The sequence below is a fragment of the Emys orbicularis genome, chromosome 5 (assembly GCF_028017835.1).
Source record: "Emys orbicularis isolate rEmyOrb1 chromosome 5, rEmyOrb1.hap1, whole genome shotgun sequence".
NCBI classification, from domain to species: Eukaryota; Metazoa; Chordata; order Testudines; family Emydidae; genus Emys; species Emys orbicularis.
Window position 1 is genome coordinate 61096151 of NC_088687.1, and position 288358 is coordinate 61384508.

General features: G+C 43.0%; 2 protein-coding genes across 2 annotated transcripts; one reads left to right on the forward strand and one right to left on the reverse strand.

The window, feature by feature from the left end:
* The first annotated feature begins 26855 nt into the window (after positions 1 to 26855).
* FHIP1A (FHF complex subunit HOOK interacting protein 1A) lies at positions 26856 to 79669 on the forward strand. The gene is made up of 11 exons (XM_065405548.1): positions 26856 to 26960; positions 28726 to 29352; positions 37374 to 37529; positions 40403 to 40489; positions 61692 to 61859; positions 65122 to 65201; positions 67280 to 67467; positions 67992 to 69032; positions 74616 to 74794; positions 75076 to 75214; positions 79419 to 79669. Exons 1-11 carry the CDS (start codon positions 26856 to 26858, stop codon positions 79667 to 79669), a joined length of 3021 nt encoding a protein of 1006 aa, XP_065261620.1.
* Positions 79670 to 89352: 9683 nt separating this feature from the next.
* GATB (glutamyl-tRNA amidotransferase subunit B) lies at positions 89353 to 149376 on the reverse strand. The gene is made up of 13 exons (XM_065405230.1): positions 149219 to 149376; positions 146334 to 146484; positions 118465 to 118578; positions 114319 to 114517; positions 113100 to 113222; positions 110227 to 110340; positions 109343 to 109427; positions 107252 to 107296; positions 105442 to 105631; positions 99534 to 99667; positions 98921 to 98999; positions 92494 to 92628; positions 89353 to 89915 (listed from the first exon to the last, which is right to left on the reverse strand). Exons 1-13 carry the CDS (start codon positions 149374 to 149376, stop codon positions 89787 to 89789), a joined length of 1656 nt encoding a protein of 551 aa, XP_065261302.1. The 3' UTR covers positions 89353 to 89786.
* Between the last annotated feature and the right edge of the window lie 138982 nt (positions 149377 to 288358).

The following is a 288358-nucleotide window of genomic DNA, read 5'->3' on the forward strand; positions in this document are numbered from 1 at the left end:
ATTAAAAAAGGAAGTTGAAGTCGAATCTTCATTCATTGTATGATATTCCACTCTGTGTTCAAATTCTCTATTTTGTCCTGATCACATGGCAGCCCCGTTTCTAGTAGTGCCTCACTCCACTCAACTATCAGTTTTTTTTAATAAGACAGGCATCTGTAAAAGCTACATAGAGATTGAGTAGAATCCAGAAGTCGCTATTGTAGATTTGTTAGACTCAAATCTGTGTACTTTTCCAGCTGTCTTAACAAACATTTCTTGTCCTCTTTACTTAAAGATTCAATATAACTTTTGGCCTGAAGTCTTTGCTTCTTCCAGTACGTTTTCAATGGATATTTCTGTGACTCATCCAAGTGTAGCTTCTATTGCTGGACAAAGATCTACTACTGTTTTTAGCACATGCCTGGATGGCATTTGTGACGGTGCCTCCCATAAGGCTTTATGGGAATGACATAACTGGAATATGTTTTGTGCTGCCTAGGGTTACCATATTTTAAAAATAAAAAAAGAGGACACTCCATGGGGGCCTGGCCCCACCCCTTCCCCACCCCGGCTCTGCCCCTTCCCTGCCCCAACTCCACCCCTTCCCCAAAGTCCTCGCCCTAACTCCGCCCCCTCCCCTGAGCGCCCGCATTCCCCCTCCTCCCTCCCAGCCATGCGAAAAGGGCTGCCCGAGCGCTACCGGCTTCACGGTTTGCCGGGCAGCCCCCAGACCCTGTGCCCCCGGCCGGCGCTTCCCCAGCGCAGCTGGAGCCCAGGAGGGGAAGCGCCCAGCCGGGGGCGCAGGGTCTGGAGGCTGCCCGGCAAACCGTGAAGCCGGTAGCGCTCGGGCTTCGGGCAGCCCCCGGCCGGGCGCTTCCCCTCCCGGGCTCCGGCGACTGCTGTGCTCCCTGAACTCCTGGGCTCTGTAAGCGCCGAGCTGCCAGAGCGCTACCGGCTTCAGGCAGCCCCCATGCCTCTGGACCCTGCGCCCGCGGAGCCCGGGAGGGGAAGTGCCCGGCAGGCGGCGCAGGGTCCGGAGGCATGGGGGCTGCCCGAAGCCGGTAGCACTCGGGCAGCTCGGCTCTTAAACGGAGCCGAAGAATCAGGGGAGGAGCACAGCAGCCGCGGGAGGGGAAGTGCCTGGCCGGCGGTATTTTTCCCAGACATGTTCGGCTTTTTGGCAATTCCCCCCGGACGGGGGTTTGATTACCAAAAAGCCGGACATATCCGGGAAAAACCGGACGTATGGTAACCCTAGTGCTGCCTGTGCCATGTAACATATCTCTGTAAAGGTTATGGTCTACTATATCTATTCATTCTATTTGTACACATATATCATTTTGTACTTGAGGTTAAGAATATTGTCTGTATACTGGCTTGATTTCTAAGTAAGCTTTGTGAGGCATTTGGTCAGCTTCTTTAGGAAGAAATTCACAAGGTTAAGTACCTAATCAGGAAGCACTTGGGGAACAATGCATCTTGGAATGCTCCAATCCACATAAGTAGACATACAAGATACCATGTGGACAATGGCTTCTACCTGTAAAGACTGTGTCATGCATGGACATGTGACTTGCCCAGGTGACTCCAGAACTCCATCTCGGAGCTGGATTTGCATAGGAGTGAGGAGGGGGGGTCTCCACCCAGGAGAGATTTGAGAGACCCCTCCATTTTGTCTTTAGCTGGCTAAAGAGAGAGCCTCCCCACCCCCCAGGATACTTGGAAGAAACTGAACAAAGGGGTGTGAGTAATTGCTGGACCCAGGCTAAAAGGAGATTAGGCTGTAAAAGGGAGCATTCTGGAACTGGTGAGGATCTTATCTGTATTCAGTGTTTGATTAGACCTAGATTTGCACATTTTATTTTATTTTGCTTGATGACTTACTTTGTTCTGTCTGTTACTACTTGGAACCAGTTAAATCCTACTTTCTGTATTTAATAAAATCATTTTTTACTTAGTAATTAACTCAGAGTATGTATTAATACCTGGGGAGCAAACAACTGTGCATATCTCTCTATCAGTGTTATAGAGGGCGAACAATTTATGAGTTTACTCTGCATAAGCTTTATACAGGGTAAATCGGATTTATTTGGGTTTAGACCCCATTGGGGAGTTGGGCATCTGAGTGCTAAAGACAAACACACTTCTGTGAGCTGTTTTCAGGTAAACCTGCAGCTTTGGGGCAAGTAATTCAGACCCTGGGTCTGTGTTGGAGCAGACGGGAGTGTCTGGCTCAGCAAGACAGGGTGCTGGAGTCCTGAGCTGGCAGGGAAAACAGGAGCAGGGGTAGTCTTGGTACATTAGGTGGCAGCTCCCAAGGGGGTTTCTGTGATCCAACCCGTCACAACATTGTTTAATGACCCAAGTGGTTTCAAAAGTAGACTCACAAGAGAGAGTTGTGATTGTCTGAATGTAGTAGCAAAAGTAATCCAGCAGCCTCACTACTTAGATCGATCCCATCTTGGTAGATCAAAGCCAGTAATAACCATTGCAGTAATTTTAAGACAACAGCCAACCATTGCTCATGAGAAAGCCAGTGAGTTTTCCCAGGTTAGACTAATTTCATCTTTAATCCCAGAGCATCTTCTATTTTTTCCAAGATGTTCAGTCTTTCTGAGAGTATAATGAAAGCATTAAATTTATGGCTTTTTAAAATGTCTTTTGACTATTCTGTAGCTTGTACTAGTGTAGTTGAGTAGATCATAGAATTGTAGGAGTGGAAGGGACCTTGAGAGGTTTTCTAGTCCAGTCCCCTGCACTCAAGGCAGGACTAAGTATTAGCTGGATCATCCCTGACGGGTGTTGTCCAACTTGCTCTTAAACTCCAATGATGACTATTCCACAACCTCCCTGGGCAATTTATTCCAATGCTTAACCACCCTGACAGTTAGGAAGCTTTTCCTAATGTCCAACCTTAGCCTCCCTTGCTGCAATTTAAGCCCGTTGCTGCTTGTCCTATCCTCAGAAGTTAAGGAGAACGATTTTTCTCCCTCCTCCTTGTAACAACCTTTTATGTACTTGAACACTATTGTCCCGTCCGACCCCTCGGTCTTGTCTTCTCCAGACTAAACAAACCCAATTCTTTTAATCTTCCCAGATCGCTCATGTTTTCTAGACCTTTAATGATTTTTGTTGCTCTCCTCTGGACTTTCTCCAATTTGTCCATATCTTTCATGAAATTGGCACCCAGAATGGGACACAGAACTCCAGTTGAGGCCGTATAAGTGCAGAGTAGAGCAGAAAAATTACTTCTCACTTGCTTACAACATTCCTGCTAATACATCCCAGAATATATATTTTGGGGGGGGGGGCGCAACAGTGTTGCACTGTTGACTCATACTTAGCTTGTGATGTACCATGATCCCCAGATCTTTCTGCAGTACTCCTTCCTAGGCAATTATTTCCCATTTTGTATGTGTGCAATTGATCGTTCCTTCCTAAAAGGAGTACTTTGCATTTGTCCTTATGGAATTTCATATATTTACTTCAGACCATTTCTCCCAGTTTGTCCAGATCATTTTGAATTTTAATCCTATCCTCCAAAGCACCTGCAACCCCTCCCAGCTTGGTATCGTCCACAAACTTTATAAGTTTATTTATAAACTCTATGCCATTATCGAAATCATTGATGAAGATATTGAACAGAACTAGACCCAGAATTGATCCCTGCAGGACCCCACTCAATATGGCCTTCCGGCTTGACTGTGAACCACTGTTAATTACTCTCTGGGAATGGTTTTCCAACCAGTTATGTACCCACCCTATAGGAGCTCCATCTAGGCTGTATTTCTCTAATTTGTTTGAGTAGGTCATGCACGACCGTATCAAAAGCCTTACTAAAGTCAAGACATACCACATACACTGCTTCCCCACAAGGCTTGTTCATAGACTCATAGACTTTAAGGTCAGAAGGGACCATTATGATCTTCTAGTCTGACCTCCGGCACAACGCAGGCCACAGAATTTCACCCACCCACTCCTGTAACAAACCCCTGACCTATGTCTGAGCTATTGAAGTCCTCAACTTGTGGTTTAAAGACTTCAAGGTGCAGAGAATCCTCCAGCAAGTGACCCGTGCCCCACGCTGCAGAGGAAGGCGAAAAACACCCATGGCCTCTGCCAATCTGCCCTGGAGGAAAATTCCTTCCCAACCCCAATTATGGCAATCAGCTAACCCCTGAGCATGTGGGCAAGACTCACCAGCCAGACACCCAGGAAAGAATTCTCTGTAGTAACTCAGATCCCACCCCATCTAACATCCCATCACAGGCCATTGGGCATATTTACCACTAATAGTCAAAGATCAATTAATTGCCAAAATTAGGCTATCCCATCATACCATCCCCTCCATAAATTTATCAAGCTTAGTCTTGAAGCCAGATATGTCTTTTGCCTCCACTGCTCTCCTTACAAGGCTATTCCAGAACTTCACTCCTCTGATGGTTAGAAACCTTCGTCTAATTTCAAGTCTAAACTTCCTGATGGCCAGTTTATATCCATTTGTTCTTGTTTCCACATTGGTACTGAGCTTAAATAATTCTTCTCCCTCCCTGGTATTTATCCCTCTGATATATTTATAGAGAGTAATCTCCTCTCCCCTCAGCCTTCTTTTGGTTAGGCTAAACAAGCCAAGCTCTTTGTCTCCTTTCATAAGACAGGTTTTCCATTCCTCGGATCATCCTAGTAGCCCTTCTCCTATACCTGTTCCAGTTTGAATTCATCCAGAACTGCACACAGCATTCCAGATGAGGTCTCACCAGTGCCTTGTATAACGTTACTAATATCTCCTTATCTCTACTGGAAATACCTCGCCTGATGCATCACAAGACCGCATTAGCTTTTTTCACAGCCATATCACATTGGCGGCTCATAATCCATCCTGTGATCAATCAATACTCCGAGGTCCTTCTCCTCCTCTGTTACTTCCAAGTGATGCATCCCCAGTTTATAACAAGAATTCTTGTTGTTAATCCCTAAATGCATGACCTTGCACTTTTCACTATTAAAGTTCATCCTATTACTATTACTCCAGTTTACAAGGTCATCCAAACCTTTCTGTAGGATATTCCGGTCCCTCTCTGTATTGGCAATACCTCCCAGCTTCGTGTCGTCTGCAAACTTTATTAGCACAGTTTTTAGCACTTTTTGTGCCAAGATCAGTAATAAAAAGATTAAATAAGATTGGTCCCAAAACCGATCCCTGAGGAACTCCACTAGTAACCTCCTTTGAGCCTGACAGTTCACCTTTCAATACGACCTGTTGTAGTCTCCCCTTTAACCAGTTCCTTATCCACCTTTCAATTTTCATATTGATCCCCATCTTTTCCAATTTAGCTAATAATTCCCCATGTGGAACCGTATCAAATGCCATACTAAAATCGAGGTAGATTAGATCCACTGCATTTCCTTTGTCTAAAAAATCTGTTACCTTTTCAAAGAAGGAGATCAGGTTGGTTTGGCACGATTTTACCTTTTGTAAAACCATGTTGTATTTTGTCCCAGTTACCGTTGACCTCAATGTCCTTAACTACTTTGTCCTTCAAAATTTTTTCCAAGACCTTGCATACTACAGATGTCAAACTAACAGGCCTGTAATTACCGGAATCACTTTTTTCCCTTTCTTAAAAATAGGAACTATGTTAGCAATTCTCCAGTCATACGGTACAACCCCTGAGTTTACAGATTCATAAAAAATTCTTGGTAATGGGCTTGCAATTTCATGTGCCAGTTCCTTTAATATTCTTGGATGAAGATTATCTCCCCCCCCCCCCCCATTAAGCTGTTCGAGTCCGTATCCTCATTCCCATTTGTCATCCTACCATTATCCCTAAGCTCCTCGTTAGCCTCATTAAAGACTGAGGAAAAGTATTTGTTTAGATCTTGGGCCATGCCTAAATTATCCTTAACCTCCACTCCATCCTCCGTGTTTAGCGGTCCCATTTCTTCTTTCTTTGTTTTCTTCTTATTTATATGGCTATTGAACCTTTTACTACTAGTTTTAATTCCCTTTGCAAGGTCCAACTCTACATGGCTCTTGGCCTTCCTCATTTTATCCCTACGTGTTCTGACCTCAATAAAGTAGCTTTCCTTGCTGATGCCTCCCATCTTCCACTCCTTGTAGGCTTTCTGCTTTTTCTTAATCACCTCTCTGAGATGAGATGCTCATCCAGCTTGGTCTACAACTCCTGCCTATGAGGGTTCCTTCCCCCCCCCCCTTTCTTGGGATGCAAGCTTCTGATAGTTTCTGCAACCTTGACTTGAAAAAAATCCAGGCCTCCTCCGCCTGTTACCCTGTCAAGAAAAGAAAGCTATTAAGTTGGTTTGACAGGATTTGTTCTTGCAAAAAACATGCAGACTGTTACTTATCACCTTATTATCTTCTAGGTGTTTGCAAATTGATTGCTTAATTATTTGCTCCATTATCTTTCTGGGTATACTGAAGTTCAGATGGTCTCTGCAGTGTGTATAGGAGAGATTAGTGTTTCACTTTTCTCTGAGCAAAGCTTGTACTACTGTTTTCTAGAGAATTTTGCAGCTCCATCAAATGCACAAGCAGCCATCTGTTTGGAGTCAATTTACAAGCATTTAACTCTTCTAAGTTGTGGGTTGTCACAGATGCAGCCAATGTGTCTTCTATAACCAGATCATATAGAAATGCATCTACTGGCCTACCACTGACATCAAGATAATGCACACAGTGACTTAATACTTGACACCCATTTGTATCGGTGCTTTCATCAGCCATGTATGCACATCATTTGAGTACGGTGAGAGAGTTCTTCACATTTTCAACTGCTGAATCTTTCAGTGTTGCACCATATACTTTTAACCAGTAGAGTTTCTTGCAGAAAGTTAGTGAGCATTTGCTGGTCTTGTTAACCTTGAAGTTGGGTGCTGGTTCCAAATAAGTAACAATGCATTTAACATTGGCCTCCAGTCTGTAGTGTGTGGTATCTCTTGCTTAAATAGAAAGTATGATGTGGTAGCCAAGTTTGTTCGCATAAACTATGGTGTGTCTCCAGCATTCTTAACAGCCTCATTAAGTACTTCTAAAACTGGCTTTGACCGTGACTGGCTTGTAAGGCTTTCTGCCTGTCAATGCAGTCCAGAGGCTTGGTGTTTTGCTAGCTGCTGATCAGTCTGGCAAACAAAGCTCCTTCAGTTTTACCAGTGCGATCTTTCCTTCTTCGTAAGCTTTTTTGCAAGAGGTGCACCAGTAGCCGCTTTTGTAACTTCAGTAAATGGGAAAAGTTTGACTGATAAACATTGGGAACTGCCTTTAGGTTGTGGAAACACTGTTTCTTCAGTAGGTAGCTGTATTTGTGCTTCAGGCTGTTTGGATGTAGATATACCACTTGAACTTCAAATGATATGTTGGTATATTCTTGGTTCTTGGTATGTTCTTCATCTTGGTTGGTTTGACTACTTGGGGGGTAGGGGGTAGGGAAATCTGAGCATCTGTCTAATGAGATCATCTTCCTGGAGCAGCTGCTCCCACAGGTATTGATCCCAAATGCCACAGACTATCCTATCCTGAAACAGGGAGTTTGTGACATCCCCAAAATTGCATGTAGCAGCCAGACTGTGTAAGGCAGTAACATAGGGGTCTATCTCCTCCCCTTTGGATTGGTCTCTAGTGGAAAACCTGTGTCGCTCTACAGTTTGGTTCTGCTTTGGGGAGCAGTAGTTTCCTAGGACTCCTAAGTTGCTGTGAGGCTTGAGACAGTGGTGCGCTTGAGTGCTGCAGATATCTCTGCCTTGTTCCCCAGTGTCTGGTCCATGGGTCTCAAACCCCATGTCCATAGGGCTCTTAGGAGCCAGTAAGTTCTGACCTGCCACCCAGTGACCAGCTAACAGTTGCCAGAACTAAAAGCTGAACTCTGACAGAGGACTCCAGGGCTGGGATCAGATTGGTGGAACTCTGGGCATCCTGACTGGTTCCCTTCTTGTATTTAAAGTGAGCATAGAAAAAGGAAGTTGCCCGTGTAACTGGGTTTCCCTTGCTTAGAACTGCTTCCCCTGCAATACCTGCTCCTACTGCCTGACTGTGATGTCCTGCTTCCTGACTCCTGCTTTGCCTTCTGGCCTGTCTCAAACTCTGATCTCCTGGTATCTAACCTGGTCTGATTCCCAATGCCCGATCTGACCACTACGTCAGATCACCTATGTCCTGGTCGTGACACCCAGTACAGTAAAATAATAATAGTTTGATTTTTCCTGCTGTTGTCATCCTCCTGCATGGCCAGGTCTGTGTACTGCTCAAATTCCTCCTTCCATTGTGTCCCTCGCTGGGCTATGTTTGTGCCTGCAAAATCCAAGGCTCCCGGAGGCTTCAAACCAAATTCCTTTGCTCATGTTGCCCGCTGCTGCACTGCAGAAAACTCACAGCTCTGATGCTGCCACTGTTTCATTAGCAAAGAGTGGAACTGAATGCAGGTTAAGTTGAACAAGTGTAACTTTATTAAACCCTGTGGACTGCTCTCTCCATGTGGCAGAGTAGCTTCCAGCTTAACTACACCCATTCCCTTTTTCCCCTGGTGTCCTGTCCATGAAAGCCCCTGTAGGGAAAATGGGTCCTCTGACTCTTTCACTGATCATGATACAGGGAGCATGCATAGTGCAATTAAAACATTCGGAATACTGAGGAGCAAATAACTTCAGTATCTTAAGAGGGCTTTTCCTATCATGTATTAATTCATCATCAATTTATCAGTTTTAGTACGGATTTAGTAATAACTGCATTTATTTTTCATTAGTTTTCAAAGAGAAAACACTTGGTATTATGGGAACTTTTCCAGAAGGAAAATGAACGGCCTTCCCAGCCATTCAGTGATTATCTGGTGCTGTGAGAGTAACCAAGAGTTAATCTTAACAAAATATGTGTGTTTGAGAAGACTGGGTAATCCTAGGTGCTGACTGGTGTTATTTATTTAGAAACACTTCTATAGTGTTCATCAGTTTAATATGACAATGGGTTCTGATAAATGTATTATTGTGCATATGGAAGGCAGGGTGGAGTAGAAAAAGTATATGACAGGAAGAGAGGCATATAAAAATGGATAATAGAAAGATTGTACTTTTAGCATTAATAGTGGGGTAGTTGGAAAACTTGTAGTTTACTAAATGGCATATCATGTTCCATAACTCATCTGTCAAAATATAAAAGTTGATTGACATTTTGCCTTTCATTGATAATTGATACTTCTGTAGTTTCCAGGTCTTCATAATTTCCTGGCCATTTTTTCCTTTTGAAAGAGCATAGAACAGAATTCTTACAATCTGTGGGTATAATTCTGGATAATTATTTGAGGATTCTGTTTGCAGTCCTGGACTACCACTAATTTCAGTCCTTCATGAGACTCTGACATTGCGTATTTGTTCAACTCACTATTTCAATACTCCTCTCTTAAACTTGCATAGCAAGACAATAAACATGTTATATCATTCCAGATTTTCCACCAATTTACTAAGAAACCCTAAAGGAGAATTGCCAGACTTAAATAAAAAGTGTTCAATTTCAGGGGAAAAAAAAGAATTTTATAATTGCTTATTTTGAAAAATGTATCACTGTATTGTGGTTTTTATGCCACAGCCTAAGGGGGAAAGATTGTAGCAGAGCTGTGAAGCAGCAGAAGCATCCTTCTTAATTCCTTCCAAGAGGCATCCTTCTTAATTCAACACAAATGCTTTTTGAGGCCTGCATGCTGGAGTGAGAGCAAACTTTACAGGCTTCAGCTTGTGCTTTCCCTTGCCAATGAATTGTTTGTGGTGGAGGAGGAGTGGGGTCTATGATCTGGCCTCTTACTACCACCAGTGGGAAGCCTAGTGCCATGGCTGGGGATAGTTTAACACAGCTCCTGTGTTCCTTTACTAGGCTTACAATTTTGTCAACCCAAAGGGTTAAAAAAATATAAAAAACACAATTTTTGGCTGTCTTTTTATGGGTTCCCCCTCTCCCCCCCCATTTAGGGAGTTTTTTGTGGGGTTATCTCTGGTTCAGAACTGAGCCTTTTAAATACACACACCAAATGCAAGCCTCCCTGTTCTTTCCTTTACTTACCCTCCTCTATCCTCTAGGGCAGTGGTGGGCAACCTGCAGCCTGTGGGCTGCACGTGGCCCGTCAGGATAATCTGCTGGCAGGCTGCGAGATAGTGTTTACATTGACCGTCCACAGGCATGGCCGCCCGCAGCTCCCATTGGCCGGGTTTGCTGTTCCCAGCCAATGGGAGCTGTGGGAAGCCGTGGCCAGCGTGCCCTTGCCAGCGCTGCTTCCCGCAGCTCCCAGTGGCCGGGAACAGCGAACCGCAGCCACTGGGAGCTGCGGACAGTCGTGCCTGCAGATGGTTAATGTAAACGCTAGTGGATTACCCTGACGGGCCACAGGTTGCTCACCACTGCTCTAGGGTATGGGAGTTGCCATTCTATCCTTTTCTCTAACTAGACAGGAAAGGCAGCTGCTCCACTTGCGTTCTCTCTCTCAGCTTCAAAGGAAAGATTGCAATCAAATAATAAATTTGATGCAATAAACCAGACAGTGGTTACCCTGAGAAGTTTTATTAGCTTTCTAAACAAATTTTATAAAGAAAAATGCCTTCTGAAAAGAGTTGAACAAGATCCCAGACTTGTTAGTCATTGTTACGGTAATAGATTCATGGTTTTTCTTTTTCACCCCTCATTTTGAAGACCAGGATTGTAAAGAAAGCATCCGTTTGAGTTGCTGCAACATTTTAATTGTTCCCTAACTTGATTATCTGGCTCTTCCTTTTCTCCCTAGTTACACAGTTAGCAATGTATATGATGGAGGTGCTCTGGCTTCCAGCCAAAGGGATTAATATTGCTTTTCCCAGACTATATTCATGTGCCTTGTTCTCAAGGCAAAGATAGTCACAAGACCAGAAGATGGCATGACATTAATCAATTTCTAGGATACTGACTAACAAGATTGAGAAATGTACAAACATAACCTGTTCTTGTAACCATCTTAATAGTGCAGTCTTGCATGACAAGATCAGAGATGGAGAATTTATTTGTGCTCTCAAGCATGAACAGCTCCACACTATTCTCGCATGACAAAGTATTTGCACTCTTGGGAAGGTTGGTGCAGTTTAGAAAAATGACGTATTTTCTATGAAGGGTGTAAAATGCACTAATAGTAAGTGGAACCAGATTTTGTAATGTAATCTCTTTAGTTTTTCTGCACTGAGCTTTATGGAAAATATTAGATATTTCAAGGGTAAAAACACTTGCTGGCTGCCAGTAAAGTAAATTGGAATTGTAGGGCAACACTTTTTCTCTTTAGAATGGACTCTGTCCTTCCTAACCAGTATTCTTTAGCTATCCTCCCTACATAAAATGATTGGTTAAGTGATCAGCCTACAATGGCAATATTGGGAATAAAAATACATTTTTAAATTGGACAAACATTAGAAAAATGTACAGTATGGTCACACAATAACAATCTGTGTTCTTCAACTTTAATTGCATATGATTTTCCTCTTAGCGTATTTTTGAAGGGACACGTACTTGTATTTCACAGAAATTGCCTTGAAGAGCCCCTGGCCCCCTTCCATACTCCCATATCCTCAAGAAAAAACTGCACTTTGGCTTTGTCTATGGATGAGTCTGCATTATTTAATTGTATGTGTGTTCAACAGTGTACTTTTTGACTTGGTGTACTGTTTATACTAGTTGATATAAAAATAAATTAAAATCAAAATACACCAAAGACCATCATGCAGTAGATTTTCACCACAACTGCTCTGTACAATAGTCCTTTTTTAAAACAGGATATCATCTTGGAGGTCTCTGAGTTATTTTCAATTAGAGAATGAGTCTCTTAATAATAAAATGCACCTAAATGGATTAACACGTCTCGCAAGAGAAAGGCAGACTTTCAAAAGTAAAAAATGGTTGCTAGGCATCTTTCTGCCATGTGTGCCTTTGAAAATCTCCCCCTGAACCTCTGAAAATATTTGACCCTTTTTATCTTGAATGTATGTTGCCTATAGGATTTAGTAGTTTATTTACAAGTTGTACTGTCTCAGGGAATATATTTGTATTCTTGGGTAGGTAAGTGCAGTTTAGAAATAGCGTATCTTCTACCAAGTACATGGTAATATACCTGCCTTCCACCTTCTACAGCGGGTGTCCTACAAACTGTATCACTGACTATACAACCCTACCCGATTCATTCCCTAAATCCTGTGCATGGAATGAGGCCGTGGTCCTGTGGGGAAAAGTCTTGAATTATATGATCATATGCTATACCATAATGCGTATGCACAAGGGGGATAGATTAAAGTGCACTGTCTCTCTTTATATTTATTTCCAAACATTTGATTACTTGACTTTGCAACATAAAGAAAATAAAAAGTTCTGGAATAAAAACCATTTTTTTCCTCAAATTTAATTTAGTTTTATTGTATGTAGGCACCTTTTTTTGAAAGGTAAAAACAAATTCCATTATCTGGAACTGCACCCCCCCCCCCCTCCTACCCCGATCATGCATCATTGGTAGAATGTGAACTCTGAACCTTTAGCACTGCTTAAACTGCAGGATTAACTACATTAGCTGGCAGCAGGAGAAAGCTATTATTGGGTTTGGGAATGGACTGCTGAGACTGAGTGTGAGTAGTTGTGGGTGATCCCAGTCCAGATCTCTCTCTCCCCTTCCCAGGGAAGCTGTCTGCTTCCTGTGTTCCCAGTGCAGTTTGTGCTGCACTTCAGTGATAGCATTGGCCTGACTTTAGACTAGAAGGTTCATGTTCAGTTGATTGTTTTGCAATGCTGCCAAAATTTTGCTGCCACCTCAAGTGACAGAAAGGAAAAAGTGACTTTTTTCAAAAGTTTTTATCTCTGCCAACCTTAAACAGAATTCAGGGTAAAGAAAAGGCAGTTCACTGGCCCTGGGACTTTCGCCTTTCTGAATTTCAAGGGCCTGCTGCAAACCAGAGGAAGTGGTAGGACTTTAAAAAAAAAAAAAAAAAATCTTACAGGAATTTTTTTATAATAGAAAGTATTAAGTAACCTAAATACAGGGGTTGCTACCAGCTCCCCCAGTAATAATCTGTGTTTGATGCAGAATGTAAAATGTGCACATTTTAACAGACCTCTATGCCTAGTACTTTTGCTGAATAATTTGTGACTCATGTCTACCATTCTGCAGTGTTAAATGTGCTAAATGTGACTTGTTTTTCAGTCATGCTATGTCAGAATTAACACTACCAGATGTGTCCATCTTCCGTAGTACATTATTCTGAACATAACTGGAAGAAGTAAGCTTTTTCTAGTTGAGAATTCAAGGCAAAGAGACCATTCATTAAATTCATGTCCTTTCATATCCTTTAGGATATCCTTTAGGATATGAAATATAATAATCTTGAATTGTTGGATAAATATGTTGGGATGATTACAGAAGTTATCTGTTACTAGATTTGCCCTTTACTTTGGGGTATGCTCATTTATTAGGGTTACTCTTGGTGGGGGTGTTCTGTAATTCTATCAATGTACTGCTTGTCTCATTTGTGTTTTCATATGGAGCTCTACTTCTCCCTTCTGCAAGTCCCCTCCCAATGGAGCTATCCTGCAGGACCTAGGTTCCCCAGGGCTGGGTTCCTCCAGCCCCAGAACCATATACACACCCACACCTACACCCACTCCTGGGTGGACCGGGTCAATCCGCACTTTCAAGCTGACCCTTATATGCCCCTGGACTCAGTGGGCTGAGCCAAGCAGCACTTTCAAGCTGCCACCCTTATATGCCACAGGTTCAGCACGTCCCTATCCCCACATTCATGTCACAATTGTACTGGTCGTAACCCACTTGATGAGCAAACCCCACAGTATTTTTGGGTGCTACAGGGATCTTTAGCTTAGGTAAGAGAAGCGTTGCTGCAGAGTAAATGGGGAAGCTAAAAACCACAGAAGAGTAAAGTTCAGAGAGAGAGAGAGAGAGAAAAGCAACCAGCTTAACCATAAAAGTTATTTATTGAATAATAGTGATAACTACACAAGGAGAGCCTAAACCACCCTAACAGTTACATTATTAAAGGTTACAAAAGTCATATATAGAAAACTATACCTGATCAAACAAGTCAGGGTTAGAAAGTTATACCTGAGGTAGAAAAGAAAACACACAGAGAGAGAGAGAGAGAGAGCTGGCGTCTCACCCATTCTCTGAAGCTTGAACTGGTCGGGGTTCCCAGGTGATGGTGGTAGCTCAGGGTCCTGAGTGCTGGAGACAGGCAGAGCCCCCAGCACGATCAGGCAAGAGAAGATGAAATTCCAGTTGAACTGATACAGAGTTTGGATCCATGCATCAGAACACTTACTTGAACATAGGTAGGGGGTTTTGTAGAGAAACAACAATGGTTCGAGGGAGAACACTAAATTTGTTTATGGGTAAACTGATGACTCAAGGGTTTTCTTTAAATTAGACAATAGGAGCTGATCACTCTTGGCTATGGGTGGTGTTCCTTCCAGGGAGCTCACAATGCAATTAGGCTGCTTCAGTATTCTGGATATCAATCAAGGATTTATTACTAGAATTGGTCTGATAACTGCTGAGCTGGGTGTGTGTGCAGGCGTAGGTCATTAACATCTGGAGCAGAGATCCCCCATGGTGCAGTGCTTCCCTGCTTTTCTGGTCCCAGAGTTCAGTGCAGTTCTTGCCTTGGAATCTGTTCTCCATTCTGTATGCTAATAGAGATGCCTCCCTGTCCCATCTTTGATGCAGAAGAGGCTAGGGGAGTTGCCTTTAATCTTGTCACCCTTGTCAGGACGGGGCTAGGTGTGTCTCCCACCAGCTTTCACTGTTCTCTGCAAGTCTTTTCTCTGATCGGTTTTGGTTTCAGCAGAGGCTGGGGCGGGGGGTGTCCTTTCATGAGTCAGACAGGCTGGATACTGTGCCCTGGTTCCCCAAGAACACAGAGCTGACTGGTGGTATATCTCCCTAAAAGAAATAACCTTCAGTAGCTGCAGGATGAAAAGAGGTAAATGACAGTAGATTTTCACATTGATTTAAACCATCTAGTCAATAACTATAATTCATTTGCTGTAAATCTAATATTGACAAATGTGCAGGGATTTCCTTAGCTAAGCTATAATTACTTTACAGAAAATGTATAGGGTGTTTTTCTTTAAAGTATGTAACATATTGCTAAAACACAATGGTTAAATTCCTTTTTTGTAGAAACTTGGTAAGCCAAATGAGATGCTGAGGGGGAAAATGAATTTTCTTTTGTAAATTTATATCAAATTTAGGATAGTCAAAACAGAAGCTTTGCTTGATATGATGCTCATTATAGCAATTGGGCTTGAGAGGTCAACTTTTATTATTTTAATTTTAAGCCTGTTTGAAGATTTTGTTCTTACAACATATTTAGTCCTTTTCTGAGGCCAGGTCTACAAGACAGACCTATATCAGTAGAGCCCTGCACGGAAACAAATTTATATCCACGAACAGAAATCTGTCTCCATGGAACCGCAGCGGCGAAAGGAGCAGAACATGGGGCCGCTGCTCCCAGCAGCCAGCGCCCCACGCCAGCAGCTTCTCCGGCGCAGCTCTACCACCCCCAGGCCCGCCCACTGGGACGGACACCAGGCTCACCGGCAGCTGTCCCTGGTTGCGCTCTTGTTTTCAAGCAGCACGCATGCTCCCAGACAGACGCAGACAGCTGCGTGGAAGGGACGGGGGCAGAGCTGCGGGTGGTACAGCTGCCCCGGAGGAGCAGTGGCCCCCTGTTCTGCTCCTTTCGCCCCTGCGGTTCTGCGGATACTGATTTATATCCACATCTGTGGATATAAATTTGTATCCGTGCAGGGCCCTATATATCAGTATAACTATGACACTCAGGGGTATAAAAATCCACACCTATACTGACCTAACCCCAGGCGTAGACAGCTCTATGTTGACAGGAGATCTTCTGCATCCGACGAAGTGGGCATTCACCCACGAAAGCTTATGCTCCAATACAACTGTTAGTCTTAAAGGTGCCACAGGACTCTCTTTAAAAAACAAACAAACAAACAAAACACAACAGGAGTACTTGTGGCACCTTAGAGACTAACAAATTTATTAGAGCATAAGCTTTCGTGGGCTACAGCCCACTTCTTCGGACTCTCTGTTGCTTCCATCTACATAGCTACTGCCTGTCAGGGAGGTGGATTAACTACCTCTCTCCCAGTGGCGTAGTAGCTGTAGCATTGTACATGAAGACATCTTGTAGAAGGCAGTTAAAATAGTAGGTAACTTGAACTTGATCAATCTTTTTAATATAAGGGAGGCAGCTCTTTTCCACTCCCTCACGCTCATTTTAGCATTGAGAATAGGGCTGGGTGGGTGTATATGTGTGAGTGTGTGAGAGTCAGTGGGAATCATATCTAAGAGGTAAAGTTCTTCTGCAGGTATAGGTGTGAGAGCAGGCATTGTGTTTTTAATACAGCAGCTGGAGTACAAGGGTCATATTTCAAATGTGGCATATAACTTCAGTGTGTTATTCAGAGGCATAGGGTTAAGTACATGCATAACTAGTTGCAAGATTGGGACCCAAATGTGCATGTTGATAATTTTTCAATGTACTTTTGTGGTGGATTAAGACGGACTGCAAAAATCTCTGTAGACTGCCATAAAAATGTATCGTGGATCTTATTATGTTTCCAATCAACTCAAGTGATTTTTATTTTTGGTCTGGTTTTGAGGATTGTCCATTCATCCATTATTGGTATGAATGCAAGTATATTGAATAACTGCTTAATTTTGTTTCCATTAATGTCCATAGACAGTAGAGACTAGAAACGGTTACTCAATGCATCTTTCTGTTGTCCTGAAGAGTTGTAAATGGACCAAGCATAGGAGCTTCCACTGCTTCCCAGTGGAAGATTATTCTACAGGTTCATATATTTCCATGTCAGGAAGTATCAGAGGGGTAGCCGTGTTAGTCTGAATCTGTAAAAAGCAACAGAGGGTCCTGTGGCACCTTTAAGACTAACAGAAGTATTGGGAGCATAAGCTTTCGTGGGTAAGAACCTCACTTCTTCAGATGCAAGACTTCTTGCCACAGGACCCTCTGTTGCTCATGTCAGGAAGGTTTTCCTACTATACAACCTAAATATTCCTTTTAATTTCATCACATGACTTCTGGTTATATATCCCCTCTTACTATTCTAAATAACTTCAGTGGAGTTTTCCTCTTCAGTCCCGTGACTTAAATGGATTGTGCCTGCTGACATCACTGGTGAATTCTGATCCAAGTGTGGGACTTAGCATCTCGTACCGGTGTCAGAATTATTGTAAAAAGTAACGTCAATTTTCTAAGGCAGTGGTTCTCAACCTGTTTATCATTCATCCCACAATGTGTTACGTGGGCCGCAGGCTGAGAACCACAGCGCCCCCCTGATCCCCTATGCCTAGAGCCCCTGCCCAGAGCAGGGCCAGAAGCTGAGCACTGGGCCGGGCACCCGGGACCCCGCCGGGCGGGGCCAGGCAGCTGGAGCCTGGGATGCTGCTGTGTGGGTCCGAGCGGCAGCGGGAGACCAACCTCGAGACCCCCTCCGCCTGGGGCCGAACAGCCAGACCCCGGGACCCAGCAACCAGACCCAATCACAGGAGCGGAGCCCCACATTAAATCTGGTGGTGCTGCAACACCCCAGAAAAACTCTAGATCCTAGTGGCCCCCACCCTCTGCCCAGAGCGCCCCCCTCCACAAAACCTACCCACAGACCCACTCTCCTGCCCCATGCCCCCCTGCGGCACTCACCAGCCCCCTGTTGGCAGGAGCGCTCATGCAGGCTGCAAGATGCTGTCTCCCTCTCAGCCACCCCTGCCAGACCAGCATGGCAAATTTTGAATTTTTTTTAGCACACAGCTGTGCCGCTGCTCTAAGGGTTTAAGTGGATCATTTTGATGTCTTTCTCTTATACCACCAGAACCCAGTACGTTGAGCAGTTTCTGTTTAATGTCTGGTGACTGTTGTTCTCTTTCCTCCCCCCCCCCTTTTTTTTTTAATGAGCGTGTTCTGTTTTGTTTTTCCTTTATACTATATTAATACCTAGATTATTTTCTTTGTAAGGAATCACAAGGTAGCTTGTCATGCAGTTACTTGTTTTATCCCCCTAGGGGTTGCTCTTTCTCTATACTATCTCAGTATCTTCAGTATGATATTTTAATCTGACGTGTGTTTGCATGTAATGAATGTTTTGCTGATACAACTCAACAGAAGAAAGTTCTCTTCTCTTTTGTCTCAAACTTATTAATGTTGTTCATCTTGCTGACTGTGTTCTTGTCAGAACATTCTATAGTGATTTGGGACTGAATCAGCAGAGTTATGGCCTTGTAACTGAATAAAAGGAAATCAGACCTAGCTAGATTATTTTATTAAGCTTATAGTTCAGACTGAATTTTTATAAACTAACTTTAAAAAAAAATCCTACCCCCCTTCCTGGTGTAGTTTAAAGTTCTAACATTCCTATTTTTGTTGTATTTATTGTCAGCTTTTCACTGAAAGGAAACCTAAATTATGTTCTGACTGAGTGTTACTGCTAGATGGTGCATAATAAACACAGATACAAATCTTGGGTTTTAAGAGCTGTGGCTGCAACTTTATTCAGAAATTTGATTAAACTCAGTCTGTGACCTGAACTATTAACTGCTACCAAGTTGACACAATCATTGAGGTCTTCCTGTAATAGTCCCAGCTAGCACTAGGAGCTGAAGTACCATTGAAAAATAAGTTTCCATCCCCTATACTTGCGAAAAGAATAAGGGTATGTTGATAGCAGTGTATTGTGCAATAATGCTGTCCTTCTCATCAGTGGTAACTGCAGTCCCAATTTAGCTCACCTGTTTCTTTCTGAGCTCAAGTGTGTGACATAGGGATAAGATCATCGTTGTTTATACCTCCAGGGACTCTGCCACAGGAACACCAGTGAATTCATGCTATTTGGCTATCAAATAACTCTCCTATTCACAAAAGAATGTGAGCAGTAAACAAGTGTGTCCTTGTGGCCCATCAGGTGAAGACCTTCATAAGGAGCTCAGGGTCTCTGTAAACTATTCAGCTTTTGCTTAATCACTTCTCTAGTTTCTTTAACCCTTATTCTGCAATGGTCCACCTTCGCTGAACCCACTACAGTACAGTTTTGGATTAGACATGCAGGGCATCTGAACAGTTCTGCCGAATCAGCGAAAATTCTTCCCTATTCTGTCCCTGAGGCTGTCTCTACACTACGCAACTTTTAGCAACATGGCTTATCCCGTTATAGCTGTGCTGCTAAAAGGCACGCAGTGTAGCCGCTGTTTGTCGGCGGGAGAGAGCTCCCAGCACTGGGAGCTCTATGGTACATGGGCCACTGACTGTTGTAGGCATTTTGAATGTTGTGTGACAATTAGATCTGCTCTAAGCAGAGTTAAATAACACGTTTAATAAAATGTCAGTAGCCATCAGCAACTCATCTACACTACGGCTTCCAATGTTGCTAACGTTAAAGGAGCTGAAGCAGTGTTGTAACAATGCGCTGTTTTTAGAAAGGTTTTTAAAAGGATATTTGAGCACTTGTTGCATGCATACTGGCTGTTAGATTTATTACATAGTGACTAGCTATGTTGTCACTATCCCATTGTTTGATAAAGCACTTTGGAATACCTTATGTTTGAGCAAAATTTGCTGTGGTACAGTGCTTGTCAAATATTTGTTTGTAATTATAAACTCCACCTAAAGGATCCTTGCACTTTATTGGGGGAAATCACAGTTGTAAAATTTTATGCCCTTAAAACCTAATAACCATGGGAAAAATAATACTTTTCAGAGCAAACTACTCAGACAACAGTTGATCACAGACAGTAAAATCCTATTAGAATTAATTCCTTGCTTATCATTAATCCTTCAGCCTGATTTTTACTGATGTCCCATAACAAAAAAACAAACACAATTTTAGAGTATTGCCTAAAAACATTTAGCCTAGCACACATTATTTTAGCCAGTGATGCAGTGCTAGGTTAACTTGCACATAATCCACCTACAGATTATAAACCTAAGAATGGCTAGGAAGAACAGATGCTTCTCTCAGTACAAATTCATATACAAAATGCTTTGTCAGTAACACATTTTCCAATAGTGTGCTTAAAAAGGTCACAGCAACGATGAGTAAAATGGAAAGATGTGGGGATATTTTCAGGATCAATTCAATCCACTCAAAGTAATTACTTTAATTTCTGACTTTGTCTTAATATTCATATTGGAATCCTCTAGCTCCAGTTTTGGATACGTACTGAGATACTGGTGTCTGATAAGTAACACAAACTAGAGCAGTGCAGATATTTGACTTTTCATTTTGCTAGCAGTTCTGGAGGGGGGGGGAAATAGTTTCTGTTCAACCCGAAACAAATTTTTTTTTTAATTGTTTTTGTTAATAACATTGAAAGAAATTTCTAAGCAAAAAGACCCAAAGACTGCAGCATCAACTTCTTATTTGAAAAGCAGAATGCAAACCAACTAAAAGGAAAATCGGGACAGATTCATTGTCGATATTGAGTGAAATTCAAAAACAAAGAGCATAAATTTGTTTAGAGTATACTGATTTTTTTTTCTGTTTAATTTACAGTGTTAGTAACAAAATTAAGGGCTTTATTTTAAACTGTCAATATAGGCTTAAGTATCTCCAAGATTCCACCTTTTGTCTAAACCTGGATTGAATGATCAGCTATTATAATTTCCCATTCATTGGCCTTGAACAAGAGCAACTGTACTCCTCCTGAAGTTCATTCACAATGCTGCTTCCAAGATCTCCCTGGCTCAATGCTCTGCTCCTGCTGCAAAATGCAGACTTCTTGTCTTAACCTTCAACTCCCTCCACGTGACTCAAGAATCTCTTGATGCCAGCTGCCAAAGGGGGACAGAGCTTGCAGGTATCTCCCAAGTCGGTCATGTATATTCTAGCTCACCAAAGAGAGTGATGTGAAATCTCTAATAAAACCTTATGTCATACTGATCCTCACAATCACTGCAAGATGTATATACGGATGATATTTAAGGAGTTGTGTATGTGTACTGAAAATATGTTTTAAAGTCTGTCACCAACCAAAGAGGAAAACAGGCTTTCTTCCAGATAGGAGGCAATATATGTATCTCTCTGTAGAAACGTAAATTAAGCATTGTAAGCCAACACAATGGAAGCTTTATTTACATACAGAGTCAACCAGAAAGGAGCACACAGGAAAAATCAAAGCCATGAGGGTTAGCCTGTTCATGTGCTAAGACAATGAACTTTGGGGGGGAGAGAGGGCATACGTTGGAGACGAGAAAGACACCCCTTTATCCTGCACTTAAGAAGTAAACTGACAGCACATTTACATTCATGAAAACGGGATCCCAATCAGCCTTGCAAAAGGCTTTGGATGAGATAAGATGCCTTAGACAGGAAGTTAGCCAGTTACATTTAGTCTCTAACAGTCGTTATGATTTTTTTATATGTAACCCTTCTGTTTCGATTATCCTTACTCACTATCTCTTAAATCTTGATGTTTGATAATAAATTTGATTGTTTTCACTATAACTGTATCTCAGTGCTGTGGAATTATAAAAGGAGCAGATCTTGAGCTGAATCAAACAAGCTGGTGTGTGCACTGTCCCCTTTGGGGATAATAAATCTGGTATTTCTATGAGTGCTCAGTGGATAAGGAGCTGAACACTACAGGGGAACTCTTCAAAGGCTCTCGAGGAGTGGGGTGAACCTATTGTTAACCCGCAAGGCAAAATGAGGACTGACACAGCCCATTGGAGATTGTTTGGGTGACTAACAGATTGGTGGTGTCAGGGAGCTGGCACCCACACAAGCACTGGCAAGTCTCCCTCTCGCTGGAGGCAGGGGCAGTAACAAGATGACTCATAATCCTGGGCACTCCAAGAACCACCACATTCCACAATTTAACTTCACACTGGGAAACTGGGGTATTTCCCTTGTGTAGACAAGTTCTCAGTGGACTTTGTACAGGAATTGGGGGAAGAAATGCTCCCCACCAACGTGGGGCTTGATGCAGTGTCTGCACAGATACTATCCTTTTGCCACGGGCCATGGGCTGTAGTTGCGACTAGGGTCCACTTGTGTTCTTTCTACTGGTTGGCTAGGCATATGGATTCAGTCACATGAGGAAACAAATGTATTACCCATATTGCAGCAGCAGCCAGCAAAAGTTCATCTATACAGTTAGTAAGTTATTAGCATAGTCAGGACTCGGGTTTTTCAAGACAGGGTGATTAAAAACACCTGACCCCTGCCTGCACCACTACTATTGGTAGTAATAATGCATCTGTAGAGTTGTTGTGGGGGAACATATATACGAACTTTCCTAGTGCAGGCAAAACTGTAATGGCAGATCCAGTGGCCATTCTCGCAATATGTTGCCCCATTCTGCATTATCTTAGAGAGGGAAAAGTCGTGAACAAGAACTCCATAGCAAATAGATTCGTTGGAGTCCCTCTTTCTGGTTTCTGAATGGAACTAGTGAATTTCTCTTTAGGTCTTTCCATGCCTGATGAGAATCCTAGCATTTGGGCAACCCTGTGAGAGCCTCTAATGGCCAAGTCATCAAAGGTCTGCCTTCCTTTTCTCAAAAAGTGCTATTAGATATGTGGACAGCCTCAAGAGAGGGATAGAAAAGATATTTGATGTCTCATTTAAAGGACAGCCCTTCTAACAGGGAGGCAATAATACTTACCATCAATGACCAGGATTGTATATTTACTCAGCTCGAGTGCCCTCTGAAGATGGATGGGAAATCCCATTAGATCTGCTAGATGTCAGTTTCTTTGTTTTATTCTGCTGCTCTGCACTGATGTATGGTAATAGCTGTCTGCATAAAGGTGTGCATTTATTATAATCTGTAAAGTACAGACAAAATGGGATAAGTGATACACCAAGGGAATGAGCTATGTCTATTTTATGTTTACAGTAAAGATGTTAGAATTTCGTGGGTAAATTGGGAGCTGCCAATGCTGCCTCTCTGATTAATGTTACTGAAAGACTTTTTTCCAGTAAAGCTGCAAAAGGCAAAGATTAGTATAGTTGTGCACTGCAATATGTTACACACTTATTTGGTACATGTAATATTAAAAAGCTTTTTAAATGAAACCTTTTAAACAGAAATACTTAGTACTATTGTTTCCCCTGATGTCAAGCTTTAGGGTGGTGAATTTTACATGTAGAAATAGCTTTTTTGGAGAAAGCAATCTAAGGTACTTACATAGCTTCTATTACCTTAGTGTCTAAGTGCCTCACAATCTTAAATGTAGGTATCCTCCCAGTACTCCATTTATATAGGGAAGTATCCCTTTTTTTTTGTATTTGTATTGTGGGGCTAGTGATGTTAGGGTACCTAGAGCTTTGTATAGGTATCTTTTTATTTTTAATATAAATATAAATATAAATGAAAATTAAATTTCACATGTGGAACTGAGGCACAGAGAGACTAAGTGACTTGCCCAAGATCACACAGCAAGTCTGTGGCAGGAAAGGCCCTCGTCTCTGGATCACCCTTACCCCCCTTCAACTTCTGTGTATAAATATATATCTTAAGACATGATTTTTCCTTTGTTTTATTTATCATAGATGGAGCTGGCAACACAGCTTATTATTAAGGTTTTTCATACTTCAAGTTATAAGATACCCACCTCCCCCAGTTGCTTATAACAATGCCAAACTTAAACTATTTGGGAGGGAATTTTACATGCTGGATGTCTGCCTCAGGCTGGCCTTTTATATAAAAAAAAAAAAAAAAAAAAGAGAGAGAGAGAAAAGAAAAGAGGGGGGGGGGGGGGGGGGAAAGCTTCAGCCAGAATGATTCAGTTGTTTCTGAGAATGAAGTTAGGGAAAAATATTGTTTTTCCATGTTAAATAAAAGTTCTTACAACCATTTGGTTGAGAAGCTCCTAGTAATTCCTTGCTTTGAATTACTGTCAGAAATGTGCCTTTCACTGTTTCTGTGAAAATCTGCCCAAATGTGGCCATTAGAAACCTTTGAAAAAAATCTCAGTTCACAAGCGCACAGTAGAGATTTGTTAGATCTTCACAGCTGAACTCTGAAGATTCTCCAGTCTTCACCACTTCTGGTATGAATGGACTGTGCAAACTCCTTCCCCAGAACAACTGGGCATGTTCTAGCCCAGGGCTACCCGGCCTGTGCAGGGCTTGTCCTGCAACTGCAGCTCCTGGCTGCTGCAGGCTGGGATGGAACCTGCACTGTGAGGAGGGAGACTGTCTCCTGTGCTTTCCTTGAACCCCTGGCTTGGCACCCAGACAGCATTGGAAGAGGAAGGTACCTGACTCAAAAGCAAAGTTGACAATAGCTAGCATGGCAGGGAGGAGGCAGGAGACCCGGGGGGAGAGCTTGGATGGTGTAGGTAAGAGAGTGGGACTAGAATGAGGAGACAGACAGGAGTGGGACAGGCTGGAGATGGCAGGGCAGAAGGGATTTAGGACTAAGACAATTGAATGCTGCCCTAGAGAAGTGGATTCTGTCCCTTCATCTGCCACAGAGTTCCTGGGAGATACTGAGCAAGTCATTTAAAACAGATTTTTCCAGCTGGCCACTACTTGTGTACTCTTCATTTTATGGGTGTCTGATTTGATACCCTGGAATCTGATCTGTAGAAGTGATGAGCACTTATTGGTGCAACTGAAATCCGTGGGAGCTGTGCTTGAACATACAGAGTGTTATAAATGCTAAGTACTCAAAACAACCCGCATCTGGTCCTAGGCATCTCAAATTGAGCACCCACAATTAGTGGCCTTAATATTTCTGTGCCTCAGCTGCCCATCTGTAAATTGCCTCTCACCAGGTTATCGTGAAAATACATTTGTTTGTGAAGCACTTGGATATTCTAGAGGTGAGTCCATGAGGAAATGAATATTCTGTCTTCAATGCAGGGTTCGAATAGTATGCAGTAAATAAGGAATAGGGTCACACTTTGAACAATAAGGATATAACAAAATGTTGAATAGCTGCTCATTATGTGAGCACCGACCACCTGTGCACTAAATGAGGCAGGGGCTCTGCAGAAATAATATTATGTAATGAAAGACTATACCATAATGCATAGGCACAAGAGGGCTGGAATTAAAATTGCACAGGCTTACCTTCATTCTTGCATTTCCTAACTTGAGTGCTTGACTTTGTAACATTTGAGGTTTTTTAGCAGTATTTTTGTGTATAATTTCCTAGGTTGTAAACTTCGTAAACTCCTGGAGTTTTGTACTTATAGTTGAGAAAGAAACTTTACTATATGGCAGGTCTCAGATCACAAATTCTGCTTCCACTACAGAGTTCCATGAATGTAGGTAGAGCACAATAAGGGAGACTTTGTCCACCAAGGAGAGGAGAATTTTGATTTTACAAGAAATATACTAAAGAATACCTAATGTATTGTTAAAGGACTCTGGATTATGCAACAATTTTATTCTTTTAACCAAGAGAGATTCAGCCATGACAACAGTCTTACAATGTGACTTTATTAAGATATGAGAATTTCCTGTTTATATATGTGTGCGTGTTCTACCTATGTTTATGAAACTCTACAGGGACAGTAGAATTTGATTCAATATCTGCCTCATAATTGAGAGAGAAGTTTACAAAGCTCCAGGATGTCTCGGGTTGGAACAGGGTTTGAAGAGGAAAAGAGTGTTTCAGACAGACATCTCTACAAATAATCATGTTTAACTGCATGTTCTCTGTTATGACCTACTGTTCACAATATAATCTCACCTGTATGCATTTGTTCTCTCTTCCTACCTTCTTACAGGGATTTTCAGTTGTGATCCAAGAGAGAGTTAAATTAAATGTCCAGATTTTTGTGTGTGTGAAATTGAAAGCCCAGTTGGTTTGCTTGTTCTCCCCCACCCCAAAGAAAAAAATAGATGCGGGGGGAAATGTGGAATTATGTGGTTGTTCAAGACCTTGGTGCTTGGCGGAACAGTATGTTCTCATAAGCCTCTCATAAATATCTGGGAGATGTCTGTCTTTCTGTTTCATTTTGACTCTACCTTAAAGGTGTATCACTGCTTTGATGCTGTGATATACAGGATAGTAAATAATGCATGAAAAGAAAAATCCAGTGTTTGGTCTCTATCTTATTCTCAAATTCCTCTGAACTAATATAACATTATAATTTGTGACTTTGGCTAACACAAGTTCTTCTCTTCTATACTTTTATGTTCCATGTTTCTGGTGTGTTTAACGTTGTATTAATGAATTCTGTTATTTGTATGCCGTGTTCTACAGAGCTTTCGAAATGTACACAGTTTACCGTTATTAATCAAAAAGGTCAAGTGTTTGAAAGAATGGTTGTTTGTAAGGAAAAGATTATAAAAAGCCCCAGCAATAACCTGTAGCTTGTTTACATGTATAGCCTGCAGAATGTTGTTAGTTACTAAGCAATACTGTACAGAGAGGAGGATGTCAGAAAGCATGCGCGCACACTCACACAAAAAGTAAATATTCATATATACCAGTTTCGAATACCCTTATTCATGTTGAATATATCACCTTACTCCACACATAATTTCACTGACTTCAACAGGGCTATTTGAGGAGTAAGGTACTAACTCATTGTGACTAAAGGTACATTAATCTAGCTCTATGCAATTTGCTTACAAAGCATTCTACTCAGACGGAAGTCTCAAGGAAATGTATGTCAGTGTTTAACTAAGTCCTGCTTTGTCCTGCATTACAATCTGATGTGTTTTGTCATTTTTACAGATTTCTATGAGCTGCAGAGTCCATAAAGAAATGTCCATCCTAAGGTGATGCTTGCACCTCATTGACTTGACTACAGCGTTTTCAACAGAAATTGAATATGGCCTAGTAGGATTGACCTTTGGAGAATTTATGATGTCCTCCGGTACTAGTAGAAGCAAGAACCGGCAGGCTGTGAGCCTGCAGGGAGTTGACCCAGAAACATGCATGATAGTGTTTAAAACGCATTGGGGACAGGTAATATAATTCAGTAATACTTGATAGTTGTATTGATTTGAAGTAGGTTGCATTCATAGGAATCCACTCAAAGCAAAGACTGGTATGGTAACACTGCACTTTACAGATACAAGCCCGTATTTCACAGAGTTTATTGGCTAACATTGAAACATGTTTAATATTATAACTCAGTTTTTGAATTACAGTAGGACCTTGCTAATCCACACTGAACTAGACCTCAGATTTGCAGCAAAAAGAGAGGTAATGTTGCCTAATGATCTGGTACTGGAATTGGGAGACCTAGATTCTGTTTCCAGATCTCCCAATGACTCACTGGGGTATTAGACAGGCCACTTATCTTCTCTGTGCCTTTGTTTCCCTATCTGTGTAATGGGGAGAATAATGCTTAACCACCTTTTGTGTAAAGTGTTTTTAGATCCAAGGGTGAAAAGCTCTTCTGGTATTAATAATTGACTACATATTTTCAGGTTGCATGGTGTAATTTACAATATTACTGGCTTCTTATCCTGCCGGGTGCTTTTTCGAAAAGCTGTTTGTATTGCTGCTGAAAAGGAAGCTGGCCTAGGGTCTTTATTATTCCTGAAACTCTGTTGTAGGGTTTGAAGAGCCACCTGGTGGCTGATCTTGTGATGACCACTAAAGCTCAGATCCTCAAAGTTATTTAGGCACCTAACTCTCATTGAAATCAATAGAAGCTTGAAATCAATGGGAGTCAGGTTCCTAAATACCTTTGAGGATCTGGGCCTTAGTGCCACTGAGATGTTAAGCGACACTCATTTTAGGAGAGCTGTCACTACCCTCCGTTTCTGTCGCATGGACTGATGTGTTACAGGAGAATCTGTAGTGATCTGCAAATTTCTGATGCCTGAGAACAATGGACCATTTTTAGTGAGGCTCTGCACTGGCATCCTGTAGTGAAGAAACTCTTAATTTAAACATCTTGTGGTATTCATCCTAGTCAAGGGAGCTAACTGAGGTGGCCTCGGCTCTGTTTTGTGTGGGAGAACAGGCCACCTCAGCTCTGCTGTTTCCTCTTGGGGAGGAAGAGAAGGCAGAAAGGGGGAGGAAGTGGTATTGTGATTTCGCCTAAAGAACAGGGTGGAGTAGTGGCATTTATTACTTTTTCTCAAGGTTGGGTTGATTACTGCAAGAGTGTGCAGGAAGCAGTGGCCACTCTGTTCTCACTTAGCACCTTGCATGATCATGTCTTATCTGAGCACCTTCTACCACTGGGAAAATAGAATGCTCAGGGCCTTGCAGAGTCTGACCATGAAATTAGTGGGGGTGATGGTGGTGGTATTTTCACCCATTCCTAATGACTTTACTACATCCACATTTAACAAATCCTGCATACCTTACCGAGGGCAATATTTTGATAACCCTTGCTCACACTGAATAGTACCTTGCGTAGGCCCATTGACTTCAGGCCTCTGTTGCACAGAGTTTGGCTGACACTGAAAGAAACTTACCTAAGACAATAGTATAACTCAGATTTGAAGTACAGTAGAACCTATCTAATCCACACTTTAATAAATTCCAAATTTGCAGCAATGGGGCTACTTGTGCAATAAGGGACTGGTCAGTGTGACTAAAGATGTCACAGTTTAGTCCAGAATGTGTGACAAGTGTGAAGTTTTAAAGATTGATTTATCAGCGTGCAAAAAGTTTAAAGCATGAAAAGTAAAAGACATAGATCTGTTTCTATTCAACTATATATTTTTAAACATGTACACTGAGATGATAAATGTGCATTTGGTTTGTTTAGGTTGTAAAAATCTTAGAGAAGCATGACCCTTTGAAAAATACTCAGGCGAAATATGGGGCAATTCCATCAGATGAGGCCAGCACTGTGCAGAATTATGTGGAGCATATGCTTTTCTTATTAATTGAGGAGCAAGCAAAAGATGCTGCAATGGGGCCTATCCTTGAGTTTGTGGTCACAGAGAACATAATGGAGAAACTCTTCCTTTGGAGCTTGAGGCGGGAGTTCAACGATGAGACAAAAATTGAGCAGCTGAAGATGTATGAGATGCTGGTTACTCAGTCCCATCAGCCTGTGCTGCACCACAAGCCCATCTTGAAGCCTTTGATGATGTTGCTGAGCTCTTGCTCAGGAACAGCCACACCAGCTGTGGAGTTGGAGCTGGCTGTCCTGCTGAACCAACTCTGCTCTATCCTAGCCAAAGATCCTTCCATTCTGGAACTGTTTTTCCACACCAGCGAGGACCAGGGAGCTGCCAACTTCCTCATTTTTTCTCTTTTGATTCCCTTCATCCATCGGGAAGGAACAGTAGGTCAGCAGGCTCGTGACGCTCTGCTCTTCATAATGTCCCTGTCAGCTGAGAACAACGTTGTTGCAAATCACATAGTAGAAAACACCTACTTTTGTCCTGTAAGTTGTTGGTTTTTGTGTTTGTTTTTTTTTTTTTTACCATAAATTTACTTTCTCTCTAACTTTTCACTTTTTTGCTTTTTTCTTCCACTATCCTTTTTAGAAAAGATGATTCATTTTACTTATTCCATAATTCTAAACTATAGGGCTGGAAACCATGCTAGTCCTGTAGAAATTACAGATGCTATCAGTGGCGGGGAAGGGGGTGGCTGGCAAGGGAAACAGTTTTCACCATTAACCACCATCTTGCTGAACAGAGGCTTCCTTTATCAAACTTGGGCAGCAGGGGTCCCTGTTCTGAGTCTTTTAAACCAATAGGTATGTTCAGCTTTAGTACTTGTTAGAAATGTAACTTTACAATTTTAAACAATAATAAACCTATTACTTTAAAGAGACAACCAATCAACCCTCCCGCAGCAGAATAGTTGTTTGCTAAGCAAATGTTAAACCAGGGTGCAAAAATGGATTTCTCTTGTTTGACTGCTTCTTTGCTTGCCTCCAAGTAAAATAAGAAATTGGGGCCTGAGATGAAATTATAGATGCTACACATGGTATTTGGTAAAGAGGGCCAAAACAGAGCTATATAAGACCACCTGAAAAAAATCACCTTTTTCTGGTTTGATATTTAATTCTTATTTACATTCTATGTGGTTTGTGTTTTAGTCTGGCAATAAAAGATGAGGCAGGTTTTAAACGGGAAAAGAAAATCTTGTCTAGTTAGCATAGAACTGGGATTTAGCAGATACTTGTTTTGGCTTTGTCAGCTCTGCCACAGGCTTGCTCTGTGACCTTGGGCAAGTTAACATTTTTTGCCTCAGATCCCCTATGTATAACATGTCAATATAATGGTATGAGGAGTATTGAGGCTTATTTTATACATTTACAAAGCACTTGTTGATTCTTGAATGTCCTATACATATAAAATGATGGGGTCTGAATTAGCTGTTACCACTCAAGAAAGAGATCTTGAAGTCACTGTGGATAGTTCTCTGAAAACATCCACTCAATGTGCAGCAGCAGTCAAAAAATCAAACAGAATGTTGGGCATCATTAAGAAAGGGATAGATAATAAGACAGAAAATACCATATTGCCTCTGTATAAATCCATGGTATGCCCACATCTTGAATACTGTGTGCAGATGTGGTTGCCCCATCTCAAAAAAGATATATTGGAATTGGAAAAGGTTCAGAAAAGGGCAACAAAAATGATTAGGGGTATGGAATAGCTGCCATATGAGGAGACATTAATAAGATTGGGACTATTCAGCTTGGAAAAGAGACGACTAAGGGGAGATATGATAGAGGTCTATAAAATTATGACTGGTGTGGAGAAAGTAAATAAGGAAGTGTTATATACTCCTTCTCATAACACAAGAACCAGGGCCGGCTCCAGACACCAGCAAAGGAAGCAGGTGCCTGGGGCGGCCAATAGAAAGGGGTGGCAGTCCATCCGTTGTTGGGGCGGCACGTCCAGGTCTGCGGCGGCAATTCGGCTGTGGGTCCAGTGCCTCGCTTCCTCTTTGCCGGCAGCTCAATCGCTCCGCTCAATTGGGCTTTTTTTCTTCACCGCTTGGGGCGGCAAAAAAGCTGGAGCCGGCCCTGACAATTTCATTTGGTGACCCCTAGTTCTTAATAGGCAGCAGGTTTAAAACAAACAAAAGGAAGTATTTCTTCACACAATGCACAGTCAACCTGTGGAACTCTTTGCCAGAGGATGTTGTGAAGGCCAAGACTATAACAGGGTTCAAAAAAGAACTAGATAAATTCATGGAGGATAAGTCCATCAATGGCTGTTACCAGGATGGGCAGGAATGGTGTCCCTAGCCTCTGTTTGCCAGAAGCTCGGAATGGGTCACTTGATTACCTATTCTGTTCATTCCCTCTGGGGCACTTGGCATTGACCATGGTCAGAAAACAGGATACAGGGCTAGATGGACCTTTGGTCTGACCCAGTATGGCCGTTCTTATGTGTATAGAAGTCCAAAGTATTTTTATTCAGGATATTTTTCTTTGATTACTGCTTTGCCCAGCTCCGAATCAGAGGACGGTCTGCACAAGCAGAGATTATGGCCATCAGTCAGAGGCTAGAAATGCAGATTTTGATTTAAAACATTGTGTCAATAACTATTTCAATTATAAATATCTTTCTCCATGTGATTTCCCCCACCTCCCCCAATTAACTGCTAATAAATCCTGCACTGTGGCAGCTTTCCCTGCCCCTAATGGAGACAACCATCCACAGAGTACCAGAAGGGTATGTGGGTAGGAGATTGTGTCTAGATCTCAAGTTGTCTATCACTTTCACTGCTGACCCAGTGCATGCTTGCTGGCAACATCACGCATGTAAACTGCTCCAGTTCAGAGAAGCAGTAAACAGTCCATGGCAGGGCATAGTAATTGCTTGGCCTGAGCACTCCTGCAGTGAAAGATGTCTCCTGTGCCAGACATGCAAGAGGCAATGCATTGGCATCACACTCGCACCTCCCCCATGTGCCAGCTGCCTGAGGCAAGGGCAGGAGTTGGGGCTGTTGATTAAAAACAAAAAATGACAGCAAAATCTCCTTCTCTTTCTACATGAATTTTCCCACATTTAGATGCAAATCCTGAATCCAGCAGCTAGCCTGAGTAGCCAGGTTGGGGCAAGGACAAGATGTCCTCCTCCCCAACCAATGGCAGAGTTGCTCACTGGAGGCTAGTTCTTCCTAATGGCCCTTTTTTGATCAACCCTTTCAACTCCAGCCTGCAACCTCTTTGGGGAGCTAGTGTGGAACAGGGCTCAGACCAAGCAGGAGTTTGGTAGCAGCCTAAAAAACAGGTTTCTATCTAACTTCTGATGATTCACTTTTACAATTCTGAACACCAAACCCATACATGGCAAATAATGAATCAGTCTCTTGCACCGAGAGGCTCTGTTTGACCTAATTTAAATAGATACTACTAAAGAATACATGTGCTTGGTTTTTCAATTGTCCTTCAGATAAATACCATTATTGAATCTATGCAATAACTTCCATAATTACAGCTGCCAATTAATTTGGGGGTGGGAGGGGAGTCTTTAGTATAAAAAGATAAAAGCCAACTATCTTAACCTACAAACAGCGGGGAACTGTGATTGACAAAAAGCCTTCCTAATTAAAATGATTGTCAGAGTGTGTTAGAATCAGATTTTCTGAACAGTAATGAGACTAGTCCAACTCCGTAATAAACTCTAATGCAATCTTACGGTTTGTGCTTCTTGTTTCCCCTGGCAGGAATTTGCCTGCCAGTACTGTGTCTTTTTTGTTGTTGTTCTTAACAGAATCAAGGGCCAAATTTTGCTCTGTTGCAAATCTGGAACAACTCCACAGGCATGAGTGGTGTCACTCTAGATCAGAGGTCCCCAAACCGTGGGGCATGCCCCCCTAGAGGGCTGTGGAGGAATGTTTGGGAGGGTGCATCTGGGCCCTGCCCCCAGCCGCATCCCCATCCTGGTGCCTGTCCCCATCCCCAGACTTGGCACGGCTCCATTCCCGGTCCCACCCCCAGCCTTGGCTGTTGGCCATGGCTCCATTCCCGGCCCGGGACCGAGGCTGGGGGCGAGACCATGAGAAGAACAGCACCTGACCGCATGTCCCCACTGCTGGCTGTGGGCCTGGCTGTGGGTCCGCTCCCACCCCCAGTCTTGACCCCTGGCCACGGCCCCGGTTCCGGCCCCAGACCTGGCCCCAGCTGCGGCCTCCTTATCCCTGTCCATACCCAAGCAGAAGGGAACTGGAGCCAAGTTCTGATCTCAAACTTTTGAGCTGGGGCCTTGGCTCTGGGGTGGGGTGGGGGGCATGGAGAAGGGTAAGGGGGTCACAACCCTCAAAAGTTTGAGATCAGAACTTGGCTCCAGTTCCCTTCTGCTTGGATACATACAAATAGAAAGATTAAAAGGCTTCCTTACTGCTATTTCCTAAGAGAAGTGACACAAGCGACTTTGATTTACTCCACTTAAAACTACACTGGACAAAGTGTTCAAGCTTAGATTATAGGGTAGAGAGATGGATTGCATGGTCTACTCTTCTGAGCATAGGACTAGGAAACGAGCTCCTGAGCTTTATTCCCAGCTCTTGTATAGACTTCCTTTATATCTTCAGATGAATAATTTGATTTATTTGCCTCAGTTTCCTTCTCTGTGAGTTGAACATACCACCTACTTCCCAAGATGTAGTGAGAATTAACATTTCTAGAGGGTTTTGAGTTGTAAAAGTTCACAAATACTGAATATTTGCTAGTAGTTACAAATGCATCCATTATGTACTGGCTTTGAGAGTGCCCACAGTTTGTGGGAGGCCCACTATGAACACACAAGATATATAGACTATCCCCAAATAACTCTCAACCTTGTCATAATCGGTCAGTGTTTTATGGGCATCACAGAAGATGTGAGTCATCAGAGGGGACTGTTGTATAGAGAGTGGCCTTGAGGACCACCTCATAAGGGCATTACAGCCATAGTTAACAGCATGGAAGAAACAGACAGATAGTGTGTTGGCACTGGCAGCATTGTTGGAGTGAAGGGAAAGGGGAGATGTAAGGAAGACTTCCTTTGTCTCTTTCTACATCTGTTTTTCTATGATCTTAGCATTTGTGGTTCTGTCTCTACTGATCCAAAATAGAAAAAACAATACAAAAATCCATGAAATAACCCCCCAAAAGTACCTTTATTTTATGTGCCCTGTTACAGAAATTAAGAAGTTCTTGCTTTTAATATTTGACATTCATCATTTTATTTTTTTTTAATTAATTAGTGCCAAGCTTGTACACGTAGCTATTAATTTCTAGCAATAGCTATGTTTAGACCTTAGCCACATGGTAAAAATCCTCAGACTGTTTTGGCTAAATAAACTGCTGAAACTGCTCCCAACATAGATTCTGCTTTTGAGAACCTTATTTAAGTAATTCCATGGTGAGTTGTTTGGGGTGGTTGTGAGTTTATCACTCCTTTTTCGTGTGTAGTGAGGCATGAAGTTGAAAGTCAGTTTCATCTAGTTCCAGGAAGTGAATTTGTCTCTCCATGAGAACTGTGGATAGTACTCAGCACCTCAGAACCAAGCCACTTCTATTTAGGGGCCTAAATATGGATTTATGAATAAGGTGGATGGATGGCTGAATAAATGGCAGATCTAAAACCAAATCCAGTGCAATACACAAGTAACGCAAATCATCTAATGAAGATTTTTTTTCCCCTGCCCAGAGCTGTTTGTAATTCTGATATGTGAATATAAGGCATTTATCCTATGCAGAAGTAATTTTACAGGCCAATTAATTCCTTTCTAATCTGCCCCATCTCCTGCCTTCCTTCACTTCCCTCTCTCCGCTGGAAAAAACAAAACAAAAACACACCTCTCATGAAATTCTTCTTAGAAATAACAATGTCCTTCCCCCCAAACTATATTATGGTATGAACAATGCAAAGTAGTTTTCTTATCAATTTCTTCTCATTTTCTTATCCAGAATCTGAACCTGTGATCACTTAGTATACACTACACTTATTATTATTTTTTTTTTTAAATGGGGTGGGGTGGAGGGAGGCAGAGAGTTTCAGATCCCAGATCAGTTGACTCGGGCTCATGCTACAGGGCTAAAAATAGCAGTGTAGATATTCAGGGTTTGACTGGAGCCCAGGCTCTGAGACCCAGCGATGAGGGAAGGTCCCAGAGCCTGGGCTTCATCCTGAACAGGACAGCCTATACTGATATTTTTAGCCCTGTAGCATGAACCTGAGTCAGTTGACCTGGGCTCTGAGACTTGATGCCGCAGGATTTTTTTGTTTGGTTTTTGTTGTATAGATGTGCCCTAAGTATCAAAGGCTAAATAAATAAAATTTTCTGTATTCCTGAATGCATAGTATTTAAGCCTTGTGCAGTGACCTTCTGGAGGAGAGGCAGAACATAAACACCTAAAACTAACCCTGTCCGTTAGAAGGCTGCAGAGTCGCACTTGCCACAAGGGCTTCAGAGATTTTTTCAGGTGCCCGAGGCAATATCTGAAACTGAGCTCCGCTCCTCCCGCCTCCAAAAGAATTACCATGGAGTTGAAAGAGTTTAAGAAGAAGTGAGAAGTCTTGGGGAGTTAGAGGGAGCCCAGGCCTGTGGGGTCACTGCTCTTCCTGTGGTGATAAGGGGGCTCTGCCCTGTGTGTGGCTGGCAGGGGTGTGCTCCTGCTTTCAAATTTCCCTGTCTTCTGGCCCCGCTACCAGTGGGAGTGGCATCCCTGACCCTGCTCCTACCTCCAGACTCTCGGCCTGGTAGATTCTCTTGGGCCTGGTGCGACATTTCCAGTGGCAGCAGTGGTGGGATCTGAGGCAGGCAATTTGCTCACTGGACTGTCAATGGCAGGTGGACTATCAATTGCCTCTACCTAAACCAGTTCACAATGCCACTTGCTCATGTTTGGCCACTCTGTCATTTTGGGGGCTCTGTCAAATGGGGGCTCTGGTCAAGCTGTCCCTTTTAGCCTCCCCCCCTTTTTAACTTGTTTTTAAATCATCCTGGTACTGAAGAATGTGATCATAAAAATAACTTGAGCGGTTGCTATAACTACTTGTACTCCAGCTTCTTAGTTCTTAGTCTACATCCTGACTTAAAAAGAAAAGAAACAGTGCAGCTCAGCATATCTAAGCATTACTTTTCCCACAGTATTTTTATATCTGGCTTAATTATGCCTGTCTACAGAAATCTATCTTCAAAGTTAGGGTGATTAAAGGAATGGAGAGCATTCAGGGATACTACCTTTGCCCTGTAGGGTGAGCTACCAATTGTAATAGATTTAATTAATGCACCCTCAGGACTGGAATCCCCATAAAATTAACTTTTGGGTCTCTGTTCTCTACTGTGACAAGCATTTATTTTGTAATAGATAAATCTGCTTGCTTTGGAGCAGGGCTCTGACCCTCTCACGTTATAGGGGTCAAGTGGGTGTTTGTGGAGAGTAGGGATATTCTTCCAAGAATCTGCTGCGTGAAAGCTGAAAAGATCCCCTTGTGCTTTGGTCCTAATAACCACATTAAAGTGAGGCTCATTTTAAAAAGTAGCATAGAAACTGTACAAAATCATGAGAGAGAAGGAAAGGTGGAGCTGTGGACAAGATAATGCCTGAGAACATTGTGGTTTGGTAACTTCTTATAAAATCTGTGACTTGAAACTGCTCATATCTTTAAGAAAATACAGTAACACTATAACAACTTTGTAATGGTATATTTTATATTCATGGTCCTAAAACTAAAGTGTTATACTTGCACAGCATCTTCTATATGTAAAGTATCTTTACTCATTAACATTAGCAACAATGCCCATAATTTCTCCCAAGAGTCTTTTCCCCTCCTCCGCCTCTCCCCAGTGGTAAACAGAACCTATAACTATTAAGAGTGACCATTTCCCTTACTATATCTGGCACCTTGAGTTCCAAAGCCTAGGAACAAAAGGCCCCAGATGTGTGATGCCTGAATGAAGTTGTGCTTGTTGCTGATGGGATGATCCTACTTCCTATCATTCATAATGGAACTGCTCTGTCCAGTCACCAATAACCATAAAATGGCAGCCCTCAATGATTCCCTCGATATTCATAGTTATGGAGTTCTGAAGACAGTGACTGGTGTTTCTCTGATGTTTCACCAGATGGTAGAGAACATGTAGAGACTGGTACTAGACTGGAGAAAGGTGAAAGCAGGAAGGAACAGATGTAAAATGATCTTCTGAGCATAAAGAAAACAATCGTCGTTTGCCAGTTAAAACAGATTACAATCATTAGGTGGCCTTTGTCTTGGGCAGTTTTTCCTAAGTGGCAGCTATTACAAGGAGAGGAATTTCAGATGAAATGAATTTTAAAAACTGATGATTTTCTGCAGCATCACTTTAACATTCATTTCCCCCCTTTTCTGTCATCCTTCTAAGTGTTACTGAAACTAGTAAGAAAAATGTTTTAATGTTATGTTGGAACATTGTTTAACTGAACAGTTGGATAAAGGGCTGTTTCCTTTTCATTGTTTCTGAATACAGGTACTGGCAACAGGACTGAGTGGCCTCTATTCATCTTTGCCTACAAAGTTGGAAGAAAATGGAGAATGGCACTGTCTGCTGAAAGATGACTGGCTCCTGTCCCCAGCTCTTGTTCAGTTCATGAATTCCCTAGAGTTTTGCAATGCAGTAATACAGGTACTGGATCTGACTCAGACTTCTTCTTTGTAGCAGCAGTTAAACTATATAGTCAAAAGCCTTTTACAGGATGTGCTTATTTGGTGGACAGTAGTGTATAGAACTAATCTTTGTTTAGTTTAGTTTAACATCTTTGTTTAAATGAATGAATGAAAGATCTGCTCTAGGAGTTATTTTGGGGAAGTCCTATGGCCTGTGTTATACAGGAGGTCAGACTAGATGATCACAACGATTCCTTCTGGCCTTGGAATATATGAATGTATGAAAAAAAAGTGTTCAAAGCTGTTACTGTGCAGTATGACTATAAAGATTAATCTACACGGCTGGCTTTCAAGTAGCAAATGTTTCTAATTAATAAAATGTGAATATGCAGATTTTGGGAGTTATTACATTGAGTAGGAAAAGAATTAAGACTAGTCTCCCAATTAAAGATTGTTGATTGCATTTTAAATACCCACACTGATATTAAAAGAAATCAAATGTCTTTATTTGAGGAAAAAGGTAATTTTATCTATTTGAATAGAGAAGAATATCACATCTTTACATCTAGGTTCTCATAAAAGTCTACAAACAAAAACACTTATTTTCCCTAATGATGTGTACTATATAAAGAATGTTGTTACCCTAGTTGAATTTAGCAGGAGTTAAGCATCTTCTTATCAACACAAATTAAATTCCCTTCAAAATTGGTCTGTTTAGAACACACTCTCTGTTCTTGATTTCTTGATTAGATTTCCCCCCCCCCCCCTTTTGATTCCTGGTTATTTTTCATCTCCAGTCTAAAGATAAAAATCCAGTTTTATATATATTTTTAGGCTACAGTTTTTCTACAGCAAGTGTTTTATGAAAAGACAATATAAATTTTGCTGCATCTGTGGATTTGTTTTCTGTATAAAGAAATGCTCAATAACATTAGTGAAGTTGTCATATTTTACTGTGAATTAAACAGTAATTTCTATAAAGGTTTGTATGCAAAATATAGTGAAACAACTGACTATATTTGTGTAACACAGATGAAGCTTTCTCATTTTAAAAAAAACTTTCATGTCATAAATAGAATTAATAGTTGTTTTCTTCCCTGAAGCTGCAATATAATCAGCCTTCTAATGCGTACGTGTTGAAAAGTGAAATGGTGACCGTACTCATTTCTGTCTACCCTGTTCCAAGAGAGGTTACAATCTTAGCCAGTGACATTTGATACTACCTTTTTTCATTAGAGTGAAGGCTGTTATAGATAGTAAAGAAAAAGTGAAATTATTTTAAATCAGTTTAAAAATAAATCCAAACAACCAGATATTTTAAAAAATGTTTCTGTAAGGGGGTGGGGGGAGAGACATTGAATGAATTCTATTTTTTATGTGCTGCTAGATTGTAACTTTACAATCTAACCTCGGTATGAGGCAGAGCATAGCTGGACCACCACAGGAGCACACCAGAGAACTAATTGTGACTCAGGGTATGTCTGCACTGCATTTTAAAACCTGTGGCAGCAAGTCTCAGAGCCTGGGTCTACAGACTCTCATGCTACAGTGCTAAAAACAGCCCGTAGCTCAAGCGCTGAAGCCCATGTGCTAGGTTTCATAGTCCAAGCTCCAGCCTGAAGATCTAAACGGCTGTTTTTAGCGCTTTAGTGTGAGACTGAGTCTGTAGACGCAAGTGCTTGACTCTTTGCTATAGGTTTTAAAACACAGTGTAGACATACCCTCAGCCACAGATTCACCTTGGTCGCTTTGGTGAGGGGAATATATCGCTGCTTTTCATGGAGTGGTTTATTCTGTGCTTGGACAGCTACTCATACCAGTGAATAAACAGGGAGGGTGGAGCCAGGACTCCAGCCCTTCTCTGACTCCCTCCCTTTCTCCCCATCCACTGGGTTGAAGAGGGGAGTTTTATTGGGGTAGTATCCCCTGTTCTCCCCTCCACAGCCGGAGTGTCAAATCTGAGGAGGGCTGAGCAGAGGCATAAGAGGACTGTATTCATGGACAAGTAAGGGCTGGGACATTCTGAGGAGTGGGTGGGTGGGTCTCTTTGTAAGTGTGAAATATATGCATATACTCAGATACATGTGTAGCGTACTTAAAATATATATTTTTTTTAAATACTTGGTTTCTAATACACTTCTGTGCTCCTAGAATACCAAATTTATTTTTAGAAAGTATTAGTTCATAATGTGTCGTAACTGTTTTGCTCTTTTGAAAACAAAAATTTTAACTCCACATTGTAAAAATAAGCAATAGTTTGTCATGTTTTACTACACGGTTTTTATTACAAATGACAAGTAACTTATCTTTAAGTGCTTAACCAGTCTATTGCGTGAGTAATGCACTTTCAGAAGGGAAAAAAGATTGTGTGTTTGACCAGTGGAGTGAGAATGCTCCCAATATAGTGTACTCTTGAAATATATAAAAACTGCCATTCTGCTTTTTTATTGTAGTATTACAGGTTAATGATGGTATGTCCACCTTAGTGACCCTGTCAGGGCTGGTAGGGCTAAAATTAGACCTGCCAGTTCTATTTTGGTTCATGGGCATGTGCATCACACTGTCCGTCCATTCATCCTTGTCAGCAGGCAGGGAGATTGAAATATATGGGAAAAGCCCTGTCTCTGTATCATTGGCTGTATCATTCTTGTTGTTACTCAAATGTACTTTGTGTATTTAATCGCAGAGGGGAAACCTTTTAATACCCAAAACAAAAACTGTTCAAAAGAACAAAATCAAGGTATTGTTGAAATGGGCAGAGGTTTTTGACAGTGATTAAAGATATTCTGTGTTTTATCTTATTTTAAGAATCTTTGCAGAGAACTATTGCTTTAAGAACAAATATGATGGTTCAGAGATGCAATTTATCATGACACGAGATTTCTTTTTTAGGTGGCACATCCCTTGATTCGTAACCAGCTTGTGAACTACATTTACGATGGGTTTTTGGTGCCAGTAATGGCTCCTGCACTCCATAAGGTCAGTGATTTGTGTGTGCATACATGTAAATTTATAGTAGACAAAGGCAACACTAATAGCCAATGGGATATTATTAGGTGGTGGTGGTGAAATTCCATATAATCTAATTGCATGTGTTTAGGCCGACTTTACCCTGTCCCCTTCCCATACTCTCCATTTACCGTTTATGGCATTTGATCATTAACGAGGATGGAGGCATCTCTCTGTGATGGCAGGAGATCTTCTTTCAGTAAAGGAGTATGTACTGCTTTATTCTGTTAGAGACGTGACTGTAGCACATCTATTTGTGGTCGGCATCCTCCACCTATCTGGGAAATAAGCCCCAAGTTGGTTGCCAGCTCAGGTCTTACACGTGATTATGAAGTAGGTTGGTTGTGGGATGTTATGTCAATACAAGAATGAACAAGTTTGAAATATAAAAACTAAGTCTTGTTTGTTTGACGTGACCTTAATGTTAAATCCATATTAATCCTATTAGTACCAGCATGTTGGTGATGTTAATGGTAGGGTGCCTGCTCCCACTGCGTGAGGAAACCATGGTAGGAAGACTGACTTTTTTCAGTAATAAAAAACTATTACATATGGTGATGCACAAAATTTGGCAGCTATGACTCTGTTAAGAAATTTATGCATCATGGTGGTTCAGTTGAAGTGTCATTAGCCTTACTGCTGTACTGTCTGTCTACTTCTTGCTCTTCAGCTTCGTGCTGCTCTTAGTTAAAGAGCTGAAGCAGGAGCTTCTAACCTGTTTCCAGCTTTCTAAAGCAAGGTTTATATTATATATTGTCCTACTGCTTCTATAGAAGTGCTGAGTACTGTACCCATGTTTGGAGAAGAAATGGTGATTCTCCTTCAAGTGCTGGTCCCTATGAGTATTGCACTGTGGGTACAGTACTCCATGCGCTTGAGACCAAACAGTGCTTGCTATTAGCTACTCCTGGGGGAATTATGCGCCAAAAAATTAAAAATTCTGCACACAATATTTTAAAATTATGCAAAATTCTGCATAATATATTTGTCAAAATAACATCATATAATCACACCAGTTTCAATTATTTTTGGTCATTTATATCTTTTCTGGATGAAAGTTTAAACTTCTTTACGTTCCATGTCAACAGCTCCAAAGAAACTACACAGGAGCAGGAAAGTATTCTAATAGTGGTCTCTGCTTATAGTAGAGAGTTATATGTGAAATTTCATTTATTGAGCAAAGCATACAATTCTGGCTTCTTACAAAAAGGTGAAAATAGTTTCCATTTTTGCTAGTGAAGTCTTATAGATTTTTCTTGTAAAATTTAGTGATTTGGGTAAATTTTCTTTTTTTGCTCAATTACAGCAAAATACTATAAATTACTATACATTTACAAAAGTTAGACTAAACTGGACAATATTTCAATCTACAGATTGGGCAGTTCTGAAGAATTTCTGTTTTGCAATGAAAATATGCAAGACTCAAAATCGGATTTTTTTCAAAAATCCACCTACCAAACACACAACATTTAATTGATATTAAATTGTTATAAAAACTGGAATCTGAATGGCAAATAATCTGCTTGTGTGCAACAAGTGAAACCTTCTACCAGATTAAATCAGAATTATGGATTTACTGGTCAACCAGACACCCTGTGGAACTGGAAGTCTTCAAGCTGGCAACAGTGCAGACCAGAAAAAAAAAGCAAACACTGTACTGCCTTGGGGCTAAATCCCAGAGGCTTAGGGCTTCAGCCACTGGAAGGGGAGAGGGAGGCAGGTTTGGGGCTGCAGTTGCAGGGTGGGGGGGGTGGAGTCAGGGCTCCGGGCATTTTACCCTTGGGAGCACTGGGGCTCAGGGCTTTAGGTGCGGGAGGAGCAATGGGGAGCAGGGCTTCAGCCCGCAGCTCCGCTCACAGTTTCCATGGGGGTAGGGGGTGGGTGCCAGTCACAGGCAATGGCTTCCTCCTTGCTTCGGGGGTGCTCAACCTCTGCTCTGGCCCAGGCCCCCACCCCCACTGTACCCCTTCCCCCAAGCCCTCAACCCTGCCCCGCCTCTTCCCGCCCAGTTCTGCCCCCCTCCCCGTAGAATGCCCCATCCCCACTCCTTCTCTCCCCCCCCCCCCCCCAGTGCCTCCTGCACACCAGGGAACAGCTGATCGCAGCGGGCACTGGGAGGGAGGGGGAATGTTACGCTTATAAAAAGCACATGAGATCTTTTTATAGGAGAAAAAGGCAACACGCCGCATTTATTGAGAATATAGCAGTTAGCATATGCTTCTTTGTCTCACTCACACACACACACACACACACACACACACACACACACACACACACACACACACACACACACACACACACACACACACACACACAGTCTCGCCAGTCGATGTTTATAGTTACCAGTCCAGGGCCTGGATCAATCTAGTGGCCAGCCAGATTGGTCACAGAGGGGAGCCGGGCTCTGTTGGTCGCGATCCGATGCTCCTGGAGTTGTGGCAAGATGAACCCAAAGTTCCATGGCAAAGCACCATGTTCTTATAGTCCCTTTTCTCTGTTGAAGTCTATGGATTTTGCTGTGTCATTTATGACCGGTTACGCCTTAATTGGTGTTGTCTTTTGATGTTCACACTCAAAAGCACCTCCAAGAGGGTCATCCTGTCCTGGTTTCGATTTGATCAATTATCTTGTCTTTAGAGGTGCCAGCCTCCACCACAGGGTCGTCAATCTGCCCTTCCTCAGTTATGGATGCGGTTGATGGTTCTCTGGTGTCGTTAAATCTCTTTACTCCTCCTTCCTTGACCATCTGACTTTAAAATGGCCTTCACACCTTATCTTTTCCTGATGCATACACTCTTCATTCACACAAACAGGCTTTTACAAAGGTATACAAACAGCAGTGTTTTATGTTGAGCAAAAAAGACATTGTAAATTAAACCTTACTAAATCTTGTGACCAAAACAGTTCACATTGGGGCACGGGCCTTCAACATGCCTCTAATCTTATTAACATAGACACAATACAAAATCCTGTCTCTTACTTACTAAACCTTAAAACAAAGAATTGTATATTTAACTAAAAGGCCTAATTTGTAATGCATATAGGAAACAAGACCCCATAGTAAACATAACTTACCCTAAAACAGAGGGTGACCATAATCAGCCATAAGGACTGTTTTGGTCTGTTCCTGCCTTAACATCAGTACAGACACTGGCAATCTGTCAGATGCGTTTCTACCAATGTCCCAAAGGGTCATTCCTTTCTGCTATTCAAAAAGGATGGCTGGCAGGATGATCAAATCATACATTAATACATTTAATACATACTACATTATTATAACCGTCAATCATTATAACCTCTAATACAAATATAAAATCCTACTCCTACAGGAGGAGTTGATCGGCCGGGCCACCGGTGGGCAGCAGGTGCTGTGGGGGAGCGGGTAGCTGACTGCCAGTGGGTGCTAAGCACCCACTTTTTTCCCCCCCGTGGGTACTCCAGTCCTGGAGCACCCATGGAGTTGGTGCCTATGGTGCCAGGGCTCAGGGCTTCAGCCCCGCAGATCTATTCCCACCTTCAGCCCCATGGGGGTGCTGGGTCTTGGGGCACTAGCTACAAGGAGAGTGTCAATTTCAGCCCCAGCACTCCCCCCATAGCTAAAGCCCCAAGGCCCCCCTCTTACTCCCCCCCCCACTGAAGCAGGGAGTGGAGCCCTGGCCCCTCCCCACCCACCATGGCTGCAGCCCCAATCCCCCATGTGGCTGAGCTCCGTAACCTCTTCTTCAGAGTTACGGACAACCACTATTCCCAACGTGTCCGTAACTCTGAGGTTCTACTGTATTGAAAGTAGAGAAAAAGATTCTAAATTGGGTTATCCAGTCACTAAGAGCCAAATTCTTTTTACAGTTACTCTTTTGTCAATCCAGAATAATTTTATCAATGTCTTGGGAGTTGTTCTGAGTTTACTCGTTTTAATTGAGAGCAGAATTTAGCCCCGAGATTAGTCTAATCTGGCCCTGGCTATGAAGTATTTGAGATTAGTTGGGCATTAGTATTTAAAAAGCTAAAAACTGTCAATATCTGTCATTAAACCAGTTAACGAGAAATTGGGCTGGCTATCACCATGTAAATGTTACTTAAAGAAATCAGATCTCCACATCAGTGAAACTGCTGCTAACGTTTCCTTTTTATGGGATCTGTCAGTGGTACTTAAGGCTTATACACCTCTGAAGTCAATTGAATTCAGGTTTCTTTTGAAAACAAAAGTCAATTTGGCTGTTAGGAGAGTATTTGAGCTCCAAGCCTTAGTCATTAATGAACCTTCTTCAGATTCAGCAAGTCCATTGTTCTTCCAATAACATACCTTTGCTGGCTACCAAAACTTCTTTTCAATTTTCATCTTCAAAATTAACAACTTAATGCACTATTTCGCCTAAACATATTTAATGGAGGACAGACTGCACTGTCTAGTGGATCTGAAGAAAGGCTCAGATGCAACTGAGACAAACCCCTTAGAAGGAGGTAACGAGCAAATGCAGTTACATCTGAGGTCTTCATAAAACCCAGAAAAACTCCATAATAGGTTACTATTTTAAACCCTTGCTTCTGGGACCGACACCTCCTGGCTGAGTAGATAAGGAAGATTTTTCACTGTGCTGGAACAACTCCTTCATATATAGAAACCATTTCTAATTGCCACCCAAAAAGTTAGTGCTGAGTTGATGATGATTTTTCAAGTTATCTCACTCATCCACCTGGAGACTTCTTTTTTAATAAAGAAAGGGCAAAATGAGAGAAATTCCTGAGCCAAATCCTTACTTAAATCAGAAAATAGATTCCTCTTCCATTATACACAGTGCTGTGGGCTTCCTAATTTCTAAAGTAATTGAAGTTATTTGGGGATGCTAAAATATATCTGGGATCCAAAGGCTTAAATGTCCAGATAAATATCTGATCTTTTTGGACATTTCTGGCTCAATACTGCAAAGCTTGCTGCTGCTATTCCTCCCCTCCTCTCTTCCCCCCCCCCTCCCCCTTTTGAGAGCTCAAATACCAAATTGATAAGCCTAGTTAGGTAGGTCTGTGGAGGGTTAAATGTGAGGGAGAGATGGTTGGTGTGTTTATTACTATGGATGAATTTTTCTAGTCTAGACCATTCTGGTTGGGCAGTTTATTTAGTTTTTATTTGTGGATTTTAAGTATTCTATTACCCAAAGCCATGGAATAACTGCTTTCAATACATCTACATAAGCCTTCTGCCCATTGCAGTTGTTAACTCAAAACCTAGGAGCAGGGCAAAAACTAGAATCCAAAATTCATCCATCCCCAAAACCCATCCATCTCCAAACGTTTTTGTGGGTGGACCTCAGATCTGAGCTCTGGATCCAAACCTGTTCCCATGGCTTTAGTTCAATACATAATCCAAACAATGGCCTAACTAACGGCTCTGCTTTGGAAGGAAAGAACATTGAAACAGTCATTTCAGTTCAGACTAGTGTTCCATCTGGTCCAGTCGGGTGAAAGTAAGGCAGTACGGGCCGGTACGGCGTACTGGTAAAAAGTGGCCTCCGGTACCAGCCCATACAGCTGACTTTAAAGCACTGCCGCAGCAGCGCTTTAACGTCGCTGCCCCTTTTGCACCCCGCATCGGCGGCCCTGCCAGGTTCCTAGCTGCAGGGCTGCTGATGCGGGGGGGAGGGGGGCAAAAGGAGCAGCTGCCCCAGGGCCGGCCCTTTAAATCACCACTGGAGCCCTGGGCAGCGCGGACCAGGCAGTGCGGATGGGCTGGCTGGGGGACGCTGACCCCCCCCCCCCGCCCCTTTTGCCCGAGGCCCTGCCCCTTCCAGGGGTGAAAGGGTTTTGGAAGCCCCTAACCGTACCGGTAAGAGAGAAATTTTACTTTCACTCCTGGGTCCAGTATCCTGTTACAGAAAGGTGCAATGATGGTTAAACCATCTTTCTTCCTAACCTCAGCAAGTTGGTGGTTGGCTTATGCCCTGGAGCATGAAGGTTTATACATCTTATTTCTTAACTGTGGATGTACATATTAAATATAGGAAATTCAGTTTTCTTGTCTATTCCATGGCTCTCCAAAGCCCTGCTACACTCTCTAAAAGGCTTCCCTCTCTGTTCCAGAGCCTCCTGGAGCTGACACCAGCCACATCAGGTCTATTATACTCCTACTGCTGTATTATAGGTGTGTAAATGGGGCAGAGCAAGTTGGGTCATCAACTTCTTTCTACCCAGTTCATATTATCCTGAAGTGACTCTACCTAGTGGCCCTCCCCCATTTTACAAAAAGAGCCTGGTTTTCCTCCACCAAGAAGACACATGCTACAAAGGGGAGAGAGTTATAGGGTATGTCTTCTCTTGTAGGGTGGGGAAGGGGATTGAACTGCAAGGAGGACAAGAGGATCTTGGGGGTAGGCATGGGCTTTCAAAGTTTGTATAGTCTGCATAAACACTTGAATTTACAGATGCTTATTTGAACTAAATTCTAAAACACTCGGAGAGTCACTTGTCACTAAAAAGTTGTTTGGTATTTTGGACCTGATCTAGTGTGTGCCCTTATGGGATATTTGTTTTAAAATTGTACAAGAATCCTCTTGTAGCCCTAGAAACAGGGTGAGAATTATTTAAATCGGAAAATAAGATTATTTCAATGTATGTTGAAAGGAATATAGACTTATGAGGAACCTTTAGGTTGACCAGCTAATATCTTCCACCCCAGGCTTTCAAAGTTTCCGGAACCCACACTGCTTATTGAAATAGATCATTAGTACATAAGTCAGCTTTCCTTCAAAAGCTCACTCCGTTTTTGTATGGGCACTGATAATGTGGGGACTGTAGGGCAGTTCTATAAACCCACCATTAGGTGGGTCACAGAGTCGTCTCTTATCTATCCCAGGATGACTCTTGTGCAGAACCCTGACATCTGGGGCAGAACCACAGCAGTTTTACATTTTATATAGTTTATTAATTAAACTAAATTAATAGAAAGTATATAATAAAATACATATAAGCAAAATTAAATGAAAAGAGGTTAATATCAGTCATCAAATTAATCTAGTTACGGGTATGATTAAAATATATCAAATAAACCAACAGTTCCTTATAAGCATTAGCTTAATAATTTGGGAAGGCAGCAATCTTGTTTAGTTGTTAGCCCTAAAAGTAACAGATCCTTACTCATTGCAGTTGCGATTCCAGCTCCATGGCTGATATGGGGAGGGTCAGATCACTCCTAGTTTAGAGCTAATGTTGAGACTACAGCTCTGATGCCAACTAAAGCAGTATGCCAAAATTACAGGTGATTTAGGTGATAGTCAATCTCTTCCTCTTCTCTCTGCCCTCCCAATGTAAAGTTCCATGAAATATTCCAGGATTTTTCAAGATGACATGGCTTGCTACGCTGGACTAGCAAACAAGACTTTTATGTAAAAATAACATTTCTCAGGATTCAAGTATACATTAAGATATATGCCTGATCTTTAAAATCAGTTATTATCTAAGGGCTAGGTATTTGAAAACTATTCTATAGGCACTGTTCTCAGAAAGATTTTATGGGTTCTGTCTACACACACTCCTGTGCATGTACACAGGACATGTTCCCTCTGGTGGTGTTAAAATTAAAAAGTGCAAAAATACAGAAGTAGAGAATTAGAAACTTCCCTCTACTAATAAAAATTGGGAAAAGAAAATAGAACCCAAAAAGGTTGCTAGTCATGCAGGATAGTTGCTGAAGCCACAAAAGCTACATTCAGCTTCAGGAAGCTGGTACATGGTTGGAAAGATTAACCAGATTATATTTTTCGGCTCAAATGTGTGTTGATGGACTTGCTGGCTGGTTTGAGGTTAATTGTTTGTAGATGTCAAAACTCAGGTATTGCAGTGTTGCTGGACTCTCTCCCTCGGTGGCCAGCTGAGAGGGTAGAGGAAGCACTGGCCTTCTCTTTAGACATGCGTTGCGTGGCTAGAGACGAGCTGCTGCACCAGGCAAACAGGTAAGCAATGGCACTTCTTTTCCTTTGGTTGTTGAAGATTGTGGCCCAGCTAGGTCCTGCCTCTTGGGACTTTTCCTCATGAGTTTTTTGGCAAATCAGAATGGGTCCACTCCTGTTCTGATGTCACTGGTATCACCCAGTGGGATTTGATTAGGGCTTCTTTATACAAATGAAGAACTTCCTTATTCTAGTAATTTCAGGATCTGAAAGTCCATGGATCCAAAAATATATTGCCAGTCAATAGGTATTTTGAGATGTTTGAGGTCATGGGTTGGTCCACAGACATCATCTCAAATGTTCTGCAAAAGTCCCAACTCAAAAAATAATTTAGAAAATGCAAAGCTAGCAAAAATATATAACTGAAATAACAGAAAAACACCAACTGCACATTCACAGCCATGCACATAGAGGAACAGTTCCTGTTCTCAAGACAGATGCTTATAACTTTCTCTTATATTTTCAGCATTTTTTAACAGACACAACCTGGGCTAGAGATTAGACTTTAACTTGGTCAGAGCAAAAAGTCTTTCTCCTAAAATCAGAATGTTGGAGTTCAGCTTTCATATGAAGGCCTATCTACATCATAATGCTGTTATATTTTGACAACGTCACTTATAACTTGAAACAGTGTGATTCTAAAAAGAAGCCTAATTTTCAGTGTTCTGTGTCAGTATCCTGGCATGTAAGAAATAAACACACTTTTTTTCTAGGTGACAGTACTTATAAGATGATGATACAATTAACAGTAAGTACTATATGTCTCAATATTGTATTAATGCTGCAGTACATTAGATGCATCTTGTCACATTTTCAAAACTAACTGAGAGAGAGTTCACCAAAAATAAGATCTGTTGAGCCAAAACCTGCAAAATTCCAATTAAGCAAATGGGACAGATTATGTTCAGTTAACCAGAGTAAATCCAGAGTAACTCCAGTGAAGTCTATGGAGCAGTGGTAACCAACCGGTAGATTGCAATTGACTGGTCGATCCTGGAGCTTCTGCCAGTCGATCATTATCTCCGGCCGTAAAAGTCCGGCAGTGTAGCGGGGCTAAGGCAGGCTCCCTGCCTGCCCAGGCCCCACGCCGCTCCTGGAAGCAGCTGGCATGTTTCTACAGCCCCTGCGGGGGGGAAGGGGAGGGCAGTGCTGCCACTGCCCCTTCAGTGCCAACTCCACAGCTCCCATTAGTCGGGAACTTCCTAGTGGCTCTGACTAGCTCTGGTGGCAGGAGCTGTGGTGGTTCGCAGCTCTGGCTCCCAGTACAGCCATTCTGGCTTTGGTGGGAGCAGTGGTGATGGATCTAGCGGCAGCAGCACTGGAGGGCACAAGCCAGAGGGAGCAGATGGCACAACCTGGAGCTGGGGGGGGGGGGGGGGGGGGAACAGAGTCGGGGAAGGAGTGAGAGTTTATTTGAATATGGGACATGTGACTACATGTAGGGGCCCACAATAAAAACCTGCACCAACCCCCATGGTTTTGTTCGTCTGCCACTGGCAGATGGGAGAAGGAGATGGGGGGCAGGATGGCCCAGACCAGGTGGGGCCCAGTTAGCATTTGCTGTCCTTGCTGGTTGTTAAATCTGCCCCTGCAATAGATCTCACCTTGGTGCACTATATCGTAAACCAGCTATTCAAGTACAGGACTTCTCCAAGCAGATAATCCATCTACTGTGGTAATTATTTAAGATTAAGATCTACTCTGCGTTACACAAGAGACAAACTGGGGGATGATCATTTGTTAATGCCACTATATAGACAGGGGACTAGTTCATTACAGCATGTATATGCCTTAAGTACTGTATATCTTTGTGACTATCCAAAAATAATTTTCTACTTTAATTTGGGAGTGATGTCATCCTTCTCCTTACTGAAAACTGTTTGCACAAGGAAGGATGGTATTGGGGGTATAAATCAGCTCATTGAAAGACCTGGTGTTGCTTTATTCTCTGGAAAAGGCATTCACTATGCCAAATGCTGTATGGTATGTATAAAATTCCTTTCACTTAGGTATCTAACTAGCACATGGGTAGTTGCTTGGTAGGAGGCACTGAGTTCCTTCTAGGAGCAAAATGTGAAGCAGGGGCTGAATCACGATAGCCATATTCCTATGAAAGGGGGAAACGCTGTAAATTAGCAGTAATATTGTAAGGAGCCAGCAATAAAGAATCAGTGCACTTGGTCTTACACAATGAGAGTAATATATTAAACTGACACTCACAATGACAATTATTTGACTCCTCACTATGTCAGAAGCATAGTGACTTGTGAAACCTGCATCATTTACATAGTTGCCACTCCATCATCTAATCCATCATCACAGAAGATAGAGATTTGTGGGGAGGGATAGCTCAGTGGTTTGAGCATTGGCCTGCTAAACCCAAAGTTGTGAGTTAAATCCTTGAGGGGGCCATTTAGGCAACTGGGGTAAAAATCTGGGGATTGGTCCTGCTTTGAGCAGGGGGTTGGACTAGATGACCTTCTGAGGTCCCTTCCAACCCTGAGATTCTATGATTTACTAAAAACAATGCCATAATTAGAGAAGAGCACTAGATTTCAGGATGGCTTTCTCATGGTTTCTCCATTTTGAATAATCTCTAAGCAAACTTGTCTCTCTCTAAGATTGTGAAGACTCAGTCAGTCTATCCTGTAGCAGAATATACATTTTAAAAAAAATATTTGTACCAACCATTTTCTTTATGAAAAAATGTGGGGTTCTTTTAACTATTGAATAAAAATAACCTCTGATGGAGACAAATGTGGATAACACAAATTGTAGGTTGCTCAGTAGATGAATGACATAGAAGTAGATTTTTTCCAGCTTTTTTTCTTTTAAATACTAGAATGCTATAGTAGGATTTGAAAAGACCACTTGGCTCATACAGTCTTGACTGTTCTGAATAGGAAGGTTGAAATGTGGAGGATGCTGTGAATGGTTTTGGGGCGGGTTTTTTGTTTGTTTTTTGTTTTTGTTTAATTGTAATATTGGAAAACTCATTTATTAACATTACCTATTCAACCTAAATTCCCTTGTAAAGGACTTTTTTGCAAGGGGATGTGTGTGTGTGTGGGGGGGGGGGGGGGGGAACTCATATTTACTTGCTTTGACCAGCTCCCTTTCTTGTGATATTTCTTGATGCTTAGAAATTTAGGGGTATCTGAAGAGAAGGGAGTTTTCAAACCTCAAGAAAGATGACATTTGAAGGTATGGGGAAACTTTCAGGCCATCTCTTTGTTTTTTCAAACTTGTTCATATAAAGCCAAATCCTGAGTGCCTTACTGAGGTCCCACTCTGAGAAACGCCTATTGAAATCAGTGTTTACAATGAAACAAGGGCTCAGATTTGGTCTTGGTGAATAGCAGTGACATGGGTAGTAAACACTTACATCCCTGGTTCCCAGAGAATGCATCTTTGGCCTTGTCTACACTACGAGAGTACTTCGATTTTAGTTAATTCGACTATGTGGAATCGATATTACTAAGTCGAACGTGTGTGTCCACACTAAGGACAGTAATTCGACTTTGTGAGACTTTGTGAGTCCACACTAACGGGGCAAGCGTCGACATTGGAAGCGGTGCACTGTGGGCAGCTATCCCACAGTTCCTGCAGTCCCCCCTGCCCTTTGGAATTCTGGGTCGAGCCCCAAATGCCTTCTGGGTAAAAAAATGTGTCGAGGGTGCTTTTGGGCGCCTGTCGTCATCCGTCCGTCACTCAAGCCCTCCCTCCCTCCCTCCCTCCCTGAAAGCGCCGGCGGGAAATAATTTCGCGCGCTTTTCTGATTACTGACAGCGCGGACGCCACAGCAGTGCGAGCATGGATCCCGCTGCGACCATCGCTGCAGTTGTGGCAGTTCTCAACGCCTCGCAGCTTCTCCTCCACCTGTACCAGAGGCAGCTGCAGATCAATCATGAGAGGAGGCTACGGCACTACCGTGACGGCATGAAGTCGGACACTAGCTCCGACCTCTCTGAGAACATGAGACCCAGCGCCCAGGACATCTCGCTGTCACTGGGTCTTGTTGATACTGTTGAACGGCGATTCTGGGCCCGTGAAACCAGCACGGAATGGTGGGACCGCATAGTGCTGCAGGTCTGGGATGAATCCCAGTGGCTGCGCAACTTTCGCATGCGGAAGGGGACTTTCCTCGAACTGTGTGAGTTGCTGTCCCCTGCCCTGAAGCGAAAGGACACCCGGATGCGGGCAGCCCTGACTGTCCAGAAGCGAGTGGCCATAGCCCTCTGGAAGCTCGCAACGCCAGACAGCTACCGGTCCGTCGCTAACCAGTTTGGCGTGGGCAAGTCTACCGTGGGGGTTGCTGTTATGCAAGTAGCCAGGGCAATCGTCAAGCTACTGCTATCTAAGGTAGTGACCCTGGGAAACGTTGAGCTCATCAGAGATGGCTTTGCCGAGATGGGATTCCCAAACTGCGGTGGGGCTATAGATGGGACTCACATCCCTATCCTGGGACCGGACCACCAGGCCAGCCAGTACATAAACAGAAAGGGATACTTTTCCATGGTGCTGCAAGCACTGGTGGACCATCGGGGACGTTTTACCAATATCTACGTTGGATGGCCTGGCAAGGTTCATGACGCTAGGGTGTTCAGGAACTCTGGTCTGTGTAGACGGCTGCAGGAAGGTATTTACTTCCCGGACCACAAAGTAACTGTTGGGGATGTGGAGATGCCTACAGTCATCCTCGGGGACCCTGCATACCCGCTAATGCCCTGGCTCATGAAGCCCTACACTGGCGCACTGGACTCAGGGAAAGAACTATTCAACTACCGGCTCAGCAAGTGCAGAATGGTGGTGGAGTGTGCTTTTGGCCGTCTCAAGGGCAGATGGAGAAGCCTACTCACTCGCTGTGATCTCAGCGAGACCAATATCCCCATTGTGATAGCTGCTTGCTGTGTGCTCCACAATTTGTGTGAGAGCAAGGGGGAGACCTATATGTCGGGGTGGGAGCTTGAGGCAAATAGCCTGGCTTCTGATTACGTCCAGCCAGACAGCAGGGCGATTAGAAGATCACAGCAGGACGCACTGTGCATCAGGGAGGCTTTGAAAGCCAGGTTCCTGACTGAACAGGGTCTCCAGTGACTTTTTACTTTGTGGACACAGATGCTGAACCTGCCCCCGTTTCTTTACCCAGTTACTGTTGACTATCCTTCCAAGTTACATACCCCCTTCCCCACCTTCCCAACAAATAAAATCTGTTCTGTTCTGTTAATGAACAAGGTTCTCTTTTTTACTGTTTTCGCGGGAATGTTTTAAACCGGGGACGCAGACTGTGGCGGGGGGCGGGCCTACTGTTTTGATGCAAATGATGCTTCTAAAGTCCGGGAATGACAGGCTCCGCAGTGCTGCATTGGTTGTTTCAACGCAGCCCGCCAGCAGTCCTGGGCGGGACTGGATGTATGTGTCGGCCAAGTGACTTTCTGGCAGGGGGCGGAGGGTAACAGATCCCCTGCTGCGTGGCTCTGTGATCCAGGATAAGGACCGCGGCATAGGATCTCTAACTGCCCTCCCCCGACACAAAGTCACAGATCAACCCCCTCGCACCCCAGAACAAGAAAACCGCCTCCCAGACTGACCAGGGTAACTGGTGACTGTGCTGTGTATGTGTCCTGATGCTGGACCTGCCCCCGCCTCTGTAGCCTGCTACAGGTGACTGTCCTGTCCAAGTAACAAACCCCTTCCCCCCCTTCAGACAGAATCCCCTCCAAAAGACACTCTCGGAAACAGTACTTAACAGAAACCGATGTTTTATTACGAACCGCACATGAAAAGGGGGGGGGGGGGGGAAGGAAACTTGGACATGGGCTACTGTGAGATGGGTAGGAAAGGACTTTTCAAACTTTGGAACGAGAGCCTTCCATTGCTGCAGCAGTGTGCAGTGGCCGACTGACAGTTTTAACGGCCCTTGTCGCCCCTCCTTCTTTGTACTTTTGGTGAGGGGGGTGTGGGACTTGGTGGCGGGGGAGGGCGGTTAGAGATAGACAGCAGCAGTGCTCTGTCCTCCTGCCTCCGGTCTTGCAGAACATCCACTAGGCGCCGGAGCGTCTCCGTTTGCTCCCTCATTAGTCCAAGCAGGGTTTGAGTAGCCTGCTGGTCCTCCTGGCGCCACCTCTCCTCCCGTTCCATGACTGCTCTGTGCATTTGTGACAAGTTCTCCCTCCACTGTGTCGTCTGGGCTGCCTGCTCTCGTGAGCACTCCATAAGTTCATAAAACATGTCTTCACGAGTTTTTCTCTTCCTTCTTCTAATCTGCGCTAGCCTCTGGGAGTGTGATGCCAGGCTGGGTTGGGAGACAGTCGCAGATGTGTCTGTTGGAATGGGAAAAAGGGAGTAAATTCCTGAGACAGATAAATGAAGTTGCTAACAAAGAGCATAGTCTTTCTCTGTGAACAACACCATGCACTGCACCTTTCACATGCGCACTCAGGACAAGGTCGAATTTTCGGCCCTCGCCTTATGTGTCTGGGGTCCTGCAGTTGCGATCAGAGAAGCGTTGCAGGACACCTCTACTGCTGCGGGAAAACATGGTAAGCCGTAGACTTGTGGCAGCTTAAACATGTAATAGTAGCACTGGGCTCCTTTCGCACTGAATGCAAGGCCACTCTCTGCTGGCAGCAATCAGGGAAGCATGAGCTCTGCCCCTGTCCCACCACCTCGCGGCTGTCCCCGGGAAAGATCCCTGTATGCTGCCCCTCTGCCGCCTCCACCGCGTGGCTGTAAAGCAGTCCAAATACTAACATTCCCCTCCCTAATTTAAAGCAGGGCGTCATGTGTGACATAACCCTCATGAGGATCTCGGAGACCGAGAGGGGAAGGATGCTGCGTGAATGCATGCAGAGGCCTGGGCCATATGCCGCCATGCTGTGCCGCGCATGAGTCCTCATCGCCCCACACAGCGATGAGATCCAAGACCTCCCGATCAGTCCATGCTGGGGCCCTCTTTCTATTAGATTGCACGGCCAACTCTGCTGGAGAGCTCTGCATCGTTGCTAGTGCTGCTGAGCTCTCCACGCTGTCCAAACAGAAAATGAGATTCAAAGTGGCCAGACAGGAAAAGGAATTCAAATTTTCCCGGGGCTTTTCCTGTGTGGCTGGTCAGAGCATCCGAGCTCAGACTGCTGTCCAGAGCGTCAACAGAGTGGTGCACTGTGGGATAGCTCCCGGAGCTATTACCGTCGATTTCCATCCACACCTAGCCTAATTCGATATTGCCATTTCGAATTTAGCGCTACTCCTCTCGTTTTCGAGGATTACAGAAGTCGAATTTAAAAGAGCTCTATTTCGAACTAAGTAGCTTCCTGGTGTGGACGGGTGCAGGGTTAATTCGATGTAACGGCGCTAAATTCGATATAAGCTAGTGTAGACCAGGCCTTTGATGTTAGGACTGTTTTAGGAGCAGGTTAGACAAACACCTGTCAGGGATGGTCTAGACAAATACTTAGTCCTGCCATGTGTGCAGGGGACTGGACTAGATAACCTCTTGAGGTCCCTTCCAGTCCTTTGATTCTATGATCTATTATCTGTATGCTGTAAAGAAATTGGTATGAATGTCTTCTAGAGAATCAAACCTGATATATTGCACTTAACTCAGGACACAGTCTCCAATCTGTACAAAAGGGAGAGAGGCAAATTGAAGGTTGAAGAAGAGAATAAAGAAAACAGCACTATAGTTAAAATATAGTGTATCGGGGCCTTCAAGCACTTCCAATGCTCCCACTGACTCCAACTAGCTTTCTCACAGTGCCAGTGAGGGAAGATTTTGTGACTTTTCCACCTCTGACCGGATACTCTGTAAGATCAGAAGTTGTTTTATTTTTCTCTGGGGTAATGGGAAGGAGTTTTCCTTGCTAAAAGTCTCTAAAGTCAAAACCAGAGGGAGGCAGTTAAATAAAAGTAAAATTGTTTGGCATAAAGCAGAAATTAAGAGAGGAATCACAAAATGTATGACAAGAGTAAATGAATACATCCATTTAGCTATTGTGGAGGCATTGCTGGGTGAGCCCAAAACTTGAGTTATGAAATTTCTCCCTCATCTGTAGTCTAGTCTCTGTGTTTTGTGTAACCTTTCACTGCAAGATGGAGTTCTCTCTCCTTAATATACTCCTTTCCCTTTCAGTCTGGAAATGCAGATACTTCATTATGTAGCGGGGCCCATTGTCTTGGTGTCCGTGTGGAATAGAACAATGTTTTTCTCCAACCAGGGTTCATCTTTGTTGTAGCATAAATTATTTTGTTCTCTTATTTTGTTCGATTCTTTTTTCTTGTACTCTTGGTATTTACCTGAATACTAATTTGCATTTAATAAAAAGGATTTACACACTTCCCAAAATCCCTCTCCCAAAGGCATTTAATTGAAGGCAAGAGAAGCAGCAGGTAGTCTGCAGAAAATTTAATTAATTTCCTTGTTTTTGATATTTCCTAGGAAAAACTGCTTCAGTATCAGCCATGCAAATGAACTGAGTCCCAGTTTTCAGACTAACTGTCCTATAACATAACCTATAGAATACAATATTTCATTTCCCAAGGTTTCCAGAGAAAGTGCAATTCATATAGGACAGAGACACCAACTGTCACAAATAGCATGAAAGAAAACAAAAGCAAAAAATGTGAGATGAAGAGGAGATACACAGAGTACTGATAAACTAGTTTGAAAAATCCAGTTGCCACCTTAATGGCTCCCTTTCCCTTTACTCAACTATATGCCATGGAGGTAGAACCCATGGCATGTAGTTGAGTACTTTCTGCCAAACAGCAGCAATCTTTTTCTTTTGCTAGGTTGTGAGCTGGGCTTCCTCAGGGTAGTTTTTATTTTATTTTATTTTATTTTATTTTATTTTATTTTATTTTATTTATATATATATATATATATATATAAACTATAATTATGTTAAAAGAACACTCTTAAGGTTGCGAAGTTCAGTACTGAAAAGTAAAGAAATGCCAAAATTCATAGGAGTTGCCTGTGCAACCTTAATTCATCCCCCGGTGCATATGCATTATGGTACAGTCTTTAATTACATGAGCACATACTATTTTGTGACAGGATCCCAGCCTCATTCAGTACACGAGATGGCTGTTGCTCACTTAGTGAGCAGCTGTGCAATATTTTTTCTCCTTGTTCAACATGTGGCCCCAGGCCTTATTTAATTTAAATCCTGCTCTGAACACAGAACTGTTAACTTACTCAGGAGCTTTTCTGTGATGCACATCACCACAGTCTGGGTTCTTCACAAACAAAGCATTTATTTTCACAAAACCATTGTGAGAGGAGGGAGCTAATGTAAAATGAAGGTGAGTTACTGCAGATTTACATCTGTTTAAGCAAGAATCAGGCCCAGAGATTTCAGATGGCTGCATTACATGCCAATCGTAGCACAATGAGTAATGAGCCTTTTAACTGGCCCACATACAATATCTATAATGGTGACAAGCCCTTTTGCCCTTCCTCTTCCACTTTCTCCCGTTCATCAAACTCCACGACACTTTTTGTCCTGTGTTTGTGTTTTTTACTCTCACTCTTCCAAACTGCTTCCTTCCATCCCTGTCACAGTTCATCAAACTCTTTAGTCCCAGGTCAGTTCTCAAAAAATGACAGAGAAGGGTTGAAAGATCACTGGTTCCATGATATTTAGTATGTCCTACAAATCCTGTTTCAGCACTGTACTGTGCATTTTAATTTTTTCTTTGTAGAATCCCACCCAATCCTCACTTAAGGCCCTTGTTACATGTTATGGTTAGTAGAGACTTACTAGATCTTCACAGCTAGATTCCCTGAAGATTCTGCGCACACTGGGCATGCTCCAGCCCTGGACTGCACAGGGTTCCCAGAAATTTGCAGCTCTGGGCTGCTGCTTGCTGTGTTATGTCCAGGCACCTCAGCTCAGAGCAGGGAGACTCTCCTGTGCCCTCAATGCTCCCCTGCAGCTGGTGGGAGGAAGGTGCCTCATTCAAATGCAGCGGGGACAAGAACCAGATCTTGGAGTGGGGGAAGAGGTGAGTAGATTAGGACAAGGAGCCTGGGGTTGGGTAGACTGGCATGGGAGAGGTGCTGGGACTGACTGGGCAAAGGGACTGGGAGCTGTGTGGGAGACTGAAACTGTGAACCATTGGGACAGGGTATGATGTGGGGAGATGTATCTGCTGAGTAGTCAGGTTGCGGGGGCAGTTCTGGGACTGCCTGGGTGAAGAAACTGCTGATGAACCATATGGGTGTCAATATTATGGAATTTCTGAGATTTTTGCAGTTTGCTTTTCAAAAAACCTAGGAATCCAGTTCTCCAAGAAAGCATTCAACTGCCTTAACCATGACACCCTCCCTTCTCTTCCTGAAATCCCCTGCGTCATTCACTACACACCTTCCAACTTCTGCAATAAATGAAGCAAGGATCCAACAGGCAACAGCCTCCTTCACTACACAACCCTGATTTATCTTCAGAGCTGGTCCATCCTGTGCAGGGGCCCTCTTGTAATAACTGGGCCAACAAATTTGCCCTAATTGTAAGCTCAGCTGTAAAAAGAAGTAGGTAAAAGTTCATAAAATGTCACCGGAACTGATGCTGATGAGAAAAAGTATGAAAGGGAGAGAGAACCAGAATTCGTCTAAACAAAAACGCCTAGTGATATAACTCAAGGACCATGTTAAAATCATGCTTAGTAAAAACAAGATGTGGAACCAGAAATTAATGAACCAAAATTGGTGTGTAATTGGTGGACAGAATAATGAGGTAAGGAGATGGACTATTCCACCCACCATTCTCTTTGTGTGTCCTTAAAGAAAGAGACTTTGGGGGGGTGGACAGACAGGAACAGACAGAAGCTACTGAAGAAAATTTCACCATGATGGCTGCCACCCCTACCATCTCCTGATACCCCAGACCTCCTTTGTCTTAATTATAAGAAATGTCCTGACCACACTAGGCCAGAGAGAGGGATCCAGATAACATTGCCACCTCTACCAGACTGAATCCCAGTCACCACCTGGGATGAAACGAGATCAGACTTTAACATCAGCAACAGCAGCAACTCAACTAACTACTCTTTTTCCCCAAAAGGACTGTTTGTTATTAGCATCTTTATTACCGTCTAAGGGACTGTCAAACAACATTTTTCTTTATAAAATCTCTCTCCAGCTAAAGGGAAAGGGAACAAGTGATGATGTTAAAAGTGAAAGTCTTACTTAACATTTCAGATGCTTTAACTGTTTTTCCTTCTCTTTTGTAACTTCAAGAAAATGTTAAAAGGATTGTTAATGGTGTGTTTGCCATGGTGCTGTACAGGCTACTGAACCCCGAACCTTATTTAACACTGATATTGGACAGTGACTGGGTTATGTTAACAAGTTTGGCCCATATATTCCATCAATACTATGTGATCATGTAATCAAAGGCTGTGTCATAATGCATAAGCACAAGGGGGCTGAATTAAGGCTGCTGAGGCAATCTTAATTTTGGCATTTTCTAACTATTGAGTGCTTGACTTCCCAATCTTAATAATCTTCTAACTTGTGTGTGTGTGTGTGTGTGTGTGTGTGTGTGTGTGTGTGTGTGTGTAATACACCTATAAACTGTATTGCTAGCATCTATGTTAGCTCATGCACCCAAGGATCCTACGCTCTGTCTTTATCTCTGCTTCATCATTGCTGAGCATACTTTCCTAGTTCATAAATAATACATTAAACTAATGTGTAGCTGGTTTTACTGAGTCTGCAGAGCCAGTGAGAATGGGATGCAGAGTACAGGCTGTGGCCATGAATTTCCTCTTCCTTTTTTATTATGTTTGAGATTGAGGTTTGTTTCAGACTGAGCTTATGGTAACAGACCAAGAAGATGAACTCGTGATTTTTTTTTTTTCTTGGTGAAGGGTTATAATGACCAGCTTGCATTAGTACAGTAGCTTTTTTTCTAATGAAAAAGGGAGTTAGTAGTCCAAACTATCTGAACTATTAACAGAGAGGCATTGTATGAATAACCGAATAAAGCTTCAAAAAGAGAGTGAATGACCACCCCCAAATTTAGAGATACTTGGAGTCTTCCACATTTCTACACAGTTCACAAGACTGTAAACAATATTCCTATGTTCTGTCACTAGTGAAAATAAGATTTGTTCTGCAGGTGATTCTAAAAAGTGCTTTAAAAGGAATCTGCAACACGGCATTCCTGTGTGTGTAGCTAACATGCAGCATAATGGAACTGGCATTTTAATATTTACAGCATGTTAAGCAAATGCTGCCCTTCTGAGTACTTTCTAAATCCTCTTAGCTTTTAAGTGACAGCTTTGATTCTTTTTTAATAAAATCTGTCTTTTCATTCATCCAGCTAAGAGTGGTAAACAAAAGATGTTTAATGCCCCTTTTCTTATAGACAGATTCCTATATGTAAGGGTTTATCTTTATACACATAAGCTTATTAGGCTCATATGTAGCTATTTTTAAAAAGCTGACTTTGCAGCATCAGTGCATGATGCAGAGGCAGCCTTTGGAATACTTTGTGCCTTGCCAGCACATATTGTCAATAGATAAGCTTAAAAAAATCCTGCGTTAGCAAAGTAACATGCAATATCAATTTTGCCGTATGAATACCAAATACTTGGGCCTGAAATCTGGTAGGAAACTTTGTGCATCAATCTACGTGTGTGTGTGTGTGTGTGTGTGTGTGTGTGTATATTTGGGTTAGGGTGTTAAAGTGCTGTTGGAAAATAAGAAGTGGAAAGGTAAAGATAATACAACTTGGTGGAGAGAGACATTTTTTAAAAAGACCCCTGTATCCTTTTTTGTTGGTTCATTCATTTACTCTTTACTATTGTTCATTTCTAGGGGTGTGGCATATGCTGGTATTCAATATATTCCTCTGAATACCAAATAAATGGCTTTACCATTCTCTGAATGCAAACCTGAACAGTGGCAGGAGAATGCAGCCAGCCCACTGGTAGAGGGATGGTGGTGAGGGTCTGAAGGTATTTGTGAACCAGCGTTGTATTTCAGCAGATGGTGGGGGGAGAGGCACTTTCTTTAACTAATCACATCATTGAAATAAACACAAAATATTTGATTTTTTTTTTAATACATCAGAGGCTTTCTGTTCCACATATTTAAAGGCAAAAAGCACAAAATGTGCTTATTATAGTTTATTGTGTATATAGTGTTACTGCAGGAGCCACACATAATGTAAGCACAGTGGTGGTGTTTGTAAGATGTGCACTTACCATATATTTGCTTTTAGGTGACTGTGGAGGAGGTAATGACTACAACTGCATACCTGGATCTCTTTTTGCGCAGTGTTTCAGAGCCAGCTCTACTCCAGATTTTCTTGCATTTCATCCTGCTGCACCAGCATGAGAATGTGCACATCCTAGATACGCTCACGAGCCGAATCAACACTCCATTTCAGGTAAGGCAAGCAGGAGGGGAGCACGTGTGCTTTTGATGAATTTGGGTTAACAGAATTAGTGGGAGCTTCATCACATCTGTATTTACTATGGCTCTGTTTAACCTTTAACTGTGAATTTCCTTTCGTACCTGTCTTTGTGATCTAAACATAATGTTGTTTTGCTGTAATTGTTGTCACTTAGCCACTATAGTGATGAGCAGTTTGGAAGTGTGTAAGATAGCCGTAGAGTGGTTGAAGGAGACTCTGGGGGGCTTCTAGGAGCCTAACATTTGCCACAAAATAGAAGGTAAGTTTGGAGTAATTTACCTGCCTCTAGTGGAGTTATTCCCACTCTGGATACTGCTAAATTATTCCTGCCATAGATAACTCATCTCTGAGATTTGTACAAATATTCAAGAAGAACAATTTTGGTGGCCGTATGAAATAGCTCAGAGTGCACCAAGTAACAGGCATTTTCAAATAATTTTCACAGAAGAAATTACCCAGCCCCAAAACGATGAGATCATTATACCCACCCCGCTTCCAAATTACCTGAGTTGAGCACTGTCAATATGCCCAGTTTGTTCTTCAGGAACCAAGTATAAACCTTTCCTGCATGTTTGTTTACCAGTAATGTTGCCTGCTTCTTTGTTTATAAGAGCAATTTTGTTTGTTTGTTTGGCTGTGTATTTAAATAATCAGATTTCCCTCTTCTCTGCAGCACATGCACCTTTAGTACACAGAGTTTATCGCAGGCTAAGGCTACAATTTTGCAGACAGACCATTGTTAAAATATTCATAGAATATCACTGTAGGTAACTAGTTGATGAATATTAGTTGATTAATAATAATCATAATTAATATATAATTAATAATAGTTGATTTAGTTGGGGATTGGTCCTGCTTTGAGCAGGGGGTTGGACTAGATGACCTCCTGAGGTCCCTTCCAACCCTGAGATTCTATGATTCTAATATACTGTAGAGTAACATATGGTATAAGTGCAGGCAAAGCCAGAGAATCAGTGTGTGCATTACATTTGTGTGTTAGGGACAGCAGCTTGGACCAGAAGTGTGTTTAGGAATGGGAGTACATGCATCTATGGATATATGTTGCTGTTGTTGCATTTCAGAGATGGATTAACTCTGAAAACTCAAACAGCTTTTGTAGACAAAAAATGCAGATGTTGTCGTAGGTAATCATAATTACTGTTCCACGGGCAAAGGAAATGGGTACTGTAAAGAATTCTCCAGCCCCGAGCAACTCAGGATCTCGGCCACAATGGTTCTGTGATACTGAATGAGTTTTCTGCAGTATAGCCTGGCCAAGTGCAAAAGCTAGAATTGCAGCTTTCTGTGGGCTTCCATAGAACAAAAGCTGCACACATTATTGTTGCTGAAAAGACTTCTTAATAATTGACGTGATTAAATTTACAAGCTCTTTTGGCCACCTATCCATACATATAAAACACCATCCTCGTTGTTTCCTGCTAGTACATTTTACATACTTGTTTTCCTTTAATGAAATACAAATAAATAGACTCTCTGCTTATTCAAATGCATGTTGCTTTTTCATTTTTCTTTACAACTATATTATGAATGCAAGAGATGGGTCTCTATAAATAACATGGTATTTAGTTTAAATAATGTGCCTTCCATAACATTTAAGGAAGTCATTTTGATTTTCTTTAGCAATCACTATTTTGAACCCTTGAATCACTTAGAACAAATCTCCACAAATCACAATAAGAAAACAAGGAGAGCTCTTCACCAATCTCTTCCCTTTATCTCCAAAACACCCCAACTCTCTCCCTAACTACTAATCCCTCTCTCTACCTTTGCAAAGACTTGACCTCCTCCTAAGGCTCCTGCAATTTTCCTTCAACCAACCCACCTCTTGGAAGAACCCCACTTTCCCCTGTTCCTGTCATCTCCTCACCTATTTCCTCACTGCTGCCTTCTCCAACTCCCTACACAGTCGCAAGGTTGTGGTTGACTAGTCTCTTCCTATTGGCTTCTGATATTACTGATAGTACCTAACCCACCTTGTACTTGTACCTATCTTTTATTGGACCAACTTCTGTTAGTGAAAGAGAGAAGCTTTTGAGCTACACAGAGCTCTTCTTCAGGTACAGGTGGCATTTAAATGGGCCATGTGATAAGGATTTCCAGCAGCAGTCTGTTAATTGCTCTGAGCAAGAGTCAGGCACAGTCCTCTTTCCTTGGACTAATGTTCTTCTACCTGCCCAACTTAAGGACACCCATGCAGTTCTCCACCAAGACAGTGAACGTTTTTGGAAGGGTTAAAGCACATATGTGTAATTTAATGCTAATTAAGGTAATTTTGAAATTCAAGTTCCCAATCTATCTTCAGTCTAGTGTAAATTAAGATAGGTACTGCAACATCACAAATAACTTTCACCCTGCCCAGCAACCTGAACACTTTTGTCCTGGATAGATAAACAATTAGTCTCTCCTATACACATAGTGTCAGTCATTCATTACCAGGAAACATGCTTCTTTCACAAAAGAGGCTTCTCTCGGGGTATGTCTACACTAGAGCTGGAGACATACCATGCTAGTTGTGATTGAGGTATTGCACTAAAATTGGAAGTGTACCTGCGCTGGCGCAAGTGGCGGGTCAGGCTAACCACCCCAAGTACATACTTTGCATTTTGGATAGGATCGTACTTGAGGTAGCTAGTCCTCATGCTGCCACAACTACATTTTTATTTTTAGCACACCAGCTTGATCAGAGCTAGTGCGTGTATGTCTACTTGAGCTGGAATTTACACCTTCCAGCTCTAGTGTAGACATACCCTTAGTTTGTGAGATAATTGAACTCTTCCCAGCAAAGGCCTTCAGCTGGTCAAACTAAGTGTGTTAGAGGTAAAAGCTAATGCTTTATCCACTGAGTTGGCCAGAAGCCCTTTATTGCTGAAACCAAATTAAATTAAATTGTCTAAAATAGCAAAATTCCTTTAAAAGGTGTGCTGTTTCTCACTTTTCAGTTCTTGCAAACTTTTCTCCTTCATTCAGCTTCTTAAAAGCAAATTGCTGTTTTGTGTGTATTTTATAAAAATATATTTTGGTGTATGTATAACTTCAGGCATCTAATAAAATCCTACCAGGATGCTGACAGAATGAAATAAGCATACTTTCAGTCTCTGATAAAGCACTAAATTCAGGCTGTGCTTTTCTATAATGCAGAATTAAATTTACCCCATGGGAGGGACGAAAGTTACAATTGCCAGATCAAAAACTGACTGTGTTTATCATTTTCCAGCTCTGTGTGGTATCTTTGGCATTGTTCAGAACTCTCATCGGCTTACACTGTGAAGATGTGATGTTACAGTTAGTTTTAAGGTAAAATCCACACTCCTTTTTCTATTCTAATTCTCCAGTAGGAAGTCTCTGGATGTGAAGCTAGAGCTCTTAAAAGGAACAAGCAAACAAATACAGAGATAAAACATTTATGTTTCTGACACAAATATACCAAACCAAGAGAGGCACAGTTTATATATCCTATCGTACCCAGGCACAATGAGAGACACTGCTTTTCACATATTCTTTTGTTGTAATTTATTTGTAGAAAAGTGAAGGAACAGAATCCATGGATTATTTACCACCTCTAAAGGTTCCCTGGTTCTAAATTTATAATATTTTTTTCACTTCTGAACATTTTCTCTCATGAATTATATTAGCAGGGCTATACACCGCCACCTCGATATAACGCGACCCGAGATAACACGAATTCGTATATAACGCAGTAAAGCAGTGCTCCAGGGGGGCGGGGCTGCACACTCCGGCGGATCAAAGCAAGTTCAATATAATGCGGTTTCACCTATAACGCGGTAAGATTTTTTTGGCTCCCGAGGACAGCGTTATATCGAGGTAGAGGTGTATTTACTTTTCTGCAGCTTCCAAACCTTTTTACTCCCCCTTGCCCAGGAATTTCTCAAATAAATTCCTGACCTGTTGTACCCAGGGTAGAAGGACATGCTGCTTTAATTGTGCAATGTCCTGGATTAGTTGATTTCTGCTTTTAACTGAGCATTTCTTGAGTTATCAGAACCCTCAGTTTACATTTTTTTTTTTTTTAAATTTTTCTAGCTGCTTTTCTTTATTCTTTTTGTTATTTTAATAAGTGTGGCTGGCATGTCTGTTAGAGTTAGATTAGATTGGATCAAATCAGGTCACTGGTAATTAATCTTAGATGTATTAACAATGACCTAATCAGTAACTCAATGGGAAATCCAGGGGTGCTAGCTGTCTCTCCGTGTCTCTTTCCCCTCCCTCCACTACAAATTACACTGGGATCTCATCCAGTCCTTGCTGGTGTATGTGGGTACGTTAGTAGGGACTGAACCAGATCATTATATAACTGTGGGAAACTCCGAGTTGGTAGGATTCCTCCACTGACTTTAACAGAGGTGAGTGCTACATTTATTTTTGTATTGTGTTGTTTATTTGGGGAGTCGCTTGTTATTAAACACTGATTTACTTTAAATGACAAAACACCAATCTAGTTAACCCCTAAATCACTCTAAGAAACAGAATGCAAGTATGTGCTATGTCTGCTCCTCGTCCCTCCATAATCCCTCCTCTGCCCAAGAGCTTTATATGTTGATTCTTCCCAACAAAATGACCCAGTTGGAGACATGCACTGCCTCAACTTGTATTTATGTGCTGGCTCTTTGGGTACGTCTTCACTTACATCCGGGTCCGGATGTAAGCAATCGGCTTTCTGAGTTCGATTTATCGCGTCTGGTTAAGAGGCGATAAATCGATCCCGGATCGATCCCGGAAGTGCCCCGGATCGATCCCGGAAGTGCTCGCCTTCGACGCTGGTACTCCAGCTCGGCGAGCGGAGTACGCAGCATCGACGGGGGAGCCTTCCTGCCGCGTCTGGACCGCGGTAACTTCGGACTAAGGTACTTCGAATTCAGCTACGTTATTAACGTAGCTGAATTTGCGTACCTTAGTCCGAAGTGGGGGGGTTAGTGTAGACCTGGCCTTTCTGTGGACTGAGCTCTCCAACCCTTCCTCCCTAACTCATCCTGAATAGAGCCAGACAAACTGGCGCCCTCTGGCATGTGCCCATCCTATTCCACTGCCCCTCCCTGCCCACATTTAGGACAATGCTCTGACACAATCCTGGTCTAGTGGTTTCCTGTAACTACCCCCACAGGCATTTCCTCCCAGGAGCCCCTGTCCTTCCCTTCCTCCTCTAGACTGGAGCCCAGTGTAGCTCATCAGACTCCAGACCTATCCCAGAAAGCTGCCATGTTTGATGTTCTTAGGGAGATGACTGTAATTTGGCAGATTGTGTTTTTTAATTTGAGCAAAAGGGAAGGTGAGAGGAGAATTTTCCACACAGCTACTCTCCTTAAAATACAAGGAATGTTGTTGTGGGCGTGTAATGATTGGCTTTGTTGTTTCAGATATCTGATCCCATGTAATCACATGATGTTGAGTCAAAGATGGGCTGTGAGGGAAAGAGACTGTTATTCAGTATCTGCTGCTAAACTGCTTGCTTTGACCCCTGTCTGCTGCTCTACTGGGATTACGCTGACTGTTGAAAACCAAGCAAAAGATTACATTTTATGGACAAAGGCCACACCCGGTGCAGGTAAACATTGGGTGTGCACTGTGCTGTGAAGGGTTTGGTTTGGAATATCCTCAGCATAGGGTGGGAAAGTGAACATGGTTAATATCAAATAAGTGAATTTACTATTAAAATTTCACAAACAATATGTAATTAGTCTGGATTGGAGAGGGCCGGCATTTAATCACTCCCACATGGCAGCTCTATCAAATCTGTATTTGAAAGAATATCCACGTTGGATGTACATTCACAAAAACGTGTGAAGATGTGGCTACATCTTATGCTACTGGAGGGGCAGTGTGGTCTGATGGATTGGGCTCTAGGCTGGTCTCTCAGAATTCCTGAATTCTAATGCTGACTCCGGATTAGAGAGACAGCCATGAGCAGCCACAAGCAAATCTCTTAACTTCTGTGCCTTGGGTACCCATCCCCTTTGGGTGCTTGAGGCAAAAGTATCTTCCTGCCCTTCTTAGCAGCTGCCTTGCATTACTGTAGGGACTTCAGTTTGATTTTTTTATCATATTGTGAATACTCTTGTTTTATCTCAGGTTCTTGCATAGGCTATTGTGAATCCATGTGCATTGTGAAATACGGAAGAGCTGTGGACATCAGTTACCTGCAGTACCTGTGGGAAGCTGAAGCCATCATTCTCCACTGCATGAAAGACTGCCGGGTTTGGTCTGCCCCATATGATGGGGAAGACCCTGACCCAGACACCTTTATCCAAACGCTGGCAGAGGAGAACAGTAAAAATGTGGAGCACCCTACGTTCCGACTCCAGCAGCGAACTTCCAGTAACTGCAGCTCCTCTCAAATTACTCCACTGGGAGAGAAGATACAGTTGGAGCTGGAATGGGATGACAGCTACGACACAGGGATTTCTCCTGGGTCTGATGTGAGCTCACCCCAGCCTTATGATGATCTAGGGACTGTAGAGAGACAACTGCCTGCAGAGCCCCCAAAACACATTCAAGAGATGAAGAAGAATGCAATCATGCTTGTCAAAGGGTCTTACATAGAAGAATCAGATTTTCAGGATGATGTCATGGTTTATAGGTTATGTGCCCAAAAGGATGCTCAGGATGATGACAATTCCAAGGAGGAAACTTTAAGTACAGCAACTGAATCTCAAAACACAATTCAAAGCCAGCCCATTAAGAGGTCTTTGAAAAACTCACATCCAGACACAGATTTAAAGGAACACAATAGGAAAAATTCTGGTTTGCCTCAGGATACAAAGGAACAAATAAACCAGAAAGCTGTTGAAACAGACCCACAACCAGACTTAGAGCTGAAACTCTCTCCTCCAGAAGCAGATCAAAACTCAAATGTGAGGCTGCTGAGCCCAGATAGTGAAGAATTCATTGCACAATATGACAAAATTATTGAAGAACTGGATTCTAACACAACAGGCTTGGAGGAGCAGAAATTGCTGATACCTGATCCTGTATCTCCAGTGGAAGAGGAGGAGGACTTTGAAAATTTTTCAGTGGAAACTCCCTCTACAGAAAGTATACTGTCTCCATTTGGGCCAAAGGAGGATACATTTTCCAACCATCCTGCAAGGAGCCAGAATGCTGCATTTACAGGTGGAATTTCCTCATTAATTAAATTCTTTTTGGTGTTCTTTACCATCAGGGCCGGCTCTAGGTTTTTTTGTTTGGCTGTCCCCCACCCCAGCCCTGGGTTCTCCCCCCAGCCACACTCTTTGCCGCCCCAACCCTGGGCTCTCCCCTCCACCCCCCACCCTCTGCTGCCCCAACTCTGGGCTCTCCCCTCACCAGCGCTGACTCCACCCACTCCCCCCTCGCCTCCAGCCGGTCCAGTGCTGGCAGGGTCGGGGTAAGCAGTGGGGCTCCCGGGCCGCGCCTCAGCCGCGCCTCAGCCCAGGGTCCCTCCAGCCGGGGCTCCTGCCTCCAGGACCGGCCGGGACCGGGGAGGACAGAGCTGGGGGACTGCCCCGGCAGGGGGCTGAGGAGCCGGGGCAGGGCAGCCCCAGAGGGAGCGGAGCCCCGGAGAGCGGGACGCGGGCCCGCACGGCAGCACCCCGCCCTCTATGGCCCCGCTCCTGCTGCTGCTCCTGGCCGCCCTGCCGCAGTCCCTGGGCAGCTCTGGCCGCTTTGCCCAGCCCTGGCTGCGGCGCTGGGGGGCAGCCACCCTGCAGCACCTGCAGGCGGCTCTGTGTGCCCCGAGGGGCGGCCCCCAGCCCGAGTGTCCCGCGCTCAGAGCCCACCCGGTCATAAGGTGCGGCTGCTGCTCCCCGACACGAACCACAGCGGCCCCAGGGCGCCCCCGGTGCAGGATGCGCTGCTGCTGCCAGGGCCGGCTCTAGGCTTTTGCCGCCCAAGCACCCCCCCAAAAAAAGAGGCTTGCTGGAATGCTGCCCCTGAAAATGTGCCGCCCCAAGCACCTGCTTGGTTTGCTGGTGCCTGGAGCCGGCCCTGTTTACCATGTTTATTACGGTTTATCAGAGCCAACCAAGAACAGGATCCCATTGTAAACGGCAGTGTACGAATATCGAATCAGAGATAGTCCCTGAACTGAGGAGCTTACAATCTAAATAAATAAGACAGGAAACAGGTTGGGGAAAGGGGTGGAACGCGCACAAGCAGAGTGAATAATATGATAGCAGTGAACATTAGGTAATTCCATGATTTCTGGTTTGTTTTAAAAACCCTTTTAGTGGGTTTATGGTAGAAGGAGATTAGCGACACTGAAATAGACAGGAAAGGAGAGGGCATTGGTGGCCATGAGAAAGATGGCAGGAGAGGTTGGAACAACAGTCAATCAGCACAGGAGAGAGGTGTTAACCAATATGAAGGATAGAGGGGAAACATGAATAACAGTAACTTATTATGGTACTTTTTAAATTAATGTTATTTACTTTGATACAATGTAACTATGCCATTAAAGTGTGTGGTGCTGTTCTTGGGCTGAAGTTTTTGACCTTCATATTTGTTTAGTTAGTTATAAAAATTTAGAACAAGACCAGCACCAAACAGCTGTCCTAACCACATCATTCCAGGGAACAATCCTGCCATTGTGAGTGGTTGGACTATCTGACCTAATATAATAAGTGCACTAAAAATGTCCCATTTCTGCAACTGCTTTGCTACCTATACAGCAGCATATGCAACATAACAGAAAAGTGATAGACTGCTCTGCCACCAGGTGGCAGCGCTATTGTCATTTCTGCATGCACCTCTTTGCAAGCAGGTCTAGGCATCTTGCTTTTCAAATGCCAATGGCACCCTCACTGTTATGTTTTTCTCTTGTGCCAGGCATCCAGTGAAATTTGGCCACAGAATTATATCTAATCATTGGGAGGACACAATGTATTCAGGCGTGCTTACCCACAGCAAAGTCTGTAAGGGCTGACTTTAAATAACTCAGGGGATACATTAATCTTTTAGTCATTGAAATGCAGCCTTTGAAATGTGGCCAGCAGGCCTGGTGTTCAGTCTTTAAGTATTTGAGGAAGGCAACTTGGTTTTCAAGTGCATTTGCCACTATTGCTGTGATGAGTTCTCTGTACCAGGCACTCAAAAGCTCCCCTCATGTCCCTAGGTCACATCCGGCTCTGTCAGTCTCCTGTCATTCCCTGTCAAACATAGTTCAGATACTTTGGCAACATCCCTTTCTGTCTGTGTCAAGTCCTCTTCTCCCCTTTCACTTCCTTTCAAACAAAGCTTTACTACTACCCCTCCCAAGCCATGTTTCTCTCTCTTTGTCTCTTCACTCTATTTCAAATGGCTTTCTAACTGGTGGCGAGTGGGGAAAACATTGGCAAAGTTGACTTTGCAATGGGGGTTATGCTATCACTCAAACAAATGACATTTCAGCCATCTCTGTGTTACTATACAGAAATAGTGTTTTGCATATAATTTGGATCCAGTATTACATTATGTGTTGGTCTAGGGCTCTAATTTGATGGTGTCAACTTAGTGTTATGGGGTGCTATTAGAGGAAGGAGCTTTGTTCTACAGAATGAAATGTCCAAACCAAGTCTCCCACCACCAGTAAATCCCACCAGTGTGTAGGCATGCTGCTCCACTATATGACTTGTACCTAAATAAAGACGCTATTATGTGGATGTGGCACTGATGCTGGACCCTTGGTTTAGAAAATGGTGGCTGTTCCTTTAGCATTTATTTGCAGTATAATATCATTAAACACAAACCTACCTACCTCCATGCCACCCAAACCAGGAAATGTCAGTAATAGAAATATGTGGCAAATAAACTTTTATTATGGGTAGGTCCCCCATATCTCCAGGCACATGCATTGGACCAGGTGTAAAATTAAAAAAATTGTTCTAATTAGTTTGTGTTGCTCCTTTTGAAGCTTATAAACACCTGCTGAGCTGCTCTGATTGTTGCTCTAGTATGGTTCTGGAGGGCCTTTTATTTTTCCTGATTTTGTTCAGATGACAGAGACCACCTATGTATTCTGGTCAAGTCTTATGAGGTGGTTCTCAGTTGTTGCTGTAAGTGCCTGGCTTCAGCCTTTGCTGCTCAGATCCCAAGGCTGACTTGGAATTGTTAGCCTCGATACACCTTCTTTTGGAACCTCTTACACAGCTGCCTTCATTGCACAGGGTCGGGGTCGGGGGGGGGGGGGGGTCGGGAGGGGAGTGTCCCAGCAGTACATTGAGAATGCTGCCATGAATGTGAGAGGAGGAAGGGGCAGGATGATCAGGCAGTGCTGGATGAGGGCTTTTTATGTATCCCAGGCAGGCAGCGTTGGGTGAAGGCTCTTTATGTATCTCAGCAAAATATTGCAAGATACCTCCATTGGTGGTATTGCAAATGTAGACAGGATCCAAATTAGTCACTGGTGTTTTAACCAGCTGTGAAGTGGCTCAGCCTTCTCGCTTGTCCTTGAGCTGTGTAGAAGTACACTGGCCTTTTGCTGAGATGTGAACCCCACGCCCCTGCTCCGCTCACCTCCACCTCCTCTGCAAGAGCGCTGCCACGTCCTGCTTCTCCCCCGTCCCTTCCAGTGCTTGCACCGTGAAACAGCTGTTTCGCACGGCAGGGAGGGAGGGGGGAGGAGGGAGAATGTGGCGCACTGGGGGAAGAGGCAGGGCTGGGACAGTGATTTGGGGAAGGGATCCAATAGGGGCACGGAGGGGGCGGAGACTTTGGGGAAGGGGTTGGAGTGGGGGTGGGGGCAGGGAAAGGGTGGAGTCGGGGCGGGGAAAGGGGAGTCAGGGCGGGGTTAGGGACGGGGGGGCACGAGCACCCACCAGCGCCGGAGAAAGTTGGCGCCAATGGTCGTAGAGACATTGCAGCTCAGAACCCACTGTCCTCAAATCCTTATGTCATAGTCCTCCCAGGCTTTGTAGCAGCACCCTAGGGAAGCACATCCAGGCTGTGGGGTTTCCCCAGCAGTCTCATCCCAGTCTTCACAGAATTTGTGGTCTAGCTCCTTGGGCAGCTTCCTGCCAGTTTGCTGCTGACACAGAATAGTCCTTGGCCTCTCTTGCAGCCACATCCTTCTGCCAGGGCTGCAACTTCTTATTGCGACTGTTGCTGGTCAACTAATTGGCCAGAGCTGGGGAGGTGGCTACTCTGTCCCTTAACCACTGTCATGTGAATTAGAGTTGGGTGACATGGTAGTTAAAAGCCAATAGTCACCTGCACCCTTGTCTACACTAGTACTTCCACTTGTGCTCTCCTCAGTGGGACTGTACCAATATCAGTAGTGGGACGTGTTTTAGAAGAGAGCTAGTGTAGATCCAGCCATACTGTGCATCCATGGTAGCAGTAGTTCTAAAACAAAATGGGCTTTGATCCTCAGCCATGCCCTGTGCCTGATGGGTGGAGCTGCAAAGTAGTTATTTGTGGTTTGGTTCCTTGATAGTTGGGCTGCCCAGGGATTCCTTTTGGCCTCCAGCATAGTTTAGAACAGCCCCATACGGCTGCCGTAAACTGGACCCAGCTATCGAGGACATTGAAGGGGATGGCTTGCCAGCAGGAGCTTGCTGGAGTGGTTACCCCAGTTACGTTCTTTCCCTCAGGCATGCCTCCTATGGCAGGTGTCACAGGAGGTAGCACAGAAGTTGGCTACGCTTTGTGCCACCCAGGGATTCCCCCATGTCAAGGATCCCCATGTGGAGAGAGTTTGCTGGCTTTCCAGTATTCTCACACTGTGGGAGTTGTGCAGAGGAACCAGAATTGGATCAGGGCTGAACCTTATATTTAAGTAACTTTTATAGACTGTTTTCTGTTGGTCTCTTTACTGTCTCCAGCTACATACCTGCTTTATCATCTAGCAGTATGTACGAATCCATTTTCATTTGCTTAACTCATGTTCATATTGGCAAAGTCTTTGCCAGGCTTACGATGAAGGATATGTACTTTCATTGTAAATAGTTCTGTATTTTAGTGGCTATACTATAAAATGCGTACAAAAACCAACATTATTATTTAGAAGTGACATTAATCTGATAAAGCCTGCATCTACCAATAGCCTATTTTTATGGCTTCCCCACTTTGTGTGAATTTTTGCAGTGTAGAAAATGTTTGTGGTGTTATACAAATTAGTCCAGGGTTGGTTTTTTTTATGATTTGAAACAGCATTTTCATAGTCTCACTAAAATATCACTATGTATTATGATAATGTGAGAAACCTACCCATAATTTACTCTGTCCAGTCCTTCTGTAGAATTAAGCTAGAACGGTAGGATGACCAGATAGCAAGTGTGAAAAATCGGGACAGGAGCTAGGGGGTAATAGGTGCCTATATAAGAAAAAGCCCCAAAAATCGGGACTGTCTCTATAAAATCGTAATAAGTAGCCTGACCCTGCTTCATCTGAAATCTTTGGCAGGACTCTGAGTAACTTCAATGGGAGTAGATCCATAGAACATAACATGCTGGATTAAATCTTTATTGGCACATATGAGGTAGAATACTTATGCATGCTTAATATACTTTGAATGTCAACTGATTGGCTAACCAGTCAAAGTGTCCCTGCTCATCATAGAGTTAACGAGATTAAATATATTCAAAGCTGCATCCTCTCTGTTCAGACCTGGCTTTTTTTCCTGTTGGCTTTTAATTGGCATGTGGGAAGTCTGATTTAGTCAGATGTGGAGATTTAAATTCCTTTTCAAATGCTTATTCCCCTGATTTTAGGATTTTTTTCCCCCCCCCGTTTTTCCTGTAGGGCCATTCATCAGCGTAGTGCTGTCAAAGCTGGAGAATATGTTGGAGAATTCCTTGCATGTTAACTTGCTGCTCATTGGGATTGTTACTCAACTGGCCAGTTACCCACAACCGCTTCTTCGTTCCTTTCTGCTCAATACCAACATTGTATTGCAGCCTAGCGTACGGTCATTATATCAGGTACTTCATCAATGCCTTATTTCATGCTCACTGCAAGTTTTGCCAATAATTCTAGTGCCTTGTTTACCTGTTTTTCAGTTTGTTGCTGTGCATTTGCTTTCCCCTACCTGTTTGAGGACCTCTCTGTTTAGTTTGATGTTTTAACTGTGCCAATGCAAGGAGCTGGAAATTAACTACCCAACTGGAATTGTAACTCTCTCTAATTTGGAAAGAGAGAGACTGAGGTTTCAGGCCATAATTGCAAGGATAGTATTAAAAATTTACCATTCTTATTTTGGCAGGTGCTGGCATCTGTGAAAAATAAAATCGAGCAGTTTGCATCCATCCAAAAAGATTTTTCAGGTCTTCTTATACAGGCCCAGCAGTACTTACTTTTCCGAGCGGACATGTCTGATGTGGCTCCAGAGTTACTAACCAAAGGTAAATATCAACCACTTTCACAGTGGTATATGATCTAAAACACTGACTTGCTGGTTATCTGCCCTATTTCCCACAGAAAGATTAAAAACAGGAAGAGGGTATTATGCATATCACCAGCCAAAGCTATTTCTATATCTCTGTAACTTTAAAGGGACAATCCTAAGTTTTTAGGCCACAATATGTGGATGCACCTTGAAATTGTCTCCCATCTGGAAATTCTTAATGTTTTATTTTAGCACATGAAAACTTATTTCTGAAAGAGTAACAGAATAAGGTGTTGGCATGACTTGCTGTCATACTGACCGAGTACATGGTTTATTGGGAGGGGTTGTATGTGTGCACTACCTCATTTTATTTTTAGTCTCATATTGAGCAGTGCATCTGCTCTTTTTTGGTGATTCTTGGAGAGAGCAGTTGCAGAAATAAATTCATTGTGGAATTCTAGTAGATAAAACCTTATAGGCTGGACTAGAATATCTTTAAGGAAGATAAATATGAGCCAGAAATTTTTGATTATGCCCTTTTAAATGGAAAGAAGTTGAAAATGAAATGCAGTACTAGGAGGGGCACATCAAAGGTGGCTGTGAGTTGGTGCCAACCCAGGGCACAGCGTTCCCACTCCAGCTGACTTTTCTAGCATCTGCTGCTTCTCAGGCATGCTGTGTGCTACACCTATTTTCAATGGGCTGTCAATCATTTATGTTTCGTACAGTAAGTCAGATAATAAATTTAAAATGTAGAATTCTCTTTTCTAAATGATAAAATTCCTCCAGCAGCTGATGGGGGGTCAGGGCCTCACATTGTAGTCCGAGTTCAGAACTTCAGATGCCAGGTTCTAGAATTGCTGCTGAGTAGTCAGCACTAGGCTCCAAGCTTCCATTAAAACCTTGCTTTCACATATGATGGGAATGCATAGGCTCTGCTGAGAATAGTAACCATAGAGATAGCATGGCACTAGTTAGAATCTCTTGAACCCTGTTCTGTTGCTATTTATTGAATCATTGTTATCAATCATTTGGAATGAGTATCCCACTGTCCCTACACCAGATTTTTTGTTTGGCTTTTCATTGGTGTGTAGGAAGCAAGGGAGACGTTTTAAAAATGCTTATTTAATTGCTTTTTTCTGAGGGACTTAATAATTTTCCTCAATTCTAATCAGCATGGTGTCAGCTTCTAACATTCCCAGTATGCATACTCTGCAAAATCATAGCCTCTCTCAGGCTACTTCTTGAAGCATTGGTCTGTGGAAGATGCATGCTGTAAATGAGATGTTTATCACAGAGACCAGTGGGGTTTAGAAGCCAGGTTCCAAGAACAGTAGATGAGAGAGTCTTACAATTTTTTTTTAAGGTACTGTCAATAAGATCTTTGTATAATGCATTCCTAACATAACTTCATTCATCTTATAAGTGTTATGCTTCAAAGCTCTCTGTTGTAGCTATTCAAACCCAGTGAAACTGCTTCATAAAACAGTCTCTGATTTTGGCATTTATTTATATTTTCCTGTTTTACATCAGCATATTTGTGGGCTTCAATGTTTGCTGAGTCCCTTCATTGTGGTCATTATTCTGGAACCTGAAGCAGAGGCTGCTCAGTCACTGGCCTGTAACATTTTCTCTTGCCCTGTGGCAGCCCCTGTAAAGAATGAGCCTCTTGACTAATGCTTAGAGACTAAAATATCTGCAGTTTTGGCTCTCAGCCATCCTAGCGCTGCCAGCAATCAAACAGTAATTCTTAGGGCAAGTTGCCTCCCTAGTCCGCCAACACACCACATCACATCATTATATTGATTAAGAAATGTAAAGTTGAAACTGCTACAGTATTGGCAAATAAAGTATGGTTGGACTTTGAGATTATTGCAGGAAGCTAAAATGAAAATCCAGTATTAGGGAACTAAACTTTCTCCTAGATTCCCTTTTAAAGTTAAAAAGTGAAAGTGATGTATAACTGCAGACACAATCTTTCCTGATTCTTCCTGCATTACTGAATATAGTTGACCTCCTACAGGATTTAAAATTGAAAAACAAACTGATCCCATTGGTGAAAACTAATTCAAAACATAGGTGTTCAAGAGAGGGGATATACTTGGATCGCAATAATGCTGTAAGAGTTCTAGGAATGACGGAAAATTTACATCTCTGCTTATACTGAAATAGTATATGGTGAAGTGAAAAGTCTATTTGATTTGAGATTGCATATGTAGAGGCATCAGGTTATTAACCAGATAAGTGACACACACTCTACCTGTGTCCCTGGTTTAAAAAAAAAAAAAAAAACACATCTAGAATATTAGACCTTTTCAGTCTCTATGCTGTAAGATTCTATACTGTGTACAGTTCTGTGCACCTAAATTCCAGAAAAATGGAAATTGAGAGCAGAACTGGATGAAAAATTTGACAGAACAGATTTCCATTGAAAAATACAGTTTCAATGAAATATTTTGCAGAAATGGGTCTATTTGGATGAAATTATTCAATAGGAAAAAAATCAAAAATGTTTAGGCTCTTTGCTTTTAATTATATTTAAGTATTAAATATATTTAATATGTATATAAAAGATAATTCACGTTTTAATATAATATAAAAGTCAAAACAAAACATTTTGATGGCTATTGAGACTACTTTTTTGAATTTTTATTTTGCAGGCAATTTCAAAATGCTTGCTTTTTGTTTTTCAAAAACGTTAGGATTTCCTGCAGAACAGAAATTCTGGTTCCCGACCAGCCCTAGTTGGGAGAAACCCAGAGAACAACACAAGTGACTAAAGAGTCTGGAGGGCGAGAGTTATGATTAACTAGAACTAGAAAAAGTATAGCTTTACCAAATTATTGCTAAGAGATGAAAATTTTATCCAAGTACTGGAAGGATATACACTAACGTCCATAAACTGAGGAAGGGGAACCAAGGATGGAGAAATATGGAACAGAGGAACTGCCATGGTGCATCAGACTAGTGGCCCATCTAATCCCATATCCTGTCTCTAACAGTAGTTGGCTGGCACCAGATCCTTCAGAGGAAGGTGCAAATAACCTAATAGTGGAAAACTATAGAATAACCTGCGCATACTTTAAGGGAAGTTTCCTCCTAACCATATCATGTAGTGGTTAGTTTATGCCCTGAAGCATGTAGGTTTAAACCTTACTTTTTTTTTTAATTCTGTCTAATATAACAGTGGACATTCTTAGTGGTCATACAAATGACTAATTACATTGAATCCTATTAAGCTCTTAACCTCAATAACATTTTGGGGCAAGAATTCCACAGGCTAATTATTTATCATGTAACAAAGTAATTCTTACACGTTTTGAGTTTGTGGCCTTTCCATTTCATTGAATGTCACTTAATTAAAATGTGGTTCCAACTGGGGTTGAAATGAGAAGCAATGGGTTGAAATTAAAGTGCTGCTGCCTTTTTAGTTTACTACATTTTAAAATTTTGTATTACTTTGAATGAGACTAATCTTGGTCCCAATCCTGGAACGAGCTCTGTGAGAGCAGACCATATAGGTGTCTAGATAATGGAGAATGTGTGGTGGTCTCATTTATTTTTAAAATTTATTTCCTGCCTGTTCACAGGAAGATGGTAGCCTCCATGGAGAAAGCTCAGAGAGGGTCACAGCTGCAGAAAAAACTGAAACCTCAAATAGTATTTCTTAAATAATGGGTTTGAGCTTTGCAGAGTTGTCATGAAAATTTACCTGCCCAGGGCCAAAATCCACTCCCCTGCCTTTCCAGGGTGATGATGGGGAAACATATTTTACTTGTCTGTCCAAAACAAAAATAAATACTAATGCCAGGTAAGCAGGAGAGTAGACTAGTGCAAGGCTGTATTATTTTAAATTACACTTTGGGAAAGTGTTTTCCACCCATAAAGTGCAAATAACTCTGATTTCCCTTTTTAATGGTACCTTCATATATGTTCCTTTCCATTACTCTGCCTTCACTTACATGTTGTTTCTTCCCACTGGCAGCAACCAGGTTGCTAAAGAAAAAAAGGGAGCACGTGAGGGTGGGGAATAACCCCACATGCCTATCTGAGCCTTGATCATTCTCTTTTGGGTCACACGGTGTGTAAAAATATTGCATTAGATACCAGTCGTGGAGTGAATGCATTCTCTAGCATGCATTCCATGGGACTGTAGCTTGCAGTTTAAATTAGGTTTGTTTACTGGTCAAAACTGATTCTTTTTTTCTTCCTGGATTTAGAGAACATCCAGCACAACAGCAGCACAGGGAAAGGAAGAAATCTTTCTGAAGCTTCCCAAACCCTGCTCCAGCCTTTCTTGGGACACAGAGCAAAGAGAGTAACGGCTCTTCCTGGCATTCCCTTGCCTGTGAGGAATGCCGTGCTTGCAGCTGCCCTTTTCCCAGAGTTTCTGAAGGAGCTAGCAGCTCTTGCACAGGAACATTCCATCCTGGGTTACAAAATACCGGGTGATGTTGACGATTATTATTAGTGTCATTTTAACAGATTTTTTTTTCCTAATAGAATTAGCAGATTTTTAAATGCAAAGCTGCTTACAAAAGAAAGTTCTACTTTGATACTTCCTGACAATACTTGATCTGGGAAAAAAAATCTCATTCCATGTTACCTTTATATTGGGCCTTATGACTTCCAACTGTGCAACATACTAATAGGATATATTCCTGAGGGGTTATGTGTACCCCTCTTCCGTTGTGCATCTACACAACTTCCTTTACCTCAATGCTCCGGTTTTCAATTCTGGTCTAGAAAAGTGGGTTGCCCAGTGGGAGAAATATCTGATATGTAAATATGTACGAAAACTGCACAAAATTGGTCAAATAAGCCTTCTGTGTTAAGGGCCAAGATTTTGGGGGGAGGTTGGGGGGTGTTTGCTTTATTTTTAAAAGGGGAGTCTACAGGCCCACCTCTGAAATTCGCTTTACCAATGGCTGGGGTTGTGAATCCAAGTGGTCTCATGTGTTCTAAATGCATGACTAGCTGAAAGCAGGTGCTGTACCCAATACATACCATATTGCCTTATGTTGCATACAAATCTGCAGCTCTCAGCTGTTGGTCTTTTGAAGTCAAATGAAATGTATAAGTGGATGTAGACTGCAGACTGCTTGGAATTTTCCTTGCAGTTTCTCAGCATTCTTTGATAATTATTATAGTGCTACCTAAAATCTCAAGCAAGCCTTATTTAGTAAGATTTGCACAAAGTACAAAGCGAAATGTTTCTATGCAAGGTCTAACAAATTTGTAGAAGAAATTTGTTTGTGTTCTTCTATTGATAAGCTGAAGAAAAGTATTCAGTATCTTTCAGTAGTGTTAAAAGGGCGACTCCGTTAAGTACTGCTTTTTATGAAAAAGGACAGCTTGCCTCTGAAAAGGTGTTAATTTTTTTTTTTAATGTCATTTTGGTTAAGGAAAAACAAAATGGCTACATGTAAAGAGAAACTGGTTATTTATTTTTAAGTTATGTGCTAGCTTTGCCTAATATTGCACTTTCAGGGTAATGGGGAGGAATGTACAGTAGTTAGAGAGGAAAAAGTAACAGGGATAACTGAAAACTGTTTGCTAGTGACTAACTGCTTAAGAAAATTCTCTTCTGTGAGTAATGAGGTTCATTAGAAGAACCCAAACATGATGAATTGGTGCATCACCGCTGCATTTCGTCTTACTCTTAGTGGCATAATTGTGCTTCCAGTGCTATACTTTGCTGTACGTGAATGGGGGCTCAGTTCATGAAAGCCTTAATGCTTCCCCTTTCTACTACGAGGAAACTAAAACAACCCAAAAGCACTGGAAACCGGAGGTAAGAATGATATTAAAGCAGCTTTTGTTATGCTGCTGGTTATAATTCCCCAATACTGAAAAGCCCCATTTTATAACTTCCCCAATTTCAAACATGTTATCTTCACTTAGGGAATGTAAATGAAAAGCCTATAAAAAGAAAGATCAGGTAAAATTTTGTAAAGTACCTAAGTGACTTAGGAGCTGAAGTCCCATTAACTTGGTCCTTGGTCATGGGGGGGTATGTCTACATAGTAGTTAAACACTTGCAGCTGGCCGAGGCTTGGGCTGCAGGCTTACAAAGTTGCTGTGTAGATGTTTGGGCTTTAAATTAAGCCTGAGCTCTGGCTCTGTGGGGTGGGGGTGGGGGGTGGGGGGTGGAAGGGTCCCAGAGTCCAGGCTCCAGTTTGAGCCCGAATGTCTAGACAACATTTTTTAGTCCCACAGCCCGAGCCTGAGTCAGCTGCCCCAGGCCAGCCACAGGTCTTTTATTCCAGTGTAGACATACCCATAGGTGCTTTGAAAAGTGCACCCATCATCCATAGCAGGGAGAGGTACCGTAGTGCCTGACTACATTAAGTCCTGTCTGTAGGAGACACTAAAAGTCCTAAAGTAGATCTGTACAGATTGCCACGTGCAAATACTTCCCTGGACCTGCCATCACTTGTCTGTCTAGGTATCTGTAATGTACTCAATTCTGTGGTATCTGACCACCAGCTTCCTTCCCTCACAGCCCTGACTGCTGCCGCTCAGCCCTTTGTGCTCAGGCCCACAGGTCACTTTCTTTTCTGTTGCTTCTGCTCCATGCAACTCTTTGCCTGTCAGATGCAATTCCACCAAACCACCCTCTAGCCTCCTTGCAGCTGCTCTACTCACCACCCATTAGATTGCCTTTTTTTTAAACTCATTTAATTTAGGAATGAGAGAATTCCTCTACTGATTCCATTGCTGCTGGAGCCATGGCCAACCACCAACCTCAGGTCCCTTTCCTTCTCCTAGCAGCTGGTAGGTTCTTCACTCTCACACCCCTCACCTTAGAACTGTGGTTCATGCCTTGTTCTCTCATAGATTAGCCCTCAGGGGAAGAGAGAGATGGCAAAGCATCACTTACCACAGTGCTCCAGCCTAATCCGGGCTGGGTCAGTGGCTGCTGAACTCCTTAAGCACTGATCTAATCTGTTCCCATGTCATCAAAGCATAGCCACTACCTTCTAGCAAGAAGCTGATGTGTGTGCTTTAAAATGGACTAAATACATGTAATACTAAAATCAGCAAACTTCAATGAGTCATAACCAAGTGGGGATTTACTCCCAAGAAACCATCCACATTTTTAAACTGTTAATGGGGTGAATTTGTTTGGTAATTCTCCCTTTCCTTGCCTTTAAGTTAAAATCAGACTATTAACTCTTTTTTGTGAACTGTTTAGGAGTGGTTTCATTTTAAATGTGCTTACTCATTACAATAGTCTGTTCTGAAGACAAAGGTAGATGGAGACCTTAAAATGTGGACTGTGCAAACTAGATCTGTAAGTTTTCTGGTTTTGACCCAGTAAACTGTAATGGTTCCAAAGGAGTTATTCCAGCCTACCACATTAGTGAGCTTTAAAAAACCTACAGTGTGCAGAGGAATTCTTACTGACAAGTCATTCCACTGTATGTGCACAAGGTATGCTTTAAACAAATGAAAACTGTCTGTCACCTATCTAAAAGGAGAGACCATATTATGGACTTGTAAATTTGGCAACTGATTCCTCAATTTTTGAGATATACAAAGGAAATAGCAAATATAAGTCTGGTCAGTTTATACTCAAACTCTAAACTGTCCAAATAAAGATTCAATATACATTATAGGACTTCTGGTCTGAGCTAGCATAGGCAGGGTTTCAGTGTGGGCTGAACTACAGAACCATAACCTCCAGCATCCTGAGAAAAAACGAACTACGATGTTGGTTCTTCCTACCTTCAATGTGTAGAGCAAACTACATGTAATTTAGCATGAAAACGGTGGTTGTTTCATTATCAGAGCCTCAGATTAATAATCCTTTCTTGTGGAAGTCCTTCATCTGAATGCTGTTTAATATGCTGCTTCTTTCAAATTGGACTGATATGGAACAGAAATCAAGACTTGATTCTGATCTCTGTTACACTGGTGGAGATGAGGAAAATCAGACCCAAGGAGGGTTGGTTTCTTTATTAAAAAGGTTGCCCTTCTTTTAGTACACTTAGATACAGTCCTTCAAAGTATCTGCTGTTCACCAATTGCTTTTAGTATTCAATATTTCATCGGGGTTTGTCACATCCTGTGGTGAAAGCGGAATGCATTCACTTAGTGTCGTTATGCCTGTTTGGTGAATGCTACCTAGTTGGATAATCTTTGTGTGTTAAGGACAGACAGGTAAGATTGATCCATTTAACAGAACTGGTTTGTTTTTAAAACTTGGGTAAAGACACAGGTTTTCAGGGGGGAAAAGGTGGGTAGGTAATAACACACTTACACCTAGATTTCACCAGTTCCAACCTGGGCAATGGTGGCTAAAAGGCTTTGACAGCTCCTTGGTGTATGTGCAGTGAGAGAGCTTTCTCTCCACTCCCTAGGGACACAACTGGCATGTTCAGCACAGAATGAGGGTTTACGTTCAAGCTGCCCTTCTACTACTAGCGGTAGGTCTTCCATTACAAGGCTGAAGCGTGCACTGCCATTGCCTGTGCTGGCATGCCTCTGGATAAACAGAGGACTTCATTCTCCAGTGTTGTCAATTCAGCACCTTTCACAAGCATTTTAAAAAAAAAAATCTCTAGGATGAGAGAGGAAAAAAAGAGCAGTCTTATTTGGTGCAGTTAAATGATGTCACGCCTTTTACTGTATTACTTTGAATTGTAGCCAGAGCTACGAAGTCATTACTGCTTACTGTGCAAATCTTCTTTTATACATTGATTATAACATAGTTCCTCTTTGAGGGCAGCTTGATTTAATAAGCAATTTACTGTGCTGTACTGACTGAAATTACTATATCATGCCTACAGTTTTTATGAAGGCTGCAATTCTTACATTTGTAATATTTAGACCTCAGCTACAATTGCAAGTAATGTAGCACTTTTACCCATGCTAGTTCTGGCACAATACAGTAGTGTCATGCTGTCACTGTCTAAATTTGATTTAGGTCATTACAAGATGTCCTTGGTTGCACCTTTTGGGCTTTAGCAATAGAAACACATTAGATAGAAGATGACATCAATTAAAACAACACAGGCTGGCAGTGTGGTACTCACTTCAGTGTGAAATACAGACAGACCTGAAATTTGTATTACTCTTGTTTGTCACAAGCAGAAAAAAAGTCATATAGTGGCCCTGTTTCAAGGACCATTACTGTAAATATATAGAAGGGAGGGTAAAAATTACCCCTTGTTACTGTGTTTTTGGATTTCAAGTAATGTGGTGATAGGTGCCATCACAAAACCCTAAGATTGCTATGGTGCCTATTTAATTTAGCTACAAAAGCTCAGATTAATAACTTTCTTTGAGGGAGGTCCTGCTTTTCCAAATGTGATCTAGTATATTTTTTGTTTTGTTATTGTATACTGGTTGAAGACATTTATGAATAGGAGTATTACTGTGTCAAGTACATATGCACTTTAATTGAGTTTTTGATCCTCTGGCCTCTAAGGGCTGCTGGGAAGTCATTACTGCTTACTGAGCAAATCTTTTTATTCATTGATTATAACAGTTTGTGTGGCAGCTGGATTAAGGCCTAAAACCCTTTATAGAACTTTTGTGCAAAGGCTGCGTTTCTGAACAAAATAATTTTCTTTGCCAAAGTTAAAGTGCCCATGTATACTTGTGTTTTTGATATCACTAATATTTTATTGCAATTTGCTTAAAAATAACCAAGTGGATCTAGGCCAAAAAATAATGTAGCTGGGTTAAACCTAGGTCTAATCAAACTTTGTCTAAATGCTACTCTGTCAGCTTGACTAGCACCCACACCGAATGCCAGCTCCTCTCTAATGGAAAGATGTGGCCTTTAGAGACTGAAGTCTCAGCATTCAGTGCTCCAGCTTGAGCCAAGAGGCCGTATCGCTGCTGGACACAACTCTCTGTTAACAGTGAGAGTGACATTCAGTTTACCAACTCCAGCAATAGTTAGTTTTCCTTAAAGCTCCAGCTCAGAGTATTGTGATTAAATTAAATTAAAGCAAAGATTCGCACATAGAAGTTTCTGGCCCTCAAATTTAGAGATGCTTGAACCTTCAGCCTTCCTGTCGAGTTTGGTGGCAGAATTTTAGCAAAGTCCTGCTGGGAGCCTGCACCAGCATATTGCTCATTCAAACTTGCTTTCCTTTTCTTTAATATTGCATACCCCACTCTCCACCAACGTGACAGAATCAGGCTACTGTCTGCAAGGACAGTGATTTGAACCCACAATTATAGGGATAGAGAGCTGCCTTTTTTTTAAAAAAATCTGTTGAACACTTTGCCTGCATTCTGGCCCTGTTCTACCTTTTTTGTGCTACTTGGGTTTCAAAAAGCAGGTAGAAAAAAAATCAGCTTCACGGTTTAGCTGGGAATCCCTAGCTGGTATAGGGCCACTCTTTGCTTCCTAACCACTTCCCCAGGACATCAACAAGAGAAGAGGGGAGGGCTGCTTCAGTAATCCTTAGCTCCTTCCAAGTGCAACTTGAAGTTATCCTGAGGCTGTTGTACCAGGGCCCAAATCAGCCCTCAACTAGCCATAGGAGTAGGGAGGCAAAGGTGAATCCAGTGCAGCTTACCTGGACCTGTGGCTTTGATATATATTGCTTCACTTCTAACATTAACAATACAATTATACCTTGGGCATTTAAAATGTACAGCCAACCAGATCCATGCTATATCTGAAAAGATCAATTGTGACCTGCTTGCTGCTGTAACTTGGTTTTCTCTTGAAGTAGAATGTTATGAACTTCCTGTCAATCATATGAAAATAGCAATGCAAGGGAGATACAGCGAAGGGCAAAAGTTTTGATGTGCTGCTCTGTCTTCTTTCTTGAGCACCCTGAGATTATAGCTTTAAACAAAAAATGAAGGAGGGTATTTGTTCAAGAGTGAGATTCCACTTTACACATACAGCACACACCAAAGGCCATAAGTCTATGAGAGGCTGCTGCTGCAGTTAGTGACTGTGAAAGTCTGTATATTACAAAGGGCTGCTCAGCACAGAAATAAGATTACACTAGAATGATATCACAGCAACTACTTAATGTCCTGGGAAAGGGTTCAAATTACATTAATGTTCACAAGTAGAATACCTAACCTGTATGAAAGTTTCCATCAGACACCTCTATAACATGGATCAAATTAAACTCTGCTGTGAAACTTTGCAGCCAGGGCTGATAGCTAAAGGTTGTCTTTCCTCATTACTCCCACAATGCCAGAAAAAATATTTTGTCAGTTTCTCCCTCCAAACCCCAAATGCAGGATAACTGCTGCTACACACGTATAATCAATGCCCCCTGCCAAAAGCTTTTACACTCTATCTGGTAAGAGCCCACATGTTTAACTACCTCTCTGTCCATTTGGATGAGATTATGATGACAGTGTATGGTGTCAACTTTTATACATTGGCGAAATTTCTCTCTGTAAGCTGAAGGGCCAAAGGAAATTCTCTCACACAGGCTGTGTACTAAATTAACACTGAGGATCTGGATGAAACTGTCTGTAACTTACCCTGCCTAACAGTTGGAGCACATCAGGCATCTAAGCAGCAGCTCAGTGAGGGCTTCAGTAGCAAACTGACACCTGAGTTAAGGGCAGAGCTTGAGCCTTAATTCAAGGAAGACCTAGTTTTTGTCCTTTGTACAAGCCTTGTGACAGCCCCCCTACATTGCTCACTCCATAGACAGTCTCTGCACCGTCACCCCACAACACCCATCCTATGTTTCATATTTGTCCGATAGTTGATTAACTCCTTGAGCATGTGGCGGAGTTGTCTCTCTGTGGGGAACAAACTTTTGGGGAGTTTAGACTTTGCCCTGAGCTTTTTGGTAGGGAGCAGGAGAATCATTCTAGCTGTTTTTAACTGGATGTTTTATGTTCTGCTCAGAGGGGCACAAAGGCTGGGGTGTAGGCAGGATAGCTCAATCAAGTTAGCTGAAAGTGAACAAAAAGCACTTAACACTCAAACAGGATAACATGTTTGAAGCCATGGTAGCCAGCCATGTCGAAGCTTAAGCTCCCCTCCATCCCGGCTAACACTGCTTTAGACACGATAGCCAGCACCTTAATGCGCATGCAAAGGACTTCATACACATTAAGATCTGATTCAAAAAGCTTAGCCTTTTTGATTGTCAGTCAAGAAACATCCTGAAAATAGATTTTGTTCCTATGCAAAATGTTGGTTTAAAAATTCAGCAAGTGAGGAGTCCATAATATGGTTTCAAGTATCAGAGGGGTAGCCGTGTTAGTCTGGATCTGTAAAAAGTGACAGAGTCCTGTGGCACCTTATAGACTAACAGACGTATTGGAGCATAAGCTTTCGTGGGTGAATATTTACTTCGTCATAATATGGTTGAAGATTTTTAACCTGTGTCCTTCTGTCTGCTTCTAATACAAGGGAAGAGTTTGTTACAATTATCCACTTCTAGTTTATGTGCTGCCTTCCTTGTTCTCAATTGTATGTGTGGCAGGTAACGTTGAAAGTAGGTTGAGAGTTATAGTAATTGCTATTTTAAACTTAAAGATCTAATGCTGTATATTCATAGAACTTGTCCATGAATTATTACAGGCTATTTTCTACCCTATTACGTAATTGCCTAGAACAAAATGGCTTTGAAAACAGGTAACCATTAAAGATATTTACCAACAGTAGTCTTGCTATGGTATCTGAGATCCTTCTATTTTAAGTATAGTGCAGTTACTACTCTCTCTCAGGTAAGGGGGTAAGTGTAACACACATCCCACTCCAAAGCTGCACAACAAAAAGCATTAATACAAGAGGACAAAACCTTCTGGAAAAGGTAGGGTTGTTTTGTTTGTTTGTAAAGGTAAAGAATAGGCTTAAAACACATGGACCCATAAAATTCAAACTTTATGCAGATGCTCAGTCCATAATTCACAGTCTTGTGCCTTTTGTTTCCTCCGACAATGGCAGGAGTTAAGGGCAGAGCATTAATCTAACAAATTCAAAGTTCAGTGTATATTGAGGTTTGTGTCATAACCATTTATTATCTGGATGTGTTTTGTAAAATTGATTGAAACTTAGCACTCTGAACAAAGTCATCATGGAACAAAACAGGTGCCACTAAGTAAAAGATAAAATGGTGGTTTTGCTCAGATGTGACAAAATGATAGTAAAGCCTTTGTTTGAATGTCAGTTTAAATGCACAATTTTTTAAAAGGTCAACGTCTGTCATTGCAAAATTCAGAGTAAATCTTATCCTTTTCAGACAAAAGAGGCAACCTAACGTTAATGCTTTTTGTCAGTTGCACAACCTTTTAACTAACTTATTTTTATGTGAACAATGGGTACACGTTTTATTCAATAAATATATTTGAAAACTCCTGCATTTTGCCTCTTTTCTGCTTAAACTGTGAGCTTGTTTGTTCAGATGTTTCCCTGTCAAAGACAGTAGCACTGATAATCAAAGAATGAAGTACCAGTGAGCAGGGCTGAACTAGCAATTCCATAACTTGAAGAGGATAGCTAGATTCCACAGAAGAGGCCTGGGCTACATCCTCGCTGAATTAAGCCCGGATTTTTAAAGGTATTTAAGAGCCCAAATCTCATTTTCAAAAAGAATTTAGGCATCGGAGTCAAAATCCCATTGACTGTCAATGGGATTTAGGCTACTAAGTGCCTAAATCAGTTAGGCATTGCAAAACTGAGCACTGCAGCATGTAAATAGCTTTAAAAACCTGTGCCTAAGAGCTTAGTATGGTCTGTGCATGCATTCCACCCTTCAGAAGTATCTTTGAGCTTGAGGATAATTGTGGTTTTTAGAAGGGATTATTTAGCAGCATCAAAAGAGGCTTCTGAACTCCAGAAACCACAGTCCACAGCCCTATCAAGTATTTATTATAGATTTGCATATAGCACAGGCTCTTGAAGTAGCAGGATTTTTCCATAATGCACAGGACTGCCTGGGCTTCAGCTGCCTTAGTTGGTTTTAGGGGCCTATTTAGCCACTGGGGAGCGGGGGGAGATTGGGTTTAGGATAGATCATCGCTTGAAGGAAGGAAAGGCAGCTGGGCAGTCTCTTGTCCTTTCCCTCCCTCTGGCAGAGGCAAGGGAGGAGTGATAGCACTGAGGAACTACTTCCCCCTCCTAACAGGTGGGGGGCGTGGCCAGCAGTGGCTGAGCAGCCACTGGGTGTTTGGTAGAGCGAGTAGGTGGTGTGACCTGTTCACATCATTACATTTCACACTCTAAAATGCGTAAATTTCTATTCCTTCAGAAAAACATTGCTACCTGGCAATATTGAATCACAACATACATCTGATACAAGTTCTAGAGTATTCAGACAAACAGTAATGTATTGAATCACTTACCTTTCTCATGTGTGCAAAACCAGCTACAGGAAAAGTGAACAGCACTCAATACTAGCTTCTGCTATTCATTTGCACTGAATATCTTTTCTTTTGTCCTGACAGAGGGTGAAGCATTCAAGGAAGACTGTATAACAAGATACTACCTGAATAACCACCAAAAGGGAATAATAATTCTGTTCCATGCTGAGACTACACAGTATCTTTTTCTAGCTCAGGCTGGAATTGAACTGTACAAAGTCCAGGGAATGTCCAGTCATTCCCTCTGTAGGGACCTGTGCAAGTTGCTCTGAAAGTTACTGTGACAGCCTCTTCTCTAATATTTGTTTCACCAGCACAGGATCTACTCGCCCTCTTGTTGTTCTCTGAACCAGTCCAATCAGTTTATTCAGAACTTTTTGGTTTCCCTTCTTTATCTCCATAACCTTGAAAACAAGAGCACAAAGTATTTATCATGAATAATGGAAGATGTTCCGTTTCCCCTCCTAAACAGATGCATATTTTCTAACCTTAGCACCAGCTTAATGTAGGCCCATAATTTAGTATTAAAGTAAGTTTTTGGCCTTGATTCTGCAAGGGCTGTGTGTGGCTGGAGCCCCATTGGATGAGCAGAGGTCACTGCAGGATCCGGGCCTTAGTCCCAATAGAATTACTGGTTTCATGATTATTTTTTATTCCAAGGAAAACATTTTCTTAAGAAACCCCTTGCAGTGTTTGCAAGTCAAAACAGTGCAGTACTGCCTGAAAGTAAGACTTGTCTATTTTACTTTTCCTAATGGGGTGACATGCAAAAAGTAAGATAGCAGCCAATAAACAGATTTTAAAGTGTTCAATATCAACTGATTAGTAATAAATTTAAATGTATTAATTTGAGTTCAGAATTATTTTAAAAACTCTACTATGACAGTGCCCTTTTAAAGTGGAGACACTTGTATTTCAATAACACTGACCTGGCATTTTTCACTGGAGCAGAAACTTTAGAACTAACCCTTTAAAACTTTTATATCAGATATAACTTGGAGGAATCTCTTGCAACAAAGCATTAAATGTTTTTAACTATGTTTATTCATCATAAAAATACTACCAGTGAGACAGACAGGTTTTTTTTTAGACCCACTGACTGACCCCAAAATGCCTGCCCATTGGCCTGCACTATTACTGTGCACTGGCCACTTGCATGGCCAGTCAGGTAGCCATTGACCCATTTGTGCATGCAAATACACAATTTGAAAATAGAAAAGTTTAAGCTGGAAATGATGGTTAAAAAAACCTAACCGTTTAACAAGGGAAGTATGAAATTCACCATCACTTTGTCTTAAATCAGGTAGGAGGTCTTCCTAAAAGATACGTTCTAGTTCAACCATGAGTTATTGAGCTCTATCATGTTTACTTACGTAGCAGGGGAAAAATAATTCTCTGCATTGTGGGAAGTATTGGGTGAAATTCTATAGCTTAACTTATGCATGTTGTCAAACTAGATAGTCTCCACTGGCCTTAAACTTTATTAATACATGAACTACCAGCTCCACCAATTGCAAATACATCCACCTATTATTGTATCTGAATATGGGCTAAAAATGTCCCAGCATAGATAGGACACATTGCTATCTTTATCTGCTTGCAATTACTTAAATTAGAAAGTTCAATTAAGTTTAGGTATTGCATTAATTCATACATTGCTCAGTATTTGAGTGTTAGTAGTTTATTTTTAAAAAAGGGAAACTATTAAAAAGCAAGGCATTTTCTCTTGCAATAGCCCAACTACCTGTTTTGTAAGATAAGATCTTATGGTAATTTAAAGCACAGACCTAAAAGCTTCTTTACTAAAACGATCACCTGAAAGCAGCTGGAAAATAAGGCTGCTTTATCACAGCTGGCTTTGCTAAAACACTGGAAGCTGAGGGAGGAATTAAATTCTTACAAAATTATTATTATTATTGAAACAGGCATCTGGTTATGGACCTTCAGCTTTTGTGCTGGTGAACAGTTCTAGCTCTCTGCTCTTGTGCTTCAGTACTAGTCTGAAAATACAGAAGCATGTTTATCAGCCACTGCAAATGAGTCAATATAAGGGAGGTCATGCAGATCTACTGCAAGTTCATTTTCTTTATCAAAAGCTCTTTGCAAAGCTGTTGGTGTTTCCCAGTGAGACTTTGGCGGGGGTGGTATTGTTCTCAAAAGATGTTAGCTTTTTTTTTTTTCCAACTGCAAATGTAGCTAGACAATGTTTATACTTAAAATAAGCCATTCATTCCTGCTTTTACATTTTTTTTTTTCCACTCGAGAGAATACAAAAGCACCTTTTTTATAAAGCTAATATTGGACGTGGTCAAGGTTACCCCTCCATTTTGCCCCCCTTTCATAATTTACAAGTTTACTTTTTTTAACTGAAAATCTCTGGAATCTTGAAATCAAAATGTTTAAAGCTTTCTTCTATGACATACACACGCTGTGGTAGTGTAAGATTGCTCACGAGGTTAGCTAGTCAGTATATATTTCTTGGGAGAAGAGACATAGACTTTGCAAAGAGATACAATAAAAGCCAACTTTTTGGCTTACCAACATTGATGCTATCTCCTTTAAAGTTAATATTATTCATGTAGAATAAATAATGACTTCATTAGATACCCTGAGTTTTCACACAGTTATATTAATTTCATCTCTTTAACCTTGGATATCTCCTAAGATGACAAGAAAAAAAAAATCTGGGAATTATACTGATCAAAATTGCCAGGCCAGGTTAATGAAAGTGCTCTCTGCACACATACAGTTGAAAGGGCTAGGACTTCTACTGTGCTTGTTTTCTTGCACTATCACTTTTATGCATAATCAGAATGACTTGGCTTCTTGGACAAGCCAGACTAATAAATCCTTCATTTCTCTTTGAAGATGTACAAAGAAATGCAGAGCCAGAGGAAAGATGGCAATTTAAACACGTTAGCATCACAGACTACCACCATGTCCAAGCTGCTGTAATTCAGTTCCCACCCCTGTTCTAATCACCTCTTCCTGATGTCCTTCCATCACTGCCTGACAGATCTGTTCAAGCTCTTGCTGATCCTGGATCAATTCAAGTTTCTTTTCTTTAACAATTTGAAGTGGGGTCTTCCCCTCCCCCTTCCACAATTCCTCAAGCACCTGCAGCATCAAAAAAGGTAGAGGAGGGGAATCAGTGCCTGTTGCATTCACACTTTCCACTGCAGTAATGTGTGAGTGAATTTAGTCAGAATAAAAGCAAAGGGTTAACATTTATGTGATTGACAAACTTTCCCATGCAGCTCTGTGGACACATCTCAATCTTGACTTGCTAGTGCCTCTCCAGAGCAAAACCTGCCCACCCACAAGAGCACCAGGAGGAGATCAAGCAACTCAGTTTAATTTATTATCTGCACACAGCTTAAAGTCGAGTGCAATAATCCAGTGCACACCACGTCCCCTCCCTTTATTCTGAAGCACAATATGCACATCACGTAGCTTTGCAACAGTGATGCTCTTTGTGCCCCTACTGTAAAATTGCCGTACGAGAAGGTGGTGTAGTAATCCCTTGTTATTCACACGAGTGTTGCTAAAAGAAATTACAACATGCATGGTCAACAGAGAATGCCACTGCAGAGAATTGACAATTAGACAACTATTGTGCCTAGACAGATTCCAGGTAACTCATTTCATTTACAGACCATCACAACCACAGGAGGGAGAGAGTGAGGATGCTTAATAGAAAATAGAAGAAAAATATTGCAAATCACAATCCATGTGGCAGCCCTATCCCATCCATATCTCACCTCCAGGAATAGCTGGGTAAACCTAAGCTTCTGGAATAATTACTAGCTAATATGAATGTGTTCCCCTACTTTGTAGCAAGGCTATCACCATGGAATAAACTTGGGAGAAGAGAGCATTTATAAAAAAAGCAATTTCCTTGGGCAGTCATTTTCTGTATTTCCTCTGATCTTATTTCAGAGATGGGGGATGTGAGAGAGAAAGCCCTTATTAAAACAATTGCTTCTGCTTGATCCTGCCCTGAAGATATAATTGTACGTTTGGGCCGCCCCAGTGTGCCAGGATGGAAACGAATGCCATGTCAAAAATGCAGCACTACAAATTTGCTGTGGGATCAAGAGGAGGCTGGGGTGAGGAGCACTAATTTAAAGCCATTTTAATAATTAGTAGTGCAGCAAGATGGTTTATGAAAAACAAAATAAATAGAATGACATTTTAATCCTCTCATAGATTTTTCTCCAATAGGAAAGCCCTTCAGCATGAAACGATGTGACAGTTGTGGCAGGTACTTTAAGAACTCTGCATTGATGCTACCTACTCCAAGCCAGGTGCGACTCAAATTTGCCTCCTATGCCCCAACCCCTCCTTCTCTCGCCAATAGAATCTTATTGTTTTTGTTTTGCCAGAGGCCTTGAGAGAACAACAACAAAGTTGTCTCGTGAAGCCACATTGCAGGTCTTGTGTTTTCCTTGTGAGAGGGAGAAGAGCAGAAAAGACAGATCAAATTATTAAAATTACTGATATCCAATCAGAGTTACAACCACCATAAGTGATATTTTAATCCATTCCTATCAAAAACTCAAGATGCCCCCCCTTCCAGTTCATTCCTTAGCACCACTGCAGACACACCTGGAATAGCCTGGGTAAGCTGAATTTTTTCCTACAGTCAGACAGAGGCCTTGTCCACTTCACCAACTATGCCGAGGGCTCACTTAAGGAACACCCACAGTTGCTTCCTCCCTACTACCAGCAGGTGCTCAGTCCTCCCCAAGGGAGCAGACGGGAAGCTTTCTGGAAGGTAATTCTCCCTGATCTCCCCTGAGGCATTGTGACTCCATGTCACACCTCATGGAAGTGCAACTTGCAATTTGCACACACTAGCTCAGAGAAAAACTCCCCAGAGATCTTGCTCAAAATAGAAACTAACCAACAAAGAACCCACATCTTTCTAAGAAAAGGGCAGAAACTGATTTTAGGTTTGGCATGTACCATACCTGCAAATCTGAAACCGTGGTCCTTTCCCAGGCTGCTCAGGAAGGAGGAGGGCACTGAAGCAAACACAAACACACACACACACACACACACACACACACACCCCAAAACCCTCTACTCCAAGCAGAATTACCAAGAGAAGCCCATTGAGTGGTCTAACTTAAGTCAGGGCTAGGGAAGTTTGAGAATTAGGGAGCAATAACTGGTTCCCTTGACAGCCGTCTCATCTCCTATGCTAAGCATATCATGGCGCAGACAGATTTTGCCCATTATACACTATCTTAGGGGGATCAGGAAGAGACTGGATTTACTCTTGTAAATATACACAGCAAGCTATGTCGGTTTGGGTTTTGTAGCTTTAAAAAGTATCCTTCTATTGCTTGAGTACAATACTGGCTCCTTCTATGGAGTACTTGGACACAAATCCTCCTTGGGCTATTTCTGAAAGTCGAGGAGGGAGAAGCTAATTAATTATATTGGTTAGTCCATTATAAGGGGAACCTTGGACACTGCATGTAATATATTACAGTAGTATTCAGAGGTTAAACAGAAAGCATTTTATTCATGCAGGCATAATCAAGTGCAGTTCTATTATGCAGAAGTGCAGTTCTACTCCATTTACTTTTTCTTGGGCTCTTGTAGGCTTTTCTCAGCCAGAGAGAATTAGCCTCAAGGGTTTAAGGGCCCCTTTGCCCCCTGCCCTTCCATCCCAATTGTTATACACATACACAGCTGAGAGACCAATACTATTCAAACATGGTTTCCTATTAGACTGATATTATAGTTTATAGAAAAAGCTAGACCGATTTGACAGGCCAAAAAACTGGCCTCATCCCACTAATTTTCTTTTTTTAAATGTTGTTCTAGTCTAGATAAGTCTAGTCTAAAATAGAGTAAAATTATTTTAATTCATCCACACTCACTGGTCAAACCAGGCTATAAACTGGCTAAACATGAACAGTGGGGCCTAATTATAAAGTCTCCAATGCCAAAATGAAATTCTCAGTCTTACCTTCATTACTGAAATCCCAATAGCGGCAACTATAGACTCTAGCCAAGGTTTGATTCAGACTATCTAGCCACGTATGCCTAGCACCAAACCATTGGTCAGAATGATTTAGTAACAGCTTGCAAGTCTTGCATCCACAAAAGTGTCATTTTAAGCATTTTACAACTGTTGAATGTGCAAGCTGGTTGACACACCTGGGAAACGGTTTTCAGTTGAAACCAGTCTGCAACCGCTTGTTCCATGTATGGGTACAAATACTGCAGCTACACCATTCTGGCCCGTCCTGTATCCGTTCCTCCTCCCAGAATGCAATGTCTTTGTGTTTGCAAATTATCCAAAAGCCTCTGCTTCTAACAAGTGCTGTGCACTTTGGAGCAGATGCTCCGGATTCCCCAGACTGCGCTGTTACAATCATGATTGTAAAAGGGTCCTGTTCAACTTAGGTTCATACACTGTGCTCACCTCCCTGGTATCTGCTATATGTAGAAGTGCCAAAAGGTTCTGTCAAAGTATTGCTGTGCAGATGAGCTAAACCATTGTGCAAACAATAAATTTTGTCAATCCATGTGCCTGCAATGGTAGCCCTGATTAGTGCACACACTATTTTTGAAGATAAGTTTGGTTTGTGTGCTATAATTATATAACACAGCATTGTACAGCAGTGTCCCTTCTTTGACATGCAATATCCACCATGTAACCGTCCACATTTAATAAATGTTCACAGTTTTTATCTATGTGAATTTTATTGCCTTGTACAACTGAGAATGAGCACAGACCTCTTAAAAATTTAAACTGTTGGCACTTCCTGCAGTACAAGCATATGCATATGCATGACTATTTGCTCATCCCATCAATCTCTTCCATCTTTTCTTGTTGGCTCTGTCTTCACTACTGCAGTTAATTCCTCCCACCCACCTCAAATGCTGCAGTGCATCTGCTGTTGTGTGTATATACAGCCTTTTTTGCCCTCAGGGCATCCAATATCTCTGCCTACTGCAGGGAACTGTTAAACATTTGTTGTTCTTCTGACATCTAGGCAACCAAATACTTTTCTAAATGTGGCAAAGTTTGATAGCATCGCTCAGTGATGGGCAAACAGTAGAGTTATTACTGTGTCCGAATTCAGATCAAAGAGCACAATACATACACTACAAGGAGCTAGTAATTAAGCAGGAGATGCAATCTCTCTGAAATTCCTAATTTTATATCTTGTCAAAACTGCCTCTGTATAAATAAATTAAAATGAAAAAAGCTCCGTTAAAACAACGTTAACTTTCTGACAAACACCACAACAAGGAAACAGCTAAAAATAAACTCTGAAGGTCATCTTCAAAGTTTTAGGCATCAGGCTGATGGGTGCTCTCAAAAATCACGTACACAGAATTTCTGTATATCCACATGCACTAAGTATTCTCAGTGTTTTCTGCCCATTACAAACTTTTATTGTTTTAAGACCATTTCCAACCACCATGAGCAACCCCAATTCTGACTGGCTTAACTACGAACTGAGACGTCTCAGCTCCACCAAAAACCAGGCCAGTTTAATTTAACTTTAAGCACCCAGACGTAGAACTCTTGTCCTCTTTATAACTATTTTTTGATGCAAAGACAAACATGCAAAAGTGAATAGACACTAATTTCATTCCAAATCTGTAGCTAGAATGAAAGAATAGGTGGAAGGAATATGCAAACATCTGCCCTTGTTGATCTAAGAACATTAACCCTGGAACCTCATTATGTGAGTTAAATGTCTTAATTTCACTGTTGACTATTTTAGAATTTAAAAAACTAGCTAGTGTATTTATCCAGTGGCGTTTGTTTAATATTCTACAGCTATAAACTTGCAAGGTTTAAAGAGACAAATAGTTATTAATTATATTATCATAGGACCTAAAACATGATAGGTGCTCTGCACTCAAACAAAAGTCACAGTGCCCCACACAGTTTTACAGTTTATTTTTTGAAATATGATCAAATATATATACACAGATATATTTTTTCGTCACTACAGGATTTAGCTGGAGTTCGAAGAAAATTTACAGGGGATCAGAAAACCTCAAGTGAAGATCTTGAAGGGGAATGAAAGATCTTAATTTTTTTTTAAATAAATATAAAATGGTGAAAAAATAAATGTTATAAAATTATTCCAAAATGTACTCACAATTTTGGAGTGTATTTCTAAAAAAATATCCAGTAGCTTTTCCAGAAAGATCAGCAGAAGCTGAGGCAATTTTTTTGCAGATTACCAGTAACCCTGCAAAAATGCTCACTGTTTTCAAATGTGACATGAACACCTTCCTCTGCTCTGCCAAGAGTGTCAGCATTCAGTAGCCATTTGTTAAATTTTTTCAAATAAGCACCTTTATCCTTTCTCCCTCACTGCCCAGCATGCATGAGAAAGACTCATTGTAAACAAGTGCAGAGTCACTTCACTAGTGTCCTAAAATCTCTCCTTTCAACTCACTTCCACCATGAAGCCTAAAAAAACCTTGATAACAGTTATGTTAACTGGCATTGTCTCATTGTTACCTTGTGCTCCCCATGTGTTTTGTCTTCTACTTAAGTTGTAAGAATCTTGGGGCGAGGACTGTCACTTTGTTTTGTGTTTGTTCAGTGCCTAGCACAGTGGGCTCTCATCCATGATTGGCATCCATAGGCACTACCTCAATACAAATTAATTATTAGGATTATTTATAATAATGATCATTAACATATTCCCTGATGTCAAATGTATTGTTAGCACAGTTTCTTAGATCCCATCTTTGTTTTGGGAGACTGGCCTAAACAAGCCAGCTATCTGAAAAAAAGAGGGGGGAAATAGTTGGCTCTGTCTTGAGTGCCTGGCTAAGATGCAGCAAAGAGTGTCATTGGCTTATCAAAGAGGCAAGTCTTCCTCCTTCAGTCTCACAAGGCACTTGACACAAATTTATCTTACAGACCCAGCTATGTTTTGCCCTTTGCCATTCAGTGGGATCTGTGACCTCTTACAGCTGCAGCACCTATTAAAATGATTAAGAACCATGAAGCAGCAAGTTTCCCAAGCATCAGAGAATCTACTCACCAGAGACCGGACCAAGCCACTAAAACATGGATGTCAATTCTAACCTTCCCAAAGTACAGGAGTGTTCAGAATTTGGGATTTGATTATAGAGGTTACTGGTCAGTGGCGTCAAATCCAAATTGCCCAAAATTCAGGCATGTTTGGCTTTGTTAGGGATTTGTTTCAGGCCCCTCTCTACTATTTAACCCTGAATTTTATACACATATACACATACCTCCCACCTCCAGTAGCAGTTTGACATATTTCATGCTTTAAATATAAAATGAATTTACTGACACCATGGAAGTCATATGGATTCCAGATGGAGATTTGCTGTGAAAATGAAGTAAGTAGTGACCGTTTCAAAGGTAAGTCCAAAACAAACTCACTTGTTTGGCTGCTGAAGAAGAAATTGTTCCTCTCTCTAGAAGGTTTAGAAGGTCAGCCAGGAAGAGAGAACTGACTGGACTAAATTAAAAAAATAAGGTGAGGTGAGAGCTCTCAAAAAAACAAAAAGACACCACACACAACATAATCTTAACATCTCTACATGGTGCATGGTCATTTGTATAAGTGACATACAATCATTTAAACAAAGATTAATTATAATTGAAAGCAAACTAGTTACCTTGTTGCCTAGTGGTACACTGGGTCAATACAACTTTTAAAAATGTAATTTATTTTTGGTCAGAAGAGTATGAGGTTTTGCCATTTTAATATGATAAAAATGGAAACCCATGGATTACAATCGACAGTGATTAAAGATTTCCCATTTCTGGAGGGTATGGAATAGACTTGGTTCACCAAGACACCTTACAGGTCTAGGCTCCCAAAAGAAGTGGTGACTATTCGGACCTTTGTTGTCCACCCACCATGGAGTTTACATTGCACTAAACTAGGAGTCACTGCTGGTGTTAGGGGATACTATTCACAATTGTTTGTCTGGCCATGGGAAGACGGATGGTTCTGTTTGATCAACTCAATATAATCAGAAAGCTTCACCTTTCCTTGACTTTAAGGTTGTGTTGTTTTAAATAACCAAGCATATCATTTAGAATCCAGCCAATCACTTTCTTTGGATTCATCTGTGTCTGTCTCACTACATTTTCAAAGAACTCCATTAATCCGTCTTCATTCTGTTTAGAAAAAAGAATTAAATGGGTTAATGACAGAAAGGTACAAAAATGAGTATTTTAGGTCCTGGTCCTCTTTCATTCCCAGGTAAACCTGATCGGTGCACTCACTGCAAGATCTTGGCAACCTCTAGTAACTCCATTAAGACAATAGTGCAATCTATACTAGGAGATGCTCTATGAAAAGAATACATAAGCATAGCTTTCAGCCCACCTGCCAGGTTGATAAGATTGTACATATAATGTAGTTTCTATCTTTCATTAATCCTTCCCTGAAATTAGTGTACAGGGAGAAGCTGCTTCACCCAAGGCAGGTGTGGAGAGTTCTCTTGTTCTGTTCTAGCCTGCCTACCCTCTGGTGAAATGAGCTGTCAAAGAACATGCTATATTTACCATGGAATGGTTTTCTGAAGCCACCTAGAAACATTTAATGCTTGATCTTGCAGACACATTTTGGGTTGCTGGAATAAGATGGACTTGTTTCTATCCTTGGGTGATTTGGATAGGTCAGACTAGAAGAAGCAGAGATTTTATTATTCTAGTTTTTTCAAGTCAACTCTGATGAAGGCCCTCAGTGTTGGAAATTTATTGCACTGGGGACACAGATTCAATTTTAAAGTGTACAAGAAATCTGAGATTGTTTTTAGTAAAACATACGGCAGGATCTGATGGATGCTGTGATGTTTGTCACTTGGAGAATGATGGCTCAGTAACTGTAGCACGTAACTCAAAAGGCCTCCAAGAGACTGTGGATATTGTAAGTGGGCATTCTTACTTTTCAAGGGAAGAACCCAAATTCAGTTGTCCTACTGGACTTTGTATACAAGTTAAAAGTAAAATTATGAATTTAATTGACCCCTTAATAAATACACCTCTACCCCAATATAAGGCTGTCCTCGGGAGCCAAAAAATCTTACTGCGTTATAGGTGAAACCGCGTTCTATCGAACTTGCTTTGATCCACCGGAGTGTGCAGCCCCGCCCGCCCGGAGCGCTGCTTTACCGCATTATATCCGAATTCGTGTTATATCGGGTTGCGTTATATCGGGGTAGAGGTGTACTGTAATTTTTCTAATTCCCCTCAGGACTCATTATTCCAAATACAAGTGTAGAATATTAAGTCTTAAAATGACAAGATAACTAAACAGACAATATTATCTTGGAAGTTCAGTCAGGAAAAAGTAAGCAGGTATTAATGCCCCTTCTTAGCAAATACTGTGGGCCTTTACAACCACATTTTTAACATGGGTGGAGCAGGTATGGCCAAAAAATGCTCATACAGGATACATTCAACCAAATTGCCAGACCCACACTTACTTGATTTTCACATGGAAATGTACATATTTGCAACCACTTCATTGTGCTTTTCTTTGAAAATCTATCTAGTATCATCTTTACCAGTACCAGTCTATGATGAGTGAGACAAAGGGTGTGCTTTTATTAAATTAAAACTTGAACCAAATTGAATCAGTGTGACATGAACGGAATATTTTCCTTATCGTTCCTGCAATATGTTATATGACAGAAAAGACTTTATCTGCCTTTGATTTCCAACAGTCATTTCTACCCTACTGTTGGAAGTTAGTTTGGACCAGTTGTGCATTCTGACCAACTTTTCTAGAGCCAAATTCACTGACATGGAGTGCCAAAATCGTCCTGTGACTCATATTAGGAATATTTATCTGAGATGATGTTTGTCAGCCTATGGAACATCTCATGCAGGCAGTTTTGCTATGGCGCTCTTATACACTGGATACAGACACAGAACAACTTTCTCCAAAATCCTAACTCTCATCCCTTGCTATTCAATATAAAAACAGCTAATTTTCACCACAACTTCCAGTTTTCTTAACTGCATTTAGTAAGTACTTCTGCATTTCTATCATCTTAAAAAGATTAGCATATATGGAGATAAAAATTCCCAGATACAAGAGAAGATTAAACAAATTTTTAACATTACTGAAGCATATGTTCTTATATACAACTAATATAAAATGCTGCATAAGTATCAGGCTAAAAAACAAGATGTAATTCAAATAATGGAGAACACTGGCAGAGAAGGCATCCGTAACAAACATGTACACTTTAAAGCAAATATCTCCTTACTGCCAGTTACTGGATCACACAAACTAAAGGATATTTTGGATCTTTACCTACCTCATAGAAGCCATTTAACTGGTCATATACTGACAGCAGTACTCAGCACTTAACACACCACACCTTGTTAATGCAAAAACACAAACTACAAAAACAAAACTGTCCCTAGGAACAATTTACCATCTTAAAACCGTCACAGAAAAGCTGCTATGTTCTGATTTATGAGAATGTTAACTGACTATCCCACTTAATCCTGAACAACAGAATGGGAAACAGAATTTCGGAATTATAGCATTGTGTTCGGTATGGAGGGTCACTTGGCACTTTCATTATGTAGTGTACCAATACATTGTCACTTGCTCATTAGAATCTCCTTGGAATGAAATGTGGCATGCAAAATATCAGCCAGATGCAAAAAAATTTCTTACACATGATTTAAATTGATGCTTTAATAGTCCTGAGCTGTCAAAAATAGACGGTGTGGTTTCAGATGCTTTTTTGACAAGTTTAGCTTTAAATGCTACAATGTTTTGCAAGGTATCATGGAAGCATTCTTTGCAGACATTGGGTCTGCAATGTGAACTGGTGCCTTTAAAGACCAGCTGATGCCTCCCAGAAAACTGGAAAAAAAAAAAGGAAACAAACCATTTTATTGAAAAGTAATTCTGTCCATATCTCATTTTCTGCTTTGTTCTTTCTCTATTTGTACCCATAGATGCTGACTCCATGGGTGCTCTGGGGCTGGAGCACCCACAGGGAAAAATTAGTGGGTTCTCTGCACCCACCGGCACCCCTCGCCCCACCTCCGCCCCTGAGCGCGCCGCATCCCCACTCCTCCGCCTACCTCTCAGTGTTTCCTGCCTGGCCACCGCCAAACAACAACTGTTTGGCAGCATTAGCATGATCTGGGAGGGGAGGCGGCGCAGGAATGTGGTGTGCTCAGGGGAGGAAGCAGGGAAGAGGCAGGGCCAGGGCAGGGATCTGGGGAAGGAGTTGGAATATTGGCAGGCAGGGGGTGGAGTTGGGGCGGAAACTTTGGGGAAGGGATGGGAAGAGGTGGGGCAGGGCCTCATGGAAGGGGTGGAGTGGGGGCAGGTCGGGGGGGGTGTCAAGCACCCACAGGAAAGAGGGGAAGTTGGTGCCTATGTTTGTACCATCAGAATTTCCACAGCAACCAACTCTGAAGAAATAAACAGAGGAGCATGTGGGAAAGGGCAACAGGAGCAGGTGAAGGTGTGGACTGTGTGGCAAAGAGAGACAATTATGTAACAAACAGAATAGTTTTCAAAGTCTTTCATGATATATCAATCAGGTCTTAAAAAAAACTCTAGCTAGTTAAGCTTAAAATAAGCAGAAATGCACCTGTATTTTAGAATGATAGGGTACTTTAGACATGTCAGTAACCTATATTAGAGTGAGTATAGGTACTAGAGGGAGCTGGTAGAGGAAGAGAATGAATGATCATATAGGTCTTTTCCATCTCTAACTTCTATACCTCAATGACTCCGATCTTCGGATGTCAATATACTTTTTTATTATTTTTTATAGCAGTACATTGACATGGGAGTTGAGTTAATAAATCAGCAAAACAAACAAACAAAAACCCAACAGGAAGAAAGCCAAAATGTTAAACACCAGACGTTGCCAAAAATGCAGCAGGACTCCTTAATGCCAGGTGCAATATTTGCAGGCCTTTTGGTTTGCACAAATTGAACTTGCATGCACAAGCTGAGTAACTGAACACTTAGCTGCTTAGATGGCATGGCCAACTGCCTATATGCATGTGTAAATATGGGATTTTTTCTGAGAAAAATGTGCTCCTACAAATACTCCCAGTTAGTTATTGCAATTATAAAAATCTGCTGAAAATTTGGCAATACATGTTTAAGAAACCACAGAAATAAGGAGATTCAAAGTGAAAGATGTCCTTCCATTTCAGTTCATCCTGTTGTACTTAGGTCCTGCAGGAGCTACAATCTTCCACACTGGACCACACACAAGTAGTTACTGCAATACCTTCATGCAATGGTGAGCTAAGAAACTAATGTTCATTTTGAAGTCTGACATTTTAACACATTTTTTTGTGCATAATGTTCACACTAATAAGTTGGGGTAGAGTACAGATTCTGCATTTTGAAGACATCCCTCTACCACTGCCATTTATTTAATGAAAACTTGAAAGACTGTTTCTTAGATTTGTGCATCTGGCCCTATCAGCCATCTACGGTAGTTCTGAGTTAGGCAATGGAAACAATTTTCAGATTAATTAAGGTTAACTATTCTCCCAGTGAGTCAAATAAGTGAATTTGTACAGAGAATAAAAATGCTGCCATCCTAATCTACACTAAAAGGAGAAAGACTCAGAATGCAGACGAGACCGCCCCGCCCTTCGTTTATTGAAGAAAAACAACTTTCAATGCAGCTGTATTTGTACATCTTTCTCACAAGCAGCAATCCAAAATCATCTTCAGAATTAACAGTTATAAAGAACAAATTGCAAAAGGAGAGAAATTAAGAGGCAAAAGGAAGGAAAAAATATGTTTTCAAGTGAGATCTGCAAAGTGAAGGAGAGTCAATGAGACAAACAGCTAGCAGTTACATATGGCTAGAGCTGCAGAGGAGAAGGCTCTTGCATCATCACCGATGAGACTATGTAATAGCAAAGAGGGGAAAGGATTAGCTAAAAAAGGGTCACTGAGGTGAAACGGAGGAGGGTCCATTTACTGTCCTTGATCAAAACATATTTATTTTCATAAATGATCATTTTTCCTGAGGTGAAGTTACTTATACGTGTGTGGAGAGAAATACTGGCTGCAAAGCACTTTAACATCATTAATCAATATCTCTGAACTGCTACCTTCATAGCCATAGGATTTCTACATGATTTATGACTGATCTCCCACCACAATAAGGAAAACTTATGACTCACTGGTAAGATGCAACACCAGTAAGGCTAGAACCTTCCTAGCCACTTTCTTCTCAAGAGATTTCTGTAAAATTTGATTTAAATACTGACACACAAAGTCATCACTGCTGGATCAATTCAAAAAGGATTGACAGAGAACAAGGATGTTGCAATTTGTTTTCAAGAGACTGGATAGTCTTTAGATGGATTCCAGAGGTTTCCAGATTTTAAACAATCTGTTCATTTGCATCCACAATCCCCTCACCTCATCAACTGCATTTTTTTGGGGCAAAGTTTTCACCAACTTCGATGTTATACATATTTTACAAAAACAATGGTCATTTATTATTTTGTTAAGCACGGACAATGTGCTTGGCCCTGTTCCAGACACAAAGACAAAACAATACCTGCTGTGAAGATCATGCACTTGTGGACAAGACTTAGTTTGTTAGCAAAAAGTTGCATACTTGCAGCAGTCAGCACTGTTAATGAGTCCACTTTGAGAGAGATGAGATCATCATTCACTAGCAATTTGTTAGCTCCCTATTTGTTCAAGAATCGCTTCTCATAGAAATAAACTGCACATGTTATTTCTGAGCCTGGTTGAAGGATTTGGCACGGAGGTACAATTTAAGAGAGCTGTTAGACACATTTCCAAATTTAAAAATCCATGGCAGCTGACAGCTGGTTAATATGACATTTTACAGTGCGATTTCTCTAAGCACTGAAACTTTGAGGTTTCTTGGTTTATTTTAGCACTCGATCAATAGACCTACCAATAAGGTGAAACTGTGTTCAGGCAGAATCCCATACTGTTCAACAAGCTTCACTCTCCTCACACTGGGGAGATCAGGAAGCCTTTCCCGAATCCAATCAATATTCACCACTTGCTGATGGTTTGTATTAGCGGTCAACGATTTAGTATCGTACAGAATCAATGGAGGGAGGTTTGGCTCTGGCATGAACCTGGGGAGAATGAAGAGGGACGAATTTGGGGTTATTTTTAATCAAGACAATCCTCAGCATCTCAACAACAGGCTGTAAAATTTGTATGCGAAAGTTAATGTTCCTCTGGAAATGGTATTACTGGATTTAACAGACCAAGATACTGAAACTTCACAGCTCAGTATATTATTGTCGAATAGGAAAAAAATCAGTCCACAGCCACTATTTTCTCTCTGATGATCTGTCACTGTTTGCCAAGCAACCAGCAATAGAAAAAGGGTAATTTAAAAAATTTGACACCCAAAATTTTAAGTGTGGATGCAGCCCATCACTCTTGTTGGTGAGCATGAATTGTGATTCTGACCAGCAAGGCAGTGTGGGTTGGACAGGAGAGAAGCATATTGACAGCCAGCTGCCAGGAGTTCTCTGTGCAGGTTGCAACCTCTCTCATATTAACCTGAGGAGTACTGATGAAACCGCATGCTGTGTTAAAAGCAAAATTACCATGCTCAGCAGGATGTCATAGTAAATAAAACGGAGTGACAACATCAAAGAACAAAGGATCTCAAAGAGAACTCTAATTCAAGCCATCAGAAAAGCATTGTGATTCAAGCAGCAACCTTATCCTGACATGAACAAATGATGGACTGATAAATCTCAAAATATATTAAAAAAATTGTTTTTGCCTTTGCAAACCTTTGAGACACACCCTTTGAGCCTATTGCACTTAAAAAGAAATCATGTTTAATGTGTTGGATTTAGATTCGGCGTTTAGTGCACACACAAGTTCACAAAATACACGAACAATGAAATTTAAAACTTGATATAATAAGTTTTGTCTGTCTTTAGCTGAAATAGCTTGGACTCTCTTCCTACCCACATTTGCCTGAATATTTTCTTATAGTGGTTATACATATTAGCCATGTTAAATAAGGATCTGGCCTGACACTAACATAATAGAGAATTAATTCGTGAAACAGACTTTTTTTTTTTTAGCTAACGCCCATGCACGCAGAAACAAAGGCTAACCAGGCTATCATATTAGCCCCCAGCTGCCCAAGCGCACTAGCTGTCAAAAACTGAAAATCCATTCTGTCTAAATAATGGTTACTGCCATATTTCCACAAATACTCATCTGTAAACTTGTAAATCTAGGGCAGAATTTTTAAAAATGCTCTGCCTTGGTCTAACTCTGTTCTCTCACTGAAGTCAATAGTAAAACATCCATTGTCTTTCATGGGAGAAGAGATAAGCCATCATGGTATATGAGGCCCCATAATCTGAACATTTGTAATTTTCCTCAGTAAATGCTTAAAAAGGAGAAGTGACTTCACTGAGCTCAAAACATGCCTAAAAATACACTAATGATTATTATGCCACTACATAATCACCCTGTAGCACATGAACTGAGCCTACCAACAATCCAACTCAAATATGTAGTAACGTCCCCACTGATTTCAGCAGGGATAGATAGGATGGAGCCCAAATTCTGAACTGCTGTGAAAAGAACCTGATTTTGAGAGGTATCCAGTGTCCTCGACTCCCACTGAAGTCAACAGAAGTTGAGGGCATTCAAGATGTGAACTGGGCTTTTAGTTCTAGAATAAAAGTTAACTTTAGAAATAAAATGATCTTCATTACCGATAATCCTGTTTTCCTTCTTTATCTCTCATTGGTATGGTACACCTAAAATAAGACAACACAGGTAAAATATTAAATATGATGGGTTTTACTCTTTCTCCAGTCATGCTGGTACCTCTGCATAACTAGTTTTGTGGCAAATAACTTTACACCATGGAGATCAAGAAAGCTTCATTAAGCCTCTTCAAGTATGGAGTCCAATTCTACCCCCTACACGACCCAATGTAGAGTTTATCATTTTCTCTCAATATTACAAATATTTAACTTTAGTGCTACTTGGCAAAGAAACAAAACCACATGTCAAGGCTAATTCCCCACTCTGGCACTTCAAGTGCAGAAGGTAGGGGCCCGCAAGGATTCTAAAAATTAATACTGGCCACTTCAGGCTTGTATTAAACTCCCAAGGTTACAGCTTTTCTCTGACCTTGGATTGGTAGATGCTGCCACCACCCAAGGCAGAAGCCCAGGAAGGCGCACTTGGGAATTTCTTCCTGTGGGGTACCCTCAAGCCCTTTCACCCTCCCTTCGGGGAAGAGCTGAGAAGGGGGGGGGGGGGGAGAAATCAGCTGTTGCCACCAGCTAATTAAACAACATGTGCACAAACTTCTTAAGACACAAAAATCCAATTCTGTTCTTAAAAAAAGTAAATTTTATTTTAAAAGAAAAGAAAAAGAAAATACATCTGGGAACTCAGGCTATTGCTAGATTTTAAAAGAGCTACTACAAGGATTAAGCACCAAGAATAGCTCTCTTGAGGTCCAGCTTAAAGGTTACGCAAAACAAAAGCACCTGGGGTTAGCACAGAGGAATCCACAAGCCATAACGAAATAAAAGGGATAAACCTAATCGCGTCTTCCTAGACATTTCCTGATCTACTTATATATCTGGAGTTTTAAGTGAGTAGTTTTCTAGGTATGATACTGATGATTTTTCATACCTGGCCCAAGCTTCTTACAGCATAGCTGCTGCCCTGTCCGCCTCTCCCCAGGAGAACAACAGAAGACAGACAAAAGGGGAGTCTTTTTTCAATTTCATTGTCTCTTTTGGCCAGGTGCCCACTCATTTCCTTTTACCTATGCATAGCAATGAGACTTTTTAACCCTTTACAGGTAGAGCAATTAGAGAACAGCTACTAAGGCCTGGTCCCCACTAACCCCCCACTTCGGACTAAGGTACGCAAATTCAGCTACGTTAATAACGTAGCTGAATTCGAAGTACCTTAGTCCGAACTTACCGCGGGTCCAGACGCGGCAGGGAGGCTCCCCCGTCGATGCCGCGTACTCCTCTCGCCGAGCTGGAGTACCGGCGTCGATGGCGAGCACTTCCGGGATCGATTTATCGCGTCTAAACCAGACGCGATAAATCGATCCCAGAACATCGATTGCCTGCCGCCGGACCCTCCGATAAGTGTAGACGTACCCTAAGAGGGATTTTATAGCTACTGGCTGGGTGGGTATCCATAAAAGGGAGCTTCCCCCCCCTCCCTTCATTTATCACACCACAAAAAAGAGAGAGTAAAGAAGATACATCAGGTGGTCTGATGCTGTAGCACCAGAAACATATAGGGCCCAATCTTACAGCCTTTCACAGGCTAAAGTCCCACTGCACTCCAGTGGAAGTTTTGTCTGACTTAAAATAAGTTTACCTGGATCCTGCAATTGTTAAATAATTTCAGTAGCTTACCACAGGCAAGAGAGCAGTACATGTCCCTGGGGAGAGATGGAACAGTCTAGTGTATACGGTATGGGCCTGGCACTCAGGAGACCAAGATTCTAGTCCCAGCTCTGCCTCTGAACAGCTGTGTGACTTCACTTCTCTGTGCCTGTTCCCCCTCCCATGCTTAACCTGTCTTGTCTATTTAAATTGAAAGGTTTTCAGAGAGGGGATTGTGCCTAGCACAACGGGCATCAGTTGAGGCCTTTAGGCATTACTGTAATATAATTAATGCCTGTGATGGGACCACACTCCTGAATGGTAATTCAAACAAACAGAAATGGAGAGAGGACGTTTTAACACCAGTGACAATCTCACTAGGAAGCATTAGAACTCCAAAGATGCTATTTCAAATACCTCTCTAAAATATGAACTCACCCAAGTTTGAAATCAAAGGCTCTGGTTTCATTCATAACAGTTCCTCCATTTTCAAGTTCCTTGATTTGCCTCTGTATTTCATAGTCTGACAAAAAAAAATTCAGCTGAGTTACACTGCACCCACATTTTCATTACATGCATCCGACGAAGTGGGCATTCACCCACGAAAGCTTATGCTCCAATACATCTGTTAGTCTTAAAGGTGCCACAGGAGACTCTGTTGCTTTTTACTGCACCCACTGCATTTTTATACCTCCCATTACTGCATTCTTCACTGCCAGGCAGTAAATGAAAAGATTATTTTAAACTTACTGAAACCAAAAGCAATCAATTAGGGACGGAATTACTGGCAAAACTGACCTCTCTCTGGCACTGTTGTGTGTACATTTGGTTCCTGCGGGGCGAGAGCGGGGAAGGAAGGAGGTCCCCCCCACATACACACACCGCAACCAGTTCCAGACACTCCAGACTTCAGCTAAACTGTACAGCCAAAGCAGTTTTCCCATCATCACATCAGGGATTGAGTGGAGGCTCGCCATCCAATCTCCCTGCATTTTTTCTTGGGAGATGCATTGTTTCTCCTTTCCTGCCCATACCCATACTGCAGCTGCACGCCCTTTGCGCATCACACACACCAGACACCGTGCCCTGGGAAAACAATCAACTTCATCTGAGGACACAGAGCTGCTGTATTGCTAGAATCTTTCAAAGCAGAACATACTAAATACTGAATCATCCACTTTACTCTCCTTGGAGACAGAGGATCACTTCCACAATAAAACTGACAGCCAATGTGGCCGACATACCTACATTTTGTGAGACTTGGTTCTGTCACCTAGATAAAAAGTATCTAGTATTTCAATAAAGGAGCAAATAACATTTACCTATCGCTCTTGCCAGGAATCGTGCACTATTGATATTCTTCACTTCAGTCCTTACTCCGTAAGCTTCTCCGGGGTGATGCACAGATACATTGGCATCCACTCTCAGTTGACCCTCTATAAAAGGAAACATCATCACTAGAGTAGATGACCTTGGCATATGTTAATAAGCAGCATGTTATGTACAGGATGTTTATACTGGACTTCTGTAAAAGATCTGAGATCAGGAAGAGGGCAGCTGCCTTATAATAGCTTCCTATTTATGGTTCCATTTTAAATCTCCAACTGAATTTTCTGAGAATACTACCTTTTGGAATGGAATGGCATGATTCTTCTCAAAGACAGCTGTATAGTGTAAGTGCACGGGCTTAAAACCATACTCCTTAAAAACATAGTTCTTAAAACCATACTCTAGGAGAGAGGTTATGTCCTGTAAAGGGAGGACAGAACTAGGGTGAATCACCTAAAAGACAAGTAATTAAAAAAAAAAAAAAAAAAAAGCAGGCTGCAAGATTCCAGTTTTTATTTTTTCGCCCCGACAAAAGTGGGTGAACACACACCCTGAAATGACTACTTGATGGCTGTACACTGCTCTACCATGGAGCACAAGACTTTAACAGCAATGCTGGGTAGATTTATTGAAGCATCCTTGGGAATTTAAAGCTGAAGGGCAAATGTCAGAAACTTGGTTTTTCCTCCCTCAAGGAACTGTAATCTTCTTCCTCAGCAAAGATGATTTTGAATCCTTCCTGACTGACAAAAGCATAACATATACAGGCAAACAGAAAGTTACACAGAGGGCAAATCTACACTAAGGCAAGGGGTGGACCAGAAGCCCCAGGAGATCCTATCCGACCATCTCGCTGGTTTTACCAGGTTCCTCCAAAACATCCATCTATGCAGAGAATTTGTTGAGATAGTCAGATTAGGCATAAAGAAAAGAAAAACATAGGCATACATCTCTCACACTATAAGCTCATAAGACTCTTGCTATATCATCAGAGGAAACCCATTCTCTAGTCTTCTTCCTTATCTGAACTTAAAATTAATACGCTGTAAAATGAAGCAAATATTTGATATTTGCACAACAGCACTAGTGAAGGCAATGTCAATAGCCCAGTGTTAAATCTGTAGAGAGGTGTAAAGCCTTGGAGCCCATTCAGGACAGCCGATGTAAATTTGCAAATGTTGACCTTGCCCATTCTGTAAAAGCTGAATGGATGTCATCTTGTTAATCTTCTCTGTATTGATGGAGACTTCTTGAATAGGCAAATGAAGAAGGGAGGTATAGAAGGGACCCCAATGTTCATTGTAAAGGAGACTGTTCACACTGGATCATACTTAGGGGTGAGGAGAAGAGAACACTTGTACCAAAGGAATATATGTCAATAGTATTCTTCTGTCTTCACTTTGCTTCTATTGAAGATCTGGGTTTGACTATACTCTCTCACTGCTGTTAGTCAGAAGAGAATGGGATTAACCAGACATAAGTGAAAAGAGAATTGGGGCCCGTGTATTTTTAAAAAGGCTGTCTCCCTCACAGCCCAGCTTCATCTCCTATTTGATTATCTTGCAGTGAAGTCATGCTTTCAAGCAGTTTGTTGCAAAGTGATGGATGATGAATTCAGCAAGTGTCTTCCTGGCACACGCAAATAGAAAGAAGATAAAATGTGAGGGCACAAACCCTCACCTAAACACAAACAACGCTGGTAAAAAAAATATATATATATAGTAAAAAATACCTCACTAAGCACGCCTGAATAAAATGATTTTGTTTAAAATCTAATAATATTGGGGGGGAAATATTGCCAGCGTGGCAGGTCTTTCTTTATACATAGTGTGGGATACGTTGGTGACATGCTAATGGAAGTCTCAGGGGGAAATTCAGCAATGAAAGATGATGGTAAGTTACTGTATATCATAAAGTCTGTCTCAATCGCAGAGTAATGTGCCGATTTGGCATTCAGAAGGTATTCAAAATGAGTGACCTCCACCGAATGCCCGAGTTTCCTCTAACACTGGTGTAAATCCACTGGAATTACAATAGTGTAAAACTAGTCTAAGTGAAGATAATCATACCTTGAGGCAGTGGAAGTTGCCTCAGAAAAAGCAGGTAGCCTGAGGGTACAAGATAAAGTAGGCCTCCACTAATATTCTGTTTATTACAGTAGTGCCCAGAAGCCTAAGTGAGGATCAATGTCCCTCTGCATAAATACATATGACGATACCTGCCCCAGAGAGCTTAATATCTAAGAACTATTAATTACCCATTATTTTAAATTAAACCTGAACCATTCCCCAACATTCCCAGAGTCACAATCCACTTTGGGCTGAGCAGGCACAACTCTGATTGAACTCACAGGGAGTTGCACTTGCATACCTCAGGGGCTGAATGTGATGTTAAATCACTAAGTTGCGCTGGTTCACTGCTGAACATCTGTTTTATGATCAATTTACGCCCAAAATTTAACTTACACAATCATCTGTGCCGGGAGCCTTCACTCTCAACTACTAATCACTGTTACAATGTTTCCCATTCACAGTTAAGTACATGCAAGATGAGTAGAGAAAGACAATAAGTGAAAAATAACGAGAACGCTGCGCTACTTCATCCTGCCCTGGTCCATCATGTAAAATTGATGTATGCGGCAGTATAAAAATCCAAGTGCCGCAGAGGAAGCTGGGCCTATAAAGACACTTGAAGCATAGCTGACCTTATACAGACACTGAAGATTTTAAAAGAAGGAAGCAGCATTAAGAAAATGCTAAATGTTAGGCAACTACAGAGCAAAATAACCAGAAGCTGTGAAACTACGCCTGCAAATGCAGAGAATTACAATTAACTGGAGGGAACATTGCCCTGCCCGCTCCTTTACCTGCCATGATTGCCTGGCTGCTCCCAAGTGTTTGAAGAATAAGCTGAAGCTCTCTGACTGCTGCAGCTGCCTCTTCCCCAGAGCTCATATCAGGTTCCATGACAACCTCCATGAGGCCAACACCTACCAGAAAGAGAGAGAAATGAGATTCCCAGCAGTAGCTTTTGATCTTGACATATTAAAGTGCAACAAGCTAAACACATGACAGCACTTGGGTTTGTTTGAGAAAACTGGGAAACCATGTTTTATTTAATAACTGTCAAAATGGGGCTATCTGCAGGATTGTTACATAGACTATTTTTGGTTTTATTTTTAAGATTTAACTTAAAGGCATTTCCACACACTCCCCCTTTGATGACATAGGGAACAGATGGAAAAATTATTCATCTTTCCTCTGAGAAAGCTCCTACAAACAGTCCACCTGATTTCCCAATTTCATTTTCTCATTACATTCAGGTAATTTAATGCAATCACAGTTTTCTTACAGCTTCCTAGAGTAAAGGTATTAGTCAACATTTGCAAGTGTGGGGCCTAAAGTTAGGCATCTAAATCCATAGTTAGGCGCATAACTAAATGTTTCGATTTTCAGCAGTGATGAGCACCTGCAGCCCTCAACTTCACTGGCAGCTGTGGATGCTCACCGTCTCTGAAAGTCAGGCCAGGTATTTAGGCCACCTAACTACACATTTAGGTACATGGATTTGTTGGTCAGCATTTGATTTATACAATAGACATTTTAGAGCTTTATGGAGAAAGTGATTGTTTTTATAAAAGCTAAAAATTAAAAGTCATTTCTGACTCAAGCACGGACATCCCACTCTGCCGTCTGTGCATTTCTGCCACGTTGCTTCATTCAGAGTCTGCATTTTTTAAACAACACGTACAGCTGCAGGAGCATAAGTGGCTCCTCTGTCCCACTCAATACCCCCTTGACATGTTAAAGGTCTTATTTGGAAGTTGGCTGGCAGACAGGTTTGAGAAACTGAGCCACTAGCCTTCTGACTGGCCAGTGCCACTTTGTCATCAGCAAACAGGCCAGAAAAGATGAACGTTAGCCAGATATGGAATTTTTTTTACACATTTAAGTCTCATTTAAAAATGTTTATTGAAAGCAACAAACCAGATTCCACCCCACCCCACCCCTGCCACTCCAATTAGTTTTAAATATTCAGCCCATACATAAAAAGACTGAGGGAATAAGAAAGTGATCCAAGCCTACCAGCCCTGTTCAAGTCAATGAGAGTCTGGCTCCTTATGTCATCATGAAGACTCTTTCCGCTGTCTTGTTCCAACTGGATCTGCTTGATCCTCACAGTCCTGGTTACCATCTGGTTCTTTTTTCCCCCTACACAGAGGCTGTATGAAAGACTCCCATTCACAGCAACGGGAAGTCTCTGCTGAGTGATTTGATAGCCAGCCTGCATACAGAATCAGGTCTGTGTTCAGAATTGTCATTACATGAACAATAATTTTAATTCTTGTCCCAAGATGGACTGGCCCTACTCAGGCCCAACCCCCTCAGCCAGGCCCCTTGCCCCCACATGCCAGCCCCCCCCTTCCACGAATAGCTAGGACTGTCACTCCTACTCTGGCCAGAGCTCTATTGCTGTTGGTGAAAATCAGAAAAAGTAGAAAAGCCTGATTTCCACTAAAATCACCATTTGGTCACTCAGGATACAGGTAGAGACAGTGACCCCTCACACAGAGGCCTGTGGCAAGGGAACAGTCAGTCTGGACACAGGGGTGAGTCTAGCCAGGGCCCCCTTATCCATGTCCCGCACTCTGGCTGGGCCCCTCACTCTCCCCCACTGGCCAGAACCCTATTGATTTGGGTGAAAAATCAAAAAACTGGGGAAGCCTAGTTTTAGTGGAAAATCAGCCTTTTCTGATTTTCACCAAAATCAACGGTGTTTGAACCTGACTAGCAGGGGAGAGGGGCCCAGCTGGAGTGGAGGGGAAAGGGCCAAGCTGGGTGTACAACTTGGCCTACATAAGCAGTGAAGTGTGCAAACTTCTAGTTGTAAGTACGCTTGGTAGTACAGTATTAGAGTTTTAATCAATAAACATCAATTTCACTGTATGCACACAAACTGATGAAAAAATATTTCTACCAATGATAATCAACATTTCAGATAGGCCGGAGAACTTATTAGAGTTTGATTTCAGGATATTTACTTTGTATATTTTGACATGTGATATTGTCAATTTGTGTTTTTAACAGCGATAAAGCTTTAGCTTTTTGAATCTCAACATCATTGAGATAGTCATTAAATATCTATTGTCTGACACCCCCCATAATTTCATGCAGCTGTGAAAATGTAACTAGATAAAAACAAAACAAATGCTTAAAAATAAACATCGATATTATCCATCAAAACTATAAAAAATAAAAATTGAATTCTGCCAAACCTAGTTTTAAGCACTATAATAAAAATGAGACAATTGACTCCATTCTATAGGCTCAATATAACCTATGCACATAGCTTTTCCTGCCTCCCCCAGCTTCTCATTAAAGTGATTTTTTTTAAAAGCCTCAAATGGTGTGTGACAATAAATAACAAGAATCCCAATTCCCATCCGAAGCCCCATTTTCAGGAGTAACAATAATCCCATTGTCAAAAGACCCTAAGAGCAGGATTTATTTTATCTATTCCATTCAGCTCATTAGCTTAAACTCTGTATCTTATTATAGGGCTCCAGAGAAGACTGCCGTATTACAAAATGCAGGCTGGGCATTTTACAGTCAGTGCTCAACACTATAGATGCCAGCTGCTAGAAGATCCGGAGTTCTCTGTGTTTAAAGCTAATAGAATGTGTCAGGTATCTTCTTGACCCAAATTTTCCTAATTATTTGACTAGAAGATGCTGTAATATAAGCCATTAGGTAGTGGCAGAACACAGTGCCTATGTACTACATATGCTACCTGAAGATACATCTTCCCATTGCGCTCTCTTTCAAAACAGATGGACTAATTTTTACTCTGCTTCATTCTTTTCTGTTCGTTTTTTATTGGTGGAGCAATCACCACCAGGAAAGTCTGAACATTCTTTAATGTAGGAGCAGAACCACCTACAATTTAAAGGTGACCGGCAATTGGGTTTGTGATTTCTTTTTTCTTCTTCTTTGTGATGCGTAAAGCCAGTTTGAAAAGCTGGGTGTGGCTTCTTTTGTTTCTTCTTTTTTCTCCTGCTTGTTTAGAATTTCAGCTCTTGTTAACTTACTGTTTTTTATCAGGAAGACTATCGATGATGACTGCAGAACTAGGAGTGTATTGACGACCAAAGTAACTATCTATCTAGGTACTTATACTGCCTCCATCACTATAGTATGGAGGGCCCAGATCCACACAGGTACGTAGCTATTTAAGTCCCAGTTTTAGGCTCCACTTCAATCCACAAAACTTTTGTTCCACTGCTGCCTAACCCTCTAGGTGCCTAAATTCACTTGGTACCTAAGTTCTCAGGATAAAGTTACCTAGACACCTACGTTGCTGCCTCAGGGTATGCACAATGCTGCCTCCCTCTTAGGCATCCAAATGCCTATCTCCTGCCTAGTCCCAGAGCTATCCATGAACCCAGGGAAGACAGATATTCACCCGCCTACCTTGCCTGGAGGGCCCAATATGGGAAGTGTGCTCAATGGCTGCCTACCAGATGAGATCCCATGCAAAATCAGGCACCAACGGCACCCACCTTACAACTTTTAGCCCAATGGTTAGAGCACTCATCTGGGATGTGGGAAACCCAGGTTCAATTCACCCCTCTGCCTGAGGGAGGAGAAAGGATTTGAACAGGGATCTCCTACCTCTCAAGAGAGTGCTCTAACCTCTGAGATATGGGATATTCTGTGGGGCTCCCTCAACCTCTCCTGTTGCAGCTGTATCATTATGTATAAAAAATTAAATAGTAATTGAAGCATGGGGACTGGACCCTAAGTCTCCCTCCTCCCACATGGGTGCCCTAACTACCAGGCTACATAGTCAGTCTCACTGTCGCTCTCTATCTGGCCCTGAGACTCTTTAAGCATCGCAACACCTAAGTTACTTTGTGGATTGGGGCTCAAGTGCCTCACAAATATTAATGACTTTATCCTCAACAACCCTGCAAGCAAGGTAGGGAAGCATTATGCCCATTTCATAGATAGGGAACTGAGGCACAGAGATAACAACTTGCCCAAGGGCAACAGGACATTTCTAGCAGAGATGGAAATTGAACCCAGATCTTCTGGGTCCCAGCTATGCATTAACCATCATATCATCTTTCTTCCAAGGACATCAAATGAGGGGGGAAATGGAATTTTATTCAAAAATTCTGTGTTTTATGTTCTTAAAAAAATCTCAAATGCCTGAACAAACAGTTGGGAGAAAAAAATCTTTGATTAAAGTTTCAACACCTCTACACATTGATCTATGGCCTGAAGAACACTCCCTCCCCTAATTCTCTGGACCTCCAAGGACACCTCCAGGAAAAACTGGGAAAATAAGATTTGATATTCCTGATTTTTCTTGGGTAAAACACAAGCAGGACAAAGCATTTAAGTCTTCTTTATTCAAAAAAAGCAAAGTGAAGCAAATCCATTGTTTTCCCCTTTACAGGCCACTTTTATGTTCAACAACATCCAGAACAAATATATGGAGGGAAAGGCCATCTTTAAAGTTAGAACTGTGACTTTGTTAAAACAAAAATAAGGTCCTTGCGCTCTGCTGTACGCTGTCAAAAAGGTAAAACCAGACTCTCAACTAATTTCCATATTCTTACTTGACTTTGTCAAGTGCAGTGAAGTGCAGCTCACTTCCAAAGACAGTTTATTCCAAATATGAAAGCAATCCACAGGATCTAAACCTATTACTGAATGTGGCAAAGGCACATTTATTAAGTTTATTCAAGATCCAGGCAAAGATTAGAATGTTTGAAAAGCAAATGTGATATTTATAGGTCCTTAAATTTAATAGCAAAAACAAAAAACAGATGCTATGATGTTTATACTATTGTAATGTGTGTTTGCTACACATTCATTTTAAAAGAGGGGCTATTATCAGACTGGTTTGCTTTTACCCTAACAGACAATTAGCGCTAATACTAGGAATGGAGAAAGTACGGGCACAGCAGCTCCATCTCCCAATTCAATTACATAAAGCCACTGGAATCGTGAGGCTAAGCAAGGAGTCAGCAATCAGGGCAATCATAATCAATCAGTGAGCACTAGGGTATAGCTATCTATTCATCAGGGCTTGGCGCAGCATCCTGTTAGTTTGGGCAGAACACTGATTGAAAACATAAAAAGCATCTCTTTGCTACCGCCAGCCCTACTCCAGACTCATCCTTTTCTACAGCTATAGAGGGACCAACCATAATGCATACTTACAGGCAGATCTGCATAGAAATAGTGTTTTCTGTCAAACAAGGACTTCTTGTTTATGCTGCAGTTCAGTGCGAGGCCTGTCATCACTGCTGCTTCTACACATCTCCTGTTGAGAGCCTAAAGAAACATAACATACAATTTTACTCAGACATTCACTATATAACAAATGCTTCTCCCACACGCTGCCTTATACAGAGCGTATATTCAATTTTGCTTGCCTTCAGTAGGCATTATCTCTGTTTTCTTGCGTGGGTAGCTCATATTCATCATCAGTCTGGCAGCAGCTACAAATCTGCAAAGTTTTATATGGAAAATAAAACCATACAGTTGTTTTTGTTGTATGCTGCATGAGAAGCCACACAGTGTTTTGGATTGCTTCTTTTGCAAACATAACCAGTACTCTTGACACCCCCAAACCTTCACAGGGTATGTCTACACAGCAAAGAAAAACCCGCAGCTGGCCTGTGCTAGCTGACTTGGGCTCATGCTCTTTCATTGGATAGACTTCCGGGCTCAGGCTGGAGCCTGGACTCTAGGCCCTGCAGGGTAGGAGGGTCATAAGAACAGCCATACTGGGTCAGACCAAAGGTCCATCTACCCAGTATCCTGTCTTCCAACAGTGGCCAACGCCAGGTGCCCCAGAGGGAATGAACAGGGAATCATCAAGTGATCCATCCCCTGTCACTCATTCCCAGCTTCTGCCAAACAGAGCCTAGGGACACCATCCCGGCTAATAGCCATTGATGGACCTATCCTCCATGAATTTATCTAGTTCTTTTTTGAACCCTGTTATAGTCTTGGCTTTCACAATATCCTCTGGCAAAGAGTTCCACAGGTTGACTGTGCATTGTATGAAGAAATACTTCCTTTTGTTTGTTTTCAACCTGCTAACTATTAATTTAATTTGGTGACCCCTAGTTCTTGAGTTATAAAATGGAGTAAATAACACTTCCTTATTTACTTTCTCCACACCAGTCATGATTTTATAGACCTCTATCATATTCCCCCCTTAGTCAGCTCTTTTCCAAACTGAAAAGTCCCAGTCTTATTAATCTCTCCTCATATGGCAGCCACATCTGCACGCAATATTCAAGATGTGGGCATACCATGGATTTATATAGAGACAATATGATATTTTCTGTCTCATTATCTATCCCTTTCTTAATGATTCCCAACATTCTGTTCGCTTTTATTGACTGCCGCTGCAGATTGAGTGCATGTTTTCAGAAAACTCCAAGATCTCTTTCTTCAGTGGTAACAGCTAATTTAGACACCATCATTTTATATGTATAGTTGAGATTATGTTTTCCAATGTGCATTACTTTGCATTCAACACTGAATTTCATCTGCCATTTTGTTGTCCAGTCACCCAGTTTTGAGAGATCCTTTTGTAGCTCTTCGCAGTCTGCCTGTGATTTAACTATCTTGAGTAGTTTTGTATCATCTGAAAATTTTGCCACCTCCCTGTTTACCCCTTTTTCCAGATCATTTATGAATATGTTGAATAGGACTGGTCCCAATACAGACCCCTGGGGGACACCACTATTTACCTCTCACCATTCTGACCATTTATTCCTACCCTTTGTTTCCTATCTTTTAACCAGTTAACAATCCATGAGAGGACCTTCCCTCTTATCCCATGACAGCTTACTATGCTTAAGAGCCTTTGGTGAGGGACCTTGTCAAGGCTTTCTGAAAATCTAAGTACACTATATCCACTGGATCCCCCTTGTCCACATGCTTGTTGACCCCCTCAAAGAATTCTAGCAGATTGGTGAGGCATGATTTCCCTTTGCAAAAAACTATGTTGACTCTTCCCAACAAATTATGTTCTTCTAGGTGTCTGACAATTTTGTTCTTTACTATGGTTTCAACCAACGTATCATCAACGTATCTCAGGTATATCATTGGTTCCATGGTGCAGTAGTTCAGAAATTCCTCCTCAAGGTGTCCCATGAAAAGTTTGGCATATTGGGAAGCCATCCTATTCCCACGGTTTGGGCAAAGTGCATGTTGAATGTAAAATTGTTATGGGTGAGGATGAAATGGATGAGTCTGGTGATGTGTTTGGAGTGGATATCTGCCGGTCGTCCCTTGTCTTGTAGGTATATGAGGCAGGCAGCGATGCGGTCATTGAGAGGGATGTTGATGTATAGGGGGGAGACATCCATGGTGGTAAGGATGGTGTTCTGAGGGAGGTTGTTAATGTTGTGAAGTTTCTGGAGTAAATCAGTTGTGTCCTGGAGGAAGCTGGTCCTTTGTGTGGTGAGTGGTTTGAGGATGGTTTCTGAGTCCTGATATTCCTTCAGTAAAAGTGCCAAGGCCAGATATGATAGGTCTGCTTGGGTTCCCTTGTTTGTGAATCTTGGGTAGCTTGTAAAAGATCGCTGGGATAGGTTCATGGGGGATGAGGTTGTGGAGTTTCTCTTGGAGTTGTTTGGGGAAGGATTTGATATCCTTAAATCCTGGTGAATTATGATGCGGGGTCTTCTTTGAGTTCTCTGTAATAGGTGGTGTCGGAGAGTTGTCGGTTATCCTTATTTACGTAGTCATCACAGTTGAGAATTATGATGGCACCCCTTTTGTCTGCTAGTTTAATCACTATATGGCGGTTGGATTTCATGGATTGTATAGCTGTTCTCTCAGCAGTGGAGAGATTGCGGTTGTGTGATGTTTGTTCAAGATTTCACAGTCAATATTTTTCTTGAAGCCATGAATGTAATAATGATCAAGAGTGTGGGTTCATCTGCTGTAGGGTGTCCAGTCAGATCATTCTTTTTTCTTATGCCTGTCAGTGGGGACATGGTAGTTATGGGTGATGTTGTCATTGCTGTGAAAGAATTCTTGAGGTGGAGTTGGCGAAAGAATTCTTCTAGTTCGCGACATGTTAGTATAGTATCAGGTTCAGAGGTGGGGCTGAAGTTCAGTCCCTTGGAGAGTAGAGATAATTCAGCTTCAGTAAAGGGCATTCTTGATAAACTGATGTTGTCATGGTTTTGTGTAGTGTCCATGTGGTGGGTTCCTGGTGCCCTGGCTTATCCTGGATGTGAAGTTCTGTGGGTAGTGGAGTTGTTGTAGTTGGTTATACTTTTGTTTTTGTACTGGATGGCTGTCATCAGGGGTTTTTGTTTGTTTGAAGTTGTTTTGGGTTTCTTGCATGATATCCAGGTACTTGATGGGGACAACATCCAAAAGAAATCTTTCCCAAAATCCCTCTTCTGGCCTTCAAACACCACCCTAACCTCATCAAGTTCATTATCAAAAGCAAGCTCCCCACAGACCAGAACACACCAACTCGAAGTGGAACCAGACCCTGACAGAATAACAGTTGCAAAACCTGCAGACATATATCCACTGCTATAATGATCAATACTCCTCCACAACACATTTTTCAAGATCCACGGGTTCTACACTTGCTTATCACAAATGTGGGTGTACCTCATCCAGTGCACTAAATGTCCCAATAACAACTATGTGCGTTAAACCAGACAATCACTAGGATCTTGAATGAATCACACAGAAAAATGAAATAGACAAAAACATCACATAACCCATGGGCAAACACTTTTCACAAAGTGATCACTTTCCGTCTGATCTCTCAGTCCTCGTCCTCAAAAGAAACTTGCAGGACATTATCAAAAGACAAGCCTGAAGGTTAAATGCATGTCTTTTCTAGACACTAAAAATCACGGTCCTAATAAAGACACTGGATTTATGGCTTATTATAACAATCCGTAACCCATTAACCCCACTAACGTGCCTTCTCTCCGCCCCCCTCCACTCCCCTTTTGTCCTATTACTGCCGGGGTGTTAACAGGACCACTTTACCTTGAATGGCCCCTTAGAATGTGTGTTAACTACTTATGCTAAACCTTGTGTTTAGCTGTGACATTCTGAGTACCTTTCCCAGACCAGAGATCTGTGTAGCTCAAAAGTTTCTCTTTTTCACCAACAGAAGTTGGTCCAATAAAAGATATTACCTCACCCACCTTCTCTCTCTTTTTTAAGTTGTTTAAGATAAGTTCTATTTTTTAAAATTTGTTCAAGTTAATTTAATAATTGATTTAACTAATTCAAATCAACCAATCTGAAAGAAATAATCAAACTTATCTTAATATAACTTTGAAGTGCTTACATTTTCAGTGCTTTCAAATAGGCACAGTATTGTCTCCATCCTACTCTGCATCATAAAGCTGTCAAGATGGCAACTTCCAGTAGGATTGTTAAAGAGACAGTGTCAAGATAAAATCATTTAAGTACTGAAATTCCCTTACCTATGTTACAGATACCATCACAGGTGATAAAAATGGAGATATCTTTACAAGTAATACTTATTTTTTGCTATTTATGTAACACTGCTCTACAGCCAAAATGCTTCTGAAATAAATGTAGTCAAACTTTACTAATTCTGGGTCACTGAGAACGAAAATGATGCTTAAAATTGTTGATTGGCTCTAGTTTTAAGATATGCTATTGGGTCAGTATATACGACCCTTGACTTGGGAATGGCGGAGGATAAGTGAGTTATAAAGGGTAGGGATCTCAATTTAAACCAGAAATGACTAAAATACATCTTTGACTAGGTTTGGACAGTACTTGCTTTTTAGGCAAAACAACGAATGATGCAATCTGAAGCTGGTATTGCGTCATACATGATATGAATTGCATCATGTTATTCCTAGAAGTCATGGATGATGCAATCATAACGAAGCTTACATCACTCTGCTGAACAAATTGCCCTATATCAGCTCTAGAAATCATACAGTGTCGTGCTCTCTTATTTGTCAGTGTTTGATTTTGCAAAGGGACACATTTCTGTTTAGCCAAAGTGAGCAGAGATGCCTCGTATTTGTGTGAACAGTGCAGATAACCTCTGCTATGTTTGTGGTGAAGTGACTTTTGCATCACAAAAGCGCAGTATAACCACCATGGTTAAGAAAGCCTATCACCTTTATTTTGGCTGCAAAATTGGAGATCAGGACAAGAGGTGGGCCCCACACATATGCTGCAACACTTGTGCAACAAATCTTCGCCAGTGGTTGAACAGGAAAAGGAAATCTATGCCTTTTGCAGTGCCAATGATTTGGAGAGAGCCAACAGATCATACCAGCAATTGTTACTTCTGCATGGTGCCTCCAGTTGGGAAAGGTGTGTCAAAGAAGAAAAAGTGGACTGTGCATTATCCAAACATTCCATCAGCTATACGCCCAGTACCCCACGGAGAAGGGCTGCCGGTTCCTGATGCACCAGAATCATTCTCACTTGAGTCAGACGAGGAAGAGGATGAAACTTCTGGTCCTGAACCATCAATGTCACAGGACCCACATTTTCTCCCATCCTCCTCCTCTGAACCACACCTCATAACACAAGGTGAACTGAATGACCTTGTCAGGGATTTGGAACTACCCAAGAGTAAGGCAGAGCTGTTGGGCTCCAGACTACAGCAGTGGAATCTCCTGGCAGGTGATGTTAGGGTTTCCATGTTCCGTGACCGTCAAAAGGATCTTGTCCCATTCTTCCTCATGGAAGGTGATCTTGTAGCCTGCAACAACATCGATGGTGTGATGGCAGCCCTCAACATCGTTCACGATCCAGATGAGTGGAGACTGTTCATTGATTCATTGAAGACGAGTCTTAAAGCTGTTTTACTGCATAATGGCAATGTTTTGCCATCAATTCCAGTTGGTCATGCAGTCCATATGAAGGAAACCTAGGACAACATGAAACAACTTTTGAGGTGCATAAACTATGACCAACATCAGTGGCAGCTTTGTGGCGATTTGAAGGTTGTTGCTCTCTTGCTTGGTCTGCAGACTGGATACACAAAGTACTGCTGTTTTCTCTGCGAATGGGATAGTCATGCAAGAGATTCCCACTACATCAAGAAAGATTGGCCACTCCGACAGTCATTGGAGCCTGGGAGGAAAAGTGTTCAGCATCCACCACTTGTTGAATCAAGGAAGATTTTGTTACCACCCTTACACATCAAGCTGGGTCTGATGAAGAACTTTGTCAAGGCCATTGACAAAACACAAGCAGCTTTCAAGTACCTCCATGGAAAATTTCCAAGGTTAAGTGAAGCTAAGATAAAGGAAGGTGTCTTTGTTGGTCCTCAGATTCGTGAACTTCTTCGAGATGATGCATTTGACCATGCACTGCGTGGCAAGGAAAAGATGGCATGGAAAGCCTTCCAGTTAGTGGCAATAAATTTTCTCAGAAACAACAAGGCAGACAACTACAGGTTGTTGGTGGAAAACCTCCTCAAGGCATACAAAAGCCTTGGTTGCAACATGTCACTAAAGATACATTTTTTGCACTCTCATCTAGATTTTTTTCCACCGAACTGCTGAGCAGTGAGCGACGAGCACGGCGAGCGATTTCACCAGGACATTGCAACAATGGAGAAACGCTATCAGGGCAAATGGAGCCCATCAATGCTTGCAGACTATTGCTGGACAGTGTCAAGAGATGCTCCATTTAATGAATACAAGAGACAAGCCAAGAAGCGCCTAGTAGACACTGAATAGGACTAAACTATGTACATAATAGTTTTTTGCCTTTTGTTTCATAATAAATTTTATTTATATAACCCTTTTGCTGATTTTTAAAGTGTTACATAAACAGGACAGGTGAAATATTATCATGTAAAGCAACCATAAACACATGAAAAGACCTAGGTTTACAATCTATGATTAAAACTCTACTATCTACACAATATACATAGACATAAAATGTAAAAACTTAAATATCTTAGAAACAGTAGCCAATCAGTTGTTTTAATTGTCATATTTGAATTCAGCACATCAAAATACATAATAAATAGCACATTTTATCTCTGAAGCAGACGACGTCTCAAAAATTGTAGACCAGTGTAATCATTTGCTTTTTGTATTTACCAGATTGAACCATGAAAACAGATTAACAAGTTTTCCTTTTATTCCTATAGTTAATTTTTTGCCAATTTCACTTTAAGGGTATTATACATTGCATAATGATACAATCTCTATATGGCAAACACGGCAAGTTAGTTTTAAAAATATGTTGCCGACTGAATTCACTTTTAAATTTCAGGAAAAACATTTCTATTGGTCTTAGGTCTCACAAAAGATTATTTTTATGAAGCTTAAACTTCAGGTCAAATTTGACGTCACCATGTCCTTCAAATTATTATTTTCATTATAGATCAGACACTTAAAAAAAAGTAAAATCACACTGACGCTGTATGGCATATGTGAGACACTTTATGATATTATTGATACCAATATTATAAAATTGCAATGAATCTTACCAGATATGCAGTGTAAGGTATCTGTGAAAATGTTATGATTTGCCAAGTATGATAATCTTGTTTACAGGTTTGTATCATCTTTGTGTTGTGAATTATATATTTTTGATTTATCTGAATTTCGAACTTGTACTGTGCTTCTGGGTGACATCCCAAGACAAAAGGGCACCAGCACTATCTAGCTTGCTTGATGGCCTATCAAAGGCAATCAGCTATACAAAGAACCCATGGAACGAAGCCTGGGGCTACATCTGAGTCAGCCGGATGCGTAGGGACATGCTGCCTATGGACAGGGGACTCCAAGGTTTTTCCAGGCCTATGTGCTTAGGGAGAGGATGTACAAGCCACATGGCAAAGGCTATAAAAGGCAGCTGCATCATCTTCATTTGGTTTTCAATCCTGCTTCTCACCTCTGGAGCAACTTTTCTACAAATTAAAGCTCTGAACAAAGGACTGAATGACCTATCCAAGCTTTGGATGTGTTCCAGAGGGACTCTCAAGCCAACAAACTCTAAAAACCTGATATATGGACTTTAAATCTCTGTATGTATCTGACTGCTTTACCATTTAACAAATCTCTTCTTGTTCTTTTTTTTTTTTTATAATAAACATTTAGTTTTAGATATTAAGGAATTGGCTGGCAGAGTATTGACCTGGGAATGTGGCACGCCCTTTGGGGATCAGAAGAACATTTTGTATAGTGAGCAGAGTTTTAAAATAACTCCTCACCTTACTGGATCTATTTGCTAATTAGGAGCCGGAGAACTGGAATGGAGGGAGCTGTATGATTTCTTTTTTTCAGCTTCTTGATAACCAATGTGTGGTATCAGGAGCACAGTTCATGACTAGTTGGTGAGTCTAACTTTAGTGTGAACCACCAGTTTTTGGAGAATCTGCTGTCCTTTTACAGCCTGCTCTGACCCTGGCATTTTCAGTGAAGGCTACCCTAGGTATCCCGGGTCTCACACACAACATTTAAATTTGACATAGTAGTTAGGATCTCACTACATTGGAGTTTTACTAATAGAACAAAATAAATTTCCTCTTTCCCTCCCCCCCCAAAAGAAACCTCACAGATTTGTTTTTGGGTTGCCTCTTTAGCAATTAAGAAATCAAAGCTCTACTACAATGGGATACAACTCCTTAATATAATTAAAAGAATAAAAACTTTTTTTTTTTTTCAAAAGAAGAAGAAAAGGAATTACATGTTTATGGCACTTAACCAGAGTACTATTACATCCTTATTGCAACTACATGCTTCTGGCTTGGATACATTGTCTGCTGAGTCTTATTTTAGTTATAAAAGGTGGTTTTTGGGGAGGAAAGGAAATAAAGCACAGTGTTAATGGGATAAGAATAATTTCCAATTTGAATGTTGACCAGCAGCAAAATGGGCTCAATTAGTCCTCAATGCCAGAGAGAAACCTACTGTATAATGTTCAAGTACTTATTTGTTTTAATATCATAATTATAGTTTCTTACACAAAAGTTCCTACTTTCAGCAATTAGTATTTTATGTTCCAGACAATAGACAGCATTTATTACTATACAGAAAGTTTGTATTTTATCACAATTTTAGTCTGACCACTGAATCTTAAAAAAACAAAACAAAAAAACCCCATGAAATTTCAAATTCCCCAGGCAACTTTCCCTCCCTCCCTCCATGGCCTGTGGCTTTATCTCCTTATTGTGTGATCCTGTTAGATCCCACAAGCTAATTGATCTGTATAGATCAATAGTTGAATAGGAGACCTCCAAAGAATGCTCAAGTGCTGCACAAAGTGGGATTGGTGACTTAAGGTGGCACTCTACCCTCTAGGTAAATATTAAATGAGGGCCCAGAATTGCGCTTCCAGAGCTGTTCTTTTTGGAAATGAGATGTAAAACCAGTGTCATTGCTACTTGTAGCCATTACGAATCCTATGATGCTCTTTGCATGTGCACCAGAGTGTGCTAACCTAAGTGTCCGGACTATATTTTTACTCATGTAACAACTAACTTTCACCACCTAACTACCCACGTAATTTTAAGCAAAATACAGTATTCTTCACTTCCTAACAATTGAATAATGCTGGTGTGCTTATTTCATTGTCAACTGAAGTGATCCTATCTATGTATTAGCTACCTCAAAAGGATGATGAGGCTTAATTTACTCACTTTTCTTCTGCCTGGGCTGCAGTTTTATCATCTAAGTTTTGCACCTGAGTAACTCAGATGGTTAGGAAAACTACTATGTCTCCTCAGAATATGCACAGCTTTTAGAATAATCTATAATGATAAACATCAATTTTGTGTGTGAAAGCTACCCTTACTAATGACCCAGACTAAGTTCCCCAGCTTATTTATGTATTATGATGTTATTAACTTGACAGCTTTGACTAGCACTGAGGATTTAAATTATTGGCTTGAACTAACAAGCTGCCAGTCTGAAATGCTTGCATAGTGCTGGTTTTGAGAGAAAGATATGGAACTGCTGGACTAGATCTGGACAAAACCCAGCATCTACAAAGAATTCTAAACATTTTCATCCTCCTAACATCTGTCATGGATATTTATTTCTAGGGAATTCCTAAAAAGTTCTCTCATAAAGGAAATGTAAATTGTTTGTATTGGAAAACCATGAAAGGACTCAATGATGGCATCAATATCATCCTCCCTCCACCCCTAATAGCTACATTATCTTGCTAGCGGTACCATGGTAACTGAGAGCCAATGAAATAAAAGAATAACCTTGCGAAGATCTATTTGTATAGAAACTAGCCTACTCCTTTCACTCTACTCCTTCCACTGCTGGAGAAAATGTAAAGATTCTTTGCATGACCTTATCTTTAGGTACAAGATCAGTTTAGACAGAACCTCTCTTTTAAGTCTATCTGAGATAGCACCTTCAACAGCATAAACATCTACTAGCACCAGTGCTGGCAATCTAATCACTATTTAACTTACTTTTTCCTCTTTTTTTTTTTAAGACTCAAAGATGTTTATCAATGGACTGACTAAAATTAGTTAGCTTTTAGCTAAAAACCTAAATTTCCATATTCAATAACCAATCACTTTTGTACAGTGAGAAAGCAGGTATTCTCCATAGATTGCTAAAGAATATAAAATAAATGTGAATGACAAAGATGTGACTCACCTACTCCTTTCCCTGGAGAAAGCATCTGCCTGCTTTCCCTACAATCCTTTTGTCAATACATTTTAATTAATTAATTATTTGTATTATAATCGCACGTAGGAGCCCCAAGTCATAAAACAGGGCCCATTGCGTTAAGTGCTGTACAAACACAGAACAAGGAGACAGTTCCTGCCCTAAAGATCTTACAGTCTTTTGCTTCTAGGCCATGGGTCCTCACACATTTTCATATGGTACACCACATCTGAATAGTGTCTCTCAGGAAACCTTCTCTGCCATTTATGATCATGCAGACCATCTCCCTCCCATTCAAAAACACACCAACAATCCCATGGCAACCACACACAATGTATTTAGTTTATTTTTAGCTTCTTTAAATGCAACTTAGCAGCTGGAAACAAAGAGGACGCAGTACAATTTGACCGCCCATTCACCTCTCTGAAAACCACCAAGTACTCCATGAACCACAGCTTAAGAACCTCTATCCCACAATAGTTAGACCAGCGGTTCTCAACTCACAGCTGCATGCAGCCCAATTAGCACACAGCTGTGGCCCAGCTGTGCGCTAAAGGCTGCCGGGCTACCCGGCCACCCAGTATGGCATTGGGGGTCCGGGGGCTACTGGTTGGCCCCATGGGGGCAGGGCTCCGGGGGCTGCCGGCCAGGTCCAGGGTCTGCCGGCCAGGTCCAGGGTCGGGGCTGCTGTACGGGGAGTCGGGGGGGGGGGGGGAAAGGGGCGCTGTGGTTCTCAACCTGCGGCCCAGGTAATACATAATAAATAAGTTGAGAACCACTGAGCTAGACATATATTTTCAATTTAAGGATATTTTATGTCACTCTGGTTTCTATTTGCTTCCACCAATACATTCAGTCCTATCATTAGTGCTGTGTTGAAAGTACTAACTTGCTCTGATATATGCTTCTTTGAAATGCATTAATAATTTAAATTTTAAAATTACTACTCTCAAATCTATTTCGTTTTAATGTAATTGTGAATATTAGCTCTGCAATTGCAGACAAATGTTTACACAGAGACCTCTTCCTTTGTGTCTTCCCACCATCTAGAAGGGAATAACTATTTTGTGTTTATAATTGTTTAGAATGTGTAATATGAGAGATGATGGGCTAAGCATAACACCAAAGTCAACAGACTAATTCCTATTGACTTCAGTGGGAGCAGGATCAGACTCTGTCATTATAGAGACACAGCAATCATTCCAGAAGAGGACCCAAACCTGCAATTCATTGGGTCTGCGCAGATTTCACCATTGTGGTCTCTTACCAGAAGGAAACTTTTAAAGGACAATGTTAGGCTAATCAGACATTCAGAGATATAGAATTTTGGAACATGAGATTTCCCCCACTTTTTGCAATACCCAATAGTCTAGAAACTTCAGATTTATTTTATTCCACAGTTTTGAACAAGATCTATGGCACAGGATAAACCTGCATGCACAACTTAGGAATTTTGAACCGCTGAATACTATTAGGTCCCACTGTACGTTTTGCACTTTGCCTAGCAGAGTTAAGAACTTCACTGGAGCACCACTACTCTAGCAAAGTTTGAGAGACATCCAATTACTCAGATTCAAAGAATCTATAAACTCTGCTGGCACAACCTGAGAAATCCATAAGATCCATCAGCCAAATCACTCAGGGTCATGTAGGCTACGCTCTGTTGATGCGGCCTTTTGAGCAGGGCTTTGGAGCGGAGCCCAGAGCTGGATCGCGGAGCAGCTCCGGAGCAGTGTAGCTGCAGGTTTTTGCCTGGAGCTAGAACACAGCTCCAAAGCCCTGCTTTTGAGACTGTAAATTCCAGTCTGGTTCAAGGCTGTTATAAATTCCAACCAGTACAGTAACAGGTTTGAATAACAGTTTCATTGTAAAAAAGGAATCATCGTCGAGCAGATGCGTTTCTATGGGATCCTGCAGGGATCAGTCCTTGGCCCTATACTATTTAACACTTTTAATCAGTGACCCAGAAGAAAAAAAAAATCATCACTGATAAGTTTGCAGATGAGACCAATAATGAGGGAGTGGTAAATAATGAAGAGGACAGGTCACTGATACAGAGCAGTCTGGATCATTTGGTAAGTAAGGCGCAAGCAAACAACATACATTTTAATCCAGCTAAGTGTCAATATATACACGTTGGAACAAAGAATGTACGCCATACCTACAGGACAGGGACTATCCTGGGAAGCAGTGACTTTGAAAAATTTTTGGGGTCATGGTGGACAATAAGCTGAACATGAGCTCCCAGTGTGATGCTGTGGCCAAAAGGGCTAATGTGATCCTGGGATATATAAACAGGGAAATCTCTGTTTGTGTAGGAATAGAGAGGATATTTTACCTCTGTATTTGGCACTACTGCAACTGCTGCTGGAATACCGTATCCAGTTCAGAAGTAATGAACGCGCTCTTGGCAGACATGCCAAGTCTTGGTGAAATCGATCAAAAAACAAAACAAAAAAAAAAACCAAGACTCTGAGAAATTCTTTACTAAAAGATAAAAACGATAAAAGTTGTTTTTTGGAACATTAGAACAAAGGCTGCAACAAGAAAAGCCAGACAGGTCATGAAAGAAATGGACAAATATAACCCCCAAATCCTTGGAATAAGTGAATGTCGATAGCCAGGAGCTGAGAAAAGGTGATTCAAAAATCAAAACAAAACCATAATACATTCAGGGAAGCAATACAGTTACCACACAGAGGTAGTAGCAAAACAGAAAAATCTCTTACAAAGCGGTAGCCAATTAACAGCTTCCAGATAAACATGAAAATTACAAATATACGTTACATATCAACAGACAACTACCATGACAAGATCTAAGATCAATTCTACAATGGTCTACAAACTCTGACTGACAATATTGCCAAGCATGACATCTGCTTAGTAATTCCAAGGTTGGGGATGACAACAACAGAGTGGAGAAAGCAATGAGGCAAGCGTGACCTTGGGCCCCAGAATGAGAACGGTGTCAGATTGGTAGAACTGTGGCAGGCATCAGGGCTCACCTGATGAAACACTAGTCACGCACATAGATATCCATATCGTAACTTGGACAGAATCCCGCAGAACCAATCTGACCTTTTATGTACTGGAAAGAACTTTAGATCAACTGTCCAAGATGGGAGCTGTGTCAGAAGTGATCACAGGTTGTGTGTCACAAGACTGAAGATCACACTTAAAACAATAATAGAACAAGCATAGAGAAAACTGACAGCTAAAGTCTAACAGACAAGACATTACATCAGCAATTTTGAATGGAACTGAAAAACCCATTTCAGATGTTATAAGCCTTAAAACCATCACAAGAAATCTACTGACATGTCATGGTTCTTCCTGCCTGATAGTATAATAGATGCCGCAATGCCTGCCGTTTATTTCCAGACAAGCAAACCTAAAGTCTGAATATGTGAGGATACATGGAACTGTGTGCAAGAAAGGAAACAAGTCAAAGCAAAACATCAATCCTCAAAAACACCTTCAGAAAAAGCAGCAGCCAAAAAGAAAGGATAAAGTAGCAAAGAGCAACATGGAAGAAATACGTGAATAAAGACGCTGAAGCAGTTGCTGAAAGAGGCACTAGTAAAACATCACATTTTAAAAGAATCAACAAGATTCTGACTGGCAAGTTTACACCAGCTGGAGAGCCCGTTATGGTTGAACAAAGAGCTTAACAACAGAAAAAGAACAGAGCCATGGGCAGAGCACTCCCAAGAGGTGATAAACAGGCCAACACCACAAGGAATTATGGATATTGACAAAGAAATCAAACATACAGAACTAGACATTGTAATATTTCACATCACAAACAAGGAGAGAAAAATGCAATTAAAAAGTTAAAACCTGGGAAAGCTGGCAGGTGTAGACCAAGTCACCAGGGAAATGTTCAAAGCTTGTAATGACGAGACTATCAATAAAAATACTGAATATTTCAAAACAGTACACGACCAGGAAAGATTTCCAGAAGAATCGAAAATAATGGCAGTATAGTCAAAATACCAAAGAAAGGTGATCTAAGCAACTGCAGTAACTGGCAAGACATTACATTTCTTGCAGTGATAGACAAAGTTTTCCACAGTATCATCTTAAGCAGAATAAAATAGCAGACAAGGCAAAGCTAAAGGAATATCAGGCTGAATTTTGACCTGGAAGATCATGTGTAAACCAGATTTTCACCCTATGACTAATCACTGGAGACGGCAGTGAATGGCAAAAGCCTGCATCATAAACTTAAGAGATTTTGAGAAAGCATTTGACAGCCTCCATCACAATTCACTCTGGAACATCTTGAAGTGTTATGATATGCCAACAAAAATGATTAAAATCTTCAAGGCCTTGTATCAGGGTGCAGTATGTACAATTCAAGTAAATGCAGACTTGAGAGAATGGTTTAACAGCTAGGGGTGCCAAAGATGAGTTCTCTCACCTTTGCTGTTTGGCATTATCATTGACTTTATTGTGAGAAAAAACATAGATGGATACAACACAGGCATTGCATGGCTTAACAGTGGTACACGAGAAGATCTAATTTTTACTGTCATCATAGCTCTTCTAAGTCACAGTTCAAGCTAAATGCAAGCAAAGATCAAAAGACTGTCTGGCATCACAAGAAAGATGGGGTTAATAATCAATTATGAAAACACAAATGTAATGAGAACCTCAGACACGTCCAACACAAGCATTACATTAGAAGACAAAAGATTACAACAGGTGAGTCAATTCACATATATTTGCAGTAACGTGAAAGCCAATGAGGATTTCAAAAAGGAAATAATGTCATGAATTGGCAAGGTGGCAGCTGCATTCATCACCTTAAACAAGATTCACCAGCGGCAGCTTAAACAAAAAATCTGCAACTTAAGGACCAAACTATGAATCTTTAATGCCAATGTTATTTCTACCTTAAATATGGATGTGAAAGCTGGAAAATCCACAAAAGGTATAGACAGATGTCTAAATGCCTGTGAATGCAAATGCCTCAGGAAAATACTAGGTATAAAATGGAAAAAAATTAAAACAAGTGCCTGAGATTTATCAGAGTCGAACAACTTCTTTACCTCTGAAGTTATCCAGAAAAAAAGAAATGATGGAAATATCTGGGACATGTAATATGGATGAAGCCAGAGCCTCTGCCATAACAAACATGCCATTTGGAAGCTGGAGAAACATGTAAAAGAGGCTGACCAAAAAATCCCTCCATTGAACAGTACTTACAGAAGGAAAACTTATATCATCTAACAACACTGAGAACGTGCAAAGAGTAGCACAGGATAGACAGGGATGGCAAAGCCATTTTCATGTCCAAAGTGACATCCGAAGGCACGGGAAGGATGCAGATAAATTCGAGACATCCAGGGTGAGATTTTCAGAAGTGCTCAGCAGTGATGTAACTCTGTTCCCACTGAAGACAACAGGAATTTATGTTGACTTCAATGGGAGCAGAGGTAAGCCATCACTGAGTGCTTTTGAAAATCCTCTCTTCATAAATATCTGAAATCTTTATCATTTTAAAAACCCATATAAATAGTACAAAAATACAGTTCATATTGTAGATACATTGAAAATACATTAGGAGCTTTTAGTTATTTTAAAATGGTCGACAGTCTAGAAACACATAGCTATGGTTAAAGCTCATGTTCAATTTGTGTTCATTTCCCCCTTGACTATTTAAATCCTGAATTATATCTCAGTGTTTTTGTCTGTTAAGGAGAAGAAGAATGACTTCACTGTGCAGAGAAACTGATGAGACTAAGGCCTGGTCTACACTACGAGTTTAGGTCGACTTTAGCCGCGTTAAATCGAATTAAGCCTGGACACATTTACACGACGAAGCCCTTTCTTTCGACTTAAAGGGCCCTTTAAACCGGTTTCTTTACACCACCTCCGATGAGGGGATTAGCGATAAAATCGGCCTTATGGGGTCGGAATTGGGTTAGTGTGGACGGAATTCGATGTTATTGGCCTCCGGGAGCTATCCCACAGTGCTTCATTGTGACCGCTCTGGACAGCACTCTCAACTCAGATGCACTGGCCAGGTAGACAGGAAAAGCCCCGCGAACGTTTGAATTTCATTTCCTGTTTGCCCAGCGTGGAGAGCACAGGTGACCACGCAGAGCTCATCAGCACAGGTAACCGTGATGGAGTCCCAGGATCGCAAAAGAGCTCCAGCATGGACAGAACGGGAGGTACGGGATCTGCTCGCCATATGGGGAGATGAATCAGTGCTGGCCGAACTCCGAAGCAGTAAAAGAAATGGCAAAATATTAGAAAAGGTCTCCAAGGCCATGAAGGACAGAGGCCATAACAGGGACGCACAGCAGTGCCGCGTGAAAATTAAGTAGCTAAGGCAAGCCTACCACAAAGCCAGAGAAGCAAACGGAAGGTCCGGGGCTGAGCCGCAAACATGCCGCTTCTACGCGGAGCTGCATGCCATTCTAGGGGGTGCAGCCACCACTACCCCAACGGTGTGCTATGAGTCCCTCACTGGAGAAAGACACAGGGAAGCGGGTTCGGGGGACGAGGAAGATGAGGCTGGAGATAACATAGATAGCTCACAGCAGCAAGGAAGCGGAGAAACCGGTTTCCCCAACAGCCAGGATATGTTTATCACCCTGGACCTGGAACCAGTAACCCCCGAACTCACCCAAGACCCTGTGGGCACACAGGGGACCTCTGGTGAGTGTACCTTTGTAAATATTACACATGGTTTAAAAGCAAGCGTGTTTAATGATTAATTTGCCCTGGCAATCGCGGCCAGTACAGCTACTGGAAAAGTCTGTTAACGTGTATGGGGATGGAGCGGAAATCCTCCAGGGACATCTCCAGAAAGCTCTCCTTCATGTACTCCCAAAGCCTTTGCAAAAGGTTTCTGGGGAGGACTGCCTTATCCCGTCCGCCATGGTAGGACACTTTACCACGCCAGGCCAGTAGCACGTAGTCTGGAATCATTGCATAACAAAGCATGGCAGCGTATGGTCCCGGTGTTTGCTGGCATGCAGACAACATCCATTCCTTATCGCTCTTTGTTATCCTCAGGAGAGTGATATCATTCACGGTCACCTGGTTGAAATGGGGCGATTTTATTAAGGGGACATTCAGAGGTGCCCCTTCCTGCTCTGCTGAACAGAAATATTCCCCGCTGTTAACCACGCGGTGGGGGGGGAGGGGTGAAGTGACCATCCCAGAGAATTGGGTGTGTGGGGGAGGGGAGTTAGTTGGGTTTGTGCTGCATGTTAACCCTGAAACCGCAGCCCCTCCTTTTACATTGCAAACCCATTTTAAATGGCCAACCCAACGGGTGCTTGGTATGGTTAATGAGAGCAATATTGTTTTAAACCATCCCCACTTGTTAACAAGGTTAAAAAAGCCAAAAGACTGTGTCTTACCATGGCTGCCTGCAAGCTGAAATCTGTGGCCTGGCACTGCGTGAGTGATCTCTCACACCAAACCTGCAGGCTCTCAATATAAGAGGAAAAATGCGACCTTGTAACGAAAGCACATGTGCTGTGTGATGTGAACAGCAAAATCTAACGTGAAAGAGTGTACCCATTGTTCTCTAAAATGTATCTTTTTTAACCACCTCTCCCTTCTCCTCCACCAGCTGCAAATGTTTCTCCTTCACAGAGGCTAGTGAATATTCGAAAACGGAAGCGAAGGATGCGTGATGAAATGTTTACAGAACTACAGACTGCCTCCCACGCTGACAGAGCACAGCAGAATGCGTGGAGGCAGTCAATTACTGATTTTAGAAAAGCCCAATATGAGCGAGAGGAGAGGTGGCGTGCTGAATCGCGGGCTGAAGAGCAGAGGTTGCGTGCTGAATCGCGGGCTGAAGAGGAGAAGTGGCGTCAGCTTGTAAACAGAAAGCAAGAGTCGATGCTCCGGCTGCTGGAGCATCAAACTGATATGCTCCTGCGTATGGTTGAGCTGCAGGAAAGGCAGCAGGAGCAGAGACCGCCGCTACAGCCCCTCTGTAACCAACAGCCCTCCTCCCCAAGTCCCATTGCCTCCTCACCCAGACGCCCAAGAACACGGTGGGGGGCCTCCGGCCACCCAGTCACTCCAGCCTAGATGATTTCCAGAGCAATAAGTTTTAAAGTTTTAAAGTGCAGTGTGTCCTTTTCCTTCCCTCCTCCCCCACCCATCCCGGGCTACCTTTGCAATTATCCCCCTAGTTGTGTGCTGAATTAATAAAGAATGCATGAATGTGAAGTAACAATGACTTTATTGCCTCTGCAAGTGGTGCTTGAAGGGGGGAGGGTAGGGGAGGGTGGGGTGCTTGGTTTACAGGGAAGTAGAGTTAACCGGGTGGGGGGGGGGCGGAGATTTCATCAAGGAGAAACAAACAGAAGTTTCACACCGTAGCCTGGCCAGTCACAAAACTAGTTTTCAAAGCTTCTCTGATGCGCACCGCGCCCTGCTGTGCTGCTCTAACCGACCTGGTGTCTGGCTGTGCGTAATCAGCGGCCAGGCGATTTGCCTCTACCTCCCACCCCGCCATAAGTGTCTCCCCCTTACTCTCACAGATATTGTGGAGCGCACAGCAAGCAGCAATAACAATGGGGATATTCTTTTCGCTAAGGTCTGAGCGAGTCAGTAAGCTGCGCCAGCGCGCTTTTAAACGCCCAAATGCACATTCCACCACCATTCGGCACTTGCTCAGCCTGTAGTTGAACAGGTCCTGACTCCTGTCCAGGCTGCCTGTGTACGGCTTCATGAGCCATGGCATTAAGGGGTAGGCTGGGTCCCCAAGGATCACGATAGGCATTTCAACATCCCCAACCGTTATTTTCTGGTCTGGGAAGAAAGTCCCTTCCTCCAGCTTTCGAAACAGAACAGAGTGCCTGAAGACGCGAGCACCATGTACCCTTCCCGGCCAGCCCACGTTGATGTCGGTGAAACGTCCCTTGTGATCCACCAGGGCTTGCAGCAGCATTGAAAAGTACCCCTTGCGGTTTATGTACTCGGTGGCTTGGTGCGCCGGTGCCAAGATAGGGATATGGGTTCCGTCTATCGCCCCACCACAGTTTGGGAATCCCATTGCAGCAAAGCCATCCACTATGTCCTGCACGTTTCCCAGAGTCACTACCCTTGATATCACCAGGTCTCTCATTGCCCTGGCAACTTGGATCACAGCAGCCCCCACAGTAGATTTGCCCACTCCAAATTGATTCCCGACTGACCGGTAGCTGTCTGGCGTTGCAAGCTTCCACAGGGCTATCGCCACTCGCTTCTCAACTGTGAGGGCTGCTCTCATCCTGGTATTCTGGCGCTTCAGGGCAGGGGAAAGCAAGTCACAAAGTTCCATGAAAGTGCCCTTACGCATGCGAAAGTTTCGCAGCCACTGGGCATCGTCCCAGACCTGCAACACGATGCGGTCCCACCAGTCTGTGCTTGTTTCCCGGGCCCAGAATCGGCGTTCCACGGCATGAACCTGCCCCAGTAACACCATGATTTCCACATTGCTGGGGCCTGTGCTTTGTGAGAGGTCTAGGTCCATGTCCATTTCCTCATCACTGTCGTCGCCGCGCTGCAATCGCCTCCTCCTCGGCTGGTCCCGGTTTTGCTTTGGCATGTCCTGGCTCTGCATATACTCCAGGACAATGCGCGTGGTGTTCATAGTGCTCATAATTGCCGCGGTGATCTGAGCGGGCTCCAGGATCCCAGTGCTAGCTATGGCGTCTGGTCTGAAAAAAGGCGCGAAACTAGTATCTGAAAGACCAGGGGAAGGAGGGAGGGAGGGGCGAGTGACGACATGGCGTACAGGTACAGGGAATTAAAATCAAGAAAGGTGGCTGTGCATCAGGGAGAAATACAAACAACTGTCACACAGAATGCACCCCCCCCCCAGAGATTGAACTCCTAAGCCTGGGTTTAGCGGGCCGTTGATTTGACGGAGGGAGGGGGGAAGGAAATGAATACAGAACAAATCTATTTTTTACATCTTAAGACGACAGTGCAGCATGACTGATAGCCCTCGGCATTTTCTGGGTGCTTGGCAGCAAATACTGGGCGCTTACCAGTATGATGATGACGGATACCAATCATAATATACTATTTATTGCCAAAAGGCAAGGGGTTGCTGCTGTGTAGCAATGTAGCCCCACATGTGCCAGCCATATGTCTGCCAGCACCCAGATCGCCCTCGGCCTCTTCTGGGTGCTCAGCAGACAATACTTGGCAGAAAATAATATACTATGACTGATATCCATGATTGTCCGACGAGGACGGTTACCAGTCGTAATAAACCATCTACTGCCAAAAGGCAAGGGGCTGGTGCAATGCAGCCCTACGGCTGCCAGCCCCACAGCTACCAGCATCCCGATCGCCGATGAAGGCTACCAGTCATGCTGCACCGTCTACCGCCAAAAGGCAGTTAGCTGCTGCTGCTGTGTAGCAATGCAGTCCCATGTCTGCCGGCACCCGGAAGACATATGGTGACGGTGAGCTGAGCTGAGCGGGCTCCATGCTTGCCGTGGTATGTTGTCTGCACAGGTAACCCAGGTAAAAAGGCGCGAATCTATTGTCTGCCGTTGCTGTGACGGAGGGGGAGGGGCCTGACGCAATGTAACCAGAACCCCCTGCGGCACTGTTTTGCATCATTCGGGCATTGCGATCTCAACCCATAATTCCAATGGGCGCCGGAGACTGCGGGAACTGTGGGATAGCTACCCATAGTGCAATGCGCCGGAAGTCGACGCTAGCCTCGGTACTGTGGACGCGGTCCGCCGACTTCATGCACTTAGAGCATTTTATGTGGGGACACACACAATCGGCTGCATACAACCGGTTTCTATAAAACCGGCTTCTATAAATTCGACCTAATTTTGTAGTGTAGACATAGCCCCCGAGAAAGCATACATCAACTTCCTATGATTAACAACAAAAATTGGGTAAATGCAGGCGTTTTAAATGTGTAGAAGCACCTATAATGGAAAAATACATAGTTGCTTTTAGTTGGAAATTGTTGTCTGGAAACCTCAGCCATTGTGGGGAAAAGTGGCATAGCTTTTAAACAACAGACATTCCATTTATTTCTAAGACTAAAGCTATCATTTATTCAGGCACCTCTCAAGTAATCCTGAGATGAGTTTTCATTCCCTTTCTATAGACCTGATTTCAGCTCCCATAAAATAAAGACTTCCAACTTCAATGGTAGATCAATCAGGCCTTAAATTAGGTCACCTTCATAGCTCATAAACAGAGCTTTAAAACAAGCTATGGTATATGTGACATGTCATGTGCCACGCGGCTTTTCTATGGCAGGGGTCTATAATGGCTGCTGTTTATGCCCCCAACTCTCTCTTTGTACTCGGTCCTCTAAAGACAACAGGCCACAATTCATCTGGTGCTTTAATAGGGCCAATTTCATAAAGCTGAAAACAATTATGAGCCAAATCAGCTGGGAGGAAGAATTTAATCAGAAAAATGTGAATGATATTTTGGAATAATTTAAGTACATCTACTAGATGTCCAAAAAGCCATAATCTAGGAAAAAGATTGTGCTGGTTAAAAATAATTACCACCACCTGGTTTAGAGGGTAAGTGAAAGCAGCTGTAAACAAAAATGTGTATATAATTGGAAGAAAGGGGAAGTTGATACTAATGACTACAAATCAGAAGTTAGGAATTATAGAATATTGATAATGGAAGCCAAAGGACACAAGGAAAAATCTATGGCCACAAGAGAAAGACAATAAGGAGTTTAAAAATACATTAGGAACCAAAAGAATCTTGACAATTGTATTGGCCCATACTAAATGGAAATGGTGGAATTATCAGTATTAAAGAAAAGGTAAAGGTGTTCAATAAATATTTCTGTACTGTATCTGGGTGAAAACAGGTAATATAGTCTCATCAGCAGGTCCAGATAACTTGCATCCAAGAGTTTTAAAAGAGCTGGCTGAGGAAATTGCTGGACCATCAACACTGATTTTCAATAAGTCTTGGAGCACTGGGAAAATTCCAGAAAACTGAAAAGAAGCTAATGTGCCATTTTAAAAAACTGGTAAATGGGATGACCCGGGTAATTATAGGCCTGTCACGCCAACATCAAATCCAGGCAAGATAATGGAGCGGCTGATACAGCAGTCGATTAATAAAGAACTAAAGGAGGGTAATGTAATTAATGCAAATCAACATGGGTTTATGGAAAATAGATCCTGTCAAACTAACTTGATATCCTTTTTGATGAGATTATAAGTTGATATAGGTAATAAAGTTGATGTAATAGACAGACTTCTGTAAGGTGTTTGACTTGATATCACACAACATTTTGATCACAAAACTAGAATGATACAAAATTAACACGGCACACATTAAATGCATTAAAAACTTGCTATCTGATCCATCTTAAAATGAAGCTAGACACATTCCGACTGGAAATAAGGTGTACATTTTTAATGGTGAGAGTAATTAATCATTGGAAAAATTTAACAAGGGTCATGGTGGATTCCTTATCACTGATAATTTTTAAATCAAGATTGGATGTTTTTCTAAAAGATATGCTCTAGGAATTATTTGGGGGAAGTTCTAAGGTCTGTGTTGCACAGGGGGTCAGACAAGATGATCATAATGGTCCCTTCCGGCCATAGAATCTACAAACCTGAGACCCCACACCTGGCAGCTGTAGGATCGTGGGGGGGGGGGGGGGAAGGTCACTAACACTAAGACAATGTTTAGGGTAGAGTTTATTTCATCCAAAGAAAAGTAAAACTCATGCAGCTTTAAGGCAGATGCTCCTGAGTTTGCTGCACTTTTAACGGGACATAAAAATGGTGAAAAAGTTATACTTTTGTGCATTATAAAGCTTTGGTGTCCCTATGTAATTCCATGAGAAAGCAACACCCTAAAAGGATTTGGATGCAACTGTGGAGAATGGTATATGTTCTTCACTGATGAGGGGCTCCATTACCGCTAATAGTTCTAGGGTAAGTGGAACAAATGTGTATAGTAGCATGGAGACAAGGTATGTGTGGAAACAGTACAGATGTGATCCAGCACTGCTACAGGAAGAGCTCTTTGGGAAGAATAAGGGGGAAGAAGAGTAAAACAAGCTGCTAAACAAAAACAAAAAAAGGGAGTAGGAGGGAGAGATTATCTGCTTTTTATCCAACCTCCCCTTAAAAACCTATCCATTTCCAACCTTGACTACACCTGAGCTGCTGTTCATGCCCATAGCTATTTCTCAGAGGCATCATCATGAGCAGCAGCACAGTGAAATAGACATGACCCTCGGTCACATTGTTTCTGGCAAACCACTTGCAGAGTACTAGAGGCAGGAGAATCAATTGCATTCTCCTGTAGCTATAGTATAGGGGCAAAAGATACTTAGGACAGGACAGGAAAGAAGATACAGACTTCTCCCCCTCCTCCTACATAACATACTCAGCAGCGGCAGATCACATCTGTACTCCACCAGTAATCCAGGAATGTAGGACAATCTTGTCAGTTATCTCTAGAGCTGCTTCTTCTAGGGACAAGAGGGAAGCATTATGGGAGAGCTGAGCAGTAATACAGACATGATCCTTGCTGCAATTGTCTCTCAATCTCATAGTAAATTTAAATTCCTCTGACACTGATAACTGTGACTAGAGCCCTGCAAATCTGCGGGTATCCGCTTTATATCCGTGGACCATTTTTGCGGATAGCATCGTGGATGCAGATACAAATTTTGTATCTGCGCAGAGCTCTGTCAGTAAGAGCCATGCAGCCGCTGTGAGGAACTGCGATGCAGACCCTCCACCTGCCCTGGGCAGGGGACTGGGACATGGGCTCGGGGCTGTTCAGGCCTCTCACCCAGGGCAGGTGCAGGGTCCGCCGTGGCTCCCCACACTGTCCAGCCAGCTCTTACCATGGCCAGGCTGCGGCTCCAAGCTGCCCCCGCCCAAGCCGGGTCAGGGAGAGCCAGCTGGCAGCAGTGGGGAGTCTGGGTCCCGCTACCTGCCCTGGGTGGGAGAGCCTGAGGGGTGGGGAAACTGGGTGGGCTCCCAGGCTAGGGCAGGTGGAGGGACCCAGATTCCCCACAGCTGCCCGCCTGGCTCTCACCGTGGCTGGGCTACGGCTCCGAGCCGCCCCCTCCCCCCGCCGGAGCACCATGCTGACAGCTGTGGGGAGCCTGGTTCCCTCCACCTGCCCTGGGCGGGGGGCCTGAGCAGCGGGAGTGGGGGCTGAGAACAGCCCACGGCCATGTCCCTGCCTCCCAGGCTCCCTGCCCGGCTGAGGGCAGGTGGAGGGTCCGTTACTCTGTGCGGGCTCCCCACAGCTGCTCACGCAGCTCTCCCTGACCGTGCTCCAGCGGGGGCTGCCTTGGAGCCGCAGCCCGGACAGGGTAAGTAGAGCCCTGCAAATCCGTGGATAGCTGCAGATATCTGCATCTGCGGACAATTTTTGCGGATTGGCTGCAGATATACATTTTTGTATCCATGCAGGGCTCTAACTGTGACTACAGTTCTTAGAACATCTATTACTGTAGTTATCCTCTATTGCAGACATAGCACAAATATTGTGTTTTCTCAGTTCTACTATAACATGGCTTTTCTTTGTTAGTTTCTTTGAAAAACAGGAAGAGTTAAAAGGAACTACTATACATTTAGATTCTAAAGAGTCTTATACTATCAAAATGCAACAACTTTAACACAGGCAAAATATTTTGGTCTAAAAAATTGGAGGCAAAATTATATTTAAAACATTTCCAAAAATATTATCTCTTATAGGTCTCCACATATTACCAATGCATATTCTAAAATACCCTGCTTAAATAAATAAGTCTACATTTATACTGACAAAGCAAATGTCAGCCCTGGCTAATACAGCAAGTGCTACAGAAAAACAAAGCTGATACTAAAGAAAGGATTCCATATCACATTCTTACATACAAATACAAGAACTTTTTAATATTCACTTTCAACTCTGCTCTCTCCAATATTGGGAATGAGATTTTTTTTCTTATTCAGATAAAAGCAGTTGGTGGAGGTGAACAAGTGCAGGATCATTACTTTTTAATTAACCTATCAGGCTGCCTACTAATCAGGTGCAGTTATCTTCTCTGCAGAAGCCTGCATGTCCTGGAGCCCATGATTTTCCACCACGGAACAATCATGAAGGCAACAGCCACTCCCCCTATAAAGCACAGAAATCAATTAAAAAACAAGAGAAAGAAAGTAAAGAAATATATAAAAAGGGAAACACTCTACCAGCTTTCATGTTTACCCTGCTCAATATTTTACTCTTTCTTGGGCCAACTTCCAATTTGATTAAAGATATGATTTAAGTACGATTTCCCCACATCATTAATAAAATGTTAACTAGATGGGCCAAAACAAACATCTTGAACTCAAACCGCATTTCAAGTTTCAGTGCGTGGGGAGGTGTTCAGATCTGAATCGGACATTCTGGTTTTGGTTATAGGCTGGATCCAAAACTGGAAGGGACTTATTTTGCAATTCAGGTGCAGCGAAAATCTCCTCAGAAAAGCCACTCTCATACAATGTCCTCTCAAGATAGCACCAATCTCTGGAGAACAGCTCATCTTATAAGATTTTCACCATCTCTAGAACAGCTCAAGATTTCTGTACCATCAGATCTGAAACTTAGCCCTGATTTGGCACTGACCTCGGAACCTAGTCTAAACTCTATCAGGATCTTCCAGACACCGCTTCTTCAGCCATCTAATACTTTCACAAACTGTGACTTGTCACCATGCATTTCTCTTCCCAAACCCCACAAGTCTCTCCAAACTGCTTGGATTCCCTCAAGATCCCAAACATATTTCTCTAGGTTTATTCTCAATTTCAGAATCCTACCTAAAGCTATTTTTCAGTGAAAGAAATAAAATCTTCAAATAGCACAGTAAAAAAATAGAAGGCTGCAAAAGGAATTCAGGGTTTACTTCCAATAAATACATTTGGGGAGGCACTTTTATTTTAAATACTTTGACACCACTCTCATTGCTTTATAAAGAGCATACTTGTTATATGATACAACAATAACCTTGTTCAGTGGTTACTTTCTCTTCACACCAAGTTTGTATATATAGTAAATAATATTTTACATTTATATAGTATTTGGCACCAGAAAAGATCCCAGGGAGCTTTACAATGAACAAGTATTTGTAGCACCGTCACGCCCACCACAAAAGACAACCACATGAAAAGAGCAAAAATGTGACTTTAGAGGATAAACTAAAAATGATGGGGGAGAGGGGAGACGCCAGCAGAATAACTGAAGTGGAAAGGAAGCTGTTTAACCTGAACACCAGCATCCTGAAGGGGCTGCTGACCAATGAAGAGCCCTATGTTACCAGTGTGACAGGTTCGGTCACAGAGACCCCCTTGGGACTGTCACCTGATGTGCTGAATTTGCCTCTGAGCCAGTTTTCCCTGCCATCTTGGGACTCCAGAACCATGCCTTGTTGAGCCAGACTGCAAACACAGACCCAGGTCTGATCCACACCCCCAAAACTGCAGACTTTAACCAAAAACTGCTCAGCAGGTCACCTATCTCATGCTTATCTTTAGTGTATTACAAATAAAACAAACAATCAATAAGTATGGTTCACATTTTCCCGTACCAGATCGGTTTTGCTTAGAAGACCAAATAACTCTATACTGAGACATTCCAAATAGGAAACGGCAGCTACTTGAACACACATATGGCAAAATAATGTCAAACAGCCAACTAGAAATCCAAGATGCTCATCACTCATAGGTAAGGATAAGATTTTGTCACGAAGGTCCTGGAAGTCACAGATTCCATGACTTTCAGAGATTCATGTGATATTTTCCACTTCAGCCCTGTGCTACTGAGACTGGCGGGGGGGGCCAAGGAGCCCTGAGCTGCCATGAGCAGTGGGTGCTGGATTCCCCCTCTCCCGGCAGCAGGTCTCAGTCTCTCATCCCCCACCATGGGGCTCAGGCTTCAGTCATCCCTCCGTCAGGCCCCACCCAATTAGTCTTAGTAATTTTATTTCTTAAAGCATTTTAGCTTCTGTGAATTTTTGTTTATTACCCACGAACGGTGACTTTTACTAAAAATAACTGTGACAAAATCTTAACCTTACTGGTAGGATTTTATATGTCTTCTCACATTTAACGAGCTTCCAATGCTTCATACCAACCAAATATATCAAAATTAACTAAAGTAACATTGCCATGCAAATACACCAACTTTGATGGCAAAAAGAAGTTGCCATTAATTCAATCTCTGAAAGAGATATTCTGAGTTAATTCCTTAGCAGGAGTTGTCAGATATCCATGGTGATCAAGTTATAGAGCAAATACACAGAAAGAAAATAATGAACCAAAGTTTTAGAAAACAAAGAACAGTGCTAGAGACAAAGACTGTTATGAAGAACAAAAGATAAGAATTGTGCTTCAAAGTAGCTGCTCAACAAAAAATGTTAAGATTCTCTTATGAGACAAATTAAGATGAAATGTAACTTACTGGTAAGGTCCCTGGTAGAGAAGCATCAAAGAAAGATACCAAAGAATTAGGTGGTGCTGCAAACTGGACTTGGGAGCCAGAGAAAAGCTTTGAGTTGGAACTGATCTGTGCATGAATTTCCAGACCCACCACTGCTACCCATGGAGCAACACTGAAAGAGAGGGGGAAAGTAAATATGATTAGCATATACTCTATTAAACCTCCATAAACTTCTAAACACTACAAGACCAAAAAACCCTTGCAATACCATGTGGTAGTACTGCGCTGCTGATCCATAATAAATATTGAAGGGAAATATGAGGCAAACTTTTTCATTATATACAGGTAGAGGATGATAAGTAGGAACAATTATATAAGTAGGAAAAAAATAAAGGTCTAAATCCGTGAAATCTTACTCATATGAGTAGCATCAATGAGGCAAACCAATATGAGTAACAGCTTGCTTGATCAACCCCCAATTTTATACCCAACAGAAATTTTAAATATGAATTGCATTTCATGTACTTTGATAAGTCTCCAACAAACAGGTGGCATATCAATTATGTATACATTGTCAGCTAATCACTTGCAAGTTGGAAAAGGTTTGTACTGTATTAGCATAAACATTAGTAGTCTGATAATAAAGAAATCATAATGTCCACTGGAGAGCAACTGCTCTCTGAACATACTCCGCAAGAATGAGCTTCTACATATCATCTGAAAAGTAATTGCAATTCTCACATCCATAACCTTTACATAGGCAAGAGATGGGGGTCACCTTCACAGTGTGAATTGCTTGACAGTTTCTGTGAGTAATTATCTGGCCTTGTACAAATGAAGTGACACAAATATAGTATTTCACTGGTGAAGTCAGGTTTGTATAACAAGATACTAAAGCAATATTAAATACCTAGATGTAGTCGATAAGCGGGCTATGGAAAAACATTGAACAAATACATCAAATGCAGCATTTCTTTCAAAAGTGAACACAATAAGCTTGAGCTGTCAAGACTTGAGTTCAGGGTTCTGTCTCTCTCCTTCAACCACTGACTACATCACTACCAAAAACTGAGTAATGGGATGGAAATATTGTCATTTAGGATTATTTTCAGGAATTTAAATAAAGTATTTTACAACAAATAGTTTTTCTCCATGTGTTGACTGAGATTACAAAATCATAGTTGTAAAAACAAGGCTCATTAGCTATGTTTCAGACAGCAGGTAGAATAGCTAAGGCCCTAAATCCAAAAACTCTTACAGGTGCTTAACTTTACTACTTTGAGAAATCCCATTGATTTCAGTGAAACCAGTGGGAACTAAATTAACAAGACAACTCATGACAGTAAAGTTAAGCACATGAGTAAGAGTTTGCATCATTAAGGCACCTAACTTCGCTTTCATTATTTATGCTGTTTTCTTTCTGCATTTATCTCAACAAGGAATCATATTGGACTGGCTTGTGGTGGCTTGGTAGGCAGTTACTTGTTTATGGTGGCTGCAGTGTTATGCTCCAGAAGTTCAGGTTTCATTTAAAAAAAAAAATTAAGTACTGTATCTAGCTATTAAGTTTGAAACCAATGATATTTGCCTGTATCTGCAGAAGACCTGAAACAATAGCTCTGATGAATATGGACAGCTTGCACTCATGTGAACAGAATCTTAATTTTGAATCAATTATATCAATTTTAATATCAACATTAAACTACTTCATTGCTGATCAAAGTACACACAAAAGTAGAGGTGTGACAAAATTACAAGTACCTGCACAATCTACTGAGAGTGGCATCTCATTTCTTTGTTGTGAATAGGTGGAAATTTAGACTACCTCACTTACCACCTCCTATTTCAACCTCTGATCTCAGTTCAGACTCTGAAAAACAACTGATCTGTTTAATTTGCATTTATAGCCTGTTTCTAATCAGTTTCACATACTATACTGCAATGTTTGGTTTGCAAACACTGCAGAAAAATAATTGCTTAAAATGATTTTCACTAGGATTTTCAAGTATTTCATGGAAATATTTCCGTGACTCAAGTTTGGAAAAAGCTTATTTTTACCTAAATTTTGGGCATACTTTGACCTGAAAATATCCCCTAAAAATCTCCCTTCTAACATAGGTGTTTTTTTCCCCCAGAAGCTTTCTGCATTAAAGCCCTTATCCTGCATTCAGATGCACATAGTCAGAGCCTTGGTTTCCACTCAGGTGCAAAGGTCTCTACATGAACATCAGATTGTATCAGAGCTGCAACTTCCCTGAACAGGAAGACTCCACAATTTTGTACAGTGCTTTATCTATATTAGGTTTATCTAAGAAGCCAATCACTGTAGCATACAACTGCACCTGATGCCTATGTTAAATAATGTTTAAATTATCAACTGGTGCAGGAAAAGCACAAACCCGAATTCAAATCCTGGCAGGTAGTGAGCTTCCAAAATCTCCTTTGATTCTGAAAGTTCTTAAAAACCAGTTAGTTTGGCAACAGGAATAAGATGTTCTAGTGTCTGATCTACTAGAACTGGTGGGAAATTGGGAAAAGGGAGGGGGAAACTTGGGTGGTGAGGTTATGAAACTGGAGGGGGAGGGGTACATAACTTGAGAGCTGATATTGGGAGTAACTGAAGAATATTAATGGAGATGTGAAACGGTGGGGGAATCCAAATAAGGGCATGATATTGGGGAGTATAGCAGGGGGCGGGGAAACTGAGGCAGAAGTTTCAGGGTGGTGAGATGGGTACAGTGAAGAGTTGGGATATTGGGCACAGTGTGTGTGCAGGGAACGCGGGCTTTGAAAACAGGACAGCAATATCCCGCAGGGGGTGCGCATCGGCCGGACCGAAACCTATCAGCCTTGTAGCCGCGCACTCCGCGCTAGGCTATCGCTACCCCCAGTAACCTGTGCCTTACCCGCGCTCTCCCGCAGGACTATTCCCCGCTCTCCGGCCAGAAGCGATGGGCCCTGGGGCCTGCGCTCTTCTCCGGCTCGGTCCACTGTGCAGGGCGGCGACATCCCCAGCTCTGCAGCGCGGAGTTAAAAGCGAGCGCCGCAGTATGGAGGCCGCCATCTTGCTCTGGGCAGGTGATGGATCAGCTGACCCAGCCGCGGCTGTGGCGCCTCCTGGGAAATGTAGTCTCTCGGGGGAGAAATTGCGGGGCGGAGAGGGGCAGGGAAAACTACAACTCCCGCCAGGCCAGGCGAAGCCAACTGCTCCCGTTCCCGCTCCGCCCGTCTGCCCTGGAGTCCCGCGGGGAGGATCAAGGAAGTTGGTCGCTCTCACGGATGGTGACCCAGGGAAGGCCCAGGGCTGTGTCTGTGCTGGAGGAGGCGCCTCACCTGATGCTCAAGCAGCCGCCGCCCTGCTCCCCGAACTGAGATTTGGATCCAGAGCCCCAAAGCTCAGGCTCCAGGGATTTGGGATTTACCCGTACAGATATGGAGTCAGTCGGGCTCTAGCTCCTTGTAGAGTTCGCATCCAGATACCTGGCCCACCTCCGGTTAAACGTTTGCAAATACGTGGACTTCACTTTGAAAAGATTGTGCATCATAAATTCTCATCATCTCTCTCCCTCTGGCCTGCTATCTCTGATCAGCTGCAAATCGGCCTCCTCCTACTCTGAGCCCATACTCAACTGCTCTGGATTGTTATCTCTGGGCAAGGGCCACTCTAACGAAACTGTGTTTTATAATCAAAAGCCTCCTGGCCCATAAGATTGCCAGTTAACCCCTCTCAAAGGACAGTTTCACACGGTGCCAAAAGACATTAGTGCATTGCATCAAAACATCTTGCTGTAACATTAAGAGGTTTCACAAGCCTTGATACTTGATTCTACAGTGCTTGCAGTATGCAGGCTCATCCTATGTAAAATAATAGCAATCCTGGAGATCCTAGAACAGAAGGCAATCCCAATACCTTGATTTATTTATAGTTATGTACTTATTTTAATTTAAATCACTTAAACACTCATAATGCAAGCTGCTCTGTGGCTAACCCCTGGCTCCACACAGGCAAAGATAGAGTAACTTGTGCATGGGCCTTACATTGCCAGTCTTTGGGGAAGTCATGTCATCTCTCTCTGCCCCTCCCACCCTGTGTCCATCTTGTTTGTTTAGATTATAAACTCTTTGGGACGGACTGTTTTATTACATGTAAGATAGCACAATAGGGCCATGATCAGGGTAGGGCCTTGAGGGCTACTGTAATACAAATAAATAATAACAATAATCGTCCATTGTCACATACTTATGCAAACATCACAGTTGCTAGTTATACAGCTACAGGGCATGGAGAATAGAATTAACAACTGTGTTCTAGATCACAGGCCTGTGGAGCTTAAATGGGAATAGTCATTAGCTGTTGTTTATATCATTTTTTGTAGGCCAACTGCTAGGAAAAGAGAATCAGTCACAAACATTTGAGCAGGTCTGATTTCATCCAGTAGAGGACAGTGGTACACATAGACACCAGCTAGTATTTTGCAACCCTTATGCCTCTCATCTTGCCAAACCTCAAAATAGAATGCAAGGAAGTTGTGACTGCAAAAAGCTCAGAAAACTGTGGAGGGTAAATTATTTAGCAAAGATAGCATGTTCTATTATTTTGGTTCCATAGTTCTGGTTTTTATATATAAATAATTAAAAAGTGAATTAGTGAGGTGAGAAGGATATTAATTAATTTTAAGAGAGAGCTGAACAAATTTATGAGTGCTGTGGTATGACAGGGTTGATTGTGATGGTGAGGGGCAGGGCTCAACAGGCTTACTTCCAGTTTATGTCTTATGTTCCTAAAGCTCATGCTTCAGGGTTTCAGCCGGCCACTGTCAGGGTCAGGAAGGGATTTCCCTCCCCCCACCAATGCATTCTGGGAGGTTTGTTTTTTTTTCTAACTGATTGCCATAAGTGGGATCAGGAAAGAATTTCCCCCAGGTCAGATTGACAGTGACCTTAGAGGTTTTTTGCTTTCCTCGGTAGTGTGAGTACAGGTCACTTGCCAGATTATCTGGGTATCTCAGTTAATCATTTCCCTGCCACTGTGGGAGCCTCGAGCACTCAAGCACCTTGATCCCAGCTATTTGCTGCCTGTGATGCATAACAGGCGAGTCTCCTGGGGATTGTAATACTTTGGACTCGTTTCAGTTGGGCTTAGTATGTTGGTACTGCATGGTGTAGGTGGTCTGTGATGTGCAGGAAGTCAGATTAGATTATCCCTTCTGGCCTTAAATTCTGTGACTCTGTGTTCCTTGTAAAAAGTACCATTTGAGAGGTATGCTTAGTAGGTATTTATTTCTATTTATTTGTACAATCCAGAATTTTGGGAGTGCTGGTTTCTGGGATTATTCCCATTATCCCCGCAAAAACTGATGAGCTGAAAATAATGAGGCAAAATAAAAAAATCCTTGCAGCAAAGATGTACTGGACACAGCAGCTCAGTGTCACTTTTAGAAGAAAGAAGGTCCATTGTCCCTGTGCATCATCCCCTGCAGTAGTGCCCTGGGATGTTCAGATTCCCTAACTTGAATTGCAGATCAGTGCTGTTTAATCAGTAGTTTTATTTTTAAAGTTTTATTTTATTTATCTTGCAATAAACTCTGTATGGACAGACTCCTGGTCTCCTATGGGCCCCCTTGGAGCTGAATGGGGCTCCATGCAGGTGCAGGGGTCAGCCCCTGGCAAACTCATTGGAGGATGAGGCTTTAGTGCAATCAAATGATATTTTGATAACAAGTTCATTCCTTTCACCATTGTCTCCAGAAGTTCGTCTGGATTTTATAATTATTTGCTGCTGTATAGGGAGTGGTAGGTAAAAGTAGACACTTCTGAATGTGGTGGTTATGTTTGTACCAGTGGGAAAATGGCAAGTTTTTGGCTATTGTACTTTCTTTTAAGCCCAATATTGTGGTGTAGTAGAAGATTTCACAAATAATAAGTAAGAAGTTAAAACCTTATGAATATTAAAACCATGCTAGGTAAAGCCCCGCATTGCTATGCTCTAGCTGATTTCTCCTCTTTGAGTATATAATTGAAAAAGGGAAGGGGCCACTTAATAGGATGAAAAGGGCATCCACCTTCCACACCTCAACAACCTTCTCATCCCCCCAAAAAAACTCAGTGGCTTTTTCACTTAAATAGTAGTTTTGGAAAAGACCCAGTGTTTGTGTTTCAAGCTGCCCCACACACCCTCTTGCTTCCTTTCCCAGAAAATCCCATTTTTAAAAATCTTTCTGATTGGCCCTCTTTCACGCACACGATGCTGATCAATTGCAGGCAAGCAGGGAATAACTGTCTTTCCCAGCAGATTGCTTTGAGGTAAAGGGCTCCGTGTTTTTTGTTCCTTTGGACCCTAGTCAGTGACATTCACTTTACAATGTGTTTATAGATCATGTCCTGCCTTGGAATAGCAGGGTATCTCCAGTGTTGCATAAAGACTCGCATGACAGTAGATCTGTACTAACCATGTAGGCTTCCCTATTGGTGAGAGCCCAAGGGTCAGTTTTCTGTGAATCTGAACTTCTTATTACTATTGGAATGTAGCTAATGCCTGAGAGGAAACTGGAATTTCATGTAGGACAAAAGCCCTACTTAGTGTATCATCTAAACCATACACACCCACTTATTTGAAAGAGGATCTTCCTGAATTTCAGTTTAGAGGGTTTGACCGCTCTAAATTTTGCTTTCTTGTAAGCTATGTTTAGCATGCGTTCTTATCCCTTTTGTGGACTGGGAGATCTCCCTGTAGCATATCAGGGAATAGGGTATTCAGGCACAAGTATTTGTTGGATGGCTCACAGGCTGTCTGCAGTGTCTTATTTCAGCATGTGGAATAAAAACAGGCAGGAGCTTCTGTTATATTCTGAAGTGGAGGGTGTGGCTTTTGGAAGAGTGGATCCCATGTCTATTGAAAACCAAATGTCCTACAAGGAAAAGGAATGAAGATGATTATTGAGTATGGAAACCAACTATGGTAAGGGATGTTTTCAGGCTTCTATACCTCCTAAAACCACATCTGTATCTTGTTTTTCTCTACAGGTATAACAAGGAAGACTCTTCTCACATCCTGCAATTTTCAGCTAGTAAGTACAAGGATTTTTCATAACAGATCAGTCCATGGTCCAACTCATCATGCTTCCTGCAGTGACCGATATTTTTTGCCACCTTTTTCTAAAGTAAAAAAATAGTTAACCAATTAGGCAATATCTTATATTAGGAGAAAGGAGGGAGGGCATTTTTTCCTGACCACAGCAAATAAGCAGCTAAAATAGTTGCCTTGTATGATCCACTAATCAAGTCTCTGCATGCATGCACACACGCTGAGGTAGGTGGGTGGTATGGGCCTCCAGGTTTGAGGGGATCTTCTAACAAAGCATGGAAGAGTATAGCAATAAATGAAATAGTATTCTTTACTGGGGCAGTGAGTGCCTCATCTCACCAGTTTGTTTTATTAAATGTGCTACTACTGATCATAAAAAGGTGCCAAGCTAAACTAAGACAAAAAGCTAACAAAAATATATTGGCCATCAAATGATATTATACAATGAACACAACACTAACAAAAAAGTCAGAAGGTGGGTCAAGTAGTCCTCACAGGCTGTGTCGTAGGATGTGCCTCTGGTACGAAGATCCCTGGCCTCACCCTGCAGCAGTTCCATGCAGACTTTTACATTCCAAATGAACATGTCAGGGTGGGTGTGTGTATATTTTGTATTTGAGGTTAATTTAACTTGGTTGGAAATAAGATCATTGGCTCCATCCTTTAATTATCTGAGTGCTGTTTTTAATAGGTTGGAGGCCCTGCAATTTGCATTCTATGCAACCCTAAGTTTGGAAAATAATATCTGGCAACTGTAGAAGATAATCGCCTGTGACACAATGCCCTCCTTATGTTTCGGTTTACTTGGATAGGGCAGAGGTACCGTTGTCCTCACTGCACCTGTGGAAGCCATCAGACTATTCCCTATGGTCAAATTCACAGATGGCATACGTGGGCACAGATCCACTGTTTTCACTCAACAATGAGTAGAGCTTCAGCCATATCTAACCTAGTATCTCTACTAACCAAGTAGAACCAAACACCCCTCCTCCTCCAGAAAGGTATTCAAATATTGTGGGCATAGGGATGTTTTTCCAGCATCTTTAGCAGCACTGAAGCTCTTTCTTCTCTTTCACTAAGTTACTTGACATGCACAATATTTGCAGTCCTCTTCATCTCGTGAGCTTTTACTGCTTTTTGACATGATTTCCAGCTGACATCCATTCCTTTTAATGGGGAACCCAAGGTATTTTCAGGGTGACCACACCCTATGGTATTGGTCCCATGTTTAAAGGTCTTTGAGCTAAAATACTGTAACTCAGGAACCAAATCAGATTTATATTTAGGTACTACACAGTATTCCAGGAAGCTATATTTTGATATAGCAGGGACAGTGACCAAAGTGGACAAATTACAGAAACATTAATTAATTTGTTTTGTGATCCTCATGAGTTCCTGAAGGAACACATAAAAGGAAGCGATCTAGAGTTTCAGCAGATACAAATATTTGTAAGTCTATCAGGTGCTTTTAAGTCTCAGTTGTAGTGGTATCTGCATAAAATAATCCTTTAATAATGTCTTCACATTCCTTATTTTCTGTCTGTTTTTCCCTCTCCCCATATTTCATTTTGTGTAGTGAAAGGAGAAGGTGTGTGGAGGATTTGAAGACACTATCTTTTTCTCCTCTTTCCTTATATTTTGCTAGTATTTTTGTTTATTTTTCTCCCCCTTCCTTATTTTTAACTGTAGTTGCAAAGAGCTGTTATTGGTAACTATGTCTGAGGCCTCATATATTTCCTAAATTAAGAGCAACAACTCTTGTTTCAGACTATGACTTGATATATAAGGTCAAAGCTATAAGATTTCAGCAGCATATGGTTTCATATAACACAGGCCTAGATCAAGAACTTCCTCCTATGACCTCCTGGATATAAGGGAAAACACTAAGTGCTATTACACAAGGCACAAGTCTAAATCCTAACCTTTCATTGTTTCTAAAGCCACTGTGACATAGTCCTATGGCTTATCATAACTATTTATTTTCAGACAAACTATACAATCCAAACTACATTTGAAATATGAATTGTCTATCACAACATCCTTTCAAATTATTCAGAGCTTCAGTTTCATGTGCTCACTTCAGTTTTAAGATTCCAGCTGACAACCTCACCCAAGGAAAAAATAGACACAAAGACCAATACTAAGTTTGTTTAAGACAAAAAATTCCACTGATCCCAGAAATACACATCAAAGTATTTTCCCTGTGTTAAAAACGACTTTGTCTCATATGAAATAGGTGGAGGAACTGGTTGAAAGAGTTGTTAAGCAACACAATACTTGTGGTAAGCCCATTATAATAATGGTATTATTTTAATCTAAAATTATTTTTTTAATTACAAACTTTAAAAATAGTCTCAAGACCTAAATCCCAGTCCAGTGCTGTTTTTCATAGAGGAATTTTTGTAAAATGCAGGATTATTTATAGGTTACAAGCACTTCAAGAGGTTACATTATAAAAGAAAATGATACTCTAGAGCTTTAGCACTGTGCTGATGAGTCTGCCTTTATTGTACTTAACACAGATGATTGCTTTTAATCTTCTGAAGCAATAAGAAATGCGAATTAAAAACTCTTGACCAGTTGCAATGTTCTGATTATTTGTTGTTGTTTTTTTAGTAGAATAAGGTAAAATGAAGGAAAAGAGCAAATTCTGAAGATGAACCTAATAGGTGTTTGTAATAATGCATCACCACCTCATGGGCACCCCCTCGTCTCTGGTCGCAGCATTGCATAGGGCCTTTTTTTGGCATCTCACCCCACTGGGTTCTCCCTCAGCCTTCATCTTCCCCCTTTGGGTATTCTGTGGCTTAGCCCTTCAGCCAATCACATGAAGTCTAAACCCCTTCTGGGTAACACAAATAAGTCCAAATGAAAGTTCAAACAAATCTTCAAACTAATATCACTTCCGCCCCTCTAAGGCACCATTGTAATTCTCTTGTCTACACAGCATTTTGGAGTGAGCAAGATGGAGGCTGGGTGGACAGACTTGGGCTTGCAGGGCTCATGCTAGGGCTCTAAAAATAGCCTTATAGACAGCATGTAGAAGTTGTGGCTTGGGCTCTGAAACCTAGAAAGGGGAGCGGTCTTACACCTTCCTGTTAGTTGCTTTTTCTGTTACAAATCCTTGCGTCTGTCTTTTTGGTGTTTAAGTTACACCACCTTTGACTCCTAAGGCCAGATCCTCAGCTGGTGTAAATTGAAGTAGCTCCTTTGACTACAGTGAATTCTGTGGAGCTTTACCAGTTTACACCAGCTGTGGATCTGGACCACACTGGCTTACACTGACTCCCCATTGAGTAACTAACATAACCATTGTCAGCAGCTTTGAACCTGGCCCCAAGGATTTTAATTGCACTCAAAGATTCCCTTACTTATGACCGTAGGAGGCAGGAGTATAAAGTCACTTGTCCTTCTCCTTCAGTAAGGTGCATTGCTTTTGATGCATACTATATAATTTATTTATATTGGACGCGTGTTTGATAACTTTGCTGACATAGATAATGGACATTGTAATCAAGAGGTGTAAACAGGGCTCTCCTGAGAACAAAGAGAGAATGATAAAGCTCTTGACCAGACTTCTTGAAGCTACTCCTTTATTCTACAAGTTCCACCTACAGGCTTTTCCCCTACCACCCAAAATCAGGTGCTCAGATACCACAGTGATGACTGGGGTATAAATGCCTAGAAAGATAGATTAGCTGGACAGACAGCATTTTCGCCCAGATACAGAAAGGCTTATCGATTTCTCATCTTGATAGTGGCTACTTCATAGCCATGATGTGTAGGCCTGTTTACTCTAATTCATCACCCAAAGAATTTATTTGTATGAATATTTGAGTGCGTATGAATGGTGCCAGATGGACAGCCCTGAGCAACAAGCTCCTTTGTTTAGCTACAAAACAGGTACAGCACGGAAAACATCCTCCTCCATGTTGTCCTAAATCCTTAACTGGCGACATCATCTCCATAGCCCTTGGCCTTTATGCTGAAACTGCCAACTAGTGCAAAGAGTGGTGGTTTTTGTAATATGAACTGCTGTCCACTGACAATAGAGTCATTTCACATAGGCTATTGAGCAGCCATCAGATGGTAAGAACTTTCAGCACCTTTTGGCCTGGTTTTGAACCAAGGTAAAAGTTTCTGTTTGAAAACTTGGCCCCATTGGAAGTTTTTCCATTAACTTAAATGGGGCCAGGATTTAACCCTCTATATTTTGTTACCACTCCCTTGAGCCTTTCAGTCCACCCAGGTTATCGGTACCCAGAGCATAATCCCCTTCATCCATGTACCAGATAAACTAACAAATCAAACATACCTGTACCTCCATTCAAAAGAGTAGTTATGCCCCTAACTGTGCTGTTCCTCCAGTATCGTGGGCTCTTATTAAATTTCCATTTTCGTACTACAGTAAGTAATAAACTGAAGTATGCCCTCAATGCCTGGTACACCATGCAGCCTTCCACTCTACAGTTGCCTCCGCACTCGATGTCTAACATTAAGGTTTTGCTGCACAATAATTGGTTTGGTGAAAAACTCTATGTAAGCTCTAGTGACTGCTAGTGTATTTCTTCTTCTCCAAATATGCTGTGTTGTCAAGAAGACTGGTGATGCCCATGCCCCTCCAGTGTTCCCACCAAGGTGCTCTCTGGTCTACACAGTAGCAGAGAACGTGGAGAAAGGAGCATAAATCTTAGGCATTACTATAGGACAAACCCAGAGATGCCATCGTACACCTTTACCAGCACTCAAACTACTATGGTTAACATCAGGAGGAGGAGATAAGGGAACATATTACTGTAATAGATACAGTACAAGGTACACCCACTCATGAATTTTAATGGTTTAAAGGGAGAGGAAAGGAGAGACAAAGGGAAGAAGGACATGGAAAAAGATACCAGAGGTGGATTTGTTGGCTCAGAAATTATCTTGGAAGTCCTGAAGCATGCTATAAGATACAAACTCTTTAGCTCTAGCTCCTGCAGCAATCATTGGACCAATCTTACAGACTTTATTTATGCAAAACTCTCGTTAAAGTCCATAGGAGTTTTGAGAGAGCAAGGTCTGCAGGATCAGCCTTGTCACACAGAGAAACTGCCATGTCTGCTGGCTCATACTGAATTCCTTGCACGTGCTGCAGGATAGTGTTAAGCAAAGATGAAATAGAAACTTCAAAGATTATCCAATTTATTAAATGCTCCAATATGTGCAAAGCAGGAACATCTCCTAAATGTTTGGCTTCAGACTGCAATTTACCAATCAGTTACTGGAACTGAACCACTTCAATGTCACACCAGTTACTGATTGATAGGTTAATAAGTTTCTACACAGAGAATCTTGTTCCCATAATTGGAGATTTAAGGGCAAATCTCAGATCATGTAAAATAATAACAGTGCTTAATCTTTTCCCCCTTCCTCCTCACCCCACCTCTACACCTTTCTCCCTTTAATATAGCAGAAAAGGGAAGCATCACAATGACAATACATTTTGTGTGCTGATGTATAACTCTTCATATGACTGTTGCTCTCAAGGCAGCACAAATTTTTCAACCCTTTATAAGTAATAACATTGGAAAGCAGATGCACTTTGATACTAGATTGAACAAATACCAATCCAAGGCCAAAATATTAAGTCAAGAGCTAAATATGCCCTAAATATTTAGAGCCAGATCCTGCTCCCATTTGAGTCAATAGAAACTTTGCAATGGGGCCAGCAGTGGGCTACCAATGATGTTTATTAGTTATGGGTTTTCTTTCATATTTGTTCATTAGAAAACAGGGGCTGGGGTTTTAAATAGTGAAAATAACCTCCACCCTTCACATGGTTTTCAGACTACCCAGGGGAAGTCTCCTTGTTGGCTAGCTTCCCCAAGTCCTGGGAAGAACTGTAACAGGAGGCAGACAGAAGTCTGGCCCCTCCTGTCAGGAGCACAGAGAAGATTTTCCATACAGAAGCGGGGAAAGGGAGCAGCCAATGCCATTTTCACAAGAGGGGTATGAGAGAAGGGAGCAAAATAAACCCAGCAGCTCAGGGTGGCTCTGCTCCCTCCTCTCCCACTGTGAAAAATGGGATAGTTCCTGTCTACTCCTCCTTTCTCTTCTCTAATGCTGAATTCCTTTTGGAGCTGCCTTTCAGATATGGGGCTGGGAGGCAAGGTTAGTGCAGAATTGTGGGGCTGGTAGCTGGGGCAGCTTTGAGAGCTGGGAGCACAAAATTAGCTCATTTGGGGCTGGGGATTCAGAGTCATGGGGAAAGGAACACAAAATTAACTGATGTAGGGATGCAGTGGCCAAAACTATATGTCTCGGTATAAATTGGCAACACGGTTTTTCACAAAGAGTGGAGCTGGGCAGGGGGACTTCAAAAATCAAAAGACGTCTCAAAAAACATTATTTAATGTACACTTAATGCTAAAATACAGTACCACTTATTGGTGAAGGTGGAACCTACACCAATTATAATATGATATAAATTGAGCAAGTTGAATTACAATGTAGCCACTTTTATCATGTACAGATTATTTTTGACAAGTTAATTAATTGCATGTGTCCAATTAAGCTATTCATTTTACAACATATCTATTCACAAGGTGTCTGTGTTTTTAGCTTAGACGTTCAGGGTCTGACTTTTCACTGCTTTGCCCATATGTACTATGAATGCATCAGAATGGTAGTTTTCAGTATTGACAACCCCAAGCATTCAAAAAATAATGAGTCAAGCTCCCTCCCCCCAAAAATCATAAAATGGCCTAAAAATCATGGGACTTTAAAAAATAAATGCTGGGTTCTTTTTGTTTGCCTTCTGGTTTTTGAGCCACTAGGGTTCATTTTTTTCAAGGTCTGCTCTGCAATTATGAAGGATGGAAACTTACTTTTTAAAAAAATGAAAGCTGAGAGTCTCATGTAATATAATATGACTCCAGGAGCTGGTTGAAGTAAAACAAGAAATTTCACAAGATTCATAACAAAATCATGAGAAATGGAAATCACAGAATTTTACCCCCACTTTGCAAAAGGTGTAATTTACTACACCAGGGTAAAGTAAATGGCTACACAAGGTAGTGGAATATCAGAACTTCAGTATAACTCCCAGACTGGAACCAGGTCTAGTCAGTTGGTAGTAGAATCTGTTGATTTACTACGGCCTGGTCTACACTACAGAGTTAGGTCGACGTAGGGTAGCTTACGTCGACCTAACTGTGGAAGTGTCTACACTTAAATTTCACTCTCACCAATGCCCTGCTACACCAACTTAATAATTCCACCTCCACGAGTAGCATAGAATCAAGGTCAATATAATTAGATCGATGAATGTCCGTGTAGACCAGTGGTCTCCAACCTTTTTAAGCACAAGATCACTTTTTGAATTTAAGTGCAACCCAGGATCCACCTCAAAGAAAATGTAGAAATAACAGTAATCACACAAACCCAAATACCCTTTCCCTGCCCCGGCCCTCCCCTGAGGCCATGCCCTTGCCCGCTCCTTCTCTGAGGCCCCGCCATTCACTTCATCCCCCCTCCCTCCTTCGCTCGTTCTCCCCCACCCTCACTCACTTTCACCAGACTGGGGCAGGAAGTTGGGGTGCAGGAGGGGGTTCAGGGTGCAGGCTCTGGGAGGGAGTTTGGGTGCAGGAGGGGGCTCAGGGCTGGGGCAGAAGGTTTGGGTAAAGGAGGGGGTACTGGCTCTGGGAGGGGGCTCAGGGCTTGGGCAGCGGGTTGAGGTGCAGGCTGCGGACTCTGGGAGGGGGCAGGGGTGCAGGAGGGGATGTGGGAGGGGGCTCAGGGCTGGGGCCAGGGGTTGGGGTGCAGGAGGGGGTGTGGCCTCTGGGAGGGAGTTTGGGTGCGGGGGGGGGGATTCAGGGCTGGGGCAGAGGGTTGGGGTGCAGGAGGGGTTCAGGATGCAGTCTCCAGCTGGGCGCCGCTTACCTCAGGTGGCTCCCGGATGGCAGTGCAGCAGAGCTAAGGCATGCTCCCTGCCTGCCATGGCCCCGTGCCCTCCTGGAAGTGGATGGCATGTCCAGCAGTGGCTCCTGGGGGGGGGGAGGGGCAGGTGGCTCCACGTGCTGACCCCGTCCGCAGGCACCACCCCCGCAGCTCCCATTGGCCGTGGTTTCCCATTTCCAGACAATGGGAGCTGCAGGGCAGTGCCTACAAGCGAGGGCAGCGCGCAGAGACCCCCCCTTGCCCCTCCCACCCCCAGGAGCTGCTGCCAGACATGCCGGCTGCTTCCGGGTGTGGCGCAGGACCAGGACAGGCAGGGAGCCTACCTTAGCTCCACTGCACCGCCAGACTGTTATTGGCCAATCTCCCACTTCGTCTGTAGGAGGCTTGGCAACCCTAGACTCTCACCGAGATCGATTGTCAGAGGTTGCAGGATCGACCAATCGATCGTGATCTACTGGTTGGTGACCACTGGTGTAGACACTGCATTGCTTACAGTGACTGTTACTGGCTTTCAGGAGTCATCCCACAATGTTCCACACTGACAGTACAATCAATACAAGCAGTCTTGGTGAGGACGCGCACCGTCGACACAAGAAGCAAAGTGTAGACACGTACAAGTAATGTAATTACTGTGGGGGCTGTATGCCAATGTAAGTTAGGTCAACTTAATTTTGTAGTGTGGACATGGCCTGATACTGATGTTACTCAAAAGCCACAAAAACATTCATTTGGGTAGTCTATAGAAAATGATAGGAATGGGATGAATCTGCTTTTCAGTATGCACCAAATAGTAGATAATGTTTTCACCTCTCTTAGCCAGAAGGTCAAGAGTACCCTTGGATGTCATTTTAGTGGGACTACACACAGGATTGGGCACATTCCTCCAAGAGCTGACAGAAAATTTGAAAGGCTTAAAGTGTTTTATTTCAGCATCTAAGGCTCCCAACCTGCAAGGAGCTCTGCACGGCTAGATTCCTGAGCTCACATAGAGCCCCGTCAGCTTCAGGTGGCTCTACCCAAGCACAGAGTTCCATCGACGTGGAGCTCCTTTCCAGACTGAGGCCTAGATGTGTGTTTATGTCTGGTAGATATTGTTTTAATTCTTTCTTTAGTCAAGAGCTCCTCTTCTAGGATTCATTTCTTGCTGTATTCCAGGATAATTGTACTCAGTATTTTCTCTGTTGTTTTTGAGGTGGGCCCCCCTTTGTGGCTCCTCCAGGCATAACTCACCCAGCTGTACCTCTTCACTGCTAGATTTCTGTCCCTAAGAGGTCCAGTGTAGTGGTGCTTTCACCAATGCCTTTCACCTTTCAGTCCTACCCCTTTCAGGGCATTTATAATTCAAAGGCAATCAGAAACAAAACAAACAACTCAGAAACAGGGTCATCCCACAAACCTTCAGTGGGGCCCCACTCTTCTATTCAGGACTTGCCTCCTGGACAGTCTGTGTGTCTACCAATTCCCTTGTCAGGCTCTGGTCAATCTTTCCAGGAGGACTCATCTAGTTGGCAAGCAAGCTCCAGCTCAGGGTAGCAACCAGACTTCTCTCCCACTAAAAGAAGCAGAACTCTATTCTCCTTCCTGGTCAGCTCTGAACTCACCTAGGCTTTCTCCTCTTATCTCCCTTTTCCATGCCTGACATTGGTTGCAGGTGTAGTGAGGTAGGGTCAGCTAGAGCCACAGGCTCTCCTTAACCTGCTCATCACCAGTGTGGTGACTGTCTGCCTCCTTAACCCTGTCACTGTCCCTGTGAGGCCTATTGGCCTCCTCACAATTCCACATTAGTTTCAAACCTTAAAAGAAAATAGTGTGACAAGATATTTTAAATAGCCAATAAAAAAGAGCATAAGTGAAAATCTAACTTCTGTACTAATGAACTTACTCTAGTTTATATAGCTCCAATTTAGCTACATCAAATCTCATTAGATACATGCATAATGGAGCCTGTAGGCAACTTGTTGGGTGGCAATCATTTCTGAAAAACAAATAACTTAGTGCAGGCAAGGGGCTAAATCAATGAGTTGTGTGACAGCTACACTTATAAACTTCCCAATGACCTCACTGGAGTGATCTACTTTAGTACAGTTCTATTTATTATCCATTATTAAGGTACCTGACTCATGCTGTGCACTTTTATGAGAGTGCTAAATAATACAAATTAATAACCTACTCTCTGTTTCCTCCCTGGTATCCACTACCTCCTCCTCCCATAAATTAAGAAAAGAGGGGAAGTTAATCAGAATGTAATTGATGATGAAAGAATTCTTAGCCTTGTATGAGAAGAGACATCTAGGTTTGTTTTGTATAATGTTATGATTACTTGGCAAATGAACACAGGGAAGGATATGGCAGGCAAATACAACTGTGCTCTTGCTTTAGTCATTTTTAAACTCTCTGTTCAGTGAGACAAAACACAATTAGTGCGTGAATGGACATAACCATGTGCATCAGATGCCAGATGTATGCAACTTCCTAGAATTTACATAGTCTTTTAATTCCCTCCCCCCCACCCCCATTTTACAAAGAAGTGAATCCCAGTAAGCTGGATAAGTTGGCAACTGTGTTAAATGCTTAACTTCCCAAGCTCAATAATAGATAGCTTTGCCTTGACAAGAAGCTTATCAAGCCCTTAGCAGACCTAGAGAGAAGTTCTTTATTCATTTGGATTAGTGTCTTCCAGTCACTCCAAGTATTTACTAGGGGATGTTTAAGGTTGTTCAGCTAATATTAGGTATTGTTTTACCTTCCTTGTCAGACCTGAAAATCTCACCCATGAAGGGCTTCATGGAGGAAGCAATCACCTGGCTTGCTCTAGATGAGGAATTAGAGATGGACTAGTACAGGAAAGGTTTGCAGGCCACAAAATATATCAAAAGTAAGGGGATTTGAGGAGGATAGAAATCAAAAGATATTGATATATTTGAAAGGAAGTTGGAGGGGGATTGGTAACTCAGATGACTCGGACCAAATGTTTTCAGTTACTATTTGAAATAATACAGTTCTCAACATGTTAATGCTTTACTTAGGAAAAGGAAGTTTCCTGTTCCCTACCTGTATGATAAAAAGATTGCAATACAAGAGCTAATTTTTTGAGATAAAAATTGAAAAATCAGTCCTCTCTAGAGTATTTCCTGGAGTTTAATGGTTTTATAGTCCACTTGACTTTTTAATGGCTTGATAAGATGATTCTTCAAGGAAGTGTTTGTTTTGGAGGAGAAAGCCTGTCTGAAAAGTTTGTATTTGCAGTTGCATTATCTCAGACAGAGGTAATAATCACAAAATTAATTTCTACTGTATGTGGAGCAACTGGTTGACCTTCAGGTTGGGTGCTAGAAATAGTCTGGTGTGCCTATAGAATTTTAGGTTTTTCAGCTAATAATTTTCTTACCTTCTGATTTCACTGTGGCTTTTGTTTTCAGTGGTATAGGGCATATTCTAGTTTTTTATTTATTTATTTATTTGAAAACTGAATACAGTGTATGACAGGTATGGCAATTTCCTGCAATATCATTGGAAAACCTTACTGAGTTACATTTAAGTATCTTTGGAGTCCATTGTATTAAATGCAAAGGTAATGTACTATTGTGGACCTGCATGATCAAAGGACTGTATTGAACAATGTGGCAGACAAGAATGGTCTTCTGTGACAATGTGTGCAAAATGGATTTCTTGGGAAATATTAGGGGAAGGTGAATGCAAATTCATCACCCCCAGTTATGCAAAAACCCAGCCTTTTGACACTACACCTTGAGGAGAGAACCACTGTCTACTGATTACCTGTTCCTGGAATCTGACGATCCAAGGCCCAAGCTGAATAAAGGAAAGACTAACCTATGCATGGGTGTGTATGTTCTGAGCTATAGCTGTTATGAATTTTTAGCCCTTTGTGGGATATTTGAAGGACTGATTCTTACCAGAGCCCTTGCTGGAGTTGGGGGGTGATGGGGTAATTTATGGTAAGCTTGTTAGCATACATGTAGGTTCTTTTGTTGTTTTTAATATATTTTCTCTGTAATGCTTTCACCTTAAGAATAAATGTGCCTGCTTAGAAAGAGCTGGTAATTTATAACAGGGGGCAGTTATGCTGTTTATAGCCTCTGAAGAGAAAGCAAAGCACAGATAGTGCCCTATCTAAGCAGTCTGACTTGTAGGAAATAACACAGTATAGGCAGTGAACTGTGCAGCCTGGAAAAACCCTGGTCAGAAGGGAGAGAGAGGTGGGTCTCTGCCCAAGAGAGGTGTCAGCTAAGGAGCCAGGAGTCTAGAGAGAATGCCTTTTCTGGACCACAGAGGGGGAATACAGGTGCAGTTGAATTGTAACAAAAAATATATGGTAACAAACTGGCTTTTGTATGTATGCACAGCTGCCCCCTCCTGGTTGTAATCAGAATGGCTCAATAGTGAGTCTTATGCCCTATGTTGCTAACAGTCATTCGCCTTTGTTCAAGGGATAAAAAGCCTATGATTTTGGTGCAGGAGGATCTGAGTTATATCTGATGCTTTCTTGAAGTTCTGAGTGGGTTCAGCATAATGATAACCATAGTCTTAGGTGGACTGCAATAAAATGCCATAATGAGCTTTTTAAAGTGCCATCTGGGGGCTGGTACTTTTGCAGTATCACTCAGAAATCTGTTGTGTGACACGTAGTTGATTCATTTTTATTTGACTGCCAACCAGCAAAAGCCACCATTGGTGGGTGATTTCTCCACAACCAGAGACAATTGTTGATTTCATTGTTTTTAGAGCCACAGCCCTTCAGACAGTATGTAACATTGTGGGTGGGTGGGGGGCGAGGGGGCAGTTGTTGTTGTTTTGTTTCTATGAGCTGTTTTCAGAGGAGTGGGCTTTCTGAAAGGGACCACGCATAAACCAAATGCTCCTAATGGGCTTTCATGCATTCATGTGCTGCATAACAGTAGGATATTGCTGATTAATTTCCAGTATGTAACATGTCCCAGTCTCCTTACTTTAGGTGCACTGCAGTAGGAATGCAATAGAAAGAGACACCCTTTCAGTGTTTCTTCTCTAGCCTGTGGCCCACCCAGCTAACCTTCCTGACTAGCCTATCTTACATGGCTACTTTGCACTCTTCCAGCCTCCTGAGTGCTAACAGACTGCCTGCTGCTTAGACCCTGCTCAAAAGCAACATCAGGAAAGAGAGTGCTTCAACAAATTCAGGGTGGAATCCGAGCTCTGTTGAAGTCACTGGCCAAACTACCATTAGAATTTTAGACTCTCCATGCCTCAACTTGCTCCTATGAGGTTTTACTCCTTTCTTGGGCTGAAATCACTCTAAAGAGTGCCTGTTGTGTGCCAGTTTTACAGGCAAAACATCCAAGAGGAAGTAGATGAGCTGCTACTGTACAGAACATAAATGTGTTATATTTAGATCAGTTTTATCCTTACAGGAAACAGTTTACAAGTCTAGCTGTCAGCCATCCCTGGCAACCTTTTCCTGATGGGACAGTGAAAGGTACCTGCCCTGCTGTGACTTCAGCTGAACCTTTTGAACCCCAAAGCAGCAGCTGTACCAGCTGGATGGCAGGTCCCCATAAGAAGGAGACTATCACAGGGGAGGAGGAGACTTAAAATCCCACTGCCCTTGTTATTGTTCCTATTATTTAACATTTATGCTGTGTTAGTGGCTAGAAGCTAGCCAGGCTGGGGATCCCTTGTGCTAGGTGCTGTACAAACAAGTGGGTCAAGGTGTGAGGCAAGGGAAACAGGGTAGCAAATTTTAGAGTGTGCACAATTCTTAGCCACTTAGGATCACTAATCAACAACTCACCATCTGCTTGTCTTTTACCAGATTGCAGTTTACTGTAGGTATTAAGAAAGCGGTGAGTTTTAAGGAGAGAATAAGGTGGTAGCTTTACAGATTTTGACAGGCTTTTCCCACTCTTAAGAGGCACCATGGGCCAAGACACAAAATGGAAGTTGCCCACAGTCTACCACTATGTCCCCTCCAAAGGAGAGAAACGTCAGAGAGAGGAGATAGTGCCATAGAGCCATATTTTTGGTACTTATGGAACTTACTTCAGTTTTCTCTCTCTATATATATATTTTTTAAGCAATCAGTTGGGCCAGAGATCAGGTGAGATCTATGTGATAAAAACTGTGTAAATACTAACGGTGCATAGAAAGGTATTCTTTAAATATTGTTCTGCACTTCTGGAAGGAGACTCGACTATACATTATTAAGCCCTCCCCCCAAAAATATCTCTCAAGATATGTCAACAGAAAAACAAGCATAGAGAAGAATGTTACTTCTGAAGTTTAAGTAGGAGGGACTCATGGTTTATCCATCCATCCACCCCAAGTGCCATTAGTAGTAGCTGCTTGCAATGCTTTTCATTCAGCTGCAGAAGCCATCTCCGTATCACTCTTTCTTGATCAAGCTTTCAGACTCTACTGGATGCAGTATTTTCTGTGATTCATGCCCTCAAGTCACACTTTGACTTATTTGTGTCAAAGCTTGATTCAGTAGATTCTAAAATTGGTATATTATTAAAGACGATAGATGACATGGAAGACTACAACAAACATTGGATGATAAGATTAAGGATTTGCAAGATCAGAGCAAGTGTGTGAAATCTTTACTGGAGTCTGAATTAAAGATAACACCCCTACTCCATTGTAGAAAGAGAAACTGCATAATATTAAATCCTGCAATGTTAGACTATTAACCAGTAAATGTTGAAGGCCCTGTGTCATTTAAAACTGCTCTTTTAGTCCTAGAAAATATTTTTATTCTGTTTTAAGTTTCCTTTCAAATATTTCTCAGTTCCATTTCTATAAGGGCATCATTTGTTTTTCCATCCAAAAATTCCATGTTATATAGACCTAAGAATACATTTTTTTTTAAATTTTGATGCTGTGAAGTCTTTTTGTAACTACACAATTGCAAATAAAGGTTGAATTGAATGGACATAGTTTAGATGTTTTTGATGATTCACTTTCAGAACTTTCAGAACTATTCTTCTTGAATTTCATTAAGCTTTTTGGATATTGTTCTTCAAATTGAGTATGCATAGCTTTTGATTATTTGCTTCCAAATTCTATTTTTTCTCTTCAATTTCATCACACTTTTTTTGTCTATTATCTGCATCGTTGCCTTAATGCAAATATGCTGTTGGACAATATTTAAATTTCATTTTTTGTCTATTATTGTATGTCAAGATTAAATTCTTTGCTAAGAGCCCAAGGTTATTTGTGGATATCATGTTTGTGGCAATATGTTATTGATGTAAAATTTTTTGAAGATATACATAAAATCAGGGAGGAGAGCAGGGAGTAAAAGAAAAAAATTGAGGTAAGAATCCAGGAAACATTTTTAGATTGTAATGCCAAGCATTGTGTGATAAGGATAGTTACACTAGCTAGACACATATCTTGCCTTAAACCAGGGGTGGGCAAACTTTTTGGCCCGAGGGCCACATCGGGGTTGCGCAACTGTATGGAGGGCCAGGTAGGGAAGGCTGTGCCTCCCCAAACAGCCTGGCCCCCGCCCCCTAACCGCCCCTCCCACTTCCCGCCCCCTGACTGCCCCCCTCAGAACCCCCAACCCATCCAACCCCCCCGCTCCTTGTCCCCGACCGCCCCCTCCTGGGACCCCTGACCCCATCTAACCCCCCAGCTCCCTGTCCCCTGACTGCTGCGACACCTATCCACACCCCCGCCTCCTGACAGCCCCCCCGGGACTCCCACCCCCTATCCAACTGCCCTCTGCTCCTCGTCCCCTGACCACCGCATCCCGGGACCCCCCGCCCCTAACTTCCCCCCCGGATCCCATCCCCTTATCCAACCCACCCTGCTCCCTGTCCCCTGACTGCCTTCCCGACCCCTATCCACATCCCCGCCCCCTGACAGGCCCCCCGGGACTCCCACTCCCAACCCTCCCTGTTCCCCATCCCATGACCCCCCCCCCCCAGAACCTCCGCCCCATCCAACCTCCCCCTCCTCCCTGACTGCCCCCCAGGACACTCCCTTACCCAATCCCCCCGCTCCCCGCCCCCTTACTGGCAACAGGAGCTCGCAGCCGCGACACCCGGCCAGAGCCAGCTGCGCTCCCCACGCTGCCCAGGAGCTGGGAGCTCAGAGGCCGGGCAGGACGGTCCTGCGGGCTGGATGTGGCCTGCGGGCCATAGTTTGCCCACGTCTGCCTTAAACGTTTACAGCCTGTGCTTTTATGTAGCTGACCATTATGATGTGCCTTATGTTCAGCAGTATACAGAAAATATTTTTTGGCATGAATATACCCTTCCATCTGACGCAGGCATGGGGCACTGCCACCATATTTTTTATACACAAAGGGCAAGCAGATCATCGGTGAAATCCTGGCCTCATTGAAGTCAATAACAAAATTCCCATTGACTTGGACTGAAATCCTGGACTCATTCATCTCAGACTATTCTCCATCTTAGGAAGCAGCATGGGTTATTTTTCTTGTTGTTTTCTTATCTCATTTTCCTAGGTTTCCCCCGTTTTCCACTTACACTGTCAGTGATGCTGAATGCAGGTAAGACAACATCTGGCCTAAGGAGAGACTATCTTGGCAATTTTTTTAGGTACAGACCACCCATACATATCTTTGTTTGGTACTCTGATAGGTTGAATTTTTAAGACCACATTCATCTATCGGCCTCCTATTGTTGGTCTTTTGAAGACTAAGAATTATGTGGACTCAATGGGTCAAAGTACTGGCAATGTGCCGTGAAGCCTGTCACCTTTAGGTTACCAGTTCCAGTTCAGCCCAGCCATCACTGCAAGTTATTACCATCTCATTGCTGTTCAGTGGCTCAGATGAAATACGTTGGTGGTCTGAATGCAGATCACAGTGATACATCATAAAGCCAACAACACTAGAACTAATGGCCATCTTAGCAAGATGGCCACAGACTGCACTGAACATGGAGATTCATCTATCCCCTCAGCCCTCTAGAGGTTCGATGCCCATTGGCAGACCACTGTGGGAAGCTTGAGCTGTGTGAAGATGATGCTGTACCTGTTCTCTAATTAAAATTCAGCTTCTATGGCTGTCAGTCTGGCTCCTCTCAAGTTACATATATATGCAGGGTCTGAATGAACTATCCCCTGACAGCTAGTTCGGGAGGAGGAGAGACTTCAGGAGCAAACTGTATTTACATGAACACATTCTCTGCGTAGGTATCTAGCAGACAGGAGTTGTGTAGCTCCAAGTGATCAGCTTTGGCTAGTGTTGGGTTACAAATCATTTTTGAATGCAGAGGTAGTGAAATGTTGTTACCTTCATTGTATGACTAAAGGGGAGCAGAACCGTGCTGAGCTTGTCCTGATTGAGGGGTCACCCTCAGCTGAAAGGAACTCGCTAAGCCAGAGGCTCAAATGCTAGACCCCTGTGAAAGTAAGAGGGATGGGGACAGGTGTCCCAGCCAGGAGGTGTGGACTCTTCCCAAGGGTCTCCAGTGTTTTATCCTGGTTTAACCAGTTCCTCCCCACTGTTCAAAGACAGAGCTAAATAAGCTTCATTAGGAGCCTTTTGTTATGTTAAAGTGCTCAAATGAGAGCTAAAATTACTTGTGGTGGAGCAGGGTTTCTGCCCAGCCTGCAAAGAGCTGAAAATCACTGAGACTGATGTGCAGAGGTCACAGCAGAAGGTGACTGACAGTCAGCTGGCGAATGAGCGGCTGGCGGGGCGGCCAGCGGAGAGGAACCGCGGCTAGTGGGGCGGCCAGCCAGAGGAAGTGCTCAGTTGGGGGAGCAAGCAACGTGCCTTCTCTCCCATATGGCAGGTGAACTCTCACAGATGCACCTCTGAACCCTGGGTCCTCATGGACCAATGACAACCACTGTGAGTATGGTATGGTGAGGGAGCAGAGAGGGGCACAGAAAAGGAACTGTTGGTTGTAGAACTGAAGAACGTGAGGAAGAAGGCACTGCCTCACGCACTCTGAGGTGCGTGTCCTGCTCATAGTTTTATGATTCTGAATCCTGCTTGTGGCATTTTCCCTAATTAATATCGGGTGACTTCCCTCCTTTCATTAAAAGTTTATTTTCTACACTCGGACTCTGAGTTCTGTGTTGTATTGTTGAAAAGGAACCCCTAGTTATTGAACCCAGCCCTGGTTGCTGCCGGCTGCACCTGGCAGAAGGGTTACACATAAAAATGTTTAAAAACATTATTCTCTAAAGAGGGAATGCTGGACCCCTCTGTATACATTGGTGGTGCAGAGGATCTCTGCAGGGCTTCCGAAAAATGGAAAATCCCTCCTCCACCGCCACATACACTGTAAACCGGGGACTGTAATATGGCCACAGCCACTACACATCACCCCCACAATTCTCCTCCTCCTCCTCCCACCTAGGCTTTGGCCAGCAAATGCACATAGTTGTAGAGCCAACCTGCCAAGCTGTCCCCTTGTGTGCAGGGAGTAAGGAGTCCTCTGTGAATGCAGCTTATACCATTGCCACAAGGAAGTGGTGTTTCCACTGTATAAGGCCTTTCCTTATACAGCACAATTGTTCAAATTCATCAAATTCTCAGGAATAAGCAGCGTGTAAACATTGTGTAAACAGAATTTAAGGTTAATTCACAGTAGTGATCATAGCTCTGATTCTAGACTCCACTGAGCAATATTAGCCAAGCTGCAGTGTTTTCTCATAGCACCATCTTTCTAGTGGATCAATTTTTCTTGTTTTGAATGTAGTGAGAGTGGGGAGAAACAGGTGCCCTCTGCCTCCTTGACCCTTTGTTTGAAGTGTAGAAAAGGAGTCTGTTGTTCAAAGAAATTGCTTTGTTTTTACCAGGAGGAGGGATGTGCTGGAGGCTGAAATTTCTGCCTTTTTTAGAATTTCATGACTGTGTGAAGCCAGTCTTATAGCAGTTGTCTCTCTCCTGAGCTGTCAGCAGCTCAGAGTCTTCTACTTTGATTAGACCCGTGACTAAAAAAATTACCATAATCCACTGACAGGCATGAAGAAAGTCATAATAAGGCTGATAACAATGCGTCAGTTAAAAGGCTATTATGTTTTAGTACCTTACTACAGCATACTGAAAAAATCTATTCAGATTTACCATTGATATAACCAGTGCCTTGTTAAAATCTGAGACCTGCTCTATTCTTAATAACACTTATTATGAATATGGGAGGAAAAACTAAAATACACACCCATTTACATTAGAGTTTAGATATTGGTAGTTTTACTGCAGCCATATAAAGTAGCTAAAATAGAGGGCCCCATGTTTCCTTTCTCTTCTGGAAGTGGTAGGGAGTTGAAACATGCAAATCTGGGCAGCAGGGAAGCATGGACTGGAGACAGCTGGGTCTGTATCATTGTCCCACGCCTCCTCAGCCCTGTTAAATCCCTTCTGTGGCATCTCCACAGGGATCTAGATCTCTGGGAAAGAACTGTGCTCACTAGATTCCTCCACACTCCACCCCCAAAAAATCTGAACAGGTTGAGTTTTAGCCCTACATAACATCCACCTGGTTGTCAGTTCCAGCACAGCAAATCTCAACACTGGAAATGAGGGGGCCACAGTGTCTTCTCATCACATTTGTACCTCCTTGAGTGCTGTGGCTGGCCAGGGACCTTGTTCACCCCAGTATAAAGTAGGGGATCGCCAGGGCACTAACTTACACCAGGCTGCCAATAGCCCCAAGGGGTCATTCCACCAGTCAAAAATAGCTTGAGTGCCATGATGCTCTCCCTTCAGGCTATGCCTCCATGCCATTGGCTGTGAGAGGGAATGGCATAGAGCATTATGCAAGGTACCAGATGGAGCTCTTTTTAGCATATGTAGTTTAATTCCTAGTTACGTGAGTAGCAATATTCAAGGCCAGATGTTGTGAATGCATGACACCATGGCCAAATCTGTGTCTGATAGGATAAGGTGCAATCTTTTGGCCAATTGCAGATGGAATTGTGTTTTGCTGCCATTGTTTAGTCTATCTCTTAGGAGTGAGAAGTTCAAGGGGACCCCAGGGCTGTGTACTTATTAAACAAGTTGAGGGCAGATGTCCATGATAGTCTGGGATGTGCTCCCTTTTCCCACCACTATCACCCAAGTTCAGCTTTAGCCACCAGGTGTTGATCTCTGATTAGGCATAGAGAAAGCTGGGAAATTGCGTGCAAAGGAGATACAGAGCTTGTGTTGTCTGCACATAGGGTAGAACTTCACCCTATGTTATCTCATCAGCTCTCCCAATGGTTTAATATAGATGTATAGATTGAATAGGGTGGGGGAAGAGGACTGACTCTTGTGGCACTCTGCAGGAGGACCTTAGAGGTGGCGGGACAGTTGCCCATAATGGTCATCTGGATTCACTCTGACAGGAAGGAACTGAGGCATGACAAGAGTATTTGATGATTAGTGGCACTGAAAGTCACAGGGAGGTCCATCAGAATAACCATAGATGTTTCCTCTTGTTTGTGGACAGGAGGAACCAATCCGCCAGAGTAACAAGTATCCTGACCTGAAGCCTGACAAAGATCCAGGATACAAGAAGGTGGCACCAGAGACTGTTTTTTGCAGTTTGGTTCCCACCCCTCCTGTCATGGGGTCCACTTGCCGCATATGGCACCTCCTCCTGGTCACTCTGGGGATTAGCTCCGGTGGTCTCTCTTCCATCATCCTCTTTCACTGCAGACCCCTCCCACTCCAGGGATCACAGCCTCCTCTTCATGACTCAGCCCTCTGGCCAGGTCACTATGTGGTTCCTCCTTCCAAGGGAGTGTAACAAAGTCTTTCCAGGAACAAATCATTCCAGGCAGTCCATTGTCCTCTGCCGGGTATGTGCCACATCCCCAGTGACAGGTAGGGGAACCCAGGCTCTCTACTCCACATTCCAGCTTAGGGACCCTCTAGTCAACAGCCAAGGTCTATACTCCTATTCCTTGTTGCTTTTCCCCTGAGCCTGCTCCTACCTTCCTGGCTGCCCCCCTCCCTGGGTTTGTCAGCCTCCCAACTCCCTCCTCCCAAGGAGGAGCTGTGGATTATTCTCTATAGTCTTAACACCCCTCCCTTCTACCGCCAGCCTGCCTGCTCTCAGCTCTTGGGCTATATACAGGCCACTCCTGTTCCTGTCCCTCCTATTCCTGCCCACCTCACACTAAGAGGTGCTGTATTCTGTGGCTGAGTAGAGGCAGTTGGTTTCATGAAGTGATGAAGGGGTAGGACAAATTCTGGGGGCTATAACTTTACTACCTTTGTGGCAGAGGAGAAGTAGGTTCTTTTTGCCTCATTCACAGCAATGGCATTGGTCTATGGAAATACTTGGTATCCAAATATTTCTGTATCATACCGTGCTTTCCACTGCAGATGCTTGAGGTTTTTTCCTGCTTATTTTTGCTGTCACAGATTGTCCGAGAACAATGGTGATCTGTGTTGGTAGTGGGATGGAAGAGGTACTTTGGTGCTCAGGTATCTATAGCAGTAGTTATGGAGTGGGTGTATATTTTCTGCCCTCCTAGGTGGAATTTTCCATAAGCTTCAAAATTGGCCAGGAGCCAGGAGTTTTTAGGCTGGATCATAGTGATAATTTCTTCTTTTCTTGTGACTAGAATGGTCTAGCAAAAAAAAAAAAAAAAAGAGGAAGGACGAGCTATAGCTTGGAATGCAGAAAGACAGCAATGTGTTCTGCTCTTTTGTCTATGGATTAACAAAGATAGCAGGGGCTAGATGCTGGGAGCTACAATTAGGATTGTTGAAGTTTAGTCAATCTGAAAAAAATTATAGTAAGAAAACATGATACATTCCACTTGTAATGAGTTTCACCTGTGAATTTGTTTTCATTTTAATAAATGAATAAGTTCAATAATGGTTGCAGTCAAGAACAGATAAATACATGCTCCCTGACCTCAGTACAAAAGGCTTAGGCAGGTGAAGTTACTTTTCAAAAATAATCAATTACTATTAAGATCCATAAGTAAGCAGTAGTTATTAATAACCATTGATATGGTTATCGATTCTCACTGTGCTTCACTCTCCTCCACCTATGAGTCTTTTGCCCTTCTCTCCTATTGCAAGGTCTACCCTCACCCTTGGCTTACCCCAAACACCCATTTCTCTCATGCCGCAGCACATTTCTGGTAGAAATCCTGTGCTCAGGCTGACTTCCACCACTACAAATTAATGTTCTCTTCCTTCAGTTCTGCTATCTTCCTAGCTAAAAAACCCTCTCTACTTCGCCAACTTAAGTGGACCTCCAGTCTGCAAATCCAGCCACCTTTAACTCACTCATCAAACTCTCCCGTCCTTCTGCTTCCACTCCTCTTTCTTCACAGGATCTTGCCAATTTCTCCCAAGAGAAAATTGACAAAATAAGATGCAACCTATCCCATCCCCTTGGATTACCTCTCCTCCCGCTCCCTTCCTATAAATCTCTCCTCCTTCTCCCTTGTCACAGATGCAGACGTTTCTCATCTGCTCTCACCTTCTAACCCCTTCATCTGTCCAAGTGACCCCATCACATCTCCTGATCTTTGTGCCCACCCTCATTCCCTCCTTCTCCTTAACCTCTCATTGTCCTCTGGCTCTTTCCCCTCACAATACAAACATGCTTTAGTCTCTCCCATATTAGAAAAAGTGCCTCCTCCTTTGACCCCTCCTGGCTCCCCAACTACTGCTCCATCTCCTTCCTCCTTTTCATCTCTAAACTCATTGAACATGGGTCTACAATTACTGTCTCTAGTTCCTCTCCTCCAATTCCACTTTAGCCTCTCTCCAATCCAGCTTCTGCCCTTGCTCTCCACTGAAATTGCCTCAACAAAGTCTCTAATGACCTCTTTATAGCCGAATCTCAGAACCAGTACTCCATCCTCATCCTCCTAGACCTGTCAAACACCTTTGACACAGTCAACCATGTTCTTCTACTTGAAGTATTGTACACTCTAGGATTCTGAGCCTCTGTCCTCCCCTGGTTCTCCTCCTACCCCTCTAATTGCTCCTTCAACATGTCCTTTGGAGGATCCTCCTCATCCCTCCCCACCTCCAACTTTCCATGGGGGCTCCACGGAACTCCATTCCTGGTCCCCTTCTCTTCTCCCTCTACACCTGATTTCTGGGTAATCTCATCCACAAACACAAATTCAATTACCATTTCTATGCAGACAATTCACAGATCTACCTCTCTACTCCAGACCTGTCTCCTTCTCTCCAAACTAAAATCTTGACCTGTCTCTCTGACATCATCTTATGGATGTCCAGTCATCAGTTCAAGGTCAACATGGCTAAAACAGAGCTCTTAATCTTCCTCCCCTCACTTCCTTTGTTGATCACTGTGAGAAACACCAACCTGCCTGCAAGGCATGCCCATAACCTGGGCATCATCTCTGACTCAGACCTCTCTCTAGGTCCTCACATCCTGGCTAGGTCTAAATCTTGCTGATTCTTTCTGGATAACATCTCTAAGATATCCATCCACGGAGCCAAAACTCTCATCCAGATGCTCATCATACAACCCTGCCCCACTCACATCCATTCTCTTGGACCATCACTTTGACCACGTCATGCCTCTCTTTGTATCCCTTTATTGGATCCCCTTTTTCTATTGCATCAAACATAAGCTGCTTCTCACCACTTTCAAGGTCCTTCCTGGCCTACCCCCACCTTACTTCTCATCTCTTGTTCACTATTGAGATGTCTGACTGGCCCATGATACCAGCCTCCATTGCCCCCTTTTGACATTTTTTTAAAAGCACATTTGTGCTTTTTCCACTGCTGCCCTTATGTTTAGGAGTAGCTGCCCGTAAACATCTGCAAAGCTACCTCAGGATTCTCCTTCAAATCTCTTCTTTAAATTCTCCTTTGCCATGATGCCTGCAATAAATTTGACAAGTTAAGCCACTGGTGCACAGATATCACTGCTAATCATGCTGACCAATACTGTTTCATTGCTTCCTTGTACTCTCCCCTCTACATGTCTGTAACTATCTATTGTCTCTTTTCTAAAACTTGGATTGTAGCCTCATTGGCACAGGGACCATCTTTTTGTTCTGTGTTTGTACAGCACCTACCACAATGGGGTTTTGGTCCATGACTAGGGCTCCTGTACAGTATAGTAATAAAAAAGATAAATAATTAATAAAATTATTCTACTATTGGCTTCCTCCCTATGGCTTCATACTGTTCCCTGGCACCTCTGACACACAAAGGAGAAAATAATGCTGGGCCAATCTATGTTAATTCCCACATAGATTTCCACATTTAAATTCACTGGTGTAACAGAGGTGCATGCCGAATAGAGGTTCTTCTGTTCATTGGCTCCACCCCCTCTACCACAATACACCATCCAAATAGGGTGTTTACACAAAGGGGCTTACAGAAGGGAAGGAGGGAGGAAGAATGCCATGCTACCCCTTTTTCCTGTGGATTTCTGGTTCTTTGTACCCATTTTCTTGATCTTTGCTCCTCTAGATGGGCCTCCATGCATCTCTCACCAAAAATCAATGGAAAGACTGTCTTCAGTAGAACTCCTCTATGCTGTGTGCCAGAGAGGAGCATTTCTGGGTAATAGATGGGGTAGTATGGGTAATTTACAGTTATTTCTTGGTAATGGGGAGGTAAACTGATATTTTTTTAAACATATGCTTTATCCCTGCTCATGTATATTATTTTCCTTCTTGGATTCTGAGCCCTTTGGGGGCATTGATGGAATCTTATGTATTTGGAAAGTGCCTAGCAGTTGTAAGTACTATTGTAATTCAAATGAATAATAATAATACTCGGTATGTTCTAAGTGCATGTAATTCAGCAGAAAACATCTCACAATGTTTGCTATATGTTGACATTTTCTTATGAAAATTAACAATTTCATTTTTTAAAGATTTTTTTTTTTCTGTAATCAGGTATGAAAACTATTTCACACCCAGCAACAAGCTCTAATTTGGGCAAGGTTCAATGTCATTACTGCAATACAATTTTCAGACCTCCTCTTCCTTCAGGCCCCTCTCCCTCTTTCTGGCACTCTCTATTCTCTTTTTTGCCAAGGCTTTTCTCCCTTTCTGTTTCTGTGTAGGTGTGTTTCTCTCTCTTACTTTTGGATCCAAGCATTAGTAATATATTATTTTTTAAATAATTAAACTATCAAGGTCTTTTCGAGTGGGAGCTGGGTATGTAGCCATCACTAGACAGACCTATGCCTTGAAATGAAAATACAATCTAAAGATTAAATTCTATTTCAAGTGGAATGCACAATGCCATTAATACAATACCATTTTCAGACATACTAGGCTGAAATTTTCTGGGGATGCTATTGTCCAGCTGTCTGGAGTGGCTCATGAAAGTGGGTGCCAATCTCAGGGCAGACTGCCATAAACCAGGACACAAACCCCAAATTGGCTGGGTGTTCTCTAATTAGATTTCACCAATCAAGTACCAGCCTTAACACAGAGTCACAAACAGTCCCCTTGGACACCCATCTTGCCACCCAGGCAAGCACAAAGGGATTTGCTGAAATCAGGGCTGGCTCTTTAGACAAAGCTTCTTTTATGTCTTTGAAGCCTCTCACAGGCCTGTATTCATACCACCCAGTCTGGCTTTCCCTTTTTTGTAAGGTCTGTTATGGGGGCCACAATGTCACTAAACCCCTTTACAAACCTCCGGTAATAGTTGTCTAGACCAATGAAGGATTGGATCTGCTTCTTGGTTTGTGGGGCACCCCAACTCTGAATAGATTCTATTTTTAAAGGTCAGGGTGAACAAACGCACTGTCCATCCTGTGTCCTAAATAAGATACCTCTGCATTTGGAAACCTTGACAATGAAGTTGGTGTCTTTAAGCCTCTGTAGTACAATTCCCACATGGTCCAGGTGGTCTTGCCAAGAGTCACTAAAAATAGCTAGGACGTCTATATAAGTCCTGGTAAAGTTCTGTAATCCCTGCAGCACTTCATTGGCAAACCTCTGAAAGGTAGTCCCTGCATTAATTAATCCAAAAGGCATAATCTTAACTGATATAGGCCAGATTCCACTATAAAAGCTAATTTTTCCTGGGCATCAGCATCTAAGGGAATTTGACAATATCTTCAAGCTGGCACCCTGGTCTGCCAGTGTCACAGCTACAACCTCACATCATCCTCTGGAGATAGATCTTGCTCTCACTGTAACTTTTCTCTGCTCCTCCCTTGTTTTATTTTTTCTTCTGGATCCTTCAAACGCTTTCTTGAATTCTCCACACAGCTTTTGTAACCACTTCTCATTCTGCTATGCCCTACCAAAGCTTCAGAGGCTATTGCTACTTATCCTTGTCTCTGCCTCCTATATTCCAGCCCTGCTTCTTCTACCATTAGCTAGATACTGGGAAGAGCAATGTAACACCCTGATTCCTTCACATGTCCCCAGCCACCATAAAAGGGGAAGATTAACAAAAACTGATCCTTAAAAGGTTTGGTTGCACCAGTGAATTTAGGATTTCTCAAATAAAGGAAGTAGTAACAAAGAGAGGGGGTTCTGCAGGGCAGCCCCAGGAACAAGCAAGCCTGGGGAGGGAATTTACGGTAGACTGAGGACGATATGTTATTTGAGTTACCAATAAAGCCAAGTCCCAGGAAGGGAGTACATTTCAACTATATGGGGAGGGGGTGTCAATGCTCTTCATAGTGAGGTGAGAACCATACTTCTGAATCTGAAGCCTTACCACACCATCAAACCTCACTTAGTGCACGGACAAGGCTCCACCATCCTGGGCCACTCTTTGCACGTCCTGTATGCTAAGTCCCCAAAGTTTTCCCTTTCTAAGTACTGGTTGATGGAGGGATTCTTTTGGTCAGCCCCTTTTGTGTGTTCCACTAGCAGCCCAATGGCAGGCCTGCATAGGGTGACCAGACAGCAAATGTGAAAAATTGGGATGGGGGTGGGGGGTAATAGGAGTCTATATAAGAAAAAGACCCCAAAATTGGGACTGTCCCTATAAAATCGGGACATCTGGTCACCCTAGGCCTGCAATGGCAGATGCTCTGGTTTCATTCTTATCACATGTCCCAGATATTTCCATCTTTTTGGGATAACTTTGGAGATGAGAAGTTGTCAAACTCTCTGATGAATCTCAGCATTTGTTATAAATTTATTCCATTTAGTATCTAGTATTTTCCTGAGGCATTTGCTTTTGAAGGCATTTAGATGTCTGTCTGGACCTTTCACGTCCATATGTTAAGGTGAAAATAACATTTGAGTTGACGCTTCGTAAGTTGGTCTTAAAGTTGTACATTTTTGATGACCAAATCTTCTTTAAGCTGGTATACGTAGCTGCCGCCTTGCCAAACTTATGACATTATTTCCTTCTGGCTTGCATGTTACTGCCAGCATACATGGACTGAGTCACCTCTTGCATTCCTTGCCTTTAACATAAAGCTGACAGGGAGATAATTGGAGAAATTAATTCCTGGCATAACTCCATTGTATTACATTGAGGTTAATTTGGCCCATGGTTTCTGGTCCTATCTTATTCAGAAGTAAGCAATAGACTTTCTAACACTGGCTATTGCGTATGATAAGCAGGCTTCTGGAGCACATGTTCCTGCTGCATAAGCTGCCTTCATGATCATCTGTCTGTCAGTGCTCCTATCCATTTGCAGTTAGCTTCCTTGGGTGTTTTAGGCAGGCAAATCAGGCTTACTGGTATGTTCTAGTCTAAGCTATTTCTGCACTGCTCTGTATAATGGTTAATTTCCCCTAGTGTTTGGCTAGTAGTGCTTATTACTGCAAGTGTGAATGGTATTCCATACATGTACAGTGGCAGCTGGAGCATGCCATAGATCTACAGAGGTAAGACAGCCTAGCACGCACCCTGAAAAAAAAAATTCCAAATCCAAGTGCATTCTGAAGTTATTAATATGTCACCAGCAGCCCTACAGTTAGAAGGGTCCATTTAATTAATGTTAATTGCTCATAGCTCATTGTGTGGCTCACGCAGGATTTATAGAACAGCACCATGTATAGATCCACATTTAAAAAATCACTGCTTTTATCTCAAGTTTTCAAACTCTTTTCCAATTATTTATATTTTTTCATCTGTAACACAGTCATACAAATATGACTTGTATTTACTTTATTTGTGGAATGTTTGAGATATCTTAGGTACGGAGGGTTGGGTGGGAGAAGGAGCATGGACAAAAGCCAGCTCCAGCTTTGCATTGTGTTTTAAGTTTTGTTTTGTTTTTTGTTTTTTTATAGCAATAGAATATGTCCTCTGCTCAAACAGAGAGCTGATTTATCAAGAACCTCATCTCCTTTTTTCCCCTTCTTGGTTCACATGTTTCTTTCAGCTCATTTTTGTATGGGTGATTTTATTCTTTCTTAGAGACTGTTTCTGGGTATTTTCACCCCCACAGCATGCTGGCTACAAAGAAGAAGTGACAGGTTTGAAATAAAGGTAATGATAGCTAATGGTTCATATAACTGTGCCAGTACAATCAGAAAAAAGCACTCAAGCACTTTCAGATGATAGCTTCTGTGCAAAATAAAGTTAGCAGATTAGAATGAAAAAGGGAATTAATGGTTAGGAACAGAACTTTGCTGTTGTATTATGACATACAATATCTTAGGATCACGAACATTATGCCTTTTAATATTTATCAGTATCTTAACCCCACCTTCCTGCTTTGTCCAGTCCCTCAGTTGTCTCCTCTTTAAATAACGACAGTCTTAAAAACATCACTCATTATGTTTCAATGGCATTCAGTAATGTATTCTATATACATCTATAATACCTTTGTGTGAAGTAGGTCTGTACTAGCTTCTTCTGTACTCTTAATGTTCATGTCCCCTAACTTTTAAAACCCTGGGGCCAAATCCTGCTCACTTTATGCAAGTAGGCCCATTGCCATGGACGAGACTAATTTCATGACTAAGTTAAGGATTTTGCCCTTTACCTGTGTGAAAAGTATGTCTTGATCCCTTTCATAAACCCCTTTAATAATTTTGAAAGCCTCTATTTTGTCCTCTTTACTACTGAAAATGAGACTATCTACCTGCACTTTTCCTTATAACTTACGTTGTCCAAGAATGTACCCAGTCTTAGTGATGATCAATCATTGTTCTTCAAATTCCTCTTTAAACTTATTCCTTCCATCACTTCTTACCTGTTTTGGTCCCCCATTGTTTATACTAATTTTAAAAAGGAACAGTATATAACAATCTGAGTGATTTCTCACTGTTGCATATCTTGCCTGGTGATACCATCTACCCGTACCCTTTATTATTATCATCCCTTGCTGTGTTAAGGCTTATTTGGACTCTAAGATCCTTGGGACAGGGACCTGTAATCTTATTTATAGCTATGGTGTAGTATAACAAAAATAGTCCACAAATATAGTTCCATGTGGGACCCAATATGTGCCTTATTATCACCAGGGCTGGCTCCAGGCACCAGCGCAGCAAGCAGGTGCTTGGGGCTGCCAACGGAGAGGGGCGGCACGTGCGGGTCTTCGGCGGCAATTCAGCGGCGGGTCCCTCAGTCCCTCTCGGAGGGAAGGACCTGCCGCCGAATTGCCACCGAAGAATGAAGCAGCAGCGGTAGAGCTGCCGCCGAAGTGCCGCCCATCGCGGCTTTTTTCTTTTCTTTTCTTTTTTTCGCTGCTTGGGGCGGCAAAAATGCTGGAGCCAGCCCTGATTATCACCTTATTTTTATATTCTCTTCGCTAATTCAACAGAATAGCATTCTTTTTTTGCATGCAGTTCTGCATGGTTTAAGTCCCCCTCCTCCCTCCAATAACCCTTTTTTCCTAACTGGGCTATATGATTGTTCCATTTAGGACATATTCTCTGACCAATTATATTACATTTTTCTACTGTGAACTGCATTTTCCATCTGCTGGCCTAGTTACCTACATGAGCCAAATAAATTAGAATCCAGTTGCTTATTCCAAATTATTTGCTCTAACTCTAATTTTAATATCATTTGCAAAGCTCGAGATCTTATTTTCATTGCATCTGAAGAAGTGAGGTTTTTACCCACGAAAGCTTATGCCCAAATAAATCTGTTAGTCTTTAAGGTGCCACCAGACTCCTTGTTGTTTTTGTAGATACAGACTAACACGGCTACCCCCTGATATTTTCATTGCTGTCATCTAAATCATTGGCATGGACCTGACTAATAATAATATTAAATGCTTACTGTCCATAGGGCTTTTTAAGACAAATTCTGCCCTGAGATAGACCAGAGGGACAAATACGGCATTTGATCCTCAAAGGACATTACAAGAATTGATTCTGATCCTGTGAGATACAGATCACATCCTTGAAGGTGCTGAGCACCTTCCATTCCTGTTGACACTACCTCACAAAGCTTAAGTGACTTGTCTAAGGCCACAGACATCAAAGCCAGGGCTAGAACTCAGGGCTAGAACCCTGAAGTACAAGATACATTCTCCCATCAAAACCATCACCTTCTATCATATAGCCATTTAAATCTCTTAACAGTTCATTTCCAACCCATGCAACCTGTATGCTTAGGAGAGGCATGTAACAGCCAACTGTCTAACCAACAGGAATATCAAGTAGGTTAACCCGCACGCAGATGAACCTGTAATTTTATTCATGGCTCATTATAGACTTAATTTTGAAAAGTGACCTCCAATTTTGCACCTGCACTTTTGCACCAGAAATAATTGCAGGCACCATTTTTCAAGTGAAAATAATTGTAGGCACATTGTATAGCATTAAGACATCCTACAAATTAAGTAATTAGGTGTCTAATGTGCCTGAAGTTATTTGCACCCACAAAAACTGCACCCTGCTCAAAATCAGAGGCTGAACTGAGGCCTTTTTAAAGGTCAGGGCCCATAGTGTACCTTCAAATTATTTTAATCACAATTAGGCCTTGGTCCTGCAATGTAGTGTGAGGGAATACTGCTGTACCTATGTGGAGCTCCATTGATTACAGGGGTGTTCCATGCAGCTGCACCAGTTGGTCCAATACTACACACTGTAGAAAGAGCTTTAGGCCAAATCTACACTTGAAAAGCTTTGCTGGTATAGCTATATCAGCAAACCCTCCTAGCATAAATGCAGTTTATACCAGTTCTCCAAAAGAAATGAACTGTACTGTTAAAAGCATTGTTTTGATAGTATAACCACATCTACACTATAGTGTTTGCCAGTATAAAAATGTTTTGTTTTTTTTAAATCACACCTTTACCCCACTGATATATCAGCAGTAGTTTCTAGTCTAGACCGGCTTTTGACACTACCTTTCATTAAATGTGATCAGTGTACTGTAATGCTTGATTGTCTTACTTATTTCTATACTAATTCTCTCTCTCTATAAAACCCGCTTAAAACATCACATAAAACAAATTGTCAACCCTTGTGATAACATCTGAGGACAATGACTGTAAATATTCTTGTTCTTTGGTAACAGATTGGTTTTGGTACAAATATTTCTACAATTAACAAGCAAAAGATTGGGATGTGCATTAAGGTTGAGCTGATGTTTGTATTATATGCCCAGGTTCTGTGGGTTTTAACATCTTGGCCAATTTGGGTTTCCAAATCATCCACCAACATGTACTTTTATTGTTATTCAAAAGTGGAAAGTTGATTTATATTTTCTGAACTCTGGGGGTATTAAAAAAAAAAAGATGGGAGGAAGAAAGTGAAAGACTAGCTAAATCCTGGCTTCAGTATAAGCTTACAGCCAAAAAGGGTACCTTGCAGTACAACTATTGTACTCCACTCCTAGCTCACTCAACTACTGAGAAGTTCAGGTTCCATAGTTCCATTATGCACTGAGCTGTAGAGCAGCATTTGTGGTTGGGCACTAGGGGTCAAGATGCATGGTCGGTTCATAGAAATATGTAGATCCTCCTGTAACACACCATCTGCTGCTAAAATTACTCTTGCTTTAGTCAAGAGCAATCTGCAGGGACTGGTATGTGAGGATTGTATGGGCAGCAGAACATGGGGGCAAATTTGTGTTGTTTTATGGGCTAAAGTGAAGAGAACCACATTTTGGACTGGGGTTCATTTCCATCACTTTCTAGAACTAAAATGGCTTAATTAAAAATACTTCAACTATATTTGAAACTCAAACACATTCAAATACAATAATTAGAAAAACATGTAAAATGTGTGCTTACAGATTGGGGCAAAGCACTCCCCAAACCGTCTCTCCATCATGTTCCAAAATTAAATTATCTGCTGCACACCCACAAATTAACAAAATAAAAAGAGAAAAAGAGGTTGAGACAAAGAATTTATAATATATTTCTTTCATTCCAGGATATGAGTCGCAGGGAAGACAAATAGCCTTTATCAGATTTAAATTTAATTTCAGATTCCTTTTGAATGAACATTTTTGCCATATTTTGTTTACTGATATACAACAGATTGCAGAACTTTTGAACTTAATATTAAAAAATATAGTTTTCCATAAAGTTAGTCACTGCAGGAGATCAAGTTCTCTTTTACTGGTTGATTTGTTTCTTTTATGAAATAAAACAAATGTTAAGCATGTGTAAGAATTTATTTATTTCAGAACCATTTTTTCCCCTAAGCAATAACGTGCCACTTATACAATGTTAGTCATGAATGCCAGGTCTCACAGCAAAATTTTGTTACAGTCCTAAATTTCATTTAACTGCTGGAGTACAAACCACCATTCACTCATAGGAACATTAATGCAGTTATAAAATAAAACAGTTACATGAAATTAGAGACTGTAGCATAATAGGGGCCTGGCTCTCTGCGGGATTCAGGGTGCCGTGATATCTGAACACAGTGAGGTAAATTGAGGACACTATATTATATAGCAGACAAACTATCTAGGCTCAAGCTGCAAGGTACCTTACATCCACATCTCCCAGCAATGTCAATACTGGGAGGGGTATTTACCACTGCTTCCCAGTTGTGTCAGTGGGAGCTGAGGGTGCTCATCACTCACAGGATCAGGCCCTTTAATTTATTTTCTTTTGGTTTTTCTCTCTCAACCTTAATACATTAATTTTTTAAAGAGTAATTATATGTAATATATATTTGAACCGCTGGCTCCAGGCAAATTGAAGCTGGCATTTCAGAGGAAGGATGATGCATTACAAACTGCTATCTTTTTTTTTGCCCACAGTGATTGTGACTGATGTCATCTAGCCAGTCAAGCAGCAAGTGAACATCACAATTGGAGCTAACAAACAAAACAAAGAGATGAAGCAGTTGATAAGAGAGGACCACTGGAGAAGAGAACTGTTCTTCACTAGGCTTTACAATATTTCTGTTAAGAAAGAAAAGAACATGGCTCTTTTTTTGTTTTTACATCTTTCATCAAGCATTCTACCACACAGAATTCTGCCACTTTGTTATCTGGCTAATAGTATTCTGGAAAATATACAGATTTTGTTGTACACTAATTTCTCTTTGCATCAAAGAGTAAATAAATGCCATTGCCATGGGATGATTTCCTATGAGCTTATATGGGACTCATGCAGGCCCTGTACAGAAGGAGGTAAATTTCATATAGAACTATCACAGCTATGCTTTGATGGTGATGTTCACCTCTCCCACACAAAGCCATACTAATCCTTTCTAAGCAGAGGTCAGGAATGGCATCCACCCTCTGCCCGCAGGGCTGCAATACAGTCTTTCTATAGCCACTCCCTGAGCTGCATGAGTTCCCAGCCACTGGATAAATATGGATCCAGCAGCCCCCTTTCTGTCCTACTCCTAATGTTCCCTTCTACATCAAGTGTCAGGGAGCTCACTTCCCACTGCGTGCATGGGGTGTGGAGGCCCATCTGCACAGCTGCTCTTCCCTAGGCATACCCCCTCCTGTCCCTGCCAGGGCTTCTGTGCCATTGAGGACCCCGCATGAGTTCCTTGGTAAATCTACGTGAGGGTGATGAGTGCTCTCAATTTCCCCTGACATTGATTTCACCCTTACAGTCCATCTAGATGATATGGGGGGGGGGAGGCACTTTTAAAAATTGAGTTAATAATTGTTTCAAATCATGTTAGTTAAGGTGTAAACTGTCTATAAAAGGTCTTAAGGGATGTTTCAAATCACGTTATGTAACAATTTAAAAAGCACGTTTCTTTTGTAATTTAACAGACCCTTAGAGACTAGTGAGACTTGTAGTTTCTGTTTCTCTATCCCAATAGATCACAAACCAAGCTTTAAAGGTGACATGCAAAGTGGTAACTTTGGGCTTCTTCCTTCTTTTGCTTTATAACGTATAAAGGCTTCCCCTTCAAAAGTTGACTTTCTGCTTTTCAGTATCAGCAAGTCAAGTCTCTATGGATCCTGGAAAACTAGTGAAGTTGTGACTTCACATGATATTGAAAGTTGAGCAACAAAGAGCAGAAAGGCATCCTACTTGTCAGTGTTTAAAACTCTTTGTATTTTGTTAACTATTTAATTCTAAGCCTAATAAACATTTACTCTTCTGTCATGGGCTCACCTGAGTCAGTGGGTCACCTGGCAATGTGAGCTTGCCTGAATTTTTCAGCAGTAAATAGCTATTGAAGTTAAATTGGCCACCTGGGCTTTAAATTCCCAACACATAAAACAATTGTCTAGTGCTGGCTCAACTGAAAAGGTACAGTGAGAGCTCAGCCCCAGACTTTGCTAGGCTTCTTAGATTAAGGTAGAGGAGATCTTTCACCCCGAACTGGTCCCTAGAGAAAGCAGACAAAACTTTTTAATCTTGCCTGCTGGGCCTGATTGGCTTATGACTGCTCCCAGCCTCTGGAGAACCAGAACTTATTGGTTCTGCCAGCAGCTTATTCTGGATGGCCTCTCTAAGCTGTTCTTGGAGGTCTGAACTCAGTTTCCCCTGGAAAGTACCCCTTCTTCAGGCAGTATGTGCCAAGTTGATGAGACCTCCAGCAGGGGGAAGCAAAATCATGGTACACCCCACTTCCCTAGTTATCAACCCTAGCCAAGCTTTGCATTTCCCCTGCCATCAACTCTGCCAATATTCCCCCAGTCTTGTCTGTCCATATGTCAACTTCTCACCTCTGTGCCTTCTTCTCTGAGCCTCATATGCATGGTACAACCTTCCTAAACTCATCCACAGTGCCTAGAGCCTGTCCACATTTAAATTCTGCCATGCTGCAATACAGTGTATCAAGTTGTCTTGTATAGAAATTGCACATTGTTATTCCACTTCCCCTAACTTCTGTCTACTAGTCCCTCTGGCAGGACTGCAAGTTCCTTGCAGCAGAGATCATCTTTCTTAGGGGTCTGGAAAGCACCTAGCACAGAGTAGGCACTACTGAAAATACATAATATGAGAGACTATCTTCATTAGAGATTTGTGATGAATCCACAGAACCATGCGAGGTCAGCAAGAGGCGTTTTGATGAATCTGCTGGGCGAGAGTCTTTTATGACTCTTTCCCTCCTGGGTAGGGATGTAGGTGAAGAAGGTTTTCTGGCAGTAGGAGGGCCAGCATATAGAGGAAGAATGTTTGGGTTCTCCTGGGGGAGCACAGTGTCTGGTGGAAGTTGGTGGAGTGTTGTGTGGGCCCCACCAGCTGTTAGAACCTTAGCGCCAAAGTGCCTACAGTTCGTGCCGGGGCCGTCATGTGCTACCAGGGTTCAGCTCAAGACAAAGTTTGATAGCACACCACTCCAAAGACCACACAAGTAGGCACTGATTATACAGCCAACCCCAAAAGTTCAAGAATCACATCACCCCCCACAAAACCCATGACACTGTCCCCAAATTTTTTTATAACTTTTAAGAATGATTATATTGTAGTATGTGATCTGTCTTTTCATTTTGAACTCCCCCTGCCACTCACATACATGTGTGTCAGTCATAATATTGGCAACTCTTTCATATTTATAGAGTAAAGTGATTTTGAACTCTGCAGCAGGAGCTCTCATTGGAAGACCCAACTGAGGTCAAATTATATGGATTTATTGCCTGATGGGGCACGGCTTCTCCCCAAACCCAAATATTCTAATTAATTCTGTGCCCCCCAGCCCCACATTTGGCCATCCCTTAGTCCATCAATTAATTATACAAACCCCAGCCTCCATGTCAGCTGTGCTCCACCCAGCCACACACCTACCCTATGGCCCTCAGCCTCACCTCTGCTCTCCTCCTGCAGCTCCAGGAGCTCTTCACTCCCTCTTCCAGGCCTGCTGGCATCACCCCCCTTTATGTGTATGTTTGGGGCTGCTCCTTCTCCCCTAGCCAAAAACTCCTTTCAATGCCTGAGGGGAGGGTGTCTGATGCCTCTAGTAGCAGCACTGTAGCTTTTCCCCAGGAAGCAGGGAAGACACAGAGGGGTTTTTCCTCTCTGCTGGAGTTTTGGTCAGCTTCTCCCATTGAGATTCTGGAGAGGCTGGGTTAGCTTTGGGCTTCTGTTGTGAGCTGAATCCATGTACCTCAGTTGATAAAACATCCTGTAAACACAGCAGGCTCAATTCTCTGCTCAGTGCAGGAACTGGGAAGCAGGAGAAGGCAAAGATGGTTTTAAGACACTGGGTCTGGCCCAAAGTGTAATGTAGAGCAGCTGCAAGATTCCTTTAACTTAAATTTGGGTTCTTAAGGCCACATGGGGCTATGCCAGCAATTGAAAATAGCCAGAGCACAGCTGAACCCAAGCCATGTCCCCTTTTTTTGGTCATGTCCCTTACACCAGGAGTGGCAAGGGAGTCACATACAGTAGGAATGCCAGCTCTATGACACGAGGGCTTCCCCCTGTGCTGGGGGTATTTCCCTTTATTTTGATCCAGTAGTATTAAAACTCTCTTTAGCAACTGCGGGAACACTAATGTAAACTCACTGCCAGTGCTTTAACCACGGTGTCCACTAATTCTGCTGTGAATAGGTGTAGATGGCACTCTGGTTAAAATCCTGGCAGGCGTGGGAGGGCTTGTCCAGACTGGCACTTTCAGTATTGCTCCTGCCAGTGGAGCTACACTGATGTTCAGGCACCAGTGGGAGGGAGGGTGACCAGACAGCAAGTGTGAAAAATTGGGATAGGGGTGGGGAGTAATAGGAGCCTATATAAGAAAAAGACCCTAAAATCGGGACATCTGGTCACCCTAGGGAGGCCTTGAAAGAAATGGCAAGGTAGATAAGGCCTACCTAGGTCTACACATTGAGGCCACTCATGTAGAAAGCAGAGGTCCATGTGCTTAAGTGTGTTTCTTACAAGAAATATGCTACATCTGTATTGGCTCACTGCTCATTTCAGGATGCTATTTAAGGTATTATTTTTAAACCTTAAAATCTGAAATGATCACCTCACAGACTGGCTTTCTCACCAGGTGAGATTGCTTGAGCTAATAGTCTGCCAGTGTAATTGCAAAGAGTCTGGAGACAAGGCATTCTCTGGAGTGACAGCAGTTGTAAAATTTATTTCACTCACTGGTTCATCTGAGCCTGAAACTGCTGAAATTCCAGTAATATGGCAAAGCTTATTTGTTCTCTCAGGGTTTTTTAGGGGGAGGAATCAGTAGTGGTATGAAATAGCCTTGTTGGGTGACTTTGGGGATTTGGGAGAGTGTTGCTGTTTTTTGGACTGTGGTTGTAGTTGTTTTGTTATAAAAATGAACCTACAATATGTAATGAATGTACATGAACTCTGTACCTACAACTCTGTACCTACAACTCTCATTTAAAAAAAAAACTAAATAAAAAATATTTTTAATTAAACAAATTAACTAAGGCCTGGTCTACACTTAAACTTAGGTCAACATAGCTACAGCACTCAGGGGTGTGAAAAATCCACACTCCTGAGCACCATAGCTATGCTGATGTAAGGGTGCAGACACAGCTAGGCTGATGGAAGAATGCTTCTGATGACCTAGCTGCAATTGCTCGGGAAGCTGGTGTTCCTTCCTACAGAGACAGAAAAACCCCTTCTACACAACGGGGGTTATGCTGACATAGCTACGGCACCGAAGCTATGCCACTATAACCCCTGTTGTTTAGACATAGCTTTAAAGTTATGACTTTGCTCCAGGATAGCACACAGCATTTCATCTGGTTCTTGTGAGTTTTCTCCTTGCTGTAAATTCCCAGAGTATGCTATGATTAAGATGGTATTGACCTGTTTATTCCCTCTGAGCAGCATGAGTCGTACAGACTCCTCATTGGGGCTGTTGGGGGAGCTAGTTGGCTCTGGGGATTGTGAAAAGCCAGAGCTACAGGAGGTAGCTTTTTTTTTTTTTTTTAAACTGCTAATAGTAGATTCTGTGGGTGTACAACTGCTGACAGCCACATCTGAACACTGCTGCAGAATTCTATCACCCATGCTGCAAATATTGGGCCTGTAGAGCTGTAATTTCAGACCTTCTGCCTTTGTATCACCAATTGTAGATTGTATTTTGGTGCTGAAATTTCAGCAGGTGACTATAGCATTCACTGATCTGGCTAATTTTTATAGGCAATACTAAAAGAGATAGAGAAAGGCTTGTCTGTAACCTGAAAATGAGCTACCCTCTCCCTTCTTTAAAAGGCAATCATGGTACAAAACCTCAGCTTTGAGATCTTTAGTATACAAGAAGTTAAAATTGAATGATGTGCAGAGGATAGATACTTTACAAATGCATTAACATTGCAGCTACATTTGAAATGATAAATGACAGAGTTAATCATGGAGTAACTGTACATAATCTCATGAACTGTTCTCCACTGAGGTCATAATTAACCGTCTGCATGCATAGAGCTGCCTAGTAATGTTTCCTAGCAGTACTTACCATCCACAAGGATCTGGCATTAGGTTAGAATAGCTTACACAGAGCCATTTAGAAACTGTACTTTTCATCAAATGGTACAGTACTTTTGTCTGTTCTGATTAGGAACAACACTTGTTTTCTAGCTTAAGATGCAGTGACAAGTGTCAAAGCAAATTTGTCAGCAAAAAACATACTGAAGTGTCAATCCTATTGGATACACACATATAGAAAAATCATAACCCTAGTGCAGCAAAATAAGGATGGACATAATTGTCACTATAATATCCTAATTTTGGACTGCAAATTTGAAAGCTGTGTAATTTGATTGGTTAGATCTGTGATTTTTTTTCTCCATGTTACAATTACTGAACCAGTACTTGTTTTTCCCCAGTTTGTAGAGTATCTTATTTTAGCAAATTGTTTTTGAGGTATATTAGAGTAGATGGAAGAAAAAGAGAGGGGGAGGGGGAGTATTTAAGCATTCCACAACCTTGTAATATTTCAGACAGAACAAAGAAGAGAAAACAGCTTTGTAACTAGTTCAAAGCTAATCTTTCTAGTGATCGTGTAAAATTTAGACTTTAATATGAATATGAGCATGAAATGCCTTCAGATATCAGCCCACATTACAATCTGCTACTTTGTTTTGAATGAATGTGTCGTGACTAGAAGTTTAAGTGGTAGCTACAGATAAGATTCAACAGAGTACTTTAATGATATCCCTTTTCAAGTTAGCTGCAGGAAATATTATTTTCCTTTAATTTGCTGGAGTCCAGGGAGAATATAATTTTATTTTCCTTTATATAAAATTAACAAACCTGTGTTGTTCAAAAGCCAATGCCAAAATCTTAATTAAAATGGACATTTTCTCAAATCTTAAGCATGTTGTTCAGAAAAAAACATCCTGCCTGAAATAATTTTATCTTTGCTCTTCAACTAAGGGAAATTCCAAATGAATATTTTGTATATGTCTCGGTGGTAATGAAAATTTGTTTCACAATGCACCTGTTTAAAAACAAATCTTGTTATGATATTAATTTATAATGGATTCTCCTTACTGAGGTTTGTCCCAAACCATTCACTTTCATTTGTTTTACTCCACAGTGTCTTTTAGTAAACTAATGTTGTGTATACATTAATAGCAATTTTGAAATCATCTAGATTCAATATCTACCTTAATCATTATGAGACACAAATCCTACCCCCCTGTACTGTGGGAATGGAAAATGCTCCTGCAATGGAGCTGGTGTTGTTCCACCATGTAGAAATGGGATGTGGAAGAGAACAGGAACTGTAAGTTAAAATTCCAGGTCAGACAGGGGATGCAATGCCTCCCTGCCCCTGCATGGTGCTGAAAAGGACCGGGGTGGGGCAAGATGGGAAATGGCAGGGCAGGCTGGAGGATCTCCCTCTGCACACAGGATGACCAGACAGCAAGTGTGAAAAATCGGGACAAAAATCGGGGGGTAATAGGAGCCTATATAAGAAAAAGACCCCAAAATCGGGACTGTCCCTATAAAATCGGGACATCTGGTCACCCTAACTGCACAGATCCTTTAGTCCTTTCTGTACCATAGACCCTACCCTGAACCTTGGCAGGATTAGTTACCACAGAGTGAGTCTGGTGTAACTGTGTATGCCCCACCTGTTTTCTCCCTTCCCCTTCTCCTCCTCCATTAATAGAGTCCCCAACCCCAACAGAGGTACTGAAACTTGGAAGAGGATTTGAAACTGTGGGCCAAATCCTGAAGTTCTTATTCTCTATTTATACAAAACTCTTGCTGAAACCTGAGTAAGGAGTGTGGTATTTGTCCAGATAAATTAATATCTCTAAAATTTAATAGTGGCTTCTTATTTACTGGGACAACTTTTATATCCTTTGAGGAATTATAGCTGTTTATTCTGAATGGATGCCTCAGGTTCTTCCAGCCCTGTTATTTCCCAAGTTCAGTTTCATTTGATCCTTCATACTGTACTCCAAAGTACTTTTTGAAATGAAGAGCTCTAATCCACTAATCTGTAACACTTAGGAGGAAGGCTCCTTAGGACTGTTGCTTCTCAATAATCTAAGCAGCAGCTGATATATGAACCTAGTTGGCAAAGATGCCATAGCATAGCTATTTCTTGACTGTGATGCTAAGACAGTGAAAGCATTTTCTTCCAGGCCAGCTTTCATTATCATTTGTACCAGGGTCACATTGAAATAGCCTTAAAAGGACATAGAAAGTAAATATGTCGTTCCACAAACGGAGACCCACAAAATGTTTTTTTTAATTGTAGCCAGGATTTGACATATATCAATTATGCTGATTTTAATGTTGGGGGGTGATAAGCCTAGTATTTGAACCAAAAACCTTTGTTTTGGGAGGATTTTATGGTTTTCTTCCAGGCTAAAAGTGTATACCATAAAAATTTGCTTATACCAGGTAATGCAGTGAAAATGTTTGCTAAAAACTGAGACCACAGGGAATTTCTTTGGGTTTCTGTTTGGACTCAGTGTCCTGCCCAGGTTCATAGAAATGGTTGTGAGGTGGACCACATGTTATGGTGTAAACAAGTTGAGAATCAAGATAACCTTCCTTTTCGCCCCCATCCATTCTCTGGGATCCACTTAACTTTGAAGTGTTCAAAGCAGAGGCCCAGTGACCTGCAACCCTCCCTCTGATGTCTTCTGGGATGGAAGTTGGCCAGATTTCCCCCACCCCTACCCCGACCGTAGCACCAGACTGAAGCAGGATCTTTGGAGGACCAATACTGGGCTTCTGAATTTGGGATTATGAAACACTGGGATCCGGTCATCTGCCTACCTGTTGCAGTAAGGTTTTACCTGAGTGGGTTGCAAACCCAACTGCAGAACCCTCCTCTTTTATCTGGGCTTACGACCAGCACTGTTAGCAGTAGCAGAGTTCCCCTCACAATAGCACAGTAAAAACTTTCTGGTCACAGTGGGAAAACCTGGAGTTTAAAGATGAAATATATAGGATACGGGAGAGGCCAGTGGGTTGTGGATGCAGGTACCAGCTGGTTATACCGGATACACTGAAAAAGTAGGGGGTCATGATCTTAAAACCACTGGACATTTTGGTGTTACAAAAACCTTAGCTATGCTAAGGGAGAAATTCTGTTTCATAAAAATGCAGAAAGGAAGTATAAAATTGGTGCAGGAAATGTGATACTTGTGTTGCAAACAAGGACCCACTCCCCTTAAAGTGAGAGAGCCCTTTAGCAGCAGTATCTTGTGGTGGCCCCAATGGAACACACTGCCATTGCTGTTCTTGGGCCCTTGCCTGAGACAGAGGCTGGCAATCAATATTTGTTGGTAGCTATGAACTACTCATAAAATGGCCTGAGGCTTATCCAATAAGAAATTGAGAAGCTGTGACAGTAGCTGAGATCCTAGTGAATGAGTTTTTCACCAGATTTGGGGTCATGAGTAAATTACATACAAAGCAAGGGAGAAACTTTGAATAAAAAGTGTTTCAGTTGATTTGTGAGATTCTAGGGATCCACGAAACTCATAATTCCCCAGTACATTCACAATCTAATGGCACGGTGGAAAGGTTCAATAGGACTTTGGGGGTTCAGCTGGCCACTTTTGTAGAATAGTACTAAAGGGACTGGGACCAGCATATCCCATTCCTTTTGATGACTTATGGAATAATAATCAATGGGAGTGCGTGTACCCCAGCATTCCTCATATTTGGGCATGAACTGAGGACTGCAGCAAACCTCTTGTATAGCGTTCCTGAAGAGGAACAAATGGACTTGAATGATTTGGACTCTGCAAACCCTACAATCCAAAATTGAAAAAGTTCATACCTTTTCTAGGGAAAATTTGAGGTTAACCTTTGAAGAAATAAAAAGGCTGTCTAAGGTCATATGGGGAAACTTAAGAGAGGACCTGGTCTGGTTGCACAATCTTAGAAGAAAGAAGAGTAGGAATCTTAAACTGGATAATCCTTGGGAGGGGCCCTGTACAGTACTGACTCAAATAAAGGAAGGTAAAGAGGATACAATTGGGTCCCAGGACTAAAACCAAAGTTGTCCATACATATGAGAAGATATCATGGAGACAGAATTTCAGCTTGGCTGCCCCCTAACTCTGAGAATGTAGCTGAAAGTTGAGGCTGAAAGAGTTATTAAAGGTGAATTCCCCATTAAGAGTTAGGACAAGATGGGCAGGGTCTGTCTCAGCCATCAAATTCCACAGAAACAATAGGCGTTCCTTCAGGGCTGACTGAAAGGAAACTCAGGTAGAGAAAAGCCCCAAAGAGATGTGGGTGGGCAAAAAATTATTTTGGGTAGGTGATATGAAAACATCTTGACAGAAAGGCACTGTCTTGGATCATAGTTAACCTTGTATCATTTTTAATTTCTTAAATTATTTATTTTCTTTCTGTTTGAGATGAATTGTTGGTGTTACCCATTTAGGGCTCATCGAGATAACAGGGAAAGCTGAGGTGGGGAGGGAGGTGTTTTGAGTTGCGTGAAACCTTGTTATGGGATGAGGTTGATAGGTTTGAGTTTACCTTTCAGTTAGCATAACTGTAAGCATAACTCCCACTTAAGACAAAAGAAAGTTGTGAACCTGCCCAGGAGCTTTTTCTGAGTATTGTGTGTGTGAGAGAGAGATGGGTGTGGGAGGCAGACCACAAAGAAACTGAGAACAGACAAAAAAGACTAAGGCTATGGCTACACTACAGCTTAAGTAAACATAAATTATGTAGCTCAGGGGTGTGAATTAGCCACAGTGGTGGACAGCGCTATGTCTGTGGGAGAGCTTCTCCTACCAACATACCTACTGCCCCTTGTGGGGGCTGGAGTAATTAAGTTGATGGGAGAGCTCTCTCCTGTTGGTTTAGAGTGGCTATATTAGGGCTTGTCTACACTGGCAATTTACGGCGCTGCAACTTTTTTGCTCAGGGGTGTGAAAAAATACCCCCCTGAGCACTGAAAGTTTCAGTGCTGTAAAGTGCCAGTGTAAACAGTGCACCAGCGCTGGGAGCCATGCCTCTCGTGGAGGTGTTTTTTTAGAGCGCTGGGAGAGCTCTCTCCCAGCACTGTGCCACGACCACACAAGCCACGTTAAAGCGCTGCCATGGCAGCGTTTTAGTGTTGCCAGTGTAGACTAGCCCTTAGAGAGCTTACAGCGTTGCAGTTGCACTGATGCAACTGTGCCACTCTAAACTCTCTAGTGTAGCCATAGCCTAAGAGAGAGAGGGAGCCAACCTAACGGAGAAGCTGTGAAAGCACAGTGGCTGACCCTGGAAGAAACCTTGGGGAGGGGTTCTTGGACCAGAGTGCAGGCTGAAAAGAGTGTTCTTGGTGCTGTGAGCAAAAGAAGTTGTGTCCTGCTATTCGAGTCCTTCCTTCTGCATTCAGAGACACAGAATTTTGTATATTCTTTGTAAATAAACAAAACTGCAGCATCACAGGAGATACCAGATTCCATCAATTTTTGCTTCCAACGGAACATCCCCAAGCCCCCAAACTATGACTAGCTGCTCATGTCTAAAGGGGCAACAATATTCTCCCACCCATGTGTAAGGCCACAAGAAAAGGACCTACAGTTTTGGTGAGGCCACTACAGTCCTAATCCAGAGATTATCAGGAAGCACTGATTGAACTAGCCCTATAATTTAGGGTGGTTAGATGATAGGTATTTTGCCCCAACAAGTCCTTGAAAGGTCTTCTGCAGGCGCAGTGTTGCCAACTCTTCCAGTTTCATCCCATTTTTGGTCCTTTCCAGAGACGGTTTTGCAATGCCTTGAAGCTCTGGTTGTCTGCTTTCCCACTTCCTTGCTTCCTGGGGAACAGCAGCCAATTGGGGCTGCTGTGGGAAGCAGGCAGAGCCCTTTCCCTCTCCCCTTAGGCTCTGACAGAAGTTTTTGGGTAGAGAGGGGAGGAGGGAGCAGAAAGAGGCTAGCTGCTCAGGGCAGCTTTGGTCTCTCCTCTCTCTCTCCTCCTATGGAAATTGGTCAGTTTCTCTTGTTCCTCCCTCTGCTTTCTCCTCTAATCCTGCAATAGCAGGCCTAGGAAGGGGCAGAAGAGCTCTGGGGCTGGAACTGCCCCTTACCCCAGGCCAGAGAGAATAGAGTGGGTTTCCACAGCTGCACGAGGAGCATAGGGGAGGCTGGGGGCACTGGGCAGGTGTGGAGCTGCGGGGGTGGGCAATACTGATGTGGATGTGAGGGCTGAAGCAGATGTAAGGGCTGAGGACACAAAATTAATTGATGTAGGGGAGAAAGGGGATGGGTGCACAACTAATTGATGTGCGGGGAAAAGAAAGATGAGAGGCTGGGGGAACAGCATTAATTACCGTATATACTCAATCATAAGCCGGATCGTTTATAAGCCGACCCCCCCCCAAGATGGATACGTAAAAATGGAAAAAATTTTATAACCCATTCATAAGCCGACCCTATAATTCAGGGGTCAGCAAACTTTGGCTCCCGGGCCATCAGGATAAGCCGCTGGTGGGCCGAGATGGTTTGTTTACCTCGAGCGTCCGCAGGCACGGAGGTAAACCTAAGTAAATAAAGTGTCCCGGCGCACCAGCTGCTTACCCTGACGGGCTGGGACAGCAACTGGTGGGGAAATTTGGGGGGGGCGGAGAAGCTTGGAGTCCCCATCCCATCCCTTTCCACCTTATCTGGGGATGCCAGGGGAGGATGTCTGTGGCCTGGCTGGAGCTGCTCCAGCAGGCTGGACAGCGCAGCCACAGCCTGCTCCGGTGGGCCAGACCGGGCGGCGCGGCCGCAGCATGTTCCAGCGGGCTGGGCCGCGCGGCACGGCCGCAGCGTGCTCCAGCAGGCTGGGCGGCGCGGCACGGCCGCAGCGTGCTCCAGCGGGCTGGGCGGCGCGGCCACAGCCTGCTCTGGGGGGCGGGGCCGAGCGGCACGGCTTCAGCCTGCCAGCCCGGGAGTTGCAGCTGTTTCAGAGGCTGGGGGGAGAGCAGCGTGGTCAGAAGCGGAGAAACTCTGGCCCCGCCTCTTCCCTTCTGGCTGTGCTGCCTCTCCTTGCTCCCTCTGTTGCGGGGAGGGGCTGTGTCCCACCTCTCCCTCTCTATACCCGCTCATAAGCCGACCCCCTTCTCTGGTGCTTCCCTTTTTTACTAAAAAAATTCGGCTTATGAACGAGTATATACGGTAATCAGAATTTTGGAGTTTGGGAAGAAGGTGGAAGCTCTGCACCATCAGGCATCACTTTATACAAATCTGTGTAATTTGTTCTCAAGTGGGTCTAATAGCACGATCTCCTGCAGCAGGAGCATTACTCACTATCCATCTCTGAGGTTTGCCAGCACTGTAATTGTCACATCTACTGGAGGTGGGCAGGGGGAGTTCAGAAATGAGAAAACCTATCAAAAACATTATATAATCTCCTTTTAAAAGTCTTGTGATTTGGGGGGGGCAGTCTCCTCATTGTTTGGGGGGGTCTAACTCATGATTTTTGAATTTTGGGGATTACAATAACAAACCTGCCTCCCTTCCCCCCACTCCGGTAGCAGGAGGGCAGGAAAGCCTCCAGCTCCAGGTGTTACTTGTTCCATACTGATAGTGGGCCCTGAGCAGTTGCTATGGAAACTCTATGATTTTCCTAGTTGCTCCAGGCTCCCCAGTCCATGGTGTTCCAAGTTGTGTGCTCACTATGGAGTAGGAGGAAGCTTTACTATGCTGCTACAGAAAGGGGGCAAGCAGGCCTACCATCTTCTAGAAGATTCCTTTCAAGGACTGGATGGGGGGGGAAACAAGAGGTTTCTCAGGAAGCTTCAAAGAGCAGAAATGCAAGTCATAGGAAGTCCCAAGAAAAATGTAGAAGGAAATTGGAGTCGGAAGTTGAGCCTGTTGAGGGAGTTTGTTGCTGTTGAGAGGAAGGAGGGGGTGAAATGGTAAGTTTTATGGGGATTCCAATAGATTTGAACCTTAAATTTGGATTGTACATTAAAGGGTTCACCCCTTGCTTACCCTGGAAAAAAAAATCTTGCAGTCTGGGCTAAAAAAATTTATGTGAGATGAAACCAGAGGCTTTCACACAGCTCTGATACACTCCATCTGACAAATTATATTCTAGAGCAGTGTTTCTCAATCTTTTTATGCTGGTGACCCCCTTTGGACTTAAAAATGGTGACCCCCATATACTGATATTTGAAAAAATTGCAACACCCTACCTTAAATATCATGAAGTAAATTATTAAAAATACTGGCCCACCAGCATTAATAAACTGATATTTCAAACCTATGCAAATATCAGGGCCGGCGTTAGGGGGTATCAAGCAGGGCAATTGCCCGGGGCCCCACACCACAACGGGCCCTGCAAAGCTAAATTACATGCTTCAGCCCCAGGTGGCAGGGCTTGAGTTTCAGCTTCAGCCCTGGGCCCCACTGCCCAGCTTAGCTTTGTGGGGCCCCCTGTGGCGTGCAGCCCTGGGCAATTGCCCTGCTTGCTATCCCCTAATGCCAGCCCTGCTTGCGACCCACCCTAATCCTGTCCCGCAACCCCCAGGTTGAGAAACACTGTTCTAGAGTAACAGCCTCTGGTGGATCACTGATTTTACTTACCTGGCTATATTTTAAATATACTGTTTTTGGCTTTCTTGTTTTCCAGAAGGATTTAACTTCTTGAGATGGACAGTATGATACTGGCATTACAAATTATGAATCTTCCGATATTAAATGGTAGAATTATTATAAATCCTAGTAAATGAAAATATCTATTCAAAATATAACACAGTGTGGTCTCTCAAGAATGCCTTATGTGCTGCACAGGAAATTGCATGCAATCAAATAGCTGGCTAAGCTGACATTTTAGCTCCCTTGTACAGTGTGTTCTCAGCTGCAGCTCTGGGTGAGACATTCTGCAATAGGGTGGTACATCTAACTTGGCGCTAAACTAGGTGTGTGGGGGCAGGAGTGAATACAGGACTTGTCTTGCAAAATTCTATCAAGCTGTATTGGTTTCTCATTTAGTGGTATTGGGTGTTCGCACTAGAAATCCAGCTGAGGTTTCTAGTTGCACGAGATGTCTGATGAGTATTATGTTGTCTAATGAGTGCACACAGTCACTGGGGCTTATGCATCTTTTATGCACCCTGAGTGCAAAACAGAGGATGTTTATATGATGAGAATGGCTTATGAACTTTCAGTAAATGATGCACTTTTTGTAAGTTGTGCAATTAAGCCATTTTTCATTTTTAGAAGACAGTATTAAAGAAAGTGCCATGGTTTTCTAAAAGCAGCTCTGTATTTCAGGATTCTGCAATCGAAGAGAAAGCAGGGGGAGGAAAAGTTATCAAACAGACTAGTGAATCATTTGAAGCCTTCATGGCCTGAACCTGAGAGGTGCTTAGTAGCCTCAACAGCCTTTGCTTTAGCCTAATAGTATGGCTACACAGCAAAGAAAATCCCACTGCTGGTCTGTGCCAGCCGACTCGAACTCAGGCTATGTGACTGTTTCATTGCTGTGTAGACTTCCGGGCTTACACTCTAGGATGGGGTGGGAGGGTCCCAGAGTTCGGGCTCATGCTGAGTTGGGGCTTTGGCACCCTCCCACCCCATCCTAGAGTGTAAGCCCGGAAGTCTACACAGCAGTGAAACAGCCCCGCAGCCTGAGCTTGAGTCAGCTGGCATGGGTCAGCCACAGGTTTTTCTTTGCTTGTAGACATACCGTAAAGATCTAGTTTGGCAACCATGATGAGATTTTTAACCTGAAATGACAGAAATCTTGACTGACATTATAATGATGATAATTTTAGAGATACCTATAAATAGTAAATATATTTGTATTTGTCCCTTCCCCATAGGGTGACACCCGGTCAAAAAGGGATTCTGGCGGCTCCGGTCAGCACTGCTGACTGGGCCGTTGACTGTCCGGTTGGTGGCACCGTGCAGCGGGGCTGGCAGGCTCCCTGCTACCCTCCATGCTGCGCGGCTCACGGGAAGCAGCCGGCATGTCCAGCTCCGAGGCTTAGGTGTGGCCAGAGGGGTACGCGTGCTGCCCTGCCCGCAGGCGTAGCTCCCATTGGCCGGGTCAGGGCCGGGGACAAACTAGCGCAACTTGCGAGTGCTCAGCAGGCAGCTGTTGAGGGATTGTGTGCATGCCTCTCCCTCTGCTGCCAGCCCTCTTCTCCTCCTCGCACTCCTCCTGTGGCTGGGCTCTATCTGTCAAACCATCCCCGGCACCCAGGAGTTCGAGGTATCCCCATCTCCCAGTGCTGGGAATGGAGCTGCGGGAGGGGAGGAGAGGAGAATGAGACGAATCCAGCGCCCAGCCCGGCCCAGCCTCCTTGGGGAGTCGGGGGCGGGCCCAGTCCGGCAGCACCATCCCTGCCCCGCCTCCACCCTGGCAGCACCGCCTCCCAGGCCCGGGACAATCCTCCTGAGTCTGCTGCTAGCCCCAGCAGCCCTGGACTCTGGGCAACTCCTCCCCCACAGCCCTGCACCCCCATCACTGCATCCCTCCCCATCCCAGCCCCCCCGCACTGCCATCGCCCTCACTGCATCTCTCCCCCATCGTATTCCACCCTGCCCCCCACACCTACACATCCCAGCCCTGTACCCCTTACAGTGCTCTCCCACCCATCCGCTCCACCTCCCAGAACCGCCACTCCTATATCCATCACCTCCCACAGCCCTGCACCCAATTCACCTCCATATACTGCTGCACTCCCATTTTGTCCTATACAACCCTGTGCCAGCGCCATATTATTGCCTAGGCCGACAAGGCCTAGGTCTAGGGCAGCAAATTTGCTGGGGCGGAAGCTCCCCTCCGCGCCCCGCCCCCCTGCTCCAGCTCACCTCCGCCTCCTCTTCAAGTGCGCTGCCGCGTCCTCTTTCTCTGGCCTCCCGGCGCTTGCGCCGCGAAACAGCTGTTTCGCGGGGCAGGGAGGGAGGGGGGAGGAAGGGGAACGCCGCGCGCTGGGGGAAGAGGCGGGGCCGGGGGCGGGGATTTGGGGAAGGGATCCAATAGGGGAAGGGAGGGGGCGGAGTTGGGGCGGGGACTTTGGGGAGGGTTGGAATAGGGGCGGGGAAAGGGCGGAGTTGGGGCGGGGCCAGGGCGGCAATTATTTCCCGGCCTAGGGGCAGCAAAATTATTAATCTGCCACTGCCCTGTGCCCCCCACATCCTCATGCACCTGTAGCCTTCTGCCTCCCCCTGCATCCCCATCCACCCCCCCATACCCCCTTCTCTCTCCTTCACTGTCCCCTCTCACCCCCACCCTGCTCTCATCCTTGGCCTCTTTCCCTCCCCATCCTCTCTCCTCCATGTCCCCCCCCATCTTTTCCCCTCCAACCCACTCTTCTCCCTTTCCAGCTGGGTGATTTAGGCAGCCTCTGGAAGAGTGATTATGATGGTGCCCAGGAGGACTTAAGAGAGGGAAAATAAAAAGGCAATAAAACCAGACAATAAAACTCAGCCAGCAGCCCAGGGTGCAGGCAGAGCAGAGCCCCCTCAGTGCCAGGTGGCCAGCCTCCGGCCCCTTCGCTCTGGGGCCCAACCTTCATGCTGGGCATGGCAGCGCTACAGCCCCCTGGGCGAGGGACCCAACATGGGCACAGGAAGTCTCCTGCAGCTAAGGTGACCAAGTGTCGGAGGGAGGGAGGATGGAGTGAGCGGGGGACAGGGCCTTGGGAAGGGTCACGGCCCGACCTCAGGGAAGGGGCAGGGCAGGGGCAGGGCATGGGTGTTCAGTTTTCTGGAATTAGAAAGTTGGCAACCCTACTTCTCCATACTCTCAAATTTCAGGAGTGGGGTTACTCAGGCCCATCCCTAGTTAATACATACTGATTATTTCTAAATGAGAACTCTATAAATATCAAAACAGTTTTTAGAAGTATTTGTAACTCTTTCACTATCCACATACTTATATATGGTCTCTGTGAAACAGACATTTTAATGATGCTTCCTAGCAGAAGGCTCTCCGTGAAGTAGGGAAGAATTCATGGCATGCAGATGCCATTTGAATGTAAAGGCAAACAGGAGACTTTTAAATTTGTTGTAAGGATAGTTCTAGCTTAAAAATATTTTAACAGCGAAAAATCAAATGGTTTTACAACTATATTAACCACCGTTCAGATCTCTGGCTATACTTGTCACTGGCTAAACTGTGTCTGACACAATAGTGCTTTTGTGATCTGAACCACAAGGAATTTAGGTCTCCATTTACTGAAATTTAAAAAGTACATATGTAGGTGAGAAATCTTGTTTTTATTTCTTTTCTTGACTGTGCCTTCCTTATTACTTACCAAGATAAATCAGACCAAAAAATTGACTTTCCATTTATTCCATAATGAATGGCTGGGCATGTGTAAGGTCAGTATGCAGAAAGATGCTGAAGATTGAGTCAGGCACTGGTAGTATGAGGAATGGTTTGAAAACTGGAAATTTGAAGACTGAAGATGCCAGGAGTTAGATCTTTTCACATGCAAAGTGGAACAGAAAGCTACTTTTTGCAGCTCACCTCAGAGGGTATTCTTTTTCTCATTTTCCCTCTCCTATGTCCTCTTATTTGCTTGCTTAAACAAAAATTTGACACTAGAGAAGTAATACTCAAGACACATCATTCCTTACTTCTTATTAATATGGAAGATGAGCTGGAATGTACTCCATTCTTCCATACCATGTAACAATAGCAATTTTTAATCATATATTTTTTTTGTTTTCACCTACATGCTGATAAGATTAATTTGCTACTCTCTATTAAAGGCAACAAATTATAGAACAGCATGATGATTTGATAATACAAAGAAAGCTTTTTAACTGAGGCCAGGTCTACACTACCGCGGTAGTTCGACGGCTGGCAATCGAAGTTCCGGGTTCGATTTATCACGTCTGGTCTGGACGCGATAAATCAATCCCGGAAGCGCTCGCCGTCGACTGCGGTACTCCAGCTCGGCGAGAGGAGTACCGCGGAGTCGACGGGGAGCCTGCCTGCCGCGTGTGGACCGCGTCTGAACCGCGGTAAGTTCGAACTAAGGTATGTCGACTTCAGCTACGTTATTCACGTAGCTGAAGTTGCGTACCTTAGTTCGAATTTGGGGGTTAGTGTAGACCAGGCCTTAGATAATAGCCCCTCTAGAAACTAGAATACACTCTGTTCCTGATCTCATTGATACCATTTTTACATCAGTGTAACTTCAATAACTTAACTGTTACAGACTTACGTTGGTGTAAATGACACCAGAATCAGGCCCACAGTGTTTTTTCCTCTGAGGTACTAAACCAAAATGCTGAGGGGAGGGCGGGGGAGGAGAAATTTAGGAAAGTTTAAAAGTTATTACAAATACATTTTTTCTATAGAGTATTTTAACTTATTTCGGATGAATGCGCACCAATCAAGTCTACCAATTTCCCATCTATTGCAAAAAGATTTTACTGCCTCTGTACCATTAGAGGAAAACTGCAGTGTAATATAAAAGCTATTCTAATAAGCATACCTAATTATAAAGAAGAGTAAATCATTTGAATTTTTTAAATGCATCTTAAATATGTCAAAGACTTAAAAGAAAATCAAGCAAGACGCTACATACTTTTAACAGTGTGAGGATGCAGGTAGAATAAGATCCTAATTCTTTCTAATTTGTTTTAAGGAAAGTTCTGATTTTTTTAAAAAAATGCATGTATGAATTTAAGGGCTTTGTCTAAACAGAGAGTTAAGGTTTGGCAAGTTGGAAAATAAATCAATTGCACACTGCCTACCATGCAGTCCTTTCTACGTGGTCCCTGCTGCCACACTTTAAAAGTTCTGTAGCATACTTTGACCTTCTGCTGTTTTGGACACAAAGCAACAAGGAGAGATTGGAAGCAAGGTTCTCACTGCTCACACATTTCAAATCAATTATTAACAAAGTTTGTATTGGGAACTTCTGTATGGTATGGGGATGAGTACAATGGAATTGGCGGAGGGGGGAATATAACAAACCGTATAGTGGCTCTGAAGTACATTTGTCCCTTAAGAAAGAATGCAGCTACAGCAGCCTTCTATCCTGACTCGCCAACCAAATACAAACTCTCATAACACAATTTTTCCATGGAAGCAATTTGGAGGATGGGCCACCTTAATAGTCAAGAAAAAGGAATAGATTTCAGCCACATCCAGCAGAAGACAGTGTTACTTCCATTAAAAGTAGCAGATGGTCATCTGTCCAGCCATTAGAATCACATTTCAGTTGCTCCAAACTGATGTTGGGAATGATTTGCTGGCTGAACTTAATGGCTATGTTAGGAGACCTGTTTGGCTATCTTGCATGTGTCCAAAGATATTGTCTTTGTCTCATCATCCTGCTTTCTCTAGTTATGCAGTTATGTTTTCTTTGCAGGGATAATAGTAATTAGTTCGTTAATATTTTATTTTTATTATAGTGACTTGTAAAGACCCCAATCGTATTGGAGCTGCATGGTACTGCATGCTGTACAAATACATAAGACAACATAGTCCCTGGCTATGAAGAGCTTACAATCTAATTTATGACAAATAGTCTCACTTTTGGAATTATGGGATAGAGCAGTTCTTTGGTTGTAGAAGTATTTATTTCTCTTAGCTATCAGTGGACAGCAATTTCTGGTACCATAGACCTTGCTTTCTTGTACAGAGTATTTCCTCTAAATTCTGTGTTTTAAATTGTGTTTTAAGCCTGTTTATTGGCTGTCAATAGTACAAACAAAACTTTGAACATTTAGGCCCTAATTTATTATTAATAATAATTATTATTGGTGCTCCAATGCATCAGATCTTCCCTTTAGTCAGACAGTGCATTGCACAGAGTCTGCTCATGTTTGGGAGACCATCAGTCTGCCCTTCTTGTCTGAGTCTCTATAGTCCTATTCTGGAGGCAAGGATGTTAATTTCTGTCATAGAATCATAGACTTTAAGGTCAGAAGGGACCATTATGATCATCTAGTCTGACCTCCTGCATAACGCAGGCCACAGAATCTCATGCACCCACTCCTGTATCAAACCCCTAACCTATTCCTGAGTTATTGAAGTCCTCAAATCATGGTTTAAAGACATCAAGGTGCAGAGAATCCTCCAGCAAGTGACCCTTGCCCCACGCTGCAGAGGAAGGCGAAAAACCCCCATGGCCTCTGCTATCTGCCCTGGAGGAAAATTCCTTCCCGACCCCAAATATGGCGATCAGCTAACCCCTGGGCATGTTGGCAAGACCCACCAGCTAGATACCCAGGAAAGAATTCTCTGTAGTAACTCAGATCCCACCCCATCTAACATCCCATCACAGGCCATTGGGCATATTTACCGCTAATAGTCAAAGATCAATTAATTGCCAAAATTAGGCTATCCCATCATACCATCCCCTCCATAAACTTATCAAGCTCAGTCTTGAAGCCAGATATGTCTTTTGCCCCCACTGCTCCCCTTGGAAGGCTGTTCCAGAACTTCATTCCTCTGATTAGAAACCTTCGTCTAATTTCAAGTCTAAATGTCCTGATGGCCAGTTTATATCCATTTGTTCTTGTTTCCACATTGGTTCTGAGCTTAAATAATTCTTCTCCCTCCCTGGTATTTATCCCTCTGATATATTTATAGAGAGCAACCATATCTCTCCTCAGCCTTTTTTTGATTAGGCTAAACAAGCCAAGCTCTTTGTCTCCTTTCATAAGATAGGTTTTCCATTCCTCGGATCATCCTAGTAGCCCTTCTCTGTATCTGTTCCAGTTTGAATCCATCCTTCTTAAACATGGGAGACCAGAACTGCACACAGTATTCCAGGTGAGGTCTCACCTGAGCCTTGTATAACGGTACTAACACCTCCTTATCTCTACTGGAAATACCTCACCTGATGCATCCCAAGACCGCATTAGCTTTTTTCACGGCCATATCACATTGGCGGCTCATAGTCATCCTGTGATCAACCAATACTCTGAGGTCCTTCTCCTCCTCTGTTACTTCCAACTGTCCCATTGGGGTGTACTGGTTTCCCCTTATGTTTGGTGGGGGTTATCTGGTCCTTGTCCTCAAGAGGCCTAGAACCTCTTTGGTTCTTAAGTCTCTGCTAAGGAGTAGGTAGGGGAACCCAGGCCCACCCACTCCACTGGTTCCTGCACAGGACCCTTAACCCAGGCAGGCAGAATCAGTGCTCAACAATTCTTCTGCTGTAACTTGAGCTCCTTCCTATCTCCCTTGGTTCTGTAGACTTCTGCAGCCTGTGGCTCTGGTCATCCCTTCTTTGGGTTGTTGTCACTCTGGGACAGTTTCTTACCAGCTTGCTGGCAGGACTGTCTTTCTCTGGTCTCCTTGCACCTTGGGTGGCCACCCTGCTCCTCTAGTCTCAGCTCTTTTATTCTCTCAGCTGCTGTTAGGCTGCTAATCATCACTGGCTGGCAGTTCCTGCATTAACTCCTTGGTTGCCAGGCCCACATGGGCTCTATACATGCCATAACATGGTGGTAGTAATAGGGTAGTGCCTTAGGGCCCCAATCGTTGATCAGTTGTGACAGCAATCTGATCCATATAGGCCTCTATTCCCATTAGGGTTGCCAGGCGTCTGGTTTTTGACCAGAATGCCCGGTCGAAAAGGGACCCTGGCGGCTCCAGTCAGGACCGCTGACCGGCCCATTAAAAGTCCAGTCGGCGGCGCAGTGGGGCTAAGGCAGGCTCCCTGTTTACCCTGGCTCTGCGCAGCTCCCCAGAAACGGCTGGCATGTCCAGCCCCTAGGTGTAGGGGCAATCAGGGAAGCTCTGCATGCTGCCCGCACCTCCAGCGCCGTCTCTGCGGCTCCCATTGACCGGGAACCGTGGCCAATGGGAGCTCCGGGGGCAGTGCTTGCGGGTGCAGGCAGTGCACCTCCATCTAGGGGCCGGAGATGCCAGCCACTTTTGGGAGAAGTGTGAAGCTGGGGCAGGCAGGGAGCCTGCCTTAACCCTGATGTGCTACAACCAGGAGCCACCTGAGGTAAGCGCTGCCCAGCTGGAGCCTGCACCCTGGACCCCCTGCCCCAGATCAGAACCCCCTCCTGCACCCTAACTTCCTCCCAGACTACGCACCACCACCACCCGCACCTCGCACCCCCTCCCATAACCTATTCCAGCCCTGAGCCTCCTCCCGCACGCTAAACCCCTCGGCCCCATCCTGGAACCCCCTCCGGTATCCCAAACTCCTCATCCCCAGTCCCACCTCAGAGCCTGCACCCCCAGCCAGAGCCCTTACCCGCTCCTGCATCCCTGCTCCAGCCCGATGCCCCCTCCTGCACCCTGAACCCCTCATTTCTGGCCCACCCCAGAGCCCGCACCCTCAGCTGGAGCCCTCATCCCCTCCTGCACCCCAGTCCCCTACCCCAGCCCAGTTAAAGTGAGTGAGGGTGGGGGAGAGTGAGCAATGGAGGGAGGGGGGCTGGAGTGAGTGGAGGTGGGGCTTCAGAGAAGGGGCGGGGAATTGGAGCAGGAGCGGGGCTAGGGTGTTTGGTTTTGTGCAATTAGAAAGTTGCCAACCCTAATTCCCATGTAGAGTTCCATTGTACAATCATTATCACTGTACTTCCATCATCTACTGCCAGCATGCTCATGGCCACCATGATGTACAAACTTACATTCTGATTGCTTAAAGGCTTGATTCAAAGCCCCTTGAAGTCATTGCAAGTGTTTCCATTTACTACATTGGGTGTAGGATCAGACCATATGGGAGCAATGGAAGTAAACCTGTATCTCTCATGTTCAATTTCTGAATATTACAAGAGAACTCACTATTGTTTCATTTTCTTCAGATCTAAGATATATTTTGAATATATCCCATTGCAGTCCATTGACTCCAGCAGGAGTTGTACAATCATAATCTTCTGGCAACCTGAGGAAATGGACTGAAGTGAAAGTTAAAGTGCCGGGTACCCAGCCCATCATCATTCTGCTTGTCATGGTAGAACCTTCAAAAAGTATAAGTTCTAAATAATTGTAGATCATTTTGTGAAGTTCTAGGGCCATATCCTCTCCTGTCCCCCAGGAGTACTTTTTGCACTCTCCCAATGCCGAGCCTGCCAAAAGCTCAAACAAACTGTTTGAGAAGGTGGGGATCTTATGGGCAAACCCCATTTTCCTTGGCCAAGCCTTCTACACCAGCAGTTGGGACGAGGATGCCATAGGAGTGTCCATGGAGGCTAGCCGCCCTCCAAAGATCCTGAGGATCTCCCTCTGCAAGGGAGCGTCTCTGTAGGACAGAACTGCTAGATTTAGAGCTACATTACGCCAATGGAGTGACACAGTTTCTGGAGCATGGCCAGGATCAGCACCCTAATATTCTTTAAAATAAATTATGTCTAAATTGAAAAAATTAGAACCAACCTCTTCCATATTTTTTTTCCTCTTGCCTCCAAGTCTTTTCTGTCTCTCATTGTCTTCTTTGCTCTTCTTCCTGATGCATCACCATGTTATGTTATGTTCCCAGGGGAATGCTTCTTGCCTTAGGCAGAGAAATATCTGAGCATGTTCAAAGCACAAGCATGAAGGTATTTGTCACAAAACATACTGACTGTGTTCTTTAGGGGTTGTGTTGTGTCCAGAATATAAAGGAGCTGCATTTGCAGAACATAAAACTTTTTTCAAAATGTTCCATTCCATGAGTATGTTTTGAATTTAGAAACATCAGGTGGATTCAAATTTACTCAGATACTCTCTCTCTCTCTCTCTCTGCATCATTTTTATTTTTATTTTTTTTGGTTGGCTGTAAGCTAATGTATTTGGACTAGACTGTGAGCTGGTACATCTTAAATCTTTTGTAGCATCACTAGGTAAAAAGGATATATGAGGCAACATACATTTAAAAATTGCGATGATTGCAGGTGATGCTTTTATATTTTTATAAAGACAGAAATACAATAAGGATACTTGTGGCCCAAGGTCATCTAGTCCTGTTCCAAGATTCTGCCCCTTTAAGCTCAATGAAAGCTAGCTCAGCTAGGCAGAGATGCTGCAATCACACCTCCCGATTGTGGTGTAGTCACACCCTGTGACATGACTGCATAAAATGCAAGCCTATATCTCTATCAGAAGAGGAGAAACCTGGAGGAAGGCTCTTTTGCAAGTGGAGCAAGGCTGGAAAAGCTTGCCAGCTAGGATCTAGGGCTCTAGGCAAGCCCCTAGGAGGAGCGAGGAAACCCTGTACCAAGGGATAAAAAGTATTAGGTGTATCCTCTAGAAGAAGGGCTGTAAAGAACGCTGGAAGTGTTGTATTTGGGGGTGGGGGCTGAGCAGGGGGAAAATAGGCTTCAGAGGACCAAAAGAACTGTATGTTGTTTGTTTGGTGTTAATAAACCAAATTACCCAAAAGGTGGAATTTTTTTGAACATGTGAGTACAGGTATGTGTTTGTCTGAGAGGGAAGCTGGGGTTACTGAGGTGCTGTGCTGTAGCATAGCCTGTATTGGACAACACTCTGCAACATTCAGCTTTTAAGAAAAATCAGTGCTGTGAACTCCCCTTCAAGAATGTTATCTAGCGTCTAAATTCCCTGCTTAAGTGCATGCCAATATTATGAATCTGAAGCAGTCGCCTCATAACAGTTTTATGTTTTCCTCTCCTTAAAGTAGATTCCTTTCTAAGTCTGATGTAACTTATTTCCACACATCTTCTAGCTTTATATATTTACCGCAGCAAATATAGTTGCCTTGTGCCATCTCACCATGGCTAGTTGGGATATCCAGGACATAATTTTAAAATTTCTGTTTTCTTAAAAAAATATCTTGCAGGTCACCTTTAAATAATCTCTCTAAATTTAGTTCATTTTCTTCTCATCAAGCAGTTTCTCTAAGGCATTCTCTGTCTGGTATTCTCACAATTTGTGATATTAGTTGCTACTTGATTTTTTTTCCTTTAGAGAATCCTACAAATTCAGAGCTAATCAGTGAATATGAGCAGTTTAGATAATTTTTGCTAATGTGAATTTCCTTAATTTATCCATGTTAAATTGCATCATGATGTCTGATCCCCATAGTGTTTAAATCCATCTGTAGTTTCTTGCAATCCTCCTTAGTTTTTTATTAACCAAAACAATTTTGAGTCATCAGGAATCTGTAAAAAGGGATTAAGTGACAATTATATGACAATTATACATATAATCTCTTATATAATTAGTGAAACAAATAGTTGTAAGACGTAATGAGTACATGTAGACTTTACAGTTTGCTTTTCAACAAGCGTAGCAGAAGCTACTAGGGCATCAGGGATTCATCAAAGCGTTCAGTGCATCATCAGTGTAGTGTAGAATAGATGCATCTCAATGCAGGCAGGACAGCCATCCATGCAGCCAGGTAGTGGGCGGAAATGCAGGACTTACTAGTTATAACTGAGGCACTTAGAAGTGTGTGGAAACCAAAACAGCATTCACAGAGCATGAAAGCTTTGAAGGAGTAAGCCTGCAGTCAGAAAGAAGCTTAAAAATTAGCCTTTTAAAATATTATATATCCTGGTATAGTGGCAAATCACAACTGTGATCTCTCCCCCAGCCTCACTGTGTGCATTCTTTTCAAGTGACAAGCCTCTACCTGCACTTTTCCCAGAGTGGAACTGCAGCATTCACCCCACTTCAGACAACCACCCAGCAACAATACCCTCTACTCCCACTATACAGTCATGGTAATAGGGTGAATTGTGCTGTAGACCCTGTTACAGTCACTCTCAAATGCACTCTTAAGGTGAGCGATTTTGCTACCTTAACCTTTTTGTGGGTGGAATCATGAGGTCCTACCCCTATGAGGCTGGGTTTCTGGGCTGCTGCAGCCCCTTGTCTACCAGTTGTGTTAACATGACAGGCCCAGCTGCGTTTGGTGCCTGTAAGCCTACCCAGAGGCCCTATGACAGCAGTTGATTAAAAAGACTCAAAAACAGCTTATTTAAAAACAAAGCATTGTTTATTCACTCAAAGATACATAGCATGCGGAACAAAGGGATATAATAATAAATGCCTCTATGAATGTTTCCCTAAGTTTTAATCTTTCCTTACAAGCTTTGGTGAGTTCCACAGAGTCCAGTTGCCTACATCTCTGGCTGGGAGAGACAGTCAGTTCCTGCAGCCTGCACTCAGTGTCTCTCTGTCAGAGATGCCCTTCCAGCCACATCCTCTGGCTGCTCAACCCTCTTCCTTTTTCCTGGAGGTTTTTTTAAACTGTTTATGGTATTTTTGATATTTAGGCTTTCACCTTTGGCAAACCAGCTGTATAATTCTGTCTGGCACCTTGAAAATAGCATCTTCCAATTAATGGTCCAGCATTGGTATCTTGTATCAGAGGGGTAGCTGTGTTAGTCTGGATCTGTAAAAAGCAACAAAGAGTCCTGTGGCACCTTATAGACTAACAGACGTATTGGAGCATAAGCTTTCGTGGGTGAATACCCACTTCGTCAGACACATGTGTATCTTAACTCCCTTGAAATAGTTTACCCCCACATATCTTATCTTCACCATTGTTTTGTTTCTTGTTTGTTTCTCTGCCTAACAGCCTCCTTCAATTTAACGCCAGGCAGACAGGCAGGCTCGTATCAAGCAGGTAAATTGAGCCATATATGATATTCATAAAGAATAATGCAGATAACTCTGTCATTCACCATATTATGTTTAGATTTTTTTTCTGCTTAGGAAGTTTTGGGGTTTGGAAAAATAAGCAGAAAACAGACCCTGCAAAATCTCTAAACCTGGGAAGTTTTGAATAGAGAAATACTCAGCTAGCTGAGAGCCCAGCACAAGGCACCAGGACCATTAATTAATAACACACAGGACCATTAATTAACCTAATTAATTATTCACATCACTTGTTTGCTTGCTTAGAAAAAAAATCTACTACCAATCATAAACTGTTTTTGTCAGGTCAGAGTCAATCTGTGCTGTGGGCAATATCAGTAAATCCTGAAGTATTTCTCTTAGAATCTATGCGGTCCTAGCATCTTCCACTCCCCTTGAATTCAGTGGAAGTTGAAGTACTCAGCAGCTCCCAATGCTAAATTGACTTTCAGTCTGTTCTATGGATAATATATGAAGATTATAAATCATTATAAATTGCTTGCTTTGATCTGTGCTATTCTTTGGGTAACCTATCTGAATCCCTGTGCTACCCTGTATCTGATCAGTGTCACTCCTCTTTGGGTAGGCTTCATACTAGAAGTCTCAAATTGTAGTAATACAAATTCAAACTGCATTTTAATAAAAGCAGACCCTCTTTTCTTTAAACTTGTTTGTAGAAGACACACACACAATACCATCTACCTAGGAAATATTTAGCTCTGATTTAGAAATATAAAGCCTGATCCTACAAGGTAAGAAATTCATCCTTTGAGTGTCCTAACTCTCTATTGACTTCAGAGGGAAAAGAGGGTGATGAGGATTAGTCTTAGAGGACCTGATTCCAATTTTGCTTGTAGTGGCTTTATACTTATTTACTTTCATTGAGTTCAATACAATTACTCCAGAATTTACTCCAATGTGAGAGAAGAATCAGACCCAGAGAACAAATGGTACACAGACCACTTTGCTCTGTTTACTTTCCAAGTTACAGTTCTCTTATTGTATAATTTCTGAATGATCTTAAATAGAGATAACTGTTGAGACTTCATTTCTTGTTTTCCTAATTAATCATCCTTCAAAAACTAAACCCAACAAACAAACAAAAATTCCCCACAAACACAAAAAAACCCCCAAACCCAACCCCAAAAGGCAAATACTGTGATTCTATCACAGCAGCAATTATTAATAAGAGCACTGATGATGTTTTCTCATTAGATAATGAAAAGGATAATAATGTTGCTTCTGAGGGTGAGGCAAGGCATATCAGTGGCATTAATAATTATATTGAACTCTCCTCATTTGAGTTTTTCAGGCCTACTGCATACAATGGAAGTAATGCTGCCTGTGATTTAAGAGATAAAGGTATAGGTCTGTCCCAGTCTATCCTGCCAAATCTTTCTGTAATGATTTGTGGTACAAAAAATCTTGAATAGTACAAAAGTTATATTGGTCTGAATAGAGCTGTGAGAAATATATCCATTAATTGGCCAGCAGAATGCTGAGGACACATTTAAACCCAAAGCCTTTACAGTCTGGGAGGGAAAAATAAGCACTAGGAAAATTAGTTTTCCACAGCACTTGAAAAATTAATGGCAGGTTGGGCTATGTACACAAGTCATCTATACACAAAGCCAACATTTATCAGCAAGTAAAACTCAACAAGATGCACAATTCAGAGGAGAGGAGAATGCACAAAACTGCTTTTAGAACTCACTAATTTATTTGGTAAGAAATGGTACAACTCTTCAGAGCCACAATGATTGAAAGCAGAGCCCTAACAACAACAGCTTATGGAAAGATATTACATCTAGCCTACCAAGCTCAGGGAATTGGAAATGGAATATGGATTCTTTTATCATCAGGTTACTAGCTTAAATTCAGCTTGGTAGATGAGGGCCATAAGTTGACTCATTATTATGTGATGGCTGTTCTGTTCAATGGCCTATGTGAAATGAGTTGGTGGTCTCAGTCCATTTCCTGGTGAACAGGTGTGCACATTACAAAAAGCCATCATCCCAATTGGCATTAATTTGCCATCCTTATTGGCAGTCTCAGCAGAGAGGCCAAGGACAGATTAAGCATGGAGGCTGATGCACTCGCTAACCCCTAGAAGCCCTCTATCCAGAATAGGGTTGGGAAACTTTGGCATGTCCTTAGGGGAGAAGTTTATATTGTCACTGCCAATGCTGATAATGTCCCCCTAGGTAAACAGAGGATTTCATTTTCCAGGCCTGTAAATTTGCCACCTTATATGAGCCTGATATTCATTTAATATATTTTTTAAAAGTGATACTGTGACTACTATTTAATGATAAATGATTCTGTGATAACCCATGCCCCATATCTCATGAAAATCAAAAACTGAAGTCATTCAGCCTGCAACTTGTGGGTTGTTGATGCAATGGTAAGTTAAGCAAAGCCAGTTGTGTTTTTAGTTGAATCCTTTCAGGACAGACCACATTAAGAACAAATGATTTGTGTCAGATATATCTATTATTATTGACCAGTAAAGATAAAATAAAAGGTTTCTTGGATTTACCAAAGTTGTTGTTCTGGATGGTAAAAGGCTTATTGTACTGTCCTGTGTCAAAATACTGGAGGGAAAAATGGTGTTTGTGAGTCTTGTGCCATGTCTGTTGCCCAGACAGGTGATGGAAGCCAGCATAACAAATAACCATCACAGTGGAGTTAAAAAGCATTTTACAGACTGTCCAAACCATTAGTCATGTCTGTCCACTGCTCTGTTCAAAAGTTAGATGTTGCTCTTATGGATCCTGGCCACCTAATTTCTCTCCATGTGAGAGACCTATTCTACTATTTTTGCAAGGTGTGCATTCATTCCTTTCAATATCTGTAATACATACTAAGGCATTTAATGAGATTTAAAAAGAAACAGGATTAGCCAAACTGTGGAAACTCAAAGAATTTGAATAGCACTAGAAGGGAATGCCAGAAAAGGGCACTAGCAGCAATGAAAAATGCTTACAAAGGCATTTTTAGTTTAACTATCTACAACCACAAAAATGCAGTTAGAGTTCAGGTTGTACAAAATGCTTTGATGTTATACAATACTAGTTTTTCTTTTCTTTTTTTTTAACCTTTTCATCTTTTATCAGGTAGTGGGATTTGCAGAAGGCTTTCACAACTTATTGAACTAGAATTGCTTACTAGTCTGCTGGTCTCTCACTCTTCTGAATCTACACTACTACTGGAGGTAGCAAAGGCCCTTCTTGTTAATGATTGGCAGGAGGCAATACTTCTACTCAGTGGCAATAAGTGAATTTTAGATTTGTTCCAGTTGACAGAGAGACGGGTGCATGGTCAAATAGTATGAACACAGGACAGGGGTCCAGGGATTCCTAAGTTCTGATCTCAGCTATTGCAGCACAGTGTTCCAGTAAAGGCACTGGAATGAAATTCAGGAGAGCTGATTCAATTCCTGGCTGTGACACAGACTTCCTATGTGACCTTGGGCAAATAATTTAGGACCAGATTTTTAAATATGCGGTGGTGTTGTAGTTGTGTCATTCCCAGGATATTAGAGAGACAAGATGGGTGAGTAATATCTTTTATTGGACCAATTCCTGTCTCTCACCAACAGGAGTTGGTCCAATAAAAGATATTATCTCACCTATCTTGTCTCTCTGATTTTTAAAGATATTTAGGTGTTGTGGCACTCAACATTGTAACACTAACTGATTGAGGAGGCTGTTTCATTTTCTAAAGTGATTTAGGCACTTAAGCCTAAATACCATTGACTGTCAATGTGATTCTGGCGTCTAAGTGCCTAAATCCCTTTTGAAAATGAGATTTAGGCCTGGTCTATGCTACAAAGTTAGGTCGATGCCAGTCACCTTGTGTTGACCAAGTTGTTCATGTGTCTGTATTCACATTTGTCTCCAAGTAATGTAAGCACTTCATTATGGTGATGCAGTAACACCACCTCTCCAAATGGCAATAAGCTGTGGTCAACCCCCTAAGGTTGATGCATGTGAGTGCAGACCCTGCATGACCTATTTCGACCCTAACAGACCTCCAGCAGCTGTCCCACAATGCCCGACAATGACCGTTCTGGTCACAGTTGTCAACTACACCGCCCAGAGGTCACAACCAGAAGCCATCTCCCCTTTAAAACTCCTGCATATTTTTGAAATGCCTTTTCCTGATTGCCTACCTTGGCAAGCACATCTAGCATCTATCTATTGTTGAGAGCAACTCCACACACTAGATGCGCTTCTGCCTAGAGTAGACAGGCGTTATTGGATCTCCTGGGCCTGTGAGGAGAAGAGACTGTAGAAGCAAAGCTATGAACAGGTTATAGAAACATAGACATCTACAAAAAGATTGAATAGGGGATGTAGACAACGGGGCAAAACAGGATCAGCAGCAGTGCTTCATGAAAGGAAAGGAACCTCATCAGGCATACCACAAGGCCAGGGAGGCCAACAATCGATTTGGTGCCAAGCCACAGACCTGCCGTTTTTAGAATAAGCTGTATGCCATACTTGGTGGAAACAGCACCAATACCCTGCAGATCATCATGAATACCTCTGAACATGCCGAGACACCAAACCCTACCTTGAACAGCAAGGAGGGGGAAGAAGAGGAGGAGGGGGAACACGCGTCAGGGAGTCCATCTATGCCATGAGCTAGTATCTTTTTTTCAAGACTCCACCACAATCTGGCAAGTCCCACAAGCCAAGGATGGACAAGCTTAATGAAGGGGAAGGAACCTTGGGTAACTTTGTTCATACATTTTTCCTTACCAATGTTTAAAAATAAAGATGGTGCCCAGCCGAACACCAAGTTAGCAGGACACAGGTATCAACTTCTCGCTGTTTTACCCATACAAGAAGACGTAACAATACAACAAACAGAGTTATTTGCTTTTAATTCCCTTGTAGGATTAGGCAAAGGTTGCATGCGGAGCAGTTTGTTTATGTACGTAGGGCTCTTCCTTATATCCTCATGCGAGATTTTGATGAACCTTTCATGGAGGTAGTCTGTAATCCTCTCTTGGAGGTTTCTAGGGATGGCAGCCTTATTTCTTCCTTCGCGGTAGGATACTTTCCCATGCCATTCCACAATGACTTCAGCAGGCACCACTGCAGTAAACAGGCTAGTGGCATATGGGCCTGGCCAATTTTGGGATGCCAACAGCAGCTGTGCTCTCTATGCCTTTGCTACCTGCAGGAATGAGATATCAGCTAAAATCACCACCGCCTGTGGAACACAGTGCCAGTACTCAGTGCCTTTGCCCTGTACTTGTACGCATGGAAATAGGAGCCTAAATGTTATTGTTTCATGCAACCAAACAGTTCCCTCCTCGTTTCTGCCCTCCCTCAGCCCTAGCTTACATTGGCTCAGACTGGAGAGTGAAGCTGTGCAGAGGCGCTGCAAAGCTAAAGTGTCAATAAGAAGATCTTACTTATGGGAATAAGAGAGGGGAGTTCTGAAACTTTCCATTGTGACTGAAAATATGATACATCTGTCTGTTTTATCTCTGGCTGCTGCCATTGTGGCCTTGCAGGGTGCCCCCTCCACACCTGCAGAACGCCTGACCCTGATGAGGAGAAAGAAGAGCACTAGGGAAGATATGTTTAGTGAGATCCTGCAAGGCAGTGCTGCATCAGACCGTGAAGAGAGGTCCTGGAGGGTGAATATGTCAGACAGCATGGACAAGGAAAGAACAGACAGGCCCAGAAATCCCAGCAGGAAAAGGAGAGGGAGCTACACCAGGACATAATGGGGTTTCTCAGGCAGTAAACACTACCCTTACCACTCCAACGTGGGACAACCATAGCTTCACAAATACTAACCTGTGAGGGCAACAGTTAGTGTACATGTAGCCAAAATGGACTGAAATGGATATGAATATTTTCTACCATTAAAATGTTAAAGGTCTGTTCCCTTAATTTTTAATTGCACATTATTTTTGCACTCTTTTTGGTATGCAATGCATTTATATTTTTTGGAAAAAATTAATCTTTATTTTAGAATGCATAGAGCTATTCAAAATACCCATTAGTTGTAAAAACTGTACAGAACTACAGAACTCATAGATTCAGTAAAAAACAGTGTAATAATTATAAATGTACAGCAAGCACTGTATAATTCATAGGTTTATGAGCCAGGGGAGCATGAGGTAGGCTGGGTACCCCATGATCACTACTGTTTGCATTTCAAATTGCCAGTGGTAATCCACTGGGCAGGAAAGAATGTCCCTGTTTATAGCTTCTGAACAGCGTTGGATTCTTAAAGATGCGAGTGTCATGCACCTTCCCTGACCAGCCCATAGTAATATTGGTGAAATATCCCCAATGATCCACCAATGCTTGCATAATCATTGACAAAATAGCCCTTTCTATTGATGTTCTCTGTGGCAAGATAGGCTGGTGCCAAAATAGGGATGTGCATGCTGTCTATTGCTCCACCACAGTTCACTAACAACACAAGCACTGCTGGTGAGCATGCACAGTGCAGGTGTAAACAACCATGTATGCATATACACGAGCAATATAGTAACTGCAGTGTCTTTAGGCTGATGTAACTTGTGTCGACCAAAGTTTTTGGTGTAGACAAGACCGTAAGCCCTTAATATGCGTTAGGAGCGCCGCAATACCTGAATACCTTTAAAAATCTGGCCTTAATCTCTCTGTGCCGCAGTTCAGCTTCCCAACCTCACAAGGCTGTTACGATGAAATATTCCTTAATGTTTGTGAGACACTCACAAACTACTATGTTGGAGACTATAAGTACCTAGAAAGGTGGACTCTGACTCCTCAGTTTCCCCATCTGTACTACGTGGATAATATCTACCTCAGAGGGATGTTATGAGGATTAATTATATAAGGGTTGCACAGCACTGTGAAGACTGAAAGAGTGTTTTAGATACTATCTTACTATTATAGGAATGGTCTTCAGTCTGCTTTGCAGGGTGAAACCGTGGGACAAGATTCCCAATACTGAAATCCTTAATTCTTGTCAAATGTCTGCCATTCAAAGCATGCTCATAAAAGCTCAGCTGCATTGGTCTGGGTTTGTAGTTTGAATGGCCGTCTCAAGAATACCCAAAGCCCTATTTTATGGTCAGGTGAAGCAAGGCACCTGTTCTTATGGTGGTCAGTTACAAACAATATAAAGACACACTGAAGTCAAACTTAAAAGTAAGTGAAATTGACCCCAGCAACTGGGAAGCAACAGCCCATGACAGAGCAAAGTGACGGCAGATTTGTCATGTCACCATTAACCACTTAGAAACAAGGTGCATTCACACCTTATGTGAAAAATATGAATAGGCCAAAGCAAGGACACAACAGCTTGCAATGGTCAAGGACAATCTTGTCTACCCCACATGTAACTGCGTTTGTGATTCTCACATCGGCTTGACCTCCCATGTATGTGTTCACCTATGTTTGGTTGACATAAGAATCATCATAGGTACTAAATATTATAAATGTTGGCATGTTGAATGGGGTCTTCAGGATGGTGGCTGCCACACCTGTGGAGCTCCCCCATTCAGCAGTTGTGGTTGGTGGGAAAGACACTATGATCAGGCATCTGAAGAAGTGAGGTTTTTTACCCACGAAAGCTTATGCCCAAATAAATCTGTTAGTTCTTAAGGTGCCACCGGACTCCTTGTTGTTTTTATGGTCAGGCTGTGTTCTTCTACTGCTCTCCACTAACTAGCTGGCTCCCCTATATGGAATCAATCTGTAGATTTCCTGGGAAGGCTTGTCTTCATTGACACCATAGTCATCACTGGGGCAGATCTGGGACTTTTAGCATTGAAAACACATGCCTCTACCACTTGTACCAAAGGAGAGTTCCTTTAACTGCAAGTAAATAGCAAGTTATAATTGCAGGGCTCAGCCATCAGAGAAAGACATGATCATATGTACTAAACTAATATATTGTGCAGGAGCACAGTGCCCTCCCAAGCAGGGCCAGATCCCAAGAGTTAACCCTGTGTACTATAGCTATTAGACAGTGATAAATCTGAATCTCAATATACATTGAACACCAATATTCCTTATGTTTGCAGGGAATTGATCTTAATTCTGTTTGGCTTTAGACAATCAGGGAAAATTTTTGAAGATGATTATCTTCGTTTCAGCTAACACTGTTGTATTTGCAATGGGATATTTAGGACACCTCCTATGTATGGTTTATATATTTCACCTGGATACCGCCTGTTAACTTTCTCTCTGAATTAGTTTTTGACCATTTTATATGTATGTATTTTGGACCCTCACTCAGTGTCAGTGAACTTTCTCAACAACAGCTATTTAGCAAGTCAGTGAGAAAACAAGTTTATAGCTTTTATTTTGTGAGCTACTTATGTTTTTTCCTGCTGATAAAAATCTGAGTTGTACATTCAGAAGAGTTGTTCAAAATTACCTTGTCAAGTCTGCCTCATTGGGGGATGGGAGGGAAAAAAGGCTTGAGGGTTCTCTCTGCTGTGACTATCCATAAAACTGCTCCTGAAAAGCAGCAGGAAGTTATAATAGTGATGTGGTACTGAAGATCTGTTTCTGAGGAAAACAAAAAAGATTTCACACCATGAAGCTGAGAAATATTAGCAACGCTTCAAAAGCTGAGTTGGCAGGTACATTTGTTAACCGAAAGGAAGAAGGGGGAAAAAAAGCATGCACAACCACCACAGTGGCTAAAATACAGTATTTATGATTTAACACAACAAAATGGATTGATTTGAAATGTGAGCTTTAGATGCTGCAGTGTTAGTGAAGTGCATTGGTTTGACAAACAGCCCTAAATGCTCCAACTAAGAGAGACACAAAAGTTAGAATAAAAAAGGTGCCATTAGACAATCAGGTCTCAAGATCAGCACTCAATTAAGACAAATACAGAATGAATGGATTAGAAGATTTTTAAAATGAGCTTTGAGTAAGGATCTCAAGGATCCAGTTCAACTCCTATTGATATCAATGGAAAGACTTACATTCACTTCAGATGGAGATGGAACAGATGCTAAAGACCTGTATTGCTTACAGCAAGTAATGGAAGAAGAATGACAAATTCCAGTAGTGTACGGGGAAGCAGTAAAAACACATTGGGTCCTATTCACTTCAGACAAAGCTCCTATATAAATTTAAAAAAGAGAATGAGTTCTCAATAGAGTCCTAGTGTAGCAGAATATAAACCTAAAGATATACTATGTGTTACTAGTTACATAATCCTCTTTAAGATCTTATTTAAAATCCTGTGCATTTCCAGTAAGGACAATGTATTCATAAAGTTTGTTCATTTAATTTGAAGTACTGAGGCCTTGTCTACACTACGGGGGGAGATCGATCTAAGTCACGCAACTTCAGCTACGTGAATAATGCAGCTGAAGTCGATGTACTTAGATCTACTTACCGCAGGGTTCACACTACGCTATGTCGATGGGAGACGCTCTCCCGTCGATACCCCTTGTGCTTCTCGTTCAGGTGGAGTACAGGAGTCAATGGGAGAGCAAGCTGCAGTCGATTTAGCGGGTCTTCACTGGACCCGCTAAATTGACCGCCGATGCAGCGATTGCCATACGTCGATCCACTGGTAAGTGTAGACAAGTCCTGAGAAAATTGAGGTTGATCCCTATTTTTCGGTTTGTTGTTAAAGGGGAAGCCAGCTGAAAAGAACAAAAGTTTTTCCAGATTCATAATGAAAGACAGTAAAGTGAGGATTTGCTTAATCTACTACCAGATTTTTGAGGAATACCTATACTTTGTTAACTCTGATTCCAGGATTGCGTGAGAGATTCTTTGGATTGTTGATGCAATTGAATTAAAGCAGTTGGATTTTAAATTATTGATTTCTTCAGTTCATCCAACTGGCAGAAGAAAATATAAACTGCAATGGAGAAAAAAAAGACTCAGAAGAAATGTTAGGAAGCACTTTTTTTAATACAGTGAATCAGAAATGTGTAGAATAGTCTTTCATGGTGATTGGGTTTGTCCTGAGAAATGTCTTACAAATAATTGATACAAAAACCCAGTCCTGAGCCCAGTGCAGAGCCTGCATAAGGGCTCAGCTGGAGAATGGGTGTGGAGCTGTATTGTCCCAGGAGGAGCGCTGGAAGAGATTGTGGCTCAGGAGGCACAGTCTCTCCCAGCACTTCTCGCTGTGCAGAGGATTGGGGGAACCACACAGATGGTGTAAATTGGGTGCAGATTGAGGGCCAGGCCATAGCCCTAGCTCCTTCCCATGCATTTGCTCTCAGGAAGGAGCAAGGACCAAGCAGTCTTTGTTCACAGGGATGGCTATTATGCTTTTTGCTTGTGTGGGCCATTCAAGGGCTAGGCTCCTTGCAAGCCCCCTACATCATTTGTACAATGGGAGGCAGAACACAATTTAAGTGCACTTCAGAAGACTGTGGGGAATGGAGACAGGACATTGGACTAGGAGTCAGAAGACGATTCTGACTGGCTCTAGCACTGATCTGCTGCATGACCTTGATCGCTTAACTTCAGGGTGCTTTGATTCTTTTTCCCCATCAGTTAATGGGGATAATAATACTTACCCTCTTTTGTAAAGTGTGTTGAGATCTCCAGATGAAAAGTATTGTGTAAGAGCTAAGAATTAGCATTTGTATTTATTAGCTGATGAAAATCTGCAGTTTTCACAAACATCAATTTGTTAATGCAAATCTTTGCTTCCCTTAATGCAGAAAAATAATTTTCATCTTCTAAGCTTCAACAGCTACATCTTCAGAACTTTATAATCTAGTACATTTTTCAATAACAGTCCGTGTTAAATTATATCAAAGTGATAATCTGTTGTAAACTGTAGATTGAGCATAGGGTCTTAGATACCAAGGCAATAGCTAGATATCTTAGGTAGATGGATCAGCAGATAGGTGGTTAACTGTATTTGCAGCTAGGAGGAGCATATGCAGCTCCATTGAATTTATGGAGTTGCACCAAGTGAGGCAAGTGGTGAATCTGGCCTGATATTTTCAGTGAATATTAAACTTTACCTAGACCTAATTAAACTACCTAATAGCCTTACCTGGATTCTAAACTATCTTTCACATTAGTCTTCGAGCTACACATTACTTAGTTACACTGGTGTAAATTTAGAGCAATTTTGCAAAAGTGAATATTACACTGTATTTACACCATTGTAACTGAGAACAGAATGTCCAGCTGCATTATTAGTATTAGTATTAGTATTTATTTTATTTATTATTTTCATAGCAGTCACAGTATGCGACACACTGTCCATACACACACAGGAAGACAGTAAATCTCTCAGTCTGTAAGAAGAGCTAAGATTCTAAACTCATGGTCCTGCAACTGGATCCATGAGGGTAAACCCCAAATACAGGATCAGAAAGTACAAAGACACTGAAATTTATCACAGATTAATCAAAGATCTAGCACAAACTGTATACAAATGTTACTTTTTTTTCATTCCAGTGGCTCTTGCCAATTGTCCTGGCTGAAATTTGCCCCAAGGTAAAGGGCCTGCACAAGGCCTATATACCACTTAAATGCTAAAATAGGGTTTCAGTGAGCCTTAAGCAATGCATGGGCCTTGCACTCGGAGGGGAGAATTTCACCTCCACATACTTTCTATTCGCCTCACTAATTAGGCTCTTTCCACAGCCCAGCTCATTGTGAGTGGCAGAGAGCCTCAACAGAGTTCTTTGCTGCAGTGCTATGGGGTTGCTGAGTTGTCTGTCTGGCCTCTCCATGCTTGGATCTACTGCACAGCAGAAACATTGTGTTTCTCCTGCATTTTGAATCTTGTACACCTACATGAGGTGACGTGGTCATTATTTTCCCTTAGCTATACAAGGAGTACTAAAGGAGTGGCTGACTTGATAGATAGAACATAAACTTAAGATGATAGCATAGGATAGCTAGGAGCAATTCAGTAGAACCTCAGAGTTATGAACACCAAATTTACAAACTGACTGGTCAACCACACACCTCATTTGGAACCAGAAGTACTCAGGCAGCAGCAGAGACAAAAAAAGAAAAAAAAGCAAATACAATACAGTAGTGTGTTAAAGGTAAACTACTAAAAAAATAAAGGGAAAGTTTAAAAAAAAAAAAGATTTGACAAGGTACAGAAATTGTTTCTGTGCTTGTTTCATTTAAATTAAGATGGTTAAAAGCATCATTTTTCTTCTGCATAGTAAAGTTTCAAAGCTGTATTAAGTCAATGTTCAGTTGTAAACTTTTAAAAGAACAACCATAATATTTTGTTCAAAGTTACGAACATTTCAGAGTTACAAACAACCTCCATTCCCAAGGTGTTTGTAACTCTGAGGTTCTGCTGTACTCATATTCTACATATTGGTTTTACAGTTAGCTTTCCAAGGCCCTAAAATAAAATGTTTTTTCAGATGGATTAAAATGATAGTCAAAGGCACCACAATACAAGCTCACAATAACAAGATATAACGTAGATTTTTTTCTTCATTATCCATTTGATAAGGGCCCAAACCAAAGCCTTGGACTCAAATGTCCCAAACTTTGATTAACATATGTATGGGTCTGAACTTTGTAGACCAGATTCTGGTCTGACCCTGTAAATCAAGAGCAGCTCCATTGAAGAGAATGGAATTGCAATGGCTTAAGTGAGGGGGAAATCTGATTCTATGGCTCAGGCTCATCTCTAATACATGCGTCTGACAAAGTGGGTATTCACCCATGAAAGCTTATGCTCCAATATGTCTGTTAGTCTATAAGGTGCCACAGGACTTTTTGTCGCTTTCTAATATATATATATTATTTATGGTATGAATAATCATTTCTTCTTAAGCTTTGATTGTGCCTTACAGGCATGGCCATGTATTGAAGGTGGTGCAGAGCTGCGCAATTCCAGGGACCATTCTGGGAACGATGACTCAGTACGCAGAATTATTCCTCTAGCTCACTTGTGGACTGTGGGAATGTGTTTGCTGCTTCACCCCTTCAAATGGTGCAGCATACTCCTCGTTGCTCTCTGGTCCTGCTCTGTGGGTTGGTGTGTAAGCAAGGGTGGTGGTGGGGTCTTGCACCCCAGGGGAGCAAATAGATCTCACACTAAGGCCTTGTCTACTCTGACAAGTTTCTGCGCAGTAAAGCAGGTTTCTGCGCTGTAACTCTTGAGATGTACACACTGCCAAGCCACTTAGTGCGCAGAAACTGTGCAGTTGTAGTGCTCTAAAAAAACCACCCCAACGAGAGGTGTACAGCTTTCTGCGCTGGGGCTACAGCGCTGCAGTGCCAGTGTAGACACTGTGGTGATTACAGCGCTGAGATTGGCCTCTGCGAGGTGTCCCACAATGCCTGTTCTCACCTGTCTGGTCATCGGTTTGAACTCTACTGTCCTGCCCCCAGGTGACCAACCGTCATCCCACCCCGTACATTCCTTTGCAAATTTGAAAGTCCCCTTCCTGTTTGCTCGGTGATGCGTGCAGTGGCCTAAGCACATTTTTCCAGGTGGCCATGCCTGCTCCACGCACCAGGCGATCCCCCTCTTGGAGCAATGCCGAGCTGCTGGGCCTCATCAGCATGGGGAGAGGATGCTGTGCAGTCCCAGCTGCACTCCAGCCGTAGGAATTATGATACCTACAGACAGATTTCACGATGCATGATAGAAATGGGCCATGACCAGGACACATTGCAGTGCAGGGTCAAAGTGAAGGAGCTGCGGAACGCCTAACACAAGGCGTGGGAGGCAAACTGCCACGCCAGTGCTGCACCCTCAAGCTGCCGGTTCTACAAAGAGCTGGACACGATACTCGGTGGTGACCCCACCTCCACTGCAAAGGCCCCTGTGGATACTTTGTTGGCTCGCATGCCAGTTGGGAGTGGACCAAGCCAGGAGGAGAAAATCTTGGACAAAGAGGGGAAGGGGGACCCAGAGGCAGAGGATGACTCAGAGGCCAGAGATGCATGCAGTCAGGAGCTCTTTGCTACCTCGGAGGAGCCTAGTCAGTCACAGCAGTTGGATCCTGGCGAAGCGCAAACAGGAGAGGAGGCCCCTGGTAAGTGGATATGATTTTGGGAATTGCTGAAGCAAGTTGTTGGGGCAGGAGGGTAGCAGAAAACAGGCTTGTCTCCCACCACATGCCTAGTCTGAGCGGCGGAACTGGCTGTTGATAGACTCCCTCATTTCATGGGAATCTCCCTCAGAGATCTCCAGGAAACTCTTATGGAGATAGAATCATAGAACTGGAAGGGACCTCAAGAGGTCATCTAGTCCAGTCCCCTGAACTCAAGGCAGGACTAAGTATTATCTAGACCATCCCTGACAGGTATTTGTCCAACCTGCTCTTAAAAATCCCCAATGATGGAGATTCCACAGCCTCCTTAGGCAATTTATTCCAGTGCTTAACTACTCTGACAGTTAGGAAGTTTTTCCTAATGTCCAACCTAAACTGCCCTTGCTGCAATTTAAGACCATTGCTTCTTGTCCTGTCCTCAGAGGTTAAGAAGAACAATTTTTCTCCCACATCCTTGTAACAAGCTTTTATGTACTTGAAAACTGTTATCATGTCCCCTCTCAGTCTTCTCTTCTCCAGACTAAACAAACCCAATTTTTTCAATCTTCCCTCATAGGTCATGTTTTCTAGACCTTTAATAATTTTTGTTCCTCTTCTATGGACTTTCTCCAATTTGTCCACATCTTTCCTGAAATGTGGCACCCAGAACTGGACACAATACTCCAGTTGAGGCCTAATCAGCGCGAAGTAGAGCGGAAGAATTACTTCTCATGTCTTGCTTACAGTACTCCTGCTAATACATCCCAAAATGATGTTTGTATTTTTTGCAACAGTGTTACACTGTTGACTCATATTTAGCTTGTGACCCACTATGATCCACAGATTCATTTCTGCAGTATTCCTTCCTAGGCAGTCATTTCCCATTTTGTATGTGTGCAACTGATTGTTTCTTCCTAAGTGGAGTACTTTGCATTTGTCCCTATTGAATTTCATCTTATTTACTTCAGACCATTTCTCCAGTTTGTCCAGATCATTTTGAATTTTAGTCCTATCTTCCAAAGCACTTGCAACCCCTCCCAGTTTGGTATCGTCCACAAACTTTCTAAGTGTACTCTCTATGCCATTATCTAAAACATTGATGAAGATATTGAACAGAACCGGACCCAGAACCAATCCCTGCAGGACCCCACTCATTATGCAAGACTGTGAACCACTGATAACTACTCTTTGGGAACGATTTTCCAGCCAGTTATGCGCCCACCTTATAGTAGCTGCATCTAGGTTGTATTTCCCTAGCTTGTTTATGAGAAGGTCATGCGAGACAGTATCAGAAGCCTTACTAAAGTCAAGATATACCACATCTACCTCTTCCCCCCTATCTACAAGGCTCGTTACCCTGTCAAAGAAAGCTATCAGGTTGGTTCGACACGATTTGTTCTTGACAAATCCATGCTGACTGTTATTTATCACCTTATTATCTTCTAGGTGTTTTCAAATTGATCGCTTAATTATTTGCTCCATTATCTTTCCGGGTACAGAAGTTAAACTGACTGGTTTGTAATTCCCCGGATTGTCCTTATTTCCCTTTTTATATTTGCCCTTTTCCAGTCTTCTGGAATGCCTCCCGCCTTCCATGACTTTTCAAAGATGATTGCTAATGGCTCAGATATCTCCTCAGTCAGCTCCTTGATTATTCTAGGATGCATTTCATCAGGCCCTGGTGATTTGAAGTCATCTAACTTGTCCAAGTAATTTTTGACTTGTTCTTTCCCTATTTTAGACTCTGATCCTACCTCATTTTCAGTGGCATTCACTATGTTAGATGTCCAATCGCCACCAACCTTCTTGGTGAAAACCGAAACAAAGAAGTCATTAAGCACCTCTGCCATTTCCACATTTTCTGTTATTGTCTTTCCCCCCTCATTGAGTAATGGGCCTACTCTGTCCTTGGTCTTCCTCTTGCTTCTAATGTATTTGTAGAATGTTTTCTTGTTTCCTTTTATGTCCCTAGCTAGTTTGATCTCATTTTGTGCCTGGGCTTTTCTAATTTTGTCCTTACATACTTGTGTTATTTATTTATATTCATCCTTTGTAATTTGACCGAGTTTCCACTTTTTGTAGGACTCTTTTTTGAGTTTTAGATCATTGAAGGTCTCCTGGTTAAGGCAGGGTGGTCTCTTGCCATACTTCCTATCTTTCCTACACAGTGGGATAATTTGCTCTCGTGCCCTTAATAATGTCTCTTTGAAAAACTGCCAATTGTCTTCAATTGTTTTTCCCCTTAGACTTGCTTCCCATGGGATTTTACCTACCAATTCCCTGAGTTTGCTGAAGTCTGCCTTCTTGAACTCCATTGTCTTTATTGTGCTGTTCTCCCTCCTACCATTCCTTAGAAGCTTGAACTCTACCATTTCATGATCACTTTCACCCAAGTTGCCTTCCACTTTCAAATTCTCAACCAGTTCCTCCCTATTTGTCAAAATCAAATCTAGAACAGCCTCCCCTCTAGTAGCTTTCTCCACCTTCTGAAATAAAAAATTGTCTCCAATACATTCCAAGAACTTGTTGGATAATATTTGCCGCGCTGTGTTATTTTCCTAACAAATGTCTGGGTAGTTGAAGTCCCCCATCACCACCAAGTCCTGTGCTTTGGATGGTTTTGTTAGTTGTTTAAAAAAAGCCTCATCCACCTCTTCTTCCTGATTTGGTGGTCTGAAGTAGATACTGGGCAATCCACGGCTGCAGGTTCCTCGGCAGAACTGCTTTGTTTCTTGCCCCATTAATAGTAATATTCCCACACCACTGTGCCATCACGGGGTGGGGGGTGGGGGGAGAGATGGACCATTGCTGCACATAGGTGAGCCGCATCGGGGCCAGGGCAGAAGCTGCAGGCTTGGAGAAGACCCTCCTTTGATTCCCTGCTCACCCCTCAGCAGCGAGATATCTTCCATAATGATCGCATCCTGTGGAAAGTGTGAGGACAGGAATGATTATCAGGCTTCCACTACAGTGCTGGCTCTCCCCAAGAGCCACATGCCCAGTGTACAGCAGGGTCCAGGAAGAGTGATTTATCCTGCCCCTGCGGCTACTCATCATTTTGGGGGTCTTGTGGCTCATGTGTGCTTGCCTGGGGTCAGCCGATTAGTGACAGGTGTGTGAGTACTGGCTGTGTTTTAAAGCACTGAATCAGTGTTGTCTGTGTTGCAAACAATACTGCTTCTGTAAAATGTTGTGTTTAAACTTCACAGAGATGACCTTGGGAGCCCAGCCTCCCTCTTTGTTATTGGTGGCAGAACGGCTGCGCAGAATTAGAAAGCAGCCAAGAAGAACTGGAGGTTATGAGGTTACGATGCACTCCGCCACCAAGAAACAGGAATTGAAGGTGTCATGGGACAGCGAGAAGAGGGACCGAAAGGAGAACGCGGCACACCAGAAAGAAGCCTCGGAGTCGCTCTTAAATGTTATAGAGCGCCAAGTGAACACACTCCAGGTGCTACTAACTCTTCAAACCGAGCAGCTCCGCGCCCACCCTCCCCTGCAGCCGCTGTCACAAAACTCTTTCCCATGCATCCCCCCCACACCACCAACACACTGTTATCAACGTCCTAGCTCCTCTAACTGCAACATTCCATTCCTCCCTCCTCACAGTCCAGCACGGTGGACTCCCACTACCCACTGCACTCAACACCCATCCCTCTGCAGTTTGTCCCTGCTGAAGTACAGCACTCACTGCATTGTACTCCAAAGGAGAAGGTTGGGTATGAACCCTGGACATACACAAATCTGTAGCTGTCCTGGAACCCCTCCTCCTCTTGAGACTTTCCCTTCTCCCATCCACTATCCCCCTCTCTGCTGATGAATTTTTTCATTTGACTTTCTCCTCCGGTTGTTGTCTTTTAATAAAAGAATTGTGTTGGTTTGAAAGCAATATTTATTCTATTAAGTGAAAGCAAAAAGAGCACTGCAAAGCAATATACAGTTATGTTAAGCCCCCTTCTTGCATCATGTGCACCAATCACCTCCTAGCATTACAAACACTGCAATCCCGAGTATAGCAACAAATATTAGTGGCTTTCAGCTTCAAATTGCTGCCTCAAGGCATCCCTGATCCTTGTGGCCCCACGCTGTGCCCCTCTAATAGCCCTGGTCTCTGGCTGTTCAAACTCAGCCTCCAAGGCTGAGCCTCTGCAGTCCAACCCTGAGTGAAGCTTTCACCCTTCCCTTCACAAATATTATGGAGCATACAGCACGCGGCTATAAGCATAGGAATATTGTCAGCGGCCATGTCCAGCTTCCCATACAGGCATCACCAGCGGGCTTTTAAATGGCCAAATGCACACTCAACAGTCATTCTGCACTTGCTCAGCCTGTTGTTGAACCGCTCCTTGCTGCTGTCAAGTTGCTCCATGTATGGCTTCATAAGCCATGGCATTAAGAGGTAGGCAGGGTCTCCCAGGATCACAATGGGCATTTCGACTTCCCCTACGGTGATCTTCTGGTCCGGGAAGAAAATCCCTGCTTCCAACTTCTTGAACAGGCCCATGTTCCGAAAGATGCGTGCATCATGCACCTTTCCGGGCCAGCCTGCGTTAATGTCTGTGAAACGTCCACGGTGATCCACAAGCACTGGAGAACCATTGAGAAATACCCCTTGCAATTAATGTACTGGGTGGCTAGGTGGTCTGGTGTCAGAATTGGAATGTGCGTGCCATCGCCTCTCCGCAGTTAGGGAAGCCCATTTGTGCAAAGCCATCCACAATGTCACGCACGTTGCCCAGAGTCATGGTCTTTCGGAGCAGGATGTGATTAATGGCCCTGCACACTTCCATCAGCACGACTCCAACGGGTCGACTTTCCCACTCCGAACTGGTTAGCGACCGATCGGTAGAAGTCTGGAGTAGCCAGCTTCCACAGTGCAATCGTCACGTGCTTCTCCAGCAACAGGGCAGCTCTCATTCTCATGTCCTTGCTCCACAGGGCTGGTGCGAGCTCATCACAGTCCCATGAATGTGGCTTTCCTCATGCAAAAGTTCTGCAGCTACTGCTCGTCATACCAGATGTGCATCATGATGTGACCCTATCACTCAGTGCTTGTTTCCCGAGCCCAAAAGCGGCGTTCCACTGTGGTGAGCACCTCCGTGAATGCCACAAGCAATCTCGTGTCATAGCTACTATGCATGGCGAAATCGATGTCGCACTCCTCTTGCCTTTGTAGTTTAAGGAATAACTCCACTGCCACTCGTGACGTGTTGGTCAGAGCGAGCAGCATACTGGTCAGCAGTTTGGGATCCATTCCTGCCGCCCGAAAGAGGCAGGGTGCACAGTACACAAACCGTTGAAAGATGGCACCAAATGCTGACGGTGCCAGGGATTGCTGGGATGCGAAGCAATGCATCACGGGGCATTGGGACAGGACCCAGGATGCCCCGCGACCACCCCCCCGCCTTCCCACAAATCTTAGCAGCAAAAGAGAAAAAGGTGCTCTGTGGGATAGCTGCCCAGAGTGCACCGCTCCGAATAGCGCTGCAAGTGCTGCAAGTGTGAGCACACTATTGCACAGGTAGCTGTCAGTGTGAACACACAACAGCGGTTTCCCTTCTGCACTCTCTGAGCGGTGCTGTAACTCCGGTGCTGTAACTTTGCCAGTGTAGAAGTACCCTTAAGGTGTACAGGAATTGTGCTGGTACCCAGCCACTGCACAGTTGTGTGAGAGAGGGGAAGGATACTTACATGCACTTCCTTCTTCTTGTGCACTCCAAGCACAACATAGCTCTTAGCAGCTTTTTTGAAGCAAAACCCCAGAAGGGCTTCCAATTAAGCATTATTGAAACAGCTTTTAATAATGCACATCTTTCTGAATGGAAATAGTCAGTTTGTGAGCCTGTTTCCAATGTCTTTGTGGTTTTGAGCGCTTATGAATAAATGCTGGCCTTGAAGTTTGTTTTACTGTGTAAGATTCAGACTGTGTGCTAAAGTGTGGTGACAGATTGGCACAGCGAATGCTTGCAAGACTCTGCTAGCCTGTGTATTCCAGCCATATATACAAAGGATTGTTTAAGTTATTCATAATTTAGTATGCCTTAGGACAGAAAAGAGAAAAAAATTGCATCCAGATCCAAGCTAATTAAAAGTGAGTATTTTTGTACTGGAATTATCCCTCCTGTTGCTAGGAAAGCTGTGCAGACAAATCACTTATAGCACAACTGGGGGAAAAAAATCTTATTTTGATGAGTTCCAAAAAAAATGAAATATTTTAAAATGTTCATTTTAAATTGCTGTTATAGAAGGTGAAGGCAGTTTTTTTGGTTGGAAAGGTGTCATTTTGCAATAAAGTGTTTTCTTTGCAAAAATATTTAATTTATCCTTGTGACAAAATTCACAAAAAAATCAAGATTTTTGCTCCCAGGCTGGAATTTTTGCTACAGAAAATTGTTCTCACTGGCAGGAAGAAAGGCATGGGCCCTGACTTCCCAGTGCTTTGGGAGCAGTTTTACACCTCTTTGCAGGGGAACCCTTAGAAATGTTCAGCCATAAGTGGCTCATGGCTACTGGCCTAGGTAGTGTGTTCAAAGAAAAGAAGGTGTGACTAGTGCTCCCTTATGTTCTAGGTGCTAGAACTGCCCCTTGGAAGACTGCTCTAATTTATGCCATGGACTGGACCAGTGCCAGGATTGTCTGAGAACTGGGGTGTTGAAAGGAGGATTAAGGCCACCTTTGCACTCCACGCTCTTGAACTGCCCTGGTTGCAGCTCAGGATTTGGACTATTCATTCTGGACCAAATTTGTGAAAAAACCCTAATGCAGTCATTAAAGCACAATGGTTTACAAGGAAACACGTCAAAGCAAAGACTGATTACCTGCGTTCTAGCTGGAATGTCGATTCTGGGGTGTACTGCTGAAAATGAAGGCCTGGAACTGTTGATCTGCTTTGAAAGTAGACTTTGAAAAAATGGCATTGTGGGGTCTTATGTTTATTGTCTGGCATTTAACTTTAGATCAAATGTGGAAAGCTTAGAAATAAAAAATTGTTTATTTCTAACTGGTAGCTCTGCAGATTCATCCTGGAGTCTAAAAGTCAGGCTGAGTTCTTTCTGGCTCCTGTGTCATCAGCTTTAAAGATGCTGCACTCTGAACTTAGTTAAGTTACTTCTCTAGATGATGAAAGAGTCAAAATAGAATCCAGCTCTCGCTTGCTTGCTCTCGTAGCTGCTTTGGCTCTGCTATGCTAATGGGAGTAAAAGGAGTAGATATTTACTCCAATCAGTAAAGTCTGAATACACACCGGGAGCAGATTGGTTGAATAAGAAGTTGCTGTTTTTACAAATCATAGTCAATCTTCTGAGTAGAATGCCTCTTTAAAATAAGAAATACTGTTATCCTAGTCTAATATGGTTCAGTGGTTTGAAAATGACTATTGTATTCTAAAACTCATCTAATGAATTGAAATTTAAACTTGTCACTTTTTTTTAAGGATGGCATTGTAGTTGTGTTAAAACATCTGTAATCTTGTCATCTGTATGAACATTTTTTCCTAATGGTCAGCTTGTCACAGTTAATTAGTCTTTAGACATATGGACAGTCATAAAGCAATGTGACTTTGAAAATCCTTTCTAGTTACCTATAACATTGAACTCTAGAGAAACAGTGCACTCACTGGGTATTTGTACCACAAAGCCCCTTCACAATGTGAATTGTAATTGGCACTTTACTAAGGGAATACATGTTTCTTCATGGGAAACATTTCTTGTTTCTGTTATTATTTCTTGTGTGTGTCTCCAGCTCAGAACTCTGTATTGATTTTGACTAGAGATTGGCTCCAGCTGCAAAATTCAAATCCAGACCAGAATTTTGAAGCCCTTCCCACAACATCTGGGGCCCAGTCTATCATTAGTGCCTACAGTTTTTTGTGCGCCTTAATTTTTGGGCGCCCAACTTGACATATTTTAAAGGGGGACTGATTTTCAGAAAATACTTACCATCTGCCTTCTGAAAATCAAGTCCCTTTATGTGTGGTCCAAGTTGGCATCCACCTTCCCTAGTCACTTTGAAAAACCTCAACCAGGATGAGTTCAGATGTATGGGGTTTGATTTTGCCCATTATAAAAGTATGGGCTGTTTGCAAAATATAACTCTGATCCAGATTTGGGCTTTGAACGCTTCCAAAATACAAGTGGGTTCAAATTCCGGGTTTTGGTTCAGACCCATCCATCTCTTGTTTTGAATGTTGAATGTGTGCATACAGCCATATTGCATAATAGGATGCTGTGCATATGTATGGGCGTGATCCTGCAGGAAGGTAAATGCCTCCTGCAAGGTGCTGAACTCCCTCAAGTCTTGCTGACTTCAGTGGGTATTGAGTGCACTGGCCACCTTGCAGAAGGCACATCAGCTCCTTGCAAGATTGGGCTTTCTGCTGTATTTGCCATAAAGGGAGACAGAAAAGTAGCAAAATCTATAATAATTCTTGTCCGTTCACAGAGGTCCAGGAACTGAGACTAGGTGCTATTGAAAATGTCTAAACTGGTCAGTATTTTGTAAGATGTTCTTTCCTTTACAGCGACAGTTCATTTGCCCTTTTTACATATATGATGATTCCCATTTCACAAGAATTATTTTATTTTCATATCGGAATCAGTTTTGTAAAGTCTTTGGCTATGATGTTATGAAAATAGATAAGTCCCTGTGATGGAGTGTTGACCCCACACTTGCCCTGAAGGGGTTAATGGAGGTCAGATGAGCCAATTAACCTATTAGGCTGAAGGCTGAGAGGAGAGCCCTAATTAGGGGAAGTTTACCTCTGCAGGAACAGGCAGGGCTTCTATAAAGCCAGGGAGCTGAAGCAGGAAGAAGGCTGCAGGGAGGTAGTCTCTAGTCACTCCCTGGGAGAAGTGTTTGGTGGCTATAGAGATAAGTAGCCCACAAATGCTCCTTGGGAGGAGGGAGTAGAAAGGCCTGCAAACCCCAGACAGAGGGTAGTGCCAGGCTAGGAAGCAGCCTAGGGAGTAAGCAGCAAGGTTGGGGACTGAACAGAACTTGGCTGCATGGTGTAGGGTCCCCAGGCTGGAACCCAGCATAGAGGGTGGGTCCAGGTTCCCCTACCTGCAACTGGGGAAGTGGCACTGGTGGGACAGTGAGATGGAAGACTGCCTAGGTCTCTGTGGGAGTGATAGACTTCGAAGGACTATACCCTGGAAGGCGGGGGGAACACTGAATGACCTGCTGCAGGGCCAAGCACAAAGAGGCCACAGCAGCTTCTGGAGCAAGAGAGGGGCTGCAGACAGAGACAGAGGAGAAGGGATGGTGTCGTGCAACAGTAGGAAGGGGCATCGACCTGGTGAGCTATTCCCCAGAGTGACCAAGGAGAAGGTGCCATCCTAGCAGTGAGTGGAGCACCCTGTGACAGTCCCCCAAAACAGAGACCAATGCTAAATTTAAGCCCATAATTAATTTTATCCAGACAATAACCCAGTCTCCAAAAACATTTTAATGTATGTATTTGAAACTATACAGTTGGTTCGTCTTCACTTTCCTGTATAATATTCTCTAATGGATTTTTAAAACATTAATGAGAATGGAGAAGGGACTAATTCAGGGGTCTCAAACTCAAATGACCAAGAGGGCCGCATGAGGACTAGTGCATTGGCCCGAGGGCCGCATCACTGACACACACCCCTTGCTGCCCCCGCCCCCACTCCACCCCTTCCATGAGGCCCCGCCCCTGCCCCACCTCTTTCCGCCCCTTCCCTGCCCCCATTCCAACCCCTTCCCCGAAATCCTCACCCCAACTCTGCCCCCTCCCTGCCCCCAGGGGGTGCAGGAGGGGTGCGGGATGTAATGGGGGCTCAGGGCAGGGAATTGGGGTGTAGGGTGCAGGGGGGTGAGGGGTGTGGCAGGGGGTGCAGGGTGCGTCAGGGGGCTCAGGGCAGGGAGTTGGGGTGTGGGGTGCAGGAGGGGTGAGGGGTGCAGCAGGGGGTTGGGATGCAGGGTGTGGCAGGGGGCTCAGGGCAGGGAATTGGGGTGTGGGGTGCAGGAGGGGTGAGGGGTGCAGCAGGGGGTGCAGGGTGTGGCAGGGGGCTCAGGGCAGGGAGTTGGGGTGCGGGAGGGTGTGGGATGTGGCAGGGGGCTCCAGACAGGGGGTTGGGGTGCAGGAGGAGTGCGGGGTGTGATGGGGGCTCAGGGCAGGGAGTTGAGGTGCAGGAGGTGTGCAGGGTAAGGCAGGGGGCTCAGGGCAGGGAGTTAGGGTGCGGGCAGGGCCGGCTCCAGGCACCAGCTTACCAAGCAGGTGCTTGGGGCGGCCACTTCGGAGAGGGGCGGCACGTCCAGCTGTTCGGCGGCAATTCAGTGGACGGTCCCTCACTCCTGCTCGGAGCGAAGGACCTCCCGCCGAATTGCCGCCGCAGATCGCGATCGCGGCTTTTTTTTGTTTGTTTGTTTGGCTGCTTGGGGCAGCCAAAACCCTGGAGCCGGCCCTGGGTGCAGGAGGGTGTGGGATGTGGCAGGGGGCTCCGGACAGGGGCTTGGGGTGTGGGGTGCGGGCTCCGGCCCGGCGCCGCTTACCTAGAGAGGCTCCGGGGTGGCAGCACCACGCACCGTGGCCAGGGCAGGCTCCCTGCCTGTCTGCCTGCCCTGGCCCCTGGCCCGCCTGTCCTGGCCCCGCTCCGCTCCAGGAAGCAGCTGGAGTCCTGGGGGTGGGGGGGGAAATGGTGCCATGTGCTCTCTTGCTCCTCCAGGTACCTCTCCCAAAGCTCCCATTGGCCGCAGTTCCCCGTTCCCGGACAATGGGAGCTGCGGGGGACAGTGCCTGGAAGCGAGAGCACGGAACCCTCTACTCCCTCCCCCCCCCCCGCCCGGGGCCGCGTGTTTGAGACCCCTGGACTAATTGTTGGTGTAAGGGGCCACCACACCACACCACAGGAAGCATCTGTTTTAATGTTGTCATCGATACCCTTTTATTTTTGAGAGTGGTATGACCTGCATAAATTCCAGCAGACAAAAGATCCTCCTCACTGGTCTATGCAGAAATAGTCAGACCCCCCCCTCCCCCCATGGCACTGTTTCCTCCCCGTTTTGGGACCAAAAAATGTCTCTTTTCTGAGTCCGGGACCCCTCTGTGGGGGTGGGGATGAGACTGGATCTGGTGCAGGGGGCACAGTTTCCGTTCAAGCACCTGATGAATACTCAGTAAAGCTAATAAAATTTGCAGTCGCTTCCATGCTGCACAACCCTTCTCTCCCCGCACCCCCAGAGGGGGAGGAGTGTTCCAGAAGCAGCCACAGGCTAGATGTCACTGGCACCATCTATTAGAGTTGTGTTGCTAGGGAGCAGGAGAGGCTCCAGATGGTGTGGAGTCACAGGGCCTCCATGCTGACAGCCCTTTCCTCTGGCAGACCTCAGAAATCTGGGCAGATCTTGGGAAATCCGTGGGCTCCTGGGGCTGAACATCTTGCTTCTGTGCAGAGGGTCCTATTCCTGCTCAAGAATTCAGAGAAAAAACTGTGAGGTTCTCCTCCCTCCTGGCCCCTTGAGACAGGTTTTAACAGACAAAGAGGTGATTGGGGCAATGTGATTAAATCCTTCAGTGAGCACAGGAGGATATTTTCCCATGATAACCATAATTCAATTTTGTGTGGAGCTGCAGTCTCCCCAGCACCTGACCAGCATTTCACAATATTGCCATGTAATGCAGCTATTCTTCTCTTTGAATCAAGCATTCAGCATGCAGCCTGGCTGCTGTATAAGAGATCCATGACAAAATTACAGAACACTCTCATAACTACTTTTATGAATCAGGCCCTAAGCCTTTATACTGCTTCACATACACCCTACAGGATAAGCAAAATGGAATCATGATACTCCGAAAAATGCTTAATACACTGCATGTCTGATATTAGACTTGAAGAGACAGATTCTCAGCTGGTGTTGATCAGCGGAGGTTCATTGACCTCCATGAATTTACACTAGTTGTGAGTGTGAACCTAAATTTGTATATTCCTTCCTCCCCATAGCACAATCTATGAGCCCTGCTTGTATAGATTTAAGATTGTGCATTTTTTTTAGGATCATGATGCAAACATAGGGTCGGATACTAAAAGGTGCTAAGCACCTGCAATGCTCATTGATTTTTCCTGACTCAAAGAGCTGCTGCTCAGCACTTCTCTTTATTTGGTCCATAATCAGACACACTTCCCTCCAGCAGCACTGAGAGTCAGGACAAATCATTAGCAGGTGGCTAACACAATCTCAGAGCTCCTCTTTAGACACTGATGGACACGTTATAGCTGTTTTTTATTCCATACAGGTGATGGAGGTTTCCCTATGAAATCATGGTTGGTGATATGCATTCTAAATTACTATATCCCTTCAGAATTGAAGTATTAACAAGGTTCATAAGATCTTCATATCAGTGATACAAGAACATTTGGCATTCAGACAATGTTTCAGATGTGTAGATAGATCTGGTGATATGTTACCCTGTAGCCTCAAAGTCTGTAAGCTACTGCTTACATGCTGTAGTTTATTTAATATAGTTATCAACCACAGAATACTTAATGGAAGCAGGGATATTAACACACGAAGAATCACAGCAATTGGAATTGGTATATATGTGAATACCTGTCTAATCGCACAGTCAGTGTGTTTGCACATGCAGTATTGGGTTGGCCCTGCATATTATGGTCTATGTGGATGTACATATTTTGCACAGGGACCACAGCCTCCATCCTTTTAAACATTTGACTCTAAATATGGAAGAAAATCCTGCTTCCACTTCGCCAACTCTTCCTGTCTGTGGCTACACAATATTTGTAGGTATACTCTCAAACTTTGTGTGGCTTACACATGTATTTTCCAGAAACAAAATAATAAAATGCTTTCCTAGCACAGAGGTCAGGATACTCATCAATAATTCATGAAGCATAAGGTGAAAATCAAATATAACAGAGATGGGAAGAACTAATATCCTAGATCCAACTATTCCTGAACTTCAGTAAAGCTAAGCTTGAGAGCCATGCTTTGCAGCCCACTTTGCTCAGGCCCAAGTCTAGAATAATTAAGAAAAAAGTCCCCATGCCAATATCCCATGTAATCCATGTCAGGTGCTATAGCAACTTGAGTCTTATTAAAAAGAACAGGAGTACTCGTGGCACCTTAGAGACTAACAAATTTATTTGAGCATAAGCTTTTGTGGGCTACAGCCCACTTCATCAGATGCATAGAATAGAACATATAGTAAGGAGATATATATACACATACAGAGAACATGAAAAGGTGGGAGTTGCCCTACCAACTCTAAGAGGCTAATTAATTAAGAGAAAAAACTTTTGTAGTGATAATCAAGATAGCCCATTTCAGACAGTTTGACAAGAAGGTGTGAGGATACTTAACATGGGAAAATAGATTCAATGTGTGTAATGGCTCAGCCATTCCCAGTCTCTATTCAAGCCTAAATTGATGGTATCTAGTTTGCATATTAATTCAAGTTCAGCAGTTTCTCGTTGGAGTCTGTTTTTGAAGCTTTTCTGTTGCAAAATTGCCACCTTTAAGTCTGTTACTGAGTGACCAGAGAGGTTGAAGTGTTCTCCTACTGGTTTTTGAATGTTATGATTCCTGATGTCAGATTTGTGTCCATTTATTCTTTTGCATAGAGACTGTCCGGTTTGGCCAATGTACATGGCAGAGGGGCATTGCTGGCACATGATGGCATATATCACATTAGTAGATGTGCAGGTGAACGAGCCCCTGATGGTGTGGCTGATGTGATTAAGTCCTATGATGATGTCACTTGAATAGATATGTGAACAGAGTTGGCATCGGGCTTTGTTGCAAGGATAGGTTCCTGGGTCAGTGTTTTTGTTCAGTGATGTGTGGTTGCTGGTGAGTATTTGCTTTAGGTTGGGGGGTTGTCTGTAAGCGAGGACAGGTCTGTCTCCCAAGATCTGTGAGAGTGAGGGATCATCTTTCAGGATAGGTTGTAGATCTTTGATGATGCGCTGGAGAGGTTTTAGTTGGGGGCTGAAGGTGACGGCTAGTGGTATTCTGTTATTTTCTTTGTTGGGCCTGTCCTGTAGTAGGTGACTTCTGGGTACTCTTCTGGCTCTGTCAATCTGTTTTTTCACTTCAACAGGTGGGTATTGTAGTTTTAAGAATGCTTGATAGAGATCTTGTAGGTGCTTGTCTCTGTCTGAGTTTTTGAGTGTGGAATCTTACTAGTGCTACAATATGCAGCTCAATATTTAACAGCAGGTGATTTACAGTTGAGTTGAATTGCTTTACTGCACTTATTATGTCTTCACCTGTCTACAGGGGAATTAAAACTATCAGTTGCTGATTTGAAAGTATATACATTCAGATAAAAATCAGTCCGATCTCTGATTTCTAAAATAACATTCTCCTTATATAAGGTACCCTTTTTTGCTATGCACAACTCATCATCTAGATCTTGAGTGTGTGGTCTCTCTGTCTACAGTGCAACTTTGGAGAAGCATGCTTAATGGCTTCAAGCAACCTTCATGCTCCCTGGTTTGGGGGCACCGTGAATCAGAAGGAAAAATGCAAAGTATACACTTAGGAAGGAATAATCAACAGCACAAATACAAAATGGAAAATGACTACTTAGGGAAGAGTACTGCAGAAAAGGATTGAGGGGTTTGTCCTACTGTTGCCAAAAGTAAACATCATTCTGGGTTGTATTAGCATTCAGTGTTGTAAACAACACAGAAGAAGTAATTCTTCCACTCCACACAGCACTGATAAGGCCTCAGGTGGAATATTGTGTCCAGTTCTGGGCACCACACTTTGGGAAAGATGTGGACAAATTGGAGGAAGTCTAGATGGGAGCAAAAAAAATGATTAAAGGTCTAGAAAACATGACCTACAAGGAAAGATTGAAAAAAAATTATTTGTTTAGTCTGAAAGGGGAAAACCGAGGGGGAACATAAGTCTACAAGTACATGAAAGGCTGTTATAAAGAGGATATGAGGTTTATCACCTTAACCACGGGGGGCAGGACAAGGACTAATGGGTGTAAATTGTAGCAAGGGAGATTTGTTAGATATTAGGAAAAACTTCTAAACTTTAAGGGTAGTTAAAGACCTGGAACAGATTTGACCTAGGGACACTGTGGAATCTCCATCACTGAGGGTTTTTAAGAACAGGTTAGACAAACTTGTCAAGGATGATCTAGATAATTGTTAGTCCTGCCTCAGTGCAGGGGACTGGACTAGATGACCTATTAAGGTCCCTCCTGCACCCCAAGCCCCTCATTCCCTGCCCCACCCCAGTCTGCACCCCTAGACTGAGCCCTCACACCCCCCAACCCTGCCCCAGCCTGGAGCCCCCTTGTACACCCTGAACCCCTCATTTCTGGCCTCAAGCTGGAACCCACACCCCTAGCCAGAGGCCTCACCCCTTCCCGCACTCTAACCCCCTGAGCCAGCCTGGTACACTACATTTTTTGCCAGATAGCCATGATGCAAACTTTTTTGCAAAGATTCCCTTGAACTGACATTCTACCAGCTATGGATCTTTATATTTCATTACCTCCTCCACTAGCATTAAAGTTTGTTTCCTTCAGAGAAAAGTTTAGTTTCCTGGAAACTGGCATTTCTCTCTGGCTCATGATCCCCTGCCCAGATGTTAAGCCTTCCTCCCTGTTTCCTCAAATGTGTTTTGTAGACTACTGAAGTTTGCCTAGGGACTCACAGGATCTTAACATAGGACTCCACAAAGCTTACGCTTCATTCAGTTTCCTTCTTACCTCCTCAAATTATGCAGTATAAATAAAACCAGAGAAGTTAGAACTTAATATGGCTGGTGACACCCTTAATAGGCATTGATGCCTAATAGCATTTCAGTGAGGAATTTTGCTTGAAAAAATCAGTCCAAATGCAAGTGTTCATCACAGATTAGTGACAGCATGGGAAAGGGGGCCAGGTAACTACAGCATTGCCAAATGCCAGCGCTTTCAGCATCAGAGAAGCTCATGAAAAAGTACATTTTGATTTTCCACTTTGATTTTCAGGTTAGGACACCCCTAAACAGTGGCGTAGCCAGCTTTTAAGAGGAGGGGGAGCAAAGATAAAAAAGGCGCCCCCCCTTGGCTCCTCCTTTGGCCACGCCCCCTTGGCTCCTCCTCCGGCCGCACCGACCCTCCCCCTCCATGGCTCCTCCGGCCCTGCCGTGCCACCCCCGTGGCCCCCCCTCTCGCTCCTCCGGCTGCCGGGCTGCCAGCCTGCGTCCCCCCTTGCTCCGACCTCCGGCTGGGCCGCGGCTGCCGGGCTGCGCTGCGGGCCGCCATCCTGCGCCCCCCCCTCGCTCCTCCGGCCGCTTTTGGAAAGGCGGGGGAAGTGGCTGCTTCCCCTGCACCCCGCTAGCTACGCTAGTGCCCCTAAAGCTCAAACCAAAATTCATCCAACAGGGCTCCATTTCACCTGATTTTCTGTCTGAACACCTACATTTTAGTAGTTTGGCTCTAGATCTGAACTTTGCCATGTCTCTATAAAGGGCCAAAGCAAAACCCTGGAACCATACAAGAATTTTGAGAACATTTGCAGCTTTGTTTAGATCTGAACTTTGAATTTCAGGTTCAACACTAGCTTCAGCCCAGGTTTGCACAATGCTGTGCTCAGATTCTCTTGAAAAAGGTTCACAAACCTTTTAATGACTTGGGCTGAGTTTCAAGTTTGTTATGGAATTTGAAACTATGCAAGGTTGGCATAGTTTTAGTGTTTGATAAGAACATTTTGCACAGCTCTGCATCGGTCTATGCTTGAGACACGAAGTGAGTTTCTTGATAAGCAATTATTTTCCAAATTTTCAAGTATGTATTGTGGGAACAACAGGCATTTTCAGCTTTGTTGCAGCCATATTGTTGTCGTCCAGAAATAAAGTGGCTGAACAGAACATCACTAGTAGCTCCAGAAAAATTTCAAGTGAAAAATGTTGACCCTATGCTTGCAATGTCTAACTTTTTTTTGCATCTTTATTCAAAACTGTAATTGGTAGGGGAGCTGCCACTATACATTAATCTGAAGAACTCCCTTTTTCTGCACTCTTCCCAGCACATATGGGGAAATAAAGATACCATGCAGTCTAGTTGAGGTATACACATTCTTTGCAGTACATGTGTTTCTTGGATGCCACATGTGACAGAACACTTAGCAGCATATTTCCATGCAGCTGTCACAGCCTCTTAAGTTCAGTCTATGCCAAAATTCTGCTTCCAAGTTGAAAGAGGCTTTATTTATTACTTGATTTAAAACTGTACTGAAGATTAAGAGTACTGAGTAATTTAAGGGTAAAAATTCATACAATAACATAGTTATAAACTTCCATCCAGACACACCAAACCAACTTTTATCAGGACAAGAAACACAGAATTATGGTTAAATTTAACCACCCTCCAAACATTTGAGATTCACAGTAAGGTACCCATATGGCCTTAAATCTGTGCCTACAATGAGGCCAGCCTCCCAGTTTCCTTCTTTGTTCCTTTCATACCTACTAGGATAAATGTGCTATTTTTGGATCCATAACTTTTTAAGAGGAACTTAAGAAGTCTCTAACCTATTGCCGCAGATATTTTACATTTTGGAAAAAAACCCTATACTGATACATGACAAATACCATTTCCATCCTCCAGCCTTCCATTCCTTACCTTCTTTCACAAAGCCTTTAAAACATCAGCTGTTTAGCTGGATGCATCTTCAGTTTAGATCAGCTGGTTCTTCTTCGAGTGATGGTCCCTATTGTATTCCACTGTGGGTTATGTGTGCGCACCATGCGCCTGGAGCTGGAGAATTTGAAAGTAGTCTCCGCTGGTCCATGCATGTGCTCTAGTTCACCTTGTGCCTTTGTCTGAGAAGATAAAGAGCGGGGTGGACTGACTATCCGTCCAGTTCCTTCTCACTGACACATGGTTAAGGTAAGATTTTGTCATGGATATTTTTAGTAAAAGTCATGGACAGGTCACTGCTTCCGTGACTTTTTCTTTTTGGCCCGTAACCCATCCATGACTTTTACTAAAAATATCCATGACAAAATGGGGATCTGCGGGTCCCCACTCTGCCTGAAGTGGGGCAGCTGCTCAGGGGCTAGGAGCCGCCTGCAGCAGCTGGGGGTGCGGGGTACCCCCACCACCCGTAGTTCGAGAGGCCGGGGCGGCCAGGAGCTGCAGCGTTCCCCCAGTGGCCGGGAGCTGCAGGGTACCCTGTTGCCCTTGGCGGCTTGGAGCTCCGGGGGCTGCCAGAGGTGGCGGGGTACCCCACAGCTCCCTGCCTCATGGGTGGCGGGGGACCCTGCAGCTCCTGACTAGTGCAGGCTGAAATCATGGAGATCACTGGAAATCATGCATTCCATGACTTCCGCGACCTCTCTAACTAAATCGTAACCTTACACATGGTCCAGGTTGGAATCTTCAAAGTCTGTAGCTTTAGCTTCATCCTACAAAATAAGAATTAGATCTAGTTTTGTAATTAGTTTTTACAGTCTGCAATTTAGTGTCTTATAGATCTATTAGTGCAGTAGTCACCATCCAGTCAATCGTGATCGACTGGTCGATCCTAGAGGATCTCCCAGTTGATCGGCGGTGCAGCGGGGCTGCTGCTAAGGCAGGCTCCCTGCCTGCTGTGGCCGCACGCCTCTCCCAGAAGCGGCCAGTGTAGCCCCAGTGATGGGGGGCAGGGGTCTCCCTCTGCGTGCTACTCCTGCCTGCAAGCACCACCTCTGCAGTTCCCATTGGCTGGGAACAGGGAGCTGTGGCCAATGGGAGCTGCAGGGGTGGTGCTTGCAGAGAGGGGCAGTGCACGGAGCCACATACCCCCCCTCCCCAGGGGCTGCAGGGACACGGCCCCTTCCGGGAGGGGTGTGGGGCTGGGATAGGCAGGGAGCCTGCCTTAGCCTTGTTGCGCCGCTGACCGGGAGCCACCCAAGGTAAGTGCTGCCCAGCGGGAGGCTGCACCTCAACCCCCAGCCCTGAGACTCCTCCTGGAGCCAGCACCCTATACCCCCTCTGGCACCCCAAACTCCTGCCCCAGACCTGAGCCCCCTCCCAGAGTCAGCACCCCGCACCCACTCCTACACCCCAACACTCTGCCCCAGCCCGGAGCCCCATCCTGCACCCAAACTCCCTCCCAGAGCCCACACCCCTCACCCTTTCCTGCACCCTAACTCCTGCCCCAGGCTCAGCCCAGAGCCCCCTCCCACACTGAAAACCCCTCGGCCCCAGCTCAGAGCCTGCACCCCCTTCCACAGCCCTACCCCCTGCCCCAGCCTGATGAAAGTGAGTGAGGGTGGGGGAGAGCAAGCGACGGGTGTGTGTGTGTGTGTGTGGAGTGAGTGGGGCGGGGCTTTGCGGGAGGGTCAGAGCCTTGGGGAAGAGGCAGGGTCAGATCCTGGGTTGCCCTTAAATTCAAAAAGTGATCTTGGGCGTAAAAAGGTTGGAGACCACTGTTTTAGTGTATAGTCTCTTGGGGAACTGCCCCTGGTACTAAGCCGTTCCTGTACTGGACTGTGCCTAGGACTTCAGGCTTCAAACTCTGCGCTTCCTGCCCATGATCCTTCTCAGTCAGCGAAGGCCCCCAGTGCTGTCTGTACTGCCCTGGGAGAGCCCAAATTGCAATTAGGAGAAGTATCTGCCATTTGTTCCCCAGCCATACCTGAGATGGGCAGGAACTTCATCTTCACAAATAGCTCAAGGAGAAGGCCATGAGACCCCAATCAGACCCAGGCTGGGGACCCCCCTGTACATCACCCTCATTCAGCAAGGAGTGAGCCTCCTGCTATGAAGTCTGACTCTGGTGTGGGTGACTCTAGTGTGGGAGAATCTGCCCCCCACCCCAGACCCCACAGTGGGGTCTTGTCAGGAATCCAGGAAGCACTCATAGAAGCATGAGACTAAGTCTTCCTCTAAATCCAATTTGAAGAAGTTGGATTCAGCCTAAACAAGCCCATCAACTCAGGTTGTCCTAACTCCTCATGGGCCAAGTCCCAGAGGCACAACAAGAAGCCCATAAGCATTGTGATCTGTCAGTACTGTCTCCTTGGCACCTCCCAAACCCTGGGAGCAGTCAGCACCAATGAAGTCCGATCATTATCAATTTCAGGCACCATCTTCCTCACCAGCTCCAGCTGCTTGAACAAGTAGAACCCCTCAATCTGAATCTGTTGCTGCCCACAGGACATTTTCACTCCCCCAGATCTAGAATCTTCTCCTTCTTTGGGCCCTTCCATCGCCAGAGAGATACACTATCGAGAGAGTCAACTGCTGGAGGGAGTTTGTTGCCCACCCCATACACATAATACAACTCCCCTCCAATGGCACGAACGGTACTGCCACTGGGACGGGAATCAGCCTTCTTTTCATTGGGAGATTCCAAACCACCTCATGAACCTTTCTCCCCCATCCTACGTATCCTCCACTGCCCAAAAGACCTGCATCGGTTTGGGACCAACCTCTGCCACATCTAACTCGGAGCTATTGGTACCCCCGTGCCATGGGGGTCCCCGCAGCCACCTATAGCTTCCTCCTACTGGCCATATTGTGGGACCTTGGGACCAGTACCCCCCTGCAGAGTTGATCATATCTGTTAGGGAATCACTCCTTGCCTCCTCTAAGGGGATGCTCAGATCTGCACCCAAGAGAGGAGGACGAGGAGGAACCTTACAAACAAGATCTGGCAGTTCCGCTGGAACTAGTAAGACTGCCATCTTCATCTACGAATGAAATGGTGACTCCTACATCTCCTTCTCCCCCCAGTGACTTCAAACAGTTCTAGTACTGTGACAGGTTAGATCACAGAACCCCCCCTTGGGAGCTGCCACCTGATGTGCCAAGACTACTTCTACCCCTGCTTTCCCTGCCAGCTCGGGGTCCCAGCACCCTGTCTTGCTGAGCCAGACACTCCCTTCTGCTCCAACAAAGACCCAGGGTCTGAATTACTTGCCCCAAAGCTGCAGGCTTCACTGAAAGCAGCTTACAGAAGTATTCCTGTCTTTAACACTCAGATGCCCAACTCCCAATGGGGTCTAAACCCAAATAAATCCGTTTTACCCTGTATAAAGCTTATGCAGGGTAAACTCATAAATTGTTCGCCCTCTATAACACTGATAGAGAGATATGCACGGCTGTTTGCTCCCCCAGGTATTAATACATATTCTGAGTTAATTAATAAGTAAAAAGTGATTTTATTAAATACAGAAAGTAGGATTTAAATGGTTCCAAGTAGTAACAGACAGAACAAAGTAAGTCACCAAGCAAAATAAAATAAAATGCGCAAATCTATGTCTAATCAAACTGAATACAGATAAGATCCTCACCAGTTCCAGAATGCTCCCTTTTACAACTAATCTCCTTTTAGCCTGGGTCCAGCAATCACTCATGTCCCTTGCACACTGTCCTTTGTTCCAATTTCTTTCAAGTATTCTGGGGGGTGGAGAGGCTCTCTCTTTAGCCAGCTGAAGACCAAATGGAAGGGTCTCCCAGGGGTTTAAATAGACTTTCTCTTGTGGGTGGAGACCCCCTCCTCACTCCTATGCAAAGTCCAGCTCCAAGATGGAGTTTAGGAATCCCCTGGGCAAGTCACATGTCCATGCATGACTCTCAGTTTTTACAGGTAGCATCCATTGTTTACATGCTACCTTGAATGTCCTCAAGTAGACTTCTTCTGTGGATTGGAGCATTCCAAGAGCCATTGTCCTTTAAGTGTTTCTTGATTAGGTACTTAATTTCAACGTTCCTTTCTCCAGGAACTGACTGAATGCTCTACTAAGTTTATTTAGAAATCAAGCCAGTACACAGCCAACATTCATAACATTCATAACTTCGAATACAAAAATGATACATGCATACAAATAGGATTAATACATTCAGTAGATCATAAACTTTACGGAGATATGTTACATGGCATATGTAGCATAAAACACATTCTAAGCATATTTCCATAAAGCCTTATGGGAGGTACCGTCACACCCTGCCCCTGAGCTTACTGCCAGAGACTTGGACACTGTCCATGGCGGAGGCAGTACCTGTAAAATCCCTGTTTGTCTTTGGTCACACTCCTTTTCAGTATCTTTAAACCATATGATGTCATTCCTAGGGGTTATAGCCAGTTTTGGGGTTTCTGGTCCCCAGATGCCTGAAAACAGGTTGGGGTGTAGTATTGCTAACAGAATGCAGACAGCAATATCTGTTAAAGTGGAGGTGTCTTGACATTTAGCCACCAATGCCATGAGGCGGTGTGCCTCAGTTTCCCCTTCTACACAGCAGCATGGGCCTGTTATGCTTTTTCTGCTGTGCCAAGCTTCCAGTCTGTTTACAGGTATAGGCTGAAAAGTAACATGCTTGTGGGGCTGTCCTGTCACCATCCCTAGCATGTTCAACAGTTTCTTTCACAAAGCAGTTATGTCCCACATCTTTAAAGGGTTTACCACTAGTATGAATTCCTTTGTTTTATCCCATAGGTGAATTAGCAAAAGACACAAGGTTAACAGCAAATCTACAGTGGACAGGCTTCATTCACTCAATTTGACTTGTTTAATGTCTATTGCATTTTCCCAGTTCTCTGTGCCCTCTGGTAGGCACTCTGATGCAGATTCTTCTGTCTCTTTGGAGAAGAGTTTGAGGCTTTGGCAAGGAGAGGGTGTACTGCAATCATGCCTGCCCTCGGCCCCTCCCTCTGGAATTTCTCTGGGCTGGACCTCACTCCCTTGTGAAGTTCCACCCGTGCAGAGATTTTTCCCCTCCTGTCTTGGGGTATGTCTACACTACGAGGGTAGTTCGATTTCTCTTAAATCGAAAATGTAGAATCGATATTGCAAAGTCGAACGTGTGTGTCCACACTAAGGACAGTAATTTGACTTTGTGAGTCCACACTAACGGGGAAAGCGTCGACATTGGAAGCGGTGCACTGTGGGCAGCTATCCCACAGTTCCCGCAGTCCCCGCTGCCCATTGGAATTCTGGGTCGAGCCGCCAATGCCTTCTGGGTAAAAAAAAAGGGTCGAGGGTGCTTTTGGGTAATTGTCGTCATCCGTCCGTCACTACCGCCCTCCCTCCCTCCCTGAAAGCGCCGGCGGGAAATCAGTTCGCGCAATTTTCCGGTCAGTGCCAGCGCGGACGCCACAGCACTGCGAGCATGGATCCCGCTGCGACCATCGCTGCAGTTGTGGCCGTTGTCAACGCCTCGCAGGTTATCATCCACCTTTACCAGAGGCAGATGCAGATAAACCAGGCGAGGAGGCTACGGCACCGCGGTGAGGGCCTGAAGTCTGAGAGTAGCACAGGCCTGTCAGAAAGCACGGGACCCAGCGCCGAGGACATCACGGTGACAATGGGTCATGTGGATGTTGTGGAACGGCGATTCTGGGCACGGGAAACAAGCACGGACTGGTGGGACCGCATAGTGCTGCAGGTCTGGGACGAATCCCAGTGGCTGCGAAACTTTCGCATGCGGAAGGGGACTTTCCTTGAACTTTGTGAGTTGCTGTCCCCTGCCCTGAAGCGCAATGACACCCGGATGCGAGCAGCCCTGACTGTCCAGAAGCGAGTGGCCATAGCCCTCTGGAAGCTTGCAACGCCAGACAGCTACCGGTCTGTCGCAAACCACTTTGGCGTGGGCAAATCTACCGTGGGGGTTGTTGTGATGCAAGTAGCCAACGCAATCGTTAAGGTACTGCTCTCAAAGGTAGTGACCCTGGGAAACGTGGAGGTCATCATAGATGGCTTCGCCGCGATGGGATTCCCAAACTGCGGTGGGGCTATAGATAGAACTCACATCCCTATCCTGGGACCGGAGCACCAGGCCAGCCAGTACATTAACAGAAAGGGCTACTTTTCAATGGTGCTGCAAGCACTGGTGGACCATCGGGGACGTTTTACAAACATCAACGTCGGATGGCCGGGCAAGGTTCATGACGCTCGCGTGTTCAGGAACTCTGGTCTGTTTAGACGGCTGCAGGAAGGTATTTACTTCCCGGACCACAAAATAAGTCTTGGGGATGTGGAGATGCCTACAGTGATCCTTGGGGACCCAGCCTACCCGCTAATGCCCTGGCTCATGAAGCCCTATAGTGGCGCCCTGGACACTGAAAAAGAACTGTTCAACTACCGGCTGAGCAAGTGCAGAATGGTGGTGGAGTGTGCTTTTGGCCGTCTCAAGGGGAGATGGAGAAGCTTACTGACTCACTGTGATCTCAGCGAAACCAATATCCCCATTGTTATAGCAGCTTGCTGTGTGCTCCACAATCTCTGTGAGAGCAAGGGGGAGACCTTTATGGTGGGGTGGGAGGTTGAGGCAAATAGCCTGGCATCTGATTACGCCCAGCCAGACAGCCGGGCGATTAGAAGAGCCCAGCGGGACGCGCTGTGCATCCGGGAGGCTTTGAAAGCTAGGTTCCACAGTGAGCAGGGTAACCAGTGACTTTTAAGGTTCTGTACAGAGAAGCTGAACCTGCCCCCGTTTCTTTACCCAGGTAATGTTGACTATCCTCTCCAGTTACAGACTCCCTCCACCCCCTTCCAAAAAAATAAAATCAGTTTTATTTTGTTAATGAACACCGTTGTCTTTATTACTGTTTTCGCGGGAATGTTTTAAACCTGGGACGCAGACTGTGGTGGGGAGCGGGTGTAGTGTACTGATGCAAATGATCCTTCTAAACTCCAGGAATGACAGGATTCGCAGTGGCGGACTGGTTGTTTCAACGGAGCCTGCCAGCCCTCCTGAGCGGGACTGCGTGTATGTGGGGGCTATGTGACTTTATGGCAGGGGGAGGAGGGTTACAGATCCCCTGCTGCATGGCTCTGTGATCCAGGACAAGGACCGCTGCATAAGATCTGTAACTGCCCTCCCCCGCCACAAAGTCACAGAGCAACCCCCCCGCCCCACGCACAGAACATGAAAACCACCTCCCAGACTGACCAGGGTAACTAGTCACTGCACTGTGTATGTGCCCTGCTGCTGGACCTGCCCCCGCCTCTGTACCCTGCTAAAGGTGACTGTGCTGTCCAATTACCAACCCCCTTCCCCCCCTTCAGACAGACTGTCCCACAAAAGAACATGATTGAAACAGTAATGAACAGAAACGTATTTTTTATTAACAACCAGACATGAAACTGGGGGGTGAAACTTGGACGGGGGCTTGGGTGAGGCGGGCAGGAAAGGACTTTTCACATTTTGGGGAATGACAGCCTTCTGGTGCTTGAGCAGTCTGCAGGGGACAAGTGAGAGTTTTCACGGACTCTGCCGCCCCTCCTTCTTTGGACTTTGGGCGAGGGGGGTATGGGACTTGGTGGCGGGGGAGTGCGGTTACTGATAGACTGCAGCGGGGCTCTGTCCTCCTGCCTCCGTTCCTGCAGAACATCAACAAGGCGCTGGAGCATGTCCGTTTGCTCCCTCAGAAGTCCAAGCAGCGTTTGAGTCGCCTGCTGGTCTTCCTGCCGCCACCTCTCCTCACGTTCCATGTGTGTCCGGTGCATTTGGGACAAATTCTCCCTCCAATGGTTCTGCTGTGCTGCCTGGGCTCGGGAGCAGCCCATTAGTTCTGAGAACATGTCCTTTCTCGTCTTCTTCTTCCTCCGCCTAATGTGCGCTAGCCTCTGAGAGTGTGATGCCAGGCTGGGTTGGGAGACAGTCGCAGATGTGGCTGTGGGAATGAGAAAAAGGTAGTGAATTCCTCCGAAACATAAATGTAGTTGTGAACAAAGAACATAGTCTTTCTCTGTGAACAAGACCATGCACCGCACCTATCACATGCGCACTCAGGACAAGGTCGAATTTTCGGACCTCGCCTTCAGTGCCTGGGGTCTTGCACTGCCGATCTGGGAAGCGGGGCAGGACACCGGAATTTCTGTAGCAGGCAGACATGGTAAGCCGTAGACTTGTGGCTGCGTAAAACTTTAGTAGTACCACTGGCCTCCATTCACATTGAGAGCAATGCCAGTCTCTGCTGCCAGCAATCGGCCAAGCATGAACTCTGGCCCTCTCCCACCCCCTCGCGGATGTCCCAGGGAAAGATCCCTGTATGCTGCCCCTCTCCCGCCTCCACCGCGTGGCTGTAAACCAGCGGTTACAGTTCTGTAAAGGAACTTGCAAGCAGTCCCAATACTAACAGTCCCCTACCTAATTCAAAGCAGGTCATCATGAGCGACATAACAATAATGAGGATCTCGAACAGCGATAAGGAAAGGATGCTTCGGGAAAGCCTGCAAAGACCAGGGCCCTATGCCGCCATGCTGTGCAAGGCAATGATCCCGGAGTACTTGAGGATCTCCTGGCGCGGGAACGTCTCCTACTTCGGAGGACCCACTAAGGCCACTCTCCCCAGGAACCTGATGAACAGGCTTTCCCATTACCTCCAGGAGAGCTTCGTCGAGATGTCCCTGGAGGATTTCAGCTCCATCCCCGGTCATATAGACCGCATTTTAATATAGCTGCAGTGACAGGGACTAAAGAGTGGAGCAGCTTAGGCAGCAGAATCATGCACAACCGGACACTGTTAGATTTTTTTAAAATAGTTGGAACTGAATACTTAAGCGCCCAGGGTAAAGAAATCATGAAGAACACATTGTTCTTATTCTTAATATTCCAGTTTTGTTAAAAATAAATGTTTAGATGCTTAAAACACTTACTGCTTGATCCTTCCCCTAACTCTGTGTCCGGGTTAAATGCTGGGGAGGGTTGGTAGGGGATCTCTGTAAGGGTGATGAAGAGCTCCTGGCTGTCGGGGAAATCAGCTTGGTAAGCGCTGTCGACTGCCTCGTCCTCCTCATCTCCTTCCTCATCTTCCCCGTCCGCTACCATGTCCGAGGAACCGGCCGTGGACAATATCCCATCCTCAGAGTCCACGGTCAGTGGTGGGGTAGTGGTGGCGGCCGCACCTAGGATGGAATGCAGTGCCTCGTAGAAACGGGATGTGTGGGGCTGGGATCCGGATCGTCCGTTTGCCTCTTTGGTCTTCTGGTAGCCTTGTCTCAGCTCCTTGATTTTCACGCGGCACTGCGTTGCATCCCGGCTGTATCCTCTCTCTGCCATGGCTTTAGAGATCTTCTCATAGATCTTTGTGTTCCGTCTTTTGGAGCGCAGCTCGGAAAGTACGGACTCATCGCCCCACACAGCGATCAGATCCAAGACTTCCCGATCAGTCCATGCTGGGGCCCTCTTTCTATTCTGGGATTGCACGGCCATCTCGGCTGGAGAGCTCTGCATCGTTGCCAGTGCTGCTGAGCTCGCCACGATGTCCAAACAGGAAATGAGATTCAAACTGCCCAGACAGGAAAAGGAATTCAAATTTTTCCGGGGCTTTTCCTGTGTGGCTGGTCAGAGCATCCGAGCTCGGACTGCTGTCCAGAGCGTCAACAGAGTGGTGCACTGTGGGATAGCTCCCGGAGCTATTAGCATTGATTTCCATCCACACCAAGCCTAATTCGATATGGCCATGTCGAATTTAGCGCTACTCCCCTTGTTGGGGAGGAGTACAGAAGTCGAATTTAAGAGACCTCTATGTCGAACTAAATAGCCTCGTGGTGTGGACGGGTGCAGGGTTAATTCGATGTAACGGCGCTAAATTCGACATAAAAGCCTAGTGTAGACCAGGCCTTGGAAAGATAGTTTTATCTCTTACAAGTGTAGCAAGAACAACATCTTTCAATGGGGTGCTCTGGACCCCTTTGGGCACCCCGCTTTCTGTTCCCAACAGGTCAGATGGATGGACCCCCCCTTCAGGAGTCCGGACCCCCAGGTTTCCCTTAAAACCTGATCCACAGGAGAGGGGGCTGGCATTTTAAATGCAGACTTTTCACCCTCCTCCTGGGACAGTTCCTTCCTACAAAAGGTGGGTGGACTCTCTGGCCCCCCCTCACCTTCCATCTGGGCTTCCCTCTCTGGGCTCCCCTCTGGGTCAGACACTCCTGTGTCCCCCGAAAAGGAAGGTGACCCTGGTCCAGCTGTGGGCTTACAGCTACCAGCTATGGCAGACTCTTCACTGGCCAGGAAAATTCCCCCCTTTTCACTCAGGTTGGGTTTGCTTCCAGCTACAGAGATCTTGGGGTCTGTTTCCACTGCAGTGGTCACCAGGACCCCAACTTCCACCTTTGGGACACACCCCTCTGTGCATCCCAGGGCAGGCCCTGCCCCCTGCTGACCTGCAGCTTCCTGGCAGTTAGCAGCTGTGGTGGCCCCCCTGTTACAAGGTGGTACATCCTCCCCCCCCCCCCCCCCCGGGAGATGATTACGGGACAGGAGCTGGCTTCATCCAGCCCCTCCCTCTGGAACTTGCCTTGAACCCTGGGGCCACAGGAACTGGCTACAACCATCCCTGCCCCCAAAGCTGCATTTTTTACTGCTACAGAGGAATCTCTATAAAGAGACACCCTCCTATTCCCCCAGCAGTCTATGTGACTTCACCACACACCCCCTCCCCCCCGGGGCTTTTAGCACAAGATTCCTTCTCATTGCTAACCAACCCTGGGACAGATTCTGCTACATTAAAGAAATCATTCCCCAGCAGAAATGGTGCAAAATTGTGTGCCACCATGGCAACAGTCAGTTCAGCCTGCAAAACCTTAGTTTGCACGTGTACTTTAGCTAAAGGTGCAACGATTTTGTAACCCCCTACCAGCTCTAATTCTGCCATTTTACCTGGCAACATATCCTTCTCCTGGATCAGGTCCCTCCTGGCCACAGAAATCTCAGCACCCGTGTCCCTCAATCCAAGAAGCACTTCATCATTGTTTTTAACAACATGCATATGCTCATTGCTTGGTTGTGTGGAAACAAGCTTTACAAATCCTGTGTGGAAAGAGGCCACAGCCTGGCTCTGAGAAGCCGCAGTTTCATGTGTTACTTGTTGCCTGTTTCCACTCAGCAAGGGACACTTATTCCTCAGCTGCTCAGTGGACTTACAATGATAGCACCTCTTGCGCTCCTCTGCTTGCACAGGAAATTTGGGACGAGTACCAGTGGAATGGGGAGGTGACCATCCAGCCTCCTTTTTCCCAGGGGTAAAACGGTGATTCTGCTTTCCCCCAACCCTGTACCCCTCTGCCATTGGTTTATGTTTGATTGCAGCTTGTGCTTGCTCATAAGAGTCTGCATACCCAGCTAATTCACCTACTGCACTTACCTTTTTGTCCCACAAATACTGTTTTACATCATCACTGCACATATTCAGGAAGTGTTCCTGAGTAACCAGATCACACATCCCTTCGAAGTTTGTAATGCCTTTCCCCCGCACCCACTTATCTACCAAATCTCTCATTTCATTGGCATAAGCCACATTACTCAATCCAGATCCCCTCTTAAGACTCCTGAGTTTAACCCTGTAGGTTTCAGGTGTAACCTGAAACTGTTTCAAAACCAGTTCCTTAAATTTACCATAGTTTGAAGCATCATCAATAGGCATCTTGTTGAATATGTCCAGAGCTCTGCCAGTCAATTTTGCTATCAATGTGGTCATCTTTTGATCTTCAGGGATGGCATGTCTCTCGAAGGTGATGAAATATTCGGCGATATCACTGGATTCCTCATACTGTGGACACAGTCACTCCCATTTATGGATTTTGGGGGAAGTGGAGCCAGCAGGTGGAGGGTTTTGTCTCTTCGACTCCATTACAGCCAGTTCATGTTTCTGGGCCTCCCTCTGGGCCTCCATAGCCCTCTTGTGAGCAGTTTCCTCTGCCTCCATAGCTCTCTTGTGGGCAGTTTCCTCTGCCTCCATAGCTCTCTTGTGGGCAGTTTCCTCCCTGGCTTTTTCTGCCTCCATAGCTCTCTTGTGGGCAGTTTCCTCTGCCACCACCCTGGCTTTTTCTGCCTCCATCCTGGCTTTTTCTGCCTCCATAGCTCTCTTGTGGGTAGCCTCCTCCCTCTCCATCAGTCTTTTATATTCATTTTCTCTCTCTTTTGCTTCCAGTCTAGCCAGCTCTAGTTTAGTTGCTGCTTCACTGGTAGTCATTTTCCTGCTTTCTTGTGCTGGGCCACACCCCGTCTGCAGTTCACTGAAACTGGGATGCACTCAGCTCAGGGGATTCTAAGTTAACAGATACTTTCCCAGTGCCCAGTGTTCAGCCTTTCTGGGCAATTTGCAACTTGCATAGTTCTAGCTTCTTCTGATCTTCAATCTTATTTATTTTCCTTCCTTTTCTGTCCCTAATTCCCTTACCCGAAATAAGCAAACAGAAAATAACAAACCAGTAACCACTTTGTCTGGTCTCCAGTCACCACACTTAAAACTCACCTAAAATCACTACCAGTACCTCAAAGCAATCAGCTGTGCACAGATCCTGCCGACTTCGCCACTGTGACGGGTTAGATCACAGAATCCCCCTTGGGAGCTGCCACCTGATGTGCCAAGACTACTTCTACCCCTGCTTTCCCTGCCAGCTCGGGGTCCCAGCACCCTGTCTTGCTGAGCCAGACACTCCCGTCTGCTCCAACAAAGACCCAGGGTCTGAATTACTTGCCCCAAAGCTGCAGGCTTCACTGAAAGCAGCTCACAGAAGTGTTCCTGTCTTTAACACTCAGATGCCCAACTCAGATGCCCAACTCCCAATGGGGTCTAAACCCAAATAAATCCGTTTTACCCTGTATAAAGCTTATGCAGGGTAAACTCATAAATTGTATGTCCTCTATAACACTGATAGAGAGATATGTACGGCTGTTTGCTCCCCCAGGTATTAATACATATTCTGAGTTAATTAATAAGTAAAAAGTGATTTTATTAAATACAGAAAGTAGGATTTAAATGGTTCCAAGTAGTAACAGACAGAACAAAGTAAGTCACCAAGCAAAATAAAATAAAATGCGCAAATCTATGTCTAATCAAACTAAATACAGATAAGATCCTCACCAGTTCCAGAATGCTCCCTTTTACAGACTAATCTCCTTTTAGCCTGGGTCCAGCAATCACTCACACCCTTTGCACACTGTCCTTTGTTCCAGTTTCTTTCAAGTATTCTGGGGGGTATTACTTGGCTACATTAGGTCACATTTTTTAAAGAATTGTATTGATAATACAGTGATAAATGTATTAGTATACCACGAAGAGATCTGTCAGCAGCATTTACAGCTTCCATTTCCCAGGAGCATGTTCATGAAAGGGCTAACAAGTAGATACTTTTTATTTTTGGAATTTTAATGAATAAAATTGTACTATCATCCTGCTGCTTAAAATGGAAAAGTCTATAAATAATGAATCATTCTAGTGATAGCTACAAACTACAATTCATAGATGCCATTTTTATCTAAATATGAGATACGATAGCTAACAGTATATTTCAGTATTTTATGAAATGCCAGTTTTCTGTAACCACAAACTCAGTAGATATCACTATAATGGTTTGTTATTGATATGCTTCTAAATAATAAGGAAGCAGAATACTACTTTGCATTAATTTTGGATGAACAGGAAATCTCCCCTCTTATTGCTTTATTGGACAGGGCTGCTTGAAGAAATGGAAATTCCATCCTGTGGCCCAGATCCTGCCAGTGGTCACCCCTGCTTCCATGTAGAGCCCTGATAAATCAGTGGTGCTCTGCAGGAGTCTACCTGCAGGAAACAGCGTGCAGGATCAGGGCCTACTTTTCTAACAATCTACTGTATGGACATGATTCCATGCTTCAGAATAAACAGGGTCATGGTGGCAACAGCTAGATTAATTAAGCAAGGAACTGCAGTTGTGTAGCTCTGTTTTCTAAGGAGAGTTAAAGTGATTTGAATTCTATGGTTAGAGCTCCTCGCACTTTGAGAGTTCTCCAGACACACCATTAAAAAGTTTAATTCACCTTATCCCAAACTCAACTTGTTTTTACTCTGCAAAAAAATAAATGCAAACACTTGTGTTGTGACCTAACTCTCTCAATCACTGTAAAGCATCTTAAATTTAAAAACACTGCAGATGTACATTATTTTCAAACCTCAGTTTACCTATGTGACTCAAGATTTGTCTGATTCATAAAGGTGACATCTTACAGGTGTAAAGCAAACCTTTCACATTTATTGAGAGAGCATTTTAGCAGTCTCAAGGTTATATTTTCTTAAACTGCAGCAGGACTCTAAGAGTTTTTCATTGTTCGAAGTTGATAGTTATATATATTACCATATCCTTTTTGGAACCTGAATCAGCTCATAAATTTATGAGCTATCTACAGATACTTTATCATTTTACTCAGTAACGTGCCTGCTGCACGGATTTAACCATTTTTGCCCATGCACAAATAGTTACATCTTGTATTAATTTAGATGGAATAAAGGGCCCAAAGAGTCAAAAGTGTTAACATAACCCCGTCACTGTCCAACATCAAACAGCTTTATACAAGACTCGGGGTTTGGTATACAGAGACCTCAGTCTACTTGGCAAACAACCTTAAAATCCCTTTTAACCTTTTATTAAAGATAAAGCAGGAAAAACAGTTAAATCGTTTGAAATGTAAGGTATTAAATAAGGCTTTCATTTTAACAACATCCCTTTCCTCCCCCCTTTATCTGGAGAGATTTTTTAAAATGAAAACCCCTCATGTTTGATAGACTCCTAGGGGTATGTCTACACAGCAAATAAAAACCCATGTCTGGCCTATGCCAGCCAACTCAGGCTTGTACAGTTTGGGGTGCGGGGCTGTTTCATTGCTGTGTAGACTTCCAGGCTCAGGCTGGAGTCCGGTCTCTAGGATCCTGCAGGGTCGGAGAGTCTTTGCTGTGTAGACATTCCCTTAGTTGCTATTCAAGATAGAAGACAAATACACATAAGAAGGAGAGAGAAAAATAAACAGCAAAGATAGAAAATATAGCTTCTATCTCTGGTGTTGACTCTCACATGCAACCTCACTGCTGGAAAAACACAGGCTCAGCATATTGTGTTATCAGCTGCTCTGAGACCTGGCAAACTTGTACTAGCATTGAACTGTTTAGGGCATTGCTTTTAGCTGCCTCTTTCTAGTCACAGGCTTACAGCCATGTTGTAAAATATGCAGGCTTGGCTGGCTAAGTCAGATTCTTATTAGACAGTATGATGGGACGTCACTCACCACACTAATGCCTCCTGCTGGCCATCTTGGGGATTAGCTCTGCAGGTCAGTATGCCCTCTCCTGATGGTGCCTCACCTGCCATCATGTCTGCTCCCAGACCCCCCTCCCAGCCCCATCACTCCACAGACTGCAGCATCCTCTTCATGACACAGCCTCCGGGGGTCCTGCAGTCAACTGGCCAGCCACTTCCCCACTGCCAAGTAGGGGGAAGCCAGGCCCACCCTGGTCCCAGGACCATGTAGATGACAGCCACGTGCCAACTCCTCAGTACATTTTTCTGGGCCACTTCCCCACAACCTTCTTCACCCTTTCCTCAGATGCCAGTCCTAGCAGCCAGCCTGGAGCTCTGTCTCGTTCCCCTGTTCCTACCCAGCACTGCTCTGTCCTGGGTGGTAACTTCCATCCACTTGCAAGGCATCACTTCTTCCTTTGGGAAGCAGGGATAAAGTCTCATATCCAGATGGTTTCTGGGAGGGGTGCTGGCAGAGGTGGCAATGTCAGCTGGGTCCCTCTTTCTGGCCTGATCTGGTCAGGACATCTCTCAGGAGCAAGATGAAGAAAGCTTATGGGCCTCGGGGAGGTAGCAGCCATGGTGATGAATCTTGCTCCAGAAGCCAGTTTTTCTCCCCAAAGTCTCTTTCTTTAAGGACCCCAAAAGAGAGTGATGGCTGGAATAGCTCTATTCCTTCATTATTTTGTCCACAAACTAGACCTACTTTCTAACTCCCCAATTTTGGTAATTGATTTCTGGTTCTTCACTCCTCTTGTTTACCAAGCATGATCTTAACACAATCCTTGAGTTACATTTATAAGTAAGACTGTTTGTTTGGACTAATTCAGCCTTTCTGTCTCCTGTTTGCATCTTTTCCCATCAACATATGTAGTTATAGGTTACTACTGTATTACATTTTATAAATTTTTACTCACTTTTCACAGTTGAGCTCACAAATAGGGTAAATTTATAGGTCCTATTGTCACAACATACATCATCTGATTCTGTTCCCTTTGTAGATGCAGTCTTACCTCCAATGTGAAAAAATTCTGATATTTATTAACTCTTTTGTTGGTTGATCTTCCTCCCTTCTCTTTCCCCTCACAAGCTTAAATCCTCTGCTGCCACTTTAAATTAATATTTCAATGAAACCCGAATATACTGGATAAGAGCCTAGGTAGGACTAGTCATTACTCACACACAGAGTAACTGAAGTCAATATGCATTCAGGGTGACATTTTCAAAAGTGCCTAAGGGTATATGTCTACTCTGCAGTTGGATACCCGCAGCTGGTCCGTGCCAGCTGACTTGGGCTCGCGGGGCTTGATCTGTGGGGCTGTTTAATTGTGGTGTAGACGTTCCATCTCAGACTGCAGCCTGAGCTCTCGGACCCTCCCACCTTGCAAGGTTGTAGAGCCTGGGCTTCACCCCAAACCCAGACATCTACACTGCAATTAAACAGCCTCACAACCTGAGCCCCGCGAGCCTGAGTCAGCTGACACGGGCCAGCCATGGGTTTTTAATTGCAGTATAGACATACTCTCAGTGAATTAGGAACCTAAGCCCCATTTTCAAAATTGACGTAGACTGTGCCTAAGCTGCACACTAAGCCCGGGCTCTGACTCAGATCTGAGCCCAAGCCTTCCTTCCATCCACACACAAATCAGTCTGATTTGAGTCAGCAAGCACTCAGGAACCTGGTCCTAGACCATGTTTGTGGGGTGGGTCAGCGCCAGAGTCCCATATCCAACCCTGTCATTTTGCAATGTGGACTCAGTTCAAGCCACAGCCCCGATTCAGAAAGTCTGTGTAGTGAATTATGGATGTGTTAGCACAGCTGGGAGACCCTGGTCCAGCAATTGTAAACCCAGCTTTACAATGCAGTGTGGACACTCAAGCATGAGATTGGAAACACCAGATCCACAAGCCTGGGCTTACAGTGCACTGTAGACTACCCTTAGGCACTTAGGAGCTTTAAATCCCATTTACTTTCAATGAGAGTAAATGCAACATAAACTCCAATGGGTCAGATTTTCAAAGGTACGTAGGCACCTAAAAGCAGATATGTGTCTACTGGGTTTTACAAAAATGACTTTCAATGAAGTTAGGCACCTGTCTGACTCAGGCACTTTTGTAGATCCCGCTAGGCACTTCTCTGCATATTTAGGCACTGAAATAGTTTGGAAGATCTAGTCCAACATGCCCATCTGCTAAATAAAGCTAAATAACTTTGTAAATCTGGGCCTAAGTCACTTTTAAAAATGGGACTTAGGTTCCTAAATTACTTAGATACTTCTGGAAAATTTTACCCTTGGTCTAACTATAGTCATGTGAATAAGGATTTGCTAGGTCTGCAAGCCTCTTATTTAAAAAAAAAAAACCTTGAAAAAATGCCAAAAATCCAGAGAAAAATATGGATTGGATTTTTATTTTCTTCTTTATTTACCTGTTTAATAAAAAGATACTTAGAAATCCCTAAAACACATGACATATTGTGCAAACAATTTTCCTGTGGCAAGACTGAGTAAAATATATTTCATCTTCTTCTGCTTCTTTACAGCTGCATAACCTGTATCTTTCTCTAAATTCTTTTTCACAGTAACTTAAAATGAATTAGATTTTGGCTCTTCCACATTATATAGGGAGTGTAGTCTGCTCCTAATAATTAATGGTTCTATAACTCAAATGGAAATTTGATTTCCTAGGGTTTGGCCACAAAGATAACATCTGGCTCCACCTTGAATCCTACAAAACATAGTTTTAATTTAGGATCCAAAATTCATTTGGTGCCTCCTCTTCTGAATGCAGACTATGGACTCAGGGGAAAAAACAACATTGAGTGTCTCACAGCAATAATAATCCTTTTGTACTTTGTATTCAGAACACAGAAATAATACAAAGGGACTTAGGGAGATTAGAAACATGGCAGAAAAATAACAGAAAGAGATTTAGTTTAGAAAAATACAAACTGATATACCAGAAGAAAAGGAATCCAAAACTATAGCACCTGATGCTCTTTCAGTAAGGGATATGTGTGTACTGGCGAATTGGACCATCACTAATTGAACCAGTGACGTTGCCCATCTGTTAATAGTAATGCTGTTGTGCATCTGCACTAATATCCTTGTTTGGGTGCAGTTCCACCCTACTTCCATATAGCATCCTAGTCAAATGTGGGTACCTATCCTACAGTGATCATTTCAGCTCTTTGAAGTAGTTGCTTTGTGGGAAATTTTGAATGGCCTGCAAGAAATCCAAGGGAATCATATGAGAAGTCAAACTCCCGTAATGCCTTAGGAAACATAGCCATTTGTATGGTATATTGACCCCCCCAAAAAATGAATTACCAGAATTCACTGCTCTGAGAGACAATTTTCTACTGGTGGTCCCGAAATGTAACCAGGAAGCATTTCAGGTGACCCATGCAAGACAATGGTGTGTGTTCTGGTAATATATCTGGATAGCTAAAGACTAAGACCAGCATCTAATGGAATTCATGCTGCAAGTCTATTCATATTTCCATCTCCTCCAGCCTGTAATAACCAGTTGTGTGCACCATTTCACTGGGCACAGCCATGCTTTTGGTCATGACTTTTACACAAACAGGTGGAATTGAGTTGTTCATGGGTTAAGCAGCAGTGGCCATGGAACTTCCAAATGAAGACAAATTAGGCCTATGTACTCAATAAGAGGGAGAAAGCTGGGAAGCCTTAATGCTGAAAGGGACCTTTGGATGATAGTGAACACTAGACTGCAAATTAGACCAGAGTTTGCAATATGAAATGACTGCAAAAAAGGAATACACTTTTTGGTTGCATACGGTGAGGCATTACATTGCAGAGTAAAGAACTAATAGTACTCAGTGACTCCATCTTGATCACAGGGAATGTAAAACTCTGGGATACAGTTAATGGATAAACCCATGGGTTAAATAGGCTCAGTTTCATGAGTGGTCACCTTAGGATGGTGCATATTATACTTGGCAATACCATGAAGTAAGAGCTTGCCTGGAAGTTGTTGTCTTGACATTTTAAACCCAATGAAAGGCTAGCATCAGAAACTGTGAAGCAATAATGGTTCTAATTCCACTGACTGATGGTATGTGCACAGGTGAGGGGCTGGTTTAAAATTTTCTGTCTAAACTATGACAAAATGATTTTTTTCATAAAAAGTATCTGCATTTTGTATAAAAATTTTACTTTTCATCAAAAAACACATCCAAAAGATTTCAGCTGAAAACCAAACACTTTAGATTTAGAAATGCTGCCATAGGACTTCACAGGAGTTATAGTTCTGTTGCTCATACCACCTTTCACCTCTGTGAGTTGGATTCCACAGCCAGACTACATCTCCCATGATGCACTGCGGTGGCTCAGCAATAAGGTAGGACTATGATGCATCATGAGAGATGATAATGCTGGGCAGGAACAGGATTTTTGTTTTATGGAAAAATCTGTGATTTCTAAATGTTTTCCATACCAAAATCATAACATTTCTAAATTTGCTGTGGAACAAAATTACGGTGGGAAAATCATTTTGGGTCAATCAAAATATATCATTGTAATTTTGATCTTTTTAGATCAAAACCCTTTTTTCCAATTTTTTGTTCTAAATGAAATTTTGTCATTTCCATTAAATGTTTCCTTTTGCTTAACTGGCATTTGCTGTTGCAAAAAACATTCCATTAGAAAAATTCTAGTCCGTTTTAGAGATGTCATCCAGTCAGGGAGCCTGGCCCATTGAGAAGAATGGGGGCATGAGGCACCCAAACTACAAGTCCGCTAAGGCATCACAACAGCAATTCTGAATAGTATTTTTTAGTTTTCAGACTGGCTTGTTTTGGCTAACAATTTTCAGTTTTCAGCTGAATTTTTTTTTTTTTCACCAAAAAGTAAATATTTCTTCTGAAAAAAGCCCATTTTACAACCAGGTCTAATACTGGCACATTTCTATAGATGGCCCCAAACCTCATATCTAAACAGCCTCAAACTTTGGGGATGCCTCAGCTTATGCAACCCAAAAGTGTATTGGCTTTTTTTGCAATCTGCATATTGCATATTCTGTCCAGTGTCCACTAAGGTCTCTTTCAGCAGTTATTGTTTCCCAGCTTTCTTCCTCTCATTGTGTATATAGGCCTAATTCTTCTCTCACACCAGTGTAAGTCTATTGATGCATCTGAATGCAAACTTTGTGTTATGGACACATATCTCCATATTTCATTGTTTCTTTTACTCTCTAGGGGTAGAAGCAGTGCTGCTATTGCTAATATCTCCAATCAGCTTGTTCCTTTGCAGTCAATAGTTGCATTCTTCACCCAAACCTAGAAAAGCAGTACCCAACACTTGAAAAATAGCAGCTGAATTTCTCAGATCTTAAAGGAATCCACTCAAAACTGAATTGTTAATAAGTTTGATAATAGCAATAAAGGCATCCATAGCAATCCTTTAAAAGTCAGATAAGGACAAACTGCACCATCAGCTTTTTCTGAGGCCCTTAACTATCCTAGTTGATCTTTAGCTGACAGATAAATGCCTGGTACATTGGTTCTTATTGCTTCATTTTAAACCTTGTTCATAGAAGATGGGGAAGGGGTTGTGCAGCATACACTTCTACTTAGAGCAGACTGCCAAACAGATGTGCAAGATGTATTTCCCTGCTTTGCTCTGCTCAGGATATATAGTTTAAAACAAATTATAGGCAGGCCCTTATCATGAGAATCTGGTAGTGAAATCTTTGTACACCAACTTCACCTCTTCAGCCTCACTAGAAAAGATGATCTCAATGATATAATGGCAAATATTTTAATTAGGCTGAGCCCAGCTTCCCTGTTAGTTGGTACAATTTGCACCTGCAAAATGGGTATCTGTATTTTTGCACTTGCAAGATGAATTAATTATTAACACACATCTAAGTAGCTGCACTGGTATGTGGTTTGGGTTCAGCCAGGTAGTTAAAGTTATTGTTTATCAAATTTATGCTTGGACTTCAATTCTGGGAGCTAAGAATCTATTCTATTCAGGTTCTTATATGGCTCTTACAACTGTAGTAATGATCAGAAGTTGTAATTTGTGGAAAAGTGGGGATATTTAGTATAATATTGTCTCTGTGTAAATGTAGCCTATTTTTTAAAAAGCATTTGTTTTACACAAAACCTGGATAAATACCAGAGCTTTTTTTCCACATCTATGGAAATCTGCTCTCATTTTAGCCCCGCATTAGAGATCAGGAAATGTTTTGCTGCAGTGGTTAGAACTTGCTGTAACACCTTCATTATGAGCTGTGGTTTTGAATTTGTAGATACTGTAGCTCTTGTTAAAATTTCACTGTTATGGTGTTTTGTAGAGAGGCTATACAGCTTAAATATCAATCATAGAAATATTAGTTACAAACTTTGGATTTGTTGCCAGCTCTCATGATTATATGTAGTCTTGTGGTATTTGGTGTTCTTAAATCTCCAGCTCGTGGAGTCAGGGGATTATATAAAAATCTTTCTTTTTTTTTTTTAAACTAAGTTTCTAGCCTTCATGGTTATGCAGAAAACCTAAAAAAAAAGTAAAAAGAGCCCAACATTGATTATTTTTAAAGTCTCAAGATTTATAAGCCAATCGTGATTTTGAGGGCCTGACTCATGATTATTGAATGCTTAGGGTTGGCAATACAGGGTAACTGGTAGCTTGAATCTTTGTTATTATCAGCAAAAAACTGCAACGCACACTCTTGAAGCAAAACACTTGGTTGCAAAGAAGCAAACATTTTGACTAAGTTCAGTAACCAAAACAACAGTTATTGAAGAAAATTCTAAAAGCATGTAAAAATTGTATTTGGTTCAAAATTGAAATTTAGTAGCAGTTTTAATGCAATACACTTCCTTAAGATTTGGACTATTTAAAACTCAGTGTTAGAACTTCAACAGGGATAAAAAGTAATTGCGAAGACATTTGCATTATATGTGAAATAATATTTGCCTCTGTACTTTTATTTTGTGTTTATTAGATTGGTTGTATTTGTGATTAGCTGTACAAAAGTGCTGTGCTACAGGAGTTTGAGCTCCCTGTAACACTTTCCTAGTGAGCAGAATTTGCAGATGTACTGGTAAAGTGTGTCAGATTAGACAATCTCCTGGGCTGGAAGTGTAACACTGGCATTCATGAAAGGGAGGTCCCTCTTCTGGAAACTTACCATGATGAGTCTGACAAGTGATAGGAGAATCAAGGTACATAAAATACTGACCCAAATCTTCATCCAGAACTTGAACTGAACTTTTTAAAAAACGTCCTTGAATAATTTTCCTCATCATTATTTTTTACTTTTGCTTCATTGACATTTCCTGATTCCTATTGAAAGCAATGTTATTCATACAAATTGTGATATTTCTGGCCTGAGCTAAAGAAAGAAAACCAGAAAGCCCCTTGTTTTGGGATTTCAGACCCAAAGCGTCTGACAATAACTTTATGCACCTGTGCCACTATAAAGGAGGATTAAAGCCTGGAGACCAAGGATTCCCCAGGTGGTGTAGAGTTGGTGTGATAGCTTTATACCACCCCTATTTCTCAGACCCCATGTGTGGCCAGGCTAAAGGGAGCATGGCCAGAGAGCAACTATTCTTGGCAGCTGGAATGACCCCTTAAGGCTATGAGCAGCTGAGTGTAAATGTGAGCAGTCTTGAGACTGCTCTGATTCTAGGGTGACCAGATGTCCCAATTTTATTGGGACAGTCCCGATTTTTGGGTCTTTTTCTTTTATAGGTTCCTATTATCCCCTGTCCCGATTTTTTACATTTGCTGTCTGGTCACCCTATCTGATTCATACAGGGGGCTGAACAGATTAGTCAGATCTGAGAATTGGACTCAGCAGGTTTGGGGTAAATATCTAACTTTGCTTATCCAGACTATAGTGAACCTTCTACATTTTTCATTTGATTAAACAGGGTTTTCCCATCCAGAAGGCATGTTTGTCATGTGGGGGAACATGCCTCCCAGGCTAGGATGTTATGGGAACTTCTTGTTCATTCTTCTAATGTCTCCTTTCCAAAGGAAAGATCTTTAGCTGTTACAAATTGTCATAGTTCAACTGAAGTCAATTGCAGCCATGCCAATTTTATACTAACCATGGATCTGCCCCCAAGTATCTAATTTTCATATATGTACATGATGCTTCATGGTACAGTAGAAAATATAAAGTGTTCAAGAACTCAGGTTAACTTTCTTCTGGTCCTCTGATCTATTTTTAAGTTAATTTTACCAAAGCAATTGTCCAAGACTAAATTGTCAGGATTGTTTGGAATGGGGGGACTAGTTCATGTATTAATATCACATTAGTCTTTCTAACTAGACTTTTATACTACAGTGTTTATGGGCCTGTAGTGGGGCAGCTGCCCCACTCCTGCAGAAAAGGGGTTAAAAGCAGCCCTGGAGAGGGCTGCAGCTGGGAAAGGCTAGGCTGATTGGGGAAGTAGCCACAGCTGGGGCCATGCCCCAATCAGGCCACAGCTGGCCCTATAAAAGGGCTGTGAGCCAGGAGCCTTGCTCTAGTGTCTGAGAGGGAGGGACCTGGTTGCTGAGAAGGGTATTAAGAAGACCTACTGCCTTTACCTAACCCCCTTGCTGATGATGAGTGGTTTATAGACTGTAGTTGGCCCCAGGGAGCGGGGGCTAGATGATGACTGGCAGTAGCCACTGAGGCAAGGTGGGTTTAGAGGGTTGGGGGGGTTCCCCTGGGAAGGGATACCCAGAGTGAGGGGGTACTGTGGTGGGCAGAACCCCTGGGCAAAAGGGCACCAGGATCTGGGAGGGACACAGGGCCAGTGGCAGGCGAGACACCAGCCTGCAAAGGGTGCTCTGGGCTGGAAAGAGCTAATTCCCGAGATGGCCAGTAAGTGGCGCTGTGCCAGTGAGTTGTCGCCCTGCGACAGGGCCATGTATTCATACAAATGTTTTTTAAAAATTGTGTAAGCAATGTCTGTACTAATTTAAAAAAAAAAAGCAATGGATTGTTTTCAGTTGGGGTCAAACTTAGATCTCATTTATATCAGCATAACTCTAGAATAACTAGGGCTTCAAAAGATTGATTTTTTTTAAAGTGCTGAGACCCCTTCTATAAAACTTAATAGTAACTACATGTGTTTAGACTCTTTGAAAATCAGATAACAGAAATGCCTAGATACAATGATAAGAGGCACACTTGAAATGCCTAAGACTAAGAAATACATTAGATAACTCAAATTGTTATTTAGCTTTAGATGTGGTTTATTGAACTCATAGGTGTCAGTTTAGATGGGATTCAGCAGCTGGTGTAGCTGAATGAGTGCAAATCCCTAGAGTAGATAAGGATATCTGCAGTTTTTCACCAGTTAAGTTTACTGCATCTTGAACTGGGGTAAGCTCAACTGGTGCAATTAGCGGCTTTTTTGGTTTATACTAAGGCCTGGTCTACACTACGACTTTAATTCGGATTTAGCTGCTTTAATTCGAATTAACGCTTGACCCGTCCACACAACGAAGCCATTTAATTCGAATTAAAGAGCCCTTTAATTCGATTTCTGTACTCCTCCTCGACGAGAGGAGTAGCGTCAAAATCGGTATTGTTAATCCGAATTAAGGTTAGTGTGGCCGCAATTCGATGTTATTGGCAATTAGATGTTATTGGCTACCCACAATGCAACGCTCTGGAAATCGATGCTACTACAGTAGCTTGGACGCACACCACCGAATTAATGGTGCCTAGTGTGGCCGAATACATTCGAATTTATAAAATCGGTTTCCTAAATTCGAATTATATAAATTCGGATTAATCCTGTAGTGTAGACATACCCTAAGTGTTTCCACCAGTGCACTGGTACCTGTGCCTAATACTACTAGGCTGATTTGGGCTAACCCAGGATAGATCTGGCCTTTTTAAAAAGGGGAAACCGCAAAAGGTTCAAAGTTCAATGGGGCTAAGCAACCAACAGTTCAAATGCTTGTCCAAACATCATGCTAACCATTCAAACCTCTTAAGTCTACAACACTTGAGTTTTAAACCTCAAGAGAATAGGTTTCCTTGTGAAATTTCCTGTACTTCCTGGTTCTTGTTTCTAGTCAGGCCAGAACATAGTCAGGTGAGCTGCTTCTAATCAAATTAGAAGTGACTTGTTTGAATAATTTCTTCCCCAATATTTCTCATATTCCAGCCAAATCTGGAAGTGGAAGTGCTGAAATACCAGAAGAGTATTCTGACAACAGTTTTTGTCCCGCTAGAAGTAGGATGACTGGAGAGGAGGAAAGGATAAGAGATTTGCAGCCCAATTTTATGGACCCTCAGAGTTTTAGAATGTTCTACTAAGGTTTGGTCAAGTCCCTAGGTTTTGGTTGTTTATCCTAATTGAAATTTCCAACCTTTTGGAGGTTAAGAGCCAATCTTATTGTGAGAACAGTGCTGTTGCCTGTGAAGTTCTTCAACTAGTGATGTTACCCATGCAATAGCCATCCCAGTATTGCCAATTCTTGTGTGTGTGTGTGTGTGTGTGGTGGTTCCCCCCCTCTCCACAAGTGATGGGATTTCAGACTGGGCTGAAGCTTGTCTTGTGATGATGCAAGAAGCTCCAGCACCTTCACGAAGTTCTGCTGTTGGAAGATGGCAGAGTTTCTCCCCTCTGTCTGTCACTCTCACCAGGGGGAGAGGAGGGATCAAGGAGCTCAGCAGCTCAATTCTGCTCCCTTCTCCCCTCCTTTGAGCAACAGGAGAAGGACAGTACTTCTGCTCCTCAGCCCCTTCCCAGGCAGCACCCAGCCTGGGGAGGGGCAAAGAGCCCCCTGGACCTGCCCATCTGGAAAGTAGAAGTCTGGGAAGTAGAAGAGAAGATACCACTGCAGCCCCCCCAGGCTGAACTCCAGGGGGAGCAAAGGTGAGTTTGACAGGGCTGAACTGAGGGGGTTTGGACTAAAGGGGGGGGCTGACCTGATAGGAGGGCTGAGGGGAGACAGAACTGATGGGGGAGGGGAGGGACTGAGGGACAGGATGAATTACTGGGCAGATGTGGGGGGTGACAGTTTCTGTAGTAAGGACCAAAATTAATTGGCATCATTAGGCAACACTAATTGTCTCTCTCTCTCTCTCTCTCTCTTTTATTTATATATATATATATATATATATATATATATACACACACACTGGGGATGGGAAGGAACAGGTCAAAAATCAAAAGACAGATGGAAAAACACAATACATGCATATCTATATACATATATCTATATGTCATGATATTTGGGGGTCTGAGTCATAGATTTTTTTGATCTTTTGAAGTTGGCAATACTGCCACCCAGGCTTCAGCAAATCACAGGGCCTGCTGCATACTGGCACTTCATTTCCTCTGTCTCATCTTAGGTGGCAGTCCTCTTATGGGACAGCCTTTTAATAAACTTTTTGAGCCTTCCCATGTAATAGAATATATCTCAGCTATAGAATGCATATTTCAGCAGGGGCCAGGGAGGGGATGGTGTAGGGCCCTAACACTAACTTTACAACACCCAAAGATTCCCCCTATACCAGCAGAAATTCTAGGAGGCCAGATAACACTGGGTTTCCAGTTCCAACAGTGCAAAGGAGCTTGAACAGGACCAGAAATCTGGCCCTGTAGTCTCTATCAATTAACATGCATTTGTCAGCTGTTTTTCCTATATATTTCTTGCGACAGTCCTCATTACTATGAAGGTTATAAAATAGAAAAGGAATAGTGATATGGAAAAGCCATAATGTATGTGCTTGGACAATACAACAATGCAAAAAAACACACAAACACAGATGCACATTCATCTTCATTTTAGGTGATAGAAAAGTGATTAAGGGGATGTCAAGAAAGCTAACATCCAATCTCTTTAGGTTTAGCTCTGGCTCATTATGTGTTTGAATATACAGTATTTGCTTCAGTACAGACAGAGTGAACTTAGACTCTTATTAAAATACTTAGGGTATAATAAGAACCATGCATTCAGCATTTTGATTGGGGTAGGAGAATGCTGTTTGTCTCTCATAATTCATGTAGCTGAGGGAAATGTTTGTGTAAAATATTCAGAGACATTCCCTTCTGTTTTGGTCTTTCAACTTCTAGCACCACATCTATACCCATAAACACTAGAGTTGATAAACTAAAGAGTATTTTGACTGCTTCCTTACAGCAGGTTGGCAATACTGACTTCTTATGACCTCTTAAGAATAATTAATTTCTTGTAAATATTTTGTGGCCTGAACTCTGTTGGCATTAAGATAAGAAAGTTCAACTGATAAACAAAACAGGTATTCTGTGGCACCTTTGAGACTAACAGAAGTATTGGGAGCATAAGCTTTCGTGGGTAAGAACCTCACTTCTTCAGATGCAAGAACCTCACTTCTTCTTCTTGCATCTGAAGAAGTGAGGTTCTTACCCACGAAAGCTTATGCTCCCAATACTTCTGTTAGTCTCAAAGGTGCCACAGGACCCTCTGTTGCTTTTTACAGATTCAGACTAACACAGCTACCCCTCTGATACTTGAAAACAGGTATTGTTACTTAACTCTTATGAGGAACTGCTCTTAGACCTTTTGTAGAAAATTGTTGTTAATAATCTTTGATCTGGTGTTATTTGTCCTTACTTTATCTCCGCCAATCCATTTAAAAGTCCTTCAGGGTAAGTGTGTCCAGTGTTTCTTGGCAGGAAAGCCCAGAGGTAATATACACAATACATCCCTTCATTTGGGTTGCAAGGTTCTGTACATACTGTTATCCTTCATTGTGTATCTTTTTTTTTTTCTTCTTCTTCTATTAATCAGCTTACTTTGGTATTACCATAAATCCAGGAGCCAGAGGGGGGTCATGCCAGCTGCTTCCTGAGAGCTGCGCAGAACAGGGCAAGGCCCCAACCCCATTCCCCGGTGGGAGCTGAGGGCCGGATTAAATGGTCTGATGGGCCGGATGTGGCCCGCAGGCCATAGTTTGCCTACCTCTGGTCTGAGACCTTAACAACAAAGTCTTGTCTCTTCCCATAGCACTTCTGTTATGACCAGGAGTTTATCTTGGTGTCCTTGGCCAAAATTTCTGATTGCTGGTGAAGGGTAGCCTGCCACTTGCACCCCAAGGAATGCAGAATTTCCTTACTGCAGTATGTATATTTTGTGAAGTACTTTGGGATGAAAAGTGCTATATGAATGTAAATATATTATCACTATTCTCTCTCCTTTCAGTCTCCCTGGAATTAGAGGATCCACTGTAGGTAGAGGAACATACTTTCTTTTTTGGTTAACTGAGTTGTATACTAAAGAAAGTTTGGAAAGCATCTTTATGCTCCCCGTAAATTCTGAACACTGCATCTCCTCTCACTGTACAAGGAACCTTGACACCCTTTGATGGCCGGAAGAGATCTGTTGTCTTATCTGTCTTTCTCCATTTTACTCTACCTTTGATTATAAAGATCATGAAGATCATAAAAATCAACTTGACCTGCACAAAGAGGCACTGCCTGTTTATTTTGAGGGTATTCTAAAAGAATAGCAAAGTCTTCAGAAGAAGAGATACATGTGGAGGAAAAATAAAATTAGAAAAATAACTGTGCTGCTTCCTCAGAATTCCACATCAGTTGGAACAACTCTGAACTATGTTCCACATTTCTGCAGTGCTGTTGCCTTTGGGTGCTCTCAGTCAACTGCATTAGCCCCTTAGAGGCTTTCATGCGCGTAGGGATGCCAGACTCATTCTGTGGAGAGTACCAATTGTATTGTTAATTATGATCATTGGGCCAGGGCTGAAAAATTAGGCCATCCTTGATCTGCCATAGAGCTCTCATCACTGTTAATAGGAGCGTTGCACAAAAAGCAGAGATACAACAAAGCCCTAATATAATGCCTAACCTTTTCAGTGATTAAAGTTGCTATTGTGTATCACTTTAGGGGTGGGGGAAATGGTGCTTTTTTTATGGACCCCACTGTTTCTGGCATTTGTGGTTTTGCCCATTTGGATGTCCTGGTATTTGATTTGCATATGCAACTTGTGGTAATTGTGTATGTAAATCCTGTCCATGTGTTCAGCTAAATTTTTGGAAAATATGACTTGTTATGCCATCATTCAGTTTCAGAATGAACAACGTATTGGATATGAATGTAGGACATTCATGTCTCTTCGAGTTTTGTCAGCCTAAGACATCACTATTTTAGTTCACAATTAGATGGGTGTCTCTGATACCATTAAAAACTGGGCCTTAAAAAGTTAATGAAAGCTTGCACTCTGCAGAATTGGTATGCCATGGGAGTTGGTCCTTGAGGTGGCAGAGTGGTGCACCTGGTCTGTATCTCTGAGGCTTTCTCAAGCTAAACATCTCTACACTTCTTGGGAAGAGAGAGTTAGCTGTAGTGTGTGTTCAAGTACGTCTGAAAGACCAGCCTCCACATTTGAGGTAACAAAAACATAGGAGAGAAAAAACTAAAGTTAAAAAAGAACCATGTTCTTCTCTCACTAAGTCTTACTCCTGCTTTCAGTGTGATAACTGGAGTAGGGGGAGAACAGCTCCAGTCTGATACTGATCTGTGGCTGTCTGGAATGGTGTAATGGTTAGAACAAGGGGCTGAAACTCATGAATTCTGGTTGTTATCCTCACTATGGTATAATGCATGCCATTGGACAAACCACTTAACATTTCTGTGCCTCATGTTAGCTATTTATGAATGGGTAGAATAATAATAACATGCCTGCCTGTGGTGGAGTGTCATTAATCTTAGTTAATGTTCTTAAAAGATTTTGAGGTTCATGGATGGAAGGTGGTGTATAAGGTCAAACTAAAATACTTATAAAATTGTGTGTTTGCGTTTTCACAAACCAATGAAAATGAGGTTGACCTCTACTTCTATATTAGACTTAGGAGTTTCCTCCCTCGTCTGCATTGGTCCTGGGGAGCTGCTTCAACTTTGATATATCCCCCACACTCTGACTCAAGAGTGATAGTTTAGAATGACATATGACTTGCTCATCCAACAGCTCCAAGTTAGCAACTTTTAGGATTCCTCCCTATATTGTAAGACGCTGTGGGGAAATTCCTGAACACAGTGTCTTCCAACCAACTGAAATTCCAGGATGATTAATTTTGTCTACAGATTGTAGCAAACAGGCTGCATGATATGATTCTGTGCTATAGTATCCTTGGATATTTATCCAGAACAAATAAAATAATGTTGATTTGGTGGATGGATAACATTTCATCAACTTATAATGAATAGTACAGCTAAATATTGCTTTCATCTATTACCATATAGCACAGTAAACCAACCTTACAGATGTTTACTTGTTTTGATAAAATCAAGGCCCCTATAGAAAAGGTTACTGTTGTAGTCACTATTTTTCTAGTTACCATTTTTTAATCATATTGTAACTTGACTCTTTTCCTTGCTTAGGTTTGATCTCTGAAAACAGAGAAGAAATGTTTCTACTTGTCCTCTTAGATATTTCCATGTCATTTGATGGAATATAAAGTCACTAAGTTTTCTATTAATTAAAGTTTATTAACAGCTTTAAACTTGTTAGTTATATGGTCTAACTAAATAATTATCCTGGTTCCGGAATGTTGTGTTTTGGCATATGTTAAATTCTGATTGACACAATCATATGTCTATATACATTCTCTATGGCATAACACAAGGACTTGGGGAAACTTTTTAAAATGCATTGTGTATTAAAGGCTAGCCATTGTAAGCAAACAGAATTTTAACAACATGAAGCTTATGTGAAATGATATGATACAATTAAAGTGTGGTTCTGCTTAGTAAAAATGGCACTCTCTTGCTCCACAGTGCTTCTCCCTGGGTGTGTTCAGAATCTAATAATCTGGCTTTAGTGACAAAAATAAGCTTTGTGTGTGAGTTGGATTCCTTTCCTTCTGATGCATGAGCAGCAGAATGTTTACCAAACTTTAAAAAATTTAGTGGCCATTGAAGGCCATGGATTTCACAGTTGATACTGAGGGCCTAATTTGGTTTGCAGAACTTTTTATTACTGGTGATAATGCATGAGATGGAAAGAATCCAGCTTAACTTTCAAATTCTAGGTTGAATGTATATGCCTGGCCTGCCTACAAAGACATCTAGCACACTTGAGATCCAGTGCACCTAGAATCTCATGAAGGTATTCTATCCTCTTCAGAGGAGAACCACATTTTAAATTCTACTGGAAGGGTTCTCCCCTTTACTATAGTCCCTGAGCTGGCCAGGAGAGAATTCCTGTAGAGCAAGAAGCGAAAAGACAGCCAAAGTCTTTCCTTCATAAGCTCCTTGCAGGGCATGGCATGGGGGCATACAGTGGTCCTGTTGGGGCTTGAGCCGCAGAAAACACTGCTGTGGCCATTCTGGGCACACTAACAGTCCTGCATGCTCTGTATTTTCTCCTTCAGAGAGGAGAGTGGTAGCAAAACTATGGGCGACTGTGGCTGGTGGGAGGCATGAAGAGAGAGTATGGCAGATACCCATTGTGACAGGTTGGACCCCACTTCCAGGTGCCACCTGATGTGCTGGGGTCCCACTGAGCCTGCCCATTCCACCAGCCTTGGCTCCCTCACCCTGTTCTGGTGCACAAAGACAGACACGCAGGTAGGGATGCACCCAGCTGTAGAATAAGAATTTGCAATCAGCTCTGTGTGGGAAGACTCAGCTTGGGGAATTGCACAGCTTTTTACCCCTCTCCCAGTTATGAATTGCATAACCTGGTTATAGATAATACACTCAGTTTTTGTTTGTTCTAAGTGAGGTTTTTACCCACGAAAGCTTATGCCCAAATAAATCTGTTAGTCTTTAAGGTGCCACCAGACTCCTTGTTGTTTTTGTAGATACAGACTAACATGGCTACCCCCGATACTTAACTACAAAAAGGTAGATTTTAAGTGATTATAAGGGATAGCAAGCAGATTACTGAGCAAATAAAACAAACATGCAAACTAGGCTTAATACATGAAAGAAATTGGCTACAAATAGAAATTTCTCACCCTAAATGTTGTTTTATGCAGGTTGCGGAGTTTCTTGAATGTAAACTGCACTGCTTGCAGCTTAAATCTCCAGGTATAGTCTTCACAGGCTGACCTTTCTCGCCTGGGCTCAGCCCCTGCCCAGTTTAGTTCTTCCGTGGGGAGGCAGTGAAGAAGAGCCTAGATTAACTCACTTCTCAGCCTTAAATAGGATTTGCATATGGCGGGAATCCTTTGTTTCCCAGTTTGACCCCCACCCCCTTCCAGTGGAAAAATACCAGAAGTCCAAACTGATGTCCAGTACTAGGTGACATGATCACCTGACCCTGCAGTGTTAAAGCAGCCTCTCAGGAAGGAGGGTGATTAGTATCTTCAAAGTCTTATTGTCCTTCCTAATAGCCCATCCAGGCTGATTGCATACTGTCAGGTGGGCATTCCCCAAGAGTACATACAATCAATATTCCTAACTTTAGATACAGAAATGAAACATGCATACAAATTGGATAATCATTCAGTAAATCATAACCTTTCCAATGATCTCACATGAGCCATCTTGCGTAAAATTCATCTTAGTTATTCCATAATCATATCATTAGCATATTTCTATGAAGAAAATGGGGCATAATGTCACACCGATGTATATCTGTCCTTTTATTGGCCCCAGAACCTGCCTGTTCTACTCTCCTGATGGTCCTATGGACCAGGAAGTTAGAATGTATCAACCTCACAGCTCTGTCTGAACATTGATACTGTTTTTTTTGTTTTTGTTTGTTTGTTTTTTCTCTTCCATGCATTTTTGTGCAGGGGACCCATATATACAAGCTCTTAAAGAGTAAAAAGATAACGGTGGAGAAAAAGATATTTTAGCTGCGCACTAAAAGTACAAGGAACAATGGGTTGAAGTTGTTAAAGGGCAAGTTCAACTTGGCAATTAGGAAATAGTTTTTGATGGCATGGACAGTCAGACAGAGGAAGAGATTTTCTAATGAGTTACTGTGGCAAACTCAGTAGAAGTCAAGATTAGAGCAGTATATGGAAAGTACAGTGTAGAGCCCTTTATGCTTGATGCAGGGGTTGGATTATATAGCCTAAGAGAGAGCTGTTAGTTTTTATGAGGCAGTGGCAGTTTTGGAGTTTTCACAGCTTAATTCAAATGAATATCATAAACAGGGTCATGTTTAAATCCTATTAGAAGAGCCAGCCTTGGTAAGGTTTTTCACATTTCATTGTGAAATACATTTTGTTAAAAGTACCACAGCCTTTCCATTTTAGAAATGAAGTGACCAAGTTCAATCAAAAGTCTGTCAATACTAAATCAGTGTCTCTGTTTGAATTACATTTTGTGTAAAATATTTTCTAACCTTCCTAATGTTTGACTTGTCTACGTGTAGAGAATATTACAACACTGCAAGGGCATGAAAGGAGCCAATGAATAATGAAAGCATGTTATAAAGTGGCACTCTATACTCTTTCCACAGCATAGCACTAATAACTTTTAGAACTACTTGATGTAAGACTGCACATGGAGTGTAGCTGATACATGTCAGCTAATTTTGCTTTTAATCTCCTGCACATCCTGACAGATCTAAGGTTTCTCAGTAATCAAAATGTCTTTCCTGTTAAGTTTGTAACTTGCATCTGGAGAGAGTAATTTTGTCTGTTTCGGAAAAGGGGAAAGTCTAGGGGCAATATTTAATAGTGTTTTCTGATTTAGAGACATGCTTGGCATTGAAAGAACATCTTTTGGCACACTATAACTCATGAGTATTAGCGAAGAGGAAGATTGCTACGGGTCAATAGGAGGACTCCAGGCATTTTTTGCTAGCAGTTTAAGGGCCTGCTGCTGTCACTGAAACCAATGACAAAAGTTCCATTGACTTCAAGGAGAGCAGGACCTATGAGAAGATGATCAAGTGTTGGTCTCTTTTTGTTGTTGTTTTAGTTCCTCTTTGCTTTTATGAATGTGACTGAAATTGCTGCAATTATGTCAGAAAATACATTTGCTTTGTGGGGAAAAAGTATCTTTTTAAGACCGAATTAAATTGTTTGAAAATTAACTTTAGAGAAATATTCATCATGTAACTGATTCTTTTTGACTAGCTCTTGCATTTTTGGAGATATATCATCTTGTCTTTTCACTCCTCATGATCTCTTTATGGTTAAGGATGGCTAGCATCCCCAATAAAGCTGCATACATTATTTTGTATTTGAGACAAGTAAGTCCAAGACTGAAATACCTGGCTTGCCCAGGGGTACCCACCAAAACACTTCAATTGGGTAATTTTGAAAAAGTGTCACTCAGATGTTGAATACTCAAAGAGGAGGGGGAGACTAGAGATGCAGCATTCAGCACTACTAAACCAGCATGAGAAGGGGGAGGGGAGGATGACAGATGTATAAGAGAAGAAAATATTTTTGGTGTCTTAGCTGAGCAGAGGTAGGCAGGATGGGATGGCTTGCAGTTCTTTTTATGAGAATATCATTCCAATGATGTGTGTGCACTGGGTAGAAGTGTAATGTCTGGTCTAATATATTTTCAGTATTCTGATTATCCTGCTGGAAGTCACTGACAATCAGATTTAAACAGAGTGCAGAGCATGGTACTGTTATGGCTCTATATGGCCAGTACTACTTTCCTTAACTATGGATACTTTGTTGGCATTGTCAGCATCTAATAAATTGATGCTACTAATGTTCTCACTTTAATGGTCTCTCTCAGAATCAATCAGTAAAGAAATTGTGAAGTGATGTGAACATTATACAGTTACTGCTAATCTAGACATACATATAGGTATTTTGTCATGTCTGTGTGAGCTTTTTTGTTACAGCATTTCCCCCCCATACCTCCAGTCAGAAAGACCTTTATTTTTATATGAAGAAAACAAGAAAGAACAAGAGTGGTGTTCACCTCCTCTGTACAAACTGGAGCAACTCTGAGAACAAAATGGCTACTTAAATCTGCACACAGAGAGTGTTCTTAGAAATTGAAGGTGCAAACTGCAGACAATATTCACTCACACAAACACACACACACAGATGATTGTCTAATGGTACTCATTATAATAATCCTCTTCCTCTCTAACCATCTCAGTTTTTGTACTCTCATCCCACCCACCTTTCAACTATGAGTCACAATACATTCCCCATCCTTCTCTAGTGGGTGGCAGATTTGGGGAGATGGAATTAGATTCCAGGCTGATTGAATTTCTGGAGGATGTCTGGTTGTGAACTTTGCAGTAACTCTTGGTCTTTTAGCTAGTGATGAATGAAATGTGAGGATCAGAGGTTTGGATTAGCATCCAAAGACTTGAATACCTATTTAAAATCCTAAACAAATCCCTACTCTTCTTGAGGGTTGCCTTGCCTTGGCTCCAACATGTGGCCCTTTAACAATCTCCTCATTCTCATGATGTTTCTCTCTAATGGGGTGTACAAACCATATCCTGCCACTAAGGGGTGAAGAGACAGAGTGGATACAGCCTCAGCTGTGACTAATTGGGTGACCATCAACAGCTGGGATGCGAGCCTGCAAACCAGGTAGGAGGCAGCTTCCAAGGAGCCTGTGGGTACTCTGCCTCAGCTACAAACTGGCAGGAAGCAGTGAAAGGTGCTGGAACCTCCAGGAAGAAAGCACTGGGAGCAGTTCCTTTGTGAAAGGGGCCTGGTGGCAGATGCAGGTAGGAAGTGGCTTAGGAAACCAGTAATGAATCTGAAGGAGCAGATCTTAGCTGATTAATACAAGGTCCCTGGGCTGGAAACCAGAGGAGAGGGAGGACGTGTGTTTCCCTACCTGTTACCAGGAAAAGTGCCTTGCATGTTATGGGTCCCACAAAAAATAAAGAATAAGATTGAGCCCTGAAGTAGAGCAGTCTTAGTTAAAGTGAGATAGTACAGTTAGGGTAGTCATAGCAGGGTAGATCAATGTCCAGCTTCAAACTACCAATTTTTTTGTTTTTCTTTACCTCTTTGTGGTTAATTTAGTAATCAATCTTATTTCTTTCATCCTTTATCTCTGTGTCATTTATATACTTGCTCCAGTTGAGCAGCAGGAAAAAAATCAGGGATTTGGAGCAATCAAATTTTTGAATTGCTCTGCTACGGCTCCGCTCCAGCTCCGGGCAAAAACCTACTGGTCCGTGCTCCAGCTCCGGGCTCTGCTCCAAAGCCCTGAAAAAAATAAAATAGTGCTGGCTCCAAGATCCTGCAATTAAAAAAAGTAAAAGGCCTAGCATATCTAGTCTGAAGAGTTTCTGCTTACCTTGAGCGTAGCTAGTAAATATGAAAGGCAGATTAAAGTAATATTAATGTAAGGTTAAATATATCTAAATGTAAATAGTTTTATCTGAAGACTTTTCTGTTTTAGGATATTTCACTGAATTGTGAAATTGGAATTTTAAGATTGTTAGATCTTAGAAAAAATGCAGAAATCTTAATATTTTTCAGAATTTTTCTTCTGTATATCAGTGCATTTTATAGAAGTATCATTAGTTCCATTTTTTTAAAAATGGGGAAACTGAGGCCCAAAGAAGTTAAGTGACTTATTAAAATTCTCTCAGCACATTAGTGGCAGAGCCAGGAATAGAAGGCAGGTTATTGACTCCAACTCCTTTGACCTATCTACTTGATCATGCAGTCTTCCCCCTCCTTCTTGCTCTATCATCCACAACATGAACTTGAGGACTTTGTGGGGTTTGCTATATATTTCCCCCTCACGTAGGCATGTCTTGTCTCCAACCCCACAGAACTGGCCAAAGTTAGGCCCCTAAAACCACAATTTCTTCTGAGATCCAAGCAGATATCCAGGCATTTGCAGAGGCCAGGGACACACTGCCCTGTGCTTCTGTACTACTTTCACCTGGCCCCACTCCTTCTTCCTGATCTCACTGGTAGCATGGCTCCAAGGGAATCTTCTAAGAGGTTTGGTGATCCCGAGAACCTTCCTTGTCAGTATTAACTCATCCACAAAATTCCTGCAGAATTGAGGGGAACTGTGAGACAGAGAATGGCCACCACCTTGGCTTGCCCTTTCCTCACTGTAGATCTTGAATCCTACAGAGGCCCATGGAGGGGCATCTGGCTTCATATAAGGTGCACTCCATGCAAATCGGATTTTATTCTATCGTCATCTCCTCTACCTGTGGAAGAGGAAAGGATCTCAGATCTTCTATTTTTTCCAACCATTTGCCATTTTTGAGCAATCTTATCTGATGACAAATGTCCAGCCGTTTCCAATGTCTGCCTAGTTCCTGGAGAACAGGAAAATTATTGCAAGTGATATGACAATTATAACATTAAGCACAATTTTGTGATTCAACTTTATGGTGAGCTGAGACTGCTTGCAATAGGTAATGTTGGAGATTTAAGTGTCTAACTGCAGCATTTTTCCTAATATCTGAGTGAACAAATTTATAGGGGCAGTATGATCATTGACAGTCATAGTAAGGGCAAGGTGGGTGAGGTAATATCTTTTATTGACCAACTTCTGTTGATGAGAGAGACTAGCTTACACAGAGGTCTTCAGGTCTGGGAAACTAGTGTCACAGCTAAATACAAGATAGAACAGATTGTTTAGCATAAGTAGCTAACCTATTTCAAGGGACCATTCAAGGTGAAGTGGCCTGTTAACACCCATAGGAAGTGGGAGGGGAATAGATGGGGGGTGGGGTGGTTGTTAGGGGGTTATAGATTGCTGTAATAAGTCCTAAATCCAGTGTCTCTGTTCAGTCCATGATTTTTAATGTCTAGCAAAGTTATGAATTTAAGCTCCCAGGCTCATCTTTTGAAAGTGTGCAAGTTTCATTTGCAGATGAGGACTGATAAAGTATTCACCCACAGGTGTTGTGGTGTTTTTGCCTTTTTATCATTTTCCTGTGTGAGTTCCTCTGAGAGCATAGTGATTGTTTTCACTCACATATGGCTGTCCTTAGGATTTATGGGGCCCTATGCAGTATTATTAAATTGGTGCCCTTATGCCCGACGGCAGCCCGGGCTCACAGCCTGGTGGGGGGAAGGACGAGGCAGCAAAGGATACGGAGACACCCGGCCCACCTCATGGTGGCGGAGAGTCACAGTTCCCCGCAGAGACCTCCGTACCCTCTCCCTCACACAGAATGCTCGCTGCCAGCGCATTCGGTTCTGTGAATATGGCCCCTGCCTAAGGAGACTGCAGTGCACGCTGGGTGTGCAGGAGCCAACCTGCTTTTACCTGCTGTCATGGGCAGTGGGTGAAGCTGCCGCTTGGGGAGGCTAGCTCCCCAACCCACCTCTTCTGCCTGTGGCCCTGCCCATACTCCACTCCTGCTCTGCCCAGGCCCTGCCCCTCCCCACTGTCTTCCCTCCTCTCTTCCCTTCCCCACCCTGCTCACCCCCTTCCAGCCAAATCCCTGAACCCAAATGAAGCAAATGACATTTTTCTGCAATTTCTTTCTAAAGAAAATGGAGCATGTTTTCCACTGCATGCCAGAAGGTGAAGACTGGACATGCAGAAGGTACCTAATTAAAAGCACTAAACTTGGGAATAAAAAAGTCAGTCACAGGTTCTTTTATATGCTCTGAAGTTAGTCAGAGATTTATTTGCAAAAACTTTGTAGTAAGGGTGAGTCAGCTATCTTGCTGAATACAACATTAAATAAATATTATGGAATACATGATGCAGCTCTTCTCTGTTTTACATTTTCTTAATCAGTATTTCTAAACTGATCTTATATTTTAAATGTACTCTTAAGCCTTCATAAAGTAATCATTCCAGATTACTACATATATAACTCACTGAAACAAACTCATTATTTTAAATTAATCAGTCACAGAGGTTTAGTGTGTGTTAGAAAAAGGGAACACTAATTTACTTTGTGCAATCTCCATAACAATAGACATGTTTATGAAATTTCACCAACTTTAAAAAATGTTTCCAAAGATTTTAGGCATAACAAAGGATTTTATATCTTACTGGGTACTGATTTTGCTGGAGGGTTCTCTTAAAACTAGTTCATTAGCTAGTCCGAAGTAAAGAAAGGGAAAATTCTTTGTCCAGCTGTCTGAAAGGAAAGGGGTGTTGTCCCTTTAAAGGCTCTCTTAAATGTGGGGGAAGGGGTGAAGGGAGAAAGGGATGGACAGGAAGACTTTGGAAGCAAGTTTTTTTTTTTTTTTTTATTTTATTTTTATTTTTTTTTAAACTATAGTAATTAAAATGTGTATTTTAGATAAGGATGGTCTTTTGAAGGATTTATTTTAAAAAAACTGTATAGCTGAAGATCCAAGCATTTAAGGCTAAAGATGATTGTGCATCTAAAAACTATGCAAGGATTTTTTTTTTTTTTAGAGATGTGATTTTATAATCTTCACCAACTCACTAATGAAATAGTTTAAAATTTGCTTTAAAATAATGTGTTCTGAGTAAATATTACAGTAATGCACAACTAGGGTGACCAGATCGCAAGAGTGAAATATCAGGACACATTGGCTGAACTGGGGGGGGAAGAGACAGACAGACAGACACAGGTGCACAGCCCTGACCGGAACCAGAGGCACACTGGTCCACCTGGCCCTGTGCTACCAGTGTGCCCCTTCCTGTTAGGGGTGGGCCCATGCTGCGCCACCCAGCTCCCCTGCCCAGTGCCCCCTGGATCCACTATGCCCAGAGCCCCCCTACAACCCTTCCACCACAAATGCACAGTGCTGTGCGCACACACCCCGCCCAGCGCCCCTCTGCCCAGCACTCCATACAGAACCCTCCCACTCGCTAGTTTCCCAATCAGGGCCGGCTCTGGCTTTTTTGCCGCCCCAGGCAAAAAAGCCTCCCGCCGCCCCCCGGAGCGTGGCAGGGGAGGGCGCCGAGCCCGGCCGCGGGCCGCTCTCCCCAACTGGCCGGAGCGCCGCGGGGAGGGCAGCGAGCCCGGCCGGGGCTCCGCTCTCTCCCCGGCGGCCGGAGCGCCGCGGGGAGGGCGGCGAGCCCGGCCGGGGCTCCGCTCTCTCCCCGGCGGCCGGAGCGCCGCGCCGTGCCGTGCCACCCCCCTCCAGGTGCCGCCCCAAGCACAAGCTTGGTGGGCTGGTGCCTGGAGCCGGCCCTGTTCCCAATACACAGATTTCCCCTCCCTCCCTCCCTCCCTTCCTTCCCCACAGCCCCACCACCACAACTACACAGTACCCCATACAGACCCGACCTGCCCAGTGCCCTGACACGCACAGATTTCCCCCACTGCCCAGCACCCCCCAACCGGCCCCCACTGTCTAGCACCCCAAAATACACAAACCTCCCCCACAGCCCAGCGCCCTCCACACCAGTAGTTTCCCCAGGAATTGAAATGGGGGGGGGGTGGTTCAAATTTACAGGGAGGGGGAGTGTCCAGGCTGATGGGGGGGGGGGGGGGTGAGACTGTGAGGGTGAAGGGGGGCTGTATGGCACCATAGTAAAAACTGAAAAATGTTTCGTGTCCATTTTATTAGATTTAAGTCGTGTTTTAAAATCATCACACAAATTAAAGTTGGCTACTCAAGCCTTCTATGAAGCACTACATCTACATCCTTCTGGGTTTCTTGTTATAATTTTGCACAACTCTGTTAATGAACTTCTTGAATGCAATGCATTCATCTTTGGTGGCTTCTCATGTGTCTGGTACTTCCATTTCTTCAATTGATATGCTCATTAGTTCATTCACATGATCAGGCAGAAGGTGACTTCTTTCAGAACACAAAATTCTATTCAATGATGAAAAAGAATGCTCAACTGTAGCTGTTGTGACTGGGAGTAACAAAAGATGAATTCCTACTTCTTTCATCCCAGGAAACAGAACACAAAGATCGGGTCGAGCCACTAGTGATGATAAAAAAGAAGTTGAAGTCAAATCTTCATTCATTCATTGTATGATATTCCACTCTGTGTTCAAATTCTCTATTCTGTCCTGATCACATGGCAGTCCCATTGCTGGTAGTGCCTCACTCCACTCAACTGTTGGTGTTTTATAGGACAGGCATCTGTAAAAGCTACATAGAGGTTGAGTAGAATCTAGAAGTCACTGTTGTAGATTTTTAAGAATCAAGTCTGTGTACTTTTTCAGTTGTCTTAACAAACACTTCTTGTCTTCTTCACTTAAGGATTCAATATAAATGCCTTCATTAGTCAACTTCTGGACTGAAGTCTTTGCTTCTTCCAGTACTTTTTCAATGGATAGCTCTCTGATCCAAATGTAGCTTTTATTGCTGGACAAAGATCTACTACTGTTGTAGCAGATGCCTGGATGGCATTGTTTAATGACCCAAGTGGTTTCAACAGTAGACTTATGAGAGAGGGAATGGCAATAGTCTTCTCTGAACGTAGTAGCAAAAGTAATCCACCAGCCTCACTACTTAGATCCATCTCATCTTGGTAGATACTTTCCAAAGCCAGTAATAATGGCTGGAGTAATTTTAAGACAACAGCCAAAGATCGCTTATGAGAAAGCCAGCAGGTTTTCCCAGGTTGGACTAATTTGAACTTCAGTCCCAGTGTATCTTCTATATTTTCCAAGATATTCAGTCTTTTTGGACTCTTGCTGAAAAAAGAATATAATGAAGACATTAAATTTATAGGGTTTTTTTTTTAATGTCTTTTGAAGATTCTGCAGCTCATACTACTGCTAGTTGGAGTAGATGGCCTCTGCAGTGTGTATAGGAGAGATTAGGGTTACACTTTTCTCTGAGCAAAGCATGTACTCCACCATGTCTTCCAGAGAAGTTTGCAGCTCCATCAAATGCACAATCAGCCATCTGTTTGGGGTCCAATTGACAAGCATTTAACTCTTCTAAGATGTGGGTTGTCACAGATGCAGCCATCTAGAAATGCATCTACTGGCCTACCCCGACATCAAGATAACGTACACAATGACTTGATGCCCATTTGCATTGGTGCATTCATCAGCCATGTATGCAAATTTCTTGAATGTGGTGAGAGAGTTCTTCACTTTTTCAACTGTTGAGTCTTTCACTGTTGCACCACATGCTTCTAGCCAGTCAGTTGAGTTTCTTGCAGAAAGACAGTGAGCATTTGCTGGTCTTGTTCGGAACCAGTGTTCAACTTCAGGATGAACAAGTGATAATGCACTTAACATTGGCCTCCAGTTTGTAGTGTGTGGTATCTCTTGCTTAAATAGGAAGTAGGATGCCACAGCCATGTTTGTTCGCATGAACTGTGGTGTCTCCAGCATTCTTAACAGCATCATTAAGTACTTCTAAAATTGGCTTTGAAAGTAGGCTTATAAGGCTTTCTGCATGTTGATGCACTCCAGAGGCCTGGTGTTTTGCAGCTTTATCACGTAGTTTGTCAGCATTGGCTTTGCTGATCGGTTTGACAAACCAAGCTCCTCCACTTTTACCCATTATAGCATTGGGAAGCTTTCCTTCTTCGTAAGCTTTTTTGCAAGAGGTGCACCAGTAGCCATCTTTTGTAACTTCAATAAATGGGAACAGGAAGGGTCAGAATAGGAAGAGCTGGGAGGGTGTACACTACGATCCATTGGTGCCCCAAATTTTCAGATGCCCTATGCAGCCGCATATGCTGCGTATGCCTACGGATGGCCCTGCCCACACAGTTGCTACTAGGGCATTTAGGGCACTAGATGAGGTACACTACATATTGTTAAGCATCTGTAGGACCCATGGATCTTGAAAGGTATGTTGTGGGGGGTGTTGATCATTGTAGCAGTGGAGATATAGCTGCAGATTTTGCATCTGTTCTGACAAGGTCTGATGCCAGTTTGTGTTGGTGTGTCCTGGTCTATGGGGAACTTGCTTTTGATGATGAGCTTGGAAAGGTTGGGGGGTTGTTTGAAGGCCGGAGAAGGGAGTTCAGGAAAGATTTCTTTAAGGATGGGGTCCCTATCAAGTATGAGTTGTAATTGTTTGATATCTCGTACGAGTTCCAGTGTGGGATGGTAGGTAATAACTAGATATGTGCGGTTGGAAGGGATTTTATTTCTGTATAAAGCAGGTTCTCGCTGAGTATTTGGGTGGTCCATTCCATGAGGTGACCTACTTCTCTGGTGGAGTGTCTTGTT

Bases quoted from the DNA above. Each gene is read 5' to 3' on its own strand.
- FHIP1A (XM_065405548.1), top strand. From the start codon at position 26,856: ATGATGTCCTCCGGTACTAGTAGAAGCAAGAACCGGCAGGCTGTGAGC. The intron at 37,530-40,402 runs GTACTGGATCTG...TTTCTTTTTTAG, and splicing joins TTTGCAATGCAGTAATACAG to GTGGCACATCCCTTGATTCG. The intron at 75,215-79,418 runs GTAAATATCAAC...TCCTGGATTTAG, and splicing joins TCCAGAGTTACTAACCAAAG to AGAACATCCAGCACAACAGC.
- GATB (XM_065405230.1), bottom strand. From the start codon at position 149,376: ATGGCGGCCTCCATACTGCGGCGCTCGCTTTTAACTCCGCGCTGCAGA. The intron at 105,632-107,251 runs GTAATGAAGATC...CATTCTCCCCAG, and splicing joins GAAGGAAAACAGGATTATCG to GTTCATGCCAGAGCCAAACC. The intron at 99,668-105,441 runs GTAGGTCTATTG...TTTTCTAAACAG, and splicing joins AACACAGTTTCACCTTATTG to AATGAAGACGGATTAATGGA.